Source organism: Meriones unguiculatus, chromosome 7 (genome assembly GCF_030254825.1).
Source record: "Meriones unguiculatus strain TT.TT164.6M chromosome 7, Bangor_MerUng_6.1, whole genome shotgun sequence".
NCBI lineage: Eukaryota > Metazoa > Chordata > Mammalia > Rodentia > Muridae > Meriones > Meriones unguiculatus.
The window spans coordinates 16,410,367-16,696,817 of record NC_083355.1 but is presented as its reverse complement, the minus strand read 5'-3'; the positions used below and the strand labels follow the sequence as shown (position 1 = coordinate 16,696,817).

Below are 286,451 nucleotides of genomic sequence, written 5' to 3'. Positions count from 1 at the left end.
TCCAGACTTGAGCTGTGCTCTGGGTATAACAGGCCATTACTGTGCCTTGCTTTGCAGCTGCGGGGAAGGTGTACAAACACAAGTTGATGGATGGTGTCAAGTCTCTCCAGGGTGAGTGAAAGGCTGGGTAGAGCTGGGCTTCCCATGTTTTGTTTTGTTTTGTTTTGTTTTGTTTCGTATTTTGAGTGATGGCAAATCCATCAGTTAACTTGCTTTGTTTGAGTTAAATTGTTTGCTATGAAAACAGGATTTTCCACCCTCATCACATGTCAAGACTGTTTTATGAGAGTTCTAAGTCTGAGCAGTTTCTGGCTGGAACTGAGCAGACCTACCTGAGTCTTTGTAAATGTCTGCAGAGCTGTACTTAAAAGCAGTGCCCAAACAAGGGCGCAAGGTCTGCTCCAGAGTCTGCTGACAGCTCTCTCCTCAGGGTTACTCCAGCCATTGCTCACCCTTTAAATAATGTGTGGGCATGACTAGCATTTTCAATCACGTTTCTTCTTCCCATGCTTTTCCTAAGGAGTTCAACTTCCAGTTGAAAACGTAAAGACTTTCATGGAAAATATGGGCTATGAACTTGAGAAAGCTGAGTGTGAAGACCTGATAGGTCAACTGCCCGTTAACGGTGAGCTGCTCCTAGTATTGGAGAGTATAAGAGAATTTCAGAGAGTAAATGTGAGTTTTTCCAAAGTACTTCTGAAACAAAAACCTAAAGGTAGAAAGTGTCCTCCCCAAGGCTGGAGAGACAGCGGACCTATCAAGGAACTCTTTCTTCCTCTGCCAGCACACTCAAGTTTGTTCACAGCAGCCATTCTGGGCAGTCACTGCCACTTGTAACTTCCACTTCAGAGGATCTCTTCTGACCTCCAGAGGTACCCGCATATATGTGCATGTGTGCGTGTGCACACACATACAAACACACACCTGCACCCGTGTGCACACACACAGCTGTACTCATATACACGTATACTCACACACTTTCACTCATGTGCACGCACACACACATAATTTAAAATAAAAACAAATCTCTTTTTTTTTTTTAAGCTTGGGGCTAGAGAGGTGACTCTGTGCTTAAGAGAATGTGCTGCTCGGGCAAAGAACCTGAGTTCAGTTCCCAGCACCCATCTGGCAGCTCACAACTGCCTGTAACTCCATTTGCAAGGGTCGTGATGCCCTGTCCTGGATTCTGCAGACACTGAATGTGCGTGCTGCACGTACACACATGCAGGCAAGACATTCATACACATAAAAGTGAGCTTTAAAGGTCTTAAATCTACTCAGGAACGCTCAGTTCATGCAGTGAGATTTATATTGAGTGTCGATATATGTGTGGAACGTAGCACCACCATGACACGTTATCTGACCACGAGTCCACAGACCAGTGAGGAAGTCTAGAGGCCCAGATGTCATCACGATGCCATCTCATTGTAGTGTAACACTAAAAACCGCCTTCACTGGGAATCTGAAAAGGCAAGACACTAAGATTTTTTTTTTTTTAAGATCAGAAAAGGATCAGAGAAAGCTGTCAGAAATGCAGAACCATATTACAAAAAGGCATTACATTATAAAGTCATTACCAAGGCATTAGAAAGGCATCACAGCTGAGAAACCCAGCGCATTCCAAAGTATGAGGGCAACAGAATCATGGAACATTAGGCAAACAGCGAGTATTTCTTCAAAGCTCGAATTTCTGTTCAGGTTACAAAGTGTCCAGGGAGGGCAAAGAGGTAGTTGACCACCAGACAGGCTCCTTAGCCACATGCTGGCCTAAGGTGCCTCACCGCCTTGACAGGACAAACGGTAACATGAGCAATGTGGAGTCAGCATCTTTTTCCTAACTAGAGTTCTGTCTTTCCCCATCTTCAATTGGATGAAAGCAGGACAGAATTCTAAATCAAATATTAAAACTTAGGTTGATTTCCATGTTTTACTTCAGTATGTAACTTTTATATCTTTCTACATATCTTCATTTTTATGCGTAAACTCCATCTTGCTTTGCAGATGACACGACGGTTGCTATGAATGAGGTACTGGACAAAGGGGATCTCTTTACAGGTGGGTTGCTAATCGTTACTGGGCATCTAGTAAGTGACCCCAAGTATAGATCTGGACAAATCAACCACCGAAGAGCTTCAAGGAGCTGAATCTTCTGCAGATGAGGGAAGCTATATATAAATAAATACAATAATGTTATAGGTGAATGCTAAAAGACTCATAAATAGAAGAGAATGTAATGGTCACATAGGCCTAGGAAAGAGTGACAGCAGAAGGCTTCACAGGGAGCAAGCACAAGAACTGATCCTTAGGAGTCAGTGTTTTCCAGACACAGGAGTGAGTGTTTCTGACAGCAGAAGAAGAATAAAGGGTAAGAGAAGAGGCAACTGAATCAATTCAGCATAAACCACAACACTACGGCATGCTCTTGGATGGTTGATTTGTATAAGGTTCATTTTTTGTCATGAACGGCGGATGAGAAAGTTGTTGTTCTATGGCTGGATCCGCAGAGCTGCTGACAGGCAAGCTTTAGAAATGCCAGCAGTCCACCTTCACAAGAAAGGTCTTGAAACAGCCCTTGTGCCTCTTTTCTCCAATCATTTGTGCAAATGAGCAGCCAAGCCCACCCCAAGCCCCACCCACCCCCACCCCCAGGTAGTCCTCCCTCAGGGACTGAAAAACTGAAAACAGGAGTTTGTTTATGCTGGCATTTGATTTGTCTGCTTAGACCATATCATCAAGCTAGGAAAAAACCAAAATGAAGGGAATTTCCACACAGCCGTGGAGAAGGTTGGAAAGGGCCAAGGATCTGTGGTCGTTTATCCCTCACACCTGGGAGGGAAGAGTGAGTGGGTTACCATGCAGGCACCTCAACTCTGCTTCCTACCCATGTTTGTGAGAGTTTGTGATCAGGGTTTCCCTCCGGCACTTTACATTCTAGTCTTGAAAGAAAAAAAAGTTTTAAATCCTTCTAAGCTGGTATTCCTGGACAAGAACCGAGTGAACTGACTTTACAGAGAAGACCCAGGATCCAGAGTGGGTAACTGCTGTCAAGAAGAGAGAAAGGGCACTCAGGAGGCAGGAGCAGGTGGATCTCTGAACTCGAAGTCAGCCAGGCCTCAGTTACACAAAGAAACCCTGTCTCAAAAAGACCAAAGGGGGTAGGGGAAATCTATAAGATTCAGCAGTAGCCAAATTAAGGCTTTTAAAAGCCCTGGGGAAAAAAGCATCCTATAATGATTAAGGAGCCTGGGGAGAGGGGAATCAGGAGGGGATGTGGGGGACTGCTGGGGCTCTGTATAGGTAAGAGCACTTCCTGACTTTACATCCCAGAATCAACATAAAAGCCAGCAGGACCACACTGGCCCTTTGTAGCCTCAGTGTTGTGAGATGGGTCTGGCATAGCTTCAGGTTCAGGGGAAAGACCTTGTCTCAGGGAAGGAGGGCAGAGCAATAAAGCAGAAAACCAACATCCTCCTGTCCTGTTCCCTGTTTTCTCCCTCTTCCGATGTCCATCCCATTTGCCTTTCTGAGTGAGGACTGATCATCTTACCCAGGGTCCTCCTCCTTTCTAAGCTTCTTTAGGTGTACAGATTTTAGTATGTTTAACCTATATTATTATATCTCTAATATCCACTTATAAGTGAGTATATATCATATGTGTCTTTCTGCTTCTGGGACTCCTCACTCAGAATGATCTTTTCTAGTTCCCACCACTTGCCTGCAAATATCATGGTTTCCTTGTTTTTAGTTGCTGAGTAGTATTCCATTGTGTAAATGTCCCACAATTTCTGTATCCATTCCTCCACTGAGGGACATCTGGATTTTTTTCCAGGTTCTGGCTATTACAAATAAAGCTGCTATGAACATGGTTGAGCAAATGTCCTTGTTGTATATTTGAGCATATTTTAGATATATGCCTAGGAGTATAGCTGGCTCTTGAGGAAGATTTCTCATTAGGAAGATTCCTAATTGTCTGAGAAAGCACCAGATTGATTTCCAAAGTAGTTGTACAAGTTTACATTCCCACCATCAATGGAGGAAGGTTCTGCTTTCTCCACATCCTTTCCAGCATGTATTGTCACTTGAGTTTTGATCTTAGCCATTCTGATGAGTGTAAGGTGAAATCTCAAGGTTGTTTTGATTTGCATTTCCCTGATGACTAAGAACATTGAGCATTTAAGTGTTTCTCTGCCATTCGATGTTCCTCTATTGAGAATTCTCTGTTTAGCTCTGTACCCCATTTTTAATTGGATTACTTGATTTGTTGCTGTTTAACTTCTTTAGTTCTTTATATATTCTGAATATTAGACCTCTGTCAGATATAGGGTTAGTGAAGAGCCTTTCCCAGTCTGTAGGCTGTTGTTTTGTTCTGATGACAATGTCCTTTGCTTTACAGAAGCTTTTCAGTTTCATGAGATCCTATTTATTGATTGTTGATTGTAGAGCCTGTGCTGTTGGTGTTCTGTTCAAGCCCTCTGAATGACTCTACCTACCCAGCAGGGTATGGAAGCAGATGCTGAGACTCATAGCCAAACTTTGGGCAGAGTGCACAGAATCTTATAAAAGAAGGGGGGAAATAGGAGCTCCACAAGGAGAGCAACAGAACCAAATATCTGGGCACAGGGGTCTTTTCTGAGACTGATACTCCAACCAAGGACCATAAATGGAGATAACCTAGAACCTCTGCACAGATGTTGCCCATGGCAGCTCAGTATCCAAATGGGTTCCCTAGTAAAGTGATCAGGGACTTTCTCTGACATGAACTCAGTGGCTGGCTCTTTGACCACCTCCCCTTGAAGAGAGAGCAACCTTACCAGGCCACAGAGGAAGACTGCAGCCAATCCTGATGAGACCTAATAGGCTAGGGTCAGATGAAAGGAGAGGAGGACCTCCCCTATCAGTGGACTTGGAGATGGGTATGGAAGAAGATGAGGGAGGGAGAGTGGGATTGGAGGGAATGAGAGAGGGGCTACAGCTGAGATATAAAGTGAATAAACTGTAATTAATATAAAAATAATAAAATATGAAATGAGCCTTAAAAATATAGAAAACCAACATTCTCCCTTTAGCCTCTGTATATACTTTCATAGGTGTGCGCACCTGCACACAATCTCATACACTTCACACACATATGCCACACACACACAAACCTGAAAAATCAGATTCTAATTTTTTCATAAAGTTATATTATAATCAGCAGTGTTTCCCTAGTTGGCATGTGCCCTCACTCTTCCTATTTGTGGGTAAATGTTTGCATCTAATGATCAAACCTAACTTTGATCATTACTGTTTTGGTCAAAGCCTCTACAATTTTGTATTAGTAGTTTCTTACATCCTTGCCAATTTGAGTTCAGTTAATGTTTTCTTAACAAAGCATAAGCTTTTCTTTTCTGTAATATTGAATCATCGTTCTTCAAATTTTCAACCAGTAGTACTTTTTTTAAAGGTTCGAAGATTGATGTTACTGACCTGCCAGATTACCTGGAAGATAAAGGGATAAAACTTCCCGAGGACAAGATGCCGAAACTGCTGAGTAAACTGCCGACTGATGGTGAGCATTAAAAGACACCTCGGCCAGTCCTGAAGATACCTGATAAAACAGGGTCAGATGAAAGGGGAGGAGGTCCTCCCCAATCAGTAGACTTGGAAAGGGGAAGGGAGGAGATGAGGGAGGGAGGGTGGGATTGGGAGGGAATAAGGGAGCAGGATACAGCTGGGATAGAGAGTTAATAAAATGTAACTAAAAATAAAAAAAATTAAATTAAATTTTAAAAAAAGACACCTCAGTGGCCTGGGAAAATTGTTAGCATATGAATGTGTATGACCAATAAAGATGTTACCCGCCACCTATCACCAATATTTTACCAAACTGAGATTTCTATTCCTGGGAGCTTTTGTTTTTGGTTTTGTTGTTTTGTTTTGTGATAGGGTTTCTCTGTGTAGTCCTCGCTGTCCAGGACTTAATTTGTAGACCAGGCTGGCCTTGAACTCATAGAGATCCACCTCCCTTGGCCTCCTGAGTGCTGCGGTTAAAGGCATGCACCACCATGCCCAGCCCTGAGTTTTATTTTTAAAGTGAAAATATTAAGTGCTAGAATAATGTAGTTTTTAAGCTTCTGCTTCTTAGTAGACTTCTGAATAACGAACTGCATTGTTTCATGAAACTTGAAATTTTCTATCTTGCAGCCAGTGGAAAACTGTACAAGAAAAGGTTACTAAAAGAATTGGAGCACATTGAAGGTGAGAAGCATGATAGTTTTTTTTTTTTTTCTTGGCAGGTACACTGGAGTCTTTGAGCCATGCTGTTGTTTCAAAGCTCTCCCTACTTTACAATTTTCAGATTATTAGTTATGCCATCCCTACTGTTGAATTCTTTAGACAGACCGTGGTCATCAAAGTGATTTTCCTGTAATAGAACTAAAAACAGTGGTTCCTACATAGTCATACATTAGAACCATAAGGAAAAATATCTCTTAGAGTACTAGGCATTTTTCCAGCAATATTGACCTTGAATTTCCAGAGATAGCATTTAGAAAAAAAAAATGTTATTAAAAAGTTTCTCATGGTATTATAAGATCTAAGAAATGGATAAAGAAAAAATGGTGCCTATATACAACAGAATACTGGTTGGCCATTAAAAATCTCATCATTCACAATAACATGAATGGATGTAGAGCCCATTGAATTAAGTGAAATAAGCCAGGAACACCCACAATAAAAAAAACAAACAAATGATCTCACTTCTATGTGTAATCTAAAAATGTTGATCCCATAGGAGTTTATAGTAGACAAGGGGGAAAAGAGGGAACAAGAAGCCCTGCTGGCTGCTGGACAGCAGGGTGACCACACAATGGCACCATTTCAGAAAGATAGAAAAAAATGAAAATGTTTAGGGAAATAGGCGTGTTTGGTCTGACTTGAACAGTATACATGTATACAGGGGTTGGAAAAGCACATCCTCTCATCCATATGGATAATTTTTGTTTTTGTGTATCAGTAAAAATTTTACTTTGGGCCATCAGAATGGTTCATCCAGTAAAGGTGCTTGCTGAGAAGACTGAGGATGTAAGTTTGATTCCTGGAATCCAATTGGACCCAGTGAGACTCAGTGGATGGAGAGAACTGACTCCTGGGAGTATCCTCTGACCTCCACATACACACTGTAACACAGGGGCATTCTACACACACACACACTTATTAATTTAAAATAAATAAATGTAACTTTAAACAAGTTTCCTAGAAGACTGTGACATAATAAATCCATGGACTTTATTTTTCTCTATTTATTCCAAGTTTCAAATCCAATTATATAGGTACATTGACAGATACCGGCTTGGGTCTTTAATAGAAATGCCGAACTCCTCACTTCCTTCTTTTAAAATTTCTTCTAAAAGCTAGGGTCAATACTCAAGAAGCGTATTAGCTTAGGATGTATATACACATCCCTGAATTTAGCCATCAATACATGCAACACACTCTCACAAAGATAACAGAATCTCAAGAACAACAGTTAAGAATTCATAGGAAGAAAAGAAAGAAAGAAAGAAAGAAAGAAAGAAAGAAAGAGAGAGAGAAAGAGAGAGAGAAAAAGAGAAAGAAAGGAAGGAAAGGAAGGAAGGAAAAAGTAATTCACAAGACATTGTTACTGGAATAGTTTAATTGTCCTTCGCCCTCCTTCCCTGAACAACACTGACATTAGGCATGACCTCAAATGACCTACTGACTCCTCATCATCGTATCTCTCAAATTCTTCTTTCCTAAGGGTTGAAGGTGCCCTCACATAAAATGGAATCATTCCTTAAAGATGCAGAAATCAGTTTCAACGATAATGACCTCCGGACACTGAGGAGCCGTCTACCAGTTGATCGTGAGTTTACCTCCTAGTAAAACTTGAAACATGAGCCTAGTGGTGGATCTGGGAAGAGGACAGGATGTTCATGGAAAGAAGGGAGATAAAATGTAACATCTTCACACACAGCTACCAAACTGGGCCTAGTGATCACTACTTGGGCAGAGTCAACCAACACCAAGGACACCAACACGAATGACAAGCAAGTGTCTAGTACAGACTTGACACCACACAAAATGCCAATCTCAAACAGGAATACTCAGAATATTCATGTTTTGGTCTGTAATGCTAATCCAATAGTAAATAGCATTGAGGAATGCCTCATGGTCCTGACAGATGCAAGGAATTATCTATCCTAAGTGCTTTATAGATAATTAGCTTATTGAGTGTTGGGAATAATTTTGTTGGTTCTATCTAAATTCTAAAGGTTCTATCTTTACCTCTGTTTCACATACAAAGAGACTAAGATGTCACTTATAAAAAATCAGTGAGGGGGCCAAGAAAACTCAAGTTGTCTGAGTCCCAGAGCTGCTTTCTTTTTGGTTTTTTGAGACAAGATTTATCCAGGCTCACCTTGAACTTGTGATCCTCCTGCCTTGGCCTCTTGAGTGCAAAGATTAGAGGAGCAAGTCACCACCTGGCTTCTCTGCTATGCTGCTGTGAGTGACTAGAATTTGAAAACTTAAGGTGTTATGGTATGTAGTAGCAGTAAGAACAAAATTAATCAGAGACCAGTGTGGTGGCATAGGCCCACAGCCCCAGATTTTGGGAGGTTGAGGCAAGAGGAGAACAAGTTTAAAGCCAGTCTGAGCTATAGATTGAGACTTTAATCTCAAAAAAAAAGAAAGAAAAAAGAAAGAAAGAAAGAAAGAAAGAAAGAGAGAGAGAAAGAAAGAAAAAAGAAAGAAAACAAAGAAAGAAAGGAGAAAGAAAACAAAGAAAGAAGAAAAAAGAAAAGAAGGGCCAGCAAGTTGTCTCAGCAGGTAAGGGCATTTGCTGCTCGAGCCTGACAGCTTAAATTCAAACTCCAGAGCCCACATAAGGTGGGAGGAGGTAAATGACTCCACAGAGTCATCTTCTCTTCTCCACACGAGTGCTGTGACACACACAGCTCACACTACACATGTCAGACACGTGATAATTAGAAGCAACTTAAAAGAAGAAAAGAGAGTTAATTAACTGTGGCATATATTTGGTGGTCTCATGCTAATAGACATGAGAAGATTTTAGGAAATTTGGAAGGATGCCAGTCCCCTAAGGGAGTACTAAAAAATGGTCACTACTCCCCTAAGGGAGTACTAAAAGCCCCATCAATACATATTTTTTCCTAAATCAATGGAAAATTTCATTCCTTCATTCATTCGATTGGCTTTAGTGTTTCTGGTGTATTAGGCAATTGGCCATCTGCCTTAATAAGGGATAAGCAGTTTTTCCAAAAACTACCTTTTGGCTTTTCAAGCCGCTTCTGATGGCTGTTTTAATCTACCAATGTAGTGAGTGCGCTGCAGACCCTGGCCACTGCACAGGGATTTCAAGTGTGATGGTATTCATATAATTTCTGGAATAATTTACACATCTGGAGTTGTCAAATAATTCCAGGCCCACTGGGCCTCAGGGGGACACACAGATAAGGGTAGAATTGGCACCTGTGCTTCACAGACTGACTTGTATCAAAAAAAGTTCCCACCTATTCATTTGAAAGTGAGAACAGTATTTAATCATATTAATGAGGTATTAAGAAGTATTATGAGTAAAGTATTAAGAAGCAAGAATAAATTTTACATCTAAGATGAATATATATTGGTTTTAAAGTAAATTCATTGGGTGCGATGTATCTGCATTTTGCTGTAACTGTCGCTTAGTGCACACTTGTATAGACTGGTCTCATGCGGGGCCCTATACTAATAATTAGATAACAGTAAGACTAGAGACTGACCACAGGCAATTCCCCTCAGGGTTACTAACAAGTGTTGGAGATTACAAACAACACAAATTGTGTGCACTTGACCGAGTCACAGTGGAAAAGACTGTCTATGGCAGTGTGAGGTCTTGGTTTGTCTCAGTAGCTGCACCTCCCATCCAGCGCTTTCAAACTTGGCGCTTTACCAAGTGTTTTAAATGTATCCAGTGGCTTTCCACTTTGATCTGAGAAATACGTGTAAAGAAAGTAGGTGTATGGTATATGAGCATTGCAAAACAAAGTTCTGGCATTGTAAGTGGGCAGTTACTGAACAGGTCACTGTGACAGCCATCACGGTGAAGGCCTAAGAGCAGCCAGGAGTAGACCAGTGTTCTCTCTAGCCAAGAAGACAGATTGCGGTTACACAGAAGGACAGTGCTTAATGCTTTGTTCCATTGCACTACCCAGATTCTTGTGCTGCGGATAGAAGCAGCCATGTTAATTAATTTGACGAGGATTAGACATGCAAAATGTACCCTTTATAAAATCTTCTCAAGTTGAGTGGACATAGGTTTCTGTTTTATAATTCACAATCTAATGATTTCATATCATTTTTCTATAAATCTATTTTATGCTTTTTTTTGTCTTAAAGGTAATGGGAAGGTTGTTTTCCATGTGTTGATGGATGAGGTTAGAAAGGTATTAGGTAAGTAAGCTATTACAATGAATATTATATTGTATGGTCTTTATGTTTTATATACAAATGTAATTTAACAGAACAAATACAAATTAAGGAAATTTCAGCATTAAACTATTCCATACATCAAACAGACTTAAAAGCCATCTACAGAGTGTTCTATGCCACAGGTACAGAAAACTCACTTTCTTCCCAGAAGTCCAGAGCATCTTCTCCAAAATAGAGACATTCACAGAGCAAATCCTAACAAATACATAAGCAGTGAAAATAATGTCTTATATCAGAGGAAAATGAAAGCACAGCTTACCGGAACCTTTGGAATACTTTCAAGGCAGTTCTCAAAGGAAATTTTATAGCTACAAGTGTTTGTTTATATTTTTAAAAATCAGAGAAATATCAATTTAACAACCTATTGATGTACCTCAAGGTCTTAGAAAAGCTAAAACAAGTACAGACTAAGAGCAGTAGGTGTCAATAAAGATTGGGGTAAAAAATGATGAAGTGAAAACTAAACACAATGGTGGAGTTTTTGCTTGGTTTTTTGTTTGTTTGTTTGTTTGTTTGTTTTGAGGCATGGTTTCTCTGTGTAGCCCTGGCTGTCATGGAACTCAGTCTGTAGACCAGGCTGGCCTCAAACTCACAGAGATCCACCTACCTCTGCCTTCTGAGCGCTGGGATTACAGGTGGCACCACCACTACCCAGCAAAAAAAAATTGATTCTTTGTAAAGGACAAACTGACCAAAAGAAAGGGAAGACCCAGACTAATAAAATTAGATTCCAGTAAAATCCAGAACATCATCAGGAAATGCTTTGAAAACTTACATTCCAAAAAAATTAGAAAATCTGTTTTAATGATACACTCTTAGACAAACATGGCATAACAAAATCTAATCAAAAAATATAAATAGCATTTACATATGCATAACAAGAAACAGGACTGGGAGGGCTAGAGAAATGCCTCAATCAATAAAGCACCTGTAAATCCTGGAGCTCATTGGCTAGTCAGTATAGCCAATTGGTGCATCCCAGATTCAGTAAAAGACTCTGCCTCAAAAGCAAAGGTCAAGAATGATAGAAATAGAGGAAGCCACCTGATGTCAACCTCTTGCCTACACACACACACAGACACAGACACACACACACACACACACACACACTACACTACATACATGAACTCAAAAAATTAAAAATAAAAATGAGATTGAAGAAGCAATAAAAATTCTCCCCACAAAATAAAGCTCTAAAGCAGATGGATTCTCTGCTGAATTTTAGCAAATGATTAAAGAAGAACTAAGACCAATACTCCTCAAACTGTTCTACGAAAGAGACAGCAAAGGAGCTCGTTTTATCGACTCATTTTGCAAAGCCAGTATTACTCTGGTTCCAAAACAGGATAAGGACACAACAACAACAAGAAAACTATAGACCAGTTTCCCTGATGAACATAGATGCAAAAACACAAAATACGTACAAATAAAATTCTTGACACTGAAGAGCTAATACATCCTCCCTGGTACACTTGCTCTTTCCCTTGACATTGTAAGGATGAGTCTCACATGTATACACTTGATTTATATAGTGTTATAATATATAATTCTATAGTCTCAGCTAAAATGGTTTTCTTTTTCCTAAAGGAAAAAAGATTCATACAGAAGATGTTAAAAATGTTGTACAAGACATAGGAATAGAAATGACAAGTAAGGAAAACAAAAAACTGCTTAAAACTCTACCCGTTTCTGGTAAGTGTTATGTGTTGTTTTCACTAATACCTAAAAATGTACTCATTCAACAAGCATTGGCTAACATCTGTACAAGTATGGCTCTGTAAAAGCAACTTTTATTTGACTGTTTCAGTTGTTGTCTTTGAGGATTACTGTCTCTGTCTGCTAACCTAGGCCTAGTCCTGGAAGCTTCTAGGCTCCATACAATCCAACCTAGGCCTAGAATGTTTTCAGCCTCTCAGACTTACTGCTTGATAAGCTTACTCTTTCTTGTTCTTTCTGAGCTCATAGTTGGCTGGTTCAATTCAGGTGTTCTGGCTCAAACTTCGCTTCCAGCGACTGATTCGTTCTGGCTTTTCTCTCGACCTCTGAATTGCTTTGCTTGGCTTGAGAATAACTCAGGCAATCTTTTCTAATCTTCCGGCTCCTTCTCATTCTCTGGCTCATTCTGTCTTCACCTGTGTCTAGCTTGTTCTCTCATTCAACCTCTCTCTGTAAAACTCTATTAGTAAAACTTCCTCCCCCCCCCCATATTGCCCATTAAGTAGTTTCCCTTTCCTCTCTCTTCTCATGAGAGTTTGGCGTATCCTATTCTGTTAAATCTTCCTCTGATTCATCACCTTTTCTGCCACTCAATTAGGCATCACTTTCAAACATGGGTGTTTCCTTCTACAAACTAACTTCACCTTCATTTTTTGGGATTAAAGGTGTGTGCCACCATGCCTGGGCCTAAACTTTTCTTTACTTGAAACTTGCTCTATACCAGGCAAGCCTTGAACTCAGATCTTCTTGCCTTTGTCTCCTGGATTAAAGGTGTGTTTGTATTCCAGCCAGATCACACAGATCTAGAAGGTCTTTGGCTGTAATCTCTTGCCAGAGCAGCCACGTTCTGATTTAAAATTCCTCTACATGGCTCAGGCCTAAACCTCACATGAAATAGGGAGTGTTTCCTGCTGTCAAAAGGAAAAAGTCAGGTTGATGTTAAAGTTTATACTTTTTTTAAGGTTTTCTATTAATTCTAATATTTGAAATATTCCATTTCAGTTTAAAAGAGTTGTTTTGTTTTGTTTTTGTAAAAAGACTGAATCTGAATCAGGGGCTGGAGAGATGGCTCAGAGGTTAAAAGGTTAAGAGGCTGTTCTTCCAAAGATTCTGAGTTCAGTTCCCAGCAACCACATCATGGCTCACAACCATCAGATCTGGTGCTCTCTTCTGGTGTGCAGGTGTACACTCAGGCAGAACACTATACATAATAAATAATCTTTAAAGAAAAAGATTGTATCATATACTAGGCATGATGGCACATGCCTGCAATCACTGAACTTTTGTTTTTGTTTGTTTCACGTTTATTTCTGTGTGTGTGTATGTGTGTGTGTGTGTGTGTGTGTGCACTAGCACATGCCATGCGCGTGTGCACGTGTGACCGTCTGAGGACAGCTGGTGGAGTAGGTTCTCTCTTCCACGTGTGTCGAGCCTCGGGGCTGGACTCAGGTCTTCAACGTGGGTGGCAGCAAGTTTGTTTATCTGCAGAGCCATGTCTCTGGCCCAACCCCAGCTTTTCAGAGGTAGAGCTAAGATAGTCACTACAAGTTCAAGGCAATCCTGGTCTATACAGTGAGTTGTGAGTTCCTGGCAAAAAAAAAAAATCTTACCTAGCCTTTCTCTATTTTTTTTTGTAAGCTTTTATTACTTATTTTAGTTGGTCTATGATATGATGCATTTCATCATGACATTTTCATACACGTGTATCATTCTACATCACTCATATTTGCCTTCTATGTACCCTCCCTCAGCCCCAGCTTCCCCTTCTTGTCACTGACCCCTTCTTTCTCCAGGTTTCCAGATAGCACTTCTAAAACTCTTGCGCTTACTTTGGATTTGGGTTTAAGAAAATGTCCCTAGGGCAGAAGTCCTATCTGAAGATATGATTTTGTTGTTCCTTTGGTAAAAATAAAAGGCTATGCATCTGGAAGAAAATGAAAGGACTGGAAGGCTAGAAAAACAAAGGAAAAATGATGAAGCCAAATTAAAGAAGAGAAAATTTTCAAAGCAAAAACAAAAACCTTTCCCTTCATTGCACTTGGGTACCACATTTAAAAGATTTTGTCTCAACCCCCATGGATGAGGTCCACTGTGCCAAAGTTTCTCATAGAGCTGGGGTCTGACCAGGGACCTTGGACAAACACACCATCTCTGACTATGCTCTTGATGGACTTTTGCTAATTATTTCTCTTTTCCTTGAGAATGAACTGTGATGTTTCTAAGTTTTTCTTTTCAGTACATAGGAATAAACTTTTATCACCTTTAAAAACAAAATTGTGCTTTATCCTCCAGGTAACAAAACAGTGTACAATAGTGAATTAGTCTCTGGTGTGAAGTCCTTCAAAGGTGAGCAAGAAAAGAGATAAGAACAGTAAAACTTGAAGCTTTCCTTAAAGTATAAAATAACAAAACTGTGAGTTGCTCTAATTTGGTATCTACTGGGTATTCAAGAATAGTCTGGGATATAAAATAATGGAGAAATGGAATTAGATATTGTTTCTTACTACACTTACCTCTTGTTTTTCCTGGTACATGTCTATTTTAATTGAACCCTTACTCGTGCTTTATTCATCTTATATTTAATACTAAAATATCACTTTCACATATTTAGATTCTTGCTAATTTGATTCAATTAAAATGAATGTTTTCATTCATTATTAAAAATAAAAATGTTATTTTCATTTTTTCCTATCATGAAAATAAAAGATTAATTATATGCGCTGACTAGATTTATGTCAACTTGACACAAGCTGGAGTCACCTGAGAGGTGGGAGCCTCAGTTTTAAAGATGCCGCTATAGGATCACTGTGGGCAAGCCTGTAGGGCATTTTGTTAGTGATTGACAGGGGAGGGCCCAGCCCACTGTGGCTGGAACCATCCCATGACTGGCAGTACTGAGTTCTATGAGAAAACAGGCTGAGCAAGCCCTGAGGAGCAAGCCAATGAGCAGCAAGCATGGCCTCTGCATCAGCTCCTGCCTCCAGGTTCCTGCTCTGTTTGAGTTCCTGTCCTGACTTCCTTCAACAATGGACTATGATACAGAAGTATAAACCAAATAAACCCTTTCTTCCCCATGTTGCTTTCAGTTTTGGTGTTTCATCACAGCAATAATAACACTAACTAAAGACACTATCATTATTCCTTCCAAGCTTTGAATTTCTTATCAGAGCTATGTGTGTTATCCTTCTATAATCTGAACATTCCTACTAATTCAAATTACCTCTTTATATATTAAATATAAACACACTGTCATATACATAGTATTTTCCCTGATTGGTTATTTGCATTTTATTTTCATGCACTGTACTGAAATAAAATGGAAAAAAATGTTGTTGAAAATCAACTCACATACTGTCCAATTCACCCACTTAAGGTATACAATTCAAGGGTTTTTAAGTACACTAATAGAGCTTGTACAACTATCACCACAATCAATTTTACAACACTTCATCACCCCAAAATGCAGCTCATTAGCAGTGACTATACCCACCCTAGTCTTTCGAGCCTGTGTAACTTTGGTCAACTTTAATATATGGGCATTTTAAATTTTTGTGTACTTAATTTTACCACCTACTTTTCTTTCTGGCTTTTCATATTTTCCTGTGGTTCACTTTTTAACACTTAATTTTTAACTCACCCAAAATTAAATGTGTCTATGTATATTATAGAGATTATATATGTATACAATTGGCACTTTATAAATGACTCATATTTCAGAGTGAATAAATAAAAACCATGCCAGTAGTTTCAATAATTCTTTCTCACCAACTAGAGTTTTCCTTTTATGTAAAAGTATGTTTGGGAGGTTATTTTTTATTATTGTGGTAAGTTTCAAGTCTTATGTTTTATGCAGAATAACCTGGTTATTCTCTTTGCCTAATTCACCAGAATTGTCAAGCCTACGTTTTCTCCCTCACATACTTCTCTCAGAAGTTTAATGATGGCAGTGCATTGCGGATTGCCATGTGACTTGCTGTGACTAGCTCTTTGTGCTTTCGCTTCTGGGTAGGGGTTGATGGTCCAAGTTCTTTCTTTTGTAACAACTTTACTGTTTCTTGTTTTTATTAAGGAGGGAAAGTTAGTGTCCCTAATGTGAAAAATGTTCTTCAAAACACTGGTTTCAAACTGGACACAAGAGAACTGAAGGACCTCCAGGCTCATCTGCCAGTGACTGGTAAGCAGTCATGTCACCTTTATGCCAGAGAGTGTCTGGCCCAGTCTGAGAGCAGCAAGGGAAGAAACGATGTGGAGAGGAAAACCGGGGCCAGAGAGAATTTAAGGGCTCTTCCTATGGAACCACACTGGTGACAAATACAGAAGAAATGTGCAGAATGTAGAAACATAAAAGGGAATGGGGAAAAGTGACACAGAATAAAGAGGAAAATGCTATTTAGCAATTGAAAATATGTGGGTCATGGTGACAACACTCAGGAGACAGAAGCAGGTGGATCACTGAGCATTTTAGGCCAACTTAGTCTACATAAAGAGATCCGGGCCGACTACTTAGTGAGACCCTATTTTTAAAAAATTGAAAATGCAGCCAAGTGGTAGTGACCCACGCCTTTAGTCTCAGCACTCAGGCAGGCAGAGGCAGGTGGATCTCTGATTTTGAGGCCAGCCTGGTCTATAGAGTGAGTTCCAGGACAGCCAAGTTACAAAAAAAAAAAAAAAAGCAACAACCAGCCCCACTAGGGACTCTCAGCTGTTTTGACTCTGAACTTTATTCTGATGTTTTATAAATTATTAGTTATCAACATTTATTGCATTAGAAATTAAAACACATTTTAATAGTGTTTATGTAGTAATTCTTTAAACTCTTGTTGTTGGTTTGTTTTTTTTTGTTTTGGTTTGGGTTTTTTCTTTTTTGTTTGTTTGTTTGTTTTTTGAGACTGTCTCATTACATAACCCAATGAGGGGATTGCCATGAAGCTCCAAGCTCTCCTGCCTCAGTCCTGAGTGTTGGTATTACAAGTATATGCCCCAAGGCTTGGCTCACTACATCTTTAATAATAACAGTAAATTTATTCATTGATAAAATACATTTTATGAAAATATTTTCCCAAAACAAAGCCAAAAGGTGAGAAGAATTGTCTTACATTCTTGTTAATAATTTTAGTGTTTAGCTAGACTCCCATGTACAGTTCTTCATGCAATTGGAATATTTCACTTTTATTTTATTCTGGCTTGAAGTAGTTCTTGGGTTTGAGCATAGGGACTCACACATGTTAGGCATGCACACAATTACTAAGTTGCAGCCCCAGCCTTTGTTGGACTAGTTTAGTTTTGGCAAAAATCTATAAAAATAACCTGACTTCATAATATATGGAATCAAAAACTCTACCAGTGAACCTTTTTGGTTTTTGCTTTTTTGGTTTTTGATTTTTTTTTTTTGAGAGTGTTTTTCTTTGTAGCCTTGGCTGGCCTTGAACTCACAGTCCACCTGCCTCTGCCTCCCAAATGCTGGGATTACAGATTTGAGCCACCACGGCCAACTAGCTTGCTGTAATTCTATATGCCATATTTCAAGAACTTTATATGAGTTTTTTTAAACTTGTCTTCATCTTTGAATCTAAATTTTGAATTTTCTTGCAGAACATAAAAAGGTCAAGTTGGATGAGTTGATGGATGCAGCAAAATCTTTCACAGGTGAGAATTCATGTAAGAGGTCATAACACTGAAACCCTGATCTGTATAGAGATTTGCCCCTCTTAAGTACCCTTCAACATTGACTAAATCCATTCAGCTCCTAATCTACTTGTGGATAATTTTGTTTAATTGACAGCAATTTTGAGTATTAGAAATGTAAGAGAAGTATAGGCCTCTCAGAAAGAAATATTAACTTCAATATTTGTGCCAGTACAGTATTCATTTCACTAGTGTCTGAGGAACCAAAATATAAGTTAGCATTGTGAACTTAAGTACCAAATTTTTTGCATCAGGAATATGGTCAGAATGAACAACTAGTTCCATAATTCAGGCCATTAAGGAGAAATAAGAGATTTTACATACAAATAGAATTATATAAATCTCAATGCTATACTAGAAAACAGAATACCTCAGTCTGAGTAATACATAAACAGTAAATGTTTCTTTTTTATCACTGTGGAGTCTGGAAAATCCAACACCACCAAGATGCTTGCATACTGAGCATCTGTGGAGTTTCAGGCCACTTCCTGCTTCAGGTGGTGTCTTGGACTCTATGTGCTCACATTGTGGACGATGGAAAGGGAAAACAAAGGGCCTCCTGCTTTTGTGAGGCTTCTTCACAGGTCCATAATCTCATGCAGGAAAAGCCCCATGACCTGACTTCCGCCTGAAGCTCCTGCCTCTTGTTAACCATTGTACTGAAAAGATGTTTCAGTTGGAATTCTGGGAAGACCTTAAACCGTAGCGCTCTCACAGTCAAGGGCTCTTACGTGGTGCTGCTCCAGGCTGTGCTGACCTGCACACAGGAGACAAGTATTGTTCTCTTACCGGACTTTAAAAAGTACTTTCAGATACTGAATTTCAAATAACTCCAGATAAGTGACATTCGCTCCCATCCCTGTCGTTGTTTCATCTTGCAATTAGAAATAGTGTTGCACTTCATCCATTTTTCTTAAATTGAAATCATTATCTCTGAACCTGAAAGAATTCCCATTTACTTAAAGGAGAAAAGGTTGATACCAAAGACTTAAGAAACGTTCTGGGAGACATGGGAGTCACACTCACTGAAAAAGAAGAGCTGAAGCTATTGAAGTCCCTGCCAATCACTAGTAAGTATGTAGCCCACCGCTGGTGCTGAGAAGTGAATGGGCTGTTGTGGGCTTCTGAGTAAGAACTGCGGTAAGAAAGAAGCCCTGTTCTTGTTTGTGTTTTCATTTGAAAGTGAGAAACTTCTCTCTTAGATTCTGCAGCCCCGCCCCCAATTCCCTTCCGTGTACTTTCACATCTGTGTGTCCCCTGGGAAACCTCCCATCTCCCCACAACCCATCAACTAAAGTTAAGGTCCTATGACCTGGGTCCCTCCAGCATCACATGTTTGTGGCATATCCACTCTGTCAGTGGCATAACCCAGAAGCTCTCAAAAGTTCTACCTCCCGATCACCCGCGTGGGAAAAAAAACAAAACAAAACAAAAAAACAAGACAGTCTATCCTGTAGGTCTGTCACCTGTGCATCCTTCCCTGCCCCCATTGCTCCTGCCCCACTTGTCCCCCAAGCAAGAACAAGTTTGCACATTGGCAAGGGTACTAGTGCCCCTGAGGAAGAACATCACCCCCTGAACAGCCTGATTCTGCCACATGCCATTCCCTGTGTCGGGCCATCTCGCCCACCTGCCACCTCAGTGTTCTCACAAGGAACCAACTGCTCTATAGTGTGTTTTCCTCCGCCTTTTCTTCCCCACACCTCCCTCTTTCCCTTTGGTGCTTCTGGTGATCAAGATGGCCTCTTCCGCATGCTAAGCAAGCCCTCTGCTGCTCACTCCACCCTGTGGCTCTCTTGGCACTTTGGCTCTGTGCAAGTAGCAAGGAGAGGCAGGTGGCCTGTACATCCAACACATGCCAGACTGGAGGGTCCACAAGCTCTGTCTCCTCCCTGGGGACAGACAGAACTCAGGAAGATATGTTATGCTGGTGGACAGTACCCATTATCTGTTCCAGTTTCGCTTCACCTTCATGTATGGAGTTATTTAGCAAGTAATTTAAAATATTTACTTTTATTACTGATCAGATTGACAACTTCTTGAGAGAGAGAGTCTCATTACTTAGCTCAGACTGGTCTTGAACTCACTATGTAGCCCAGACTAGCCTCAAATCACGATCCTTCTGTCTCGGCTTTCCAAATGCTAAGAGGCAGGCATGTACTCTCATCCTGGCTGGTGACTATTTTTAATCTTATCCCTTTATAGGGTCTACCATTTGAGCTAAACATATAGGTATGCCTCATGGTATATAGGTATGCCACATAGGCAGAGAGGGACAGAGACCAAATTGCAATAACAAAAGAAAAGAAACCAGGCGCAGTGGCACACACCTACAGTCCCAACATTCAGGGAGGCAGAGGCAGGACAATCTCTGTGAATTCGAGGCCAGGTTGGTCTACAAAGTGAGTCCAGGACAGCCTAGCTACACAGAGAAACCCTGTCTCGAAGGGGTGAAAAAAAGAAGGGGGGGGGAGAGAAGAAGAAAGCAGGAGAGAAAAATGTGTTTGTAACAGGTTGTATCGGCTACCATGTGTTCCAACATTGAGAGCAGTCCTTCTGCTGTTATTACAGGGTGAAAATAAGTCCCTAGGTTCGCCATATAAAATGCATTATTAATTATAGACTTTTGGCTAGAGATGTAACTTAGTGGTAACCTGCTTGCCTCACCTGAGAAAGAGAGCTGCGGTTTCTCATCCTTTTCCTTGTGTTTCATCATGTCTTACAGAAGATGGAACCATCTATAAGAAAAGGTTGCTGAACCAGGTGGCGCAGGTAAAAGGTAAGAGTTCTGAGAAGGACCTGCAGCCCCTGCATTTGCATTCACTCTGTTTAAACATCTCACTGGTTAGAACCTTGTGGTCCCGTGACTCTGCTCCTTTGCTGCTTCTCAACCTGTCCTCTCGGCATACTTAACATTGCCTTTTCAGTTTGACTGCAGCAGAGGGCAGTAGGGCTAGTACCACGTCACTGTAACAGACTCAGGGTTGTCTTCATTTATGGGGTTCTCTCTATCACAGTTCAACTTCGTCTGTGATCACACCAACTGAAAGTTGTACCTCAGCGAGAAAGGAGCATTTTCTCTTCCCCACCTATCACAGAGACCAGTCTGGGCTGTAAAATAGCCAACACCTCACTGGACCCCTGGGGCTGGATCCATAATCTGTAATATCTGTAGTCTTTTTTAAGGATCTGTTTTCTTTTTGAAATTATTCCTTTTGTATGTGGGTATGTGCATGTGTGTGCAGGTGCCTGAGCTGGAATTCCACGTGTGTGCTGTCTTCTGAAGAACAGGAAGTGTTGTTAACCACTGAGCCATGTCTCTAGCCCCGTGCTCCAGAGTCTCAGAGCCATCACTGTGCACAGTGGAAATCACTTGCATTTACTTCTATCTCCTTATCTCTTAAGGGAAAAAAGTTCCTGTCTCTAACCTACCACTGATTTTGAAGAATGCAGGATTCAAACTGGAGAACGAGGATTGTAACGACCTGATAAAACAGCTGTCGGTCGATGGTGAGTAGCTCGGATACCACTGTCCTAGAAAGAAAGGGCTTCTGTGTGAAGTGATATAAAGTCAGTCTTTAAAAAAGCCACATTTCACTGTGTCCACATAGTCTATGCAGCCAGTTAACATACATCACCTGTATTTCCTCCTGCTTGTTCATGTTCTCTTGTATTGTAACCTAAGGTCCTTCAAATTCATAGCAATCCTCCTGAATGTCGGGACTAGTGGCATAAGCTTGTATATCTACTTTTGATGAAATGGTGCATTAATAATTTGATAAGATCAATTTAGCTGGACAGAAAAATGCCAAAGGGGCAAAGGCCAGTGTAATCCACTAGGAAGAAAAGATGAGCTTCAACCCAGGGTCTTCATGAGAGGATTCTGAAATTCAGACCCAGATCCGGGGCTAAAGGGGAGGGATGCCAAATCACGCCGTTATCTCACGGTGTTAGATGGTGGGTGATGTCTTTTATATTTCTTTTTCTTTTCTTTCCCCTTGAACTAAAATAGTTAAAATAAAAATGAAAGACGGCTGAACCTCCAGCTCTTTATAAGCATTTTTTTGCAAATTTTCCAAATCTAACTGGTTCTCTGTGCCTGCATTGTCTTTTCTTTCAGAGAATGAAATGGTTGACTTAAGTGTGTTAATGAATTTAGCAAAAGCTTTTACTGGTAAGTAGTTTTGGTTAAAATGGCATATATTATTAACCAAGGCCTTAATATTTTATAGAAAGATGGTATCTTTAAACATTAGTTTAAAACTAGTTTTCTACTAGTGACATGCTAAATTAACACTCCTACAAAATTAAGAGTGGACTATGTGTTCCACAATCTTACTATTAGAGTTTTGCTTGTATAGGAAGTGTGTGTGTGTGTGTGTGTGTGTGTGTGTGTGTGTGTGTGTATCTAGGAGGAACTACTGAGAATTAGACCTGCTGTCTAAACAGCCAAACTCTTCAGTCTCAAGGAGAAGCCTCCATACAACTGTTGCTTCGTAACAACCCCTGGGGTTCAGACGATATGCTGCTGTGTGATCTATATCTGGAAAGGGAGTAACAAATGGCACGTTCACATGCCCTTTGAATTTTTGTAGCTTAACAATTTTCTTCAAAATTTTGCTCCTAAATGTTTATGCCACATAAGTCATTTAAATAACTTTTCTGTGCTTTAAAATCATCCATGCGTGTGGCTGGAAAGATAGCTCTGTCCAGGGAGGCCCTTGAAGGAAGACCTAAGCTTTAATCCCAGAACCCACAGGAGAAAACTGGGCACGGTGGCATAAATATGTGCCCCAGGTGCTAAGGATAGAGAGCCAGGCAAATCCCTGGAGCTGACTGACAGTCAGCATTGCCTACTCAGCAAGCCCCACTTGCCAGTGGAGAGGCCTTGTCTCAAAATAAAAATAAATAAATAAAAAGACAGTTCCTGAGGACCAAAGACTGACCCCGACCGCCACAGGCACATGTGCACAGAAGTGCTTGCATGGCCATGCACACATAAGGAACTGAAATCATTCATTCATTGCTAAAATCCCTGCCTGGTAAAAATCTGCATCTCCCTAAGGCGAGAAGGTTGGAACTGATAATCTGAAAGCTGTGCTGAGGAAAATGGGACTGGTACTCCCCGACAGTGCATACAAGGAACTGCAGAAGGCCCTGTCAGCTTACGGTGCGTACTAAAGACACACCTTCAGGCTTGGATTGAGGGGCAGAGAGGTGGATACTTCTAGAATTGTGTTTGTATCCAGGGAAACCCATAAAAACATAATTCTCATGGTAAGAAATCCTGTTACCTGTTCTTGTCACTCCCCTTGAAGGCTGGCAACATCTCTCACTAACCACTACTGTCAAAGTTAAATGTTCCTGCTGCCCTTGGGCATAGCCAGCTCTAAAGGATGAGCAACAAGAGGGGTGGAGCAATGGCATGGCTATTATGAGTGCGTGTTGCTCTTGCAGAGGTTTGGTTCTCAGCACCCGTACAAACCTATCTTTAATTCCTAGTCCAGTGCATTTCACATCCTCTCCTGGACTCTACACAGATTGCATGTATACATGTGTGCATGTCATACATGTATTGCATGCATGTAGAGCACAGACATATGTGAAGGTAAAACATTTTTTAAAAAAAAGAAGAGGAAAATAAAAGGGAAAAAAGAGAAATTAAGACTTTTTAATTCAACCACTGTATATACTTATAATTCACCTCTTCATATTTGGCTTCATTCTTACATTATGTAAACTAAACATCCAAACAAAGTAGAAAGTTGGCTGAGGGTTTTTCCTAAAATCACAGACGTTATGTGCTTACGCTGTTTGTGCAGCTTCCAGTAATTAACTTACATTGTGGATGGTATCTTACCTTGCAGCTAGTGGCAAGATATATAAGAACAGATTGCTAAACTATGTGAAGAATCTCAAAGGTGAGTAAGATGCACGTGGAAAAGCAAGTAAAAGATCTTCGGCTGGGCGTAGTAACACGTGCCCAAAGTCCTTGGGAATCTGGGACAGGAGGAATGTAAATTCCAGTCCTGTGTGTGGTATATAGCAGGGCCCTGTCTCAAGGAGGGTGGGAGGGAGTTTATGTTTAGTGTTAGCTCTTAAAATGTTCAGCTTTGCTCTCTCCTGTTTGTTGATGCATCCGTATGACTGATAACTCACCTCTTTTCTTTGCATGAACTTTGAGAGATATAGATTAGGTATCCTATTAATGTAGACACCACCCTTTTAATTTGGTGTGTGTGTTGTTGTTATTTGTTTGTTCTTTTTGTTTTTTGAGATAGGAGCTTATTCTGTAGCCCAGGCTGGCCTCAAATTCATTTTGTAGTCCAGGCTGGCCTCCAGTTTGCAGCAATCCTCTTATCTCAGCCAGGTAAGTAATGGACTACAAGTATGGGCCACCACACCCAGTGTGTTCTTTTTTTTAATTAGATTATATTTTAAAATACTACCAGGGGCTGAAACAGGAGAATTTCAAGTCTGAATTCATCCTGTACAACTAAGCCATACTCTGTCTCAAAAAAAAAAAAAAAAAAAAAAAAAAAAAAAAAAAAAAACTTTTTTAAGGAACATGCTGGGGCTGCAGCTCAGTGTTAGAGCACTCACCCAACACGTGCCAGTCCTGGACTCAACACCAGGAGCTGAAAGAAAAAGAAAAACTACCAGAAAACTCTCCAGCCTGAGAAGTAATCACTTCTCAAGAAAAATAACTATGTGAGAAGTAGAGACCAAGGAGGGCAGGGGCTGGAGAGATGGCACAGTGGCTAAGAGCGCTTGTTGCTCTTGCAGAGGACACAGGTCCAGTTCCCAACACCCACAGGGCGGCTCACAGCCATCCTCTTCTGGCCTCTGTGAGCACAAGGCATGCACATGGCATACACACATACATGCACACAAAATACTCACACACATAAAATAAAGTAAATCCAATTGGCCTGTCAGTGTGGATGAGGGAGACCTAATGGAGTCCTCACCTGAGATGAAAATCTTCAAGTAATGACTACTGAGAGGAGGAGACTTAGTCTTCCCAGGAAATGAGTCCCCTACCAAGCTATCCAATAGGGGTCAGCCCTCAAAACACACACATGTATCCACACGTACACCCAAGCACATTCACACATATACATGCAGTACTACAGAACTCTGTATGTTGCATTTGCATGTTTATTCATATATATATATATTCATATATTTATTTATATATATATATATATATAATTAAAGAATAAGTGGCATGAATTTAAGGGGTACATGGGAAGGTCTGTAAGGAGAGGGGATGAAGGAATTTATGTTACTGTATTTTAATCTTAAAATATTCTTAAGGTCTGTAAAATGTCAGGCAGAGCAGGGCCTATGTTTGATTCCTAGCACCCACACTCAAAAAAGACAAAGGTATCCTTGTCTTCCATAAACATAATTCTTCCAACAAAGACAAAAACCTGTTAAGAAGTGAGTGCTTATTTCCCTCAGTTTTTTCTGCCACTGATGGATACATCTAAGTCTCAGGATGTACATGCATTAACAGTTTCCTTGGGATCCAGTGTTTGACTTCCCAGTGGGGTTTTTGATGTGTGCCCATGATCGGCACCCTTTCATCCTTATGAATCAATGCCTACATTCTCATCCCATGCCCTTCTTTCCTAAGGCCCATCAGTCAAGATCAAAAATGTGGAATCTCTCTTGGAAAACATGGGAGTTGGAATCAAAGATGAAGAACTTGAAGAACTAATTGCCCAACTTCCACCTGACGGTGAGTATCTCAGGCATTACGCTGCTGTCAGCCTGCTGTGAGCACTGACTCTCTCTTTTGCACCTGTTCGTCTTGACCACTCCGTTGTCTGCATATAGATCAGTGGTTTAAACCTTACCTGGTAGTGGACCCTTTTCGACATCTCTTGTAACAGTACCCCCTGAGTAAGTCTTCCAATGCAGAGGATTACAAAGAAACAAGTGGTACTAAAATAATAGTTTATCAAAACATTCAAAATGCAAATGGTTAATACTCCTTGAAGTATTTAGGTTCTTCTAGCAGGTCAAATTTTAAAATAGAGATTAGCATAAGCAACATTTCAACATGTTTTCAACAACAGCACTGACATGAACTTTGGGTGGTTTATTTAGTGACAAAGCTACAGATTCTACTGCTAATGCCATGGTTTGCATCTAAAGTAATACTCAAAAATGTTGTTTCAGGTATAATGGTTAGTAAAAATAAGCGTATTTTTTTCTAGAGCAATGGAAAAATAGAAGATACAGTAATTATTCATTCATAGTATAAGCTTCCTTTGTTTCGAAGATAGCACTGTTAAACTCCATACAATTCTAAGAAAAACCAGAAAAAAATTACCCAATTCTTAGGTTCTTCATAATTTCAGAAGGTAATAGAGCATAACTTTTATGCATCTTGGAAACATGGAATCATCTTCCCTTAACTTACAGGTAACGAAACAGTGGATCTGCAAGAGCTGATGAATATCATCAGTTACATCAAGGGTGAGTTTCAGGCCATGATAGGAAACACTTAGAAACAGCATCCAAAACACTGAGCTATTAATACTGGGCAAATTCTGTCCCACTCATAAGAGTTGCTCTTTGTTTGTATGTATGTGATGGGTTGGTTGGTGGCTGGATGGTTCACTGGATGATTGGTTGGTTAGTTTTTAGATGGTTGGTTAGTTTTTAGATGGTTGGTTAGTTGGCTGATGGTTGGTTAGTTGGCTGATGGTTGGGTGGTTGTTGGTTGGTTGGATGGTTGGTTGGTTTTGGTTGTCAGATATGTTGGTTGGTTGGTTGGATGGTTGGTGGATGGTTTGGTATGGTTTGCTTTTTTGAGGCAGGATCTCATGAATACCAGGCTACTGAAATTCACTATATAGATAAAGATGACCTTGAAATCCCAATTCTCCCCTCTCCATTTCCCAAATGTTGGGATTATAGTCATGTGCCACCATGTATAAAGTTTAGATTCTTTTACATAGTATATTTCCATTTTTTATGGAAGCAATGAATGCAGGTAAACCATAACATGTATTTATACTGATACTATAAACTTTCCCTGGAAATTTCTACTACAGAATCAGATATCAAAACCCATAGAAGTACTCATACCCTTTACCCCAAACAATCCCCTTCTAGAAATGTATCTTACAGAACTAGCTATACTGAGCAAAATTTAAAAACCTGTTTCAAGATTTTTGTTCTCATCCTAAGTAGTAAGAAAACTGCAGTAGGTTAGAAATATCTAAGTGCCTGTATGAGAATCACTACGCAAAACATATAATAGTAAAATCACAAACTTGAGGTTGGCCTGAGCTACATAGCAAGACTTTCATCTAAAAAAAAAAATAATAATGTTAGCTAAATGACACAGCATGGATTATTAAAACACTAGCTATAAAGATTATACAGAGTATTCACTTGACTGCACTTATATAAAGCTAGAAGACTACACAGAAGATTTACAGGGCCCCTGAACAATGCTGACACACAAATACATGGGATTGTCCACATTTTTAAAGATATATAAAGAACTTCAAAAAGAAACACATAAGCCAGGTGTGGTGGCACATATTTTTAATCCCAGCACTGGGGAGGCAAAGGCAGGAGGGTCTCTGAATTCAAGGCTAAGCAAGCTGTTCTACAGAGAGAGTTCCAGGGCAGCTAGGGCCACACAGAGAAATCCCATCTCGAAAAAACAAAAAAACAAACACCAAAAACACAGTGTATCCAATTAATAAATAATCTAATGAGCTGAATAAACAGTTCTGAAAAGGGAAATGCAAATAGTCAATGCATGCTGAGAAGGTGCCCAACATCCTTAGCTAGGATAGGGCAAATCAGAGCTGACTTGAGACTCCATCTCACCCCAGTCAGAATGGCTGCCATCAAAAAAAAAAAAAAAAAAAAAAAAAAAAAAAAGGCTGGACTATATGAGGAGGGAGGAACACTTACTCACTGCTGCTGGGAATTTGCGCTTGTGCAGCCAGTGTGAAGTCAGGACGCACATTCCTTCAAAACTGAAACTAGAACTATCATATGACACAGCTATCTCTTGGGAAAATACTGGAAAACTCTATCAGTTACCACAGAATACTTGCATAACCATACATTATCCACAATAGCCAGGACGTGGAGCCAGCCTAGATGTCCATCAACAGATGAGCTGATTACACGGGACAATACAATGTTAATCAGCCGTAAAGAAAAGTAAAATAACCAGGCAGTGGTGGTGCACGCCTTTAATCCCAGCACTCGGGAGGCAGAGGCAGGCCGATCTCAAGTTCCAAACCAGCCTGATCTATGGAGTGAGTCCCAGGACAGGCAAGGCTACACAGAGAAACCCTGTCTCAGAAAAATAAAAATAAAAAAAAAAAGGAAATCATGGGCTGGAGAGATGGCTCAGAAGTTAAGAGCACTGTCTGCTCTTCCAAAGGTCCTGAGTTCAATTCCTAGCAAATACATGGTGGCTCACAACCAACTGTAATGAGACCTGATGCCTTCTTCTGGTGTGCAGGTGTACATACAGGCAGAACATAATAAATAAAATCTTAAAAAAAAAGAAAGAAAATCACAAAATTTTCAGAAAAAAATAGAAACTACAAATCATTATGCTAAATTAATTAAGCCAGGCACAGAAAGACAATACATTTTCTCTTATTTGTAAAATCTGGATTTAATACTGTTTGTGTGTGTGTGTGTTTATATATGTATATTTTTATCTCACAAAACAAGAAAGGGGATCATGAGAGGGGAAGATGAGATCTTACAGAAGGTGGGACAGAGAGGATATCAGAGTACATGTTATAGGAAAATAGATGCTTAATCCTCACTTAGAAGGGCAAACAGGATAGACATTGGAAGTGGGAGAAGACAGGGAACAGGACAGGAGCCTACCACAGAGGGCCTCTGAAAGACTCTACCCAGCAGGGTTTCGAAGCAGATGCTGAGACTCATAGTCAAACTTTGAGGAGAGTGCAGGGAATCTTATGAAAGAAGCGGGAGAGAGAAAGACCTGGAGGGGACAAGAGCTCCAAAAAGAGACCAACAGAGCCAAAAAATCTGGGCCCAGGAGGGACCTGCAGAGACTGATGAATCAACCAAGGACCATGACTGGAGAAGACCTAGACCTTCCTCCACCCTCCTGCTCAGATGTAGCCCATGGGCAGCTCAGTCTCCATGGGGTTTCCTTAGTATGGAGAACAGGGACTGTCTCTGGCATGAACTCAGTTGCCTGCTCTTTGATTACCTCCCCCTGGTGAGGGAACTTGTTACTAGGCCACAGAGAAAGAGGGTCCAGACAGTCTTGATGAGACCTGATAGGCTAAGGTGAGAGAGTAGGGGAGGTTCACCCCTACTATCGGTAGACTAAGGGAGGGCATAGAGGGGAAGTGAGAGGGAGGGTGGGACCGGGAGGAGATGAGGGCATCAGCTGGGATACAAAGCGAATAAGTTGTAAAAATAATCATATTTTTTTAAAAGGGAAAACAGAGGGTCTAATTGTGAGAGGGGGACCGGGCTGGAGATAGGGAGGAGTGGTCTGCATAAGCACAGGCAGCATTGTCATCCTTTGTGTTGATGCTATAGTAAATCTGCATCCTGTTGCTCATTTTTTCCTAAGGAGAAGCAATTGACATCCAGAACTTGGGCAAGTTTCTAGCCAATGAGGGGACCGAGCTCACGGAGAAAGAAATGAAAGAGCTGATGTCACACCTGACATTTAACGGTGAGGGTTTCTGCACGGGGAGGTGATGGCAGCCTAAAAGTGCACTTTCGCCACCAGCATGGAAAGAGCTGGGAGAAGATCCTTTTTTGTATCATGTAAAGCACTTGAGTGTGCATGTGAATTACCTTCTGTCTTAGGACTGTTATCGCTGAGATGAAGCACCGTGACCAAAAAGCAAGTTGGGGAGGAAAGGGTTTATTTGGCTAACACTTCCATATTGCTGTTTATCATCAAAGAAAGATAGGACAGGAATTCAAACAAGGCAGGAACCTGGAGGCAGGAGTTTATATAGAAGCAATGGACAGGTGCTGCTTACTGGCTTGCTCCCGTGACCTGCTTAGTCTGCTTTCTTACAGAACCTAGGACCAGTAGCCCAGGAGTGGCCCCACCCACAGTGGGCTGGGCCCTCCCATATTAACCACTAATTAAGAAAATGCCTGATCTTATGGAGGCATTTTCTCGGTTGAGGTTCCCTCCTTTCAGATGACTCAAGCTTGTGTCAAGTTGACAGAAGGCCAGCCAGCACACTTGCACATTTTGTTAAAAGCTCGGGCTTGGGATCAGGTCCAGGGTGAAGCCTTGCATTTCTAGCAGGCATCAATGTGGCACCAATGATCCTAGTCCAGGGGCCACATTTTGCCCACCAAATAATCTAAAAAGTGATGATGTTACGATTATGCCTGTACTTTCCTTTTTTTTTTTTTTTTTTTTTTTTGTACTTTCCTTTTTAAATTCCCAAGAACAACCAGTAAGCTGACATGAGGGCATGATTCTAATGCAGAAATAAAACTATATTCCTGTATATACACACACATATATTAGAGTTATTGAAGTTAGGAAACAAAAGTGAGCAGTAGACAGACTTGGAAGAAGCAGGAGTTTGAGCTGATTGATCACTATTCCTCGTTTATTGGAATTTATAATGCTGTGCAATGATGAATCAGTTACCCACTGGTCCTCGTGTTCTGTAACCACTTTTAAATGTTTTTCTACTGTTGTTTCTGTTGTTTATACACACACACAAAGTCAAGAACATAGCAGGCTAACATTCCTACCCATTATGCTTCAGTGACATTGCTGCGTAGTTGCTGTGTGGCTCTGTCCCTAAATAGATGAGCCCTCTGCTAGACTGAGGTACAAACCAGTGATGGGGCATGGGCCTAGTATCATCATGTGTAAGCACCATGAAATTAAACACATTAAAAACCTGCAGCATAGCCGGCATGTACTCCTTAGCCTTTTCCTCATGTTCCTGTGCTGTGATGCTGCAAACCACTGCAGTGTGATGCCCTAAAACTGCTTTGTTCCACTGTCCTTTAGTTACCCCACTCTGTCTGGAATGCTCCCCTCCACTCCACTGCCATCCCACAGTGCACTCATGAGAGCCTATCTGACAACCTCACGCTCCCCGTCCCATTCCTATTCCACCATCCACCCCTCAACCAAAACACCACTGTTTCCTCTCTGAATTCTGACAGAATTTTTTTAAATTTTTATGGTATTTTTTGTTTTAATATTAGTTACAGTTTATTAACTTTGTATCCCAGCTGTATCCCGCTCCCTCTTTCCCTCCCAATCCCAGCCTCCCTCCCTCATCTACTCCCTGCCCCTTTCCAAGTCCACTGACAGGAGAGGACCTCCTCCCCTTCCATCTGACCCTGGTTTATCAGGTCTCTTCAGGACTGGCTGCAAAGTCCTCCTCTGTGGTCTAGCAAGGCTGCTCCTCCCTCGATGGGGGGTTGGGGGGGTGAAGGGTGTCAAAGCAGATACTGACAGGCTTTTGTTAGAGACAAAAAAATAGGCCTTATGCTTGGACTTTTCCACACACATCTGTGGTCTCTTTTTAAAAAATTCCAATGTGAAATGCTAAAGACACAAAAAGGAATGCATCACTCTAACTTTTTAGTAAACGTTACTTTTTAGTCTTTGTATCTCCTCTTTAGCTGCTTTGTTTGTGGGCTCTTCCTGAGTTCTTCTAATTCTCTCCTAACAATGCCTTCCCTTGGCTCAGCTCAGCTTCTCCTGGCTTAACTGGCAACTGTCTTCTACTCTCTGCTAGCTCAGTTCACTGTCAACTGTATCTTACCCTCATTCTGCTCAACCTCTTTTCTTCTCTCTAGCCCTACCCAATCTCCTTTCTTCCTGCATCAACTGTCTTCTCTGACCTACTTTTCTGTCTGCTGGAACCTGCTCTCTCCTCCTCTTTTCTCTCAGCTCTCAGCCTCTGCTGGTTTTTTTTTTATATCCTCTCCAGTCCCCTGAAGCCCAAGAGCCAACTGACACTGAAAGGCACAGGGTTATTTAAAGGGCCAGGCACATAAAATAGTTCATACTACAAACCACGCCCTTGTCCTCCAAGAACTTACGGTCTAATAGAGGAAGAAGCACACACATTAATGTGATCTCATGTGCTAAGTATAAGCAGTGGAACATGTGGCCAAGAGTGAAGTCTTCTGGGGAGTCTGGCTAAACAGCTGCAGGGGCGTCGTTCCAGCGACAGATTGTGTCCTCCCTGTACAAAGCACAAAAAAGACTTCTAGGTCATTCATCAAAAAATGAATAAAGACGTGAAAGTAGACCAGCTATGGGGGGACTAGCAGGAGTGAGAGAGGAAGAAAAGGCAATAAGAGCTGAATATCATCAAATATGGTTACACATGTATGAAGATGATGTAATGAAACCCACTGTAAAGTATAACTAATATATGCTAATAAAAAAACTCCTTTAGAGACCTATCAGAACAAAGAGTAGGCCCTCCCCTCCCTGTTTAAACATTTGAGCATATGCCAAAATGTTTCTCTTCATATCTTTACTTTTATATATATTATATGTAATATGTTTGTATTATATAATATGTTATACATAACATGATGCATACATGCATATGTGCTTGACAGTGACATGGCTCAGGAGATGGCACTTGCTCCCAAGCTGTGACAACCTGTGTTTGAGCCCCAGAATCCACATGGCAGGAGAAGAGAACCAACTCCTATAAGTTGTCCTCTGACCTCCACATGCATGCTAGTGTGCTTACGTGCACATGTGCACACACACACAAATGAATTTAAAAAATTAAATATATATATATATTGTCATCTGCTGGGAAAAGATACTTCTAGAATGAGGCCAGATTCTGTTGGCAGTACTGTTTTCCTGCTTATAGCCTGTGACTACCAACCTTTCTTCATTCTATCATTCTTTGAACTATATAAAAGAGGGACCACACTGAATAAGCGAAGATACACTTCTCCCTGCAAAAGTCATCCTTTGTTCCATCATACGCAGCTAAGAGAAAAGCTAATCCAAATTCCAAAGCAAATGCATAGAAGTTTCAGCCTTGTACTTTTTTTTGTTTTTTTTTTTGTTTTGTTTTGTTTTGTTTTTTTAAAGATTTGTTTTATTTATTACATATACAGTGTTCTGCCTGCATACCGGCAGAGGACACCAGATCTTATTATAGATGGTTGTGAGCCACCATGTGGTTGCTGGGAATTGAACTCAGGACCCTGGGAAGAGCAGCCAGTGCTCTTAACCTCTGAGCCATCTCTCCAGCCCCTTTTTTAGTTTTTTATTTTATTTTTATTAATTAGTTTATTCACTTTGTACCCTAGCTGTAGCCTCCTCCTCCATCCCCTCCCAATCCTACCCTCCCTTCCTCTTCTTCTCCTTTGTCCCTTTCCAATGATAGGGGAGTCCTCCTTCCCTTCCATCTGACCCTAGTCTATCAGGTCTCATCAAGACTGGCTTCTTTGTCTTCCTCTGTGGACTGGCAAGGCTGCTCCCCCCTCAGGTAGAGGTGATCAAAGGGCCAGCCCATGAGTTCATGTCAGAGACAGTCCCTTTTCCTATTATTGGGGAACCCTCTTGGACACTGAGCTGCCCCTTGTACTTTTAATGGGGGCCAGGGGGAACGTGAGGAGAAAATCATGTACTATGTTGTTTTTAATTAACCTTACTAACTTTTTATGTGGCTGCCTCTGTATCTGAATTAAATTTTTTACAGAAAATGGGAAGGTTATCACACAATCAATAATGGAAGGCCTTAAGAAGCATAAACGTAAGTGGAAACTTACAGTTCAACTTAAAGTTGATAATTTGATGCTATATATTTATTTTCACATGTATTTTCTTGGTTGTAAAGGTAATACATGGGGGGCTGCAGAGACAGCTCAGCTGTTAAAGGCTCCAGCTGTTCTTCCAGAGGACCCAACTCTAGTTCCCAGCACCCAAATGGTGGCTCACAACCACCTGTAACTCCAGTCCCATGGAATCCAATATCCTCTTCCAGCCCCCAAAGGTCCTTCACACACATGATTCACATACATGCAGGAATAACACCTACACACATAAAAATGAAAACAATTTTAGCTTTTGAAATATACTGCAAACAATATTAAAGTAGTACATGGGCCTGGGAGTGTAGTCAGTGCTGAAAGTCTAAGCATACACATTGGCCTCGACTTGAGCACCAGCACTGAAAAATCAAGGTAATATATGTTCAGTATAGAAAGTGTATATGTTCAGACAAATTAAATCAAAAGGAAAAAAACAATTATTAGTTCTGGCCTCTGGTAATAACCCATAACTTTATCAGCATACTCTCCCTTATTCAGACACAGCTGTATGTATGCATCTGTGTTCTGTGCTCATGTAGAACGGGCAGGTTTGAATATTATATGAGAAACTGTCCTCTGCCCTCATCCCATAGCCACAGAACTCAAGCATACACTTCTTCAGTGAGGAACTCAGATTTTGTCCCTGTAACTGTGTCCCCAACAAGTGAAGATTTTAAAAAATAATCTATTTGTTTCTACAAGTCTGGTTGAAAGGATTTAAGAAAAACTTAGGGATTTTATGCACATACCCACAAGATAAAATTTAATAAAAAAAAAAAAAGATACACATTTAAATTCTGGGTATTTACACTTCATATTTCTAAGTTGAAAAAAAAAAGATATAGAAAGCATGTCTAGGGAGAGCAGGATGGCTAAGTGGGTAAAGGCACTCACCACCAAGCCTGGCAGCCTGACCCCAGAGAGGAAGCTCTACCTACACTGGCTCACTGCCTCTGCGGAGCAGCGTACCTAAGTATGGTGCCTGCACGGCCACAAAGAGCCACCGTCACTTTGAAGGTTTCTATAGCTTGCCACAGATCTTTCTTGGCATTAAAAAGAGCACATAATTGGCTTATCTGGCCATGGCAAACTCAGTTACATACAGGAAACTAAACCATTAGGTCCACTTTCTCCTGAGGGTTTGTCTTCCTGTGTTTAAGAAATAAAACTAAACCACATTTTGATGAGAAAAAATAGACTTCAGTTCTGACCCATCTTATACTTGGGAGTTTAATACATGCATGCATACAGCAAACACAGTGTCTTAGTCAATGTCCCATTGTTGTGAAGAGACTCTTAGGAAGGAAAACGTTCATTGGGGCTGGCTTACAGGGTCAGAGGGTTAGTCCATTATTATCATGGTGGGAAACATGGTGGCACACAGGCAGACATAGTGCTGGAGCGGTAGCTGTGAGTTCTACATCCCAACCAGCAGGCAACAGAGAGACGCTGGGCCTACCTTGAGCATTTGAAACCCCAGTGACCTGCTTCCTCCAACAAGACCACACATCCTAATACCTATCTAGTAGTGCCCTCCCTAGTGACAAAACATTCAAAATAGATGAGCTTATGCTGGCCATTCTTATTCAAAGCACCACAAGCAGCAATATGAATTAAGACAGAAATCCCATATAGCTTGGATGTTTTCTCCAGTTTCCCACTCCTAGTCAACTTCAGATATGTATATAATTTTGACTCTTAATCTTGTCATTTAGCAAAACTAATGGCGAGTCTGCAAAAGTTGATGAAACGTGCCACTAGTACTAAAGGTGGGTTACAGCACTTAATCCTGGAGTTGTTCAACTGTCAGTTTCTACTTTCTTCCACCAATCACTAAGATGACTGTACATTATACCTCCGTCTATTTCTCTAATTTATTTTGCCTTTATAGTCTGTATCACACTGTGTCACATTTTGCTTATCAGATATTTCATATTGTTTTCTAATGTCTCCATTGATATTTTTAATTATATTATTACATCTTTGGTATCAGCATGTAGCTTATAAAGTAGCTAATCCTGACTCTAGTCTTAAAGAAAGCAATTCAATTTTGTTGGGCTTTTGTTTCCATATAAATAAAGGAGAAGAGGTGAATTTAGGCAATGATCCAAAGTTCTAGTTTTAACTTTTAAGGTTGAAAGGACACTATTAAGGAGAAGAATTATTTCTATAATAAGAGGAAATATTTGTAAATCATCCACTAATACGGGTTTAGAATCCAAAATATATAGAGACCTTATAATTCAATAATGAAAAGTGTTAACGTAGAACTTGGAATACAGCTCAGTGGCAGAGCACTTGTCCAGCATTCGTGAGGCCCTAGGCTTAATTCCCAGCATCACACACAAAAGCACATGTAGACATTCTCTCTGATAGACAGGTTCACGTTCTAGAGCTGCACCCACCCACAGTCATCTACTGTCCAAATACAGTAAATGGAAAATCCCAGAAACAAATAACTCATAGATTTTAAATTGTATGCCATTCCTAGTAATGTGGTACAGTTAGCACTGCCCTCCCCCATCCTGCTAAGGACAAGGACCAATCTTTTATCCAGAATATGTACGTTTACACCTCACCACATCAGTTGCTAAGGAACCATCTCAGTTACCAGGTAACTGCTATTGCACTGTGCTGGTTTTCTTGTATAATCTTTGTTTTACTTAGTAATGACCCCAAAATACAAGAAGAGTGATGGTGATGATTCAGGTTTGCTTCCCTCAAAGATGAAAGGCTTCAGCTCAGAGCATGAACATTATCAGCTGCTGGTATTAACCTCTTACTGTGCTAACTTTTACAAATTAGATTCTTGCCATAGGCATGTATGCCTAGAAAGAGACGTTGTATAGGCAAGGTTCAGTATCCTCCATGGTTTTAGGCATCTACTGAGGGTCTTTAAACATATCCCCTGAGGATCTGACAAGACTACTGGAACCCAGCGTTTTTGAATGGCCAAAGTATGTGAATAGACATTGCTTCAGATATTATGTTAAAATGACAAACAAGCAAGTGAAAAGATGTTGAATATCATTGGTCACTGAGGAAACATAAAACAACAATGAAATACTACTTCACACTCGTTAGTGTGGATGCTTTAAAGAGAGAGAGAGAGAGTGAACATGAGCAGCAATGGTTTAATGGGTGAGGGCACCTGGCACCAAGCCCGACCACCTGAGCTGATCCCCAGGATGCATTCATTGCTGGGAGGAGAAAACTGGGTCCACAAAGTTGTCTTAGTGTTTGAGCAATGGCTCAGCAATTAAGAGCACTGGCTGCTCTTACACAGGCCCTGGGTTCACTTCCCAGCACCCACATGGGAGCAGCCCACCACTGTCTGCCACTCCAGTCCTGGAGCTCTGAAGCCCTCTTCTGGCTTCAGGGTATGCCAGGTGCACACACAGTGCACAAACATACATGCAGGCAAAACACCCAAACACATAAAATTAAATTAAAAACAAAGAAACCAAGTTTGTCTTCTGCCCTCCACACATCTGCTGTGGTGCATGTGAGCACACATATACACACAACAAATAAATGTAACAAAATTTTAATTAGAACTTTTTAAGAGATAACAAGTGTTGGAGGCGTAGAAAAATGAGGCCTTGGTTATGCTGGTGAGATGACTGGAAAAGCATGCAGCTGGGTCAGTGCCTTTGCTGAATTAACTGGAATATACATGCTCAGATATTACCAGAAGGAAAACATTAAAATCACATAGACGTATGTGCATGTAACAACATCTAACAAAAAAGAGAGCCCATGAATTTGAAAGACAGCAAGGAGGGGGAAATGATGTGATTGTATCATAATCTCAAAGTAAAAAAATACTATAAAAAAATCACAGTACTTAGTAGTTTGTAGAACATAGGCCAGACAACTTAATATTATAACTTGCTGTAAAATTAATGCTAGGGAACATTTTCTGACATTTAAAAAAGTTGTTCAGTGTGTAAAGGCATTTTGCCTTCCCGTGCATTTATGCACTGTGAGATGCAGTGCTTCCAGAGGCCAGAAAAGGACATCAGATCTCCTTTGGGACTGGCATTACAGATGATTGTGAGCCTACTTGTGCGTGCCAGGGATTGAACCAGGTCTTCAGGAAGAGCAGCCAGTGTTAACCACTGAGTCATCTCTCTAGCCCCATGACATTCTTTGATTTGTTTTGTTTGTTTGTTTGTTTGTTTGTTTGTTTGTTTCAAGAATTAACCAAACACTTGGGAGGCAGAGGCAGGCAAAGCTGTGTTTGAGACCAGCCTGTTCTACAGAGTGAGTTCCAGGATGGCCAGGGCTAAATTCAAGACCCTCTCTAAATATAAATAAGTAAAAGTTCATCTGTGAGGAGTTATAGGCGTGTTCACCGCAGTCAGAAGGGAAAGCAAGGCAAGCACCCTTCAGTGGGTGAGAGGGTGAACAAAATGTGACATTTGCATAGATGATTAACTAGCTTTTTGGAAGAAGGAAATTGTGAGCCACACCATGACACAGATGAACCTCAGGGATATTATACCAATCACAAAAAGATAACCACTATATTAATCTACATAGAGGGGTAGCTGAAGCAGTCGGATTCACAGAAGAATGTAGGGTGGTCGTGAGGAGTTCGGAGGAAGAAGGAAGGTGCTATGTAATGAACACAGAGTTCTGACTTTGTAAGATGAGAACATACAGTAGCTGGTATGTAACAAAATAAAAATGGTCGACAATGCTGAACTATATGATTAAAACCTGTCCATCTAGGGGTTGGGGTGTCACTCTGTGGTAGACAGCGCACTTGCCTGCCTTTGTGATACCCTGTTAATCCCCAGCACACCCAAAAATAGAATGGAAGAGCAGGGCACAGCAGTGCTCGCCTGTAATCCCAGCACTCAGGGAGGCAGAAGCAGAGACAGGCTGATCTCTGAGTTCAAGGCCAGCCTGGTTTACAAAGTGAGTCCAGGACAGCCAAAGCTACACAGAGAAACTCTGTTTTGAAAAAAAAAAAACAAAAAATAAATAAAAATAGAATGGAAAGTAGTTGCTTCTATATAATAATTTTTTTTATTTTTATAACAATAATAAATCACTGAGCAGTGGTGGTGCATGCCTTCAATCCCAGTACTTGGGAGGCAGAGGGAGGCAGATCTTTGAGTTTGAGGCCAGCCTGGTCTACAGAGTGAGTTCCCAGACCAGCCAGGGCAACACAGAGAAACCATGTCTTGACATTTTAATTAACTAATCAATTAGTTAATAATTGAGAGTTTTGACCTCTATCTAGGCACTTGGCCTATGCCTGTGGCCCTACACACAAGGAGGCTTGGGCAGGAGGAATGTCTGAGCTTAGGAATTTGAAGCCAGCCTAGGAAAGCATAACAAGGTGCCTTTAAAGAAATCCCAGTTTAGGGCTGGAGAGATGGCTCAGCAGTTGAGAGCTCCTAACGCTTTTCTAAAAGACTACTTGTTTGATTCCCAGAACCCACCTGGAGGCTCACAGCCATCTACAGCTCCAGTTCCAGGGAGTCTGAGGAGGACCTCCCCTATCAGTAGACTTGGGGAGGGGCATAGGGGGAAGAGAGAGAGTGGGTGGGACTGGGAAGAGACCAGGGAGGGGGCTGCAGCAGAATACAAAGTGAATAAATTGTAATAAAAATATATATGTAAATAAATTATTTTTAATAAAACTTAAAAAAATAAGTTTTACTTCTCACCAACTCCACCCAATAGGATCTGACATTATCCCCCATTTTAACCCTTAATATGTATTTATTGCGTTAACTCAGAAATTAAACTTGCCTCCTCTTTCCCTTTGTGTTGCTGATCAGAATGTGAGACGAGTTTGAGAAACTTGGTAAAGTTGTTACCACAACTGCAGCATTCAGACCCAGACTAGGGAACATCTAGAAACACTGTCACTGAAGAAAGCCAGCAGCAGTTTTAGAAGCCAAAGTCTGCGTTTATCTACAACAGATTACAGATCCCCTCCGCCCTCCACCCTGTGCTGCAGTGGTTTTGGTTGTTGTTTGCTTGGTTTTGGAAAGGACCTTGGTTTGATTTGGTTGGTTTTTGTTTTTGGAGATGAGGTCTTTGTAGCCCTTGATAGCCTGCAACTTCCTATGTAGACCAGGCTGCCTTTGAACTTACAGAGATCTGGCTGCCTCTGCCCCCCAAGTGCTGGAATTAAAGGCATGAGCCACCACTGGCTTCGAGGGTTTAAATGCTATGAGAAATGTCAGAACATGAATATTATGGTTCCTGCCTAATTGTCAATGTTTTTTGTTTTTTGTTTTTTTCTCTTCTGTTTTTGCTTTGGGACAGAATCTTAAATCATTCAGTCTCAGCCTTCCAATTACTAAGATGCCTGGCGATTTGATTGCTCTATCTAACCCACCTTTCCCCCTATTAAAGGATGCAGGTGTGCTGGAGAGCTGGCCCAGCAGGTAAGAGCACTCAGTGCTCTTCCAGAGAACCCAAATTGAGGGCCCTAACCCACCTCAGGTGGTTCTCAGTTGCCTGTAACTCCAGCTCCAGCAGGGGCGGGGGATCCCATACCTCTGGCCTCTGGGGGGCATCAGCATGCATACAGACACATGAGATTTGGGGGTCTTTTTTTCCCTCTATTTCTAGACTTAAATTAATGAAATGGTTTTTAATTAATCTTCAATCAAGGGACCTGGGTAAAATGTTTCACTTAAACAAGTTTCAACACACTAAAGGAAATATACCAATATATAATTTGAAGCCAAAAAAAGAAAATAAAAAAAGTCCCCATCTCTAAAGTCTCAACAGGTTCAAATTGTAGCTCTGTAATTCATCTCCCCATGTGCTGCTGGGTACCTAGGAACTACCACTGAACACATTTGCTCTAACCCTGGGAGGAGCCCACACCCTCTCCCTGAGCCCAAGCCTGAGCAGTGAGTGAGGTCACAGCTGTGTGATGGAACAAAAACCCTTTGTTGGATTCTTGCTCTGAAGTTCAGATGGTTGGTTACTAACGGCTGATTAGTAGCACAGCTTAAAAGTAGGTAAATATCAGAATTTTATATGATTCTATGCTGAGTTCTTTTTTAAAAAAAAAAACAACTATCAACTAGATAAGAGATTGAAGGTATTTTAAGTACTGGTTGTTTTGAGCCATGGGGACAATTTCAGAGCACCTTTCAACTGCCTAAATTATTGAGCGTCTCTGGGATTCCCAGCTTTACAGAAGGTTCTAGATTCTGAACACTGTGATGGAGGTGTTTGGAAACAGCTGCTTTCCAGGTTCTGAGGCAAAGACCTGGGGGGGATGACTTCTTGCCAAACATCCCAAAACTTCTTTTCCTCCTGGCTTAACAGTGCTTGCTGATTTATTATTTCTGAGCCGGCAGCTGAGTCTGCTTGCCAGTGAGCCTCCCCGTACACTCTGTAATGTGGAGGACTAACTGGGGTGCTAAACCCAGAGGGGCAGCCTGCCTCCCAGGCTCTGGGCTCCATCTGGGCTTCTCGCACCATGCAGAAGGGGAAGGGGAACGACCAGGGAAGCCACAGCAAAGAGTCTGCGCAAGAGGCTACCCACTCTGCTTTTATGAGAGAGTAGGGGCTCATAAGAACCGCCAGGGCAGGGGTGTGTGTTCCAGAAGGAGATCCTCAGAAAATTTACTTACTATATGGTAGGTGTCTAAGTAAGTAAATATTTTTGGAATGTCCTAACACATTTTTTGCCTAATGTGACATTAAATATTTCAAAATAAATTTTGCCTTTAATTTTTCCAATCTATTTCTATATGTTTTGTCTGTATCATGCTATTTTTAGTTAGTTAAGGCATACAATTTGATGGTTTGCTGTGTGTATACACTGTAAAATAATCACTGCGATCCACCCAACACACCAGTCACTGCCCAAGTTACTGCAGGTCAAGGCATCTAGGTAAACACACTGTAGAGTGATGCTGCCTTGCCCTACCATTATACATTAGATCTTTACAAGTTACTCGTCATGAATAACTGAGGGTTTGTGCTCCTCACCAACTTCTTATGACCCCTCTTCCTACCATGCTGTACTTTTTTGTAGGTTTGTCTATTCTGGATTCTACATGCAAGTGAAAAAAAAAAATCTTTGTGTGCCTGGCTTCTTTTACTTAGCATTTATTTAGGTTTTTTGTTTTGTTTTTGTTTTTTTTTTAAGACGTGTGTGCACAAGTGCGTTTGCATGCATGCAGGTGCCTATGGAGGCCAGCAGGGGGCATGGATCAATCCTTGGGGCTGGACTATACAGGTTGTGTGAGCAGCCGTGTGGGTGCTGGGAAACTGGGTCTCTGTAAGAGCAGTAAGAGCTCTGGACCACTGAGCCATCTCTTCAGCCCCAGCATTTATTTTTATATAAGATCAGATTGACACTATTTGAAAGGTATAACTGTGACAAGAAATTTTGCTTGGAGATCTTGGCACAGTAAAAGGACCTTTCCACACAGCCCTCCAATTTTGCTTATACTTCTAGCTTGAATTTGCATATGATGCCATTTTTTAAAATCCTTTACCTTGAGCTGGAAAACCTGGGTGGGGGGGATGCAAAGAAATGATTGTATAAACTGATATGGTGATGCATGCCTGCAATTCTGGACTAGGGAAGATGAGGCAGGAAGGACAGTTCTAAGCCAGCTGAACTACTAGAAAGTAAGACCCTGTCTCAAAAAAAAAAAGAAAGAAAGAAAGAAAGAAAGAAAGAAAGGAAAGAGAGAGAGAGAAAGAGAAAGAAAGAATGAAAGAAAGGAAAGAAAGAAAGAAGAAAGAAAAGGAATAAATGGATGGATGATGGATGGGTGGAGGGATGAATGAATCTGTGAACTGATTCTTATTGCATCTTCTGAACTCCAGACAAAGTTTCTGACCACATGGCAGTTTCAGAAATGAAACCAACAACGAAACTGAAGCCCCTAAAAGCACCTGTCTTTTACAAGAGGTAAGAAATAAAGTATGAATAGAATATACAAAGAAGTGTTCAGATAATGAATATATAAATGTACACTACAAAGACTACAATGAGACAAGTTAGAATATTCTGTTCTGGGGTAAATTTACTTAAAACATCTGAATTAAAGAGTTTGTCATATTTTGTTTATTTTTGTATGTGTGCCCACATGCAGGCACACTTGTGGAGGTCAGAGGAGCTTATAGGAGCCTGTTCTCCCCTTCTACTCTGTGGTTCTCCCGGAATCAAACTCAGATCCTCAGGCTTGGTAGCAAGCACCTTCCCACTGAGCCATTTCATTGTCTTTTGGAAAGATAATCAAAGGAAAAAAATGAACATTCCTTTTGACTAGAAAAAGAGAATTCCCCTTCCCATTCTCCCAAATGAAATCCAAGTATATTAGCTGTGCACACCCCACCACAGTGCACAAGAGCAATTCACCCGTTAGTAGCAATGCTTTTTCTCAACTGGCTGCCAACAAACTCTAAGCACTAAGGGCTGGAAGTGAGAGCCAAGATATATTCATCACACTCTGCTCTCTCCTGACTGCCCATTTCACTTGGAGAGTGATTCAACTTTACCACTGCCAAATATGTTTCTGGCATCTTTGTTTCATTTTGTTTGAAACAGGGTTTCTTCTGTGTAGCCCTGTCTGTCCTGGAACTCACTCTGTGGACCAGGCTAGCATGAACTCTGAGATCCACCTGTCTCTGCCTCCCAAATGCTGGGATTACAGAGGTGTGCCACTATGCCCAGCTATTTCTGACATTTTTAAAAGAAAGAAGTAGAAAAATAACTTCATGGCAGCCAAGCCCCTGTTGTCACTGTCCCCTTTTGAAACAGTGGGCTCTTTGTCAATGAAAATAGTCCAACAAAGACCAAGATGACAGGCCAAAGGGATCCCCACAGTAGGTGAGAGGCTGGACTGGGTTGGTTTCATATAGGAAGTCCCATGCTCCTTTGCAACATTATAAAATGGACATTCTCCTGGTTTAGTCCACAATGAAGTTTGAAATGAACATGGGTGTTTTCTTGTTATTGATGAGGGGTTTTTTTTGTTTGGTTGGTTGGTTGGTTGGTGGGTTGGTTTTTGGTTTTTTGAGACAGTGTCTCTCTGTGTAGCCTTGGCTATCCTGGACTCACTTTGTAGACCAGGCTGGCCTCGAACTCACAGAGATCTGCCTGCCTCTGCCTCTCCAAGTGGTGGGATTAAAGGCATGCACCAGCACAACCAGCTCCACAGGTGTTTTTTATTTGTGGTAATTAACAAAAATCTTTGTCCACCTGGCCTTCTGATTTCTTAGGGTTTTGAGTACATCATATTTCAGTGTCTGCTTACATCTTTCATATAGTGCAAAAATAAACTATTTTTTATTTGGAAATGTGCAACAAATACATAGTAACCTCAGTGAGCAAAAACCTGAGTCTGCAGAAGGACACTTTAGGTAATAAAGAGGCAACACAAAAAGAAGACATCGTGTTAGTAAACGCTGAGAAAACAAAACAGGCTAGATGCAATTTCATGCCAAAAAGTTGAAAGCCGCGCATCTATGACCTCATCACTTCCTTCTATCCCAAGCTACTCTGAAAATAAGTTGAATCGAATACTCTATAGAGGGTAGTAAAATAAACCACAGTGAGTATATTGTTTAACCACAATATTTAGTATTCCTTCAAGTGTCACTTTATTAGGTACTTCTTGTAAAATCACAAAAACTGGGGCTGGAGAGATGGCTCAGCAGTTAGAAGCACTTGCTGCGCTTCCAGAGGCCCCTGGGTTCAACTGCCAGCACCCACATGGCGGCTCACAACCATCTGTAACTCCAGTCCCAGATCTGATGTCCCTTCTGACCTCCTGGGTACCAGGCATGCACACTACACACACAGACATGCAGGCCAGACACTCATATACACAGAACTATAAAACCTCTTAAATGTTTTAATAAAAAATAAAACCACAAAAATTAGAGCTTCTATATTTTTTAAACTTTTGTTATTAGAATCTAAGGACATTTCAAACAAATTTATAAGAGTGAGGTGTAGTGGCACAGGCCTATAAGCCCGGCATTCGGAAAGATGGAGGCAGGAGAGCAGGAGTTTAAAGTCAGCCTTGGCTCCCTGGTGCGTTTGGCTTATCCTAGGCTACATGGGACCCTGCTTCTAAAACCTTTTTGATTATTTAAATAAATTTGCTATTAAGTAACAATTAAAAGAATTGAATTTCACTTGCCATATTATAAGCAAAGCTTATAGTTTTGTTTGTGGGGGGTGTTCATAAATCATTGCAAATTTACACAAAGCATCCTGGAAGTATTAATATTTTCCCTCCTATTCCAGACTTTGCTTTCATGAGGGCGTAATGTTACCCAGAGTTCTAACTTTCCAGAAATGTAGGGCAGGCTGCAGTTGTTCTCATCTTCCCATGCTGTCGGCAGATGTTAGCAAGTGGTAGGTCTGCTTATGTTCTGTGACTCCCTGCACACTGCAATGCCGTCGCCATTGTAGCCAGCAAACTCAAAGATTCCACACCTGGGTTAATTCTGCCCATGTCTCTTCTCAGAGATAAAGATTTACAAGGACGTCTTCCAGGCTATTTACAACACAGAGAATGGAAGCTGAGCCCTGCACAACTAGAAGGTAATGAAAACCATCCTAAACATTAAAACCTAACAGCATCCCTCCATGCATCTGTGGACTTCTGATCCACTTGGACTTTAGTTTTGTGCAGGGTGATAAATGTGGATCTATCTGCATTTTTCTACATGTAGACATCCAGTTAGACCAGCACCATTTATTGAAGATGCAGCCAGTCCTGATGAGACCTGATAGGCTAGGGTCAGATGGAAGGGGAGGAGGACCTCCCCTATCAGTGGACTGAGGGAGGGGCATGGTTGAAGAGGGAGGGAGGGTGGAATTGGGAGGGAACAAGAGAGGGGGCTACAGCTGGGATACAAAGTGAATAAATTGTAATAATAAAAAATAAATTAAAAATTATATAAAAATAAAAAAGAATATAATCAGTCAGCCAGGCCAGGCTGTGGTGGTGTATGCCTTTGGTCCCAGCATTCAGGAGGCAGAGTCAGCAGGATCTTTGTGAGTTCAAGGCCAGCTTGGTCTACAGAGTAAGTTCCAGAACAGCCAGGGCTACACAGAGAAACCCTGTCTGGAAAAAAACAAAAGAAATGAAATAGTCTTGGTCAAATATTCTTATCCAGATAGCTTGTGAGGGTGGTAAACAGCAAATCCAAGCTCACGTATTTAATCAGCTAATTAAACAGTATAAACACAAAGTGTGGCCTGGCCAGCGTGGTAACATGCATCTGTAACATCAGCATTAGGGAGCCAGAGGCGAGAGGAGCACCGTAAGTTTGAGGGCAGCCTAGTCTACATAATGTTTGACAAGCCAAGCCAGTTTGTCCTCAAAAGACAAAAATAAAATAAAGTGCCAGGATTTCTTAGAAACAAACAAAATGATCATGATGAAAACTGATACACTGTCTACAGGTCATTGGTCCAAGTAGCAAACATCTATTTAAGCCAATAGTGTTCCAGGCAGAAGAATGATAGACAGTGTTCCTGCTCTGGAAAGAGATCTACAAGGAAAATACATAGTTAAACCACAAAATTATTGAGTTGTTTATGTTAAATTATAAAATGACATGAGATACGAGAGAAGTATAAAGTGTTATAGGACCAGAACAGTGTGTCCTGATTTGGTCTTGTGGGGCGAGAAAGGGAGTCTAGAGAAAACTGAATGATGAGTCAGGGGAGAATGCAGGAGAGTGTTCCAGGGAGAAAGAACAGAATCTACAAAAAAAAAAAAAAAAAAAAAAAGAAAGAAAGAAAAGGAAAAGCATTATGTACTAGAAAACCTAAATGGAGCTAAAAAGATGGCCCAGGTGACGAGAGCATTTGCTGTACATAAGGGCCTGGATTCAGATCCCGCACCCCCAGTTCAGGGTTGAGGGAGCCAGGAGGTTTGCTGGAGCTTGCTGGATGCCAGGCTAGCTCCAGACTCCATGGCAGCCCCTGTCTCGAAGGATAAGGTGGGATGTGTTAGAGCAGGATGCCTGCCATCCATGATTAGAGGTGAGCGCGCCCACACACACACACACACACACACACACGTGTGCATTCACCACACATACAGATGCCCCACACTCACATACCAAAAAGAAGAGAGGGAAGAGGAAAAGGAGAGAGAGGAGAAGAGCTGACAGAGCACCTTTACCTGCTGATGACCTGAACTCTATCCCCAGATCCCACACAGTGGAAGAGAACTGACTCCTGCAATTGTCTTCTCACCTCCATGTTCATGCAGTGTCACATATGTACATACACACACACATACCTACATACATACACACACACACATACATACATACATACATACATATTCATATTCTGTCTCCTATCATACTCATAACCCAGTTATTTACAATTTGGGGGAACTAACCAGGCCTGTGAGGAACAGTCCCTGTAGGATCAATAAGGATGCAGATGTCAAAGTAACAAAAAAATGACACTAGAAAATGTGGTAATTATAGCATTCTCACAGCTTTCCTATGAGGAGTTAATTTATTCGTTCTGCATGATTTGTTGAAAACCTCAGCCTCCAACATCTCCTGTCTGTGCTCCCAAATAACCTTGCTTCCTATTTCCCTGCACAGAATTGGATGGAATTCCTAAAGTGTATCTCCCGGAGTCCACACCTCACCCTTTGTGTGCATTTGCATGTATGTGAGGTGTGCATGCTGGGGGGCATGCCCTCCTCTACCTTCTCCACCTTCTTCCTTTGAGGCAGGGTCTCTCACTGAACACAGACTCCCGTTTTTCAGTGGCTGTCTAACAAACACCAGCAGTCCCGCCGTCCCTGCTCCTGCCTAATAGGTGGCCACAGCCAGCCTTTATGTGGGTGCTCGGGTCCTTAGCTTGCACAGAAAGTGCTCTCCTTCACTGAGCCATCTCCCCATCCCCTATCTTCCACTACTTTTTTGAATAATTTGAAAATCATAATGTAATGTAATGTCTAATATAAAATAGACATCTATGAGTCTATACTGATAGAAATAACGAAGCTAGGAATACAGGTCAGTGGTAGAGCAGCTGCCTAGCATATATTAGGCCCTAGGTTCAATCTCCAATACTGGAAAAAGAATGAAAACTAAGAATAATTAAATATTTAACACAAAGTGGAGACAAATGTCCAAGTAATGGCAATAAAGTGAGAAAACAGATAATACAAAGTTTTGCTTTGCTTTGTTTTGTTTGCTTTGTTGATATGCAGGATCTGATGTAGCCTAGTCTGGCCACAAGCTCACTACATAGTCAAGGCTGGCCTTGAACACCTAATCTTCCTGCCTCTACCCTCAAAGGCTTAGATTATACACATGCACCACCTTGCCTGGCTCCACATTTAGTTTTTCTACCAATTACTTCTTGTTCCACTTGAGTCTATAATTTCTACTTTATTCTAATTCAAATCCCAAGAAAAGACTGCATCTGTCTTTTTAAAAAAATCTATTATTCATTCTCTCCATATTTTTTCAGAACACAATCTTCAATTGAATATTTGATCTCTCCCAGCCCTATTAGCATATACATTTCTCTCCTCCCCATTCCCCATTTTGAGACAGTCACACTCCGTAGCCCAGGCTGACCGAGACATTACTGGTTAGACCCAATGGGCCTCAGATCATCAGATAATCTCCCAAGTGCTAGGGTTGTAGACAGGAGCTACCATACCTGACTGTGTTTCTTCTTAAATAACTGTCATGACTAACATAATTCCATTTCCTCAGCCTTCCGTAATGCTTACAACTTCTTCACCAAGGATAAAAGTGGCTGCATTGATTCACACGGATTGATGTGCACCTTAGCTAAACTGGGGATGAATCTAAGCATGTATGATATCTATAATGAATTGAAATGTGCTGATCTTGACAGTGAGTATTTTGACTTATTTTCCCATAAAATATTTTATGAATATCTATTTTATCATTTATATCTTATAAGTACAAGAAATAACTCTCCCGTATTTGTCAAAAGTATGTCACTGAACATTAGGGCTGTCTCCTTTGATCTACGTTTCCCTTTCCATTGTTTCAATTAACTGGGTCACCTGTGGCCCAAAATTACTAGTATTTGTCTAAAATCTTTCAAAAAACACAGTAATACAATGTTCTATAATATTATATTGTTGAAACTGGATGTGGTGCCACACACCTTTAATCCCAGCACTCAGGTGGCAAAGGCTATATAGAGGACCCTGTCTCAAAACACACAAACACACAGTATATTTTTATAATCATTTTGTTATTGTCACTGCTAATCTCTCACTATGCCTAATTTATCAGATAAAGTATGTCACAGAAAAAAAATAAACATAGTAGATACAGGGATCAGTACTGTGGGGTTTGTAGAAGGTTTAGTGTTTGGTTTTGGTTGGTTTAGGGATTGAGATTTGTTTGTTTGCTGAAACAGGTTCTCATTCTGTGGCCCAGGCTGTCCTGAAATCCAATATGTAACTGACAGCCTGTTGTCCTGCCAAAGGCTAGGATTGTTTAGCATGAGCCACCACACTCAGATCTAGCCAAGGTTTTAATGCTTGGAGGTCTTGAAATAGAATTTCTGTATTTCCCATTGACAAGGGAACTACTGTCTTCATGTATATTTCTCTTTATAGCAAGGAGGGGAGGGTATAAGAGCTAAAAAAACAAAACAAAACAAAACATATATATAATAACTTTGTGAGAAAATTAATGTGTGGAAACCAAGAGTGGCTATCTCTACTTATTACCAAATTTAAGTATTTGCTATGATGCTCATTTTGGAGGCCACCTTGAAGGAACTGAGAGATACAACTACATAAGCAGCTTCACAAACAGCAGAACACCAAGAAAACCCAATCCCACTGCTTCATTTCAACAGTAACAATACGAATCTCCTTTCTGTCAAATTTTAAAAGCTAGAGAACTTTTGTTAGTATTTTAAAGCCTATATGTCATGGAATTTGTTTGTTTTCCTGTTGGGGGGGCTTTTTATTGTTAGTATTTGTTTTGTTGTTTTGTTTTGTCTTGTTTGAAGCAGGGTCTTAATACATTCCAGGCTTTCCTCTGGCCAGTCGAGGTCCGCCATGAACCGCTGACACTTTCCTCTGCCTCTCTAGTGCTATGGCATGTACCTGGAGCCCAGGCTAATGTATTATGTGGAATATGTTTTCAGCATATTATTTCTTCTTGCTCCTCATCACCCAACTGCCAGTGAATCGAAGTCACCAGATAACTAAAGCTATGGCTTGTTTCCACTAACGCTGCCAGTTTGCTTTTTTGTTTGTTTGTTTGTTTTGCTTTATTTTTCAAGACAGGGTTTCTCTGCATAGCCCTGGCTGTCCTGGAGCTTGCTTTGTATGCCAGGCTGGCCTCAAACTCAGAGATCCACCTGCCTCTGCCACCCAAGTGCTGAAATTAATGGTGTGCATCACCACTACCCAGCAACTGTCTTTTAATTTTAGAGGCAATAGGGTGCCAGAGAGGAAGATGTGAAAAGTTACAATCTCTGCCAAAGGATAATAGTGGCTAACAGCTTTTGCTGAATGCTTACACCTTGCCATTGCTTCTGTTGGCTGCAGGGGACTAGTGTGGTTGTAGTAAGATCAAGTCATGAAGACTGATATAATTAAGAAGATTATAAATTCAAGACCAGCATGGCTACATAGGGAGGCACTACCAAAATAATCTCTTTAAGGAGGACAGAAAGGAAACCAAGTTTACCTGAGCACCTTTTCAGCCGAAAATATGCTGATTTTAAGTATTAGGTGGCTCAGGGTACTTCAGCTTTTATACTTAGAATACATTAAATAGTTAAAATGCATTCTAGCTCAGCATCACCAGAGGCTGAGGCAGAAGAATTGCAAATTTGCAGCGAGTCTAAGCTATATATAACAAGCACTCTCTCTCGCGCTCTCCTTTTCTCTCTCTCTCTCTTGGTTTTATATATGAGTCATGTATTTAATATATTATATGAATGTTTAGAGAATTCTTGTTCTGAGCTCAGATTCCTGTTGCAGGGGATGGTAAGATCAACTTCTCAGATTTTATAAAGGTGCTGACAGATAAAAAACTCTTCATCAAGGCTGTGGGTGAGTAGAATCACTTAGAAGATGGCTGGGCAGCTCTTCCCACTGCACAGAAAACACTGTCTATTAGCCCTCCAGTCAGACAAATCCAGAAAGATGCAATTTTTCTTTGCACTACTCCCACAAAATAATATCAAACTGAGAGTATCAGAATACATCAGACAGCCAAATCCTGCAGGGATGCTGTCTTTTCTCCAGTGAGAACATAAGGAAGTAACAGATGCAGAAACTTTAGTTTTCCTTTTTTTTTTTTTTTTTAATTTTAAAATACATCTTTATGTACACGGGTACCATGCCCCGTATGTCTGTGTCAGATCACCTGGAACTGGAAGCACAGATGGTTATTGGTGTACATGGGCATGGGGATGGAACCCAGGTCCTCTGGAAGAATAGTCAGTGCCCTTAGCCACTGAGCCATCTGTTCAACCCCTTGTTTTCTTTTTATCGTGTTTCAATTCTTAACCAAGCACAGGCACTATTTCTAAAAGCATTCCTTTTATACCAAAAAATCAATAAATAACAACTATTTCTATCGCTTAGAGAATTTATCATTTCCACACACTGATGGGGCCTCTTCCCTCAGTGAGAGGCTGGGAGGTTAGAGAGCACATTCTCACCCGTGGTGATCCGTGCTGTATGCACCAAAACTCACCAATCTCTTATGCTGTGTCTGAACTTAGCAGGCTGCCTTGGAAAATCTAACCACTACTCATATTAATGTTCTCTAGGATTCCAGATACCAAACCCCATATGTGGTTTTGAAGGCATTGCCATTTAATTTAAGCCATAGACTGTCCCCAAGATAAAGAAAAATCAGTGCTAGCAAACATTGTAGCAGTAATGAGTGTTTCTCTGCAAACTAGAGATATTAAGTCCCTTTCATAGAAGAACAAGACAATTGTCTCCAACATATTTTGCATGTAGATGTTAAAAGTTCTGCTGTATTTACGTAGGAGTCATTGAACTATGATTGGTCTGTCTACTCCATAATCAAAATGACCTTTCTACCAAATAAAACAGTTTTAATGTTTTACCATATTGCTAGTCCCTGGTTTCATATATAAGATTATATATTGTAAATTATAAATTTTATAATTTTATAATCATGCTCTAAATTCTCAATAAATTTTTAACAGATGGCTTGCTCAGAAGACATTTTGAGATCTCTCTCTCTCTCTCCTGTTTCCTCTACAGTTCCAGAAAAGAAAACATGTTTAGATCTCGCTAATAACCCAGGGATCTTATTGTTTGAAATCCTGTCCAAGCTTGTGGAGACCTCAGTGCTGCACAGAAAGGATATAATAGAGTTGGTGAGGTAAGCGTCGTCATGGTGAGCGCAGCCTTCCCAGAAGCACTCACCGAGGCTCTGCCACCAACATCCTGTGCCACAGAGCTCCATCTGAAAGAGCAGGCCACATGCCACAACACGCTTGCTTGTTTTCAACTCATGACTGATCGCACACTATCCCAAGGCTCCACTGTGGGCATAAGACATACAAAAAAATAGCCATCCCTAGCCCAAGACAGAGCTGCCAGAGCACAGCAGCTAGCCCTTTTCTTCACTTCTCAGTCTTAGCTTCCTCACCTATGAAGTGTGAGTGCGGTAACAACACCTGCCTTAAAGGCACTGGGAAATGATGCAGAACACGTTGCTCAGCGCGTTAAATGACACATGAGTGTTACTTCTTACTGTGGAAATAAATAGAAAAAAGAGGATATGCATATTATCTAACATGGTCCTCACCTAGAGTCCACGCTAGCACAAACAAAACTTCTGGACAGAGATCACATTCTTGCCCAAGAATCAAGCGCTAATGTTAGCAAAGCGACCTGTGCTCTTGTCGTCCTGCACACCTAGGTGGTCAGGACACCTTAGCTGATGTTGCTGGGTTTATTGAAATTGGACTGTGGTTATTTATTTGGTTATCTTGGGAGGTTGTTGTGTACCTGCTGAAAATTTTCCAAATCCCAGGAAATAGAGACTCAAGATCAGAAAGCCGTTCAGGTCCTTACTAGATTCAGTGGGGGGAAGAAATCTTCTCTAAGGCATGCTGGGATCAAACCACCAAAATACAAGACATGGTGGTGATGCTTTTAGTCTGGCACTCAGGAGGCAAAGGCAGGTGGATCTCTGTGAGTTCAAGGCCAGCCTACTCTACATAGTAAGTTCCAGGAGAGCCAGGGCTACCCAGTGAGATCCTGTCTCAAAAATAGATGGATAGATAGATGAATGGATAGATCAGAAAAAAAGCACAAGACAAAAAATATTCTAAAGAAAAAAATCAAATTTATATATAAAGAAATCCCTATTACTTCTCTCCAGAAATCTCACAAACTAAGAGAGAATGTAATGACTTGTTTAAAATGTTAAAAGAGAATTCTCACCAACCAGGAATTCTATACCTAAAGATGCTGTCCTTCAGAAATGAAACAAAACGAAGGGCTTTGGCTTTCTGGGACAAGCACTGAAGGAATACATTGCCACCAAGCCTGACAACTGTGTTCAATCCCCAGGACCTACACGGTGGGAGGAATTAACTCCTGCGTTATCCTCTGACCCACATATATAAGCACACTGCGTGCATGTTCACACGTGACTGCGTGCATACACACACATGAAATGAATAAGTGCAACGATGTCAAAAATTATAAAAAGAGACCAAGATGGTCATTATGCAAATGATAAGGGAATCAGTTTAACAGCAGGCAATAACTGGGGCTGCGGCTCAGCATCTAGAGGACTTGGGTGGCTGGCATACACCAGGCCTGAGTTCCCCACACTGGAGAAACTGGTCATGAGCTTTCCAAAATAAAAATTGAAAGGAGGAAATAGGGCTGGTGGTATTTATAGCTGAGTGGTAGAATGCTTACCTAACGTGCACAAAGGCAAAGATTTGACCCCCAGACAAACAAAACATTCACGTGATACAAATGAACATAAATTTCTAGGCAGGCATAGTGGCTCATGCTATGATCACACCAGTCTGGAGTTGGATGCAGAAGAGACACCAGGAGTTCAAGGCCAGCCTCAGCTACAAAGTGAGACCCTGTCTCAAAAAAGAAGAAAAAAAAAAAACCTGACTTTTAAAATTTAGCACAAAGTACTACAGTAACAGACACAGTTTTCTTCAGTGGTATAGCCACCAGTGAGGAACCCATGGTCTTGTAAAAAATCCCTCACCCAGGACCTTGTAGGCAACACTAACGATACACATTGAGGTCTCAAGCCTGAAAGAGAAGGGAGGGAGGTAAGGATGAGGGTAGAGAGAGGAAAGAGAGAGGGAGAGGGAAAGGAGAGGGAGAGAAGGAAAAGGAAAAGAGGGAGGGAGAAGGGGGGAATGAAAATACAAAAGAAAGACAAGATAGAAGAAGAGGGACTAAAGTAGGAAGAGAAAGGGGTTCTGAGGGAGCCAGAAGGGAACAGGAGAAGATAATGGAGTGAATATAATAAAAATACATGTAATATATGAAATTGTCATAAAACCATTATTATTATTATGTATGATCAATAAATGCTAATAAAATTGTTAATATATTTAAAATAAACTTAATATCTATTAACTTGCATTTGACTTCCTTCTTTTAGTTCTAATAGTTCTTTATCTCCATCTCTGAATTACTTGTATTTTCTTTTTAAGCTATTTCCGAAAAAAGTTCCAGGAAAGCAGCTCAGAAATAATGTGGACTCCGTATGGGAAAAGGGGCTTTAAGTCAGACTTATGCACTCCTCCACGCTCAAGCACCGCTGCCTTCGCCAATTCTGCCAGGGTCTCAATAATGAAAGAAAGGGATTTGTACAAGTTTCTCGAAGAGCTCAAGCGTAAGAGCCATTTTCCCTCTCCACTGTTACAGACTGACATCCACACACCTAGAGCTGATCAGAAGTAAACACTGGTGGCCAAGAGCAGGTCTTGTGAGGAAAATGCTCTCTGTCACACAGACACCATGTGGAAGCAGAAGCCTGCTGACTGAGCCCTCAGACACTGGGGTTAAGTCTGTGGATGGCTGCGGACTGGGAGCATGAGACGGGGCAGAGAAGCCAGGGCCACGGGTTGGGGGGCGGGGGGAACAACACACTCGGCGCTGCATGCTTGTCATTATTTGTAATTTTTACATTACTGATAATGCCATTTTTGTTTCTCTTTTTAGGGTGCGATCACCCTTCAGATAGCCCGTACTCAAAAATACCTGTCTTTCCACTGTTCCCTGATGTGGACGGGGTGGTGATGGGCAAGCCATTTAAAGACATGCAGAAGTTAGAAACGCTAAGGAAAAGGGAGCCTCTGTCTTTCTTTGAGGACTATTTTTTCAATAAAAGAGACTGGAAAACACAGGTGAGATTTAATCTGTCATGATAGCTAATTTAAATATTTCCATTTGTAAGATCCCAGCTCAGTGAGCCTGAGAGAGTTCTCATTACAGACACTGGGCAGTGTTGTGGGGGATTGCTGTTGTTGTTTTGAGGTGTTTGTTTGGGTTTGGACTGGGAATTTTTGAGACAAGGTCTCATGTAGCCCAGACTGGCCTCAAATTTGCTCTGTAGCCAACAAGGACTTTGAACTTAGGTATAACTATTTCAATAAAACACTTTGATTTACTGAAAATGACAGACCTAGGTTTGGAATTGAGATGAGGAATACAAGAATAATAGCAACCCAAATATGATGGTTCATTCCTGTAATTCCAACATTTAGGAAGCTCAGGCAAAGAGTTCAAGGTTAGCCTGGGCTACATAGTGAGTTTCAGGCCTGTTTGAGCTACAGAGTAACATCATCCTATCTAAAAACAAAAACAGAACACTAAAAGGTCCCAGTTCTACTTCCATTCTCTCCCATCAACATGGGAGGACCAGGACCACGTTGATAGAGCGATGCTCTGATAGACGGAGGAACCATCCTGTCTCCCACCAGAGCCTTTCCTATGATCCCTGCATCACGCTCTGCTGCCTCTAGTCTACTTGCCTGTACATGCTTTACTAGCATGAATCATAAAGTCCCAGTGTGCCCAGGTATGCTCATGCTTCCAGATACTCTGAGAACGTTCTGGCCTTACCCCCGAGTTTGTGGTAAGCCTCCCAGTGGAGCAGCAAGACTGAAATTTACCTGGTACAGAGCCTGGTATCAGGCATGGCACTTTCACACCTGTGATGTCAGCATGAAGAAGATGAGGCAGGAAAACTAGCATAAGTTCAAGGGCAACCTAGGCTACCTAATAAGTTCCAGGCCAGCCAGGTTATACAATAAGACTCTGTCTCAAAACAAACAAACAAACAAACAAGGCAGAGCCTAGCTTATAGCAGACTTCATATTCTTGCTTGTTCCTGTGTGGTTTTGTATTGGGAATGGAACCCACATACTAAGTATGTGCTTCACCACTGAGCTCCATCCCCTTTGTGGAAAATCAAATAAAAAACAAAAAAACTTCCTAAATAGACTTCTTGCTTCTGCTTTGTTCCTTCTTGATATATTCACAGTATATGAATAGCAACCAAAACAGCTCTCTTAAAATCAACTTGAAACCCTTCAACTGAGCTTCTCAAATAACTCAGAGAAAAAAATAATACCACCACCCAGGAAACTGAGGCAAAGAGATCACAAGTTCAAAGACAACTTGCCAGGCAGTGGTACAGCAAGCCTTTTAATTCCAGCATTCTGGAGGCAGGGGCAGGCTGATTTCTGTGGGGTCTGGTTGATTTTAGCCAGGTCTACAGAGTGAGTCCAGGACAGCCAGGGATACACAAAGAAACCCTGTCTCAAAAAAAAAAAAAAAAAAAAAACACAGAGAGAACTAACATCATTCCTCTGGCTTCTGCATGAGAGCCGTGGCACAGAGACACAGACACACAGACAGGCGCACTAATCAGTATCAATCAGTGCAATTTCAAAACAAACGTTAAAGAAACCCCCAAGCAAACTATATAAAGAACACAGGGGAAACTTTTGGCCCTGGAAATCAGAAAAGACTCACAGAGGAGGAAAATTATGGGTTAAAGGATGGAGAGATCACTAAAGAGAGAAGAGTTAAGAGAATTCATACTAGGTAGGCTTGAGAGAGAAGCTCACCAGCTGGCAGTTTGGAGGCTGGATTTCCAGCAGCCTCTTGGAGTAATAATTAAGAGAAGGAATGAATGCCAAGTAGATTAGCAATGAGTCCAAAGAAACTGAGCAGGATATTAACCTGCTAGCATTGTTCACAGCCCAGCAACAGGAAAAACAAGCGCTGCTTCCTGTGGAAGTCTGGAAGGAACAGAGGTTGCCCTCTGGGAGGGCACCTTCCTCTTTAGTTTTTTACAGTAGTTTGGGAAGTCTGGGTCAGGATGAAGTTGCTTCCTCTCTGCCCTCCTTATCCTCTCTGCACATGAGCCATCTGGTCAGCGTTTGTTTTATAAGCAGGCTCCGTTATTATTATTTCAGTGGATTTACTAAATGCCTGGTTACATGTGTTCCATGCTAGGTACTCCAGTGCAACTGACAAATAGTTTAGCAACGACCCCATAAATCATATACAAATCCTATCACAAACAAATCCTGGTTTTGTTTTTGTGAAAGTGTCATGCTGTAGCCAGAGGCTGGCCTGGAACTCACATCACTTTTCTTGCTAGAAAATTCCTGAGAGCTGGCATTGCAGGCATGCATGCATCGTTATGCCCAACTTCAGACCCCCATTAGCATGTCTTTCTATAATTAATGTCTAAAGTTAGCATACACAGTAAGGGGTTTCGCTGTGACATTTTACATGTATGCATAATTATGTCTTCATTATGTAATTCAAACTGAAATGTATTACCAATTTTTTTTTTTATGTGTACAAAGGCTGCAAATGTGAAACCTATTAAGTCTGCCTCGAGCTATTCAGATGACATCTTAGCCATTGACCACCTCTTCAAGAAAAAGCAGCACTGGACAGTGTCTGATGCGGCTGCTATCAAACAGCATGTGAGTGCTCACTGCCAAACACCTTGCCCAGATTGCACTGTCAAGAGTATTTTCTCCTGGGAAGACTCGGTCTCCAAAAACACACAAAAACCTCCACTCTGATTAATAGTGAGACAAGATGAGGACTCATGCCCAGGACTCGTGGGAGATAGCATTACAAGAGAGGTTCAGGAAAGAGGAGAGGAAAAGTCACAGACCTACAAGGACTGAAGGTGTAGTGTGGAAGAGTTCAGGGAGTAGAAGCCTCGAGAGCATGATGCTTAGTGTCCGATACAGAAGGGAGGTGGTATGGAGGAAATATGTCCTAGTCCTTATATGTGGGGCAAAGAAGTTAGGCTACAAAAGTAGACAGTTAGTAAAAGTGGAAGTTAAAAGTATGTGTTCTGGAGCCCCTCTGTCCATCCTTTCATGAATGTATGTACAAGTGTGTGAGCATGCGTGTGCCGGAGGTCAGCCTCAGCTGTTAGGCTCCTTGGGTATCTTTCTTTCTTTGACAGTAATCATCACGCTCCTGAGGCTTCTTCTCCCAGCTTCCTACTCCACACTGCTCATCTTCTCATAGCACACACTCACACACTCCCTGGCAAACGTGTATCCATGGGTTCCGAGATTAGGAGACACAGTGGAGAGAAAAGAACAGTTCCTGCTCCCCGAGAGCTTGGGGTGAGGGCAAAGTCATGGAGAAGGGAGTGGACAGTAACAATGCTGGGGTGTGTGGGGTATCAGAACGCAGAGCAGGGGGCAGCTGAGTCCTATCTCATTGTTAGCACATGGTCATGCAAGTGAATGTGGCCAGAGACCACAGGTACCAGCACTGACCCCAGTGTGAAAAGATTGTTCATTTAGTCTCCTTACAACTCAGCCATAGAAGCTTAGCAGGGGTCTCTGTGTCGGATAAAGAGAGCCAGGGTGAGCACGTGGCGAGTTCACTCTTTGTTTAGCAGTAGCCACCTATTTTTAATAACTAATTTGCCCTCGCCTGGACTTCTTTTCTGTATGCTGGTCTTACCTCACTCACCACCTAATAAATGTTTCCCCTACATCCTAACCGTCATAACATATCAAGCTCAACACACGCCATGCTCACCTGTCACCTTTACATCAACCTGGTTCTCCCCTGAGGATGCTGATACCATCTACTCAGTCATTGGGGTTAACATTGGGGGGGGGGGGGGTTCTGTGTGTGTGTGCGTGTTTTCTTACTCCTTACCTCCACCAGTCACCAAATCTAATCCAACTCATTCTGGGATGCTCCCCAAGTCTGTTCCCCTACACTCTTATCACTCTATCCCCGCTCTCTCCTTCCATAAAAGTTGCCTGAACAACAGCCTCAGATCCAGTGTCCTTGACTCTGCAGCTTTTTCCCATCAGCCGTTTTCCACACAGCTGATGGTCTAACATCATAAATGCTTGAGCTGAAGCTATAGCCTTGAGCTGAAGCTATAGCCTTCTGGTGGCTAGGAAGGATGGTGTGGTATATGCCTCCAAGCAGCACCCAAAGACAGAGGCAGGAGGATTACAAGTTGGAGAGCAGCCTGGGCTGCGTAGGAAACACAAGGCCAGCCTGGGTTACTGAGACTGCCCTTCCAGTGTTCCACTCCACACAACTGAGGGATTTCTCTCATTTCCCTCAGAAAACAGCTCCCACAGCGTGCTTTTCATGAAGGGCTCTCCTCCATCACAGTGGACTCACTGACCTTCGGAATTACTCCTTGGTCACTTCCCTCTCACTTTAACCTGGACACTCTGGTAATGCCATCCACTCTGACCTTCCGGCTGAATCCAGAATGTTCAGTCTTTAAGCTCTGATTTTTCTGGCCTCTTCCTCCTGGGACTTTTTCCCACCACCCCTCCATCCTTCAGCCTTAAAAATCCTTAAGAATTTGCTCAGCTCATCATCTTCTCTCAGCTGGCTCTCCCTGTCTTACGCTGAATCAGGTACCTATACGTCCTAACTGAACCTCACACTTCTCCCTAACTTAGTCCATTACATTTCCAGTAGTTTTATAAAATCATTTTATCTCAGCACTCAGGAGACAGAAGCAGGAGGATCTCTGCAAATTCCAGGCCAGCCAGAGTTATAGAGTGAGACTTTGTCTAAAAATTATATTTCTTTCATTGTTCTCACATGGTACTGTTTGTTTTGTTTTGTTTTGTTTTTTCAAGACAAGGTCTCATTATGTAGCTCTTGCTGTCCTGGAACTCACTGTGTAGACCAGGCTGGCCTTCCAACTCAGAAATCCACCTGCCTCTGCCTTCTGAGTGCCAGGATTAAAGGTGTGTGCCACCATATCCAGCTTTCAAGTGATACACTTTGATTTCCATCAGCTTCCAGCTCATTAAGTCCCATGCTACCCCATGAGTAGCCCTACTGGTTTTCACTCTCAAGCCACCCATAATTATGGTTCATAAATCAATAGTTATGATAACTACAGTAAGCAACTATCTGCCCCTACCCTGCAGGTAAAGAGAGCCACAGACACCTATAACTTAGGAATTGCCCTTGAGCACCGGAAAGAAATGCTAAATCTCTGGAAGAAGATCCGAGGGGATTTAGTTGGAGTCGACACCAACAATGAGTCCTTTTACAACACCTTTTCCACCTACACGTGGTCCTGGAATGTCTGCCAGGAGCTGCTTTCCGCAAAGGATTTGCGGTTACATGATTCCTTCGCGAACAGAAACGCCTCCAGCGTCTCTGGATTCTCTTCCCCATCAGACTACAGTGAGTATGACCTGGATACAGGAAGAAAAAGGAAACGAAAAAGTTCCAGAGGGTTTCGGCCATGAAATGTCTACGTTTTCTAAACAACTCTTCGAAAACTGCTTTCCATAGTTATCAAAATTACAGTACTTGCTTTTATCTACTACATTCTTAGCAGATGGAAATTTTAACATCTTTTGAATTCTGACCAGTAAAAGCCTTTAAATCACAGGATGGTTTTTCTTCCGTGGTTTCTCTTTCCCAGATCTTTGCTAGTTAAAAGTAGCTACCCTATTATTAGAGCCAGTGGCTCTTTGCTACTCCCACTTGGCTTAAAACAGCCAAGACACCAGAAGAGAAGGGGAAAATTGGCCTGGTTCCTAAGAGCCCTCCAGGCAGTAAGCATCTGAGTTTGGGGTGACTGAAACTGAGATTGGGTTTGCTTGTTTTTAAGATTTATTTTGTATACAATGTTCTGCCTGCATATTCACCTGCACACCAGAAGAGGGCACCAGACCTCCTTATAGATGGTTGTGAGCCACGATGTGATGGCTGGGAATTGAACTCCGGACATTTGGAAGAACAGCCAGGGCTCTTAACTACTAAGCCATCTCTCCAGGCCAAGAGATTAGGTTTTTGATTGATTGTGAGATACCAGACTTGGAGGATAGCAATTGCAGGGAATACAAACAACACTGCCTCTGCCCCCAGCTCGAAGAACCTCTGAGAAGTTTAGAAACTCCTCAGGCACACCTTTAGATCACCCCTGCAAATCCCTGAGCTCATCCACTACACTAAAGACACACATAACTATGCTGGGAATTTGTGGCAGTATCATGTTTTGTTGTGTGTGTATGTGTGCTGTGCATGCAAGTGTGCACATGTGTGGGTGCACTCAGGTGTTCTCGCCCAGGCTGGTGTGTGCGGAGCATAGAGGTTGCTATCAGGGCATCTTCCTCAATCACTCCTGTCTTGCTTTTGGAGGCAGGGTCTCTCGGCAAACCTGGGGCTCAGCATTTCTGCTAGATTCTGGCCAGTGAGCCCCCAGAATCCGCCTGTCTCCATTGCCACCTCAGTGCTACATTTATGTCACTGCACTCAGCTGTCTACATGGGTGCTGGCGGCTGGAGCTCCAGTCCCCACGCTTACACAGCAAGCATGTCACCCGCCGAGCCACCTTTTCACATGGGGACAGAACTTTTTTTTTTTATTGTGATACACTCAATTGCATAGAACTTATTATCTTAAAAAATATTTAAGCATGTATCATTCTTATTCTTAGTTACATTTTTGGAGTTCTTTGGGCATTCTGAGGTTTTTGACAGTTTATCAAATGGAAGAACACAACTTTGGAATTCTGTAAACATTAAATCTGCATTAACCATTTGATCTATTATCAGGATGACAAAGGTATTTTATTTCCTCTGCAGAGTCTCTTTCTGTCCCTCTCTGTGTTTCTGTTTGTCTTTCTCTGTCTCTCTCTCTCTGTGTCTGTGTGTCTCTGTCTCTCTCTGTCTCTGTCTCTCTTTCTCTTGGGGAGGACCCAGGCTAGCCTCCGGCTTGATTAATAGGCAATGATGGCCTTAAACCCCCTGATCCTCTTGGCTCCAACTCCTGCATGACAAAAGTGTGGTGCTTACAGGTGTGCTCCACCATGTCCAGGTTATGAGGTGTCAGGTATCAAAACTAGCGCTTCACGCATGCTGGGAAAGCACCTGCCAACTGAGCTACATCTGCAATCTTGTTAATTCATATTGCTCCTCTTTCCTTTCCCCTTGCCTCTGCGGCCCTGCTGACCTAGAACTCACTTTCTAGATGAAGCCAGTTTAGAATTCGTGGCATTCATCACGCTTCTGTCTCCCAAGTGCTAAGATCACAGTTGCGCAGCACCATGCTCAGCTCTTCGCTCATTCTCGCCAAAAGCTGATGAACGGTATCAGCTACCTGCAAGAGAGTACTGAGAAACTGGTTGGGGTATGTTGTTGAGCCCATCCCAATCACTATACAAAATCACTCTTCTAGAAAATAACTTGATCCAGAAAAGAAACCAAGCATGGTAGCACATACACACCTATAATTTCAAGCCATTGGAAGCTGAGGCAGAAGGATTGAAAGGATTCAGTCAATCTGGGCTCCATGAGAGACCCCACCTCTAAAGATCAGAAGTAAAAGACAGTGTTGAACAGAGCACTGTGAGAACACTTTGTGTTGTTCCCTCAGAAAAGTTCTAATGATGAGCCAAGGCTGTCTTCAGACTCACAATCCTGCATCTGCTTCGCAAGTTCAGGATCCACCATGTCAGGCTACAATGTAAAATTTAAAATGCCAAGAAAAGGCAATGAAGACAGTGAGGGCCCCCAAAACTATTTACTTGAAATTATTTTGTTACCTTGAGTACTCCAAAGTCTAGCTGGTGCAGGGCATGCTGTCACACGCCTGTGATTCCAGCACTTGGGGAGCAGAGGCAGGCAGATCTCTGAGAGTTCAAGGACAGCCAAGGCTACACAGAGAAACCCTGTCTTGAAAACCACAAAAAATGTCTAGCTGGTGGCACAGCTCAGTAGGAGGCACAGAGCATGTGCAGGGTGTTAGAGGTAACGTGCCTGTATGCCTGACTGCTTAAGAGCTGCAACAGGAGGCACAGTTCAGCCCAGGAAGTTTTCCTTCCTTCCTTCCTTCCTTCCTTCCTTCCTTCCTTCCTTCCTTCCTTTTTCTTTTTTCCTTTTATTGAAAATAGATTCTTTTCTTATTCAATATATCCTGATTACAGTTTCCCCTCCCTCCACTCCTCCCAGTTCCTCCCCTTTTCCCCTTCCATCCAGATCCCCCTCTTTTCTGTCTCCCATTTTTTCTAATGGGATATTTTCTAAGCAATAACAACAAAATAAAAGATACAAAAACTATTTCTGAACAGGCAAAACGCAAAAAGGAAAAGAGCCCCCAAAAGAAGGCACAAAAATCAGAGACCTGCTCAGTCACACACTTAGGAGTCCCATAAGAACACTAAACTGAAAACTATAATATAGGCAGAGATGACCAGATACAGACCTGTACAAGCCTGGTGCTTACTGCTTCAGGCTCTGTGAGCTTCAGTTCATGTGAGCTTTGCTCCATTGATTTTAAGGGTCCATTCTCCTGGTGTTTTCCATCCTCTCTGGCTCCTACATTCTTTCCTCCTCCTCCTCCTCCTCCTCCTCCCTCCTCCCACTTCTTCCTCCCTCCAGGGCTTCCCTGAGCTCTGAGTGGATGGATTTGATGAAGACATCCCATTTAGAGCTGTGTGTTCCAAGGTATGTGTATGTGTATGTGTATGTAATGCATATGTAATGCCTGAGCCCAGTAATTCTAACACCATCCTAAGACCTCAGTCTCAAAAGAGAAATACAGGGACCAGCAGGATGGCCCAGTGGGTAAAGGTACTTGCTACCAAGCCTGAAGACCTGAGTTCAGTCCCCAAAATCCATATGGTAGGATAAAACCAACTCCTGCAAGTGGTTTTCTGACCTATTGCATGTCCAGTAAATAAATAAATAATACATAATTTTGAAATTAAAAATTAATATTAATTATTCTTTATAGCTGTAGTTTGGGGGAAAGACATAAGTAATCATATTTTCTAACTAAAAGGTAAGATGAGTAATTTTAAGAAAATATTTGTAAATAGCTCTGTGCATTACAAACATAATGTCTAGGAAAATAGAATTTGGTTGCCAAATTAGGAGCTGGGCATAGTGGTTCGTGCCTCTAATCCCAACACTTTGGAAACAGAGACAAGTTCAAGATCATGCTGCACTGTGACAAATTCAGGTGCCAACTTAAACTATATGAAGGCCTCTCTGAAAACAAAGCTCCCAAAATATTACAATCACTGCAGTATTTCTTTGAATCAGTGAGATGACAGGACAAAATACTTTTAAGTAGTTCTGATTAAAAAAAAAAAAAGTAAACTGCACAGCACTTCCTTCTCCTGTTAACACTGTTGCACAGGACAGATGGTACTGTCGATTGACACCTCTCTGCTGTGACACACACACGGACAGGCATCTGTCCATCCACGTCAATACACTGGGCTACAGCTATTCAACTTGCTGAACTGCACGCTGTGTGCCAGACCCTGCTCTAGTACCTACATCTGTAGCAGATAGAATTCCTGACTTCCATGAGCCTTAGTAACAGATCCAATTATTACCAGTGGCTCAGCAACGCCTGATCGTGACTTTTTCAGGGCAGATGAGAACACCCATTAGGCCATATTGACCCAAAGACATTCTAACACCCAAGTCTAGCCGGGTGCAGCAGTGATCTGGAGCTACTTACGGGAGCTTGTGTTAGGAATTACAGACAACACGGGTGACACTTAGCAGCTGCATCACGGAAACCTCACCCCAACATGGGTGACCACTTGAAAAAACTACAACCCTAGAGCTCCCTGCCCAGCGTCAGGCAGAGTCACCAGAGATGACTCCTTCCTCCCAGGAGTTGTCTGGGTTTTACAGAGCCCCCCGCCCCTGGGGGTGGGGGAGCTCTGTTTCCTAAGCTTCCTGTGTCTTAGCAGCTTCCCTCCTCCCTCCTGGAGGGAATGTGTCAATTCAAAGGAAATAGTCACAGCAATGTCACGAATATTCAAAGTTACAAAGATGTTTGTTGTGTAGAATGTTTGATAGGCTCTCACTCTGTTGCCCAGGCTAGCCTTTTGTTCCAGGCTCAAGCAATCTTCCTACTTGAGCCTCTTGAGCAGATGTATTCAAAGTGCACACCACCACAGCCAGACTGAGTTTTTAAAAGCAAGAAACTTAAGATGGCCTAAATGTCAATAAATCATGCTGCAATTATTCAAAACAAGGCCAGAAGTTCATTACAAAGATGTTTCAAGTAATTACATAATTTCCTCAAGTTATTATTAAGTTAAAATAAGCTAAAAATTGCTTAAGACATGGCTAGGGGCACAGATGTGGCAACACAGCTCTGACCCCAACACTCAGGAGACTGAGACAGGAAGATCTCAGTTCCAGGTCAGCCTGGCTTACATAGATAATCGCAAACCAGTGCCCCAACCCATTTATGTAAACAAACTAATGGAAAGAATAAGAAAATAAAAACTAAATGTTGATGGACCAAATAGCAGGGTATAACATTTTCTTGTCTATGTCTTCTAAATATTCTACATATTTATTTTTTTAATCAAGAAAAATGAAGCTAGGAGTGGTAACACATGCCCAGCTCTTGGGAGGCAGATGACAGGAATCTCAAGTCTCAGCCCATGCAGGGCTGTAGCAAGAACTTGTCTCAAAAAAACACAAATAAAAGGTAATGGTGGTTTGAAGAAACCATATATTTGAACACCTGGTCATCAAGGAGTAGCACTACTTGAGAGAGATTAGGAGGTGTGGCCTTGTTGGAGTAGGTGTGGCCTTGCTGGAGGAAGTGTGTCACTGGGGGTGGGCTTTAGGATTGCTCAAGCCTTTGAAAGTTCTTCCTGCTGCCTGCCTGCTTGCCACCATTCTCCCCATCATGAGGAGAGTGAACTAAACTTCTGCAACAGTAAGCAAGCCCCAGAGAATGCTTTCCTTTAGAGTTACCATGGTCGTGGTGTCTCTTCACAGCCATAGAACACTGATTACGACAAAGGGCCTGGCAAGACTAAGACAAATGGCTCAGCAGGTAAAGGTACTTGCTGCCAAACTTGTCAATCTGAGTTCAATCCCCAGAGCCTACGTGGAGGAAGTTAAGAACCAACTCCTAAAGGTTGCCCTCTGCACTCCACACAAGCACCGTGGCACACTGGTACCCACACCAATATATACACACATGCTCATGTACACAGAGTGAAAAATAAAGTGACAAAAGCAAACAAACAAACATGGCTGAAGCAGTAACTAAGTAGAAAAGCACTTGCTAGCATACCTCAAGCCAGTCATGATGACAGATGTCTTTAATCAGTGTTCAGGAGGCGGGCAGCAGAGGCAGGTGGATCTCTGTAAGCTCAAAGTCAGTCTAGCTTACAGAGTGAGCTCCAGAACAGCCAGAGCTACATAGTGACACCCTGTCTTAAAATACCAGAATGAGCCCCGCCTGGCTCCACACTGCATGGGTGGAGCAGCACACACACCCTGGCCATGCACTTGGGGCAGAAGAAACCTGGAGGAGAAACAATCAGAATGTGTGCACAATGAAGAGAGGCTGAACTGGAGGTGGTAAGGGTGTTTAGAAATGACCTGATGTGAGTAGCCTGTGCTGTCTTCTGAGGCCATGGTGAGGTCCTGGACCATCCTGCTGCCAAGGCCATGTGTGGGTCTGTGACCCTGGAGCAGCTGGAGTCTGTATTGAAGTCCATATTACTACCAAAAGCCATGGAGAAGTTCCTGATAATGGGCTGCTGCTGGGGGCCATGTTGATGTCTGAGGGCTGTGCAGAACTGACCCTGCCCCTCACTGGGCCATAGTGGGAGAACTGACCCCAAGGTTGTGACAACAGAAGAGCTGGCCCTGTCCCTCACCAGCTGCAGCACTCAGGAGAGCAACCCCCTTCCCACACCTCCCCTGAGCAGCACTGTAGAGCCCTGGTGGTATGGGGGTGGGAGATGTGGCTCCAGCCCTCACAACCTGCAGGCAGGAGAGTTGTCCCTGTCCCTTGAAGGCTGCAGCATTCATAAGAACTGGCTCCACCCCTTGCCCACCCCAAGAATGTGAGAACAGAAGAGCTGTCCCTTGCTTGGGGCAGTGCTAAAGAGCTAGCTCTGGTGGCCTGAGCATGAAAAAGCTGGCAGGCTAACCAACTTAGCTACTCCCCAGGCCCAAATTAAGGGCTTTAGGTTGGCCCACACCAACATCTACATCATTTTAAAAAAAAAGCTAGAGCACATGAAGGGGCTGGGCCTACATAACCAAAGCTGCAAGATCTCCATGATACAGGGCAACAACAGGCCGAGAAGAGTGCTAGTGAGAATCCAGCATTGATAGTGTAGCAGAAGCCAGTGGCCTCAAGTCAGACCAAAGACTCACAGCAATAAACATTTGCAAGTAAGAGTGCCTGAGCCAAAGAGTATACTGTGTAACACACTACAACTTCCAGAGAAATGGGGTTTTTGTTTGTTTGTTCTTGTTTGTCAGGGAGGTTACAAAGGCAGGAGGAGGATATAGAGGGACAAAGAGATGAGTGGGATGGGGGGGTGCATTATGTGAAATTTAAAAATAATTAAAAAGTTTAAAAATGTGAAAAGAAAAAACAGGTGGCTAAATCAATTTATACAAAATATCTTCAGCTGATAAAAGTCTGTTCATGTTCTGTAAAACTTACAAAGAAACAAAACAGCAGGATCCTTTCCTGGAGCTTGTTTCACAGCAAATGTCTAAATGGCCCAGAAGTGGCACTGCCTACAATGGGAGGCTGGGGTGCATTGTCATGAAATGATTAACTACCCTGTCCTGGGCCAACACCCAGCACAATCCCCTCAACATCCCTTAGACTTTATGAGCATTTAATGTATTCACTGAGTAGGAGAGCATTCTTTACTCTCCGTCAGAGGGCCTCTCAGCTCCTCTGAAACACAGTTTCTGACCACAGGCAGAAACCTTGCAACCATGTCTTTCAAAAAGTGTTAGATGCTTCAAATGCTGAAGAAAAGTTGTACAATGTACTTTTAGTTTTGTTTGTATTCTTTCCTTCTACTTTGCTACTTTGTCTGTGGCCTGGGTTGTTGTTCTAAGTATATCTTAATATCTTCTCTGGCAAACATAGATCTAGACCCCTACATATATGTAGGAGATGTGCATCTTGGTCAACATATGGGTCGCCTAAAAATGGGAGTAGGGGCTGTCTCTGCCTCTGTTGTCTGTCCCTAGCTGGGCTGCCTTTTCTGGCCTCAGCGGGAGAGGCTGTGCTTAGTTTTGCTGTGACCTGATGTGCCTTGGTGGGCTAGTACCTATGGGGGTGGGGGCCTCTCCTTTTCTGAGAAGATGGGGCAAGGAGGACGGGATGCATGAGTATGGGACTAGGAGGAGAGGAGGGAGGGGGCTGGGATCAGATTGTAAAGTGGTTAAGTAAATTAATTAATGTTGTATGAACCTTGGGTTTTGTTGTGAGCTCCCGATGGTCCTCCTGGGTGAAAATAAAGACACCAAGATCTTTTTATTCAAAGCTTAGGCCTTACCTGGGCAGACTCTCAACTAGTTCATCTAAGTTTTCCCAACCACCAACCCCCATCCAGCCACAGGGCTAGCTATGCCTTCCGGACTCGTAGTCACATCCATCTCCTCCTCTGGTTCCCAGTGAAAACAAACAAAAAACTTCCTCTTCTTCCCAGAGTTCCTTCCTCCCAGGAAGTCCCACCTTTCACTTCTCTCTCTGCCCAGCTACAGGCTTTTAGCAACTTTTCATTATTCAATCAAGGATAATTTTGGGAAGCAAGGTTTTATACACCACCATTTTGGATACTTGGGAATTTGCTTGTAGAAAGCAAGCAGATGGAGGGGGCAATTAACATTTGAATACATAACAAGTTTAAGATCAACCCCAACAAATTAAAAAAAAAAATCTCTGGCTAATCTCAGCTTCTCCTGGCTCAACTGTCACCAACTATCTTCTCTTCTTACTCCTAGCCCCATTCACTTTCAACTGTCTCCTATTTTACTCTGCTCGGTCTCTTTTTTTTCTCTCTAGCCTCAGTCTCTTTCTTCCTGCACCAAGTGTCTTCTCCAACCCTACTCTTGTTCCAACTGGACTCTCCTCCTGCCTACTCCCCGTACTCAGCCTCTGCTGGCTTTTTAATCCTCTTCTGTTCCCAGAAGTTCAAGAAGCAACTGACACTGAAGGACATAGGGTTCTTTAAAGGGCCAGGCACACTCAATCATACTACATCCACCACCCTGCCTGTCTGTTTTAGCTATTCATTATGCAGTTTTGAAGCTGCTGCTTAATTCTTTCCAGTGTCTTTTCCAGGGTTCTCTGGTATCTGACATGATCTTTTTGTTGATCTCTCAGCATATCCACAACTGAGATAAGAACCCAACAGCAACGCTTTTCTTTCCTGTAACTTGAGTAACACTTCCTGAACCATTTATATTCCTGGACTGTTTTTATCTTCTAGCATCTTGTGTTCTGTAGTTCTTTGCTGAAGTCTCTTAATCTGTGATCCCAGCTCTGTGAAACTTTTGCTTGCAGCTCCAACTTAGGCATACAGGGGGCAGTATTCAGCAGTCTGTCTTAGAGTCCTGCTCACAGCCCTGTTGTTGCTCTGCCCTGTGGATGGCTCTCTATTGCAGAACAAAGTCCTGCTCACAGGCCTGTCAGTGGTTAGCTGCTGAATGCTTCTTGTCCTGGCTTCTCTGGCTGGCAGGGGAAGGCAGTGGCTGGTCAGGTTCTTTGCTCTTTTTGGGTCAGTGGTCAAGGTTTTCAGAAGACCTGCCCAGTGCAACTCTGAGATTTATTAGTTTTAATGGTATCCATGGCTTTCTGTTTCCTGTGAAAATATAAACAAATCTGTGTCTCCAATGCAAAACAGTCACTGATTTCCATTCTGATGGTAACACATCCTTATACTATATAGGTTGATTTAATTCCTCAGTTCGTTTTTCTATAACAGTGTCTTTCAGCCTCTATTGTTGTTTTCTTGTTAATTCAGAAAATTTAAAGTTAACGGAGTACTATTTAGTCTATTTCTGGGGGTCTTTATTCTTCCTTTTTGTTTTCTAAGCATTTTTAAAGGTGAGTAGATTGTTTTTACAACTGCTTGTTAATATTCTCTACTTCCACAATTTCTGTTTTACAACAAATACAGGGGAATTCCATAGGCTGGTGAACTCTTCTAGATGTTGAGCCTCCAGCTGCTCTTGTACCAACTACTCAAGTGCCTGTAATTTTTCTTTCGTTAAGGGCCATTGCTCTACTTACACAGGCTAGTCAACCATCTTAAATGTAGGGGCATTGGTATAATTTCAGTAGTAGTCCCCCTCTGTCAATTTGGAAACTCAACCCCTGTTGTATCCTGGTTTTGGACAACCTGCACAGTCTGTGGTTGTTCTGGATGACATTTTTCAATAACTTCTCCATTTCGTCCCATTTTGGGGATTGCCATGTTTTCCAAGCCCTTCTATTCTCTTTACTGGAACAGCTTTGCCTTTAATATAGGGAAACAGTAACAGCCAAGCAATCCTATCACCTGTGTTAAATTGCATATTTTTTTATGTAAGCCATTATATTAATTTCTCCTTTGAAATCTTAATTTCTGAATTCACAATGAATCCTTGGGAAGTCAAGGAACTGTTCCTACTATCCCTGAGGGCAAACAGGAAAGATTTTATAACACTGAATTTTGGGGATAGTATAAGATGTTTATGGCTAAGTCTAGTGCAGCACTGCCTGAAGTAGTGTGCATTAGATCTGCAATACTTAGTTGAGGATTTTCTGCCTGCGTATTATTTCCTGGCTGACAAGAAACAGCTCATGCTTGTTGCTTTGAGGGCTCAAGCCAGCCACAAATACCCCCATATCATTTCCCAACAGCAAGACATTGCCTTGGATATCTCTATTGGACCTACACTCATTGGTCCAGTGCCAACCCTTGCCACATCATCTGCACACCCCTGGAAGCCTGGGCTACCTTTCTGGTTTATACTTAGAAAAAACATTGCCCTTAAATGCATTGTTCATGGTTTTATTTCCAATGTCCATATTTCCCACAATTAAAACACTGGGCATTTTTATATCGGAGGCCTTTACCAATAATTTGACCTATTATATTAGCATGGTATATGTTAGAACCAATATCGCTTGTATCTTTTATCCATTTGTCCATGGGTGCTGCCCATGCCTTTGGTGGTCTTACGACTTTGCACTCTACATTTACATTTTCGAATGCTAGGGTCTCTCTCAACTACCCGTTTTGTATCAGGGAGGGTCTGATAGTGTCTTATTTACTACTGAGACCAATCTTTGTGAAGGCTTCTCCAGAGCCTTGTTTAATTTTTGTAAATGATGTGAGCTTCTTTCCTGGCTCCTCAACTTTGTCCCACGCTCTTAAACCTGGTAAATGACGTTGTTCTATGACTGCATTTTCAAATTAAACCTGTTTTTTATCAGCATATCAACCTTGACCTATCAACTGGTCCCTCGCTGTGTTAATTCCCTTCACTCTCTTGTGATGTTGCAAATTCCTGGCTGCTTCTCTCCACAACCACCACTGCAATTGAGGACCAGCCTCTAACACAGCTTTTACCAATCCCCTCCAGTCTTGGGAAATAATTCTATTTTGGTAGCACAATAATTTAGAATTTGTTTCACATAAGGCAAGAGCATCCCATGAAACATCATTGCCTTTTTAAAATGTCTTAGGTCCATCATTTCTACAGGGTGCCATCCTATTTCATCATAACCTTGTGAACTATCCCCACTAGCAGGCATATGCTGTATTAACTACTAGAAATGCTGTTGGTGATTTTGTGACCCAGGACTGCCTGTCCTCAAAAGGCACTGTGAGTTTAACCCTGTCTCCTGAAAAAGGCTGTCTTATCTGCCCATCCTACTTTTTCATTTCTTTGACTTGACTGCCCTCTGACAGTTCCTTCCTTTCCCTCTTTCTACCTGAGAGAAACTCCCTCTCTCTGGTTAGTTACTAGGAATGAACCTACTTGTTTTCCCTTTTCTTGACTTTTTCTTCCATTTTTATTTATTATTATTCCCAAGCAACTGTATTTCCATCCTTTCAAGCAGCTCAGCAAGTCTTCTGCTTTTTTATTCCCAAGCTTCTCTAATTTCATCCTTCCCAGTAGCTCAGCCAGTCTTTTTTCTAATTCCACCTGCATTTTTTTTTCCAGTTGCTCAGTTTAATAAACAAAATTGGACAAAATGAGAAAAAGGAGAAAACACACTGCTGCTAAAAACCATGAGGGGCATGTCCCAGCAACAGCCTCATCAAAAGCCCTGTCTAGCTGTTCTTTCCTGTTCAAATGGAAAGGTATCCTGGGGCTCGGGAGCCCAGGAACCACACGGCTTTTAGGGAAGCAGGTATCCCAATGGAAGGGTATTTATCCTGAGACACAGAAGCTCAGGAACCACACAGCTCTGAGAGGAGGCATGGACAGCTCCTGTGTTGATTTCTCATGATGGCAGCAGTCTGAGGGGAGGTGTCGTTGTCTTGACCGATGCAGCCATGTTGACAGAGCCCCCATTTTGACAGCTCCTATGGCAGTGCCTTATGGACGGGCAGTAGAGGCTGGGGCAGGAAGGAGGGGCTGCTGCTTTGGCAGCTCTGGTGGTGCCCTGCTCAGGAACTACATTTGGCTTTTTGAAACCAAAAAGTATTCATCCCTTCTTTTTCTGTCTTTTGCTCTATCATACTTGAAATCATTTTCCTACAAACAGCCCTACATTGGACGCCAAATATAGCTTTTAGGTATTATTACTATTAGTAGTAGTATCATTCTTTTTTACTTTGCTACTTCGTTTGTGGGTTCTTCTCCTCTTAACAATATCTTCTCTGACTCAGCTCAGCTTCTCCTAGCTCAAGTGTCACCAACTGTTCTTCTGTTCTTACTCTGCTAACCCAATTCACTTTCAACTGTCTCCTGCTTTTTCATTCTGCTCAATCTCTTTTCTTCTCTCTAGCCTCACTCTTCCTGCACAAACCATCTTCTCTGACCCTGCTCTTCCAGCTGGACCCTCCTCCTGCCTACTCCCCAATCCTACTACTCCTCACCCTCACTGCCTCTGCTGGCTTTTTATGTCCTCTCCTGTTCCTGTTTTAGAAAACATTTGGCTGTTAGTGTCTACTATTAATTCATATAATTATTACAGTAGTTATTATTTAACCCGCTATCATATCAATAAAAGACAGAGACGCCTGTTAGAGAAAGCTACGTAAGGGAGCAACACAGAGAACAAGAGAGAAGAGGCAGTTTTCCTGGGAGAGTTTTACAGAGAGGGGTTGAATGAGGGCACAAGCTAAACACAGTGAAGACAGAATGAGCCAAAGAATGGAAAGGAGCTAAAAGATTAGAAACGATTGCTGGAGTTACTGTGAGGCCAAGCAGAGCATTTCAGAGGCCAAGAGAAAAGCCAGATTGTATAAGTCAGCTGGGAGAGGAGTTTGAGTAGAACAGCTGAGTTGAACCAGCCTTTCAGTAAGAACAAGAAAGGGTGAACTTTAATTAATCAGAAAATCTCAGAGGCTGAAAACATTCTACACCTAAGTTAGGTTATATGGAGGCTAGAAGCTTCCATGACTCGGCCTAGATTAGCAGACAGAGGCAGTAACCCTTAGAGACAGCAACTGTAAGAGGCGAATAAAAGTTCCTTTTACATGTAGGCATCTTTATTCAGTCAATCAGGAAACATTTTGAGGCAAAGTCCACAAATGTCATTTCTGGTCAGTGATCGTCTGCTTGTGAAAGACAGCAAGCAAACCTCAGGGAGCAAAATAATGAACAAATACAAAGCACCTGACAGGAAGCAAACCGCAGGGAGTAAAATAATTAACAATCAACTACAAAGCACCTTACCATGCTCTAAGATGTTCCCAGAAGTTCAAGAGGCAACTGACACTGAAGGGCTTAGGATCCTTTAAAGGGCCAGGCACACAAAATAAACCATACATGCCAACAAAAATAAATACATTCTGTAAACTGATTTAGAGGGCTAGAGCGATGGCTCAGAGGTTAGAGCTGTTCTTGCAAGAGGACCCGAGTTTGAGTCCCAGCACCCACATCAGGCAGCTCATAACTGCCTATAATTCCAGCTCCAGGGGATCTTCCTGGATCTTCCTGAATATTCTGATAGTCCTCTGACCTACACACACAAGTAAGTAATAATTTTTTAAGAAAACTGTTTTTAAAAAACCAAAAACTCATGTTTAGAATAGTTAAAAAAAAAAAAATTGGAGATTCATGTTGTAATTCTAGCACTGGCAAAGTCAGACAAGGCAGAAGGGTCCAGTGTTTGAAGCCAGACTAGGCTACATAGTGAGACACTTACCCTTTTTCAGAGGCCATGCATTTGAAAGATACTAAGGAGGGGTTTATGGGAGGGTTACAAATGAAAAGGAGATGGAGAAAGAGCGTAATTATATTAATATCAAAAATAAATACTTAGGCAGGTATGGTGGCACACACCTTTGGTTCCTGCACTCAGAAGGCAGAGGCAGGTAGATCTCTGAGTTTGAGACAAAGTGAGTTCTGGGATAGCCATAATAAAGAAAAAGGAAAAGAAAAAAGAATTAAATATATATATATATACACATGAGAGAGAAACAACCGTAAGTTTCAAGTGGCTCACTTACCAGAACTAATATTGGAACTTCAAGTAACAGGGCAATGAGCTTTCCGCACACACACAATATTATATAGTGGGACTGTTGAGTGTGAACACTAACAGTTTTTAATGAGGAGACCAAAAAGCTCCTGAAGAACATGAAGTAAAAAATAAATATAGCTGGGTGTGATGGACAGCTTTAATCCCAGTACTTGAGGGGCAGACACAGGCAGATCTCCAGTGTGAGGCCAGCCCGATCTGCATAGAGAACTACAGACAAGCCAGAATTACATAGCCCCTGTCTCAGAAAAACAATACACCCATACACATAAAAGCAGAAAAATTCATATAAGGCTAAAAATATACAATTATAAATTATATGCCAGGAACCTACCACTGGTTTGAAAATATTAATACATAGACGTATAAGTGTGTAACATATACACTTCAAGTTTCTGTTTGAATTTACAATATTTGTATTTTGCCAATTGAGCCTGGCCTTTCAAGAAGGCGTGGTCATGACCTTTAACACGGAAGCTTCTTGCTCTCAAAACCCACGCGTGGCCTCCCCGCCGACTGTGTTCCTCCAGGGTGCTGACTTACAGCACCGCGGTGAATCTGGTACCCACGTCTCTTCACAGTCTGCTAGTCAAGGCTTCTCCTGGAGGAAACCTGGGGGCCCTGCTGGGCTTCCAGCACCGAACCGGGCCCCAGGGGACGGCCTCCCACTTCCTCCTCGTGCTGCACGCCCATCAGAGTCCCCTCGCAGAGTAAGGACTCCCAGCGAGCCGTTGACTCGCTTCTTCACCAGCTGCTCAACGATCCAGCACCACGAACGCCGAGCGGCTGGCCCCGCCTCCGCCCCGCCTCCCGCTTTTCCCGCGCTGATGCCGCCACTTCCGGAAAAGAGCGCAGCCCACAGGAAGTCTTCCCGTTATAGAAAAGAGGGGGCTTCCGTCTCCGGTGTCATGGCGGCCTCCTGTCCTGAAGGCGTGCCGGAGGCCCAAGATGGGAAGAGAAGGCAGTTCGGGAACCGGTTCCTGAACGACCCCACGCGCGTCTTCCACCACAACGCCTGGTAACTACCCTGTCCCACGCTCGGCTCTCGCAACCCCGGGGCGCTTCGGCAAAGCCTTGCCCGCTGGCCCTCCCGAGGAGGCGTTCCCGGGCCCGCGACTTACCCTGCCCGAAGCCGGGACGTGAGGGCCCTGAGCTGCCCATTTGGTTTTCACAGGGACAACGTGACGTGGTCAGAGGAGCAGGCCGCGGCGGCGGAGAGGAAAGTGCAGGAGAACAGTTCTCAGCTGGTGTGCCCCGAAAAGCAAGGTGCGCTCGGTGCTTTCCACAGCCCGCAGTGCGGGACACGCCTCCTGGAGGCCCGCGGAAGATGTGCGGCCACTAGGATCATTTGTTACGGGCCTGATGAAGAACTCTGGCAAAGAACCGGGTGGGGAAGGGACGGGCTAGGAGGTTTGCCTTCTAACAAAATCTTGGTGGAACTTGATCGTTCAATTATCTTAGGATAGCTTCTACAGTTTACATTCTACTGGAGAGTTTTCATTACACCTAGGTTGATGTGCTCAGATCTTAAATACTGTTGGAGGAAAGGACTATTGGATAATACATCTTTTCCTGAGGTGATGGGTCTGGAGATTTGGGACTTCTATCAAAGAAAGATGGGTGTAGCAGAATGGAGATCAGTCTGGTCAAATAAAAAGAGGCCCTTTTCGAAGACAAGAATAATTTCATTATAAAATACTCTTAAGAATACTTAAAAACTGGTTGGCACTATTTCTAAGAGGCATTTGAAAGTAAAACTAGGACTATTAAGATAATAGGCAATGGCAGAGTTTCTGTGTACGAAGGTCACAGTACTGGCCAAGCATGTACCGCCTAGGATGTAGTGGTGTAATCTCTTGGGAGGCAGAGGCAGGAGGATGAGTAGGTGAAGATCATCCCTGCTCCATAGAACTCCGATCTAGCCTGGACTACCTGAGATCTTGTCTCCAAAACAAATACATGTATGTACATATGTATTTCAGTTGCAAAATAGGCACCCTGCATTGTTTGATAAGACTAAGTAAAGCAACATAGAGTTAAAAGGGATTGAAAAATCATGTAGCTCAATATTCTCTTTTTACAGTTAAACACCGGGTTAGCCAAAGGGCAGTGGTGTATACCTATAGACTCAGCTATGGGAGGCTGAGGCAGAAGGAACACTGAATTGGAGGCCATCCTGGGCAACATAGGGTGATCTTGTCTCCAAAAAAATTAAACTTAGACCAAAGGGCCAAGGAGTGCTTTGCCTAGAGGTAAGCAGTCAGTGGTGGACTCCCATTTCTTAGATTTTTTTTCTTTCATCTTTCAAGTCGAGATCAAGCAGAAAGACAACCCACATCAGTCTCCCCAATCACTGAAACTCTTCTTACTTCTGGAAGACAGTTTCCCATTGTCCAGCTGCCCTACAGTATTCATTACTAGTCTTATGTGGCCTCCACATTCTAAAGAAGCAAGAACTTACCTTCTGAAGAGCTGCATGGATGGAAATCATTGAATTTGTACACAGACCCTGAGACATTGAGCTTGCAAATAGAAAAATTTATAGGGGAAAGCAATTAGCATAGCACAGATATCAAAAAATAATATCTGTCCCTGACAAATAGAACCTTGAAACTAAGAGTAATTAGGTTTTTACCTAAGTATGAGCATATGCATGTGGTATGGTATGCTAAGGGTTTGCTTAGTGTCACAGTTCTCCTGTAGTCGAACGCCACCCAAAGATATGGGAGGAAAATGCCTGATGGTTCTAGCAGAAGCTGGGTTCCCTGGCAATGGAAAGTGGGTAATATTAGTGTATGATAGATAGATATCAAGACAGTTACCCGAGAAGGTGTTCAGTTCTAAGGCTGTGACTTTCAAGGATACTTTGAGAGTAAAACGACATTTGGTGAAACAGGACAATTGACATTAGATACAAATAAAATATTTGAGACTGACTCTTAAATTTTTATCTTAAATATTTGCAGTTGATTATGAGGTCAATGCCCACAAATACTGGAATGACTTCTACAAAATTCATGAAAATGGGTTTTTCAAGGATAGACACTGGCTTTTTACCGAATTCCCTGAACTGGCACCTAGCCACAATCACGTGACTGATTTACCCTTGGAGAACTGTAAACACAGAAGCAGTGATGATGGACCCATCTTAACAACAGAACAGCACACGTGTTCTTGTACCAGCCACGGGTGCGAGACTCAGGTGCCTTCTGTGGAAGAGACGGTGACGCAGAAGCTCACTCACCTAGAAATCCATGCTGATGAATTCCCTGGATCCTCAGCCACCTACCGAATACTTGAGGTAACTTTTTCTAGTAATCGAGCTAGCGAAGATACCACATTTTAAGTGCAGGTAGACCAGAAAGGCTGACCCAGTGTGTCTTCTCTCAGATAAACCTGACTAGATTTGAGCCTCATTTCAGCCCAGAATCATTGCCATTTTTATTTATTATTTTGTACTTTTTTTTTTTTTTAACTGGGAAAATGCTGGGCAGGTGCTATAAGGGAAATTCACAAATAGAGTTCCACCAACTTCACTGGAAGGTGATTCTTAAACTAATAAAACTTGGAATCAAGTCCATTGCCATGGGGGTGGGGGTGAGGGGCAGTGGTGGCAGTTGAACCCAAGACTTCAAAGAGATTAGACAAGCTCTTTACCACGTAGTTAATCCCTATTACCTCCTATGAGATTCTACAGAAGCCCATGTCCTGACTAGAGTATTGGGACCCTCTTGACCTTATAGTTATAAGGAACTTTGGAGTAATATGTGCAAAATGGCTAAGATATATATATACACACACATAAATATATCTGCCCTTAGAAGGTGTTATGTGTACTTTATAAAGAATTTTAGTGTATTCTCATTTGATCTTTATTTAGCTTATTTTGTTCCTCAAAGAGGTTTATGTCTGCTTTATTGTGCACGTAAGATTTTGTTAATTATCACCAGAAAAGTTTTCACCAAATCCTGTTGTCCTTAAAAATAGGCCTAAAACAAAACACTCAGGGTCAGACTCCCCACTAAGTTTGAACCAACACCAACTATTTGCTCGTGTTGAACTGAACTACCATCTTGCCTCCCAGATGGTTTCTGCTGGCCATAGAGGTCACAGAGACCCTGCACTCTATCTTTCTAACCATGGTATAGTGTAACTCTTTAGGAAAATAGTGTATCGATAGGGCCTTCTGCTAGAACTAAGAAAGTGCAAGTAGCACATGCCCTTTCTTCAGACTACCTCTCTTCCACTGCTGAAAGCCAGTGTTCTTGCCTCTTTAATTAGAGTCCACAAGGGGTCTGTGAATGCCATGGGTCCTGTTTAGTTTGGGTCACTATACCTTTCCTAGTACAATTCTTGCTTTTTTGGTTTTTTGAGACAGGGTTTCTCTGTGTAGCCTTAGCTGTCCTGAACTCATTTTGTAGACCATGGTAGCCTTGAACACACAGAGATGCACCTGCCTCTGCCTCTCTAGTGCTGGGATTACAGGCGTGCTCCACCACACCCAGCTACCCTAGTACATTACAGGCGTGATAGTGCCTATAGTCCTGGCACTCAGGAGTCTGAGGCTGGAAAACCATAAATCATACATCATCCTGGACTCTGTTAAGGAATTAAAAAAAAAAAAAAAAAGAGGAGAAGGGGGAGGAAAAAAATGAGAAAGGGGGTGGGAAAAGAGGGTTAGTCAATAACTTCTGGAACTAATGGCTTGTGTTTGTTGCAGGTTGGTTGTGGTGTAGGAAACACAGTCTTTCCAATTTTACAAACTAACAAGTAAGTATGTTGTCAGGTTTACGAGAGAGCAAAGAGAAAAGATGAGAGTTTGCTCCTAGAAACATGAGTTATTAGGGATTTAGATACTCATTTAGGAGTGGCTTTAGTTTAATGTTAAGGAAGTTAGAGATGACACCAGCTACAGTGCTAATACGCAATGCCTCCTCTGAGATGCCTAAAGTATCTTGATGTTCTATTTCTCTTGTGAGCTCTGCGAGGACATTGTTAGGTTAACTCTTACCCACACACCACCAAGGTCAAGGTGGGACAGCTAGCCTATGTGAAGGTGTCTCCAAGCCCCCTAAAAATCTGCTTCTGTGCGCTTGCACACGCAGCACTGTGACAGCACGAGTGTGAGGTAGTAGTAGCCAGATCTCCTGCACTTGAAATCATTCAGTTCCATTCCAGCATTGTCTCTTTGAGGTTAGCATCAAATCCCACAGATTAAAGGCTTAGTCTTATAAGACTTCTCCCACTTGAGAATCTAGCTGCAAACACAGGCCCCCACACTTCCAGTGTGCTGTAAGTCAAGAAAGTCCACAGTTCTCTCCTAGATTGGCTAGTTTTGCTGTTCATTATCAGGGCTGTTGTAAGGATGCAGAGAGAAATAGCCAGGTGAGGAGATACAGGGCGATGTCTAAAGTCTCTGTGCTCGGGTTCATTCCATCTTCCCTTCCCAGCCCCTTTCCATGAGGCTGGTGAGGAGACTAAAAGTGGGAACTCTGCATCTCCTTGTAGCCACACTTCTGCCATTCAGGAAACCCTTAGAATTTAGGAGCCTTGCCTGGAGACACTGTATTTTTGTTTCTCATCACATCTATTTTCCTTTTTTTTTTTTTTTAATACTTATTATTTATACATTATTCTGCCTGCATGTACATCTACATGGCAGAAAAGGGCACAAGATCCCATTATAGATGGCTGTGAGCCACTATGTGGTTGCTAGAAATTGAACCCAGGACCTTTGGTAGAACAGCCAGTGCTCTTAACCTCTGAGCCATCTCTCCAGCCCATCACATCTATTTTCAAGGCATCTTTGGAAATGACATTCTAATTTCCAATGCTACAGGTAACCCATTGCTCCTCAAAGGTTCCATCTAAATATTTTTCCAGGTTACCCCGCAGTGTTTAGTCACATTTAGTAACACATTAGCCTCATTCAAAACACTTATTTCTGGGGGCTGGAGAGATGGCTCAAAGGTTAAGAGGACTGCTTGCCCTTCCAGAGGTCCTGAGTTTAATCCCCAGCAACCACTTGGTAGCTCACAAGCATCTATAATGAGCTCTCATGCCCTCTTCTAGTGATAAGGTGTACATACAGGCAAAACATTGTATGCATAATAAAATAAATAAATCTTTAAACAAAAACAGCTCTTATTTCAGGCTGGGAGTGATTATACACACCTTTAATCCCATCAAAGGCAAGCAGATGTATGAGTCAACCTGGTCCACCTAGTAAGACCATACCTGCACGGTGGCCAGGGAAGAAGGGTCCTTACCGCCACCTGAGTTCAATTCCCAGAACATAGTGGAAGGAGAGAACTGACTCCCGTAAGTTATCAGCTGACCTCATACACACAGACACACAATGTAAATAAATGTATTTTTTACAGTTTTTTATTGGGCTGGGATGTTGCTCAGTTGATGAAATGCTTTCCCAGCATTCATGAAGCTCTGGGTTCACTTGGCATCTCTATAACTGAGCATGGGGCATACAACTGGAACCCAGTACTCAAGAGATAGAGTGGGAGGATCATAAGTTCAAGGTCATCCTTGGCTGTATAACAAGTTCAAGGCAAATCTGGGATAAGGAGATCAGAAACAAAAAGGTCAAAAAGCTTATTAGAGAATCTGGCAAGTCTTGTAGTATGTCACATTCTCAGTAATTCGCTTCAAACAGAGTGTCTTAACCTCTCAAGAATTATACGGGTCTTCATGATTGTACAGCAAGCACCCATAGCCACCGTGACTGCCTTTTATGTAAGATAACTAGAACCCATTTGCTGATGTAACGCTTGCTTAGAAATGACAGGGTTTCCTACTGATGGTTTGATAAACTTAATATTAACCATGTCTGCATGACCTAAGAAAAGATAAAGACCACAGAGTGCTGGACGTTGCCGCTAATAGGTCCAGTTTATCTGGATAAGTGGTATTTGTTGTTGACCTTGCTACTCTACAAAGAGAACGTGCATAATCCATTTTGTCTCCTGATTGTATTGTGTTTTGTTTTTTGTTTTTTGTTTTTTTTTTTCTGCCTATTTCAGTAACCCAAACCTCTTCGTGTACTGTTGTGATTTTTCTGCCACAGCTATTGAACTGGTCAAGGTGAGTACAGTGGCTCCTATGATCTCCACTGACTAAAGGAACAGAAGGTCTCCTAAAACTCAAGTTCACCGGCAGGGTGCAGTGACACAGGCTTTTAATCCCAGCATTCCGGGAGGCAGAGGCAGGCAGATCTCTGAGTAGAAGGCCAGCCTGGTCTACAAAGCAGGTCCAAAGCTACACAGAGAAACCCTGTCTCAAAAAACCAACCAAACAAAAAAATTCAAGTTCACTAACTCTATTATTGTGACCTGAAAGTTTGGAAAGTTAGTGAAGCTGGAATACAGAGCCAGGCAATAATTCTTCAGACTTTAAAATTAGGTATGTGAGTGAGTGTCAGCAGCATCAGAGGCTTGGATTTTGTGGGCTGTCTTTACAGGCAGTTGTAAGCTGCCTGATGTGACTGCTGGGATGCAAACTCAAGTCCTCTGCAGTAGCAATATGCTGTGCTCTTAACTATGGAGCCATTTCCAAACATTTTTGTTGTTAGGTTTTGTTTTTAGTGGGTGTTTGTTTTGGTTTGTTTTGGTTTTTGTTATTTTTTGAGACATGGCCTCATGCACCTAATAATGACCTTGAACTTGCTATGTTCTGATCTTTCTGCCTTCACTTCGAAAGTGCTAGAATATCAGGTATGCACCATGACTAATTCTGATTCTTACCATCTGGGTGTGCATGGAAAACTTAGGGTGACTGGAAGTAAATCCTTTTGTTGGGAGTAACAGTGGGGGCATCTAAGGCCAGGTAAGCTTTTCTCTGCACTGTATTCACATTTTCTGACATATTTGTCTGTCCACCCATCTGCAGACAAATCCAGAATATGATCCTTCTCGCTGTCTTGCCTTTGTTCATGACTTATGTGATGAAGATCAGAGTTACCCCATGCCCAAGGATAGTCTTGATGTCGTCGTTCTTATATTTGTTCTTTCAGCAATTGTTCCAGACAAGTAAGTTCTAGGTGCTTAACTAAGATAAAGCTTTAACTGAAGACCTTAACCTCTGATTATGCCCTAAATAGCCAGGGCTTCCTTGTGTCTAATAGACGTAGGAAGCCACGCATCTGTTGTGTTGGTGTCCACCTTCTGTGTCAGACCTGAACCCTCTGCCTGCTGGCTGTGGACTGGCTGCTGCTTTCACTGTGGGGACAGTCTGTGAAGACTGTGGGCAGACCCTACTTAGTGCACTTATCATGTGCTGCCTCAGTTAAGGAGGCCATCTCGTTATTGGCCTTCTAATGCTTGAAATGAGACAAGGAAGGTTCTTAACGCCCCAAAATTTACAAACTGAACTGTCTTCTCTGATGCTTACATTTGTAAGAGAGCTGAAATGCAGCATTCCATAAAGTCAGGTTGACATAAAAGGGAACTCAAAGGCTGGGTGTAGCGGTGCTCACCTTTATTCCCAGCACTCTGGAGGCAGAGGAAGGAGCATCTCTATGAATTTTAGGCCAGCCTCGTCTATCTAGAGAATTCTAGGACAGACAGGGCTGTTACAGAGAAACCCTGCCTTGAGCAGGGAACAGGTGGAACAATTCAGGTGCTCCACTGGGGAAGATACCCCTTTTAGGGTCTGGAGAGATGTTTCAGTGGTTAAGAGCACTGGCTGCTCTTAAAAAGCACTGAAGTTGGTTTTTAGCATTCACAGCCAACTATAACTCAGGTCCAAGGGATCCAACATCCCTTCCTGGCCTCCATGGGCACTGTATACACATTGTGTGTGTGTGTAAACACGTATGTACATAAAACAAGTTTTTTTAAAGATACTATTTTAAAACTTCATATAGGGTCAACAAGATGGCTCAGCGGGTAAAAAAAACTTCTGTAACATATTTTTTAAGTTCATGTGCAGATATCTGGTGATGGAGCTCAGTAGTAGAGCATGTGTTTAGCATGAGTGCCTGAGGGTATGGCTTGGTGGTAGCATGTGCTTCACATGCACAGAGTTTAGGGTTCAGTCCCTAAACCAGGAAGACAAAAGAAGGAAGCATGGTGCCTTGCCCTGTGGTCTCAGTGATACAGGGACCTGAGGCTGAGTCCGCCCTGAAGTTCAAGGGCACCTTGGGCAACAGAGCAAGAGGCTAGCTCCAAAAGCAGAGTACCTATGGGCACCAGGCCACTGTAACCCCATGAAGTCAACTCACATATAAAGATGGTGAGATTCAGGCACCATTCGCTGATACTGAGAAGCCTTTACCACAGCCTAACTGAGCTAGCCCACTTTTCCTCTAGATTAGCAAGGAAGTTCTCTGGCATCATAGGAGTATGTAAGGCTTTGAAAAGGTGCTATAAATACTTAATCCTGTGCCAAACTTTTAGAGAATGCTACATGAGCATCTACTTATGAAGAAAAAAAGGTTATTTTGGCTTGTGTTTCCAGGGCCCCCACATCCTTCCTGGTGACCTTAAGGTCCCACCATTTGAGTTCCTACCACCTTTTAGTAGTTCCAAGAAGAGGCCATGCTTTTGACATGGGGTCCTCTGAGAAAAAGCACAGTAGTAACAAATGAGAAGCTCTCCTGGTGGTGCTCATTTGCCTGTTGCTTATAGCACCATGTAAGCTGGGAGGCTTTTGTTTTTTGTTTTGAGACAGGGTTTCTCTGTGTAGCCATGGCTGTGCTGGACTCACTTTGTAGACTAGGCTGGCCTCGAACTCCTTTAGTGTTGCTGTGAGAGTTAGGAAGTCTGTTGTGTTGGGGTTTGTGCTGTTGGAGAGGGAAGTCCATCCCTAAGGAGACTTATGCGTGGCTCCCTGCTGCCCTGCAGGATGCAGAAAGCCATCAACAGGCTGAGCGGACTCCTGAAGCCTGGAGGGGTGATGCTTCTTCGAGACTATGGCCGATATGACATGGCTCAGCTTCGGTTTAAGAAAGGTATGTGAGGGTCTGGAGAGATGAATCATGGTTAAGATTACTTGCTGTCCTTGGAGAAAACCCAAATTTGGTTTCCAGCAGAGACATGGCAGGTCTCAACTCTATGTAACTCCAGTTCCAGAGGATCTGGTGGCCTCTTCTGGCCTTAGTTAGCAGTCACTGGGCATTCATGTCATACAGAGACATACATGTAAACAAAATACAAAATAAAATGTTTTAAAATATATAAAACATGGCCAGCCATGATGGCATATGATTAGTGTCAGCACTCAGGAGACATTGGCAGGAAGATCACTGTGACTTCAAGTCAAGCTTGATGGTTTCCATAGTAAGTTCCAGGTCAGCCAGGACTACACAGTACATGTTCTCTACAAAAATTAAAGTGCGTGTAGAGAAAATTTGGGGCTCAGGTACAATAGCTCATTTGGTAGAGTGTATCTTGGTTAGGGTTACTGTCGACATGGTGAAACACCGTGACCAAAAGCAACATGGGGAAGAGAAGGTTTTTTGGCTTATACTTGTACATTGTAGCCCATCACTGAAAGAAGGCAGGACAGGGAACTGGAGGCAGGGGCTAATGTGGAGTCCATGGAGGAGGGCTGCTTACTGGTGTGCTCCGCCTATTTCCTTACAGAGCCTAGGACTGCCAACTAGCCCAGGGATAGCACCACCCACAGTGGGCTGCCCTCCCACACGCACAGGCTTGCCCAGAGCCTGGTTTGTTGTTTTGTTTGGTTTTGTTTTGTTTTTGTTTGGTTTGGTTTTTACAAAACAAGGTTTCTCAATGTAGCCTTGGCTGTCATGAAACTCACTGGACTAGGCCAGCCTTTTGAGACTCACAGAGCCTGCCTCTGCCTCCTGAGCCCTGGAATTAAGGTGTGCACCACCACACCTGGTTTGCCTCAAGCCTGATGGTAATAGAGGCAGTTTCTTAAGACTCCCTCCTCTTTATATGTCTATAGCTTGTGTCAAACTGACATAAAACTCACCAGCCCAAGTGCCTATTTAGATACATAAACCCCTGGTTTTGATCCCTCAAATGGCATAAAACTAGGTGTGTTATACACCTGTAATCCCAGTGCTTAGGAGGTAGAGGAAGGAGGGTCAGTAGTTGAAGGTCATCATCAGATATATAGTAAGCCACTCAGGGCTACATGGGACCCTATCTCAAATAATTTATTTTCCAAAGGGATTTTGCCACTTTAATAAAAAGTGAGTTTGTCAGCTAGACTAGACATATACTTAATATTGGCAATAGAAAGATAAGGGTTTTGTTTGGTTGGTTGGTTGGTTGGTATTATGTCTTAAACAGAAGGGCTGGAGAGATGGCTTAGCAGAGGAAGAACGCTTTTTCTTGCAGAGGATCTGGGCTTGGTCCCCAGCAGTTAGAGTAGCTTAGATGCCCTCTTCTCACCTTCACAGGTACCTGAGATGCATGTGCTACCCATACATACAGTCAGGCACACACTTACGCACATAATAAACATTCTTTGTAAAACATGAAAAAGGACTGGAGAATTGGCTTCTCTTCCAGAGGACCCAGGTTTGATTCCAAGCATCCACATTGTGGCTAACACCTATCCATAACTCTAGATCTGATGCCCACTACTGTCCCCCAAGGGCACTGTATGTACACTGTACAGACACACATGCAGGCAAAACACCCATACACATAAAAAAAATAAAAAAACACTTTAAAAGAAAAACGTAAACAGAGAACAAAGGCAAGTTCAAGGACATAATCGGATTTAGCAGTACGTGTCTATAAGCCCAGCATTTGGACAGCTAAGAGACAGTCTTTTTGAGTTCTAGGCCTTAGCAGAGGGTTAGGTTTCCTTGAAAACTAAGAGGTCAGGTACATAGCTCAGTGGCAGAATGGTTGCCTGCTCTGCTGGAGCCCTTGTTTCCTGGGACTACAGGAATGTTTTAGCTTGGCTGAGGCCTGGGAGTTTGGCTCAATAGAGCACGTCCTAGCATGTGCAGTGCCCTGAGCACCAAAAGTCAAGGCAGGTAGGCAGGTAGCAGGCAGTAGGGTGAGAAGACATTTCCAGTGTTCTTCAGCAGATAAAGTCTTGATATCTGTGTTTGTCAAGGGTCTGTCATGAACTTGATAAGGAAAGATCCAGGACCCACCCAAAAAAACGAACAGTTCACAGAAGAGCATATTTAAATGACCAACAAACAAAAGTTCAAGGAAATAAAAGTAAAGTGATAATCCTTTCTACCCTTTTGCTGCCCAGTTCAAGAAAAGAGCAAGATGCCTTTCTTTGAGATAAAAATACAAATTTCTGTGGCTTTTTAAAAGCACCCTAATGTTTGTTCAGTTCATCAGTCTCTGAAGAAGCCCTGCCAGCATAAAGTAGAAAAAACAAAACTGGGTGTTAGGGATTTAGCTTAGTGGTAGAGCGCTGGCTAGGCAAGCCCTGGGTTTGGTCCTCTGCTCTGGGGAAAAAAAAGAATAAACAAAACTGGCAGTTGGATGCCTGTGGATGGGGGATCAAAGGCCCACCACTGGTTTTGGAGAGGTTTGTGCTCTGTCTTACTGGGTGAGAAAATTAATGTGAAGATGATCATTTTAAGCCTGATCATTTGAGTAAAAGTTCACTGGGAAGAAATAAGCGTCGTCATATGTAGACTGTTAGGAGCATGTAGGAGGATTGTGTACAGGTTGTGAGACTGGAGGGATGAGCAGAAGGAAGGGTTGTCCACATGAAAACAGCATGAATTCTCACAGATGTGTGTTTGTGGAGTAGAGGTGAGCATGGGCGTTAATCACTGTAGTTACATTGGTTCTTGTTTTTCCTTTAGCAGACTTTGTGGGCTGAGTGTGGTGGTGCAGCCTAGAACTCAGCTAGAACCACACATGTTATCTCATACTGAAGTTAGGTTTTCCCATGGTGCTGCTCCTCACTGAATGCTGTTCCTCTGTAGGAAACTGCAAGTTCCTTTCAAGTATTATGTGTCAGCAAAGTGCAGTTGTCATTTTTGAATGCCATTTGCTGGGGAGGGTACTTGGGTGAGATAGGGTTCCCTCAGCATCATAGATGGCCTGAAACTCAGTGTCAGTGAGCCTCCTATGTATCAGGATTATAAATAAGTATGAGACACCACTTGTTAAGTGATGAAACTCAAAGTATTTTAGGGATTGGGGAGAGGTCTCAGCTGTGACCTTACTGCTGAGACTTACTGCTCTTGCATAGGACCTGGGTTCAGTTCCCAGACACACATCAGACAGTTCACAGCTTCCTGAACTTCCATCACTCTATGGGTGCATAAGCTCATTCAGGCACAAGTTCGGACACAGAAGCTTAAAAATAATAAATCTTTTGGTTTTCAAGGTACGGTTTCTCTGTGGAGCTCTGGTTGTCTTGGAACTCGCTCTGTAGACCAGGCTGGCCTTGAACTCACAGAAATCCACCTGCCTCTGCCTCCCAGGTGCTGGAATTACAGGTGTGCACCACCACACCTAGCAGCCCTTTTCTTTCTTTCTTTCTTTCTTTTTTTTTTTTTTAAGTATTAGTGTATCTATTTTGTTTTGTTTCTTAAGTATATTAACATATCTGCTTCTCTTTTGTTTCTTTGTGTGTGTGTTTTTTTGTTTTTTGGTTTTTTTTTTTTGGTTTGGGGGTTTTTGGGGTTTTTTTGGTCATGTACCTGCAGGTCAGTGTTTGTCTGGAAATTTCTATGTGAGAGGTGATGGCACCAGAGTCTACTTCTTCACACAAGGTATGAAAAAGATGATCCTTATCAGTGCCAAAGGCAATGTCTGCCAGATCTGTTTGACAGTTGCCTGCTCTTTCTTAACCCACCCGGTCCTCCTGCCTTTCTAAAGAGTTTGCCTCCCATACGATGCCCTTTTGTTGTTGTTGTTGTTGTTGTTGTTGTTGTTGTAGTTGTTGTAGACAGGGTTTCTCCGTGTAGCTCTGGCTCTCCTGGCACTCATTCCGTAGACCAGGCTGGCCTTGAACTCATAGAGGTCTGCCTGTCTCTGCCTCCCAAATGCTATGATTAAAGGTGTGTGCCACCACTACCTGGCTGTACAATATGTTTTAAGCTTTGGTTTTTGGGTTTTTCTGTTGTTGTTTTGTTTTTAATGTGTTTGAATGTTTGCCTGTATATTTGTGTAACATGAGCATGACTGATGCCCTCAGGGGCCAAAGGAGTGTGTTGGTGGCCCTGGAGAAGCCAGAGGAGTGTGTTGGTGACCCTGGAGGTAGAGTTGCAGATGGTTCTGAGCCATCATGTGGGTGTTGAGAATCAAACCTGGGTCCACTGGAAGAACAGCTAGTGTTCTTTACTGCGGAGCCATCTTTCCATTCCCACATTTGTTTGTGGATCCTTTAATAGCTTTTTAAAAACTGAACTTATAGAAATATGGTGTTAATAACCAATCAGTAATAATTGGGGAGTAGTTTTTACACAACATTGAGAACAGAGATTCTTCATAGAAATGACAATGTTCACGACCAGTCTGTAACCAGATCTCAAGGCACAAAAATCAGCATCTGAATACACAGTGCACAGAAACATCCTCCCAACACAGCTATATAATGAAAGGAATATAATCCCAACACTGGAAAAGCAGAGACAAGAGGATCCCTGGGTCTTGCTAGCAAGGCATTCTAACCTACTTTGTTTCCAGGCCATTGAGGAGCCAAGAAAAAAAAAAAAAAACTCCCCATTGTAGGCCTGGAGGTGGGGAGGTTGGTGCCCAAACCTGGACCTGTCATTGCCAAACTGTCACTATATGAGTAAGTAGCCAAGGCTGCTAAAGGCCTCCTAAACATGGTGACAGCAAATGTCTCCAGATTCAGTTAACATGAAGAGTCATCAGCAAACTGCCCTTTCTCCAGAGGAGCGTCTGTAAACATCTGCTCTTCCTCACCAGGGGAGCTGGATGCGCTCTTCACGGCTGCAGGCCTGGAGAAGTCTCAGAACCTGGTGGATCGCCGCTTGCAGGTCAACCGAGGGAAACAGCTGACCATGTACCGCGTCTGGATTCAGTGCAAATACAGGAAGCCCCTCGTGCCCAGTGCCAGCCAAGATGTGCCTGCTCCCCACACAACATAAGCTCTTTGTGTTCAGGGCTTTCTAAGAAGATACCTGTGAGGGTGGCTTGTTGATGTTGGACAGCCTGGGAATCCAAGTAGCTCAGATACTGAGCCTAGGAACAATTACTTTCTAATATTAATAATTGTGGCTTTTGGCTGGGCATGGTGGTTCATGCCTTTAATTCCATTAAGGGAGGCAGAGGCAAGCAGACCTCTAAGTTTGAGGCCAGCCTGGTCTACAGAGTGTGTTCTACGATAGCCGGGACTACACAGAGAAACTCTGTCTCCACAAGCAAACAGAAAACAGTTGTGGTTTTTATTTGGGAAGGCTGTTGACTTACACTTTCTCAAGTTCATTTCTTTATTATTGTTTAGTGGGGGCGAGGCCATGATGAACGTGTGGAGTCCAGAGGACAACTTGCAGGAGTCACTTCTCTGCTACATGTCTGTCCTGGAATTCAAACTCAGGCTTGCCAGCAAACACTCTTGAGCTTTTCACTAGCCCTCAAATTTTAAAGACTAGAATTTTATATACAGAAAAACTCACTGTGTCTAAAATGACCTTGAACTTCAGATACTCCTGCCTTCACATCTCTGGGTGGTGGTGGCCCACACTTTTAATCCTGCCAGAAGCAGCGGATCTCTGAGTTCAAGACCAGCCTGGTCTACAGAGTGAGTTCTATGACAGCCAGAGAAACCCTGTCTCAAAGGGGGAAAAAAAAGAAAGAAAATCTATACAAGCACATTTGTTCTGGGAGTTAAGGATTTAAAACCAAGACTGACCAAGTGTGATTGCTCACAGGAGTAATCCCTGCAGGGCAAAGCTGAGGCCTGAAGGATTCCTGTAAGATCAAGTCTAGCCTGGACTGCAGTGTGAAACTCTCGGAAGGATTTCAAATATGGCTCAGCAGTAGAGCACAAGTGCTGGAGCCCAAGACATGGTATTCTATAACTCTAATCCTAGCACGGGGGAATCTGAGATAGGAGAATTGCCTTAAGTTCAAGGCCAGCTCAGGCTATATAGTGAAAGACTGCCTCAGCTCTCCCGCCTCCCATGTGATAGTATTGTATTAATACACAGGTGTCATGTGACTGTAGAATGCATTACAAGTTTTTGGAAACTCCAGTTTCTGTCGTAATTGATACATAAGGACTGCCGAGTCATAGGGGAAGAAGCAACATGAGAAGTATCTGTTGTAGGATGTTTTGCTTAGAATTTCAAAATGCTTAGTGTGGTAGTGCGCATGAGTAGTCCCAGCACGCAAAGGGCTGATGCGGGAAGATCTGTTCAGTGCCAGCCTGGCTGTGTGGGAAGACCCTGTCTCAAAAAGTATCTTAATTTTGGTAAGTAATTACTTCTAGGCTCTTGAAATCTAGGTTCCCTTTATGCACTTCACTTCCATACCGTGTCTAAGGAATTTTTAGAAATCCTTCACTTTTAGCAAAATTGTCTCCTTTTCATTGTGCCCTTAAATATTTGCTTCAATAGCAAATGGAGAAAACATGGTCATCTCACTTCACTTTGAATGTGGTCGCCATACACGTAGAGTTACACATTTTCATCTTCCTTTACAATCGTGCATGCAGCGATGGGATATGTTCTTAATTTCAGCAGATAAGGGATTTTCAGTTCTTCATTCCAGATTTTCAGTGTTCCCATAATTGACACATAATTAAATGATGTGCCTCTAAGACAGGCATCTTTCCAGTTACCTAAATGTTTGGAAAATGGGGGTTCTTTCTTTCCATAAGGAAAAAAAAAAAGGCTTAAGAGCAGGCTGAGTGTAGTGGTGCACACCTGTTGTTCCAGCATTTGGGAAGCGGAGGCAGGAGTGTTAGGCCATTCCAAACTTACAGAAAAGTTTAGTGTAAGAGCACTGCAGTGGCCAGGCATGGTGCCACAGGCTCATAATCCCAACAACCCCTTTCTAAAAGCCAAGGAGGGGGATTGCCTCCTGGGCTACTGAGGGAGTTCAAGGCTAGCTGAACAAACTAGCCCCTCTCAAACATCTGATGACATAAGTCAGCGCTAGAGTGCTGGGTATTTGCTAAGCCATACGTTCAGTCCCCAGTACCTCGTCAAATAAAGTTTCCTGTAATACATGAGGGCAGGTCACAAGGGGAGATCTTCCAGCCCTGTGTATTTTAATGTATAATTTGTTCAACTGGAAACACCTCCTTTACCACAAATACGTCTCTCACGGGTAGAACATGGTGACATTCCGACCATCCGCACACCATGCAAGCCTTTCTGATGTCCTCATCACACAAAAGCGCCGTGTGCAGCTGCATCATTACTATGTTTAGGTCACCCAGAGCCTGTAACACGTCGTGCTCCCTCCCTTAACCTTGACATCCTAAGAATGCATTTGTAAGTTGCCAGGCCAGCTTCATTCGTGTTCCTGTGGGCAGGAACAGAAGTGATGGGTACCTTTTAATACCTCCATTACGGGGGCTGGAAAGAAGGTGCAGCAGGTTCCTTGTAGGCAGCACCTGCTGCCAAGCATGACAGCCTGAGTTCACTTCCCCAGGCCCCACATGGTGGAGGGAGAGAACCAATGTGTGCCCGCAGGCATACACACAAAGTAATAAATTATTTTTTTAACCTTTACTTTGGGTTGTGTGCTTACTTGAAATGGTGTTTGGTAGGTCCTTGTACTGTTATCTCTAAGTAGGGCGTGAGGGCAACCCTGCCTGTGCCAGCTGTCACCCCATTGCTCACCAGCTAAGAGGTGTCCGCTTCCTCCTTTCCCATCAGAGAGAACAGCCTTCCTCAGATAGAGGAAGACTGGTCTTCGGCTCCCTGCTGGAATCTCCAAACTCTGGTCATCAAGTATTGGGGAGGGGAGTGCTTGTCACGTGTGCCCTCATCACACATTTTCCATGGGCTCTGTATCCAAAGGGTTTCAGCCGAGTCCTTCTCATAGTGCCAAATGAGCATGTGGCTTATACATTTGTACATGTATATACATACATGTGTACACACACATGATGAAGCCAGAGGCTGGCATCTTTATAACACCTTCCACTTTTATTTTTTGTAGACAGTTTAAACCTGCCATTTCAGCTAGATGGCTGGCTAGTGAGCCCTAGAGGGCCTCCTGTCAGCACTTCCCCTGCTGGCACTGGGATTGCAACAGGCTGCGCCACTGCTCTTCCCTGCTGGTCTGAGTACTTCGCTGGCTGAGCTGTCTTCCCCTACATATACTATAGCAGTCTCTAGCCTCCGGCCCCCACTCCCCTCCAGCGGAAGGAATGGCTCTCGTGTGTGGTTTTTTGTTTGATTGCTTCTGTTGGTTTTGTCTGTTTAAGGCAAAGTCTCATGTATCCCAGGGCGGCATCAAATTCAGTGTGTAGCTGAGGATGGCTTGAACAACTGATCCTCCTGCCTCTACCCCTTGAGTGATAGGACTCACACCCACTGCCTGCCGTTTGGGCTCGTGCATGTTACTGACGCACTACCTCCTGGGCTGTATCCTTGGTCCTTGGAGAAGAGCTGTTCTACTTTGGAAGCAGGGGGAAGAGAGGGTCGTTTTTAAATTTTCTTTTACTTTTAGCCATGTGTGTCCGTCCTTGTGTGGGCATATACACGAGTGCCTGTGGAAGCCAGAGGTGAGGTGTTCCCACCGGAAACGGGCTAAGGACCAACTCAGGTCTGCAAGAACAGTACTTGCTCTAGTCCTGGGCTAATTCAATTATGATCCATTTCTGTTTATTATTTGGGTTTTGGTTTTTACTTGGTTTCTGTTTGGGGTTCTTTACCGGGGGAGGGCCAGGTTGAGAGAAACTGTGTAGTCTAGGCTAGCCTCTAACTCAGTATCTCTGTCTCAGGCTCCAGAGCGCTGACATGATAGATGCACACCGCTATACCCAGCTTCAGCTAGGCTGTAGCCTTCAGTGGTGAGTCAGATGTGAGCATTGTATAGGCTGATCCAGGAGGGCTTCGGCAGGTTCAAGGCCAGCCCGAATATACAGCCAAAACCAGCCTGAGAAATTTAGTGAAGCCCTGTCTCTTAGTATAAAGAGGGCTAAAGATGTAGAGCTCAGGCCAGGCAGTGGTGGTGTACGCCTTCAATCCCAGCAGAGGCAGCCTGGTTTCTGTGAGTTGGCGGCCAAGCCTGGTCTACAGAGCGAGTTCCAGGACACACAGAACTACACAGAGAAACCCTGTCTTGAACCACCACTCCCCCCTCCCAGAAAAAAAGATACAGCTCAATGGTACAAAACTTGCCTAATGGTTGAGAACCCAGGCTCAGTCCCCATTATAAAAAGTTCAAAATGTTAAGTTTTCGGGAAGCCAATTTGAAGCTTGGTGTGGTAGTGTGAACCTGTAACTCCAGCATCAAGGTGCTGAGGAAGATAGTAAGCCTGTGGCCTTCTCCAAAGCTGTCCTCCAGCCACAGTCCTGTGCACAGGTGTGTGTGCTCACTCACTTTCTTCTGAAGATGGTTTCTCTGTAGCCCTGGCTGTCCTGGAACTCACTCTGTAGACCAGGCTGGCCTTGAACTCACAGAGATGTCCCTGCCTCTGCTTCCTGAGTGCTGGGATCAAAGGTGTGTGCCCTTTATTATTATTGTTATTATTATTATTATTATTATAACAGTGAGGTGGAGGGGCTGGAGAGATGGCTCAACAGTTAAGAACACTGACTGCTTTTCTAGTTGACCCAGGTTCAATTCCCAACACCCACATGGCAGCTCACAACTGTAACTCCAAGATCTGACACCCTCACGCAGATATACATGCAGACTGAACATCAATGCACATAAAAGAAAGTTAAAAAAAGCAGGTGAAACTGGGTGGTGGTAGCACACCTTCAGTTCCAGCGCTCAGAAAGCAGAGGCAGGTGGATCTCTGTGAGTTCAAGGCCAGCCTGGTCTAAAGCGAGTTCCAGAGAAACCCTTTTTTTTTTTTTTTTTTTTTTTTTGCGAAATCCTGTCTTGACAAATAAACAAACAAAAACAATCGAGGTGGGAAACAAAGTAGTCAGTCAAGACAGCTAGGGTCAGCCTCTACTGTCACACACACACACACACACACACACACGGAGAGGGAGCCTGACCCTCACTTTGGATTCACCCCTTGTGCACTACCAATCTTTTTGCCACCACCCACTGCTGGATGTTCTGTTTGCTCCCTTTGTTTTCTGTCACCTGACACTAAGCCATTGCTGGTCATTCCCTTTCTGTGCTTACTCCGTCCTGGTCCCCACACCTACCACCTCTCCACTCCACTCCCTGGCTAACCTCCCCTTTGCTTGGCTTCATCACCTGCATTTTTAAATGTGGAGAGAAGAGAGCTCCTCTCTTCCTTGATTGCTAATTGAAAACTCGAAAAGACCGGGCCCCTGGAATGGTGTCTGATTGAACTTCTAAAATGAATGAGTAGCTATGTGAGCCCCCAAAGACCATCCTTTGGCCTCTTAAGCATTTCAGGGCAGCAGAAAACTATTTCTATTCCCATTCTGGCACTTGACTTGGGCTTTGGGCTTAGAAGAGGAGCCCTTCCTACCCTCATCCCTTTTATTCCTTCCATCTGCAAAGCCCTCGACCTTTCATCTCCAGAGCCATGTAGAACTCTGGAAAGGACTTTGCACAGTGTTTTAGCCTCAGAATCACTAAAGGTGAGCAGAGGAGGATGGCATACTCAGGGTAGCCCACAGGGTGACCTCAGTGCCTGGCTCAGTTCCACCCTGAGTGCCATTGTTTGTGTTCATTTTTTCCAGTGCTTAAGATGGAACCTGGGGGGCGGGGGAGGACTCACACATGCTGTGCAAGGACAAGCAGCTCTGCCACGGAGCCAGACTGGGTTCTGTGAGAAGGATCTGGCTGGGAAGGTGGTTCCAGGTGTGAAGCTTCCCAGAAAGCAGAGTGGCTCAGCTTTTTCTAACAGAAAAATGCTTCTGAAACAGCTTATCTTCCTACGTCAAGGTCGAGGTGCCAGCCGTTAGGCTGAGGAGATAATGCAGGGTTCTTTGAAAACTGAAGGACGGTTTGATGTGAGGCAAATCCAGTGAGCTGCTGGAGTGAAGCCAGTTCCTGAAAGGTATGCTGGGTCAGGGTGTAACTCTGGTCTTCTCCAGAGCGTGGGTTCTACCGTGCGAAGGTCTCCCGATCTTTCATGGCTCATCATGAGCCTGGCCTCTCTCAGTCCTCGGTTGGGGTAGAGAGCCTCCTCTCCTCCTTCATGTAGCTTCGGGCCCTGGAAATTTAAAAGAGGAAAGCTTAGTTCACTGAGACGTTTGATGTCCATATAATTGTTTCCTGTCCTTGGAGACATTAGCAACAGTAGGGGAATCTCTGTGGCGGCGTAGAAGATGAGCCCAGGACAAACAGTTTCTTTCACCCTGTTCACAAAGGCCTGTTTTTGGTTTGTGGCTGCAGCTGCTGCTTCCAGAGCCCGGCTGCACCGGGTCATTGCAGGTTTGGTGCAGCTTCATTTGGTGTGCGGGTGGTGATTTGAAAGCCTTGGGGATGAGTTTCCCAGGTAAAACAGTGATACGGCACCCTGCTGCCTCTCTCTGTTGCAGTGAGCAATTGAGGTTCCCAATTTGAGGGTCACACATGCTGTCATCTGTGGGACACTACACAGTGAAACATGTAGACAATGAAACATGACTGATTTAGGGACAAGAAGCCACAGTCTGATTACATGTTCCACTGGGGGTTTTAAGACGCAGCAGCAGGTAAATTCACCCTGAGATGTGCCCAGACCCATCATTCCCCATTTTCCTTCAGTGAGTTAGGATTTCACAATTAAAATACAAAATTGCTGCCTACTTGTGCTGACATACCTTATTCCCAGTGATCAGGAGGCAGAGGCAGGCAGATCCCTGGGAAATTGAGGCCAGCCTGGTCTAAACCAAAAAAAAATTATATTTAATTATTACAATGCCCCTGTGAAATAGAAGTACCTCTGTTTTGCAGATTACAGCATCTTCCTGAAATTCGGGAGGGTGAGTAGTTTACCAAGTTCGGTCAGACAATGTTAACCGTAAAGTAACTTCAGCTTAAAGAAGGTGACTAGAAGCCTGGCACAGTGTAATACCAGCACTTGGGGAGGTCGAGGCAGGCGGTTCAAGGCCAGCCTGGTCTATAAAGTCAGTCCAGGACTACCAAGGCTACCCAGAGAAACCCTCTCCAAAAATCAAAAATTTCCAAAAAAAAAACCATAGTTTTTTTAAAGGTGATCTGAGGGACTGGAGAGATGGCTCAGCAGTTATGAGTGCTTGCTGCTCTTCCAGAGGACCCGAGTTCAGTTCCCAGCACACACATGAGGTGGTTCAGAACCACCTGTAATTTCAGCTCAGGGAATTCAGTGCCCTCTTCTGGTCTCTGTGGAGACCCACACACGTGTCACACAGAGAGACACACGTACGTACTAATAAATAGAAAAACTATCTTTTAAAGGTAGATTGATATAAATACTACTGTAATGGAAGTCTAGGTTTTTCTGTAAACTCAGTTACTTACGTAAATGTTTTTGTTTTAATCCCAAGTGTGGGGTTTTAGTTGGGCTATAGTTTGTCCGAAGCTGTTAATTGTCACGTGTGGGGCATTATCTTTGCCAGCTGCTAAGAGCCTTCCACGTGCCCCTCAGAGAGGGTCATGGTCTAGGGCTCGGAGGATATAAATATGAGAGCTTGGAGTAAAGGCATGGCGTGTCCTGTTGGCACATGGCCCCTAGCAGTTTGGAGAGACCAGAGACTGAAGGTGTGGCGTTTTGGAGCAGACAGACACAGATGGAGAGAAACACCAAAAACACAGCAGCAGCTGAGGAGCCCGCTGGCTGCATCTGCTGTTGATGGAAATTGGTATAGAGCCCTAAAAGAACCCCTCAGCCCTCAACAGCTGAGAGAGGTAAAGGGGTCTGGGACTTCTCTCCCCACTAACCTTCTCTCTCCTACCTAGGGTTGAGAGGTGAAGGCCTAAACACCCTAAATAAAAGCCAAGTTTTAAAAAACAAGTACTACACACTAGCTGACATATGAGCTTAAACATTCTGGGGGCCCACCAGGTGTTTCTGCTGTAGGAAAGCTGCCTCCTGCTCAGCTAGCACCCTGCTGTCTGGGGCTAAGGAAGGCGGAGACAGCACGGTTCCCTGCCAAACTTCAGACTTCTCCTATTAGGAGAAGAGGCAGCTGTTTGAAATGTATTAAAAATACCAAAAGTCCAAAAAGCCAGATACAGTGGCACACACCCAGGAGTTGTCATTTGACCTCTCCACACAGGCACACAGTCATGTGTATACACACACACACACACACAATAATTTAATGTCACACACAAAAAAATCCGCTGAATTGTGTTTGTCTTCCCTTTCCACCAATCTATTGCCTTGTGGCTGCCCAGTCACCCAGGATGTCATATGACCTCTCCACCCAGTGTGTCCTTTCTGTCCTGCTCCTCCTGCTTTGCCTCTTCTAGGCACAAACCATCTGGAGCCTGGACCTCCCCCTCCTTTCCCAACTGGCCCCTCTTTCCTGACCTCTGAGTAGTGACCAGCCTTTTCCAGGTCCTCGGGGCACTCTGACCACGGCTCTGTCTTCCCCGTGACAACCTGTACTCTGGCCTATGTCAGCATTCATGAATGCTCCTCACTAGGCAGTCCAGTGCCTCCTTTGCTCACAGCCTTACCTCAGGGCCTAGAGTGGCATCTGCAGCTTCCAGAGGACTCGGTAAATATTTATCATTTTTCAGGTGAGTGCTTCGAATGTCGCCTAGGAGCCGGGTCCCAAGAGAATGTCAGGAAGTCAGGATCTCTGAAACAGTCTAGTGTGAAGAGTGGAGGTGGCAATAGCAGCCCAGGCTGTGCCTAGGAGGGCCTCCCAGGTTATCCCAGAAGCCAGGCACACCTGAGCAAGGGATTGAGGCCATGAGCTACCAAAGGGAACAGGTCATATGGGTGAAAGGTACAGTGTGCAGTGCCAGGCGATGGCAAGGGCAAAGAGCAGGGCACTTTAGAACTCCCAGCATCACTAGGTAGTGTGTAATTCCCAGATGGGAATTGAGCCCTGTCTTGAACCTTCTGTTTATCCAAATAGCTCCTGGACACCCCCCCCCCCCACACACACACACCTCCTGACTCCTTGTTTCAGGGTCTTCTGGCACCTCAAATTCTGTCTGTTTAAAAACACACAAGAGTACAAACTTCACTGACATCTTGAAGCCACTGCCTGTTTTTTTAACACTGCCTGTTCTCGATGTTGGCTTGGTCAGGTGACAGAATTCCTCTGACTGTTCTCATCTGCAAGTCATGTATGAGCAATGGCCCAAGAGTCTGAGAGGCCACCATCTTCCAGGGCTGCCAGCCTCTGGATTAGTGGGAATCCATAGCCCCCACATGTACTGTGTGCTTCGTCTTAATGTCTGGGCTTGGCAGTTCAAGCGGCCGTCCACCCCTTGGGAACTGGGGCCTGCGGCGGGTAAGGAGGCCCAGTGGTTGAGAGTTCCAGGAGGATCCGCTCTGTACCTCAGCCTTTCACAGAATTTCAGTTTGCCCTCAGGCAGGGACAGCAACTGTTCCACATCACACAGAGCTGGGATGTTTAGACACGTAGGAAATTGTTTTGATTTTCATTTATTTTGAAAATTCAGACCTGGGGGTGTAGCTCAGCCAGTAGAGAGTGTGCTTCCTACATGTCTGACTCCGTTTTCCATCCCTTAGCACTGAAGAAAAGAAAATTAGAATAGTAATGAATATGTTGATGAACTCTAGAAGAAAAATGAATACTAATGCATGTTAATAGATCTAAATTATGGACTGCTTGTTCTTTTGTGCAGCGAACCCAGGGCACAACGCCAGGCAAGTTCTCCGCCACTGAACTCTATGAAGCAGGCTGGCCTCAAATTCACGGAGATCCACATATCTCCCGAGTGCTGGGATTAAAGGTGTGCACGACCACCTGTCGTTATGTGTTAACAAATGAAGAGGCCTATGGAAGCATAGTCACCCAGGGTCACAGCGCAGCCTGGCCCTCCATTGGCATCGCCTCTTCCATGATGGAGTTGGTGGAGAGATATATGGGTGAACCCCTCACACTCTGTCCCCTCCACCTAACTCAATAGTCTCTGGCATGGTGGTGTGTGTGGGGAGGTTAGAAAGAATTGTGGGTGAGAGGGGAGCTTTGAACGGGGCATCTAGAACACTGAAGAACTAAGTGATGACTTTTTATATCTACTCTTTTTTTTGTGTGTGGGGGGGGGTCGAGGCAGGGTTTCTCTGTTTAGCCCTGGCTGTCCTGGAACTCACTCTCTAGACCAGGCTGGCCTAGAACTCAGAGATCTGACTGCCTCTGCCTCCCAAGTGCTGGGATCAAAGGTGCGTGCCACCACCCCTGCGCATATTCACTCTTTTTTTTTTTTCCTCTTAAGGAAATGACTTCAACATGGTACTACGTGTTTTCTCGCCGCCCTGTGTGTAAAAATGTTCACGTATATGTTCGTGTGTGTGTGTGTCCATGTGTCTTCACACATGTGTGGAGGCCAGAAAACAACCTGTGGAAGTTGGCTTCTTCTGCCATGTGAGTCCCAGGGATTGGACTCATGCTGTCAAGCTTGGCAGCAAGCGCCTTTGCCCATTTTCCCCTGGTTCCTGCCCCTAGTTCTTGTTTTTTTGAGACAGGGTCTCTCACTGATCCTGGAGCTCACTGATTTGGCTGACTGGCCAGCAAGCTGAGGGCCCATCTTGTACCCTCCTCTTCAGTGTTAGGATGACAGGTACGCACCACATGCCCAGCATTTTGTGTGACTGCTAAGGATCCAAACCAAAGTCTCAGGCTTCCATGGCAAGCAGTGTTGTTATAAAAGAATGAAAATCCCAACCATTCTATTTTACCAATAAAGACTCAGGAGCCAGGTGCTGGGGTGAAAACCTGCTAGTTCAGGCAGAGGAAACAGCTCAGCTCACGTCTCAGAGGAAAAAGACTGAAAAGATCAATAGCTCAGCTGCTAGCCCAGGAGAAAAAGGCCAAAGGCTTGCTAGCTCAAAGCTCCAAAAGCCCAAAAAGACAGAGAAATAAAGCTCAAGAGCTGGAGAGCTAAAGCTCCTTCTTCTCCAGGCTGTCTTAAATACCCCTCAACTCAAAGTCCCTTCTACTCTTTAGTCCCTGTCAGCTGCTTTCTAACTCTGCCTCGTGACCTGGGATTAACTTTATTAGATCTGGTATACAGAGAGCTCTTGGATTAAAGATGTGTGCTAGGGCTGGGAGAACCACACCATAGTCATTTGTTTACAATAAATAGAAAGTTCTTGGATTAAAGGTGTATGATAGGGCTCAACCACACCAAACAGTTCACAGTTTTAGAGTTCACAATGGGATCGAATATCCTGCAACAAAGCACTTTGCTGAGCTATGGCCCCAGCCTGTTTGTTTGTTTAAGACAGGCATTCACTTGCTCAGGCTGGAACTCACTATGTAGCCTAGGCTGCCCTCAAGCTTGGCAGTCTCCCGTGTGCTAGCATTGCAAATGTGAACTGGCTTTCTTGATACTATAAACTGTGTCTTCTATCTTCCTGGAGCACAGAGGAGAGTGACTTGGGAGGAGGCTGTCACCAGCAGGCAATCCTCAAGCAGATTCACGATTCACAGAGGATGGAGACTTCCTGTGTGGCAGGAATTGCCATGGCAGCGGCAGCGTGGCACGTGTGTGCCATAGGACAATACAAAGGGCAGTTCTGGAAGCATTAGGTGACACTTACAAATGCATTCCAGGGGCTGGGGAGAGCACTTGCCTAGCAAAGAGGAAGCCCTGGATTGGACCTCCAGCACAGAATAAACCTGGCACGGCCGAGCATGCTTGTAATCCCAGCACTTGGGAGGTGGAAGTAGGAAGGTCAGAAAGTCAGTCATCCTTGACTACACCGTGAATCTGAGGGCAGCCTGGGCTACTTGAGAGAGACCTTGTCTCAAAAAGAAAAAGAAACAGAGAATGGACAAACTTCTTTAGAAAGAGGAATGGAAAGGGATGAGGTGGGGGAGGGGTGGGGGATGAAGAAGAGTGGGTGGGATGGGCAGAGACCAGCCAGCAGGACAGGATGGACTGAGGAATGGGAAAGGCCGACAGAATGGGACACATCTAACCAGTACAACAGGTAGGGTTGGTTCTGGTAATGCAGGAGGCAGAGGGTGAGAAAGACTGAGAATAACCTCAAGGTTTCTGGCTTTAGCCATGAGGGGAAAATGGCTTCACCCAGAGGATAGGGAGAGACTTGAGGGCTTGGGAAAATGTCCAGACTGCACGTGGAGACCTTTGAGGCCTGAGACCATGGGCCAGACAAGGGAGGGTTTCAGTAAAGGGAGTCACCAGCATGGTGGCCGAGTGGGAATCTGCTCGTCATAACCATGGAGCAAGCAGCAGGGTGAGCTGAGTCTGGGGCTGTCCAGAGAAAGACATGGAGACCAGATCGACTGTGGTTAGGACAGGGAGGAAGAAGTGAGGGGAAGACACCTGTCTTTTCTTATCCTCCTCCCCTCCCTCTCCTCTCCCTTTCTCTCTCTCTCCCTCTCTCTCTGGTGCTTATGTTTGACAAATGCTTTACTGCTGAGTGAATCTCCCAGCCCCTGGTTTCTGTGTTTTCCTTTTATAATAATGATATATTGCCATTTTAATTAAAGATCCATCTTATGTTGAAAAAATAAAATATTTTCCAATAGGTTAAGTGCTGCTACAAGGCCAAGCACAGGGAAGAGTGGGGCCCACAGTCGGCACGCTTTCCCCTCCCCAGCTTCCAGCCCCTAGAGGACCTAGGGTGTTTCTGGTGGTCTTGTTTCTGCCTGTGACCTGCTTTCTGGCTGGTCAAGCTCTTTCCTAGGACACAGAAAAATTGGGAGGAAGCCATATATGGGTATCAGGCTCCCGAACAGTGTGAGCTGGGAGGCTGGTGGCTGTCAAGAGGCTGAGAGAGGGCAGCAGGGTGCAGAGGTACAGGCTGAGGTAGGGGCTTGTGCTCAAATGGCCCCTCGGTGAAGAACCTCCATTCCAGCTTGCTAGCCAGAACCACTGAGCAGGTTGGAGAGAAAGGGCCAGGCTGGAGTACCAGGCTCGCTGAGCTGCTCAAGGGCTTCGGGAGAGTGCCCTGATTGCGCTGGAAGATTAGCTCTGCTGGCAGAAATGGTGAGAAGCAGTGTGGGGGACCCCGGGGTATCCAAGGTCCTAGAGGTGGACGTTGATGGTGGGGGTTAGGCTCTGGGGCCAGCAGGTGGTGAGGCTGCATTCCTGGGATGGGAGGAGAAGGCATTGAGGCTTCAGTTCTGACACTGTGGGCTAGGTGTACCTCCTAATGAAAATGCCTCAGAGCCAGGAGGCACTGCTGAAGGCTGCTGCAGGATATAAGTGTGGCTGTCTGTCCTCAGTGCCGTCGTCGGTGTTCAAAGCCACAGGATTGGCCACCTGCATCTGGAAGAGAGTGAGTGGAATTCCAGCCAAAGCCCAGGGGAGACTGTCCTGTCCACACCTTTCAGTTCACCACCTACCCCACCAACAATTGTTCGAACAATCTGGAGGTGGGTGGAGCTGGGAGTCAGATTGGGATTGGGGTTGGGGGGGCAGTGGTAAGCTTGTCACTGGAGCCTAACCCTTGGCTGAAATCTGGAGTTTTAAAAAAAAAAAAAAAAACAAAAAACACGAGGCTGGGTGGTGGTGCGTGCCTTTCATCCCAGCACCCAGGAGGCAGAGGCACATGGATCTCTGAGTTCCGGGACAGCCAGGGCTACGAGAAGGAACCCTGTCATTAGGCCATAGGTGTAGGAAGTAAGCCTCCTTTGCATGTATGAGGCCCTTGGGTTCCTGCAGAAAAGAAGGGAGGGAGCAGGAGAGAGAGGGAGGGAAATGGACTCTGTATGAAATAATAGAGGACAATATTGTTTGTTAGATAATTCCGTGGTTTTATTTCTTGTGTGTGATAATCTCCTGTGATAAGAGAATCCAGGTCCTCAGGAGACAGACGTTTCTTCTGCACCACAGACACTGTCTGGAACATTGAGAAGTGCTCTGTCTGTGCATGCTTTCGGGTACTTGCTTTTGTCAGTGGTTTCTGAGCTTCCTCTCACTAGCTCTGCTGTAGACAACACCTCTGATATGGCTCACAATGGTCATGGGACTTAGAAAGAGCTCAAATGACCTGAGAATGCCCCCCTCTTCACTTGGGCCCAAGTGAAGAGCCAGCTAGGTCCCTTTTGCCTCAGAAGGCCCACACAGCCCCCAGAGCACAATGACACTACCCTTCAGGAACACCTCATCTAGAACCCTGACATTTGCGCATGCCCAGCAGGGAGCCCTGGCATCGTTCCCTTAACCTTGAATCACCCCTCCTTCCACTAGACCATGCTGCTTCCCTCAACAGAACGACCCTTAAACCCTGTCCTCAGGGAGAAGGTTGAGAGTTGGGACTCCAGCTCCTCGACCTTGGCTGACTCCAGTCAGCTCACTGTTGGAGGGATGAGTGTGCTACGCAGTGAGGTGAGCGGCTCCTCCAGGAGCCACATGTAAGGATGAAAGAGCAGGATTCTCAGTGGCTCAGCGGCGCTAAACATGCACATGTGTGTATGCATTTACACATACATACACATACATTCCACATGCCAAACTTGACGGAGACAGGAAGAGGGTACAAGGTGGCAAAACTCAGGCCAGGGAAAAACCTAGACAGAGACTTTTTTTTTCCAGTTTTCTGCAGGGTTAATTTTTACCTTAAAAAAATGTTGAGGATAAAAAAAAAAACGAACATAAATTAGAGTTGAATGTACTAACATGTAACAGTAACCTCAGCACTTGGGAAGCTGAGGCACGGCAACCTGTGCTACATAGTAAGTTCTAGACTGCCTGGGCTTCAGAATGAGGGCCTGTCTTTAAAAAACAAACAAACAAACAAACAAACAGGTGTTATTGCATAGCCCGTTAGTCCTAAGTCAGGAGGCAGAGACAGACATATCTCTGTGAGTTAGAGGCCAGCCTGGTCTACACAGTGAGTTCCAGTCAGTTACATAGTGAGATCCTGTCAAAAAAAAAAAAAAAAAAAAAAAAGACACTTGAAAGGTAGGGTGCTTGGGGCTTCAGGACACCCCTAGAGAACAGAGCCAAAAGGTGGCCCTGGGGGCCCCTGAGGCTTTGGGGAGCCTTGAGAAGGTGTAGGGGAACACAAGATGGATAGGCCTCTCCTGGCCCCTCCTGGTGACCACCTTACACAAATACTTAGTACCAGAGCAGTTAACACTGACTAGAGCACCGTGTGCCGGCAAAGGTGGCACGGAGTGTGTGCAGGAATCAGGCCGAAGACAGCAGCCCCCAGGCAGCCGTGACATCTGACTGCAAGCCTGAAGCGGGCACCTCCAGGTGAGTCCCCGTGGTCCTTTTCTCAGGGAGAGCCCCCCGCTGGCTGCGAGACTCATGCTCTCTTTAGGACCACGACTACCCATCTCAGCACCGTCAGGGCCAGGTCTGGGCAGGGTGAGAGCGGAGGCTGTGTGAGTCCTCCTGTGGCAACACATGACTGGCAGCGTGCCCGGGGAAGGGCACGGAGGGTGAGGGGGCTGGGCTAGCCCTATAGTGGCTGAGTGCTCGCTGACTGCCGCAGACAGATGGTCTCGCTTAGGCCTGATGAAACCTCTGGAGGTTGGGATTATTAACCCCTAGAGGAAACCGAGGGCCAAGAGGCTAAATAGTGTGCTAAAGGTCACACAGCAGAAACAAGTTTGAAAGTCTTTGAAGGAAAGCAGCCCGTGCCCTTGAATGCCTGTCTGTACCCTGTTTTCTGACAGAGCAGGAGTGGTGGACTTTGGGGATTCTTGAGAGCGGTTAGCACCATACCGAACAAAGAAAACAGTGCCCGGGTGGCTCTGTCAGTGCTAGGGACTGACTGGCTGGCTGAAGTGGAAATTTAACTTCCTGGCTCTACTTCACATGGAAGATTCCGTCCCCCCCCCAAAAAAAGCCTTTGAATGCTCAATCTAATTAAAGCGAAAAGCACTGGAGAATCGTTGGGTCAGTCCTTTGTTAACAGTCAAGTCCACGCAGTGGGCTGGAGATCTGTCAAGGTCACAGACGGGTCCTTAGCTGCTCTCCTCTCACTCCTGTGGCGAAGTGAAGGACATGAAGTCTCCGGTGTGAAACATCCACAGGCAGGGCTCTGCTGTGGAGGGGCCTGGGAATACCAGAGTCCTGTGTTCCTGTCTTCCAGCCTGCTCCCTTGCTGGTCAGGCTGCTCGGTGCTCCAGGCTGTCAGGTCACAGCTTTCGCACCAAAACTGAGAAGAGTGCTGGTGCTGGCTTGCCCTGGGCAGTTCTCAGGGAGGCCATCAAGATGAGGATGGCGGTGTGTGCCTGGCAGTTAGGCTGCTGTGCTCGCAATGGTGACTTTGCCAGAGTGCTCCTGAGTGTGGACCCAGGATTTCCTTAAATGTGTAAAACTCCTTAGCTGTGTAGTTCGTAGTACTGCCTTCCTCCTGTGTGTGTGTGTGGGGGGGGGCAGTAAAGTGGTGGATTGGCGTCTGTTAATCTGGAAAGAGCGAGGCATGGAAAGTTAGGGAGGGATGGTCTGAAGCATGAGCCACTCTGGCTATGCCTCACTCAGGCAGATTCAAGGAGGTAGTGTTGTCGCCCCTGAGCTCAGGAGAGATTTGCCCATCACACGTCTGGCTCTTTTTTGTGGGGTCCTAGAGATAAAACACCACGATACCCAGGAGATTGACTGGGAACCTGAGGGAAGAAAATCAGACTAGTTTGGGCTACATAGTGAGAGGCCAACCTGGGCCACATGAGCCTCTGTCACAAACAAACCACCTTCATGAGGTTGGCAGCTGGCTCTGCGAGAGGGAGGTGAATCCAGAAAGTAGATCTCCTGCCCTTGAGATGGGAACAGACTCAAACATTATTCTTTTCCATCAGGATCAAACCTGGTTTTTCCTGATCTAAGAAAGGCATCCGAGGTCATTTCCAATGCTTCCTTTGTCCTTATAATTCAGAAATAATGTTTTCCAAAGCAGACAGCTCTCTGGATTTGAATCCCTAGTCAGGGATGGTGGCTCATGTGTTTAATCCCAAGACTGGGGAGACTGAAACAAAAGAATCAAGTTTGAGGTCAACTTGGGCAACATAATGAGACCTTGTTTCAAGTCCAAAAAGCAAGGATGCTGGAGAAATGGCTTAGCGGTTTAGAACACTGGCTGCTCTTCCAGAGGACCCAGGTTCAATTCTCAGCACCCACAAGGCAGCTTACAATTGTCTGTAACTCCAATTCCAAGGGATCTGACACCCTCACACAGACATACATGCAGGCAAAACATAAATCAATGCTCATACAATAAAAATAAATACGTTTTTTAGAAAGAAAAAAAACCAAAAATCTCACAGTCCATTTCAAAATAACAAAACAACCCTCCAGCCTACCCCCATTTTATTTCATTGGAAGCAGTCCAGGTTCAAGGTCTAGTTGGAGCAGGGACTGTCTCCTCTCCAGGTATGTTTCTGGACAGGCAGAGAGCAAAGTCTCTTCTCTGAACTGGCAGGTTGGGGCTCTGGTTACAGAGAGCTCTGGAGAGAACCAGCCACTGCAGCGTCTAGTGGGATCCAGTCCAGGCTCTGTCCTCATGATCTCCAGGAATGTGAGTAGTTTCATTTTCTAGAAGCGTGGCTATGACCCCCCTGGTCCCCCACACCCCCAACCACAAGTTCTGTCAGTAAGTAATGAATAACTGCTATCAGTCGCTGGGCTGCAGAGGTGACTGAGAAAGGATTGTGGATGCCCACAAAAGGTAAAGAAAACCCACCAATCCCTGAGCTCATCCAAGCTCAGGAATTAAAATCCCACCAGTCCCCACCCTGGAAAGCTTGGGGGGGGGGCACAGGACATCCCTAAGAAATCCTATATAAGCCCTGTCTTCTGCTCTGTCCCCTGCTGCTTCTCATCTGAGTGATCAGAGGCAGACACCTTCCTGAGATTTTTTTTTTCTCCCACTAAATCTCTTGTGTGAGGTTTGTTGTGTGATGTAAGAGCTGTAATGCTTTCTCTGGGGCAAACCTCCCGTGCTGAGCAGAGCTGGAACACTTCCGTAGGGGAAACCTTTCCCTTCCGGGCTGTCACGCTCACACCAGCCAGGCACTGGGATAATACAACACGATAAACGATGTGTCCATTGTGGGAGGAAAGAGCAGAGAAAGCAGCAAGCCTGGCAAGTGGCTAAGAGAGTAGGTTCTGGGTGGAGCTCAGTGAGGGCAATTTGGAGGTAAAAGAGCAGATAAAGCATTCATTCAGCTCTGGCTCAGTCCTCCACTCAGAGATCAGCCTGCCTCTGCCTTTGGCATACTGGGATTAAAGGTGTGCACCATGGCATGTTTTTTTTTTTGGTTTTTTGAGATGGCCTCTCACTGGCACTGAGTCTCTCTGCCCAGTGCTGGCTTCCAGGCACATGCTGTCACACCCAGCTTTTACAGACATTCTGTTGACCTGAATTCAGGTCTTTGTGCTCACAAGGTAAACTCTGGCTCATCTCCTCAGCCCCAAGCCTGCCCTTTTTCATGGCAATTGAACTCAAAGCTACACGCTGTAGCTCTAACCCTGAGCTACACCCCTGGCTCTTGACCAAAGTTTCTTTAATAATGAGGCCAGGGAAGGCGGTACTCATTCTGCATCTCAGTTCAGAACTGGGGGCAGCACAGGGACAGAGTACTCAGAGTCTCTGGCACTTCCATGCCTAATCTCCATTGTCAATTTGACCGGATTTAGGTCACCATGGAAACGCATCTCTGGGTGTGTCTATGAGAGTGTTTCCAGAAAGATTTAGCTAGAAGAGAGAAAATTCCCCCTGAACTCGGCAGGCACCGACCCATAGGCTGGGTCCTAGACCGACTAAAAGAGAGAAAGTGGGTGGAGCACCAGCGTGCCCCCATCTCAGTGTGGCCTCGTGTGACGGGTGCAGTGCCTTTCCCACCATGATGGACAGTGCACTGTGCAACTGTGAGCTTAGAGATACTCTTCCTCCTGAAGTTGCCTCTCGGCCATTTTAGTCAAGAAATGCCTGAAATGGAGACATTAAGGCATCTTTCTTAGTAGTGGTTCTTGGGCCAGAAAGAGCCATAGTCTTCTGGAGGAGGCTGCGGTGGCTGCTCAGAGGTCAGGAGAGGTCAATTTACGTGTGGGTCTCTGGAGTCTGCTTTACCATCCTCTCTCTTTTCTGTCCTAACCATTGTCTGAGGGAGGTGTTGCCTTAGAAAGGTATGCATGGCCAGGCCGTGGTGGTGCAAGCCTGTAATCCCAACACTCAGGGGGCCAGAGGCAGGTGGCTCTCTGTGAGTTCAGGGCCAGCCTGGTCTACAAATCAAGTTCAAGACAGCTAAGGCTACAAAGAGAATCCCCATCTGGGGTGGGGGGTATGCATATAATATTCTAAAACAAAAACAAATTCACAGTCTATGTGTTTACAGCTTGACCCTTAGATTAAGTTTGATACAGGAGGAAGTTGGGACCAAGAAGCAAACTGAGTTCACAAAACACAGAAGACGAATGAAAGTTAAGCCAGAGTCTAAAACTCCACAGCCCCATGAAGCACCTGCAAAGCCTGGAAATGGAAACTTGAATGACCTGGCAAGTGAGGTCAGTGACCTAGAAAAATGTAATGAAAGGGACCGTCTGGAAATTATCACCTAAGTTTCCAAGAAAAATGTAACCTGCCACATTGTAGTTTCAGAAGGTGATCTGAATAGAGGCCAAAAGTTCGAAGCCAGCCAGGGGTACAGAAGGAGACCCTGTTTCGTAGAAAATAAAGAAGCCAGGCATGGTGGCAGAGGCCTTTAATCTAAGGGGGAAAAGCAAACGGATTTCTAGGATCTCTAGCCTTTTCCACATGGAAAGACTCGGGCCAGGCAAGGCTGCACGGTGACCCTGTCACAAAGAGCAAAGCAACAACCACCCAGGCTGTGTAGCGCAGCCTGGATCTGCAGCTAGGTGTGGATCTCTGAGTTCGAGGCCAGCCTGGTCTATGTAGTGAATCCCAGGTCAGCCAGGGCTACACAGAGAAACCCTGTGTCAAAAAAACAAAACAAATGAACAAAGAACCTCCCGCCCCCAGGATACTCTGAAGCATCCTATCCTTCAGACATTCAAGAAGCCCTTCTGAAGACAGGGCCTGTGTATTTCTTTTGTGCCATCTAATAAATACCTGCGACAATTTTTCGATGTTTACTTACACATGTGTGAGAGGTGTGTGCCAGTGTATGGGTGTGATCGGGAGACTACCTCTGGTGTGGGTTCCGGCCCGCTGCCCTGTTTGAACCTTGGTGTCTTGTTTGCCACTGTGCAGCAGACTCCAGCTGGCTGGCAAGCTGCCGGGGGGGGGGGGGGGGACTCTCCTGTCACCGCCTCCCAACTCGCTGTCTGGTCGCGGTGTTTCACTGAAGCAATAGAAACCCTGAGACAAGCTGGTGCCAGTGTAGTGGGTACTCCTACGACAGACCTGACCATGTTTTGGGGAGGGCTGTGGAAGGATTTTGGAACTTTGGGCTAGAAAAGAAAAGCCATTGAGTGTTGAGAGCTCAGTGGGGTGTTTTACAGGAGCTGGAAGGTAGGATGTTGAGAGCGGTGCAGGAGATGGAGGCCTGGCGGGTGGAGTTTCCAAGGCCTTTAAGGGTTGTTTGCTACTAAAATTAACATTTTGTCTTTCTGGTCAGCTTGGGCTGAAGAGTCAGCCATGATCACCAAGAGACTGGCACCACTGAAGTGAAGCTTTTGTGTCACTGGGACAATTGATGCTGGTCAGCTGGAGCTAAGAAATTAGCAGATTAAGAAGAGACCAGCATCGCCGAGGCGAACTCTTCCGGGAAGTGTTTCTTCTTCAGGGTGAGCACACACAAGCTGTGTTCTAGAACTGGGGGAGGCGGTCGGACTGGGTAGTGGAAGAGTCTCCCAGGTGGTCCTGGTTGTGAAGGCATGAAGGGTCATGGAGAGCAGCTGAGGCTGGGCACTGTGAGAGGCCAGAAGAGGCCATTAGGGAGGGTGCAGCCTCCCTGGCGGCTGAAGACCCAGGACTGAGGGGGTCCTGCAGAGAAGCTGAGGCTTGGCATCATGAGGAGAGTCTATGAGAGGCTGTTGGGGAAGTGCAGCCCAGGTGCAGCAGGAGACCCTGGTGTTCTGGAGCTACCAGTCCCATGGGACGAGCAGGAAGAGCAGCATCGGGGGAGTGAGCCGGCCGGAACCTAGAAGACAAGCTGTGTGCTGCAAGGGGCAGATCCTGAGAAGGGACCCAAGCCGCTTGGAGGAGTCCAGAAGGTTGTGAGTGGGTCCCACACATTGGGCAGTGGTAGTTTGATTTTGTTTTCCTTCTTGAAGACAGTACTTAATTTTTGTTTTGTTTTGTTTATTGGTGCCCACAGTTGAGAAACTGTAAACTTTTTTTTTTCTCTGTGCAACCCTGGCTATCCTGCAGTTTCCTCTGTAAGCCAGGCTGGCCTTGAACTTGGAGACCTGCCTTTCTCTGTCTCCTGAGTGCGAGGATGAAAAGTGTGTACACCATTACTGGTGGTACTTTAAAATTAGTTAAAAACAAACAAAACAGAGAGAGATAGGGGTTTTACAGAGATTTTGGAGACTCAATAGTTTTGTTTGCTTGCTTGCTTTTTCTTGTTAGTTTGTTTTGTTTGTTTGAGACAGGGTTTCTCTCTGTAGCCTTGGCTGTCCTGGATAGCCTGTGCAATCCACCTACCTTTGCCTCCTGGAGTGCTGGGTGGGATCCACTGTGCCCAGCAGGCAGACCTCTGATTCCAGCTAGCCTGATCTGCAGAGTGAGTTCCAGGATAGCGGAGGCTACACAGAGAAACCCTGTCTTAAAAAACCAAAACCTGAAGACCCAAAAACCCCAATAACAACAAAACAATAACATCCAAAGCAAACAAACAAAAATAAAACATCAACTTTTGTGTTTGGTGGTATAGACCTTTAATCCCAGGATGTGAGAGCATAAAAGAGGGTTGTCAGGAGTTTGAAACCAGCCTCGGCTGCACAGACTGTTTTAGGCTAGTCGATACCATGAAGTAAGAGATACTGTCTCAGCAAACCAAATATCAAAAGAGAAAAACCAAACAGACAAAACCCTCCAGTGCAGGGCTGGGAAATGGCTCAGCGGAGTGGGCCAGAGTGCTTACAGTTCTTGCAGAGACCTAGAGTTGGCTCCCAGCACCTACATGTCAGCTCACAAACATCTTTAACTTCAGTTGTAGGGGATCTTGAATGCACATGGTGCATAGAAGCTCACAAACAAAAATGAGTTTTTTTAAAAAAATTAACAATGGTACTTGGGGGGCAGAAGCTGGCAGATCTCTATGAGTTCAAGGCCAGCTTGGTCTACACAGCGAGTTGCAGGACAGCCAGGGCTGCACAGAGAAACCCTGTCTTGAACCCCAACTGTTAGCAATCAGGCATCTCCACAGCTAGCCCCAGGGACCCAGCGACAGCAGGGTACATCATCACTAACTGCTGAGAGGAGGCACATTCCGGCTGTCTCCAGGAGACACATACCTTCCCCTGCGCATGCGCTGTATCCCCTTATAAACGGCCTACTTCCCTCCCCCTCTTTCCTTCTACCCTCCTTCAGAGGCAGCATCTATATGTCCCCTCCAAGTAAACCTCGCATGTGAGATCTGTCGCATGATCTAACTTTATGCCATCCGTGGTTTGGATGATAACACCGCCTCCCCCCCCCAAAAAAAAAAATAAATAAAAAACCAACTAAAAATTAACAAACTCAAGTACGCACATGGGTGGGGGATGGACTAGCAGAAGAGGAGCGGTAACTCACTAGGAAGCCTGGCCATTATTGTCTGGCAAGCGCAGAGACACCTGGCCTGCAATAAGCTGGACTCCTCTCCGGGTCCCAGGCTGGCTGACAGCTGTGGAAAAGGTGGGTGGGATGGGGTGCGGGTGGAATTCTCAGGGCTCAGAGCGGGTGGATGGCCGACAGGGCTGGGGGTAAACAGCTCCAAGCTCCTGAGCCGGCGCTGGTGGGAGTCACTCCACGGCCGTGGGGGATCTCACACGCGTGCACCGTGGCTTTCTCGAGGTGGGCCTGCCCTGAGGGGCGCCCGCGCTCTCCTTCCCTAACGTCCCGTAAGGGTCAGCTAAGGGCCTTTTGCTCTCATCTCTGCCCTCTAGCACGAGGCATTGGCTTTGGAGCTGGAAACTGAACATACTGCACGGGTCCCTGCTACCTCAATGCCTGGGAAACTCCTCTGCTTGCGTGTTCCGCCATCATGGAAGGCCTGGCTTTGCCTGAGGGTAACCAAGGGGGTCTGCTGGCATCTAGGCAACTTCTGCTCCTCACAGTACCCCCCGCTAGGGGGCTATCCCAGAAAAGTTATCCCTGGCTTCCCAAAACACTGCTGCTGGGCGAACATTCCGTACGAGTAGCGCGATTTCCAGTCTGCTTGGCGCGCATTACACCTGATGCATAATTAGGCGCTAAATGCTCCTTCTTCGTGGAAAGGTGGTACTTACAAGGCTGTACCTTGTCTCGTGCACAAAAGGTGGGAGGGTATGCCCCCTCCAGTGTGCCTAGTGCATGGCCGAGTGAGGAGTTCGTGGACTGCAGTCCAGGGACAGGGACAGACAGTGCAAAGGCTGAGGTAGGAGCAGGTGGGTGGGGCGGGACGGATGGAGTTGGGGGCAGTAGGAGAGAGGGTAGGTCCAAAGTTTTGACCTGAGTAATGACAGAATGGACCGAACACCTGTTAAACCGGGCCAGCAGGGTTTGGGAGACCTCTAGGAAGCCTCTACCACCAACCAGGCGGTATTCTAAACACTGTATCTCTACCGCACAGCAATGAAACCAAGGCACGAGGAGTGGGGTTAGGGTTGGCCTGGGCTACTGTATTCAAATGTTAACCGCTTGCCCCCCAAGATCCTTCCTGTCCTATGAGCAAATTCTCCTGTATCCAAAATGATGTTGTGTGCACCTTGCCTCCAAAATTATTCCTGATTGGCTAATAAAGCTGCCTACAGCCTGAGCTAGGCAGGGGAGAGAGGAAGGGGGAGAAAAGAGCCAGTTGCCATGGGTTAGCACAACCAGGAGCACGTGGCCAAAAGCGGCTTGCTCTGAGGACTGGCCTGAGGGAGCAGGAGCAGCCCTGGGAACATGTGCAAGTGTCTATGGGGATTTTGAATGGGAAGCAGACAAGATGGCTTAGAGGGTTAATCTCTGCCCTGCTCCAGAGCTTTAAGTCTTACAATGAATCTAACAAGCTTCTGTGTCTTTTATTTAAAAAATAGCGGGTTAAGGAATAACTGCCGCCGTAATAATTTCCCATACAGACAAAATAATTAAATCATTTACAGAGTGGTGTCATTAAGTCTCAGAATTTGCACACAGGACTGGGAATTGAATCCCACAGGGTGTTCCTGAGAAGCACTGGTCACTGAAGAGAGGGCAGAAAAAACTTGCTTAAACCTGGAAAGTCAGGAATGATTTGCATAAGATAAATTCAAGGGTCTTCTCCAGATTTTGAAATGCTGGCCCGAACAAAGAAGGCCCTTCTAGAGCCCCAGTTTAGGAAAAGCAAAGACTGCCCACAGTGCCGAGTGGTGTGGGATTGCCCATCTTCCAAATCCGTGTAGGCTGCCTCAGTGGGGGCTGGATTTGGGGAAAGCATTTTCAGGTTGCAGTCACAGGGTACAAGGCAGGCACTCACCTTTCCTAGTAACACCGGCTTCCTTCAGAAGCATTCACTAAACCCCACCAGTAACCCAGCCTTGGCACTCTGTTGACTTCGGGTAGCAGTCGGTGGCGGGAGCAGCAATGAAACAGGCTCTAAAGTGACTGGTCTCTAAAGAGACTTGGTCTCTTAGTCTACCAGACAATTGAAACAATGGACTCCAAAGAAATAGGAGAAGCAACAGGCATCAGTCAGAGATGGAGGGGGGAGGGATATGGGGAACACTTACCTTTCAGAGACTTCACATAGCCCCAAAGACTTGTCAGGCTGGGCAGTATCACACACTTTAATCCCAGCACTCTGCAGGGAGAGGCAGGGAGATCTCTGAGTTTGAGGCCAGCCTGGTCTACTAGAGAGTTCCAGGACAGCCAGGACTACACAGAGAAACCCTGTCTTGAAAAATAAAAAACAAAAAAGACTTGTCAGATCACCTTACAGGATGGCACTGAAGCTCAGACAAGGATGGGTCAATCGTGGGAAGGACCACACCTTGACGAGGAATGCTTAGGTGTGCATTTCCTTGTCCCTCTTATCTAGACTTTGATCTCACTTCAGGACCCTTACAATGGATTGAGGAGTTCTCCTCGTCCTTCTTCCTAATATGGCCACCTTAAATAAATCTCCCTTTTCTGCCTTTCACTTTGAGTTTGGATCTTTAAATTGGCTTATTGAGGATGAGTGGCTGGGCCTGATTTGGGGCTCAGGTTGTGACCTCCACCACCTGAGCAGGGAGCTGAAGGAAAGGGACTTACTGGCTCAGAGACTACATTTCAGTAGGGGCCAAAGGGACACAGTTGTCATCATGGAGCTTCAGCATGGAGTGGTTAATTTCTTTTTTATTTTTCTTGGACAGGGTCTCACAATCCACAATCTGTCCCTGGCTGTTCTGGAATCACTACATAGACCAGTCTGGCTTCAAATTCCCAGAGATCCTCCAGCCTCTGCCTCCTGAGTGCCGGGATTAAAGGCTTCTTTTGCAGTGAGCTGGTATGGAAAGGAATGTGTGGCTGTTAACAAAGGCATCAAACTTGAGCTTGGATAATTTTTATATACTTTTCATGTCATGAAACATTTCCATCCATTTAAAAATGTAATCCAGGAGTAGGGCTGTTGTCCCAGTTGCTTGGGAGGCTGCAGGATCACTTGAGCACAGGAGTTCTGCATCAGTCTGGGCAATATAATGCAACCCTATAAAAATGTCAAAATAAGTCTTAGCTTGAAGCCCGTACAAAGAGGAGGCAGAGCACAGGGAGCCTGGAGGGTGTGGCTTGATGACCCTTGATCCACATCCCAGCCATCTTCAAAGCTCCTTATCACGAGGCAAGCAGGTTTCTAACAAAACGTCTGGTCCTTCCACCAAAGGTGGAATGGTTTAGATAGATTTCATTTCTATCTTAATGTGCACACCCAGAACGTTCCCAGTGGTTCTGTTTGGTGTTAGGGGACAGCCCCACAACTGTGTAGTTTATAACAAGCAGCTGCTGTGTGGACAGTTACGGTCGGTCCACTGTAGAGTGCGAGTGTTGGCTGGTCACAGTGACAGTCACAAGTTACCCTTCTCTGTTCCCGCCAGTCTCCCCACTTTAACACCGCACGGACTTTAGATCTCTTCCCAGCTCTGAATAATGACAAGGAAACTAATGTATATTTATAACTAGCTCTTTTTATTTTAACTAGCTTTTTTTTGTTTGTTTGTTTGGTTTGGTTTGGTTTTGTATAACCAGCCTGGCTCTCCTGGAACTAGCTTTGTAGACCAGGCAGACCTTGAACTCACAGAGATTCGCCTGCCTCTGCCTCCCAAGTGCTGGAATTAAAGGCGTGCACCGCCATGCCCGGCTCCAACTAGCTCTTACATCCTGTGTTTAGCCTATGTTCTGCCACACAGTTCTTTTTTTTTTTTCTTATTAGTTACATTTTGTTAACTCTGTATCCCAGCTGTATCCCACTCCCTCATTTCCTCCCCAATCCCACCCTCCCTCCCTCATCTCCTCCCTGCCCCTTTCCAAGTCCACTGATAGGGGAGGACCTCCTCCCCTTTCATATGACTCTGTTTTGTGCCACACAGTTCTTTACCAAGCCTCAGTTTCATATGTCCTGCTTCCTCCCTGTCTAGTAGGTGAATCTTTCTCTGCCTGTTTCCCAGAGTACCTACTCTCCAGAAGTCCTGCCTATTTTCTCCTGCCTTTGCTGTAGGCTGTTCAGCTCTTTATTGAACCAAACAGAAGGTGATGGAGAACAATGTTTACAAAACACTAAAGCAGGTGATGCTTGACAACACCAAGGTCCAGGCTCTCCTCAGCTCTCTGCTGCCACAGAAATCAGCATTTGAATAATACAAAGACACCCTTTACACAGTTCACAAAAACATCACTCCAACACCCTCCCCCTTTAGTCCAATAAAAGGCTCTTTCTCTTACATTAATAAACTATTACAATAAGAACAATTATGGAAACTATCAGGTAAAATTAAATTCACAATCCAGTCCATTTGTATTTGGCAGTCTTGGAGAAAGTACTCCATTCTCTATCGTATCTTGGTGAATTTAAAGTTCTCCACCTCAATACTTTCTTTCCTATTTTTATCAATCTGAAAAGATCTTTTTAGACCTTAAAACATTTTCCAAAGTCCTAAACTACTTAAGCCTGTATGAGACTATAACTATCTAGTCTTCAACCCCATCAAAGACACCAGAAAGATAAATATTACCTAAGTAAACAGGAAGTGTAGAACAAGCAGCTTCCAAAACTATAGGAATGACAGGGACTGTTGGCTGCCTGGGCACCCAAGGTTCCTCTAGCCCAGAATATCTGACAGACTTTTCTATGAAGCAGGAATTATGAAGGACTTGCCTACCTTTTCCTGGCAAAGTTTGGCAATCAACTTCACCTGTGTCCTGCTTGTCCACAGCTTGGACAGCATACTGTTAGAAGTTGAGGCAAGGGCAAGTTTTTGCTCTGTAGCTAGCTTTGCCACATTTGATGCAAACTCCATACGGAGGTTCTTCAGTGCCCATCATCTTCTTTGAAGTAGCATGGGGTGCTGCCAGGAGCAGATGTGTTTCACGGTTAAAAAAGCCTTTTGTTATTAAAACATCTTTAAATGCCATAGTCTGTAGATCTCTGAAGTTTTTGAAGACTATACCTAAGTATATTTGAATAGGAAAACACTGTTTGTTTTTAGCTATTTAGTATCTAATTAACTTTAAAAACATCTATAGGAGGCTAAATAAAGCTTATTTATTTATTTATTGGTTTTTCGAGTCAGGGTTTCTCTGTGTAGCCTTGGCTATCCTGGACTAGTTTTGTAGCCTCAAACTCACAGAGATCAGCCTGTCTCTGCCTCCCTGAGTGCTGGGATTACAGGCATAGACCACCACACCCAGCATAATAAAGCTTATTTCTGTGATTAACCAAGACCATAAATTGGATTGACTATTAACTTGTATTTCTTATCCTAAACAGTTTGTAATAGTAGCTTTCAAAAGGACTAGAACTTCACATTGCATTTATATATGAGTTGCATTGGTACCATACCTTATTTTGAGTTGAAACTATGTACAATGTAATAGCAAAAATGACCTTAAATTAGTATCAATATACAAATTTCTCTATCTATATAAAATATTTGAGTCTTGTTGTTTTCTAGTTTAAAAGTAGATTTAATAATCTACCCTTTTATTCTATCATTCCTATATCGCCCCTTTTCTTTTCATCCCCTCTTCTTTCCTTCCCCCAACACTAGATAGGAGGGAAAGGATAGAGGAAAGAAAAAGAAATCCATTAATCCAATCTCCTTTTCTTTGTTTCCTCCCTGACCAAGACCATTAACACCTCCCTAACCAATCCCCCTTAAATGATGAGATATCCATCACCCATTAAACGACCATAACCCACTAATCCAGCTCTTGGGAAAGGTGTATCATTCTCTTAAAATTGCTTCCTGTTGTCTGGGGGTGACATCTTTTGGGGGGGGCCCTAAGAAAATTGGGATATTGGCCAAGTCCTAAGAGAGCTAGCTTTGTCTAGTCTGTGTGTAATTGGAAAGCACAGGGCTTAACTGAAGTCCTGGCTGGAAGAGTCTGTGAGGCTGGACCATCAGCTAACCTTTTTGAAGTTGTTGTGGATGGAGATTTTTGAGGAAACAGACACCGAGGCAGTCCATGAAGCTGGGTCATCCAGACTACTTGTCGTTGGTGTCTGGTTCTTTTTAAAGGTACTGTACATTTCTGTATCAACACACCATTTTTATTTTATTTTTTATTTTTGGTATAGTGCTATTCAAAACCCACAGTCCTTGGTGTCTTCCAGGAACAGTTTGGAGTTGCTCTCATCTCCATCACATGATCAATTGTCTTCTTGTTTTGGTTTCTCTGGGTAGCCTAGGCTGTCCTGGACTCACTTTGTAGACCAGGCTGGACTAGAACTCACAGAGATCCGCCTGCCTCTGCCTCCCAGAGTGCTGGGATTACAGGCATGCAACACGGCCCCCTCAGCACATGATCAATTAAGGCTTCACTCACACCCATCTAGAATAGATGTAGCTGGCCCTGACTGAGGATCTCTTTCATCTCTGTGGACATACAGCTCAGATCCCTGCTCTCCTGTGTGTGGTGTTATATACAAAGAATCATTACTTAGCTTGGAATTTAGCTCAGTAGTAGTGTGCTTGTCTAGCAAATGCAAGACTCAGGGCCAGATCTCCAGATGTTCATCTCATCACCGCTGTTTCCACATCTGGAAACTGTGACCATGATTCCATGAGCAGTATTAATAAAGCTGACACAATATTGGGAACTGTCAAGTAACTATGGCTGATGAAGAGTAGGGACGCTGTCAATCAACTGCTTGAAGGAAAGTACACTATAGATTAAAATCCCAGATCTCAGCCTCCCTGAGATTAAAAAAAAAGTTAATGGGAAGAACTGTGGTGGGTTTTTGTTTTTGTTGTTGTTACAATTTGTCATTTTTTTTCTTCAACACAGGATTTTTCTGTGTAGCCTTGGCTGTCCTGGATTCACTTTGTAGACCAGGCTGACCTCGAACTCACAGATATCTGCCTGCCTCTGCCTCCCTGAGTGCTGGGATTAAAGATGTGGGCTACCATGCCTGGCTGGTCAGTTTCTATTTTTTAATTTTTACTTACAGGGTTCTTGAGAACAAATGAGCCTCTGTACGTAGCCCTGATGGCATGAAACAGTGTCCATCAGGCTGGCCTTAAACAGCATCTTCCTGCTTGTGTCCTGAGTTCTGGGATCATAGATGTGAGCTATCACATCCAGCTAGATAGGGTTCTTGTCATTGTCTCTCTTCAGGGCCAGTTTTGCTGCTTAGTTTTAGATGGCCAGCCTACGCTTTAGGATCCTGTCTCAGAAAAACTGAGGGGTAGGGCAGCAGAAGCAAATACGGATGATTCAGTAACTTAGAGGCGGAGACTTATTAAAGCAGAATTTATGCCTCTCTTGCATTTCAGCTACTGGGAACATGGTAATAATTTAAAGAATGGGGAGAAGAGGTTAAGAGAGGACATTAGGGAAGGGATGTTGCTCTTCAAAGAACAGGAAGATTGTACAGCATCAGTGGGGAAGAACTTGTGACTTGATAAGTAAAACAATTGTGTCAACATTTGTTTAAGGTGTAGGGGACCGAGTTCTGTGGCAGAATGCTTGCCCAGCAAGGCACTGTGTTTGGTTCCTAGCATGGGGGTGAGGAGAAGTAGAGTAGAGGAGGAAGAGAGTAGGCAGTAGAGAAGGGAAAAAGAGGTGGTTGGCAGTGCTCAGTCTGAGGGAGGCTGACATCTAGGGTTTTAATCTATGGTGTACTTTTTTACAAGCAGTTTGCCATTTTATTAGAAATGGGAAGAAGAGAGGAAATAAGATTGGCAGCATGCCTACTCTACGTCAGCCATAGTTACTTGATAGTTCCCAGATATGTGTCGGGTTAACACTGCTCATGAAATCATGGTCAGTTTTCAGATGAGGTGATGAGACTAGAACAGTGTTCTGTCAGACACAATACTGCCTCTTCTAGAAACGCTGGCCTACTGATATGCTGTTTTCGTGTCACCCCTCGGCTGGAGGTGTAGGCTCAGTGTTCAATACCCAGTAACAAAGTCTGAGCCTCCTAAATTCAATTCAAAGAGTTCATGTACTTACTTTTTCAAGACAGGGTTTCTCTCTGTGTAGCTCTGGCTGTCCAACTCACAGAGATGTGCCTGCCTCTGCCTCCTGAGTGCTGGGATTAAAGGTGTGCACCACCACCACCGGCTTTATCTTTTAGTGTTTGGATATGCAGTGTTCTTCCAAAGGGCTCCTGTAATTAATCCCACTGTGGTGGCACTGCTGAGGGTTGACTGGATTATATGGGTACTAACTTCATCAATGATCAGTCCACTTACTAGTTCATGAACAAATAGGATCTTAGCGCCTTAGGTGGAAGAAATAGGTCCGAGGGTAACTTTTGAAGCATAGCTTGTCTCAGGCCACTTCCTGTCACTCTCTGCTCCATCCTGACCTTCTGACAGGAAACAGTGGAATCAAGGACCGTGGGCTGAAATCTCTGAAACTGAGGCCAGAATAAACCCTGGCTTCTGTGAGTTGTTTTCTCGGGTACTTGGTACGGTGACTGAGTCTCAACAGCCACCCTCCAAAACATTATGTTTATATTACAATGACATACAACCCTTTTTCTGCTTTGAATGCTTCCACTAACTGGTTCAGTCCTTTGGCAGCCTGTTTTTCCAACTCAAGCTGCACTGCCAAATCAACATCATGACAACTGTATAGGTCCCTGGCAGAAATGTGAAGTTATACTGGGGACCATTAATTTAGGGATTATGTACTAAATAATAAACTATCTCACTTAATCCCCCAACGATCCTGTGAAGTAGCAACAGTTTTATGGACAAAGAAGCCGAGGCTTGGCGCTTAAGGCTACACACCCTTTAAGAGGCTGGGCCAGGATCAGAGTCAAGGCTCTAGGAGGGTTTGTGCTGAGGCTCCCAACTGCAGGTCTCTAAGGAGCCGGTGGCGGTGGCGGTGGCGCCAGTGGCCCACTCTCACTCTGTGCACGTTTTAGTTCCGGAGACTGGCTCTCCCTGTCTCAGGGCGGCCCTGAACAAGCTGCCTCCTGCCTCGGCTTCTCAGGTGCTGGGAGTGCGATGGTGCTACTACCAGGTTCAGTGACACCATCTCACCCTGTCCTCAGCAGTGTGCATATGTGTGCCACCATGGGAGTAGAGGCTGGAGGACAACCTGCCGGTTCTCTCCCTCCATCGCGTGGGTCTCAGGAATCAAACTCAGGTTGTGGGGCTTTTACCCACTACGGCATCTCTTATCCGTTGGCCTGACCTTTACCAGCTGAGCCATAGACCATCTCTCTAGCCCTGCTATCACCATCTTTTTCATGAAGATGTTCACCATTCTGGAACATTCACGAACATGTTTGCCAGAGATAGGTGTGATGACTCTCACCTGTCATTCCAGCACATGGGAGGCAGGGGATGGAGGACTGCTGAAAGTTTTTGCAGCTTAGGGTAGAGTGAGACTTTGTCTCAAAAACAACAAAAGAACAGAAAAAAAATTACTCAGGGATCTGAGGTCTAGGAGGACATGTGACAAAGCAAAAGGCTGTTCAAGTATTCTGGTGTCTTTCTCCAGATACTTTTCCTATGAGTTAATTCTTTAACAACCAAGCAATTTGCTTTCAGTAGTCCAAAAGCAAACCTTAGGAAAATGCAAATACAAATCCCTAGGGCCGGTCATATACACAATGAATACTATAGGCTCCATATAGTACAATAGAGGATTCTGCTTAAGTGTAACTAGATTTCCCCAGCTGCTTGGTCAAAGTAACCTTTACTCTCCCTTTCATTCATTATTAACCTACAGAGAAATCTCACAACACACCCTGGAGGAAACGACAACTAACCTCTAGTATGTCCGGATGTGTTATTCTCTGCGACTTTGAGATGAATTTGGAAGAGTTTTCCTTCATTCCTCTACAACTAAGGACCAATGACCCACATGAACACCTGGCTCCATCCATGTTTAAGTTTTCCACAGCTGATGGGAACAGGATTCTTATATATGACGTAGCATCACTTGCCATTCTTGGACAGGCACTCTCACATGACCAAGCATACTTTACATAAATTGATCCATGAACCCTGGGTTAAATCATATTAAAACAAAACAAAACAAACAGACCCACCTGACAAAATGTTTCAAAAAAAAAAATCTCTTTTTCTGGGAAGAATATTTTCTTGACTTTTTTTTTGTTTTTGTTTTTGGAGATAGGGTTCCCTTATATAGTCCTGATTGTCTTGGTAGTACATAGACCAGGCTAGCTTCAAACATGGAGATCTGTCTGCCTTTGCCTCTTGAGTGCTGGGATCACAGGCATACGTCACCATGCCTGACTAGTATTAAAATTTTGAATTATATGCTTACTATAAGGAAGCACCCAATTGCTCTAAGCAAACTCAATGAATTCTTTTAAGTAGTTCCTATTTGAATAGCTGTTAAGCCTAGAGTGGACAGACTTAGGGATGGCATGAGGTTCTTTGACATGTATAGAAAATTAAAACTGCTGAGCACTGGTGGCATAAGCTTTTACTTGGTAAGTAAAAGCAGGTGGATTTTTTGTGAAATTGAGGCCAGCCTGGTCTATGCAAAGTGAGTTCCAGGACAGACAAAGCTACACCAGGGCTACATAAAGAAACAAATAATTTTTGTTCAAATGATTCCTTTAAAAATGCCCCTCAAGGAGACAGGTTTCAGGCACATGCCTATAACCCCAGCTCCTAATGTGGCAGGAAGACTGGTAAGTTAGGCCAATCTTGGCTACATAGTGAAACTCTCAAAAAAAAAAAAAAGAGGTATGACTGTGTGCTGGGAATGCAGCTCAGTTGGTAGACTGCTCTTGGGAGGTAGAGGCAGGAGGATCAGAAGTTCAAGGACATCCTCTGCCACACTGTGAGATCTAGGTTAGCCTAAGCTACATTAGACCTTTTACCAAAACAAAAGCTTTCAAAAGAAAAAAAAAAGGGGGCCTTTCCATCTAGAAAGGGCGTTGAGAACTCTCTAGCTTCAGCACAAGTTTGGTGAAACTTGAAATTAGGTAACTGGCCCAGAAAACCTGTTTGTGGACCAGCTGGAATAGAACTCAGTTTTGTCTGTTGCTTTTTCCTTATGTTCTCCTCTCCTCATTTTTGACATTCCAGTGTCATTTTGAGGAGTTTTTAGGCTGTGCATAGTGGTTGCGTGCCTATAATCCCAGCACTCAGGAAGAGGTAGAAGGACCACCATGAGGCCAGTTCATGCTGCATAATGAGTTGCAGGCCATACTCTTTTCAGATTTATTTTTCTGTGTGTCTGTGTGTCCACATCCGTGCAGTGCTGGCGGAAGCCTTCTGGTTTGTGATCTCTTGGAGCTGGTGTGACAAGCAGTTGTGACCTGCCCCACATAGGTGCTGGGAATTAAACTCGGGTCAAGCGCGGTGCCAGCTCTTAACCGTGAGCCATCTTTCCTGCCCCTTTCCCTTTGTTTTTCAGATACGGAGGCTGGCAATCCTGTCTCATCGCAGACTCCCAAGCGGTGTCTGGGTGTTATTTTCTTGATCCTGCTATAATGAAAGAATCGCCCTGTCTGTTTTCCCACTGTGCTGACTTGGGGAGAAGCCACAGTGCATCATCCTTTGGTTCTCCATTATTTTCATGCTTGAGACCACATTTTTGGGGCTCCACCTTGCCCCCTTTCCCTACTCTCTGTTCCTCCTTCCTTCAAAATGCTATTTTTCCAAGCAGTCTGGAATCTGGAAGATGACTTCCGACTTGAGTCTTTCTAAAGTGCTTGAATTCTGAAGGATGGGAAACAAGACATCTTTTGTCCATTTGGCAAGTCTCTGTGCAGTCAATATGTGGGAAAATTAAGAATAAGGAAGAAGTACAGGCAGAATTTTATTCCAGAGTACTTGCCGACGCCCGGAAAAGTTCAAGTGGGCTGTTTAAAAGCGTGAACGTTTCCGTGTTTCCCGCGTGATTCGCTTGCAGTCCCTCGGTGGTGTCCAGAGAGCTGGTCAAGGGCGCATCAGAAGAAAATAAAAAGCCGCGTCGTGGCTCTGAAGTCAGAGTCGTGGCCCGTGAGGCTGGGTGAAGAGAGTGATTTTTCCCCCTGCGGCGCTGGGGTCAGAGGGGGAGCCCTTTCCCACGCAGGAAGCCTCCTGTCGCACGGGCGGCACTGAGGTGGGGCAGGCCCGGCCTTCCATCCCGGCCTTCCCCTCGGAGGCCGCGAGCGTCGCCGGAGGGGGAGGGGGCGCCCGGTGAGGCGGCCTCGGCTCCGATCCCCGGGCGGCCCCGGCGGCGGCGGCGGCGGCGGCGGCGGAGGCTCCGGCCCGGCCTCTCGCCCTCCCGTCCGCCCGCCCTCGGCAGCCCCGTCAGGCGCGGCCTGGCCCAGCCGGCGCGGGGTCCCCCGGTTAACCCCTGCCCGCCGGCTCGGCCGCTGATTGGAGGAGGCGGAGCCCCGGGGGCGGGGGAGGGGACCCGCCCGCTCCGACACCTTCCTCGTCCCCTCCCCCACCGCCGGCGCTCCCCCCCCTCCCCAGGAACACTCGCCCCCCCCCGCCTCCCAGCCGTGCAAATCTCGCGAGGAAACACGCGCTTTCACTAGTGTGTTTACACCGATCACTACTAATCCGGACCGAACCGATCCGGATTAAGGGGCCGGAGGCGGGTCCCGGGTACTTAGCGGTTCCGACCCCCCCCTCCCCAGCCCCCCCGCCCCCCGCCCTCCGCCCTCCGCGCCGCACCCGAGTGCCCCCCACAGCCGAGCCGGCTCCCCCCCACCCCCCACTTCTCGGCCCGACCCGGACCCTTCTGCGCCTTCCCTTGGCCTTTGTCCGGCAAGCAGGAGGCCGGGCCCCGCGGCCGTCCCCGGGCCCGGGCCCCCCGCGTCAGGCGCCTGGCTCCGTACGCGAGCTCGGGGATCCGCGGCCTCCGTGGCCCCCCTCCCCCGCCCGCCCTCTCGTGGAGCCCGGCGCCGGCGGCGGCTGCCCGGGCGGGGGGTTGCGGCGCTCAGGAGAGGCCCCGGCTCCGCCCCGGGCCTGCCCAGGAGAGGGGGGGAGAGCGGAGCGGTCGGCAGCCGGGTCGGGTCGGGGCCCCTCCCGAGAGGAGCGTGGAGCGGCAGCGGCGGCAGGTGAGAAGCCGAGGCCGGGGACGCGGGAGGGCCGCCGGGGCCTGGGGGGGGGAGGGAGGATTAACCGTCCCGGGGACCCCCCGCCCTCCCCCCCAGCACCTCGGCCGGAGGAGGCTGCGAGCCGGGCCGGCGTCGGGGGCCGCTGAGGCGGGAGGTGCTGCTCCCTCAAGGGCTGCGGGGCGCCGAGGGGCCGGGCTGAGGATGGGCCAGGCCCAGGCCTGGGAGTGTGGCGGGTCGGCCTGCTGAGAGACGGGACTCCGGGGAGCCCGAGGCCTCGGCAGCCTACCGGGCGTCCTCCCCGCCAGCCCCGGGAGCTGTCCGTCGCTCCGGCCGTGACAGGTGGGCCCGGAGTTAGGGAAAGTTTGGAGCCGGCGAGGGGCGCCGGGAGCAGGCCCCATCGGTCCTGCCTTCCCGGGTTGGGGGCCGCTGGGAGGATCCCGGTCCAAAGCCTAGCTGGAAGGAGATGGGGGTGGGTATTTTTCTTGAGGTGAGTTGACATTCCGTGGGGTCGGCTGCTGGGGCCTCGCTTTCCGGGCCAGGCCTGGGGATGGAGGTTTGGGAAGTGTTGCCAGAGCCCTTGGGATTGGGGGAAGAGCCTGCAACCTCTGCCATTCCGACCTCGATTAGGGCAGGGCGAGTGGCGAGCAAGGCCACTTACCTACTTAGGGAAAACTCGCTTTTCCTTTCCCATCGTTCTCATTTTAAAGATGCCTTTCTACCCTTGGAACAGTTTTCTAATTCCTTCTGTAACCCGTACCGGTGTGTGTGAGTGAAACTTTAATTTGTCACCCTTTCATTCCCCTTTGCCCCAGGCTGTCAGTCCAGGAAGGGAAATGAAAGTTAGGACTTGTGTAGGGGATGTTACTGGAAATTGTGGAGTTGCTAGATTGCAGAGAAGGTTTGATTCACGTTTTCAGTGCACTTTAGTAAAAATTACGCCAAACCCTTCAGTGACTACTTGAAGGTATGTTCGAAGGATTTCTATGTAATGATGCATGCTCCTTTCCCACTTTTAATATGGAAAAGCTTGTCAAGGGGTGCTGCAAGAATTCTCTTCCAACGGGTGGACAGACATACTTGGTCAGAGTGTCTGTATTAATTGGTCAGGGAAGGAGTTTAAAAATGGTGTCCTCCTGCCCTGCCCCTCCCTACTTGGGAGGAGTGCTAAAAGCAGATTTCCAGAGTGCAGAGGACTGCTGCTCCAAGGAATGGTCAGAAAGGGATTTTGTGAAGGAATTGTTACAGTTATATTAATTTCGTGACTGCATGTAGGTTGATCGTTTATCTTGCTTTCCAAACTATTAAAGGTAATGTGAAAGAATTCCATTTTTGTTAGCCACTGTGAGCTATTCAGAGAAAGGAGCTATACAGCAGGGTTACTTGAAGTTATTTGCAGCTTCTGATTCATTCTATATTCACTTGAAATTATTAATGATTCTTACTTTTATTTTAAGAACTAGTTATGTGTGTGGGAAAGAAATATTTGAAAGTACTTAGATTGGAAAGTTGATAGAAGGAGATTTCTGTTTGCAAGTTTGCCCTTTGTTTTTCCCCTTCTGTTTAGCTATGGCAGAGGTTGTATGAAGAATTTTATATTTCTTTTCATTTACTTAGTTTTTATTGATGAGACAGGGTCTCATCGTGTAGCCCTGGCTGGCCTTGAATTAGCTATGTGCAGACCAGTCTGCCCTCAAGTTTATGGATAACTCCCTATACCTCCTGAAAGTTGGGATTACAGGGATGGGTTTCCATATCTGTCCTCCTCCCCTTATGAATATTAAATCAGAGTTCAGGAAAAATAAAAAAGCCTCCATAGAAGAGAATTGGGCTGGTATATAATCTTAGATAACTATTGATAACATCAAATAACTGAGTATATCATAACACTAGAATATATATTTCCTTGAGGTTTACAAAATTACTATGTGTTTTGTTATACACAAAACTTTTTCTCCATTTAGTTTTTCATGGCTTCTTGGCCCTCTTTCTTTTTCTGTAGAAATGATGGAAGAATTGCATAGCCTGGACCCACGCAGGCAGGAATTATTGGAGGCCAGGTTCACTGGAGTTGGTGTTAGTAAGGTGAGTAACTCAGCGAGAATGCACATTTCCAGGTGTACTGTGAACACATTTAGGAGTTGACTAGAAGGCTTTGGGTGGTGGAGAACATACTGATAGGCTGCAGGGGAGGTTTGTCATGTGATCCAGTGAGCTTTGAAACCCTGCCGGTCCTTCCTGCAGCACGGGTAAGCGTTTTGTTGGGAGAGGCTGCTTCTTTCGCCTTCCGATGGGGCAGAGCTTTCCTGAGGGGCTTGCTGCAAGGATTCTGAAAGGATTCTGAGAGGTGGTGGATCTAGCTTCTGTTTCGTGTTTGGGATTTGGTCTCAGCCACCAGGAAGAGAAGGTGTTGTGTAGCTTCCATGCACTGGCTGTGTTGGGGTAGTGGCTTGAAGGAGTGCTGATGTATCTGCGGGAGTCTTGCCGTTTCTCCAGAGCCGCAGCCGGCAGATTGCTCCTGGTTGCATCCCTAGAGGGTTTCACGCTTAGTTTCTGCTAGTGTTTTCCTTCTTTTAGCTTTTGCTTTATGTGATGAGTGTTTGCCTGCATTTATATGTGTATGTATCTGATGTGCATGTTTGGTTCCTTGCAGAGGCCACAAGAGGGCCTCACACGGTGACCCTGGGTTTAGATGGTTGTGAACTGCCATGTGGGCCCTGGGGACTGAACCTGATGCGCTGGAGCAACATAGTGCTCTTACCTGCTGCACTATGTATCTGGCTCCTCATTGGTTTCATTTTGTGGAAATGGAAGCTGAGATGAAGCTCCATCATTGGCTTTCTGTTTATTCCTCTGTTCTCACAGGACAGTGTCAGTGCATTGTATAGTCTGCTGATAATATTTTAGTTAAAAGCTTCGCCCGATCCCCAGTTGTCATTCTACTTGAGCTTGAGATAAGTCATGTGTTTATTTTGATCTATAATCTATAGATTTCTGTCTTTTTCAAGAAATGCTGGGTTTTACAGTAATGCGTCACTCTCATGCGCTGGCCAGTTTCTTCAAGGAGAAGGAGTACATTAGGTTTATGCGTAGCTAACCTAACTTCTTTGATGGATCACACAATTTTAGTGAGCTGGGACATCTTGGTAGTTTATTGGAAAGTACATAGTACCTATAGTATACTGGTTACTGGGGCAGTGCTGTGGATAGTACGTCAGTATTGCAGTACCTTTATACCTGCAGAGAAAGAAAGAAAGAAGAAAGACTGCAATGAGGACTATGTTAGACCTCTGACAAGGGAAAACAGGACTTATCATTACCCATTAGTTCTTGGTTTTTGAGATAAGGTCTCATGTAGCCTAGGCTGGCCTGGAACTTACTATGTAGCCCAGGCTAGCCTTGAACTTCTTGCTTCTATCTCTCAACTCCTGGGATTACAGGGGTGAGCCACCACTTCCAGCTTTCGCAGTTCTTTTAATTTTTGTTCTGTTTTTGAGATGTGTAGCCTGTGCTTCGTGATTGTCCTGCCCCGGTCTGGTAAGTGCTGGGAATACAGCTGTGCATCACACATTGTGTTCCTGAGCCTTGATTTCTTCGGCCACTCTAGTTACTGACTTCTGGTGGCACTTGGAGTGGCTCTGCCCCTAATGTCTAGATCCTGAGGACAGACATGCAGGCATGGATGGAGCCTCACAAGTACACAGTGTTATTTGATACTAAGTTGATAGCTGCTGCAGTGATGATACATTCTTTGGCCTGGCCTAGAACTCTTCTCAATTTCCTGGGTGCAGGGACTGTAGGTGTGAGCGACCATACTAGGTCTTAACTCTTGATTGATTGATTTTTGTGGTATAAAGGATCAAACCCAGGACCTTTTACATGTTTGGCAAACACCTCACTACTGAACTGTATCTCTGGTTCTTTAGGGTTTTTTTTGGTTGTTGTTTTTACATTTGGAGGTGGTCTCACTTTGTAGGCCTGCTACCAGGTACTGGATTAAAGGCATGTGTTACTACATCCAGCCAACCCTTTAAATTTTTTTTCTTAATTTTTTATTGAGATGCAGTCTTACCAAGTTGTCCAAGATAGCTTTGAACTTTCTCTGTAGCCCAGAAAGACCTTGAACCAATGATCTTCCTGCCTTAGCTTCTTAAGTGCATGGAAATACACTGTTGTATTACCCTGCATATACTCACACTTTTAATTAATTAATTAGTTATTTAATTTTTGATATAGTGTCTTATTGTACAACCTAGATAGACCTGGAACTCAGTTCAGGCTAGTCTCCAGTTTATGATCCTCTTGTCTCTCTGTTGCTCTGGGATTGGATTATAGGTGTGTCCAGCTAAGATTCATAATTAAATCTCTTCACATGGTTTCCTACTAAGAAAGTTTGTATTCAAACTGTGTGTAGTTGATTTTACTAATCTTGTTTGTTTGTTTTCAAGACAGGGTTTCACTGTGCATCCTTGACTGTACTAGAACTCACTGTAGACCAGGTTGGCCTTGAACTCAGAGAGATTCCCCTGCCTCTTCCTGGAATAAAGTACTCATGGGATTAAGACACCACGTACTGCCTGCCTGCTTTACTTTTGGTGGGAATGGCTTCTTTACTTTGTATGTAGCTGCATAATGGCCATTTCAAAGTGTACTTTTGGTGCAGTAGAGCCAAGTGGTAGAAATGAATGATCCCCCCACCTCCCAGACAAGGTTTCTTCATAACTGCCCTGGCTGTCCTGGAAGACCACTCTGGCCTCAAACTCACAGAGATCCACCTCCTGGCTAAGATACTCTTTTTAAAAAAGATGTATTTATTATATATACAGTGTTCTGTCTGCATGTACACCTGCACACCAGAAGAGGACACCAGATCTCATTATAGATGGTTGTGAGCCACCATGTAGTTGCTGGGAATTGAACTCAGGACCTCTGGAAGAATGGTCAAGTGCTCTTAACCTCTGAGCAATCTCACAAACTCTGATACTCTTTTTTTCTCTCTCTTTTTTTTTTTTTTTTGAGATAGTCTCATGTACTGGAAGATGACTTCAAACTTACTCTGTAGTTGAGAATGACTTTAACTCCTGATCCTCTTGCCTCTGCTGCCTGCAAGTGCTGGGATTAACAAGAGGCCCTGTATTCAGCAAAGACAAAGATACCTTCCTCTCTCCCCTCTTCCTGTTTAGGGTTTGTTTGTCTCTTACGTCATTGGTTGAAATGAGGGTCATCATTCTGGGTAAAAGAATGCTTTTGGCGAGACTTCTTTTTCTTGCTTTACATTTGTTGCGGGCCATGCTTTCCCAGAGAGGGTGTCACCGTTGTTCACGCTTTCAGTTTGTTAAGATCAGGAAAGGGTTCCGCCCTTTTTGCTCCAGAGTGAGAAGGACTTGCCTGTGATGGTGCCATCTAGTGGGATCTGTGCCGCCTCTTGAGTTTCTCCTAAGTGCTCAGCACCCTTTTAGTTCCATGCCTGTAGGAGGAAGACAGACTGTGCCGTTGTGGACTGTTTCCAAATGCACACGAATGCTGGAAGTAGTCGCAGTCTTTGAACTTTCTGGTTATTGTAGGTGTTCTGTCATAGTGCGTCTACTTTTTTACACCTAAAATTCAATATAATTCACAAAACTTCGGTTAAAACAAAATGGCCAAACCAACGTATTTATTACTTATATTCAAGTGCTTATTTGTATTTTGTCTTTTAATTTTGTAATTTTTTTGTGTTCTTGCACAATACATTAATACATGAATTTTCTCTGTAAGGTTTATTTAATAATAATTATTAAACCAGAATTAATTAGATTTTTGGATGCTTTATATAGTTTTGGTTGATGTTTTCTGACATTTTGAGTTGGTAAGAGGGAAGGAAGCATTATGCACACCAGGATATCTATCTAGTTTTCGGAGACAGGGTTTCTCCACATAGCACTGGCTGTCCTGGAATTCACTCTGTGGGCCAGGCTGACCTTGAACTCCAAGATCCGCCTGCCTCTGCCTCCTGAGTGCTGAAGGCGTGTGCCACCACTGCCTGGCAAGCTATTTTAAAAATGTGTCTTTTTTCCTGAGATTTATGTGATTTTTATGTGTGTATTATGCCTGCATGTATATTTTGTGCACTGCATGTGTGTAGTACTCACAGGGCCAGAAGAGGGTGTTGGATCCCTTGACCTGGGTTATAGGCTGTTGTGAACTGCCATGTGGGTGCTGGAAATTGAACTTGGGTTCTCTGGAAGAGGGCTGCAGCCCATCTCACCAGCTCAAGATCCTTTCTCTTTTTTTTTTTTGGTGGTGGTGGTGGTGGTGGTGTGTGTGTGTTTAGGTGTAGTTTAAGACAGCATTTCAGACAGCCCTGGCTGTCCTAGAACTCACTTTGTAGACCAGGGTGGCCTTGAACTGACAGAGATACCTGCCTCTGCCTTTTGAGTGCTGAGACTAAAAGTATGAGCCTAGTTCAAGATCTTTTTTAAGCAGGAGATAATTCACTTTTCAGAAAACTGACTATCTTGTTTTCAGTTAAGACCTGTTACAGTTTATTCCTTATTCTGTTCCTGTTTAGCAATTTAAATGTGTATTGTCCTTGAGCCTGGACATGGAGGGCTAGGTGGAATTTCAACCATGCTTGCACTATTGATTATACCTAGCTAGATGTACTTTTTTTTTCGTATTAATTTTATTTATTTCTATGTTGGGTTGGCGCATGTGCTGCTTCACACTTGTGGAGGTCAGAGGGCAACTTGTGGGCGTGGTTCTCTTCTACCATGTGCAGCTCAGGGATATAACTGGGATCATTAGGTTTGGAGCCAAGTATCTTCACCTGCTGAGCTGGTTCCCTGACCCTAGTTTTATGATATATAATATTAAATATATTCCAGGCATAACAGAAGTTAGTTTCCATCTTTTATAACAGAGGTGTTGTTTAACAAATCTGTACTTAACACAGGCACTCCTTTATCTTTTTTTATTATTATCTTCTTACTAGCTGCTCTGGTAACACTGTTACTTCACCAGTTGAGTTACAGACTTGCTAAGGATTGTTTTATTACAGTGTGCTTTGTAGTTACATAATATCAACTTTCATAAACAAGGATGGTTGCAAAATGAAAAAAAAAATTATTTCTTTGAAAACCAGGTTAACTGCCCTAGAAAGACTAAATTAAGGTGTTAGTAAGAAGGTATGTACATGCATACATAAAAGTTTACGAAGTGGTGGGTTTCCTTATAGCACTTTGTACATGTATGTCGTAATACTTTGTTCTTATTCACTCTCCTCACCCACTGGACTTTTTTTTTTTTTTTTCGTATGGAAGCATCTTTATTAGGTCTTTGGCAAGTATCTTAAGTTTTCATTTTACTTTTCAAAGAAATTGAAACTAGAAATTGTAGATATATTATGGGTGTTTTTTGTAAGATTACACTTCATGTATTATAACTCAAAAAAGTGACAAAGTGTATGTTTAAGGAGCTTGAAATGTAGCTGAGTTGGTAGAGTACTTGCCTATTGCTTACCATTCATGAGGCCCTGGGTTCAACTTTCAGCACCCCAATAAGCCAGACATGGTAATACAGGCTTGTAATCCTAGCACTCTGGAGTTGGAGGCAAGAGCATCAGAAATTTAAGGTCATGCTTGCTACATAGCAAGTTCGAAGCAAACCTGGGCCTTGTCTCAAAGAAAGAGGAATGTCTGTATAAAGGTAAGATAGTTCAGTGTTAGAATACTTGTCTAGCATGGGTCTAAGCCCTGGGTTTAATTGTGTTAGTTTTCCATTGTTGTGACAGAACACCTTGAAAAATAAACTTGAGAGGAAACAGTTATTTCTGTTGAGGTTTCTGTCCATGGTTGCTTGGTTCTGTTGTTTCTTGGCTTTAGCGAGACAGAACGTCGTGGTGGAGAGGGCTTGGATCTCAGCTGCTCACTATTGATGGTAGGAAGCAGAAGGGTTCAGGGGCAAGAGTCCCAAAGTGGACCTCCTGAAACCACTCTTCTCACCTAAGTCCCTATTTTTCTGTCACCTTCCAAGAGCCTGTCAAGTTAAGAAACGATCAGTGGTTAAGAACCCCATCCAGGGGCCTGCAAAATGACCCAGTGGGTAAAGATGCTTGCCATCACTCATGATGGCCTGAGTTTGTTCCTTGAGACCCAGATGGTGGAAGAAGTCCCCACAGGTTGTTCTCTGACCTCCACATGCCCCCCTAAGTGCTGTGTGCCTACAGCATACACACAGACACACACACACAAGTAAATAAATGCAGTACATTAAAACAAACAAACCTATCCATTGATGATGTCAGAGATCTTTTGATCTGGTCGTTTTTCTGAAGCCCCACCTCTGAACATGGCTGAATTGGGTACCAAGCCTTCATCACACGGTTTGGGGAAATCTTTTTGATGTAAACTGTAATAAATTCTCAGCATAAAATTTTTTTTCTTAGAATTACCAGAACTTTTGCTACTTTTTATAAAATAAAAAAAAGAGTTATTTAATATGTATCAGTGTTTGCCTGCATATATGTCTAAACTGTGAGCATGCTTTGTGCCCTCAGGTCAAAAGAAGGCATCAGGTCCTGGAACTGGATATGAGCACCACATGGATGCTAAGAACTGAACCCAGGTCCTCTGTAAGAGCAACAAGTGCTCTTAACTGATGAGACCCAACTTAGCATTAGTTATAGCATAAAGTTTAAAGCAGGATTTCTTATCGCTGAAAGTCAAAGGTGGGAGTGTTGATGATTTCCTCTCAAGCAAGACTGGAGGTCATAAGGACACCCCTTCCTTAATAAGTTGACTGAGAAATGGCCCCTGACAGAGGGCTCTGCAGATAATCTCAGGTGTCACTATTCCTCCAGAGAAGGAAACAGTGAGAAGGTACCAACCACACACAGTTCTAGTTAGAAGAGCAGTGTAGACATTCTGAAAACGTCAGTATTACAGTACTCTTACTTTATTGGCCCCAGTTGCCCCTTCTATCCTTTCTGCTCTTATTCCTGATTCTCACAGGCATTGCGGTATGCATCCTTATCAAAGGCTGATGTTACCTTTGCCTTCTTTAGCACAGCCTAGGGCCTTGAAGAGACCATAAGACCTTTTCTCAAAACCCAGGCTGTATATTGCTCATTGTGAGTAGAAAACCAGCATCTATTTCTTCTTTAGTTAAAAAAAAAAGTGTGTGTGTGTGTGTGTGTATGAGAGAGAGAGAGAGAGAGAGAGAGAGAGAGAGAGAGAGATAGACATGGAGAGAGAGCACAGGTGTTCATAAGTATTGCTAATGTTACAGGTTGCATATCTGACGTGGGTGTTGGGAACTGAACTTGATCCTCTACAAAAGCAATACATGCTCTTAACCTCCAAGCTGCTTTTCTAGCCTCAAAGTCTTTTTTTTAACCCAGTTTCTGAGAGAGACACAGGATAATTGAGTTCAAGACTGCCATGTTCACTTGTGTTTATGTGGGCTAGGGGGATTTGTCTCTGGTTCATACACTAACGTGCTTTAACCTGGGAGTCATCTCTAGCCCATTGGTTCTCAGTCTTCCAAATGCTGTGGCTCTTTAATACAGTTCATCATCTTGTGATGACCACCAACCATAAAATTATTTTTGCTGCTACTGTAATTTTGCTACTGTTATGAAGCATAATATAAATATCTGTGTTTACCATTGGTCTTAATTGACCCTTGTGAAAGAATCATTCCACCCCAATGGGTCACAACCTACAAGCTGAAGAACACTGTTCTATATTTTCTTAAGTTCTTTTTTGCAGTGCTGGGAACAAAACATCTCCTGCCCTAAAAAAATAAAAAATGTGAAACATGCTATGAGGGCCAGCAGGGTGGTTCAGCAGGAGACGGTGTTCGTCCTTCCCCTGATGACTTGATTCAGTTCGTTTGTCTTGCAAAGTTCACACCATGGGGTTTGAGAGTTCTTCAGGCTTCTGGAGAGGCTTCAGTAACTGTAGCTTTCCAAAATTTTACAAACCAAGAAAATTCATTCTTTTTTGCCATGTAGCTTTTGCTGCCTTGGAACTCTCAAGGTAGACCAGACTTTGGCTTCAAACTAAGAGATTCACCTGCATATGTCACCCGACTGCTGGAAATGAAGGCATGGGCTACTAGACCAGGCTCAAAATTCATCCTTTTTATTTTTTTATTTTTATTTTTCCAAGACAGGGTTTCTCTGTGTAGCCTTGACTGTCCTGGACCAGCTTTGTAGATCAGGCTGGCCTTGAACTCACAGAGATCTGCCTGCCTCTGTCTCCCCAAGTGCTGGAATTACAACCACTGCACCTGGCCTCAACATTCATTCTTAGCTGAAACCAGACAGTGGCAAACTTTATGTTGCTTATATACACACAATGTTTTCCGAAACACAGGTGGACCAGTGTAATGCCCTTTCTATCTTACCTAAGCACGGTACCTAGTAGTTCTTGTAGTTTAGGTGTGAGCAAAACTACCACCTCTTTTTTCACCCTTCTTTTTTACAGCTTCATAGAAGACTCATCCTGGCAACCAGTGCATTACAAGTATTAGCAAATTCAGCATATGAGTTTTCCTCGTCTTCTTTCTCCCCCTGCTCCCTCCTCCTCTTCCCACTGCTCCCCCCCCTTCTGTATTAACTTAAGGACTTTCACCTTTTTACCTAAAGGAGACACTTTACAAATTTACAGCTTCTCTTTCTCACACGCCAGAGCCTGACCCTGGCTAGATTATTGTATTCTCCAGTCTTACTGTTCTGTTTTAGCAGGCAGCATCTGGACTAAGGTGAATGTATACATGTTTTGAACCAGGCCTCCTTATCCCAGACCTTAGTGAAAGCTGTGTGACCTGAGGTGGGTTAATAACTCTTATACTGCTTTCATTCCCCTTATCTAAGTAAGAATAGTAGCGGCTACTTCACAAGGTTATGTATTAGTTTTGTAGGGCTATCATAACAATATAGACTGTGGCTTAAATAATAGAAACTTTCTTTCTTGAGATTCTGCAAGCTTGAAGTTAAGAGAAAGACACTAGTAGATTTGATTGCTTCGGAAGTCTCTCTCCTTGGGTTCTAGGAGGCTGCCTTCTTTCTGTGCCTTATGTGGTCTCTTCGTGCACTTGTCTGCCCTCCCCCTTCCCTCCTCTCTTTCTCTGTCTCAGTGTCGTGATATCCTCTTACAAAAACACTAGTCTAGTTGCATTAGGCCCATTCTAATGATCCCATTTAAATGTAAATCAAACATGATTTAGATAGCTCAGTGAGGATAGGCAAAATAATTATAGATTAATAGGAAGTTGTAAAATATAGACAGCAAGGGCTGAAGGACTGGCTTAGCTATTAGAGCACTTAGCTATTAGGTTGCTCCACTAGAGTACCTCAGGTTTAATTCCCAGGGCCAACATGGTCTCTGCAGCGCTTTGTCCAAGGGATCCAAAGCTTTCTCCTGGCCTTTGAAGACAATGCTTGCACATGGTGCACAAAAAAACTTGCAGGCAAAATATTCATACACATAGAATAAATAAATAAATAAATTTACACAGGAAGCTTCCATCCATGCATCCTTTCCTACCAATTAGGAAATTTGGATATGAGAATCAGGAAATTGAAATTGGTGCACACAGATTCTTCATGTTATTCTTTGCAGTGTTTAGGCTGAAACAGGGCCTCCCGAGTAGTCAGCGCTCACTGCTGCTGAGCCTCACCTCCAGCCCAGTCAGCAGAATCTAGAGTAGCTCATTCAGGCTTCGTCTGTGTGGGTACACATGTACTTGGTAGCTTTTGACCATCCAAATCCATGTGCAGAGCTGTGGCCATCATGGGCTTGCTTCCTGATACTTCTTTGTAGTCATACCTGTGGCCTCTTCTTCAGAACCCTGATCCGGGATCACTACTAAGCTGTTTTATAGCTTTGTTAATTGTTTTGAATTCATCTTTAAAATATCATGTGAGGTTTAAGTTAAGGCTGACTTTTGCTTGTGGGTTTCTGAGTATTCAGGGTCATTTATTGAAAGACCTATTTTCAACTTCCATAATTATATAATCTGAATTGCTCTGGCACCTTTGTCAGAAGTCAGATGGACATCTTGATGTGGGTTTGTTTTAATCAACTATTTATTAAATAAAGAGCTATAAGTAGAAAATCTTAATTGTGCAAGTGCTATATGAATGTTGATTGTTATTTTATGGTAAATGAACAGTGGCTTTTTGGTGTAAGGCTCAAACTCAGGGCCTCATATTCTAGGCAGGCACTCTATCATTGCCCTATCCAATAACTTAAAAAAGATTTTATTTTTATTTGTGTGTATGTGTGTCCATGTGAATGTATGACACAAGTGCCCACAGAAGCCAGATTCTGGGAGTCACAGAGTCACAGGTGGTTGTGAGCTGTCTGACCTGGGTGCTGGGAACTGAACTCAAGACCTCTGGAAGAGCAGGAGGTAAACTTGAACTGTTTCTCCAGCCCCTGGTCTTTTTAAATTAAAAGTTTAAAAAAATGTTTACGTGTATATACCCATTAGTGCATGTGGATATGTGTGCCACAGCACATATGTAGAGGTCAGAGGACAATTTTTGGAATTGGTTCTGTCCTTCCATCTTGACACTGGGTCAACTCTACTCACTAGACTTGCACTGCAAGTGCTCTACTTACTGAGCCAGCTCACTGTCTTACTTGATAATTGTAGAAACAGTGTTGTGGTAGTGTAAAACAGACATAGTATAACAATCTGTGGTTTTGATTTCTTTTCTTTCTTTGAAGCAGGGTCTTGCTATTTAGTGCTGTCTCATCAGAAACTTGTTATATAGGCCAAGTTAGCCTTGAATGGATGGGAGTCCTAATGCCTCAGCTACCTAACTGCACCATACCCAGCTTATTTCAGTAGTATTGAGTACAGTAACGTTGTTAATGAGATAGAGTCTCACTATATAGATGGTGCTGGTTTCAAACTCACAGATGACTCTTTTTGCCTCCCAAGTGCTGGGGCTAAAGGCATGTATTACCAGACCTGTCTGTCTGTCTCTGTTTCTTACTCTCCTTCCCATATACATACATACACACATGTATATGTATATAATGGTTTATTTATTTAAGTATATGAATGCTTTGTTTGTTTGTATACCTATACACCAGAAGAGGGCATCAGCCTATTATAGTTGGTTGTGAGCCACCATGTAGTTTTTGGGAATTGAATTCAGGAACTCGAGAAGAGCAGCTGGTACTTTTTTGTTTTATTTTGTTTTGTTTTGTTGAAACAGGGTTTCTCTGTGTAGCCTTGGCTTTCCTGGACTTGATTTTGTAGACCAGGCTAGCCTTGAACTCACAGAGATCCATCTGCCTCTGCCTCCCCAAGTGCTTGCCAGTACCATTAACTGCTTTCCTTTTTAATTGTAAACTAAGGGCTAAGATTATAGCTCAGTTGATAAAGTGTTTGCCCAGCATGCACAAAAGTTCTGGGTTCAATGTCAGCACCTAGGAGGTAGATTAGACATTCACAGTCGTACTTACCTAAATAGTAAGTTCTAGACCAGCCTGGGTTACAAGAGACAGTGTCTCCAGAGCAAAAAAAAAAAAAAAATTGGTCTGCCACCCTCATCTTTTCCTTTTTGAAAATGTTACTAAGTTCAAACAACAGAATAAGTTTTCCAGTTAAAATATACAAAAAGAGTAAAAATTGATGACCACAGGTTAATTAGTCCCACTTCTGAGAGACAGTGCAGTCTTTTTGTTTGTTTGTGTTCTGAGACAGGGCCTCACTACGTAGCACTCGCTGGCTGGGAGCACACTGTGTAGATCATGGTGACCTCAGATTCACAAAGATCTGCCTGCCTCTGCTTCCTGGGACTAAAGTCAAGCAGTGTAGTCTTTAAGCATCCTTAACACTAGGGTTACAGTTACTGCGCCATCCAGAATTTATAGAACTTAATTCCTATACTGAACAGGAAGGAATATAATTTTCTTTTTTGTTTTTGAAAGATTTGTTTTACTTTATATATACGTGGTATTTTTGCCTGCATGCATGCATGTACCCCACATATAGATAGCTCTGAACCACCACGTGGATGCTGGGAATCCAAGTTGGGTCCTCTGCCAGAGCAATAAGTACTCTTACTGTTGTTGTTTTTTCTCAAGACAGGGTTTCTCTGTGTAGCTAGGCTGTCCTGGACTTGCTTTGTAGACCAGGCTGGCCTCGAACTCACAGAGATCTGCCTGCCTCTGCCTCCCTGAGTGCTGGGATTAAAGGCATGTGTCATCATACCTGGTTGTAACAAGTACTCTTAACCATGTCTTCAGTGGCAAGAATATACTTTTTTTTGTTGTTATCTTTTTTTGTTTGTTATCTTTTTTTTTGTTTGTTTAAGAATATACTTTTTATAAAAGGGTATACTTCTACCTAAACAATTTTCCAGCCTTTCCAAGTATTCACTTTCAGGTAGCATTTGAATATTCATGCCTATATTCATATCTGTTCATTAATAGATAGCATTAAACATTCCTGTCTACTCTTTGTCTCTTTTTCATCACAAAGTTTACTGGAAACCTCTTTGTATACAATCCGTATACAGTTTATTCCCAGGAGTGTTTTTGCAAGTGTATGTATGGGAATTGGTGTCACTGTGTGGGTGGGTGGGTGGGGGAGCCAGTTTTGTGGAGTCAGTTTCATTTTACCTTATATGTGGGCTTGAGGGATCAAATTCAGATCGACAGGCCTGCACAGCAAGTTCCGTAATTCATCAGGCTGTCTCACTGGTCCTTAATAATGTTTTTTGGTTTTTACTCTTTATTTTACTTTATGTATATGAGTATTTGCCAGTATCATATGTCTGTGCACTCTGTGCAGGGTCTGGAGAGGCCAGAAGAGGGCGTCAGATTTCCTGAACTGAAGTTGCAGGAGTTGTGAACCAAGTGTAGGTGCTGCAAACTAGAACTGGGTCCTCTGTAAGAGCAACAAGGGCTCCTAGTTGCTGAGCCATCTCTCCAGTCCTAATAATGTTATTTGGAGCTGTTTAATTTTGCTTTTGTGGCGGTGAGACAGTACAGGGCATCAGCCTTAGGCTTTGCAGCCTGAGCAAGTGTCACATATTGACATTCAGCATGCCTTTAGATGTCTTTACTCTAGCTCAGTTTTTATTGTTGTTATGGTTGTTGTTCTCATGACATTGACACTTTTAAAACTTAGCATGTATGTTTTGCCTGTAAGCCTTTAGTTAGTTTTTAGTAGACAGTAAGCTGCTTTAGAATGGGAAGGTGTATCAGTTATCCTTGCTAATTAAATTTAATCCAGTGACTTTATAATAATATGCGATGTTGCACTTGAGAAGAGGATGAGAAAGGATTAACTGATTCTTAATCTTTTTAAACTTTTGGGTATGTACACATGCCTAATGGACAGTAAGTCTTCAATTGCTATTTTAAACTGTACAGTATCTACCACCATATATTCAGTTATTTTCATTGTAATTGCAAAAAAAAAATCCCTCAGTCTTTTCATCTGTATTCACCACTCTTGCTGTCACCCTTGTCCCATCTTAGTCACCGTTTTATATTGCTGTGAAGACACCATGACCACAGCTCTGTAAGAAAGCATTGAATTGGAGGCCTGCTTACAGCTTCAGATGGTTGGTCCATTATCATCATGGTAGGAAGAATGGTGACAAGCATGGTACTGTAGAACAGTAGCTGAGGGCTGCATCCTCATCAGAAAGCAGAGAGAGAGAGCGAGAGCGAGAGAGAGCGCGAGAGAGAGCCGAGCGCGAGAGAGAGCCATTGAGCCAGCAGCCTCAATGACTCCCCCTCCAATAAAGCCACACCTCCTAATCCTTCAAATAGTGCCACTCCCCAGTGGCTAAGCATTCAAATATATGAGCCTATGGGAGCCATTCTTTCTCAGGGTGCCATGCTCCCTTTCTTTCTTTTCTTTCTTCATTCCTCTCCTTTCTTACCCATATGCTCCTGCTTACTGACACAGTCTAGCTGTGTAGCCAAGATTAGTTATAACTCACTTATGTAATCCAAGCTCTTCTTGTATGTTTCCATTCTGTTTTTGCTTCTTGGGTGTTGGTTTATGAGGTATTACCATACCTGGCTTTATTATTTGCTTTAATATTTGGTGATAAAGTAGATACGGTTTTATTGCAGTCCTTGGGAAATTAATTTTTGCAAAAGTTACATTAAAGGTAATTCATGCTGGTGATGGTTCAGTGGTAAAGTACTTGCCTAACATACGAGCTTTTACATGTGGTATGAAGGGCCCAGTGCAGCTGGTTTGCTTTTGCCTAGCCAGCTTCCTGGTACTGTTCGCCGGGAGGACTTTTCTTTGTTGACTGGTTCTAGCACCTTTCTTAAGAATCAGTTGGTCACAGTTAGGGTTGTTTCACTGGAGTCACCCTCAGTACTACCCACTCATCTGTCAGTAGTGCTGCTGTGTTGCTGCTGTTGCTTTGAAGCAAGTCTTTAGGTCAGGGCATGTGATCCCTCTTTCTTTGTTCTTTTACACATTGTTTTGTCTAGTCCCTCACAATCCCATCTGAAATATGTGTATTTGTTGTTTATTTACATTGAGTTCTGGAAATTGAACCTCGGGCTTCCACCTGCAGTACTGAGCAGCACTCTAACCTCTCCTATCAGAGGATGGCCTTTAGGAGTCTTTTTCTCTTTCTGTTGTGTGTTCTGGGGGTTGAACTCAGGTTGTCGGGCTTGTGGGGCAATGATTGTCAGTCACTGAGCCAGCTTGCTGCCTCTAGCTTGTTAATATAAGGAAGCAAGTAGAACATGAGGTGGGAGTCACTGAATTGCTTAAATGAGGTAGAGGTTGCTGTCATAGCAGTACTAGTTAAGTCTTCTGACCCACAAGCCGGGGTGGTGGTTAGTTTTGTTTGGTTTGAGAAGTCTCGCTCTCCTCTAGCCTGGCTGACCTGGAACTTGCTACCTAGATGGACCACTTGCCTCTGCCTCTCAAGTACTGGGATTAAAGATGTGCACTACCACACCCAGCACTGAGGTTTTACATTTCTTCGACTATTTGCTTATAGTCTACTTGCTGACACAGTCTAGCTGTGTAGCCAAGACTAGTTATAACTCACTTATGTAATCCAAGCTCTTCCTGTATGTTTCCATTCTGTTTTTGCTTCTTGGGTGTTTCCAGAGTGTAGGACTTATACCTCCTTTATTAAATTTATCCATATTTGTTTTAATGCTTATGTGTATATCATCTTTTTCCTTTTTTTTTTCTTCTGAGACAGGATCTCTTTGTGTAGCCCTGGCTGCCCTAGAGCTCACTGTAGACCAGGCTGGCCTCAACTTAAAGAGATCTGCCTGCCTCTTTCTTCCAAGTACTGAGATTAAATGTATGTGACTCTACTGCCCAGCTTATAATTGTTTTCTTTTTCTTTTTTTTTTAAAGTTTTTTTTTTAATAATTATTTTTATGTACTATGAGTGCTCTGTCTGCATGTGCCCCTGCAGGCCAGAAGAGGGCATCAGATCACATTATAGATGGCTGTGAGCCACCATGTGGTTGCTGGCAATTGAACTCAGGACCTCTGGAAGAGCAGACAGTGCTCTTAACCACTAAGCCATCTCTTCAGCTCCCTCCCCCCTTTAAAAAATATTCATTCATTCATCCATCCATTTATTATCTATCTGTCTATCTGTTTTTGTTCATGAGTGCTCTGTCTTCATGAATACCAGAATAGGGCGTCAAGCTCCCATTACAGATGGTTGTAAGCTACTATGTGGTTGCTGGGAATTGAACTCAGGACCTCTCGAAGACCAGTTGGGGTTCTTAACCACTGAACCATCACTCTAGCCCCTATAATTGTTTTCTTAATGTCATGTTTGTATTATTTACTGCAAATATATAGAAATAAAAATTTTTATATGCTACCACTTTACTTCATTTGCTCCAAACATAATTTGATGAATCTGTTCTGGTTTTCTATAAATATGATCATGTCATCCGTGAATTAAAATAGTTACTTTTAAAAAGTACTTTAAACAAATCTATTATGTATACAATGTTTTGCCTGCATGTATGCCTGCACACCAGAAGAGGGCACCAGATCTCATTATAGATGGCTGTGAGCCACCATGTGGTTGCTGGGATTTGAACTTAGGACTTCTGGAAGAGCAGCTAGTACTCTTAACCTCTGAGCCATCTCTCCAGCCCCCAAAATACTTACTTTTAAAAATATGAATGCTTTTTATTTTTGTCAACTGCCCTGACTGAACCTTCTAGTTCAGTGTTGAAGCAGCATGTATTTACTATTGAGTTGGTTGTAGGGTGACCTCCTTTTTCCTGCCCCCCCTTCTCTCTCTCTCTCAAGATTTGTCTATTCTGCATGCATGTTGTTGTAAGCACCATATGAGTACCAGGTGCTGTCCCCAGAGATCAGAAGAGGGTGTCAGATCTCCTACTTGTGATTTTCAGATGGTTGTGAACCACAACAAGAAGAGCAAGTGCTCTCTCTTAACCTCTGAGCCATTTCTTCAGCCTCTCTTTCTCTCCACTTCTTCTGCTCCCCAACTCCGACTCCATGTCCCTTTTAACAAGGTCTTATACAGCCTAGGTTGGTCTTGCACTAGCTGAAGGTGCTCATTAATTTTTGATCCTTGTACCTTAATCTCCCTAGTTACAGGCATGCACTACCATTCTCAGTTTTTGTGGTGCTGGGAATTGAACCCAAGAGCTTCCTACATATGATACAAGTACTTTATTAACTGAACCATATCCCCAGCTGAGTTGTGGGTTTCTTACGTATGTCCTTTGTCAGATGTCCTTTCTGTTGATTTTTTGAGACAGGGTTTTATCTAGCCCTTGCTGCCCTGAAACTCACTATGTGGCTCAAGATTTCCTTGAACTTGTGAATGTCCTTCCTCTAAGAGTGCTAGGATAACAGTTGGGCACCATTAGTAGGCTAGTGATGAAGTAGTTTCTCATGTTCTGTTGTGTAATTTTTTTTCAGACAGGTTCTTCCTGTGTAGCCCACACTGGCCTAACTCTGTTTTTGCTGAGGTTGTAGGTACGCACCATGGTGCAAGGCTTTAACTAATATATTGTAACAATGGTGGGTACTGATTTCCTCTACTTTCTAAGTTTCTTACTGTTTCTTTCCTTGAGGGCAGGGCTATTTTCTATGTTTTCTCTTCTAGCCGTTTATAGTTTGAAGTGTTAAACCTCTGATGCTGTTTCTTAGAAAGGCATGTCTTTCTCATTGAGATATCTATAGAATGGACAAGACTCTTCTCTTCTAGACCCTACCTGTCTCCATTTGAACTCCTTCTGCCTAAGCCTTCTGAGTACTGAGATGAAACTGTAACCTGATTGCTACTTCCTGGGTTCCTTTTTCTTCCACCCTTCTCTACCCTTTCGGCCCCCTGACACTAGATAGGAGAGAAAAAAAGCATGAAGAGGAAAGGGGGCTATATTATCCTACTGATTAGGGGCTTTGAACTCCTTGAGGCAAGTTTGATCTTCTTCACCAGGAGGATATCTAATTATTATTTCTTCTTCTTCTTCCTCCTCCTCCTCCTCTTCTTGTTCAACAAGTATGTGTGTATGTGGGGGGTGTTTTGCATACATACATGTCTGCATACCATGTGTATGCCTAGTGCTTGTGGTGTGGAAGCCAGAAGAGGGCATTGGATCCCCTCGAACTGGAGTTATGGATGGCTGCAAACTACCATGTAGAAGCTGGGAATTGAACCCAGTTCCTCTGCAAGAGCAACAGGTGCTCTAAAGCACTGAGCTGCCTCTCTAGCCCTCCTTACTTCTTGTTGTATCTTCTCTGCACATGACTGCCTGATGAGCTGCCACCAGCATCAGCCACGACCAACCTGCCATGCACTACCAATCCACCTCTGGGGGCTCTAGCATTTATCTGCCCTCTGAAAAGTGCCCAGAATTCCAAGACTCTCACAGTCACAGAAACTGTCTGCAGCTGGCAAAACCACACCTCTGCTAAAGCACAAGGCAAATCATAGTCAGCTGCTTGAAGCAGTCCTGTATCCCCACACCTGTGATTAAAACAAAAACACATTCCCATATTTAAATAAATGAAAATTACAGAATTTTCACCACATGTAACCTTGTTTTTTATATTGTGTTCATTTCTCTGTAGGATGTGTTTCAGAAAACACTTTGAGTTGGTTGAGGTAGTGTACTCCTTTAATCCAGCATTTGGGAAGTAGAAGCAGGTGGATCTCTATGAGTTCAAAGCTGCCTGGTCTGCATAGTAAGTTTGAGGACAGCCAAAGCTATATATAGAGATCCTGTCTCAAAACAAACAAACAAACAAAAAACAAAAACAAAACCAAAAAGCACTTTTCTATAATGTGGTCCCTGGATCCCTGTTACAAAGAACTGTTAACATACTCTGCTGCAACTCTGAGAGGTTGGCTTTCTGTCTTGCCATGTTTATTGTTCTTAAAGAATGGCTTCAGAACACATGAGCGTCCTGGAGAAGGGAAAACCTGCCCATGTGTAAAGCAAATGAAAGTAGCTAGGGAGTTTGAACATGCAGGACATAGTGCTGTAGCTGAGTCCCTTTCAGTTCGGTTTGGAAGGGTTTTAACAAAGCTGCCTCTTGGCTCCTCTAATAGGACTGAGACATTAGAATCTATAGGCCTCTTGCATAGTTTTGCTGTTGTCTTAAATGAAAACTTCTGATTTTTCAAAAAACATTTTCCTTCCAGGGGCCACTCAACAGTGAGTCTTCCAACCAGAGTTTGTGCAGCGTGGGGTCCTTGAGTGATAAAGAAGTAGAGGTAAGAAGCCGCACCCGAACAACCCTGTTCCCATTTTTGTCCCTTTAGTCCGGGGTCAAGGGTAGCACCAGGTGTGTGCTGTTGTCTTGGTGCCGTGTTTTGTTTTGTTTTTCGAGACGGGGTTTCTGTGCAGCCTTGTGATGTCCTGGAGCTCACTCTGTGGACCAGGTGGCCCGGAACACACAGAGATCTGCCTGCCTCTGCCTTCCAAGTGCTGGGATTAAAGGCCTGGCTCTTGGTGCTGTTTTGATGTGGCCCTGTCATGTTTTTATTATTATAATCATATATAGGCCTTGTCTTTCTCCTTTTTACTTCAAGTTTTTTGGGGGGTCCCTGGGAGGAACTTGGTCTTTTAATAAAGGTGAGAGATTTGTTGATGTAGCAAAATGAGCTAAGTTCCTCTTGAATTTTTAATACTTGTCAGGACTCTATGGAATAGGTCACTGGCTGAATTAGCAGTAGCATTTGAAATACTTTTTGCCATTTGGTCTTCAGTTTAACTACTTAGCTGGAAGCTAGTATTAAGTAGGTAATCTGCCCACATGGATATAGGTGCATGTCTTAAGTCCAGTTGCCTCTTTTGCACTGTGAAGCTTTCTATAAATCAGTCAGTTGAACAGACATTCAGGCCTTTCCTTTTACAGGTTTGGGGTAAGCACTTTTGAAGTTGTTGGAGAGCCTGCTGTATGGGTTGACATTTGTCCCTCAGAAATACTTTTATGAGATAGGTCTTACTGCATACTCAGGCAGGCCTTGAATTTGAGCTATTGCCAGTTTCTTGCTTGTGGCATTACAGGCAGGGGCTAGTGTCCTGCCAAAATATCTTATTTAAATTTTGTGACAATTCTGAATTACTAATGAGCACATTATGTAGGTTTGATAAAGCCCTGTACTTTGCCTGTTTTTCTGTCCCAAGAGCAAGATACTGATTCAAGACTTGTTTGTGCCACTCATAAATCTCACGTTCCTTTGATATTTTATATATGCCACTCATAAATCTGATGTTCCTTTGATATTTTATATATACTCTGTTATCCTAATGTAAAAAGTTTGCCAGCATTCTAATTGTGACGTGTGTGGTATTTAACAGACTCCTGAGAAAAAGCAGAATGACCAGCGAAATCGGAAAAGAAAAGCTGAACCATACGAAACTAGCCAAGGTAGTGATCATTTCACACTAAAACTCTGGGCTCTTATGCACTTTTGCACTTGGAATTGTCTTAAGTCTCAGCAATAATGAGTTTGTGTAGAGGGATCCTGGACAACCTAGGTTTCTGTATCTTAGGGGGAGTATCGGGATAGTAAAGGCTCGCCATTTGATCCACACCTGGTAAAACAGTGTCAGTTCTTTGAGGACGCTTGTTTTCCCCATGTACTTGGAATGATTTTTCTCACTACAGGTTTTTCTTTAGACCAAACAGGAATTATATGGAAAGAGGATACATTGGGGCTTAACTATGAGATTTATTAGTAACAGTAGCCAGACTGCAGTACTGCTCTTCCATTGGAGCCCACTGTATGTAATGGTGATAGTTACACCATTAAATATAGTCAGGGAAAGAAAAAAAAAGATTTAGCTTTTCCCTGTACTGTCTGAGGACTGGGATTCTTAATCTTCATGCATTGTTCTTTCCTTTTAAAAATCTGTAGGTAAGTCATTCTGTCTGATGTAAGGGAAGTCCTCCAAAAGTGATAAAATTATCAACCCTTTAGTTCTGATGCATTTGTTTTGAGTCTTGGTGTCTTAAGTTGGGATGTGGATTATAGGTGAATTTTGTTTCCTGATTTTGCCATGTACCTTTTTAAAACGAGCTGTGGAAAATTCTTCCCATCAGTGCTCATTCAGTCACTTGTTACCTGGAAGAGAGGGAGTGTGCAGGTTTTGCATGCTTATTAAAAGTAAAGCTGACAGCGTTGTGCTCAGTTAGAGCTTGTACTACTTACTGCTTTTCAGTGATGATGACTTACGTGTGCATTGGAAAAATTATACTTACTTTGGTTTCATTTTCAGGGAAAGGCACTCCTAGGGGACATAAAATTAGTGATTACTTTGAGGTAAGTTAAATTTGGGGGTAAAAAACCATCCTCCAGTGACTTTAAACAACCTAATAACCCTTTGTTCATTTAAGGCATTTTAGAAAGCAATGTTTTGCCTTTATTGTGATCTTGCCCTTTCCCTTTCCATCATCATCAAACTAATGCTGCCCATCTTGTAAAAAGAAGGAACTGCTGCTGATTTGCTAGGCTTAAATTTTGTATCATGTGTCTTGTTTGTGCTAAGAATTCACATATGAAGTGCGCTTTCTCTGGGCCAGACTAGGTTTGGTGTCTCTCAGTGACTAAGGTGTGATGACTCGACTTTCCTTTGGTCCTTTTCCCTTAGCTTGGTGGAACGTAGTGAGCGCAGTGACTCATTGTTGAGTGGTACAGAGATGACTAACACCTGCACTACTATATTTTCTGCTTCGTGTATTTTGAGACCGTGGGGAAAGGCATTCTTCTCTTGTGTCTGTCCAAAACCATGCGTACGCTCAGCTTTTTACCCATGTTTTTTGTATATCTTGCTACTTTTTTTTTTTTTTGGGAGCTCTTTCTCAAAACTCATTAAAAAGATAGATTTGGCTTACATGGCATTTTCTCTCTAGAATGAGATGTATTAACTGAAGGCCATGTATAATTAAGACCTGTTTGTATATTAATCTCTTACTCTCCTTCTCTGAAGCATGGTACTGTTTTGAATTATTCATATCCATTTTTCCCTGTTGGCCAGTTTGCTGGGGGAAGCGGGCCAGGAACCAGCCCTGGCAGAAGTGTTCCGCCAGTTGCACGATCCTCACCGCAACATTCCTTATCCAATCCCTTACCGGTAAGCATTCACCTGGAGAAATTTGACACCTATTACATAGGAGACCAGCAGCCCAGGAACACTGAAGCCAGTTCTCTTCCGTTAATTAATTACCCGTGGGGAATGAGGCATGAGAGAGTAAACTTTATACTATTGCCTGTAAATCACTTACTCAGATCCACATCTTCTATTAGTAAGTCAGCTCTGTATAAGAACGAATCTATTCTTTGATTGTATTTGAACTAATCAATTCTTAAATTGCCTTTAAGCCTATCCAGTTCCAAGCCAGACACTGGGTTTTAAATCTGCCAGATTTGGATTTCTTTTCTTCTTTTAAAAAATTTAGTTAGCTTCTGCTATTCAGATTTTCTAGGCTTACTCACTGATGTGGTAGAAAATCTGATGCTATATTTGAGATTGTTTTTACCCTTTAAGTGAAATTTTAAGGTTTTAAAAACATTATATGTTAGTTTGTAGTTTTCAACCAAGGACAGGTATGCCCCTCTGGGCCATTTGTCAACATCTGAAATCTTTTTGGTTGTCATAACTAGGGCATGTGAGGACAGAGGCTAAGGATGCTGGTAAACATTCTGAAAAAGTTAGGTTAGCACAGCCCATGAGGCAAAGGATTATCTGATCTAAAATTTAGTAGTGTTGATGTTGATACTTCCAGAACTAGCCAATGTAGAGCTTTGTATTAATTTGCTTTAGCTAATTTGTTGACACTAATCTGTCTGTAATGTTACTAATCTGTCTTTATGTGAGATCTGAGGAGCTGGGGTTAAAGTTAAAAAAAAAAATAAGAGGTTGGGCTGTAGCTTAGTAGTACTGTGCTTGTCTAGAACTTGCAAGGCCCTGGGTTCAATCCACAGTGTGGCCTTTAGCCTTGGCTCATCTGCTTTCACAGCTGAAGTAATTGTGAAACAGTAGAGGCTCATTCTGCCCTCTGTGCAGAACCAAGTGGCCTTCTGTAAGACAGTTCCTACATGGCCTGGCAGCTCCTCACTGCCCTCTTTTCCTGCCTACTTGTTTGCTGTACAGCCGCAGTCATGCAGGCTTTCTTGAGCACGCCATTCTTCGCAGAGCCTTTGTGTAGCTCTGCTCTTTTCCAGAACCATTCTTTGTCAGATAACCAGCAACGTCTTCAACAGGATATTGCTCAAAAGTGACCTTAACATAGTGGTCTCCCCTGACCAGCTTCTCTAAAATAGCATTTCCTCACACCTGGTCACTCTCCAGTCTTGCTTTAATTGTGTGGTCTATGTGTGCACACACATGGACATGTATGTGCACACATGCATGTACTCATGAATGCAGGAGTGCACTTGCCACAGACCACTCTTTGGGGTGCCTGTCCTTGCCTACGCCTTATTTGAGATAGAATCTCACCACTGTTAATGTAGCAGGTCATCTCACCTGAAAGCTTGTGGATATTCTGTCCCTGCTTTGCATCTCCCTATAGGAGTACTGGGATGGCAGACGCTCATTACCCTTGTGCAGCTTTTTCTGTGGGGACTGGGGATTTGAACTCAGGTTCCTATATTTTCATGGCAAGTGCTTCTACCCATCTAGCCCTCGGTTCACCCTAATCATACTTTAAGCCTTAGTGTTTGTAATTCTGTTTCTTTTGTCTCTCTCAGTCTCTCTACCTCCTTTCTTTTCCTCCATGCACAGATTTTGATATATACTTAAATTTTAAATTAACACCTATTTTTAGAAGAATACACATGCAATATTCCATAGTTATCACAAATTGTACCAGCCTAAGAAATCAAACATTACTAGCCCCAAGCTATCACCATTGTGTTTCTCGCCACGGTAGCCCTTTCTCTGCCACTAGGTGTAGCTGCTATCCAAAGAGGAATCTTACAATATGTATTGTTATGTTTGGCTCCCTTTGTTCAGTCTTACTTTTGTCACGTTTATTCGTATTGTCCTGTTTATTGTAGATAATTTATTTATACTAGTATGTAGCATAGTTTTAGTATATTTTCTTTGTGTGTGGGAGAGTGCACCAGCTTGCTCATGTATATGTGCGTACATGTGAAGGCCAGAAGACAGTCTTGGATGGATGTCATTCCTTATGTGTCGCCCATCTTTTTTTTAGACATGATCACTCACCAGACTGGAAATTGCCAAGTAGGCTGGCTTGCAGTGATCTGTCTGTCTCTGTCTTCAGTTTTGGAATTACATGTGCTGTGCCTCCATGCCTGGTTTGTTTTTTCTGTGTGTGATCACAGGTTGTCCGTGTAGGGGGAGGACAGCCTGTGGAGGTTGGTTCTCTCCCTCTACCATATGGGCTCATCAGAAAAGCGCAGGCTACCAGACTTGTCCATGCCTGGCTCTCCCTGACCCTTTAATTTTTTTCTTTTGTTTGTTTGTTTTTCATTAGGAGGCTGCTGAGACAATGTCTCATTATATAGACCAGGCTGGCCTCACACATGCTTCTGCCTCCCAAGTGCTGGGATTAAAGTAATGTGCTACCATTCCTGGCTAGGTTTTAATTGCGAGCTGGGGATCTAACTCAGGTCTTCATGCTTGCAGGGCAAGCGCTTTACCAGCTGAGCTGTCTCGTCAGCCTTGATATTAGGATATTTTTGTTTAATATTTTGTATGTTATTTTTAACTATTAACTCATTACCCATCTCCTTTGCTAAAGTATTAGCCTTGTGAGAGAAGGCACCTTGCTGTATTTATTGTTTATTGCTATTTCCATCCGTAACAGCATTTTATTAAATAAAACTAAAGTTATGTTTAACCATTTCTTCGTTTGGCATGCAGGAGGTAATATCTTGTTCAGTTCTTTCAGCCGATGGCCCCCAAAAGTGCTTGGAACCCAGTGGCTTCTCAAAATTGTTGAAAGGAAGATAAATAAAGTGGTTTTTTTTTTTTGTTGTTGTTGTTTGTTTTGTTTTTTATGTTTCCCTCCTTTTTTTTAAGTGAATGATTATTTTGTTTTGATTATTACTATTAATTATTATTTTGTACTAAGCCCTGAACTTTGGGGCCTTGTGCTTGTTTAGCAAATGTTTCAATGCTGAGCTACTCCCCAAGCCCCATAAATGATTTTTTAAAATTTTTGTTGAATATTTATTTTAAATTAAAAAATGTGTATAAAATGTGAACAGTTTCATGAAGGAGTTGACAAAAGTCATGACACTCGGCAAGCAAGGAATGTTTAAAAATTTTTTTAACAACAAAGAATATAAGATAGAAAAAAATGATATTTTAAAGCTTAAAATATTCATTTTTGGCCAGGTATGGTGGTGCACATCTGTCATCCCAGCACTCAGGAAGGCAGAGGCAGGCAGATCTCTGTGAGTTTGAGGCCAGCCTGGTTTACAAAGTGAGAGCAGCCAAGGCTACACAAAGAAACTCTTTTTGGCCTTTCAATAAAGCCTTACAAAAAATTATTATAAAGGTAGCTGTAACCATCACATACAAAAAGTAAACTGTCTTTCAGAAGCCTGCACACTTAGATATTTTTCTTGAAGTCTCTGAGTATATTGCTTTTCTATCCTTGGGGTAATATTATTTTTGTGGTAAATATTTGCTTTCCCTTAAACATCTAACTACAGTTTAGTTGTGCCGTTAAGTCAGCTTTTACAACTATTTAGGCCTCCTGTGTTGTGGGGTGGGGAGTACAGCTCAGTTTAGAGCCTGTAGAGTGCCAGGGGGTAGCACACACCCTTAATCCCAGCACTCAGGAGACAGAGGCAGGTGGATTTTAGAGTTGAGGTACAACCTGGTCTACAAAGTGAGTTCAAGGACAGCCAAGGCTACACAGAGAAACCAAAAAAGAAAGATAATAAGAAAGAACATTGCTTGGTATGCACCAGGCTCTAAATTTGATCCTCTGTTTGTTTTATCAGTTACTAAGACAAGTGTGGCGATTTTTTAAAAAGATTTATTTATTTATTATTTATACATATTCTGCCTGCACCAGATCTCATTTCAGATGGTTACGAGCTACTACGTGGTTGCTGGGAATTGAACTCAGGACCTTTAGAAGAACAGCCAGTGCTCTTAACCTCTGAGCCATCTCCCCAGCCCCAGCAATTTCTTATTATGATTTTAAAAGTTGTGTTTCTTTGTGTATTCATGTTAAACTTTGTCTGTGTATTAGGTACCTTTATTTCCTTGAAGCAATTTTAAAAAATGATTTTATTGGAGCTGGGTGTCGTGTTGCACGCCTTTAATCCCAGCACTCAGGGAGGCAGAGGCAGGTGGATCTCTGTGAGTTCAAGGCCTGCCTGGTCTACAAAGTGAATTCAGGACAGCTAAGGCTACACAGAGAAATCTTGTCTCAAAAAACCTGGAATGCAAAAAATCAACAACTATTTGGGTAGTTGATCTGTATTTGTTTACCACTTGTATGCAGTACCTGCAGAGTCCAGAAGAGGGCGTCTGATCCCTAGACCTGGAGTTATGGGTAGTTGGGAATTGCTCTGTAGTGTTGTAGGCAAACTTGTGTCCTCTGGAAGAGCAGCCAGTGCTCTTCACTGCTGAGCCAATTCAAAGCTCTTTTCTTCAAATGTGATTTGTCTGATTTTAGTATATCCAAACCATTATGTGGTCTCAATATTTCTGTTTATATACAGTCAGCTTTTTGTTTCTAGGCCAATATAATGTAGTTGGATTGTTTTTTTACTTAATATATTATATAAATCTTTCTTTAAAAAAAATACTGTGTTTATTCCATTTATTCTGTTGATATTGATTGAGACAGTGTCTCATGTAGCTGGCCTTGAACTTTTATGTAATGTAAGTATGAACTTAAATATCTGATCCTCCTGCCTTGATTTGCCAGGTTCTAGGATCACAGGTATTGGCCGCCACGTTTGGCTCCATGCCTGCTTTTTACTCATCTTTACTTTTCTTTTCTTTTTTTTTTTTTTTTAAAGATTGATTTATTTATTATTTATACATTATTCTGCCTGCATGTACACCTACATGCCAGAAGAGGGCACAGGATGGTTATGAGCCACCATGTGGTTGCTGGGAATTGAACTCAGGATCTTTATGGTAGAACAGCCAGTGCCATGAACCTCTGAGCCATCTCTCCAGCCCTCATCTTTACTTTTCATTGTCCTGGGGATTGAACTCAGTCTCGTGCAGCTAGGCAGGTGGTCTGCACTGAGCTGTATTCCCAGCCCTCTGAAGCGGCTTTTTTTAGAATTCTGAAATTTTAATACGTATCTTTTTGAATTTTTCTTCTTGGTTGTGACTCTGGGTTTTGGAATTTGGGGGTTGGTATGCTGCTCCAGTTCTGAGTAACTAACTGTTCTTGTCTCCTCAGATACCATCCCTGCACCTTGCCTTTTCTGCTCTCAGCAGAGCACACAGCCAGCCATTATCCTCTTGACTTCATTTCTCTATGTTCTTGCCCCCCATTCCAGACTGTTTCATTGTCTTTCATTGGCTTTTAGCTGCATTGAATTCTATATTTTTGTTATTGCTTCTGTTTGTCTCTTCGGTTTGAGGTCTTGGGCTCAATCTCCAGGTCTTGCCACATGCAGAACAAGTGCTTTATCGTGAACTGTTTCTATCCTGAGCTTTTGCTGTTGCTGTCAGGGTTTGTTTATTCATTCTTTATTTTTATTTTTAAGGATTTAAGTACTTTGTTTTGTATGTGTGACTGTTTTGTCTGTGTGTATGTATGTATGTGAGCTCTGTGTGTGTACCTTGTGCCCATGTCAGGAGAGGATGTCAGATCCCTTGGCACTGAGGTCCAGGTGGTGGTGAGCTCCCATGTAGACGCTGGGAACTGAGTCTGGGTCCTCGACAGGAGCATGATAGCTCTTACCTGCTGAGCCAGCTCTCTAGCTCTCTTTATTTGTAAAAATCTTTATTGGGATCCTAGGCACTGAACAGCAGGTCTTGCTTAGCAAGTATTTTACCACTGAGCTCTTAATTTTTAAATCTTGAACACATGATTTCATAGGCTGTATCTGATAATTCTGGCACCTGAGGTTTGTATCAATTTGTTTCTACTCTTACTTTTCTTAGTTGTTTTGTGTGTGTGTGTGTGTGTGTGTGTGTGTGGTTTTGTTTAATTTTGCTTTGTTTTCTAATGATGTATAACTTAGTGTTCTTGAAAAATTATTTTTCACTGTGAAGATACATTCTTTCTTTTGCTGCAGGCAGTTGGTGGGGGTGGGGGAGCATAGTTGGGTATTTTTGAGACAGTGTTTTTCTGTGTGGCTTTGGCTGTCCTGGAACTCTCTTTGTGGATCAGGCTGGCCTCAAACTCACAGAGATCTGCCTGCCTCTGCCTTCTGGGTGCTGGGATAAAAGGTGTGTGCCACCACTACCCAGTGATATAGTTGAGGGAGAATTTTTATTTCTTTCTTAGAAAAGCAAATAAATTCCTAGAGTTCCTAGAGAATTTACCTTTCTAATGCAGCTTTATCAAATTTAAGTTCTATCTATGTTTGGTTGGCTTATTTTGTTTCGTTGTTCTGTTTTTTGTTTTTGTTTTCCACATGTCAAAAGACCGATTTGGATTGTTTTAACTTGTCCTAAGCCCCTGACCCCCTACAAGGCAACTTCCTTTTGGCCATGTGAGGGTAGAAGAAAGTTTTCTCTTGGTTTACCTTTTTCCTAAGAGTATGGAGCTGTATTGGAGGCCCACCTTCAAGTGGAAAGTGTTGCCTGTTGAGCTTTCTGCTTGGGTAGGCTTTTGGTTCAGTCACTACTTGACACCATGGTGTCCTGGAATCAGAATTGAGTATCTGCAGGTACCCTCAGGGCCATATATGACTTTGATGTTCTTTTATTTGTTATTGCTTTTAGGTTTTGTCCTAGCAGATCCTGGATGTTTCATCAAATCTTGATGTTTGTTCTTTAAAGATATTTATCCTGCCCTTTTAAAAGTTGTTTTTGTTGTTGTTTGTTTGTTTTTGATAAAAGGTCTTACATACTGCCCTGGCTAGCCTGGAACTTGTTAGGGATTAAAGGCATATACTCAACCATGTATGTTTTTCTGTGGTGCTAGGGATCAAAGTTTGTAGCTTTGTCCTGGCCTATGTCACGTCTTTAAATTTGCTTTCTGAGGAAAGATTTATTCAAACATCCTACCTGCCTTTGTCTAGAAAATCTTTAAAGGCTTTAGACCTTAGTAGGCATTTACTGAACGTAGTGTAGGCAGAGCGGTTGACTTAGTGGGCGTGTTGTGATGAGTGAACAGCTAGAGCACAGGCTCAAGCTGTTACATTTGGTAGTGTGAGAGGAGAACTAGTTACTCATACTACTTTGGAAAATAAATTCATTCGTCAGCATTTGATACATTTATTTTACTTTTACTTTCTGTAATGAATAGTTAAGTAGCTAGATATTGTGGTGTACAGCTGTAATCCCAGCAGTTGTGAAGTTGAAGCAAGAAGGTCATGTGTTTGAGGTTAGCCTGTGCTAAATAGCCAGACCCTGTCATAAAAGTTAAAGGGCTTGAGAGATGATGAATCAGTTACAAGCACTTGTTTTCAACACCCACACAGTGGCTCATAACCATCCTGCAACTTTGTAACACCAGGGGATCCAACAGGCATTTATGTACTGCACATATATGCATGTAGGCAAAACAGCCATACAAATAAAATCTGTTTTTTTAATTAATTATTTACTTTACATCCCTATCGCAGCTTCCCTTCCCACTTCTCTTCCTAGTCCTTCCCTCTCACCTTCTCCACACCTCAGAAAAGGGAAAGCCTCCCATGGATATCAACCGGCCATGGTATATGAAGTTGCAGTAAAGCTAGGTGCATCTTCTCTTGAGGCTAGACAAGGCCTCAGTTAGGAGCAAGGGATCCAAAGGCAGGCAATTAGTCAGACAGCCCTTGCTACCACTTTAGGAATATCTTCATGCTTCCACATGAAGACACAGCTGCACAACTGTTAGGTATGTGCAGAAGGCCTAGATCCATTCCATGCATGCTCTCTGGTTGACAGTTCAGTTTTCATGAGCCCCTGTGGGTCCAAGTTATTTGATTCTGTAGCCTTTTTTGTGGTGTCTTTGACTCTTTTGGCTCCTTCAATCCTCCCCTTCCCCCACTGTCTTCCACAGGATTTTCTAAGCCCCACTTAATGTTTGGGTTCCTGCATCTGTTTCCATAAGTTGCTGGGTGAATCTTCATTACAGTTATACTAGGCTCCTGTCTGGTGTCCCTGGTGCCACAAAATCTATTTTTTTAAAGGTTAAAGTAAGAGGGCTGGGGAGATGGCTCAGCAACCACATGGTGGCTCATAGCCATGTATAATGAGGTCTGGTGTCCTCTTCTGGCCTGCAGGCATACAGACAGACTGAACACTGTATAAAGATTAAATCTTTCTTTAAAAAGTACACAAAAAGTAAGATAAAATAAGGTATGGGTTAAAATACACATTCTTATGGCTTAGAAATTTTTCCTGATAAAACATATGTACAGATTATATAGCCCTTTATAAAACAGCCATTTCTAGAACTGGGCCCTTATAGTTCAGCTTAGATAAGAGAGAGGCCTGAGATAAGAAGATTGTAAGTTCAAGGCCAGCCTTGGCTGTAGAGCAAGTTGATGGCTAGGGTACACCAATTAGATCTGGGGAAAGTTAGGTGTGGTACTCCACGCCTTTAATACCAGTACTTAGGAAGCAGAGACAGGCAGATCTCTGAGTTAGAGACCAGCCTTGTCTACATGGTAAATTCCATGACAGCCAGAGCTACATAGTGAGAACTTGTCTGAGATCAATCCTCCAAAAAATAAATAAATAAATAAATAAATAAATAAATAAATAAATAAATAAGGGGGGGGATATAACTAAGTATATATACAGGGCAATCCTCAGCCTCTTAATCCCAAAGGCAGTGGCAAGTATTTTTAGACCCTTCAGGTTATATACATGTATGTTTGTACTAGCTTTTCTTATTTCAATTATATTATTCAGTGCCCTATAAATATTTATAAGTAGTATTAGAATTAATGCTTTTGAATATACTTTTTTTTTTTTTTTTTGGTTACTGACAGAAGATCTCTTTGTGTAGCCTTGGCTGTCCAGGAACTTACTCTGTAGACTTGCTGACCTCCTTGATCTCACAGAGATCCTCCTGCCTCTGCTTTCTAAGTGCTGGGATAAAAGGTATATACCTTTTATCCATCCTCCAGATGCCCACCCTCCAGATGGCTCAGCCATTAAAGGCTAGGCTCATAACCACAAATACACTTCAGTGTAATTCCTAAGTTAAAGAGTATATTTAAAAAGATCATTCCAAGCCAGGCATTCCTTCCTGTAATCTTAGCATTTGGGAGGCAAAGATATAGTTAGATCTCTGAGTTTGAGGCCCAGCTTGGTTTTCAACTTGCCCTTGGAGTTCCAGGACAGCCAGGGCTACATAGAGAACCCGCTCCCCCTCTAGAAAATTGTTAACAGTTTGAGTTTCTTTTTCTTTTTCTTTTTTCAAAGGCAGAGTTTTTCTGTATAACCACCCTGGATGTCCTGGAACTAGCTTTGCAGACCAGGCTGACTTTGAACTCACAAAGATCCAGCTGCCTCTGCCTCCCAGAGTACTGGAACTACAGGTGTGCACCATTGCACTCAGCAACAGTTTGAATTTCTCAATTTTTGCATATCCAGCTAATAGTGAATTTTGTCTTTTCAGTCTTCCCAGTGAGAAAAATACCTTGATTTAACTTTGATTTCTTCACTAGGGATATTAAACATCTTTTCATATGTTGGATGGTCTTTTTAGTTTCCCTTAGGAGTTTTGGTGTCTTTTGATGATCTATTGGAATATTTGCTTTTTCTTAATATTAGATAGGACATTTCAGGATTCCTAACTCAGTGTCATGCATGTTGTAAATATGTTTGCAAATCTGTAATATAAATTTATGTTGACTGGCCTGGAGAAATGGCTCAGAGGTTAAGAACATTGCATGCTCTTCCAGAGGTTCTGAGTTCAAGTCTCAGCAACTGCATGGTGACTCATAGCCAGCTATAATGAGATCTGGTGCCCTTTCTGACGTGCAGGTGTACATGCAGGCATAATAAGTAAATGAATCTTTCAAAAAAATTATGTTGACTTTTAAAATTCAACTAAGTGTCTTTCCTTTATTATTTTATGCATTTTAAGTTATTCCTTGTGTTTATTTTTTTAAAACTCTACTTTATTTGGGGTGTTTAACCCTCAACCTTCCTTCCAATCTCTCAACCCTACATAGGAGAGAGAAGGTTAGTGGGGAGAGAAGACCCCTTTGCTTCCCCCTGCTGTTTAGGGTCAGGGGGTTCTTTTATGGTTCTACCAATCTCTGGCAACAGCAAATGCAGCCAGCAGTCTTCTCCAAGCTGCTGTACCCACTACTCCAAACTGCCACACCATCTTTGCTCTCTCCAAACGTACTGCATGCCACCACTTCTCTTTCTTGGCCTTCAAGTTTATGTTCTCAGAGCTGAGATAATTAACAGCTGTGGACAAACTATAGCCCAGCTAAAATCCCACACTTGGGATTAAAACAAAAGCATGTTTACGTAGCGTAACTGAGTTTACAAAGAAACCAAAACTTGCATTACAGTTCCTTGATACCCTAGTGAGTCAAACACACACACACACACACACACACACACGTCCTGCGTCCCCAGATGTAAGAGACAGCAGCGTTTGTTCATGTTTTCTTGTTATAATTTTATATGTGACAGAGATGAAAGGTGATTGTATAACTCCAGAAATGGTGTGCCAATTTTATAAATACCTTCACTTTACTATGATATCACATTATGTATTCACATTATGTGGATTTGTTTCTGAGTTTTTTGCTTTTGCCACCACAACTTTTAAAAATATATAAATGAGTAAATAAACATTTTGGGATGTTATCACCCATGTTACTCAGGCTAACTGAATTCAGTGACCCTCCTGCCTCATCGCAGGAGTTGGGATTATAGGAATGTCATTTTGAAAATATTTTTGTAATATGTTTTGTTATGTACTGAGGGTTCCCTGATAGTCTTTATTAAACAGTAGGTGACTAACTTTCATGTAAGCCCATAATACAACCTTCTAAAAAAAAAAAAGCCAGTGAGAATTTACCCCTCCCCTCCAAGGCCTAGAGCAAAATAAGCAAAAACTCTAACGGTTTTAGAGAAATTTGAAATTGGTGCATTTTGAATTCAGGAACAGAATATCACTGTGTAGAATTGGTTTATTTGATTTTTGAGACAGGATCTCTCCACATACGCTGGCTCTTCTCCAGGTAACCATGTAGACCAGGCTGGCCACTAACTCAGGGAGATCTGCCTGCCTCAGCCGCCCAGTGCTGGGATCAAAGGCCTGTGCTTCCACAACTTACTTAGATTGTCTTTTTTGTTCATCTGTGAAACTGTTTAGTTTTCTTATATTTTCATAGCATTTTACATGGTTTTTGGTGGTGTTTTGTCACTTTGAATGTGGTTTTTTTTTCCTGTTACTTGCTGATGATACTTGATGTATAGCAATGCTGTTGACTTTTTGTTATGTAGCTTTTATTTGTCTATCTTACTGAAGTTTTTTTGGCTAGTTTGTTTGGTTTCCTTTGTGAATATTTATGTCATTAAAAATGACACTTTTAAATATTTTTCAGTGTTTATATCACATTGGCTAAATTTTCTGTATTACGTGCATTACTCTGCCTGTTTCAGGTTTAATGAAGGGTCTCTACAATAGTACTGTTAGTAATATTTTTAGTGACTTTTGAGAAAATAGTAATTTAGGTATTAAAATGGAATATTTCTATTTTTTTCTTTTAAAAAGTTGGCTGATAGTATACAAATTGATTTTATGATCCAAAGAGAAGAATCATGATTTTTTCTACCATTAATGTAATGAATTATTTTATGAGATTTGCTAATAATTAACCTTCCTTCCATTTCTGGAGTAAACTACACACTCTTGTGGCATGTTTCTCCTTCCCTGTCCTCTGCTTGCTCTACTTGCATTTAGTTTAGATTTTCTTCATGTGAGATATAGTGAGAGTAGAATTCAGAGTACAGTAAACTCTTGTCATAAAGCATGCAGCAGTTATTTTAATTGTAGGAAAGAAGTAACATTCCTGTGTAAGGTTGAGAGTATTATGGAGATGACTCACTAAACAGTACAAAGTAATGGTACATTTAGATTTCTTTGAAGTTATTAGAATGTTTTTATGTAATCTGAGTAAGGTGTTTACTCAAATGTGAAGTTAGTGATGGTGTTGTTTCATTCTGTGTTTTCACAGATGATTGGTGTTTTAGATCATACATCTTGTAGTACCTATTCTAACATGGTGCATGTTTATAAGCATTCAGATTATGTTTCTCACATCACATGTGGTTTTCTTTTTTCTTTTTTTTTTTTTTCTTTTTTTTTTTTTTTTTTAATTTTATTTTTCAGCGTCGAGTAGAACAGCCCCTGTATGGTTTAGATGGCAGTGTGGCAAAGGAGGCTTTAGAAGAGCAGTCCGCTCTGCCAACCCTCATGTCAGTGATGCTAGCAAAACCTCGTCTTGACACGGAGCAGTTAGCACCGCGGGGAGCTGGCCTCTGCTTTACCTTCGTCTCTGTGAGTATAAGGCAGCATGCTTAAAGATGTTTACTCTTCTGGATTTCTTATTTTAATAGAGTGGATGATATTTTCTCTTCTTTTATTGTTTAAAAATATTTTCAATTAAAATGTTTAGATTTACTTTTAAAATTGCATGTATATGTGTGTGCGCCTATGTGTAGGTATGCACACATGTGAGTGAGTATCTACAGAGTCTAGAAGAGAGTGTTGGCTCCCCTGGAGCTAGAGTTGCAGTTGGTTATGAGCCATGCAGCATGGGCGCTGAGAATAAACTTGATCCTGTAAGAACAGTACAATCGCTTGTCTGCTGTGCCGCCTTTCCAGCTCTTCTTACTCAGAGGCATGGATGGTGTTTCACGTAGTCCCTGTGCTGAAGTTCTAAAGACAGGCTGCTCTGCCAAAGTCTTGAGTATACAAGGGAAGGAGCACGTGTCCTTAGGTTACAGAAAATGAAGAAAGTACAGATTCCATTGTAGACAGTTTCATCATCTGAAAATGACCAAATTACACCTAATGTTTACCCAAAGTAATATTTGATTGTATATTTTATTCTGTAGGCAGGCATTATAAAGCAGGCGTTCCCCTGTATATGTAGACTATCAACTCTCTTGCCTTTTCAGTCTTGAGTATTGTATGTTACTTTTTAAAAGGAATGTTCTGTTTGCTCACTTGAACTTTTTTCAAATAAGGATTTAAAAAAATTATGCATATGTGTGTGCCTGTATGTGTGTATGTATACTAGTGTGTTGGTGCCCATGGAGCCCAGAAGGGGGTGTCAGATCCCTGGAGCTAGAGTTACAGTTAATTGTCAGCCTCCCTGGTGTATGTGCTGGGAAGTGAACTCAAGTCTTCCTTCTGAAGAGCATCAAATGCTCTAAACTGCTTAGCCATCTTTCCAGCTCCTCTTTCTTTCTCTTTAAAGAGTATGTATTCAGATTGAGGGTGCCTGTTAGGTGGCAGAGTGCTTGCCTCACACCCATGATGCCCAGCTTCAGTTCCAGTACCACACAGAACTGCACACGGTGGTGCTTGCTGGCAGTCACAGTGCCAGAGAGGTGAGAGTAGAAGAATCAGAAGTTGAAGGTTATCCTTGACTATATACTAAGTTTGAGGCCAGCCTGGGCTACATGAGAATACTGTCTCTAGAACAGAGAGAGAACAAAGAAAGAGGAAGTCAAATGGTATAAAATCTTGACTCCATGTAATTTACCATAATGTAATTTAAAAGAAAATTTGTTATTTTTCTTAGTTTTGTGTTATGTCAACTGTCTGTTTTTGCCGAGGGAGGCGTGATGTACAAGTTGGCTCTGTTGTTCCATTTTAAAGGTTTTTATTTTTGTTTTGTTTTCTCCCCACCCCTCCCCACCCCCTCATTGTAGCCTAGGCTAGTCTGAAACTCACTGTGTAGCCTTGGCTGACATCAAACTTGAGGCAATCCTGCTTTAGCTTTTTGAGTGCTGGAGTTAGAGGGATGTACCACCTGTGGATATCCAGCCAGTCCACTCGATGTATTGAAAAAGAAGTCACCACCAACTCCATTTTTGCCTCTTGTTTGTTTTCTGTAGTTAGAATACCTGGCTGTCTGTTCCATGAGTTGTTAACCCACATGCAGTTCTGTCTGAAAAAGCACTGAAGTGTTAGGTGTCTTTTCAGTTTTATCTGTTTGCCTGTATGTTAGTGTATGTATCATGTGCCTGCCTGGTGCTCACAGGGCCAGACGTGAATGTTATAGATAGTTGTGAGTTACTTGATTGGAGGTGCTAAGTCGAAACCTGTGTCCTGAAAGAGCAGCCAGTGACGACTGATATATCTCTGCAGCCCCATGTTGGGTGTCTTACGGAAAGGACATAATAACAAAGAATTAGCTGGGTTAGGGAGTCATGTACTATTTGAAATACTTCTTGAAAGCTTGTTTGGAAGTTTGAGGAAGGTGCCTCTCTTCAACTAAGTGTTGCTTTGGGAGTAATTCATGTGGAGTGGGCATGGAAGAAAGGGACACTGTCATGGCTGGCCAGAGCAGTCATATCAACCCTGGCCATGAGCTGAATGACAGATGCCTCAGTCAGGTTGCCCTGATGTTATGGAATACTTTCTTAGCACTATTGTAGCTTTGTCTCAAGAACAGGAAAATATTTTTTTTTAAGTATTTCTTTCACTGCTTGGATTGTAGTGTGAGTTTATATTGCCATGCCTGGCTTTTTGTATGAGTGCTGGGGATCTGAACTTAAAACTTAAACTCTGTGCTTCTGTGGCAAGTACTTTACCTGCTAAACCATCTGTTGAGCCTGCTTTCCTTCCTTGATTGCCGTATGAGTTGCCTCCAGTTCCAGAGGATGCTTTGTTTATTCTGTACATACTTAGTGTGTAACCACTGTGTGATCGGCACATAGTTAAATGCACACAATTTTGATCAGCATTCTTGCTGTTCCCTAATGTAAACGAAAGGATATTGGTCTCTGAGTGTGGCATGGGTACATTAGAAGGGCAGCCTACTTGGTCCTGCCAGTAGTACTTTTAGGCTGTCAGGCCTAGATAGACGATTCTCATGCTGCAGAGTAACCAAGAGGTCATGTAAGAAGAAGAAAATATTTCAAATGTATAAAGCCTTAAAGCCAGGTGCTTTGATATAGTTCTCCTTATCTTTGCTTCTTAGTAACAAAAGTGAAAGAGTCAGGCAAGTATTGTAAACCAGTAAAGATAGGCAGAGAAGGACAAAGGTGGCTTTATGGGAAAGAAAAAGCTAAATGCCTAATAACCGCCAACTTGGGCCATAAAGAACTACAGAATTAGAAGATAACTTTTTTGTTTTTTTTTTTTTTGTCTTTGGAGGCAGAGTCTCTCTCTGTAGCCCTGGAACTCACTATGTAGACCAGGCTGCCTTGAACTCAGAGGTTCTTCTGTGTCTGTTTCCCAACTACTGGAATTAGAGGTATGCACCACCATGCTTGGCTACGAAGATAACTTTTAACAAGGATTAAGAAATTTATATTTGGGCTGGAGAGATGATTTAATAGGTTAAGAGTACATGTTACTCTTGCAGAGGACCTGGGTTTGATTCCAAGCACCCCCATGGCAGCTCATAGCCCTCTGCAACTCTAGTTCTAAGGGATCCAATGCCCTCTTGTGGCCACAGAGGGCACCAGGCCCATGTGGTGCACAGATAGACATGCACACAATACACTCATACACATACAGTAAAAATTAATAAATTTTTAAAAAACAAATTGTTATTTATCTGCTTAGATTTTAGTTTAAAGACATCCACAGCTTTGTATTGACTAGAAATTAATTGGTGCAATTATTTAGAGAAATTGACACTATATTTGTGTTAAGTTTATATATCTTTTGAGTTTAGAAATTCCGTTCCTACAAGACTACAAAGATGTATTGTGTTATTTCTTAGATTTATGTAGTGTGTGTATGAGTGTTGTGCCTGTACGCATGTCTGTGCACCACATCTGTGCCTGGTGCCCTTGGAGGTCAGAAGAGGGCGTCAGATTTTCTGAAAATGGAGTTAGAGAGATCTGTGAGCCACCTGATGGGTGCTGGGAACCAAACCCAGGTCCTTTGCAAAAGTACCAAGTGCTCTTTAACTACTGAGCCAGCTCCTGTTTCTTTTTTTAAGATTTATTATTATTATTATTATTATTATTATTATTATTATTATTATTATTATTTATGCAATGTTCTGCCTGCATGTACACCCGCTCGCCAGAAGAGGACACCAGCTCTCACCATAGAGGGTTTTGAGCCATTATGCGGTTGCTGGGAATTGAACTCAGGACCTCTGGAAGAACAGTCAGTGCTCCTAATCCTATTTGTAATTACAAAAATCTGGAGGTTCCTAAGTGTACGATTTCCATATTGCTAAATCTGGTGGTCAAAGGTCAGAAGTCATCCAGCACAGATTGTTAGCCAGCACACGTGTAGCATAGGTCCCATCACGGGCTTTCCTCACTTCTCTCTGTACACAGTAGAATGTGGTAGAGCTCAGGCTAACGATTCTTTTATCTGCCTCCATTTTCTACTTAATCTTACCTAGTTTGCCATTAAAGCCTGGCACCTGTATACAAAAGACCTTCAAGTTTCTGTCTGTAGGCAGCTCTGTCTCTGCCCTGAATTCCAGACCTGTGTAGTCAGTTGCCTCCAGTCATCTCCTTTCCTTTCCAATAGGCGCATTAGATTTCAGTGTGTTTCAGCACTCTAATGCCCACTCAGCACTTGTTTCTCCTTCAGCTTTACACATCTCAGGATGGCCTGCTCTTTGCTCTATTTCTGGCTAAAAACATTCATTCTTATCTCTTTGTATTTCACCCCATATCCAAAACAGTCTTACTGATTTTACCTTCATAATATGTTCTGAATTCTGTTACTACTTAATTCTGTTTACTGTTGTAGCCGAAATTCTTATCCCCTATTGAGATTTCAGCCCAACTGGATTCCTTTCCTCTATATTTGTTCCTTTTAATTTTTCTCAGTAACACCCAGTGGTAGTAAACCCCAAATCCATATGTGCCTTCTCTGTTTTAAAAGTCCTAAAATGGCCCTGCCCAGCTTGTTCCCTCCCCCATGTCTTATTCCTCTCTGCTTTTCTTACTGGGACACATCCACACTGACCACTTTGTTTTTTAAGTACTACCAGCTTTGTTCTTATGGAAAGCCTTTGCACTTTTAGGGGTGGAGGTTGTGAAACAGTCTTGGGTATCCTAGGTTAGCTTTAAACTTACTGTGTAGCCAAGGCTAACCTTAAATTCCTGCCTCCTCTCCCTGAGTTCCAGAATTAGAGGTCTGTATCACCTCCTCTAAGATGTCAGTGGGCCTGCTGTTGCCTCAGTCTGGTGTCTGTTTCAGTGGAGTCTACATTATGAATCCCAGCCTGACCACACTATGAAGTAATTCCTCTGTCTACTTTTCCCCTATCTAGCTCTTAGGCCCCCGTGAGGTTTACTCAAAGCACTAGCTTAGCTGCAGTATAATGTGTTGTGCCTAACTATGGATTGTAAGCTGCCAGGTTAAAACTGTTTCATATATACCTCCAGTGTTCTGTGGAGTTTACTGTAATAGGAACGTATTATAATTAATACGTTGCATGAAAAAGGCTATTCTTCATAAAGTGATTGGTTAAATGAATTATAATACATTTATATGTTGGAATGCTATATCACAATAAGAGAAGTTATATATGTGCTAACAATAAAAATTGTCTATGTTCATAAAAACAGATGACAAAAATTCAAAGTTCATCTTCTGTTTTTTTTGTGTTGATTGAAGTTGAATCATGCCTCATTTTTTGGGGGGACATGTGGGGGTTGAGACAGGGTTTTATCATGTAATTGAGATTCGCCTGTCTCTCCTTCCTAGGACTGAGGTCCGTGTCCCCACACCTGGCTATGTCTCATCTTGTTAGGCAAGCACTCTCTTACTGAACTATATGTCAAACCCAAAGATGGATCTTAAATTATTATTTAGAATTTTATGTTTAAAATAGGAAATGTTAAATCATAAGTATATAATCGTTTAAATTGTAAAAATACTACATTTACACAACTCATAAGGCCTTCTTGCAGTGGGGAAAATGCAAGTTCTTTTAAGCTTTCTAAATGGGTAGACACTGCTGACAGATTGTATTTTAGGTTTTCTGAATTGTGTTGAGATTTTCACTTTTGCTTCAAATCAAATGTCTCTTATGTAATCAATCTTTATTTATTATTTACTGTTTTTTCCCTGCAATAGGATTCTCTGTGTAGCCTAGGCTGTCTCTGTAGACAAGGCTGGCCTCAAACTCAAAGATCTGCCATGCCTCTGCCACACAAGTGCTGGGGTAAAAGGCATGAGCCACCACTCCCAGCTAAAGATGTTTTTATACTTCATGTGTACGAATGTTTTGTCTGATTGTATGAATGTGCACCACATGCATGTAATGCCTGCAGAAGACAGAAGAGGGCATTGGATCCCCTGGAACTGGAATTAACCATGGTTGTGAGCTGCCATGTGGGTGCTAGGAATTGAACCCAGATCCTCTGGAAGAGAAGCCAGTGTTCTTAACCACAGAGCCATCTCTCCTGCTCAGTAATCAATCTTTAAAAAGTTCCATTTTCCCCATCATGAAGGGTACATTCAACATAATTATACTGTTCACCCAGCCTTACATTATGTGTATCAATTTGTTATTTCAGCTATTATTGAGACCTTTTTCTTGCATAAATTGTTCTAGGACTTAAAAACAAGGAACTTAAAATGTTGTGATTATTTCATTGTTGGGCATTGCAGAAGCCAAAGATTTTTATTGAATTCACCAAGAGAAGCAGCTCTAGTCGATGAATTAGTTTTCATTGAGTTAAGTAATTCTTGTTGTCAACGTCTACTGGATCTCTCTCTTTTTAATTCTCTGTCTGCATATATGGTCATGCAGACCATATGAGAACATGAAAAGACTAGGGTTGATTTTAGGAAGTCTTCTTGACTATGTTACCTACCTACCCATCCACCCACTCTCCTATTTTAAGGCAGTCTCAAAACACAGGCTAGTGAGTTTCCAGTATCCACTTGTTTCTTCCCCAGCAGTGGGCTTACAGACATGTTCTACTTAACTTCATCTTCATGCTTGCAAGGAAGCACTCTGCCCACTGAGCCATTTTTCCAGCCTTTTAAAATTCTTAGTGCCAAGCTGTTGTTTCTTTGAAAGTTCTTTTAAAACTGTGTAGGAGTGTCTCTTTATGAAAAAATTGTTCATCTGTATGTGGGTATAATGCACATGAGTGTGTATGTGTGTAGGTCTGTGTGTGTAGATTGGGTATACTGCTGCACCCAGGTTTTGTTGTTGTTTGGTTTGGTTTGGTGTTTGAGACAGGGTTTCTCTGTGTAACCTTGGCTGTCCTGGACTCACTTTGTAGACCAGGCTGGCCTTGAACTCTGAGCAGTCTGCCTGCCTCTGTCTCCCTGAGTGCTGGGATTAAAGGCATGTGCCATCTCTCCCAGCTTGCACCCAAGTGGGTCATTAACTCAGTCTTTATTCCTGAATGCTAGGCATTTCACTGAAGAATCCATTCTCCCATTGCCCTTCTCCTTCTTCTCTTTTGTTACCATTTTATCCATCCGTCCGTCCATCCATCCATCTATCTGTTTATTTTGGTTTTTCAAGACAGCTTTTTTTCTGTGTATCCCTGGCTGTCCTGGATTCACTTTGTAGACCAGGCTGGCCTTGAACACACAGAAATCTCCCTGCCTCTGCCTTCCTGAGTGCTGGGATTAAAGGTGTGTGCCACCACACCTACCTCATTGTGGATAATTTTTAAAGAAATATTTTCTATAAAAATTTAGCACTGGGGCTGAAGAGGTGGGCCAGGGATTGAGAGCACTGACTCTTTCAAGTTCAAATCCGAGCACCCACATGGCAGCTCACAACTGACTATAACTATAAGATATGATACCCTCCTACAGACATACCTGCAGACAAAATACCAATACACATAAAGTAAATTATTTTTAAAAACTTTACCATCAAACTACTGTAGCGTTTCAACATGTGCAGAATTCCCATCTTTACCACCATTATAGGAAATTCATTCTGAGAAATTGGAAAAATACCCAAAAAGTACAAAATAGTAAGACAATATATCCATATACCATAACTGAGAATTAGCCTGTAGACATAAGGTAATTCAAACACCAATTTCTGTATGCCCCGTGTCTGGTTGCAAGCCTTGTTCTGAGAATCTCCTGTCTCAATGTTGTATAAACTCTGCTCCTCAGTTGTGCCTTGATATGCCAATCAAGCAGTTTACAGTCAGTGTCAGAGCAGGGGAGAGAATAAGGCTGGAGTTCCTGCCAGCCTGGGGAGGAAGGGTTAGAAGACCATCCGCCGAGGTCCTGTAGACATCAGGAGAGAAGAGCTGGAACAGGGAAATCTACAAAGTACAAATATCTCTGTGGTGTATGCCGGGAGGAAGCTGAATTCGTTTGGAGGGTTAAGAATAGATTAATAACTATTTAGTTTTTGTGCTGTGAAGTTTATTATTAAACAAATATAAATGAGTCTCAATTATTTGTGTGATAGCAGGGTTAAGAAAAAACTAAGAAACAAACACAGTTTTTATAAAATTAACTTTTAACGGTTTGGCCCTCTGGGTTGATTTGTGTAAATTCTGCCCAACACTGGGTACCAAAATGTTAAAAGTTATTTTTACAAAACTGTGTTTGTTTCTCAGTTTCTCTCTTTACCTGTCACACAAATAATTTGAGACTTTTATATTTGTTTAATAATAAGCTTCACAACACAATAACTGAGCAGTTATTACTCTATTCTTAACCTTCTAAGCTAATCTGGTTTCCTCCAAGCATACATCCAAAGATACTTGCACTTTGTAGATTTCCTGCTCCAGCTCCTTCTGATGTCTCTTAAACCTCTGCCCATGGCTGAATTCCCTATTTCCTCTTCTAACTCTTCCTTCCCAGGCAGGAACTCCTGGCCTATTCTCTCCCCTGCTCAGAGACTGGCTATAAGCTGCTTTATTGGCATTTCAGGACACAATTGAAGAGCAGATTTTATACATTATTGATACAGGAGATTCTCAGAACAAGATTTGCAACCAGACATGGGGCATACAGAAATTGGCATTAGAATTGCATGGTAACCTCATGTCTACCTTAGCCAGTACCATCAAGTATTTTCAGTCTTTAAGAAAAATTAATGCTTATATTAAAAGCTGAAGCCCCCCCCCACCTCCCACACTTATTCCCTTCCCTTTTATATAGGCCAGCTCCCAGGAGGTTGAGTTGAATAATTCTGATGCATCTTCTAAACATTTACATACATATATGTGTGTATCCATCACCATGCAAGGTCCTGAGTTTGATGAAAGAAAAGTTAAGCTCACAGAAGTCATTATACTATAGTCATTATTAACCTGAGAGTCCTTCCTTTATCTGTCTGGTGTCTTTTTGTTTTTAGATGTGGACCTCAAGTGTTTGCAAAACAAATATGTAGTATTCCACCTTTAGAATTTCTTAGTATGTTCTTGACAGACATTTCCATATTTTCCAATATTTGGCTACCCTAAATCAATCCCGGGTAAATTTTCTGGTATCTGAATGCTTGTATTCACAAGCTGATTTAATGTTTGAAGGACTGTTTCCCTGTTCTGAAAGTCAAAACTATAGTGTTGTCTAGCATCTTTATCTTCCACTTCCAGTCTTCTTACGTTTTACTTTGACTTTCTGATGAGTTCATAGTGAATATTTTTCTTCCTGTAAGAATAGTTTACTTTCAGTCTTGACATTCTCTCCTCCCCTGTGACATTGCTGTCATATTCTAAATTCTAGTAAACACATAGGTCTCTTTTTAATCGCTTCAGTTCTCCTGATACAGTATCAGATCCACCATGTTTTTCCTTGGTCTGTGCTTTCTATGAGTTCCACCAGTCCCTCAAGTCTTGCCACTCTGTGCCCCTGGCTTTCTCTGGCTTAATTTCTTTCACTGCCATCTTTTGTTTTGCTTCAATGCAGTTTGAATAGCTTGGTCTCTTGCTAACCTTCATTCTAATATAATAATACACTTGGTTGGGGGTGTGGTTCTATGGCAGAGTGTGCCTAGCGTACATGAGGCTTGAGCCAATCTCTAGATTTCGCTATATAATCCATTTGGAGTAATTTACCTTAGTATACTTCCCTTCCTGCCTTAGTATCATGTGGACCCAGAGGCTGTACTCAACCTCTGGACAAAGACCAAAATTCCCCCCGCCCCCCCCCCCCCCCAAAAAAAAGGTATCATGTAACATGCATGCGTGCCACACATACTCTTAACTCTGTTTCTAGCCCACATGGTGTCTTTTGAAGTACAGAAGTTTTTGATTTAGAAAAAAGTCCAAAATACCCATTTTCCCTTCTGTTCCTTATGCTTTTGGTTTTATCTAAGAAGGCAAGGTCATAAAATTTTAGTTCTATATTTTCTTCTAGTACGTCACACTTTTAGCTGTTGCATTTAAGTCTGCTGTGTATTTTGTTTTAAATTTTGAGCGATTCAGGGAATAGAATTTACCTTTATTCTTTTGTGGGTAGATATTTAATTGCCCCAGCACTTTTGTGACTGAATTGTCACCCCTGTCAAAAATCAGTTGACTGTAATGTCAGAAGTTTGCCTTTGAACTCTTAATTCTACCTTACTGGTCTACCTACCTCTTTCTGTAGCAGCACCCTACCCCTAAGACAAGCCCAGATAAGTCTTGAACCCCTGACCTTCCTGTTTTTGCCTCTGGAGTTGATGACATTATAGTTATAATCTCTTCTCTGTTCCCCTTTCCCCTGAGAACAGGTCTCACGTATTCCAGGTTGGTCCGGGCTGTCTGTGTAGCTAAGAATGACCTTGAACTTCTTGGTCCTCTTGCTTTTACCCACGAAGTATTAGAATTGCAGCATGTACCACTGTGCTTGGCTTGTTTGACTTGTCTTTCTTAAGTTTATTGTTGCTGGTGTTTTGTTTTGTTTTTTTGGGAGATAGGGTTCTAGTGTAGTCCTGGCAGTCTCTGGAACTCACTCTAGACCAGGCTGGCCTTGAACTGCCTTGCCTCCTGAGTGCTGGTATTAAAAGCATCCACCACCACCACCACCATTTAGATTGTTTGTTTTAAATTTTGTTTTTTCTTTTTTTTTTTCTTTCTTTCTTTCTTTCTTTCTTTCTTTCTTTCTTTCTTTCTTTCTTTCTTTTCTTTTCTTTTCTTTTCTTTTTTGTTTATTTTTTTGTTTTTTTGAGACAGGGTTTCTCTGTGTAGGCTTGGCTTGTCCTGAACTCTCTTTGTAGACCAGACTGGCCTTGAACTAAGTGATCTGCCTGCTTCTGCCTCCCTGAGTGCTGAGATTACACCTGGCTAGATTGTTTTGTTTTTAAGAAATGGTCCCATGTAGTCCCTTTTGGCCCTCTTGAATGAAAATGACCCTGAACTCATGAACTTTAGCCTCCCATAAACTGGGGTTACAGGCATGAGCTACTGTACTCAGTCATCAGTTTGTTCCAACAATTTTTATGAAGTGCCTGCTTTTTCTCTCATTGTTGGATATTGCTCCTAGGGCCTTGTAACTTACTAAGTGAATGCTCAACAATTGAGTATATTCCCATCCCTCATTTTTCTCTTTTTATTCTGAGATAGGGTGAGACTGAATTGTTCAGATTGGCCGTGAACTTGTGATTCTCCTGCCTCAGCCTCTCAAGTAGCTAGGATTATAGGCCTGACCACTAGATAGATTTTCCTTTTAATTTATAAGCTCCCCTTAGGCAGAATAAGGTGTGGATTGTCTTTATTTCCTTCGGTCATGTGCTATTAGTCCTTAGTCTTGTGCTGAGATATTACAAGTACTAAAAAAAAAAATTACTATGACATGAATCCATAAAAGGAGTGTTTGTAGACCAGGTACAATGTGGGTTGGAGTGATGACTCAGTGGTTACGAGCACTGTTATTCTTGCAGAAGACCAGAGTTTAGTTTCAGATACCCACATCAGACAACTCACAAACACCTGTAACTCCAGGTCCCTGGAATCTTATAGACACATCATCATCATCATCATCATCATCATCATCATCATCAAAAATGAGGCATAATGATACTGCCTGTCTTGTAAGGCCATAGCAGTACCTAAATGAAATTGTGCATATAAATTCTTTAGCTTGTTAATAATATTCTACTCTTTTTCGTAGACAGTGGTTACTGTGGATGCATACAGCTCCCAGTTCTAATCACTCCATTGAAGCAGCTTGGTCACCTTTCCTAAGTGCTGGCTTCGACTTCATTTTTCCGTATCTCTAAAAATAATGACCCTTACTTTATAGGAGTTTTTGTGCATGTATATGCGTGTTTGTGTGTGTACACAGGTTTATGTGTTGGTGCATATGGAGACCGGAAAGTGACACTGGATGTTGTTCCGCAATTACTTTTCCACTTTTTTTTTTTTTTTTTTTTTTGATAGAAGGCGTAAGAGGTTGGGGAAGAAGAGGAGGGGGAAAATGTCAGTTTTATCGATTATTATATATTCTTTTATGGTTGTTCCTACTACTGTGTTAGATATAACTATTACTATTGAGCAGTCACTTTAAGCTAAATGAGTCATTGAACCTGAAGGTCACCAGTTAGCTAGACTGATTGACAAACTCTGTAGATGTAGATGTCTTTTTTCCCTGCCCTCTGGTGCTAGCATTACAGGTACATACCACCATCCATGCGCAGCTTTTACACGTGATGAACTTTAGTTCTTATGCTTGCATGGCAGGCACCAACTGAGTCATCTGCGCAGCCAGCCTCTTGGTTTTGTTTGTGTGTCTGTTTGTTTTTGAGACAAGATCTCCTGGCTAACCTGGAACTTGCTTTGTATACCAGGCTGACCTTGATCTCAGACTCTGCCTCCTGAGTGCCGGGACAGAGGTATGCAGCAGTGCAGCACCATGTCCACGCTTTTTTAATGTGTTACATTGCCATCAAAGCATGTCGCTCACAGGGATTGTTGAATAGACGGTAGTTGTAGAATGTCGAAAATAGTAGGAGGAGCAATAATAAAAGAACAGAGAGAAGTTGCGGGAAGAAATTGCCATTTTCTTCCTCCTCTTCTCCAGCCTCTTTCTCTTACTTCACTTCTGTGGTGCTTGACATTGAACCCAAGGCCTTGTGTATGCTAACCGTATATATTCTCCCACTAAGTAAAGACCCTCAAATTTACATACTTGGAAACACTACATTCTCTGAGCTTGCAGAACTCTATTTTCATTATCTCATAAATCTAAGACTGTCTAATATTTACTGGTTATGTTTGTGGTGAGTCATGATGTTAGGCGTTCTTTGATTCGAGGAGCTACTGTGAATGAATTCCTGAATTGTTAAAGTATATAACACTTAAGTCGTACAACTTTTGGTTTGGTTTTTGGTTTTTCTAGATAGGATTTCTCTGTGTAGTCCTGGCTGTCCCGGAACTCACTCAAACTCAGAGATCTGCCTATTTCCACCTCCCGAGTACTAGGGTTAAAAGCATGTACCACCACCCAGCTAAATCATAAAAATTTAAAAATTACTTCAGGCTGTAGTTGTGAGTCAGTGGTAAAGTACTTAACCTAGCAACAACAAAAGACACCCCTCCACACACACACAAAATTTAATTTAAAATACCATCTAGGGAGATGGCTCAGCTAGAAAACCATGTTCGAACATGAGGGCCTAAGTTCAGATCCTTAATACCCATGTATACAGGCTAGTATGGCACACCTATAATCACAGAACCAGGGGGCAGAGCCAAGAGGATCCCCAGAGCATGCAGGACAGGCTAGTCTTACAGATCAGAGAACCTGAGAGACCCTGTTCAAAAACTAAGGCAGAGAATGATAGAGGAAGATACTCAACATTGACCCTCCCTCCCCCCGCCACGGAATTATGTTACATATATATATATATACGTATATATATATATATGCCACACACAAAAAACACAAAATATGTTTATATGTCAAATCAGCAAGAAGTATCACAGAACAACCCAGAATTTTATATATTTCTGTGCTTATGGATATTTTTAAATTAAGAGACTTTTTTGAATATTTTCAATCCTTTTTTAAAGTTTTATTTATTTATTTTTGTTCTCTCATCTCTCACTTGCTCATTCGCTTACTCCTGGTCAGTATGTGTGTGCACACCACACACCTGTGTGAGTTTGTGCAGATAACCAGGGGAGAGGAGGGTGTCAGATTCCGAGAATTGGAGTTAGAGGTGGTAATGAGCCCCCTGGTGTGGCTGCTGAGAACTGAACCCAGGTCTTGGGTAAGCGGCAAGTGCTCTTAACAGCAGAGTCATTTCTAACTTCACTCCCAGTCCCTTCTGCTTGGACTATGTGTCCCCTGTATTGTATATGCCGCTCAGCCTTTCTGACAAAGGGCACATTGAAACATAAATGAAAAAAAAAAGCAAATTATAGAAACAACTATCTACTCTCTGTAATTTACATATGAAATTATTCATAAGCATTTGATATTTAAAGCCTGCCTTCAGAAGCATGAAGGTACTATATCCAGCTTTTGCCTTTCATATTTAACGTGTTTTATTTTCTTCTTGGTCATGATTCCTGACTTGCATTACAAGGGTTTGTTCTATAAAGAGGTAATTGTTTCTATTCATACACATTTTGGAGAAAGATTCAAAACTTTCCTGTGATTGGTGATGTACTTTTATTATAGGCTCAGCAAAACAGTCCTTCTTCTACGGGTTCTGGCAATACAGAACATTCTTGCAGCTCCCAAAAACAGATCTCCATCCAGCACAGACAGACCCAGGTAGGTTGGGGACGCTACAGAGCTATACTCAGGAGTAGACCACATAAAAAGTCTGTAATTCTTCCCTTGGTCTTCTCTTTATCTTTGACTATACTCCATTATTTGGTCTATTCAGAATTTGTGTTGTGAGTATTTCAGGTCCTTTGGAAGGTATTTTAATAGGCTTTTCTTCACCTTTCTGGTATGTTATAGCAGGCATCCTTTTCTGCAGCATCATATGGAGACAAGGGCACACATTTTGAAGGCTTCTGAGCCTAGATTCAAATTCTGACTCTACATTAAACATAATGCAAAATTTGGGTGATTTCCATTGCCTTAAGCAGTGGTGACAGCAGGTCAATAAATGTTAACTTTAAGAAATAGTTTAATTTCCTGTACTTGCATACTTAATCAGCAAGACCTAGATACATTTCAAAATATTATACCAGCAAAATTTCTTCCTTAAACGTCCTCAGAAATTTTCTTAACTTAGAGACTCTTTTCCCCTGACAGATAGCAGTCTCATTACACACGGTCCAAGAACACTCAAATAAGAACTCTCAAATATAATCAGATGTTAAAGATTGGTCTTCAGACATCACAGCCAACGATGCCACATTTGCTTATGATTTCTCCTATATAGATCACATCCACACTTCAGTGGCCACCAAAGCATTCTGCACAGTTTCCTTAACTGTAAGCTGTTTGGAGCTACCAGTTTTAGCACTTTGAATTCTATATTTCACACTCCACATAGCTGTAGGGATTTCAGCAGGGGTAGGGGAACAAGCCCAACGTTGGGACACTGCCAGAATGTGGCCAGTCGAGGCTTTGAGTAAGTCACAGCAGCGTTCACCAGCCCTTCATGTAGCCTTCTCCATGAAGTTAGGAACTAACCTGGCCGTGGTCTAAGGTGGAAGGTCCATCTCCCTGCTCTGCCGGCTGAATGTCACCCCCGGACGGACCCGCAGCAGGACCCTCTTAGAGACTCTTAGAGACATTAACAGAATGTTTCACATTCCTGCAACTCTCAGGAATGGGAAGACTAAGGCAGGTTAGGAGGGTCTTGATTTCGAGGCCAGCTCAGGCTGTTTCCAGAAAAGAAAGGAAATGAAACAGAAAGGAAGTTATATTTGAGAAGGAGATAGATCTTTGCTCCAACTGTTGTGCTAAGTTAGTTTATTGGGTATTCTTGTCTGTGTTCCCCTCAACCCAGGATGCTTGTTAATCAAGAACTGTATAACAGATTTTGATTGTATTGGAACTACCAATGTTTGGACATTTAACAGACCTAGATAGTTGAGCACTCAGAACTTTTCTGCCTTTCTGCTTTCTCTCAGTTTCCACTAGAGGGCATGCATGCTCCTTGAGACTTGCACCCTGTCTCCTGAAGTCACTTTCTAGCAAAGCTGGTTTCAATTCTGTGGTGTTATCTATTTTTTTTTTAATTCAATGTACGGTCTTGTGAGAATTTGTGTAGTTAATTCCAGAACTAATGTTTTTGTAGTACAGGTTTAGTGGACATTGCTAAGGTTTGAAGGATGAGATGAGGTAAACATGTCATTTCCTGAGTTATCTATCCAGCTAGTCATGTTAGCATGTGCTTCTTTGAAAAAAGCAAGAGAAATTGATAGTGTGTAATGTTTTGTGACTAATTCTAAATTTGTTTGCTTTTGTCTTTGTAGTCTGACCTCACAATAGAAAAAATATCTGCACTAGAAAACAGTAAGAACTCTGACTTAGAGAAGAAGGAAGGAAGAATAGATGATTTATTAAGAGTAAGTATAAGAGTATGTAAGAGACATTACAACAGGTACCACTTCTGCGTACTTGGATCGTGTGTGTATTGTGAATAATTACTGTAGCCGAATAACACAGTGAATATTGAACATCTGAGGGGGCATTGGAATCATAATCCTGAGTACCGTCTTCACGTTGGAGAATTTACAGTGTAGTATTTTGGTACTTTATGTTAGAGAAGCAGATAATGTGGAGTTGATCTATTGGTTTAAGCTTCATGTTTTTAACTATTTGAAAATAATCATGTTTATATTCTTGCTTCTTTTTTTTTTTTTTTTTTTCTTTCCTTTTGAGACATGGTCTTTGTACATAGCGTGGCTGGCCTAGAACTCAGTCTCAGATTAAGCTGACCTCAAGTTCTCAGAGATCTGCCTGCCTCTGCTTCTGCCTCCTATGAGTGTTGGACTTATAAGTGCATGACAGCACACCAGGCTTTCATTGTTAATTTGTTAAATGATTTACTGATTATTCATACATGTATGTGTGTGAGCTTGTGTAAGTATATGTGTACCACATACATGCAGGAGACCATGGAGGTCAGAAGAAGTCATTAGATCTCTTAGAGCCAGAGGCAGTTAGTGAGCCACCATGTGGTTGCTGGGAATTGAATCTGGGTCATCTGTAAGAGCAGTCACTGCTTCCAACTGCTGAGCCATCTCTTCAGCCTTATTTCTTGCATTTTACAAAGCTGCTTATACACAGATTATTCAGCTCATTTTACCTGTTTGAGTTTCACACACAGAAACACACGACCGAGTCTCACTATGTAGTCTAGACCATCCTTCAGTCTGTAATCCTCCTGCCACAGCTTCCCAAGAATTGGAATAATAAGCCAGTGTCATCATGCATGGCACCCTAGTACATATATGTATATTTACTTTTCTCTTTATTCCTCGTTCCCTTCTCTCCACTTGTCCTTGATTCAATATCTAATCATTTATTTTTACTTGTTTTTAATATTTTTTTTTCAACTTTATGTGTGGGTATTTTGCCTGCATGTCTGTATTAGAACCACACATGTGCCTGGTGCCATTAGAGACCAGAAGAGGGCATTGGACCCAGAAACAGGAGTTACAGATGATTGTGAGCTGCCATGTGGGTGCTGGGAATTGAACCTGACTCCTCTGCAAGAGCAGTCAGTGCTCTTAACTGCTGAGCCATCTCTCTAACCCTCTTTAACAGGGTCTCATGTATTGCAGGTGGCTATTTGTTAATTTGAAAAAATATTTTGTATGTATGCACACTCCTGCCTTGGTCTGTGTATAGAGGTCAGAGCACAGCACACAGGAGATACTTCTTTCTTTCCGTGTGAGTGCCAGGGATTGAATGAACTCAGTCAGGTCTTCATGCTTGGCATCAGGAGCCTTAACTCACTGAACAATCCTGCAACAATTTGTTACTTTTAGAAATTTGGTGAGGACAGCTGAGGTCTCTTGGCAGTCTGTGTCTCAATTTTCTTTTGTCTTCCTTCATTCTGTTGGCTGAAAGTCACATATTCTGCAGCCTCTTACTTTGTGTAGTGCATTGCTTCTTCAGAGCTATGAGTTGGTGCGTGTGTTGTGGGGCCCCTAGAGTAACGAGACACTGAATCGTGGTGTCGTGGGCTTCCTACCCTCCTGCTTTGTTTAAATACTCCCAACAGCGTGTTAGCAGACACCATCTTCTTTAGAGGATCAGAATATTTATAGGCTTTGCCACATCATTTGGGCCCTACAATGAGGCAAGACAGAATCTGTCAGTCCCAGAAAATATCTCTGTCCTTTCTATTTATTTCGTTAATAACAACCAAGTTGAGAGCACTCACGTTGGCACCCACAGTACATCCCAAACAGATTTACATTTTCTTTTCTCTGTAGTTCTCCATTTTCTATAACTGGAATGTCCCTTATTTTACTAGAAGGCATATTGGCCACTGGGTTGTTGTTCCCATTGTGGGTTTGAACCTTGTAACCCTTCCATTCTTTCCCCAGAGCTACTTGGCCACACGCTTATGGAAAGTATGGAGTGTTTGTCCGTGTACTTGGTGCTCGTCTGGCAGACGAGTGCTGGGAAGGAGACACCAGCTTTATCCTGATAAAGCCTAGAATGTACTTTGAATATACAGTTTGTTATCAGTGACCCCACATTTTTTTTTAATTAAATGATTGGTCCTCCTTAGTGCTGGGATTAAAGATGTGTGTCACCATACCCTGCATTTTCAAACTGATGTTCCCATTCCTCATTCAGAATTATATTCCTTGGACTTCTTTTCTATCTTTCCTTTTTTTTTTTTTTTTTTTTTTTTGTTGTTGTTGTTGTCGTCGTTGAATGTTTGAGTGAGAAGAACCATTTATTCTCAGGAACAGTGTTGCTTTTTGGTTTGCTTGAAGTATTTGCATGCATGCGTGTTGTATGCACATGTGTTGGAGGACCAGGCCCATCTGTGCACATTGAGGCCACTAAAGGGCATAGGGCATTCTGCTCTTTTCACTGCTTTTTCTTTGAGACCATACCCCTCTCACTGGAGCCAGCCCCAGGGATTTTCTTTGCCTCTCACAGTGCTGGGATCACAGGTGTGTGCAGTTGTGTCTGGCTTTTTATGTGGATGTTGAGGATTTGAACTTAGGTCCTCATGCTTACACAGCAAGCACTCTTACTCACTGAAGCATCTTCCCAGGCCCCTAGAATTGGTTTTATTTTTGTCCATGTAGATGCTAGTTGAATTGCTAACAAAGAATTATAATGAGATTGTCTGTCTAAAAAAAAATCCTTAGGCTCCAGTATCAGGGTTTAGTCCAGAGTAGCTTTGTCGACTCAATAAGGATTGTGGTTTTATTTCACTTCTTTATAGCCTGACTGTCAAGATGATAGGTTTAGCTCAGTGGTAGATCACTTGTCTGCATGATCCCCACCACTGTCATGGAGGACAGTGTTGGAGAGAGATCCAGATTGAGCTGGTGGAAAATGTGAAAAACTTAAACCTTAGCTTGCTTTCACTTCTTGGGCCTTTATCCTTCAGCATCATCTCCTGCCTACTCCATTTTCCTTTTTCCTACTAGATTCCCTGCTTGTCTTCTAGAGGTTGAACTCAGGGCCTCTTCTAGCTCCCTTTCTGCTGTTACAAAGCATTCTGACCAAAAACAACTAAAAGGATGAAAGAATGTATTTGACTTTACTCCCAGGTCAGTCTAGCATTGAGGGAAGTCAGGGCAGAGAGCAAAGGCAAAAACTTGAAGGAGAACCGTAAAGGAAATACTAATTGTAGGATGGCTCATTGGCACATGTGTAATTAGCTCTCTTATACAGTTCAGGACCATCTGCATAGGAAGGGTGGGTCCACAATGGTCTGGGTTTCATACATCAGAACAGTTACCCATAGACATGCCTATAGGCCAAGCTGATACAGGCAATTTATTTTTAAAAAGTTCTTATTTCCTTTCAGGCAGGCATAAGTTTATCATGAGTTCTCCCACTTCAGTGAGATGTTGGGTATTATTATAGTGAGTACTATTAGCCTTTCCCACCCTAGTGTGGACTCCTGGAAACTGTTAATATTAGAAACCACAACTTTAAATTGCCAGAGGCTGATTGTATTCATTTCTGCACAGACTTGTAAAGAACACTTACCTTACAGAAGTATATTAGATTTTATAGAGACATTCTTGGTCTTTTGCTTGTAGTTCTTCAATATGAATTAGATAGTCACACTTCACCCAAGTGCAGTTAGACTTTTCCTTTGATAACATGGTCTATAACGATTGTGCAGTAACAACTGACAGGAGTAAATATGCCTGGATAGAGAGTACATACGTTTGGAATGGGAAGCTGTTTTACACAGGCTGCTTTAAAACTGATCTGGCATGGCACACTCTTAACCTCTGCACTTCGGAAGCAGAGATAGGCAGATCTCTGTGAGTTCAAGGCCATCCTAGTCTGTAATAGTTTTATTACATCCTACACGGGGCACTCCTTTCTTTTAAGAAGAAAAGCAACAAAAGACGCTGGAGTGATGGCTCAGTCAGTGGTTAAGGACAATTGCTGTTCTTTCAGAAGACCCAGGTTTGCTTCTTAGCAACTATGTGATGGCTCACAAGCATCTGTAACTCCAGTCTAGGAAATCCAGTGCCCTCTTTCTGGTCTCAGCAGGATGCATGTGGTACACAGACTTACATGCAGGCAAAACACCCATACATGTTTTTTGGGTGGTTTGGTTTGGTTTGGGGTTGTGTTTTGTGTTTTGTTTTGTTTTAGGCTTATATCATTTAGATGATAAACAATAGGTTCTCCACCCCCACTCCAAGGAAGTAGTGTTATTTGGTAAGAGTAGAGATTTTTTTTTTTAATCAGCTGAGTGATAAATGCAGGAATTTCAAAGCCAGATATGGCTTTGGGTTAGTGGTTCTTCCCTGCTCTGTTATTTTAGGAACCTTGAGTTTTTCAAAGTATTGAGCCCATCCTGTAAGCTTCTGACCACAGCTAATTAACTGTGTATTTACATCCCCACATGCTTGAAGCAGGATCTCCTTATTTGTGCCTGGCTTCTCTGGGAAGAATCGCCTGTGAGAACTCACGCTCCTTCTCTCTTTAGAAATACACTGAGGGTATAGGCCCTCGGTAAGCACATGCGCAGCACACTTCCTCGGGTCTCGGATTGGCTCCATAGCACGCCAACAAACAACGCTTACTAGAGACGTTGAGAATGGTTAAAGGGGTGAAGTACTTCCTTTACAGAGACATCTTTACTGCAATAGGAATGATTTTTCTCTCTTCCCAGAAAGTACTTTCTACTAATCTATCTTCTTTAAAACTAATTTAAAAATATTTTCCCATTGAAGGCCAACTGTGATTTGAGACGGCAGATAGATGAACAGCAAAAGATGCTAGAGAAATACAAGGAACGATTAAATAGATGTGTCACCATGAGCAAGAAGCTCCTTATAGAAAAGGTTAGTGATAATGTAGCCTGAAGTCTCTATCCTAAGGTATTTTAATGTGTGTCATTGTGTAACATTTTCTTAACTGAGGTGAAAATACTGAAATGTAGAATTTCCGAGATTCTTATGGCTTGACAGCTAGAGTTTTTTCCTTGCATGTCCACCAGATCAAGACTCCCCAGGTAATAATATGGACATGCTGTCTGGCTGTTGATGGCTTTGAGAGTGCGGTGTTGACAGTTTGCCCTTTTGAGTTAACCCCCCCACACCCCCACATTTTTTTCTTTTCCCCTCCCTTCTCTTCTGTCCTTTCCATTTTTGAGATGGTATATGACTTATCAGCAGTATTTTCCTCGATATACTATAATTTTCAGTTTGTAAAAATTGCTATTTCATGTGTTATTCTTTGTTTTGGTCCTTTTGCTCCAGTCAAAGCAAGAGAAGATGGCGTGCAGAGATAAGAGCATGCAGGACCGCTTGCGGTTAGGCCACTTCACTACTGTCCGGCACGGAGCCTCTTTTACCGAGCAGTGGACAGATGGTTATGCTTTCCAAAACCTCATCAAGTAAGTGAACTGTCAGGGTTAAATGGAGAAATTTTAAATGTATTTGGATTGGTAAAGCTTTCTGTAATTATAGTTAAAAATATATATATTCTGTAATTATAGTTAAAAAAAAAATGTAGGATTGCTAGGCAGTGGTGGCGCATGCCCTTGGTACCAGCACTAAAGAGACAGAGGCAGGTAGGCAGATCTCTGAGTTCAAGGCCAGTCTGGGCTACAAATCAAATTCAGGACAGCCTAGTCTACATGGTGAAAACTCTTGTCTAAAAAAACAAAAGAGACAAACTTTGTGTGTGTGCATATGTGCGCAGGTGTGTGTGTGTGTCTCTTTTGGTGTTGTATATCTATAATGTTACCTTTATTTTGATTTGTTAGATCAGTTTTATCTAAGACTGGCAGATAGGTGGAGGCATATTTTTTTTATTAATTATTTATTTCCTGAGCTACAGATTGAAACTAGGGCCTCATATATGGTAGGCAAGCACTCTATCTTTGAGCTAAATCAGCTATATTTTTACTCAAGACACTCTCCAACTTTTGACCTTCAGATCACAGTTGGGACTTAGATTGTTTTTCCCATTTTTCTTTGTTGAAATAGATTGTTTAATATGAATTGGAGACTACGTTACTACTTTTGAGTAATAATGAATCAAAAATAATAGATTGACTCCTAAAAGTACAAATATTCATGCTATGTATAATAAATAATTATAATTGTCCTCTTAATTATACATTAGTAGTCATTGTTTTATAGATGAACCATCAACTTCAAGCTTAGTTAACTGTGTTTTTGCTTCATAAATATACCAAATATTTATGTATGTATGTGTGTGTATGCATGTATACATACATACATACATATGAAGAGGCAGTCACATCATAGACTATCCTGAAAGTAAAGCAGACTTGTGCATCGTACCAGGTCCCAGAAGTTCAGAGTAGCATCGTCTCTATGAGGCAGGCACGCCTGTGTAGCACTAAGGCTATCAAACCAAGGCATTCTCTCATATGACGCCTTGACCAAGTAGTGCAGTTTGTCTGTTCCACATTCATGAGCATGCGGTCAGAGCATATTGCTTCCCAAATCTCCAGTAGTGTAGTCTAAGCTATATAATGTGCTCAGACTGAATCTCAGGTAAGATAGTTGCCAATTAAGATTTATAGTGAGAGCCAGGCACACATCTGTATAATCCCAGCACTCGGAGGCAGAGGAAGGCGGATCTCTGTGAGTTTGAGGCCAGCCTGGTCTATAAAGTGAGTCCAAGGCTACACAGAGAAACCCTGTCTCGAAAACAAAAAACCAAACCCAAATAAAGATTTATAGTGAGATTGTCTTCCTAAAAAATCCTTAGTCAAACTTGAGTGCACTAGCCCACTGTACTGTATATAGTTTCAGCATTATGGTAATTGACAGAGTTAGGAATGTGTGGTCTGAGAGGGTGGCCGTTTCATACCAGCTTCTCCTAATTAAATGAAGATTTTATTTTTTCAGTGGGAAATCTGAAAAGTGGGAATCCGAAAATTATTCCTTTCAAGTCTATATGGGTATAACAGATATTTATCCACGTTCCCTCACCTTTAAGTCATATTAGTTCCTTAAAGTACATTTTCACTGATTATTTGCCTCTTACACCCTGAAGGCTGAGGACAAATCCCTGTTCCATGCAGGGTGCCTATTTTTCATGAAACCTGTCAGACGTGCAGGTGCAAAGTTGTGTTCATCCACAGCAATGACAGTTAAACTCTTTGCCTTCTTCTGTACCATATCTTTCGTATTTCTAGGCAACAGGAAAGGATAAATTCACAGAGAGAAGAGATAGAAAGACAACGGAAAATGTTAGCAAAACGGAAACCCCCTGCCATGGGCCAGGCCCCTCCAGCAACCAATGAGCAGAAACAACGGAAAAGCAAGACCAATGGAGCTGAAAATGAAACGTATGTTCTTGATGATATGATGAAATACCCATTATCTGCCTAATACAGGTTTCTTGTTGTATTTCCTGTGGAAATACCTATAAATTAAAGAGGTCCCTAGAGTTCAAAAGATTAATTTTCCAGACATGTTAATAGATTTGTTCAACTCATTAAAAGCTGTATGAAATACATTAGTTGATTTTCTTAGGCATGTTCTTTATTCAAAAAGTTTGAAATGAGACAAAAGTACTGTTACTTCTGGATAGCATATATTTTGCTTGCCTGTTCATAGTAAACATATCACTAATAATTTTTACTTATGTAGTTCTACATTAGGATAAATTAATATCATTTTATGGGTATTGGTATTATGGAGAATTTCTGGCTAATGTTTTAGAATGCTCTTTACTGTAGTTAACACAGACTTGGGGGTAGGCCAAGAGGGACTGGGGATGACTCCATGGTTAAGAGTACTGGCTGCTTTGGTAAAGGACCAGGGTTCTCTTCCTAGATCCCACATGGCAGCCAACAACTGTCTGTAGCTCTAGTTCCAGGGGCTCTGATCTGATGCCCTCTTCTTACTTCTGAGGGCACCAGATGTGTGCATGGTGCAGAGACACACATGCAGTTAAATACCCATACTTTACATTAAAAAAAAAATTTCAAAAGTAAGCCAACAAAAAAGTAGTTGTTTTAGGAAAAGAATACTTCAAGCCAGGCAGTGGTACATGCCTTTAATCCCAGAAGTTGGGAGGCAGAGGCAGGTAGATTTCTATGAGTTTAAAGCCAGTCTGGTTTATGAAGTGAGTTCCAGGACAGCTAGGGTTACACGGAGAAACCCTACCTCCAATCCTGCTTGCTTCCCCTTCCCCCCAAAAAAAGAAGAGTATTTTATAAGACAGTTCTTGATCTTATGAGAATTCCTTCACATCCTGTCCTTTTATCCCCATGTCCCTGCGTTCTGGAAACTTCAGGGAGACACTAGTACAGTGGTTCTCAGCCTATGGGCCATGACACCTTTGGGGTTGAAGGACCCTTTCACAAGGGTTGCCTAAGACCATCAAAACACAGATATTTATGTTACATTTGGTCACAGTAGCAAAATGACAGTTTTGAAGTAGCATCAAAAATAATTTTATGTTTAGGGGTCACTACAACATGAGGGACTGTATTAAAGGGTTGCAGCATTAGAAAGGTTGAGAAGCATTAATCTAGTTCTTTGAGGTGTGGTCAACTTTTTCTGTCAATCAGCAGTTATTACATAGCCATCCTACACAAGAGAAAAGATGTTACAGCCGCATTACAAGTTTAGGAGCTTCATCTTCTTTATTTCCTTTGAGAAAGATGCTCAACTCCAGTCCTCACCCCATGCAGATCCAGGGTGTTAGGAAATCTTACCTTGACATGTGCTTGGCAAGTCTGTGTTAGATGCTTATTTTATATCATGCCCTGTTCTGCACTGCAGATCTTAAAGGAAACAACCCTTGTTTTAGGAGTTCATAGTTTATACAGTGGAGATGAACACTCGAATAAGCCAAAATTCACATTAAGTATAATGGTAAAAGTGTCTGCAGAAGTTTGAGAAATACTTTTCTTCATCTAACAGTACTTAAAACTGGAATATTTTCTGTCAGAAACTCCAAGCATCATATTTGAAAGATTCTGTAGACAACCCAAGTCATTGTTTTCTTTCATAAGTGCTATAGCTATATGCAGAGAGGTCTATCCTCCAGTACTACTTGAAAATTACTTAATACTGCTGCTTGAAACCGTTGATAAAAGAAGTTATGGAGTTTTTGTGCACTCATACTATGAATACACACCGTAGAACAGTAATTAGAATTTAGTCCAGACTAACAGTGTGTTCATGAGTGGTTACCATCTGGAGTCTTGTGTAAAGTCCGAGCTGGAAGGCTTTCAGTTCACTTTTTAATTACAGTGTCTGTGACTTGGCTCTTTCCTGCGACCAGAAGCCAGAAACAGGCCTCTAGAGTGAGTCACATTATCTATCCCTTCCTGGTATGGAACCTGTTAAAGGCGTAGAGAGTTCTTCCCTCCCTTAGCTATTTTTCCCCTCCCCTTTTCACTGGAATGAAATGGAGTAACATAAGCAGGTATTTCTGAAGCTGTGGACTAATTGCAACAACTCTAGTGGATGTGTTGTTACTTTTTACTCCTGTATTTTCTTTTAGTTTAACCTCGGAGGCTGTTTTGTAGCCCTTTATGCTAGAATGGATAGTTGTATCTGCATTTTCCTAGGAATGTAGGATACATGTAAATAGTGAAACTTAAACCTGGGAAGGAGATGAAGGTAGAAATGGAGTACATTGACATCTTTTTTATTCTTAGGATAGAAGGATGTGTGCTTGGAGTTAAGACTGAGTGCTTGTCCAGCAAGTCAGCCTTTCTTCAGTGCCCTTTTCACAATCTGTTAAATAGTTACAACATTTTCTTGGATAGGTATTATGGCTCGTGTAACGTCACTAAACATTTAGTAAATAATGTAAAAATATAGCTTACATGCTTTTCTTTCATTTCAAATTTTGGGTTTTGAGGCTTTACATCTCATCTGAAATTACTAGTTTCCTTTTGATCAGAGGACTTCAAAAATACCCTGGCGTTTACTTCATGTAATTTACTGAAAAAATGCTGCCATTGTTTTTCAGGTTAACCTTAGCAGAATACCATGAACAAGAGGAAATCTTCAAACTTAGATTAGGTCATCTTAAAAAAGTAAGTATAAGGGGAAAATCTTGTTCAAGAAATATAATTTCCACTTTACGTTTGAAACAAATGATTTGGCCATTTGGACAAATAATTGTAGCTTTGTATGCTGCAGGAATTCTGTTTTGCTACTGTCACTGTCGTGTCTTACAGTCTCATCGTAGTACTTTGATTTTCAAGTCAGTGCAAGCCATTAAGTGAGAGTATGTTTTACCCCAGTGACCTCAGTAGAAAATGTGTCTGTTTTATAGAGCTGTCCAAGTGACTATCCTAGTTAAAAATACAGGACTAATATGTCTGAAATTGCTGATAAGACTCCGTGATACTAGCAGGGTACATCAAGACAGGGTGGGTGGCTGTCCTGGAACTCACTCTGTGTACCAGGTTGGCCTTGAACTCATGGAGATCAGCCTGCCTATGCCTCCTAGGTGCTGGGATTATTCTGGCATGCAGATAGAACACTCATATACATAAAATAAACAAATCTTTAAAAAATACTGTGTACCATGCCTAACCTTTATTAGCATTTCTTATTTTTTTGCCTAAAATAACCAAAGAGAATATATTGTATCATTCACATTCTAACACCTAAAAGAATTTGTTGGTGATACTCACTGAGATTTTTTTTTCTTTTTTTTTTTTTTTTTCTTTCTTTCCTTTTTTTTTTTTAATCTGAGAGTCAGGAACATGGTGTGTGTTGTTGAGATAGTTTTGTTACGTAGCCCTGGCTGGCCTTGACTCAGGATCCTTCTCACTCAGCTTCCTAAATACCGGGATTAAAGGAATATGACAGTGTACCGTGTTTATCATTTTCATTTGTGTGGTATGGGGTGGGTTGGTTGGTTGTTTTGGTTTTTGGAGACGGAGTTTCTCTGTGGCCTTAGCTATCCTGGACTCACTCTGTAGACTAGGCTGGCATCAAACTCACAGAGAGCCAACTGCCTTTACCTCCCAGAGTGCTGAGAGTACAGGTGGGAGCCACCACGCCCACCTATGAGGTGGTGGAGTTTTATAGAGGACCTGAGTTTAGTTCCTACCATATGTGGCCACTCATGACTGCCTGTAAGCTCCGCTCCAAGGATCTGACAGGCTCCTGACATCCTCGTTTGTCCTGTACTATCACCTGTGCACATAGGGCATGCACGTGGACAGAGACAGACACACATACACGTTAGTAAAAATCAAAAAATTATAAAATTTCAGCACTCCAGACATGACTGGTGAACGCTATTCATGATGATGATAGCCAACATTAGTTCTCAGCATTCATAGATCTCAGATGTTAAATTAGTGAAATTTAAGGTACCAAGTATAATCTATACCAAAAGAAGAGAACCAAACGACAGACCAGAATTTCGTAAGGTTTTTGCAAGCCTTATGTGTATCCATAAAATATTCCTGGAATGTTATCAAAGGTTATGTCTGAGGAATGGATAATGGAATAGCAGATTGACTAATCTTTTCAATGCAAAATATGTAGTCTGCTAGTTTTTTACAAGTGAAATAGATGTCATTATTTTTACATGAAAAGGTAAAATTCACTGGATGCTGAACTGTTCTTTTTCCCTTTTCAGGAGGAAGCAGAAATCCAGGCAGAGCTGGAAAGGCTAGAAAGGGTTAGAAATCTACATATCAGGGAATTAAAAAGGATACATAATGAAGATAATTCACAGTAAGCAACTTGGGGTATAATGGGCTATAGATTGCTGAATATTTTATGACATGTATGGTTTAGAACAATGTTTTTACTTATAAATTTGCCAAATGAGTCTAAAGTATATTTAGTTCCTTTTTAGGATATATAATTTTATGAACTTTATTAAAATCATGAAAAATTTGATCTTCTTTGAACTTTATAAAATTCATGAAAATTTTTGATCTTCTTTGTATTAGAAAGGAAGTTTATATATGTGTCCGTACAGCATTTTACACGCATAGAGTTTACTAAAGCAGTACTGCTTGGCAGCTGTACAGCTGGGTAGATGGCCTATGCTGTATATAGGGACATATGTATGGGGCCTTGGGAAATGGAAACAATTGGCCACAGTGTAATGCTGTAGAAAGGATATTAGGTGAGGTCACATCCATTTTCTGAGTAGGTAAGACTAATAAAACTCTTAAATTACCAAATTAATTATAGATTTATACTCGCCTTTGTTTATATTCCATTTATATGACTAAAATTATGGGAAAGTAGCTTACAAGTGGGAAATGGTTTTTATTACTGATTAGTTCTTTCCCCATGTATTTGTGAGGCTGTAACTTTTTTTTTTCATGTAGCTGCAGCGTATCTTTGTTTGACCAGTGTGAGCCATGGACTATTACTCTGCCAAGTGCAAGGTGCCAGCACTGAGTATTTGCTGAGAGCTTTGTGTATTAGGAAGGATATGTCCTTTGAGCTCACACTTAATCCTCAGGACAACCCCATAATTTTGTAACACATCAATCAGGAAACAAGTTGAGAGAAATAAAGTTAATTTGAACAGGAGCTCAAATGAAGAGTCAAATTTAGATTTACTTAATTTAAATCTTCATGTAATAATATTTCTTCTCTCCCATAGGCACACTTAAATTGAAAATAAAGGAATTTCAGGATTAATAGGGAAACTCTTTAAGTTTTTTTTTGTTTGTTTGTTTGTTTGTTTTAAGTACGGGGTTGAAATGTAAGGCATCATGCATATGAAACATGCTTGCAAGCTATATCACTAGCTGTCTTTATGCTTTAGGTTTTGAAAATAGGAGCTTACTATCTAGCCCTGGCTGGCTTGAGCTTTTTCATTCTTTTGGTCTGCCTCCAGAGTCTGGGATTATGTTGCATGCAGTACAGGAAGAATCTCTTTTGGGAATACTTTGAATCCTAGACTTAGATTTAACCTAATGAGAGAAAAACGAATTGGATTTGTTAGCACAGACCAATATGTATTCCAAGCATTTCGGAGGCTAAAGCCAGAGTATAATAAAAACCCTGTCTCAAAGACAATAAAGGAGGCTATGATGGTGCACGCCGGTTAACCCAGGCCAGAGTAAGCCCTGTCTCAAAAAAAACTCATTAGACGTGTGGTGCACACTGCCTTAATCCAGCATTCAGGAGCTGGAGGCAAGTGGATCTCTGTGAGTTTGAAGCCAGCTTGGCCTACATAGTAAGTTCCAGGCCAGCCAGAACTACATAGTAATACCCTGGAGAGAGGGAGGGAGGGAGGGAGGGAGGAAAAGGAAGAGGGAGAGAGATATTCATGTAGAACACATGAAGTGCTTTATTTTGAAGGTAATATAGTTTTAAAATAATGAAAAAAAGGAGGGAGATCAAAAATGGCCACAAGTTTAGATGTGGCTGCTAAGACTAGAATCAGTATCTGGCTTTACTAGCTATTACTGCTAATTATTATTATGCTGTTTCTTTGAGCTGTCTAACTTGGTGCCCATAGTTTACTACTATATTGGTGTCAGTTGTCAAACTCTCAGCAGTGGCTGCAACGAAGCATTTATTCTTGGAGCTATTATAGACATGTTGGAAGATGGAAGACTATAGTCTTTGACCTCAGGATGTTACGTATTCCATTTTCACAGATTTAAGGATCATCCAACGCTAAATGACAGATATTTGTTGTTACATCTTTTGGGTAGAGGAGGTTTCAGTGAAGTTTACAAGGTAAGTAGAAACAACTGGGTACAAAGAGAGGCTTATGCCAATTTGTAGAAATGTTCAATATTGAGAACTATGAGTTGATATCTGTAGGTTTAAATGCAAAAGCTTTATGAACTAAGATAATGAAGAAAATTGCTCCCAATAAATTTAATGTGACCACAAAGATATATTTCCTGTGGGTTTTTTTTTTTTTTGGTGGGCTTAAGGCAAGATCTCTCTTTAAAGCCCAGGCTGGCTCATAACTCCTGTAGTTCTTCACATTCACAGCACTGCTCCTCAGTCTCCTGAGACTTGTAAGTCTAGGTGTGAGCTACTATGCCTGCCCTTTACTGTTTTTCAACTAGAAAACTTAGGTAAAATGGTAAGAGGAAGCAGTATTATAAATTATGTTGACTTTTATTCTGGTTCTGTTCTTCCCAGTTCATTCATAGTCACAGAATCACAGAATGAGTAGTATGTATTAACTTTAGTATTAGAATTTTTAGACAAACTATGTTAAATTATGTCTTTAGAATTTTTTTGGAAATTTTGTGTGTGTAGATGTGTGTAGATGTTTGTGGTGTTCAAAAGGCTACTTGAGTAGCTTCTCTTCTACCATACGAATCTCCAAGATTGAATTCAGGTTGTCTGGATTGGTGGTAAACACCTTTACCTCCTGAGCCATCTTGTTGACTCCAAATTGTTTTTTATATGGAAGCCAGCTTTCTCTTCTGGAGAAGTCTTACCCAAAGTGCTGAGTAGCACTGCATTTTTAAAAGGCTGTCTTCAGTAGTGCTTTCTCTGGACCACTGGACCACTTGATGTCCACAGGAAGGGGAGTCGGCCAGGTTTAAATGTATCAACAACTCCACATTGTATTCACTAACGTTTTTTTGGTTTGTTTTTACACAACTGGTTATACAATGCAAAGTTGATTTATTATGTAATCTTAACTGTGTAGTTGCGGAATCCTGTTTTCTAAGGTATAGAGATGTGGCCTCTGCTGTTACAATTTTTATTTATTCAAAAATAAATAATTAAGTCTGCTGAGTAAAACATACGCCTTTGTTTCAAGTAGAAGTAATAAAAACTGTATGTTTTTCCTTCTTTGTGCAGTTCTGGGGTTTAAGCCTATGGCCTTCCTTGGATGTCACTGGGCTATCCTCAGACTGTTTTCCCTTTAAAATGTGAACTTTTTTTTCTTTACTTAGAAAATATTTTTTAATTTTATGTGTCTGAGTGCTTTACAAGCATGTACATAATGTGTGTGCAGTACCTGCAGAGGCCGGAAGAGGATGTCAGGCCCCTTAGGACTCGAGTTACAGATGGTTGTGAGCTACCCTGTGGGTGGTGGCTATCAAACCTGGGTTCTCTGCAAGAGCTTCTTGAATATTAATTTTTATTATATGTTTATTGGTTTTTCGAGCCCAGATTAGCCTTGAACTTGCAGTCTCCTTACCTTGGCCTCCTGAGTGTTGAGATTACAGGTGTGTACACTAGAACCAGCTTAAATGTTAGGTTTTTATTGTGATGCTATATTTGTACACAATTTACCTTTTTAACTTTTTTGGGTTTTTTTGGTCTTGTTTTTAAGATGTAGCCTGTAGCCCAGGCTGGCTATAAATTCATAGTGCAATTAAAGCTGGCCCCAGCTCTTGGCAGTTTCCTGCCTCTGCCTTCCAATCTACTGCCACATGTGACTACTTCAGTCATAAACCACTGTGTATACTGATTGTACCTTTAGAGCAGTGCTGATTTAATTCTAGTATATTATTCATACTTATTCGTACTTTTAAAGTCTGTGCCGGCAAGTCTGACTGACAGAATCATGGTTACTTTTTGTTTGCTAGTAACATAGTTGAGCTATGATGACATAGTTTTATCCTAGCTTCTTAAAAAGAGTTGTGATCAAGCATTCGTTGTTAGCTTGTTGAAAGTTTTGTGTATCTGATCTGACTTATTCAAATCACCTGTGTAGTAATCATTTTGGAAGGAAAATTTTCTCATTTATTTATTTATTTATTTATTTATTTATTTATTTATTTTTTAATTTTAAGCAAACCTTAAAAAGCAGTCATTGGGGGCTGGAGAGAAGGCTTGGAACTTAAGAGAGCATCTTCTGTTGGCTGCTCTTCTAGAGGTCCTAAGTTCAATTCCCAGCAACCACATGGTGGCTCATAACCATCTATTATGAGATCTGGTGCCCTCTTCTGGCATGCGAGCAGAATCAGAATACTATATACATAATAAACAAACAAACAAATATTTAAAAAAAAAAAAAACACTCGTTGCCTTGACCTATGCCTGTTACTAGGCCTGAGGCTTTTCTATCCTTGTCAAGGGGCCACGCTAACCTCTCTTTTTAAACATTCTTCTCTTACAGACAAATTCTATTCACATTTTTCCACCCCTTTTGTTGCCTTTGGTAAGGGTTAGTACTCTCACAGGCTGGGTGCAATATAATCCAGTTTTTAATACCTTGAGACAGTCTTCTAGAGTAAAGCCATGATGGTATATGCTTTAGGATGTAAGAAAAGTTGTTTCTATCCTGTGAAGCAGGTTTTCTTCTATAAACTATACCCATTTTGCTTTAACATGACTAAGTCCCTTGTTTCATAAATAGGCCCCCGGACATTGCTTTTCTGGAGAAAAAGTGGTGGAACAATGATCACCTGTTCTATGAGGGCATGCTGTGCACCCGTGTCTGTGCTCGTTTGTGGGAACTGGCAGAGCAGCGCTGCTTGCCCAATGCTTGGGCCCGCTGGCATTGGCTCTTCAGGAAAGCCCATCCCTGTATGCTACTGCCGGGTTTCAGTACACTGATGTGGCACCAGATATGAGTCTGAGCTCTTTTGATTTTGTTTTGCTTCTATTTCTGTTTTTATTTTTGTAAACACAACACACTGAATTATGGAATACTTTGTGAATGGTTGCACCAGTGACTGTATCCAGCGGGGTTGTTTTCTGTAGGAAGTAGTCAGTGTGTGTCCCAGGACTTCAAAAGGAGGGAGACAGAGTTGATGTAGTGAGTTCCCCAGGCCAGCTGAGGGATGAGAGAGAAGCTCAGGGAGAAAGGTCCTAGATGTGGAGGGATGATGTCCAGAGCGAGCATTGTTGGGAAGAAGCACAAGAGCTTGAGCTGGCTTTCTGCCTGTGGTATTTGCTTGAGTTTGTTTTCTAAATCCCATGGTGCCAGTGTGTCTAGAAACTTCTAAATTATCTAATCACAAGTTTCAAGAAGATGCTTGCAACATTGGAGCAAGTATATGATGTGTTGTTATTTGCTGCTGCTTTCATTTAATAATGTATTTTGGACTTTGTGTTGATCAGTTAAATAGAAGCTTCAAGTGTGTTCCCTGTAATTCTTATATGTAGAATATAATTTATTTTTTTTATAGGCATTTGATCTAACAGAGCAAAGATACGTAGCTGTGAAAATTCACCAGTTAAACAAAAACTGGAGAGATGAAAAAAAAGAGAATTACCACAAGTAAGTGATGCTAAAGTGTCTGATTTTTCCACACACATTAAAGACAACTATGGTTTGTGCATTGTGAAAGAGCTTGGGATGAGTTATTGTTGGTTTTCTTTAATCTTCCTAACTGTCTCAGCAAAGCGAGTATATTCCATGTCTTACGGAAAACTTAATTACAGAACCTGAGACCATTAAAAGCCTAATTTAAAATACAGCTATCCCTCGGTAGGAAGCTCGTGCTTCTAAATCCCTTTTTCTTGTCTCTAAACAAGACAGCTACAGTGAACAAGTACTATCCCAGAAACTATTATTTGTCCTTTGAAACTCAGTGAGAATGCTCTTAGTAGTCTGGGCAGGAGACAGTGGGACTGGAAGGATGGAGTCCTAGTGTGACTCAGTGGGGCATGCTTGACTTGAGTCTCTCAGTACTGTGTTCTTTCTTCCCCTGGCCTGTCATATTTGCCTGTCTCAGAATTCTGTGATTGTAGAACACTACTTCCTGTGGTAGCCTCTCTTGAGAATGCCAGTAAAGTGGCAGCCCTTCTCTGTCCTTTGGATTGGGGGCTAAGGGGGTGTGGTTTCCTTAGAATGAATTGTTACTACATATGCAGCTGTGGATTGTCTTTGTTCCACTAATGTCAGGTTTTGCTGTTTTCCCTTCTGAGCTTCCAAACACTGGAGTTCATGGATGTGGCATTTGCTTTGGGAGCTCCAGACTTAATTTGCTATTAGGTTCCCCCCTGAGCAGTTTTGTCTGCTTGTGGTAGATATAAATATTGAATGAGGCAAGTCCTGTTCCTAAAAGGAGGAGACAAACCCCTTTTGACAGTAACATGCTTCTGGTAAGAGAGATGTCCTTGGCCTTGTTTTTTTTCTTTTTGTTGTTGCTTGTTTGTTTTGTTTTGTCTCCTTTTTATTTCTCTTAAGATTTTGGAGGAGAAAAAGTAGTAGGGAATTGAAGAAGCATTTTAGTTAACTTCTAAGTCTTAAGAGGAAAATCAAATATTTCCTCAACTAACAGTTCTTCATACCTGGAATGGGTAAGTGTTGTTTTAGACCTATTATACATCAGGGACCTGCAAAGTCTTTCTGATCCATACTGATTGGTCACAGAACTCAGCACTGCATGAGAGAAACAGGTTTAGGCAAAGGTAGGACAAGGGATGATAAATGCCTTGTGCAGAGCTCTCTGTGTACCCAAGCTCCTGTGGCAAGCAGCTGCAGTCCAGATGCTCCTGAGGAGTCACATAGATTATTAAAAGTGCATTCCAGTCACTTGACATTGGGGATAAATGGCATGCAGCAGTGAATGCCAGGGACACTTCAGAGAAGGAGACCACATGTTCTGATCAGCTAGAAATGAAAATTGTTCTTGTATTGAGACTTGTAAGAATGGTAAAGGGGTTGAACCAGGACATGCATCTCTTTACAGATACTCTATAGATATCCTTGGAGTGTGTTCTGTGGCTTAACTGCATTTGCTACTATAAGATAGTTGTTTCTAGGGATGAAGTATGGTCAGCCTTGAAAACGTAATTTTTGTGCTGGGACTTGTACATTTTTTTCCAAGTCATAGACTCAGATCTAGCTTTAGCCTTACCTTAAGAGAACTGGAATATTGGATACCAGAGTGACTGCAGATGGTCAGTCAGGTCGTCTGGCCTTTTGAAGTGGTTAAAGCTGGGTACTGGTCCCTCCTTGACATATTTGGCAAGCAGTTTGAGCCTCAGTAGTTATTATGGATTGAAGTGTTCTGTTTGAATTTTAGTTTTACTTCTTTGAGACAGAGTCTCATGGCATAGACTAAGCTGGCCTTCAATTGAAAGCAATTCTCTTGCCTCTGTCTCCTCTAAGTGGTAGGACTGCAGACATGTGCTACCATGCCCAGCCAAGTGGTTGTCTTTCTCTCCTCTGTACTGGAATCAGATCAAGTGAGGGGCTGTAGAGATAGCTCAGTAGTTAAGAGCACTGTCTCTTCCAGAGATTCTGAGTTCAGTCCAAGCACCACATTGGGTGGCTTTTAGTCATCTATAACTCAAGTTCCAAGGCATTTGACACTTTCTTCTATCCTTCATGGATTTGAGAGCACGCGCGCGCGCGCACCCACACTCACCCACACACACACCCACACACACGGCACCATCCTGCCCCTCCCATAGACTTACATTCATAAATATAAATAAAAATAAATCCAAGAGAAAGGGATACACTGACACATACTCCCTCCCTTGTCTACACTGCTCTTCTAACTAGAACTATGTGTGGTTGGTACCTTCTCACTGTTTCCTTCTCCGGAGGAATAGTGACACCTGAGATTATCTGTAGAGCCCTCTGTCGGGGGCCATTTCTCAGTCAACATATTGAGGAAGGGGTGTCCTTATGACCTCCAGTCTTGCTTGAGAGGAAATCGTCAACACTCCCACCCTTGACTTTCAGTGATAAGAAATCCTGCTTTAAACTTTATGCTATAACTAATGCTAAGTTGGGTCTCATCAGTTAAGAGCACTTGTTGCTCTTGCAGAGGACCTGGGTTCAGTTCTCAACACCCACATGGTGCTTATTAACCATTGGTAACTCCAGTTCAATACGTAAATCTACCTTTTAAAAAATGGTGAATTGGTTAAGTGCCATTAACATCTCTGAACTTGACTTAGGTTGAGTCCATAATAGAGTTTAAAGAGTACTTTGATGATTTAGCCTTAGACTAACAGTGTAAGGGATTATGTTTCCGTGTTAGTAACAGTGCCCTGCCTAGTAAGCTCTTTTAAATATTTTTTTTTTCCGGGGGCTGGAGAGATGGCTCAGTGGTTAAGAGAACCAGCTGCTCTTCCAGAGGGCTCAGGTTCAATCCCCAGTACCCACATGGAAGCTCACAACTGTCTGTAACAGTTCCAGGGGATCCCACACCAATACAAATAAAATAAAAAATAAATAAAAATTTAAATAAATCATTTTTTTTCCATTTGGGAAATATTTCCCACTTTTCTTTAGCTAAGAAAAATCTTAAATCAAATATTCTTGTTTTGTTCAATTTTGAATTATATTCCTGTTTTCCTTTTTTGAAGTGAGAGAGGAGCATTGAGACAGGATGTTATGTAGTCCAGGCTGGTGTTTCACTAGATATGTAACTGATGATGACCTTCTATCTCCTGCCTACACCTCCCATGTAGGATTATAAGTGTGCACCATCACACCCAATTCTTTTCCTTCTTTTATAAGCAAAATGTAAACTTGGTATATTACTCTTGCAGTATGAAAATGACAGACTACTGGATTTCTTTCATTTGTGTAAGGAGTGGGTTGAGATGGAGCTGGGATGTGTGGTGTGTGTGTGTGTGTGTGTATGCACAGGTATATGTACATATTCATGTGGAAGCTAGCAGTCTTCTCAGTCACTACATGAGGGTTTTTGGTTTTGTTAATTTTTTTAAATGATTATGCAGGTTTACATGCATGCACATATTTAGCGGCACACATATGAAATATCAGAAAGCAGTCTTTGGGAGTCATTTCCCTCCAACCATATACACTCCAGTGACAGCAGCCTGTGAGCATGGCAGGGGCTGTTTTGGTGCTGTTTTAGGTGCTGCTGTAGTTGGTTAGGACTTCAGTGTATTTTGTTTGATACAGGATCTCATTCTGGAGCCCAGCTGACCTTGAACTCATGCCATTCCTCCTATCTCAGCCTTCTAAGTACTGTTATTATGGGATGTGCTACCACACTTGGCTTAGATAATAAAGACTTTGAATGACACTTTTCTTAACTTTCTCTGCCACTCATTTCCTTTGATTTCTATACATTTATGAAGAAATTATGAAATGCGCAAAGTGAAAGAGTTACTTAAAAGGGCATGTAATTTATAGTCTTAAAGTATGCTTAACCAGAAATGACTTGAACAGCGATCTCTTTAAGGCTCTAGATTTGTAAGTTTTTTTCTTTTTTTAATCAGCATTTTATTTTGCCAAAGATGTGGACCTATCATTTCTGTATAGGAAGACGTAGTGATGATGAAATGAAGCATTAGAAGCAACAGTGGAACCAAAGTAGCATCTTGACATTAACCCCAAAGTTTCCATTAGTGAGAACCTTTTATAATTATTTGGAGGTTTCTGTTCCTCCCTTTTTTTCCCAGTTTATTTTATTTGTTTGGTTGTTTTTTTTTTTTGTTTGTTTGGTTGTTTTTTTGTTTTTTTTTTTTTTTTGAGACAGCCCTGGCTGTCCTTTGTAGACCAGGCTGGTCCCTAACTCACCATGATCCACCTGACTCTGTCTTCCTGAACACTGGGATTAAAGGTGCGCACTACCATTCCTGGCTTTATATGTATTTTTTTTTGGTATATTGAAACATACCAGGTTCAGAAACCATCACTTTTGTTGTTGTTTGTCTGAGACAGGGTTTCTCTGTGTAACAGAGCCCTGGCTATTCTGGAATCCTTTTGTAGGCCAGGCCGGCCTCAAACTTAACAGAGATCACCTGCCTCTGCCTCCCGGAGTGCTGGGATTAAAGGTGTGCACCACCGCACCCAGCTGGAAACCATCACTTTTTTTTCCCATTTATTTTATAGGACATTTCTGACTTCTGCCTTAAACAAAACATTTCAAGGTGCTAAATTACTTTAAGTAGTTTCTAGTTACTGTCTGTAACTAGGAACCACTTTTAAAACCATTTAAAACGTAAATGTATGTGTGTGTCAGTCTGTGCATGCTTGTGCACTTCATATGGTGTGTGCAGGTGTTTTTGTATGTATAGATGTATGTGCATGTGTGTGAGCCTACATGTGAAGACTAGAGGACAACGTCATATGTTCCAGGAGCCATCACCATAGTTTTTTTGAGATAAGGTCTCTTATCTGATCTCAAACTCACTAGTTAGGCTAGGCTAACCAGAGAGCCCGAGGAATCCACCTGTCTCTGCTTCCCCAGCACTGGGATCATAACCATGTGCCACCACACCCACCTGTTCCGAGCTCAGGCCCGTGTTACTCGAGCGGCAAGTAATGTGTTGACTAAGCCATCTCCCCAGGCCCCTGTTCTTGCAAAAATTGTTATGTGGCTGATACATATCTTGCATATTATATATAAAACAGTTTGCTCATAGGTTTATTATTTTAAACTAGAAAGGTACAAGTCAAAGAACAACTCGTGGGAGTCGGTTCTCTCCGTCCACTGTGTGGGTCTCAGGATAGGAATTCAGGTTATCAGGTTTGGCAGCAAGAACCTTACCTGCAGAGCATCTTGTGGCCTCAAAAACATTTTTGGTTTTTGTTTTGTTTCATTTTTAAGTGAAGCCGTTTGTGGTGGTGCATGCTTATAATTGCAACACTTAGTAGACAGAGGCAGGAGGATTGCCACAGGTTGCGGTCATACTGGTCTATATAATGAGTTTCAGGCCACTGAGGGCCATAGTGAAACCTTGTCTCAGAAAACCAAAATTAGTATTATGGTCATTATGAGTATGTACAGAGGATTTGTTCAAGGGCTTCCACAGATAACAGAAATTTCAGATAGCATATGCAAAATGATATCATATGCTTCAACATAAATACTGTATAAAATACTGGAAAGTCTTTATATGTCTAGTACAAGTACATTAGTAAAACTTAAAACCAAAAATAAAATGATTACCACTTGATTTATCATTTAACCCACTAACTCAAGTAGTTTACAAACTTAATTTGACCCCAGAATACAGGTAAGAAGTACCTTGGTGGTTGTGGTGGTAGTGGTGTGTGTGTGTGTGTGTTTGTGTGTGTGTGTGTGTGTGTGTGTGTGTGTGTGTGAGACTTCGTGAGCATGTTGAGGTCTTAAGCTGATGTCAATAATCATCCTCCATTACTCTTTCACTTTATTTTATGAGAGAGGGTCTCAGTCACACCCAGAGCTTGTGATCTGGCTATTGTTGTAGCCAGCTTGCTCTGGGGGTTCTAGATCTATGTTCATCTTCTGAAGCTGGTATGCAGGTGGCCTGCCACGCCCACCCAGCATTTACAAAGGTGCTGGGGTCCATATTCTGATCCTGGTGCTTACATAGCAAGCAAGCACTTCGCCAGTAAGCCGTCTCCTCATTCCCCCAAGACTGTAATCGTTAGTATGGGGAATTAATGTAAAAGGGGTATGGTTGCTACAGATGGGTCTTGAAAGAAATTGGCATCCATTCATTTAAGAAGTATTTGAGCACCTACTATTTTGTCAGTGGCTAGATGTAAACATTAGAGAAAATAGAATGAAGAAAGTAATGAGATGACCAGATGGATCGAAACAGAACAAATGAATGAATGTGTGAAAATGGGAAATGGTAGAGGAGTTAGTTGAGCTCTAAAAAGCAGGCCAAGTGTGCTCTTATGTTTTCATTCTGTTGTGCAGGCATGCATGTAGGGAGTACCGGATTCACAAAGAACTGGACCATCCCAGAATAGTGAAGCTGTATGATTACTTTTCACTGGACACTGACTCGTAAGTTCTACGCCATTTTTACTTTACCTTATTTTCTTGGCTTATTGAATACTCATGGAATGGAGCTTAAATCTGAGCCCAGGAAGTACTCTCTAAATGAACTAAATTTATTAACAGGCAAATAATCATACACAGTGCAAATTTGGGTCAACCAGCCATCCCTTAACTAAAGGACAAGGGCACTTGTATACTAGTAAATATTTTACAAATGGCTTGATGGAGAGGAATAAGGTGATTGTGAATATCTATGGCATAAATAGTTCTATTATGTCAAATTTTGAGGGACTAACTTAAAAAATAGACAAAAATAAATTACAAAAATATTGTAATTTATATATTGTATGATTCACCTATGTAAAGTACACAATTGAGTGGGTTTTCATGTATGTCATAGATAAACACAGCCATTGTTCAAGATCATTTTAGGACACATAGTCTCAGAAGAAACCTGTCCCTTCTCCGTTTTATTCTCCCCCTGTTCAGGCAGACATCACTGTCTGACACCTTTAGACACCCTGTTGCTTTACAGGCGGAGTCCTGGGGTATGTGGTTCTTGTAACTGGCTTCTTTCAGTTAGCACAGTGCTTATCCAGGTTCATGCTTGTTGTCCTATGTGTCTGTAATTCATCCCCTCTCACAGCCACATTCCATTCTGTTGAAGGGATTCAGCACACTTTGCTTAGTCTTACAACTAGTTACCTAACCAGCTCACAGAACTCCTGAAAATGTAGCCGTCAGTCCTTAGGGATTGGTTCAGTGGTGCTGACATGCCACCAGCAGCCCTAGTGAGTGTAAACTGTTGAAGAGAACCTCTGCCCCACTATAGAAACTGATGATCCCAGTGAACCTTAAGTATAGCAGTGTCTCGTTACCCTCAAACAGGAGGATTAATGTGTCACAAATAAAGATAGCCCAGTGCTGCAGGTTGGAATGCAGGTTCACAGGTAGTAGGATTTTAGAATTGGGATGGATCTTCGGGTTCAGCCTTCTTGTTGTGTAGACCGAGTCTTGAATATCAGAAAAATGAAATTACTTGTATGCGATCTTTGGCACTCTTGACAACCCTGTATGTAGCAATAGGTATAGGTCAGTAAGCTGCAGAGCCTTTGGGTTTCCTCAAGGTTTAGGCATATTTCAGCACGTGGAGACTCTTTGTTGCAGTTAGGCCTGAGTTAGGAGAACGTGAGCTACCTTAGGTCTGGCCTGCAGATGCCCCCTCAGCCGCCTAAGGTGACGTCCAGGGGTTTTGGTCTATCCGCCTAGCAGCTCTCTTTGACAACCAGCCTCTATGGAGACATAGATCCCAGAAAAATTTTGTGTTCCCTATGGAAGTACAGCTTGTCTCTTCTCCTATGTGCTCGAAACTTTTTCCTTTTCATTAAGGAGCCCTTGCATCAAGTTTACTTATGTGTGTTGTGAGTAGGGCTTGGAAAAGTGATGCGTGTAGACACCAAGAGTAAGTAAGAGCCCTGGTCAAGTCTCCACGTGCTGATGTTACTATTTGCTTTCAGTAGATTGCTGGAGTATAGATTGACTCCTCTCTGAAATATAAGTACTAAAACTATTTTGAAAATAAATGATAATGACTTGAATTATCTTCTCTTTTGAATTCTATACACATTTCAATGTGATAAGTTAATTCATACTATTCTTGTTTTCCTGTTGTATGTATAATGGTTTTTAGCAAAACCAAGATAGACTGTTGTTTAGAATATCTTTTGAGAGTCGTTTGGATATATAAAGTTAAACTATTTCTAGCTTGCTTTTGGGCCAAAAAGTAAGTCCACTGAGTACAGTAAGAGTCTGTCTCAGATTTCAGCATCTCCCAGAGAGTAAACATTTCAGATATGCACTAAGAGCACTGACATGCTGTGCAGGCTTCATAGAAAATGCATGTTACTGTTCAGTCCTAAGATTCTACAAGTGTGTGTTTGTGGCTGTGTTACTTGAAGTTCAGTTACTTGAAGGGTCCCTTCCTTCCACTGCATTAGGATGTCAGATATAGTAAGCTGTGTCAATGGGGGTTCAGCTGGGTTCAGCCAATGGGTAAGCACACAGTTCTAGTTTCCCTAGTGACCTGAGTTCTTGTATCACCATCTTCTTCCTCTGACCTTCTGACTTTAGGGTGCTAAGAGCTTCCTGCTGTAACTGGTCACTAGCGTTCCTTACTGGAAAGTTTGTCTTTTTAGATCTTCAGCCTGTGAATTAAAATCTCTCAAGTGCTTTTTAGTTCCTGCTTAAATCCTGACTGATAAATCTCACCTAGAAAGATTAGAATAATATTCATATCTCAGGAATATTCAAATAGAACAGGGAAGCGTGCATCAATTTGAACACTTTGGAAGATAGATGCATTGCCTGTAGTGCCAACAGTGGCATATAATTTTAAAAGGGGGTATGTGTGGTGTATTGACATAAATGAAAGCAAAAGAATCCATTCCATAGAACAACACATTTCTATAGTTTTTCCCCAGACATAGTGTATAGCCAGTTCTTGAGAGCTGGGCGGAACCTAAATTCTTTCTCAGTGTGCGCCCTTGGTCCCTAGACGCTCAAGGGCAGTTGTGTGATTAGTCACTGTGCAGTGATGAGCATGTGGTGTGGTGTGCAGAGAAGACCCTGCTGTATGTAAGAGGATGGTTAGCTCACACATTATAGAAAAGAAATGTGCTGTAGTCAACTGGCACAATTGACGCCAGTATGGAAATTACAGAATCTCATCTCCAAGAGAACAAGCTCTTCACCTCCTATAAGCCCTCTGGCAGCTAGCTGATGCTGAATAGAAGAATGTTTTAGGATCAAAGAAGAAAGAAGTAGGCTGTAATGCCTTTGCTGAGTCTTTGCTGAGAATGGTTTAGATAGTTTTAATCTGCTTTTTACTCCACTGTTAAATTCTGGCTTCTGCGTCTTCAGGTTTTGTACAGTATTAGAATACTGTGAAGGAAATGATCTGGACTTCTACCTAAAACAGCACAAATTAATGTCGGAGAAAGAGGCCCGATCCATTATTATGCAGATTGTGAATGCTTTAAAGTACTTAAATGAAATAAAACCTCCCATCATACACTATGACCTCAAACCAGGTATGGCTGGCTAACTTTCAGGCGATATTATTAATGGCTTTTCAGTCTTTCAAGTGACTTGTAAGTTTATCAAGTCAAAGAATTTGAAAGGAGCCAAGAAGACCTAACAGTGTGTCATTGTAATGCCTGGGTAGGTGTGGGAAGAAAGGAGTCCTGGGCTGCCTGGTGCTGGGTGTAGTAGGTAGGTGGGTGGGTTGGATTAAATTCTCTGGAGAAACAATGCCTGTGTGTACTGAACCCAGGAAATTCATGATGTCATTTAGAAACAGCTGTTTGGCAAGTTCCGTTTTGTTTTTCCCATTACTTGACACTGCAGCCGTTCCTTTGTCTGAGGTCTCCCTGATAAGTACACATATATCTCATTTCCTTAAGTCCCACGCAATTTTTCATCTTTTTAAATTATCTTTTAACTTGGTAGGCATCAGGAAAAGGCAGAGAGGTTTTTATCCCTTAGCTTTTGTTTTCATTAGTGGCTTTTTGTCTGTGTTGATGTGTGCCTCATGTAGATGACTCTGAAGCTGGATGTGATGCTGAGAACCTAGTCCCGTCACTTCCTTTTAGGCAGAGCTATTGACTTGGCCTTGCTCTTCTGGTAGCTATGTATAAAAGTTCACCACTCACTGTCCTTTATAGTCTATTCTTATATTGTGGACATGACTAAAAACTCATTTATAGTGAAGTGATTTTGTTTTAAAGATGGCTGCCGTGTGATGATTTTTCTGTCACTGAAGTCACCACACTTTCCTGCTATTGGAGCTATAGGTGGCGCTGTGGCACCATATTTGGTTCCCAAGCTATATCCACCACCCCCCACCCCCCACCTTCCTGAAGTTGCTATTCTAGGCTTGCTAACATAGAAGCCACACCAAAAGTTCGTGTGAAATTTTCCCACCAATTTTTTTTTTTTTTAAACAACGGTACAAGTGGTATTTTACTTTGGCAAGTCATTTTTGTTTCTAGTTCCCAGAGTGGGTTTTGGCATATTAAAAAGGCAATGTTAAGAAGTTTCCAGCGGACACTGAGGATTCTCCAAAGTTAGAATTAGACCATTGGACCATTTTATTCCAATTACTTAGCGTTCACTTGTTCCCTTCTTGTGTGCCTTAATAAAGAAGTCTTTGTTTATTCATAGAGGTTTTTATCTTTTTAGGTAATATCCTTTTAGTAAATGGTACAGCATGTGGAGAGATAAAAATTACAGATTTTGGTCTTTCCAAGATTATGGATGATGATAGCTACAACTCAGTCGATGGCATGGAGCTAACGTCACAAGGTGCTGGTACTTATTGGTAGGTATCTAGGAAGTCTTCCAAATTGGCTGGTGGGGTGTGGCTCTGCTGTACTAAACCTCGCTGATGATCAATTAATCCTGTATACTCTGCTAAGGCAGAAGTACAGGCTTTTGGCAGCTTGTTTTCTGTATTAATTTCTCTTATATTTTGTTTCTGTTCTTGAAAACCCTTGAGAGAATGCTTGTGTAGTGTGGTCCTTGGGGATGTGTCTATTTGCTGGCTGTACGAGTTGTTTAATGGCCCTGAGTTCATCATAGTTCAAGTAGAGGCCTTTCCTTTTGTTAATGGGATGAGGGATTTGTTTCTAGGATGATGAACTGTCAAGTCAAGAATTAAGGAGTTGTGAAAATCAGGATGGGGCAAAAACAAACAATAAAAAAAAAATCCATAGTAGCCCATAAGATCTCCACATGAGAAAGTGATCACAGTTTAGTAGAACCGTATCTGTGTTTTTGCTGTGCCCTAAAGGGTTTGAGGCTGCTTCTTCCTACTGCGCACTGTCACTCTGTTCCTAGTCACCTTACTCCATCTAGCCCTGCTCCACAGTTCTGTGAGCACGCACTCCTGCCTACTATTGGCTTCTCACTATTACTTTTAACAGTGAGGACCAGAAAGCATGCCTGTGCCTGTGCATGCACCTTTGTGATGGTGATTTTTACAATCTGACCCCTTCTGAGTTGGTTACACAAAGCCACATTCTGCCATAAGTGATTCTTAATCTAGAGAAGCCTCCGTAGCACAGGAGAGGGAGGTAACATGCTGCTGTATCCAGCCTCAGAAGGCCCGAGGCTTAGAGTTCTGTCTAATCAGGAGGGGCTCCACGTGGGAGGAGATGAAAGCGGCATGCTGTCCTGAGCATGTGGAATGAACCCTGTTCTCCTAGCTGATGCTACTGATTGTTAGGTGCACAGTGAGCTGCTGTTCTATTTCTCTTAATGTTGCAGAAACGGTACCTATAGTCAAGAGTCAGCCCTTAAATTAAACCTTTGGAATTCTAGGTTTAAAATAGAAGTTATATTTATAGCGTTTACTCACTGTGGTGGTTATTGTGGGTTATGTCTATCACTAAGTGACACAAAAAGTATATAGAGTTGGTACTTTTGGGAAAGAGGTTTGTACCTCTTCTGTATGAGTTCATTGAACTGACACTTGAGCTGTGTGCTTGTTAGCTTGTTGTTTTTAGAAAGTGTAGTCAGCCTGTCACCCACCCTCATTAAAAGTAGCCATTAAAAAATAATAAAATGTGCTACGTATATGAGCCAGGTGCAGTGGCACCTGCTTGTAATCCCACCACTCAGGGAGGAGAGGCAGGCGGATTTCTGTGAGTTCAAGGCCAGCCTGGTCTACAGAGTGAGTCTAGGACAGCAAAGGCTACACAGAGAAACCCTGTCTCCAGATAAGTAAGTATATGTATGTATGTGCAGGTATGGTGGTACAAACTTTAATCCCAGCAGTGGGAGGCAGAGCAGATAGATATCTGTGAGTATAAGGGCAGCCTGGTTCAGTCTGGTTTAAATAGTGAGTTCCAGGTTATCCAGACTACCCAGTGAGACCCAGAGACCCTGTCTCTAAAAAGCAAGAAGGAAAAAAAAACCCGATAATGATATCTCGTTGCTACCTGGTGTTGTTTTTGTTGTTGTTTTTGTTTGTTTGTTTGTTTTTGCCAATTTATATTTTTAAAAGTCATCAGTTAAAATTGAGGAAAAAGAAAAGTTGTAGAATGCTTTGCCCCAAAGTAGCTTATTAGATGATGTAGAAAGTTCTGTATCTGAGCACAGATTAGCCATGTGATAGCTATTGAAACTGGGTGCTGGTTACTTGGTTGTTTGAGTGTTCTTTCTGCTTTAATTATATATGAGTATTTTCCATAACGAAAAGTAAGATAGAGGGTTTCTGAGCTGGCTGGTGGTGGTACACACATTTAATCCCAGCACTCAGGAGTCAGAGGTAGATGGATCTCTGTTAGTTTGAGGACAGCTAGTGCTATGTAGGAAGACCTTGCCTCAAAATGAATGAATGAATGGTAGAAGGGTTTTTTTTTTTTTTAATATCATTGTTGTAATCACCACCCTCAATATGCTATCCTAGTATGATGGTGACCCAGAGAGATAAAAACAGGCTGGGGGTGGGCAGGTTTAGAACATTTTAAATAACTGTTTGTGGGTTTTAGCTATTCCAGAATTCTACATTGATTAAGATAAGTGAGCTGGGGGACTAGAGAGATGGCTTAGTAGATCAGACTTCTTTAAGTGCAAGCATTAGCCCTCTCAGTTAGGATTTTATCACCTACCAAACAAACAAACAAACAAAGCATGCCCACGCATGTCTGCAACCCCCATCGCTGTGGGTATCAGAGACAGAAGGATTACTAGAATCTGGCTCCAGGTTCAGTGAGAGATCCTGTTTCAGAGGAATAAGGAAGAGCCTGGCATGGTGACACCGGCCTTTAATTTCAGCCCTCAAAGCAGAAGCACTGAGTTCTGTGCCGGCCTCGTCTATGTGGCCAGTTTCAGGTTAGACACAGCCAGCTACACAGCAAGACTGTCTCAAAGAAAGAAAAAAAAGAGTAAGTGATGAGCAGGACACCTGACAGCCCCTTCTCGTCTGCACAGGTGTGCACACAGGCTTGCGTGTACACCACCCACTCGTGCATGTGCAAGATAAAGGAGTGGGCATGGTGCTGCATGCCTTCAGTTACAGCCCTCAGAAGGCCGAGGCAGGGGAATTGAAGTAGATGTTTGTTACTTGGTGAGTCCAAAAGCAGCGTAGGCTACAAAGTGAGGCCCTCCTCTTAAAAAGAGAGAAAAGAAGGAAACAAGGTAAGTGAGCTCGGATTATGCTTTGAGCATACAGAAGACATGTATTGTAATGAAAATGCAGCTGTGATTTTTTAGCATAGGTTAGTGTCATAGGCCTGTATTCCAAAGCTCTTGGTAGGAAATTAGAATATTTACTATTTTCAGTATTATTTGTGTGGATAAAACTAGTTTATTTCTTCATTTATAGATGGAGAAACTATATCTTAGAAGTTGATTTACCAGACATGTACTGTCAAGTTGAAGTGTGTTTTACATTCTAAAAATCTCAACAAATTACCACTCTGCCTTTTGGATGAGCTCACCACCTCTGTTCTTCCCTGCCACCTCTTCAGAAATAATTATGAATGCATTCCAGCGGCCATTTTTAGAGTCAAAGTTATATTTGTTATTTACCCAAAGCCATACATAAATTGATGTGTATTAAAGAACCAGCAACTATGAGATGAAGGGTCCAAAAGTTTGAGTGTCACTTGGAAGAGCTGTTCTTATAATTTTTTTTCTTTTACTTACATTTTTTCCCCTCTTTTTTCTTTCATAGTAAGTGCTGTATATTTCAGTTTTGGGGATCGTTTGTTTTGTTTTGTGTTTTGCCTTGTGGGCACTGGAAATCCAATCCGCAAACCCATTGCCATAAATATTCATTGTATAATAATGATCTAGTTATAAGCTGTAGTAATCATCCAAATGTCTGTTACAAAAAAAAAATGAAAAAAATATGGGACTAAGCAAGTTTGACAGATATGATGGATGAGCGAAGGATTTAGGTTTAGATTTTTATCAGGAACACAGCAGGGTCCCAAATAAAAGGTTTTCCGTAGGCTGGACACTGTTAGTCTGAGTCTGCAGAAATTCATTCTTCCAGCAGAGCTGTGGCGAGGATTCCAGGCATATTTATTTGGTTTCCTAAATGCTCAGAGGCACCTTCTATACCATACAATTTGTTGTAGCCCACTGTCTCCTAGATTCTTTAGAGACCACTGGTGGGGAGAGAAGGAATTTAGATAAAGGATCTTTGTGTGGTTTTTGCTATACTATTTCTTAGTCTACCCAGAGGGTAGAAAAATAAAACATTTTCTGATAACTCAGATTTCAGTATCACTCTGGATTTTATACTGGAAGTATTGTGGTAGAGGCTGCCTTACATAGGCAGAATCTACTCTTGGAGATCTCTAGGTCCTGAGTTCATTTGGACTTTAAAACATTTATTAATTTTAGGGGCTGGAAGTGTAGCTTAGTGGAACCTCTGATTCAGTCTTCAGCACTCGAAAAATTGATTTTAGAGAAGTCTCTAAACTATGTCTGTCAAACTTGCTTACTCCTGTATTTTTTTCATGTTTTTCATAACAGACATTTGGATGATTACTATGGCTTATAACTAGATTATTATTTTACAATGAATGCTTATGGCAGTGGGTTTGTGGGTTGGATTTCCAGTGTCCACAAGGCAAAACACAAAACAGCATGAAAAGAAACCTCTATTTCTAACTATATTGTTTGAAGCTATCATAAAGAGATTTCTTTTATTTTATGTCACTGCATGTTTGAAAAAAAATATTGTGGGCTCCATGGTAGAACAAACACTTCCACCCATGAGACCCTGGGTGTGATCCCAAGTTGTTACCATCACTACAAAATACTGTAACAAAACTTGTGACTGATACTTGGAGTAGGCATAGCTCTGGGAAAGGAGGCTGCAGAGTGAGCCAAGTGAAAATAGAACATTTACGTCTCCGTATGTTGAGAAATAAAATACTTGAATGCCATGTGAGGATGTTGCCACCTCTGTAAATTCGATTGTCTGTTGTTTACTTGTGTATATCCCTTTTAAGAAAATATTTGTTTGTTTTATGAGTGCTCTCTCTGCATGTACACCTGCATGGGAGCAGAGGGCAGCAGATCACATTTAGATGGTTGTGAGCCGCCATGTGGGCGCTGGGAATTGAACTCAGGTCCTCTGGAAAGAGCAGCTGGTGCACGTAACTGCTGACCATCCCTCCAGCCCTACAGTATTTATATTTAAGCTGATGGTTGAAACTGGAGTGTTTGGTGTGTGTGTGTGTGTGTGTGTGTGTGTGTGTGTGTGTGTGTGTGTGTTTCGTATAAAATGTTTGTTTGTTTATTGAGAGGCAAGGTCTCTCTCCTTAGGCCTGGCAGTTCTGATAGTCACCACTCACAGAGATCTACCTGCCTCTGCCTCCCACATGCTCAGTGTTCTATTTTTAATAAGGCCCTTATTTGCCTTTTTATGACTTAGATTTGTATATTCATTTTTCTGAGTGTTTTTATTTCTGTTTTTTCCTAGGTATTTACCACCAGAGTGTTTTGTGGTTGGGAAAGAGCCACCAAAGATCTCAAATAAAGTCGATGTCTGGTCAGTGGGTGTGATCTTCTACCAGTGTCTTTATGGGAGGAAGGTGAGGAAGAAGGCAGTGCAGCAGCCTGGGGCCACGCCCACCACCTCAGTCTTAATTCTTCTTTGCAGTTAATCATTGGAACCCTGAAAGTCGTGGTTTAAAGGGAATGCAGACTTGTCAGTAACTGTTTGGTGTATAAGTACAAACTCCAAGCCGGAGAGCACCTCCTGAGTTCTCCCCAGCCACCAGGGACATGCTTGTTGCTATTCTGAAACATCAGACATGTTTTGATTTTGATGTGAACTCATGTAAAATAAGGTGGTTTGGTTTGATTTTTTTTTCTGTTTGTTGTTTGTTGTTTTGTTTTGTTTTTCTTTTAAGGTCTTGCTTTGTAGCTATGGTTTGTCTGCCACTATACAGCCCAGGCTGACCTAGACTCAAGGCAATCCCCCTGCTTCAGCCTCTTGAATGCTGGGAATATATAACATCTGTTTTGAAATCATTTAGTAACATGAACAGCCTGCCCCAAAAATTTTCCCAAGCTTTTTAATAAGATCTGAAACTTACTGAAGTATCCCTAGATTTTATTTTAACCACCTCATTAGATAAAGCTATTGTCAATAAAAACATACCGTGCGCTTGTGTGTGCTTGTGACGGCTAGAAGTTGACTTCAGGTTCATCTTTAATTGTTCTCCATCTTATTTTTTGAGACAAGGTCTCATCGACCTCGACTGAGCTAGACTAGCTGGCCAGCAAGTCCCTCCAGTCTGCTGCCTCAGTCTCCCTGTGCTGGGGTTACAGGCACATGCTGCTGCGTCTGGCTTTTGTATGTGTGTGCTGGGGATCCAACTCAGGTTCTTAGGTTTGTGTAGTCAGCAAGAACTTTATCCACTGAACCATTTTTCCCCATACTGTGTTGTTTGTTTATTTTGTTTTCTTGAGCCCAGTTCTCACTATGTAGCTCTGGCTGGTTTAGATCTATGTTTAGATCAGACTGACCTCAAATTCACAGATTGTCCTACCTCTGCCTCATGAGTGCTGGAGCATACCTGGCAAAGGTTTACTTTATTATTTATTTATGTTTGTGTGAGTACATGAGTGTGTGTGTGCCCATGGAACCTGGAAGAGGGTGTCTGGTATTGTTCTTGTTTGCTTTCTCTTGCTGTGATAAACGTGACCAAATAATCATCATCATCAACTTGGGAGCTGTTATTTGGCTTCTATATCTGGACCACAGTCTGTTATTGAGAGAAATCAGGGCAGGAACCATGGAGGAATGCTGCTTACTGGCTTGCTCTTTGTGGCTTCCTCAGCGTGCTTGCTTATGTCAGCCAGAACCACCTGTCCTGGGTGACACTACCAACAGTGGATTGGCCCTTCCACATGACTCTTGAATCAGGAGAATCCTGTATTGACTTGCCTACACGGGCAGTCTGATGGAGGTGTTCAGTGAAGGTTCCTAGATGACTGTAGCTTGTGCTAAGTGGACAGAACTAACCTGCATGGATATCCTGGTGCTAGTGTTATAGGCGCTTGTAAGTTGATTGACGTGGGTGTTGAGAACTACACTGGGGTTCTCTAAAAGAGAGGTGAGAGCTCTTCACTGCTGAGAGCTCCAGCTCCCACCTCTGTGTGTGTACACTGAGTAGGTGGCATCAGAAAGTATCCCTTGGCCAGGTGTTATAGGCAGGTCATACCTATAATCCCAGTATTTTGAGGGCCAGAGGCAGGTGGATCTTAGAGTTCAGGCCAGTCTGGTGTACAAAGCAAGTTCTAAGATAGCCAGGACTACACAGAGAAAATCTGCTTCAACCCCACTCCCCCAACCACCACCACAAAAAAATAATAATCGTAGAAAACTAAGGGGATGTAATTGAATGGTACAGTACTCAGCTAACATATACAAAGTCCTAAGTTCCATTTCCACACACACCCACACAGTATTTCTTGTCTGTTTCTGATGGAAGTGTTATAGCAGTAGAACAGACAATAATGTTGTTTTTTTTCTTTGTGAGCATATTTTTTATACACTCACATATGAATATATGCACATATTAGGATCCAGTTGTATGTTCATATCCCTTCTTCTGCCTTGAGTATATATGTTTTAATATTCAGTTAGGCTGAACTTAGGCATAAATTAGATGGGACTTTAGCAGGTCCTATGGACTCTTAATGTATTTCTTAAATTCCTAGTGCAAACTCTAAATGTGAACAATACTTTCCTCTGATGTCTTGGTCTTGATCCAGCCTCTCCAAGACAAACTACAGAGAAATAGTAGAGCTTAGTTCTTCTATGTACTGCTAATATTGTGGCTTTGTTACTAATAGTGCTGATAGACGTTATATGGAATTATTTTAGGTCTCTGTAGGAACACTGTAGGAATTTCAGTAACCTTTAGCCTGTTTTAAAATTTGTTTTTAGGAAAGTTGATGCATAGTTAAAGCCTCTCAGTGGTCCCAGCACGTTGTTGTTGTGGTTGGTCAGTTTGTTTGTGTATTAGGTTTTGTTTCTTGAGGTAGGATCTTGTTACGCAGTCCAGACTGGCCTGGAGCACACTGTGTTGCTCTTGCTGGCGTTGAAATCTCAGTGGTTCCCCTGCATCAGCTTCCTAAGTGCTGAGATTACAGTTGGGAGTCACCACTCCCATTCCTCATACTCAGTGTGAGAAAAAAAAAATTATTTCTCCTTTTAACTTTTTTTTATAGACTTATTTATTTTATGCATATGAGTATTTTTCCTGCATGTGCGTGCCTGATACCTCCTGGGTTCAGAAGAGTGTGCTAGGTCCCCTGAAGCAGGAGTTATGGATGGTTATGAGCCACCATGTGGGTTCTGGGAACCAAGCCCTAGTCTGCCTCTGCGAGGACTGCCCGGGCTCTGTTTCTGAGCCATCTCTCTAGCCCCCAAAACCCCCGACTAATTTATTTTTTCCATCCTTTTTTGTGTACATCTGGGTTGGCTATTGGCACATAGATACCAAAGGTCATTAAAGGTGTGACTCAGAGCTCAAGACTGTTGGTTTGTATTCTGAATCTTTACTTTGTTGTGAGCAAAACTAGATAGAGGAGAAACTGCCTAGTTCTCTGTTCAACCTTGAACTGGCCTTTAAGCTCTAGGCCCTCCTGATTAGTGTCAAAGATGAGAGTTAAAGGAAAGCATCCCCAGAGTATGGAGACCCTTCTCTGGTCCTGAACTGTGTAACCAGAGGCCAACCTTAGTTTATTCTGTTTTTATATGACAGCCTTTTGGCCATAACCAGTCCCAGCAAGATATTCTACAAGAGAATACTATCCTTAAAGCTACTGAAGTACAGTTCCCGCCAAAGCCAGTAGTAACACCTGAAGCAAAGGTAAGTTTAAGTTTGATTCATTGGCAGCAGAAATGGCTGCTTCCTGTGTCATTTCTTTGGGTGGTGGTAATTGAATTTTTTAATATGAAATTCAGCCATTATTAAGTATCAGGATAAGGACAAATTTCTTTTCTTAAGAACAGTGGGTTAGAGTATGGTTTAGTCTGCCCAGCTCATCCCCAGGTTTATTAATAGGAATATTCACAAGCAGATTGTAATTCACAAAGGCTCTGTGACACATGACAGGGAGGGCAGGTAGACTCCAGAAGAGTTGTACCTGGCAGTGGGTGGAATAGGAAAGAGATCCAGTGTCCTGCCTATCAGGGAGGTGGTCTGTCTGTGACCTAAGACCTACAAGGGAGAAGTGGTATAGGGGTGCTAAGGTGGAAAATAATAGCCTTCTCCATTTTTGATGGCATAGTTGGGGTAGGTCCCAAATGATGAAATGTTACTGGATCAGTATCTTGAATGATGTGTAAGTTGGAGCCGAATGTAGATTTGCAGAGCAGGAAAGAATGTCATAGAAGAGATGTAGGGCCTTTGTGAAATGTGAGAAGCAGGCAGATAGTGGCATCATGGCAACTGTGTGTTTTAGTTTCTGTTTTAAGAGCCCACACTGGCAGCTATGTAGAGACACATTACAACATGTTGACTTACTCATGTTACAACTTAGGAGAACCTGTTAAAACTCCAGTTTGATGTATTTCACTAGGAAAGGCCTTTCTTCTCAGTACCACAGCGCCTGGCTCGGAAAGGCTCATTTTCAAAGCCAGGACCTCCTTGTTCATTTCTATGAATATGTCTCTTAGCTTCCAACTAATTCAGTCAAGCAAGGACCTGTGTCTTCAATTTTGAAAAGCCAGAATTACCCTTATATTTTTACATTTTGTTAATTAAACATTGGGAAAAAATATAAAAAAGTCAAATTGCGTGTTGCATGTTTTAGGTTTTTCTGTAAATCTGTTCTATTTGTTTATGAAGTCTGAACTCCAGGCCATTTGCTTGCTAGGCAGACACTCTATCTCTAGTTCCATCCACAACCAGATTTTACTTTTTTAAGCAGTCTTAGGTTTGTAACAAAATCGAGCATGAAGAACCAGTTCCCATATATGATCTTTCCCTGTCCCACCACTCCCCTCTCAACACCTCCTCATCAGGATGGGTTGTTTATGGTCATCTGTGAGCCTGCCACACATCATCATCAGCTTACTATGAAATACAGACCTTGATGGATATGGTTGTCTAGACTTAAAGCCTGGCCTCTTGGGGCTTAGGCTAACTCGGTTGGTAGAGTGCTCGCCTAGCACGCACAAAGCCCCATGTTCCATCCCTTTACTGCAGAAACCAAATGTGGCTGGGTGCGTGCGGAATGCCTGCACTCCAGAGGTGGAGGAGGAATATCAGAATTTCAAGGGCATCCTTGGCTACATACTGAATTTGAGACCAGCCTGGGATACATGAGAACCTGTTTGAAGAAAAACAGTTGATTAATTTAAATAAATTGCGTTATGAAATTTGAATAAATTGAACTCTGTTCAAAACCAGGAAGATGGAAAAGACTTGAAAGTCTTTATGATAAGAATTGCATAAATAAGATTACACTGCCTTCTGTCTTGGTGGAAAGGGAGCTTCCATGTTGGTAGTGCGGTTAAGGTCAAGTCATGTCTGTAAACCTTGTGCTGGTGCTGGCGTTTGTCGTCTCTGGCCTGTCTGGTACATTTTGGGAAAGGCTGTAAAACCTTTTCCTGAGGAGCTGTTCTAGCAGTGGTTTTGGTTCCTCAGGTTCTCATTGGTGTACCAGATTATCTCCTTCAGTCTTTTGTATGAAACTTCCTTCACAGGCATTTATCCGGCGATGCTTGGCCTATCGAAAGGAGGACCGCATTGACGTGCAGCAGTTGGCCTGTGACCCTTACTTGTTGCCTCACATCCGAAAGTCAGTCTCTACAAGTAGCCCTGCAGGCGCTGCCATTGCATCAACCTCTGGGGCACCCAATAACAGTTCTTCAAACTGAGACCAACTCCCAAGGCCACAAACTGTTCAGCACACAGAGTGGACACATGGCATTCAGCAGTGGGTTTGGAACATAGTGAATCCAAATGGATCTCATGAAACCTGTACCAGGTGCTTTTATTTTCTTGCTTTTTTCCCATCCATAGAGCATGACAGCATCGATTCTCATTGAGGAGAAGCCTTGGGCAGCTCTGGCCAGGCCGCGTAAGAAAAGGCCCCGCCCAAGGTTCCGGCGTCAACGGTCACTGTGGGTGGCTGCTCTGAGTGAGGAAAAAATTAAAAAGAAAAAACTGTTCCATGTACTGTGAACTTGAACATGCAGACTCAGGGGGTTCCCTGACGCAGAGCTTCAGATGAAGAATGTGGACTTGAAACTACAGACTGGGCTAGTCCAGGGTCTATATTTAAACTTGCTCTTTTCTTTTAATAAAGTTAGGTAACATCTCCTGAAAAGCTCGTAGCACAAGGCTCAGCTGGGGATGGCGTTTGACTTCGGAGGAAAAAGTTGCTACTGCCATTAAAGGCACTAGAGTTAGTGTGCTAGCCCTGAATAATCTCAGTTTCTAAAACATGCAGCTTCCCTCGCCCCTTTTTTATTTTTGAAAGAATACATTTGGTCATAAAGTGAAACCCGTATTAGCAAGTACGAGGCAATGTTCATTCCGGTCAGATGCAGCTCTCTCCTCCATCCAGTCTCCCGCTTGCAGTTGCCTCCCTCACCTCAAAGGGAGGAGTGGAGTGGGGGTTCTGAGGTGCGTGGGTTTTGCCATCGGACAAAGAATGAGGTTAAAAGACTGCAGCTTGGAGTCTCTCTAGGTTTTCAGATATTTCTTCACAATTTGAACACTTGACGGTTGTCCCTTTTAATTTATTTGAAGTGCTATTTTTTTAAATAAAGGTTCATCTGTCCATGCAGCCCTCCTGGATTCTCTGAGCGTAGTGACTGTTGAAACTGCTTCTGGAGGTGGATAGAAGCAGGGCGGGCGGGCGGCTCGGGCCCGCAGTCTCCGTGCTCACAGAGCAGGCTGCATTCCTCGTTAACCCTGATCAGCACACGGGCTTTCCCTGTTAGATCGTTGGGGAGAAAACGCCCTCTCCCAGGCATTTGAACTATGGTGAGTGTGCTGGCGCGCGTGTGTCTGTGAACGTGTTCTCTCTTCTAACTCCGGTAGATTCGTCTAGTGGTGTTAAAAAAGAAAACCTCTCAAGGAACATCGGTATTTTAGCTATGAACCTTCTTTTGGGAGGTTTTTTTGTAGTTGTTTTTTTTTTTTTTTTTTTTCTCCAATTTTCTGAAAAGTGTGATCTGCTGGAGATGGAGCTGAAATGGGAGCCATGTGGCCCACTGTATCCTTGGAAGAGCAGAGGACTCTGCAGGGGAGGGTTGGAGGCCAGGGTCTGGACATGTGGTAGCCAGCTTGGAATGTTACTGACATGTGGCAGGAGGGCCAGCCAGAACTATTCAAAGATGTGGAGTTCAGCGCAGGGGCGGTGAGTCGGAAGGGCAGAGAGCTCTGAAGCAGTTCAGGACTGGTGTGTTGTACATGTAAAAAGTGCCACTGAGGACACATTCTCTAGGATTGTGTGTTTTGTAGTCCTGCCCCACTTTGCACAGTATCAAGTGATCTTAAAGGAAGGCAAAGCATTCCAAGCCGAAAGCCTTGTCACATGGTGTTCTGAAGAAAGCAAGCTCTTGAGGCTTTGGTGTCCCCAGGTTTTAAAACAACTCTTTTCAGCTGGGCAGTGGTGGCACACGCCTTTAATCTCAGCAGAGGCAGATGGATCTCTGTGAGTTTGAGGCCTGGTCTATCAAGTGAGCTCCAGTACAGCCAGGGCTACTCAGAGAAACCCTGTCTAAACAACAACAACAACAACTATTTTCTTTCTTGAAATACGTAGTTTGTGTGTACCCCTCCCCCACCCAAATGCCAGGGCTGGAGCTCACATCTGCGGAGGAAAAAGTTTTAATATTCAGTTAGGCTGAACTTAGGCATAAATTAGATGGGACTTTAGCAGGTCCTATGGACTCTTAATGTATTTCTTAAATTCCTAGTGCAAACTCTGAATGTGAACAATACTTTCCTCTGATGTCTTGGTCTTGATCCAGCCTCTCCAAGACAAACTACAGAGAAATAGTAGAGCTTAGTTCTTCTATGTACTGCTAATATTGTGGCTTTGTTACTAATAGTGCTGATAGACGTTATATGGAATTATTTTAGGTCTCTGTAGGAACACTGTAGGAATTTCAGTAACCTTTAGCCTGTTTTAAAATTTGTTTTTAGGAAAGTTGATGCATAGTTAAAGCCTCTCAGTGGTCCCAGCACGTTGTTGTTGTGGTTGGTCAGTTTGTTTGTGTATTAGGTTTTGTTTCTTGAGGTAGGATCATAACTGTCCGAGGACACATGTTCATGGTTGGACTCTGCCAAAAAATATTATTTATAATTAAACTTATCCAGACTGTTGTGGCCTTTTGCAACATTGGGTGTAGGACAGAACATACAGTTCAAGTAAATTATAACATTAATTTTAGGGTGATGAGGTGGCTTAACACGTAAAGGGACTTGCTGCCAAGCCTGGTGACCTAAGTTTAATCCCTGGGACTCCAGAAAACTGACTTCTACAAATTGTCCTCTGACCTCTACGTACCTGCCTTGGTACCTCCCGTTACCCACACATGAATGAATGAATGAATGAATGAATGAATGAATGAATGAATGAATATTTTGAAGGAGTTAATTCCCAGCCTCTTGGATTCATTCAGATTTTCCAGCCTCACACAAGACCCCCTCTCCTCATCAGGGGGCTAGCCATGGAAATCTTGGTAGCTGGTAGGGTCCCCACAGATCCTTCAGGCATAAGGAAAGGGTGTTGACTCATATAGTACTTTTTGTGCCTCTGATGTGCTGAAAACTAGACCTGGGTGGTGGAGATAGGGCAGTGAATAGCATGGTGTACGAAGGTGTAGTCGGTTATGGAATCGCAATCCCAGGAGAGCCTGGGCAGGAAGAGACAATATGGGCACCTTAGGGGAAGGAGCTGTGCTCCGAAGCTGCGAGCACCCCACTGCTATGGCTGCCCCGGGCACACTGGCTGTCTTTCCTTCACTCTAGTCTGGGAGGGGCAGGTTTGCCGGTAAGAGCATCGTGTTCTCGGTTTAGATAATAGTTCTACAGTTACCTTCTTGGAAGCCCTGTGCTTGCTTCTAGCTCCAGGCACTACAAAAGAACTGTGTAAAGAGGGCTAAGTTGACCACCCTTCATGACTTTCTTTCTGAAACTCCCTCCTTCCCTCCCTTACTGCGTCCTGCTAATCTAAGTGTCTCCTCTTTCTCTCCCTCTTCCTCCTCCTTTTCTTTCAGCTCTTTGGGCAGAATCACTTGGGCTTTAAAAGTTAGGTCTTGCGCCGTGGAAGTAAGTTAGATACAAGGTGGGAAAGCGTCTGACACAGGAGTGAGGTGAATACTTAGGAAAGACAGCAAGACGGTAAGAGGATGGAGTTTGGGATCCCTGAGTTGACTGGTTTGAAGTTGAGGAGGTCATTTGCCATTCAGCGTCAGTGAATGGGTCTCATCCTGCCCGGAAGGCAGCTTCCAGCTGAGTCTGGGAACATCAGCAACACTGGGAGTTTGTTAGGCTTGCAGTCTCAGGCCCCATCCCACCAGCTATACAAAACTGGAGGTGGAGGCTTCAAGTTTCTGATACAGGCGCATATTTGAGAACATAGCCGTGGACTGCTTGGCTCCCAGGGTAGGATGAGCCTGGAAGGGTGCCATTTCTACCCACCTGCCAGCCTTATAGTGATGGCAGGGTCATTGGAGGATTGCTGTGAGACCTCTTGGCGGTGCTAGTATAACCAGCCTGCCAGGCAGGTGTGAGGAGATACTTAAAAAGACACCTGTCCCACTTTGATTATGGGACTATTTAACAATGTACCCCAAGAAATTAGAGCTTTCCAAAGTCACCTAAAGACGGGGTCAGCCAGTGATGGGTCGTTGACAGCAGGACCACCCCTGGACTGGGACTGCTTAGTTATGCATATATCTTGCTTTCTACTTAAGCTTAAAGCTCATGTTAGGACATCTGAAGATGTCCCTCTTCACTATGTGGCTACGGTGCCTTTCACCATTTTCAGCTCTTTGAATTGGCTTATTGAAGATGGGTGGCAGAATCTGGCTTGTTGGGGCAGCCAGATGGAACCCAAGGCCTTCTACATACTAGGTGCTTCCCTTCGCTCTCTGGCTTCTTACAAACTAACCCAACTGCAAGGGAGAAGAGTTCTGTTCTATTTTTGATCTTTGGGAGCCAAAGTCTATCTTAAACTCTGGCCTTCTAGACTATTGTTAGACACTGTCATTACAGGGAGCAGCAAGAAGGCCCTAGACAACTACAGGCCTCAGAACAGTGCACTCAAGAGCCATTCTTTCCTTTGGCAGAGCACTGGGTGCCTTACATGAAATAATCCATCTGGCGTTCCCCACACTTGAGGGGTCCAAGGCTACAGGAGAGAACGGGCAGTCTGGATCAGCAGCTCTTAGGAGGGTTGAAGAGGGTTAAAGGGGGAGAGGCCTGGGGATTGAGGAGCCTGCCAGAGGCTGGGAAAACAGGCAGGTCTGGGGCCAGGGAATACAAGAGTGCTTTTGTGCAGGTGGAGCCCAGCAAGGGCCCTAGACAGACTGGAGTCTGTGGGGGGTGGGGGGGGTGGGGGGGGTATGTGTAAGGCTCTAGGTGTGAGACCCCATGGAGAGAAGGGTCAGAGAGCAGCAGGCTGCCTGGCTGACTCGGCCCCACCCATCTGGCCCTGGGTCAGGCCCCTGGGTGTGGTAGTTAAGTGTCCAGTTAGAAGGCTATTAACCTCAGGTCTGCCGGCCTCAAGTTTTCTTCCCCTGGAGACTGCGGAGGGGAAGAGGAGGGGGTGGGCACCGTATAGAAGGGACTTTAGCGCTGTTGCAGATTTAAGAAAGTAAATGGCCAGAGCCCTTTGGTGGCAAGCAGTGGATGCAGTGACTGGGAAAGGGCTGTAGGTTGAAACTTTGGTGAGCTGGATTCACAGGTGCCGTGTTTGCACGGAGGTGGCTGTGAGCAAAGATGACACCGGCTTCCAAACAGAGGTTTGTTTGTCCTAATCCAGGTCAGTCCTAATCTGCACTGAGGTGGAGCCAGTCTGGGCAGGCTTGAGGAACACATGTTAAGTCAAAGATGACGGGACTAGGTATCAGGAAGCCGTCGGTGATGTTCTGGTGAACCACATCTCCATTTTCTTCCTGACTAGCATTCTCTTCCCCCTCCAGCCCAGCACTGCAGAGGAGTTTGTTCTTCCAAGGAAGGGTTTCTCTGTGTAGCACTGGCTGTCCCAGAACTCACTTGCTAGACCAGGCAGGCCTCAAACTTAGAGATCCTCCTGCCTCCACCCTCCAAGTGCTGGGATTAATTATATTTTTATTTTTTAACATGGGTTCTTACAATATAGTGCAGCCTGTTCTGAAACTCACTGTGTAGCCTAGGTTGTCCTGGAACTCACAGTCCTTCCTTCAAAGTACCAGGGTTACAAATTAGCTTTACCACCCCTAGCTTGGTCTTGTTATCTTGCTTGTAGATTAGGAGGTGATAAGGCCTGGAGAGCTGCCTTGGCTGGTAAGATGCTTGTGAGGCAAACACCTGAGTTCAGATCCCCAGCACCCATGTAGCCTGGACACATGGCAGAAATGGGCGGATCTCTTGAGTTCAAGGCCAGCCTGGTCTCTAATGAGTTCCAGACAAGCCAGGGCTACATAGTAAGACTGCCTCAAAAATAAACACTTTGGAGAGCAATTGAAGAAGTTACCTGGTGTTGGTCTGGGTTCCACACAAAGCAAATGCATACATGCATGCCTGTTCACCCTTACACGGGAACACATTCACACATGGATTTGGAAGGCATCGCTCTTGCTGTCCCGCGTCTAGAAACTGTCTGTAATAGATCAATGGGAATGGTTTTTGTGAGGTTGCTATAAGCTTGACTGTAGCATTGCAGGGGGCAAAGGGGAGTGTGTGAACAACAGGTATGGCTAGTCTCTTGTCTCTTGTCACAGAAGCTGCAGGAGACAGTCACAGAATACCCCCACACACCCTGGCTTTAGTGCGACCCTTGCCCTAACATAGTGCCAGGCCTCAGCTTCTTAGACCAGTGTCAATGCCTTATGGGAAGATCTTGCTACTGGAAGATAAAGCTTTGTCCCTCCAAATTAGTACCAGAGGCTATGGCTCTTCTACAGGCTCTTTGTTGTTGATTTGTTTTTGTTTGTTTGTTTTCCCAACACAGGGTTTCTCTGTGTTGCCCTGGCTGTCCTGGAACTCACTTTGTAGACCAGGCTAGCCTTGAACTCAGAGATCGACCTGCCTCTGCCTCCCCAATGCTGGGATCACAGGCGTGCGCCACCACCCAGCCTGTCTACAGACTCATTAGTTCCCTACCTGTGGGTCTCAAGCCACACAGGTCACATATCAGATATTTACATGGTGGATTCATAACAGTAGGAAAATTATAGATAGGAAGTACCTATGAAAATAATTTTTTGGTTGAGGTCACCACAACATGAGGAACTGTATTAAAGGGTCACAGTAGTGGGAAGGCTGAGAGCCACCGCTTTAGAGCTTTCTACAACCTCAACAGGAGTCTTGCCTGGGTCCCATGCTCATATTAGCTGGTTAGTTTTAACTGTCAAATAGACAAAACCCAGATCCTGGAAGTCTTATTTAATATTTTGTTTTATTTTTTAATAATTTATTTACCTTATATCCTGATTGTAGCCCCTTCCCTCATCTTCCGGTCCTACCCTTTCTCCCTCCCTCTTCTCCACCATCCTCCTCCCCCAGTCCACTGAAAGGGGGAACCCTCCTCCCCTGCCTACCCTATCCTATCAAGTCTCATCAGAGATTTACTGGATCCTCTTTCCCTTTGGGGTGGCAAGGTCATCTGGCCACGGGGAAGTGACCAAACCCAGCGGGCAACCGAGTTCATGTCAGAGACAGTCTTTTTTTTTTTTTTTTTTTTAATGTATGTGAGTGTTGTGTCTGCACATATATACCTTGTGTTCTTGGTGCCCACAGAGGCCGGAAAGAGGCATCATATTCCCTGGAATATGACTTGCAGACAGTTGTTATCTGTCACAGCTATTATCTGTCATTTGGGTGCTGTGTGCTGGGACTAGAATCCGGGTCCTCTGGTCAGTGTTCTTAGCTTATGAGCCATTTCTCCAGTCCCTCCTGGGAAATCTTTGTGTGTGTGTATGATTTTTCAAGACAGGGTTTCTCTGTGTAGCCTTGGCTGTCCTGGACTCCCTTTGTAGACCAGGCTGGCCTTGAACTCACAGAGATCTACCTGCCTCTGCCCTCCCTGAGTGCTGGGGTGACAGGTGTGTGCCACCGAGCCTGGCTTCTCCTGGGGAGTCGGGGGACTATCTTGACTTCTAGTTAAGGGAAGATGCAGATCCCCTGTGTGAGCCAGACAAAACCTGCCCAGGTAGAACAGCGAGGGTGGAGCTTTGTGTGAGATTGGGGTCACCACCCCTCTACAGCATACAGTCAGGGTCACAAATGTCACATCAATGAGAGAGACCTGTGTCCATCGAACGCTGGGCTCAAGTATGTAGGGAATTCCATACGTGGGAGATGAGGGCCCTGGCTCTGGTGGCACTTGAGCTTTATCGTCTTTACTTCATCCACCAAGTTGTTCATTTGTACCATAGTTTCACCGCTGCCTACTGGAGAAATCTAGGTGGTCTGGCCTGCCAAGTGCCTGTGAAGGAGGGACCTTGGTGAGACCGAGAACCTAAGAGAGCATATTAGATGCAGTTTGTAGTCGGGGATTGAGTGGAGAGAGCCTGGGTGGCTAGGACAAGTCCTGAATTGTTCAGCTTCCTGCAAGCTGCCAGCGGTTGTGCTGTACACCTTCAGTCCCGGCGCTGGGGGAGGCAGAGGCAGGCAGAGCTCTGAGTTTGAGGCCAGCCTACAGAGAGAGATCCAGGCCAGCCAGAGCTGCAGTTAGGTCCTGTCTCAAAAACAAAAGCAAAGGGGCTGGAGAGATGGCTCTTCAGTTAAGAGCATCAGCTGCTCCTCATAGAGCCCAGGCTTAATTCCCAGCCTCTCCAGAGAGACAACTGTAACTTCAGTTCCAGGGTTTTGACGCCCTCTTCTGGCATCCACAGAGACCAGGCACACACATCTACAGGCATCTGTGTAAGCAAAGCACTCATACACAAAAATAAAAATTATCATTTCTTCTTTGGTTTTGTTAGTCCTCGGTCTCACCACTAAGGTCCCTCCTTCAAAGGCACTTGGAATTCGCTTTGTAGACCAGGCTGACCTTTAACTCACAGAGGTCTGCCTGCCTCTGTCTCCTGAGTATAGGAATTAAAGGTGTGCACACGGCGGCTGGCTAAAAATGAAAATCTTGAACACGGAATTTAAAAAAATAAAAAGGTTCATGGATTGCAACCCATAGCCCGATATACCTACCGTCTGAACCCAGTCCACATTCTACAGATAGTACTTAACTCGGCTGCACTGGACTCGGGAAACACCTGGGAAACATAACAGAACTGCCCAGGTGCCCGGTCTGTGGCGTGCTGCTACTCCGGAGGCTGGGGAAGAGCTGGCCAAGCTCTTCAGGCCAGAGTGGAGACTGTGTGCCAGCTGGACACACACTTGGCTCCTCTTGGTCTAGGGCTCTACTCCACCAAAGGCCAAGGGCGGATTAGGACGGTTTAGTATTTTCAACTTTCCTTTTACCTTCTTCCGGGCCACTGCCGGGGGGACTGGGCTCAGCCTTGACTGAGACAGGATCTCATTCTAACCCAGGCTGACTTGGACCTCACTATGTAGAGCAGGCTAGCCTCAAACTCACAGAGGGTCTCTTGCCTCAGTCGTCCAAGTAACAAGATTAGGAGCATGAACCAGAAGAAAGGAGAGCAGAAGTTCCAGAGGCGAAGTACAAACCTTTTGGCAGCCAGTCCTCAAAGCAGAGGCACTGCACTCCAGGTTGGGGAGGCCTTAGCAGCCAGGGTGACACCCCAGCGGGGTGACAAAGTTCTGAGACTCCATCCTACCCAGCTGCTTGGTTCTTCAGCTCATCCCTTTGCCCCTCCTTTACTTGCTGTGGTGCCTCAGGCGGACCTCTACCCCTCTCTGAACTCCGTTGCCAGCTTGTGTCTGACCTGTTGAATCCTAAGCAGAGCTCAGAGTAATGAGCATCTGAGAGGCAGGCATTTTAGATCCTGTGGCAGCCTGGGCCCCTCATCCCAAGTCTGCTCTGAGCTTGCTCCAGGGCCCTGCTGACAGCTGGCAACATTCCTGTGGCTTCTCTAAGTAGGAGTTTGTGTCCCAAACTCCCCGGAGTCAAAGTCTGGACTCCTAGTCTTGGGGAGGAAGTCTGCACCTCTTGCATCCCGGAAGGGACTGCAACCATCTCTTAGCCTCTGGGAGCTAAAAGGCGAGTGAGGAGTCAAAGGAGCACTAATACAGACTTCAAGCTGAACCTGAGGGAGACAGACATGGAGTCCTTCCAGGGAAAGAGGAAGGACCTAGGGACAGTGGACAGAATTCTCAGGTAGCCATGATGGGATAGAGTCAGCCAATTGTTGACAAATTCCACAGTGCTCCCCAGTAATGGGACAGCGGAGAGATGGTTCCTCTAGGTGATATGTTTCCTAAAACTGCACAGCCTGGAACCACATGCAGACATTTTGGAGCCGTCTTTGGCACAGCTTCTTTGCTCTTTTCCTTCAGCCCAGGCCCTTTGGGACCCTCTCCTCTGTGCTGTGGTAGAGGTGGCCTGCTTGAGTAGAGCTCTTGGGAGGAGGCTGCTGTGTCAGAGCCAGGAGGAAATAGAGAGGCTGGGGTCCAGGCTAGATTCTGGTTTGGGGAGGGTGTGGCATGGGACAGTCCTGTGTGCCTCTTTGGACTCATCTTTTCTTGCTGCTTCAAGCAATAGCGGCCAGCTGAGTCTTATAGCCTCCTCCTGACCATTCGGTTACGTTCTCACTGTCCCTTGTCTCCTTTCTGGAACATTGCTGTGGGTCTTGCCAAATAGGTAGTCCTGCTCTCTGGGGCATCACTGACAGGGGTAGAGGTCCGCCTGAGGCACCACAGCAAGTAAAGGAGGGGCAAAGGGATGAGCTGAAGAACCAAGCAGCTGGGTGGGATGGAGTCTCAGAACTTTGTCACCCCGCTGGGGTGTCACCCTGGCTGTTAAGGCCTCCCCAACCTGGAGTGCAGGTTGATGAAAGAGAATTCAAACAATGAGTACAATTAAGTACTTAATTCAAACAATTAAGTACAATGAGTCAAGGCTCCAATGTGTGTATCTCAGAGTCCTGAGACAGGGGACAGTGACTGTTAAGGACATGTGGCCAAGTGAATGGGGGAGCCGAAAACTCAACTCAGCCATGTCTGGGCTTCTGCACCGACCTAAGGTGGTCTATTTATGGGTGTGCATTTTTTAGCCAGCTACACAGAGCATCGAGACACCTCTTTTGGGTCTTGTTTATACTTTGGGATGCCATTTTTGTATACGGTTAAACCTGAAAAGGTTCAGGTGACAAGGGAAGGTTATAATTTCCTCTTGTGGAACCCACTGTCTCAGTCATGATTAATCGGGCCTGAACAGGCCTCATGGGTACTGAAAGAGAACAAGGCAGACAGGGTGAAGGGTCATGAGTAAGGGCCACCCAGCCTGGCACATAACAATAGCAAACAACACAAAAAGGTGCCCTGTGTGGGGCTGGGGAGATGGCTCAGAGGTTAAGAGCACTGGCTGCTCTTCTAGAGGTCCTGAGTTCAATTCCCAGCAACCACATGGTGGCTCACAACCATCTGCAATGGAATCTGATTTCCTCTTCTGGTGTGCATGAAAAATGCGTTCATAAGCATAAAATAAGTAAATAAATATATATATTTTAAAAAGGTGCCCTGTGGAAGGTAACTGACTGTCCTCTGTCCTCCACATGCATGCTGTAGTAAACACACACACACACACAGAAAACAAAAGGACCCTATGGCCAGATGGTCAAACAGCAAAGAGCAATAGGGAGGCAATTTTCTTTCCTGAATGGCTCCATAGATTCAGGGCTAGGCCATCACTGCAATGTGAATGTTTAAGTTTTAATACTGGTAGGAATCATGGCCCCATTTACAAGTCACTATGAGCTCAGAGAGAGCAGAAGTAACTGCCAGAGGTCACCAAGCTGGTAAGTGGAGGAACATGGATTCTTTTTTTTTTTTTTTTTTTTTTTTGGTTTTTGGTTTTTGGAGATAAGGTTTCTCTGTGTAGCCTTGGCTGTCAGAGACTTGATTTTTAGACCAGGCTGGCCTTGAACTCACATGGATCCACCTGCCTCTGCCTCCCTGAATGCTGGGATTACAGGCATGCATCAGTGAGCCCAACTAACCCTGGATTCTTATTCCTGTCCTAGACTCCAGAGTTTGGGCTCCTTCCACAAGACTGCTGTAATGACACCCCCCCATCCCACCCTATACCCACTGCGGCTGAATTAGTCCCCATTTGAAGGGCGCTGTCAGAGCCTAGAGAAGAGCCCGTTCTCGGTCCCCTTTTCACTATAAGCGAGTACTATTTTAGCATCAAGTTCCCAGTCAGAGAGCCCACGAAGTGCCAGGCATAGCCAGGTGCCTGTCACTAACAGGCTATCAGTCAGGAACTGCCCACATCTTGAAGGCGAGCAGGCCACGGGTGCAGGCCCTGGTCATTTCTCATAAGAAGACAAAAGTCTGGGTGCTGAGTGCAAGTCTCAGCCCTCATGACACCCAGCACTCCTGACACCCCTCGGCCATATTCTGTTGACAACTGAGCCACAGGGTCCTCTTGCTTTCTGTGTATGTGCATGTACTATAGCATGTGGAGGACAGAGGACAGTCAGCCTCCATGCTGAAGACAGGGCACCTTTCTATGTTGTTTGCCACTGCGTGCCAGGCTGGGTGTTCCTCAAGCTTCTGAGCGGTCAACCATCTCTACCTCCTATCTTGCTGTAGGAGCATGGGGCTTACAGATGTCTGAGACAGCCTGTCAGCATTAGAGGAGCTCTAGGCCCTAGGTTGGTTTTTGTTTTGTTTTGTTTTGTTTTGTTTTGGAAACAGGGTTTCTTTGTAGGCTTGGCTGTTCTGGACCAGGCTGGCCTCGAACTCACACAGATCCACCTATCTGCCTCCTTGAGTGCTGGGATCACAGGAGCGCGCCACCTCGCCAGGCTTGGTTTTGTTTTGAGACTAGGTTTCACCCGATAGTCCAGGTGGCCTGAAACGCACTATATCATCTGGGATGGCCTTGAACTCTAGGCAGTCCTCCTGCCTCAGGTGCTTAAGTTAAGGCCATGTAGTACCGCCACACTTGGCCTCACAGAGTCTGTAAGCCATGGAGGACTGGGCCAGACATTTTCTGCAGAATTGTTCAACTTTGGCCCTGCCCTCTGCCCAAGATCTAAGCCAGATGGTAGTCATAGACATGGGCCCCAGGCAGATACAGCCAGTCGGCAGCTCAGAGTGGGCAGCCCTGACCAGAACAGGCCTGAGGGTCTTGACCAAGACTCCGCCAGCACATCGTTTCTTCTGGCTTCTCCCTGCCCTGAGCAGGCTCTTCTTAGCCTGGGATTTGGGCGAAAAGTTTCTTTTTCTCATCCGAGGAAACTCGCCAGGCTGCAGGTGTGTTAGCTAGTGTCTGTCATACCAGCAGTGGGCACAGGGTGATGTCTGCTGAGGAGACCGCAGAGGCCTGATGGGGTCTCTTGTGTGAGCACACAGTGGGTCTTGTGCTGGCAACCGGCTGGAGCCATGTCACACTGGTGATGTCAGGGTGTTGGCTTTTGCTCTGCCAGCTGGAAGGTAGCAGAGTTTACTGTAGCTGGTGGAGGAGGGATCCATTCGATTCCAGAAGTATCCAGCGTTTGGGCTGCTGAGGTAGGGAAACACAGTTTAGCCATAGCTGGCAGATTCTCAGAGGCAGCCCCAGCAAGGCCAGGTATGTGCAGGACCCCAGGATCCCAAGACATGTCAAACCAAGAAGAGGGGCCCCGAGGGCCAGTGGAGTTGTGAGCAGTTCCCAGAAGCCAATCTGCAACCTGCTCCAGCTAGCCAGGGAGCAAAGGGCTTTGAACCTTTCCAGGGGCCTGTAGGTGCCCCTTTTGGGGACCTGTGACCAGTGTACGTATTAAGCCAAGAATCTCAGCTGGTAGAGCTCGGAAGGGCCAGGGGGAGCCTCTCTTGGAGCAGAGCCTTATTGCAGAGATAGGGAAAGATTACTGGCAACAGGAGTCATGAAAAGTCGCAGTTATTTAAAAAAAAAAAAAAAAAAAAAAAGCCCCGCAGTGGCTAGTCCAGGAAACAATAAAACTTTATTACAGCTTTACAGTGTTTTGATCACTTGTGATGGGAGAAGGTGAATCTCCTTTGTGCTGCTGGAGTCCAGAAGTCTCAGCCCTGCTCTCAGCTAGAGTTCCCAAACAACCCTTTCAGTGCTGTTTGGGAAATCAGAGGTAGGTGTAGGCTGCCCTCCAAAATCCGGACTCTCAGTCCAGTGCTCTGCGCTGCCGTTTGACCTGTTGCGTAATACTAAGTGTGGGGTTGTCTTCGTGAAATTTCCGTTTTGTTCTCTGCTACCGGCCAGCAGCCCAGCTGGTGGGAATGATGTAGGTCTTCTTGGGACGCCCAGGGGACGGCTTTTGTCCCCGGTCTCTGGATGCAGAGGCCCCTATCAGCTCAAGTGTTACACTCTTTGTGCCAGGGGCACTGACACTGGAGTCACACACATGCTTGAAACAACATGACCAAGAGTTGTTTGCGCGGCTCACAAGCCACAGGAGCCCTGCCTCCCCCTCCCCCAGTCTCCGCGGGGGTGGTGGAGTTCTCGGCTCCTCCTCTTCCCCACCAGACCAGGGGAGGGGGTCCTCCTAGGAAAGGAACAACTGGGTGACGAGGCAGGATGGAGCGCGTGCTGGCGGGGGTCTGGCCACCTGCATCAGTCCCGCGGCCCGGCCCTCGGGTGGCCAGGCCTCGCAGCCCGGGTCTTGCCACGCGGTGAAGTCCTGCGGAAAGTTTTGCAGTTGCTTCGCCGCCCGCGCCAACAGGAGAAGCTGTGACGCAGCGTCTGGGGCTCCAGGCCCGGGCTGAAAAGAGAGGGAAGACCAGGCGGGAAGGAATTAAGAAGCAGTGGGGGAAGATAAAGAGCGCACGCTGGGGTCCTTGTGGCCCGCGCCGATCCTCCCCTCCTGCCATCCGTCCCCTCCCCTCCCTCCCCACGCGGGCTCCCTGCGGCCAGGTCCCCACCCCCGCACCCCTGTGCCTCCTCCTTCCCTTCCCCTCTGCCCCTCAAACCCTCCTCCTGGGTTCTGCGCTCCTCCCTCCGCGGGGCCTGCCTCCTCCCTCCTCCTCTTCGGGAGGCATCACTTCGTCCGGACCCGGAGGAGGACGCGAGCCCCTCGCCGGCGGTCACCCGAGCCCAGCGCCAGGGCTGCCACCGCGCGCAGCGCCGCCGTGCGCCCTCGGTCCCCGCGTCCTCCGTGCGCCGCAGGGATGGGGCCCATCCGACCTGCCCTTGCTCCCTGGCCTCGTCACCTGCTGCGCTGCGTCTTGCTTCTCGGGGGACTGCATCTCGGCCACCCGGCGGACGCCGCCGCCGCCCTCCCGGGTAAGGCGTTGCCAACTTGGCCAACTTCGGGGGCCGGCCCGCGGGGGAGTGGGGCCTCTCTACTTTTCCCTCTTTTTTTTTTTTTTTTTTTTCTTTCTCCTGACTCCCATCTTTTCTGGAGAAGTGTGTTTGCGTGCGTGTGTATGTACGTGTGACTGGGTTTTTAAAATTCGTCTCCGCTTTTCTGGAAGCAAGGGAGGAGATGGGAGGAGGAGCGCGCCTGGAGGTGGGGGAGGACCTGAGTGGAACCAGATGTGGCAGGCAGAGGGGGAGGGGAGCCGGGGCACAGCGGCCTGGGAGGGAGAGCGAGGGCTGGCGAGGACTCGTTTGCTTCCCGGCCTCCCGGACCCCCGGCGCCCGCCCCACGCTGGTTCGGGGACCGTGGGATGCACCCGGGGAGCCAGAGGCGCATTGTTTAACGCTCGGTGGGGAGGGGTCAGTCGCAGCGTCTCGCAGCGGGGTCTTTATATTTTCTTCCTCGGTCCTCAAGGACAGCCTGTGGCGCACGACTTCTGCACCGTTCGCACAGAACCCTGTGAGACACTTTTGTGCCCCGAAGACCGAGTGCGTGTGCGTCTTCGTGCGTGTTTCTCACTTTGTGTGGGCAGTTCTGGCCACACTGGCACTTCTCCAGAGTGGACCATCTAAAGCTGTGAGAAAGTTTCTAAAGATGCGAAACAACAACCCACAGAAAACGAACTACACAAGTTCCTCAAACTATACCCTTTTTTTTCCGTCTTGTTTGGTTTTTCCAAGAACTTACTAATTGTGAGGTCAAACAGGTCCCTCGCCAAGAAGCCGAAAACTGATGAACATTGATGGGGTAGATCTTGCGGGGAGAGGGATTGTCGCTCAGACGCTCAGAAGTTAAAAAAAATGTGCTTGGTGCTGCCTCCATATCACCTCTTACGTTTAATTGGGGGCTGGGTGGGTGGAAAGGGATGGGACCGCAGCTGCAGCCTTGTGCTAGGACTAGAGGGGCCTTCACGGTGGCCTGGTGTGCTGAGGGGACAGGCAGGGCCGGGGAGACCCACAGTAAGATAAGAAGAGCCTTCTCCTGCCTCCCCTCCTACCTGGACCTGAAGCTTGCACAGACAAGAAGCAGGACAGTGAGTTTTTTAGCTGGTAGCACGCGGCCTGCCCCTTGCCTCCGGGTGTTCGCGCCAGAGCCCGGCTGTAAAGGCTATGGAAGTGCAGGATGGGAGGGAGGAGGGGAAGGATGGCCAAGTCCAAGAGCCCTAGCTTGGGTTTAAGTCCAGGCCCTGGGAAAGAGCTGAGCCAGAGTGCTGACTTGGTCTTTTCCCCCCAGGGAGCTTTTGACAGGGGGTGGAGGTGCCTGCTGAGGGGCCCAGTCAGGGCGGAAAAGGAGGCCTGCAGTGTCCCTGGGCTTCCCGCTCGCCGCTGCTGTCCCTTGCTCCTCTTCCTCAGACTGTGCCCTGGCTGTTGTGTAGCCTGACTCACCCATCCCCGGTGACTCATTTAATTCTGGTGATAATCAGAAGCGGCAGGTATGGTTGGACTCTGAGGAAGCCTGGCCTGGGCTAAGGCAGCTGTGGGTGAGGGGCCTGCACTAAAGCAGGGGGGTTAAACACACACACACACACACACACACACACACACATACACACACACCAAACACAACCCTGCCCCTTCTGCCTTGGGTGCTCCTGCCCCCAACCCTGCCATCTTCCATGGGTCCCTTGTCTGGTAGGCTGGTGTAAGGCCTGTGGGCTCTCATCCCCATCCCCGTGTGATGAAAGAGGCAGGCACTGGGAAAATTACACCAACATGGGGGTCTGTGGCCCTGGGAGGTGCTTGGGGGAGGTAGGGTTTGCCGGGCAGGCTGTTTGCCAGGGTGAAAGGTACCCTGGGGAGGGGTGTCAGCTGATCACCAGCAGGAAGCCCAGTGGCTCAGGAGATACGGCAGCTCTGCTTGGGGGTCAGAGGTGAAAGGGCTGTGGGAAGACTTAATACAGGATGGCGGAGTTAGCCTGTACTTCCGGGGCGAGCCCTGAAAACAGCGCTCCGCTGCCGGTACATGCTGCATGTGCACAGGGCTGACGGGGGGGGGGGGGGCTTCAGGAGAGTTAAGGTGCATCCTAGGGAAACTGAGGTCTTTCAGGAGATTGACACAGGGTGAACCGTTAAGTGTGGGGAGAGGACTGTCGGCTCAGCCCGGGAGCCCTTGCCGAGTGTTTAACATCCAATTTCTCATTTAAATGTGACGATAGCTGGAAGCAGCAGGTATGGTTGGGCCCGTTTTGCAGAGTATGAAACAGACTAGTCTGGGGCTAGAAGTGCCGAATGATTACAAACAGAGGAGGGAGTGCGGTCCGAGGAGGAGAGGCTCAGGGCAGAAAGCAGGGAGGGCAGAGGGGAAGAGCAGGCCAGGAAGATGTCCAGTGTCGCTGAATATTATGTAGAAGCTTCCTGGGTTCCTGGAGGAAAGGGTGAAGGAAGCTGGGCCATGTGCCTGGAAAGCCCTGATGAAGACACCGCTTTGCAGTCTGGCTGTGGGGCCCTGAAGCACTGGAGGAGGCTTCTTAGGACAAAAAAAAAAAAAAATGAGCTGTGGACTGGACGAGGGGATCTGAAGTCCAGGCGGAGAAGTTAGGAGATCTTGGGAAGGTGGGGAAGGACTTTAGTCTGGCACTCCCTCTGAGAGGCTCCGGGTACTTGTCACTGCCACCCAGAATCACTGCCAGACCATGTCTAACCAGGTCCTGGCCAGTTGTAAAGCTCTGGGCCCTATCCTGCCCCATAAGGCTCGGCCCACCTGACTTTAGGGGGCCTGTGGTCTGGGCACAGTTTCTGTTCTATCCTGAGTTCACCTGGGCAAGGTGACGGCGGCAGGAAGCTTGGGTTTGGTCCCAGTGTGCTCATACCAGAGAAATCCGACGTTTGAAGACGGGTTGACTGTGGGATAGGACGGACGGGCTTCTTAGGGTCTTCGTTTGTATTGTCACTAGTTTGAGCATGGGTGTGGGACAAAGGGACAACAGCAGGAAAAGTGATCGCTGGCTCCTCACACCTCCTAACCCTGGGGAGACCCTGGGTGTCAAATGTCAGAGCTGTTCTTGATTTGTCGAGACCACACCACTAGAGAGTGGTAAATGGTAGGTGAGGCCAGAGGAATGGGTGAAGGCCTAAACCCAGCAGTACCAGGCCGAAACAAAAGGCTGCAGGAGGCAGGAAGGTTGCCCTGGAGCCTAGGAGGCCCTGGAGCTAGCTTGTCACTGTGACTCAGTTGCCTCATCTGAACAATTTAAGGGAAGAGGGGCTTATTTATGCTCTCAGCTTGGAGCCTTCAGCCCAGGCCGGCTGGTCCCATTGCCCTGTAGGCTGTGGCAAGGCAGCAGAGCAAGCCTGCTCCAGCCAGGAAGAGGGGGAGACACCGAAGACAAGGTACGCCCTTCACAGGCACGTTTAAGCGCCCGCCATCGCAGTCAGGTTAAAGTTAAGCCCAGATGACCTAACCAAAAGACTACCTCCAAACATCGCACTGCAGGCCAAGCATTCCTGCCCAAACATAACACCTACGCGCCTGTCCTCTCTAGGGGGACAGTGAAGAAGAGAGGGGACGGGACAGCTCTCTGTCGACAGCATTGGTAAAACACTGCCGAAAAGCCTCCAGGTGCTCCAGCCAGACACCCAGCTCCTCATTTGTTCTTTCCTTCCTTCCTTCCTTCATTCCTCATCTTACTGACCCTGCACAGTAATGAGATCAAGATGACTAAGGCCTATATATTAAGGCTGCACACCTTTAATCCCGGCACTAGGGAGGCAGAGGCAGGCGGATCTCTGGGTTTGAGGCCAGCCTGGTCTATAGAGTTCTAGGACAGCTAAGCTTATACTGATATAATTCCTCTGAGTCTATCCCTTCCCTCCCCATCCCTCCACCTCCACAGGGTCCTCCTGGACGTGGAGCCGGGTTCAGTATCTGTGATAGGAAAAAATGTCTTCCTTTTCAGCTCATCGTGAGATGGGGAGGGCCCCTTTCCCATAACTGAGTCGTATTAATCTGGGTTGGGTGGGCCACTGGAGTGGTGTCACGGCTCTTGGAACCCACCCTGCGCTTGGTAGATTCTAGTTACTCCGCAGTAGGCTGGAGGAGGGTTTTGTGGTGGTATCTGGGGCCCAGGAAATGCTGGGGACAGCCAGCTCCGAGCCCCAAGTAAGTAGACTGGACCGCTTTCTCCAGACGGCGCCCCATGGGCTCCAGCTGGAGCTGTCTCTTGGTTGGTTTCTTTCTACACTCAGCCTCAGCGGGCACCTTCTCCTCTCTTCCGAGGCTGTTGGCTTGGCACCTTCAAGGTACAGGTCCTGCACTGGCTTGACCGATGCTTCTGAAGGCTTCTGCCCACCTCAGTTCCTTTGGCTGTGTTTTATTCCCTCCAGGGGACAGCTGTGAAACCTCCTCTGCTTTCCAGCACCCTGGCTCCATTCACCTTCCCAGCATGCTTTGCTGTACCCTCCCGGAGTCCCCGCCCACCTTCAGGCCCTTTGCTCACCAAGCAGGTCCGTCCATCCCTTGGCCTTCCTGGCTTCTCCTGAACTTTCCTTCAAGACTCAAGGATCTTGAGAATATCTAGGAGGGAAGGCAGCCCCCAGAGCCACCCACAGTGATAAACCTTAGAATGGCGCGGCGAGGGGTCGGGGTGGGGATGTGACGGAAAACTGCTAACCTCATGGCGGCTGGAGAAGCAGAGAGAGGAAAGGGCCAGGGACAAGAAGCAGCTTCAAAGCCTCCGCCCCGCAACTTCCTTCAGTGAGACTCCACTTCCAATATGTTACCAATATGGTGGCTTCAGCAAGAAACAATCCGTTGATTAGGTTTGAGACCTCAGTGTCTGTGCAACTGCCCAGAGCCCCTAAGACTGTAACACATGAACCTTTGGGGACATTTCAGGTCAGGTTCAAGCCACGAACAGGCGAAGTCTAAGCCAGGCTTCTCTGACCGCCCCACTCCCACCAGGGGTGTTTGCAAGGGTAATTGGTGTGGTGCGCGGGGCGGGGGTTGGGGGGGTTAGTTGTGGTCTAGCCTGTTCCCTTTCCCTCTCCGTCCTATGGAAGTATTAATGGGGCAGAATCCTTGAGACTGGAATTAGCTGACCAGCTGCGTGACCTCGGCTCTGGTGCGTTCTTTTGTCAGGTGAGACGAACACCCCACCTTGTTGCATGAGAGTCACACACAGGTCAGAGGACGGACGCCTGAGACACATGTCTGTTGCCCGCTTTTACTACTAATAAAGAAAGCCCGTGATGGCCAAGGGACTTAGATAGGATAAAGCAGACTCCACAGCGTCCGCCCTGGGCTGGAGGGACGGCTCAGCACGGCCGCCGCTTCCAGGTGTGGTTGCCAGCACCCACTCAGGTGTTTCACGACCGTCTGTAACTCCAGTTTCCAGGGGACCCAGTGTCTTCTGGCTGCCCTGGGCACCAGGCTCACATGTGGTGCCCATGCACACAGGCAGGCAGGCAAACGCTCATCCACATAAAATCAAAATATATTTATTTATTTATGGTTTTTCGAGGCACGGACTTCTCTGTGTAGCCTTGGCTGTCCTGGACTCACTTTGTAGACCAGGCTGGCCTCTGCCTCCCAGAGTGCTAGGATTACAGGTGTATGCCACCGTGCCTACCTTTAAATAAATTTGTTTTAAGGGGTAAAATGAGAGTGATTGTTTGTTTGGTTTTTTTTTTTTTTTTTTTTTTTTTTTTTTTGAGACAGGGTTTGTCTGTGTAGCCCTGGTCATCCTGGAACTTGATCTGTAGACCAGGCTGGTCTCGAACTCACAGAGATCCGAATGCCTCTGCTTCTCAAGCGCTGGAATCAAAGGCGTGCTCCACCACCGCCCAGCTTACTTTTTGAGGCAGGGGGGTTTACTGAAAAGAACAAAACAGAACAAAACCATGGGACGTTCTAATGACAGCCACTTAAAAAAAAAATGGACCCAGAACTTAAAAAAAAAAAAAAAGTTTAGTGTGTGCTGTGTGCATGTGTGTATGTGTGAGAGAGAAAATGCATGACTGTGAAAACAGAGGCTGACGGGAGTGCCTTCTCTCCGTCCCTTCTTTCTGTGGAGACTTCTGTCTTCCATGTAGTCCAGGCTGGCCCCCAACTCACAGAGATCTGCAAGTGTCAGGGTTAAAGCCATGCACTACGCTAGCTAGGCTCTGTCTTGCTTTTTGGGGCAGGGTCTCTTACCAACTTTGCGGCGCACCATTGGCTAGGCTCGCTGGCCAGTGTCCCCACCCTGCGCTTTCTCCCCGCACTGGGTGGCCGGTGTACCTCCACTCCACCGCCAGCTTTTCCCTTGAGTGCTGGGCAGCCAAACTCGGGTCCTCACGCTTGGGCACGGCAAGCCCTTTACTCACTGAGGTATTTCCGAAGCCCCTGGCCCCATCGCTTTTTGGTGCCAAGCGACCTATGAGCATCTCAAAGCCAGGTGACTTCCTGAAAGTGAATTTAAATACCGGGGTGGGGAGCCCCACCTTGGTGGCCCTGCCCTCCCTCAGGCCCTTCTTTACCCTTCTTTACCCTTCTTTGCATGAGTTCACGTCCTTAGCCTCACCGAGGGTACCTGGGGAGCTTTGTGCTGCCCAGGAGTGGGCAGTGTCCCAGGCATCCTGGGTGTCCCCTGTAAAAGCCACCGTGCATGCTTCCCTCTGTCTGCTGGACCAGCTTCCTAAAGGGCTGTCTCTGTGTCCGGCTCACACCTGAGCACGCAGGCCTCAGGCTGGAGGCTGCCTTCAACGGCAGCCTCACCCTCACCAGCCCGCCCTCCCACCTCCCTCTGTCAGCCGGGTGTTCTGTGGGGAGAGAGGGTCTTGGGAGTCTCACCCAGGGCCTCACGGGCACTAAAGCTGCACGTCTGCCTCGAAGCCGCATCCCAGCTCTTTCCATCCTTGCCCGGGTTCAATGGCTGGGACACAGTCATTTAGGCATTTAGGAAATATTTATTGAGTTGGAAACAATTAAAGCAAGCAGACAAGTGTTCCAAAGACAATAAGGAACGTTTCAGATGATGTCATGATCATGAAAAACACATGGCATCGGGTTAAAATAAGTGGTAGAAAGTCCAATGGAGGAGGCCAATCTCCGGAATCCGGAGTTTTCAGCTGTTGTAAACAGATCATGTGAGACACACCAGAAACAACACTTTGATAGAAAATGAAATCTTTACTTTTAAATGTTATTGGGACAGCTGGGTGTTACAGTTAGCAAACGCTGAGGGTGGGTAACTCAGTGGTGGGAGACATGGCTATCGCATCAGAGGCTCTGGGTTCAACGTCCAGCTCTGCACCTCCCAGCTAATCAAACAGTGATTAGCTGTTCCTGAATTATTCAAGTGATGTGCTTGCCCTGTAGAAGGTGCAAAGATGACTAGAAATTAAATTTGCTTTCGGAGCTGGAGAGACGACTCAGTGGTTAAGGCATGTGCCGACTGCTGTTGTAGAGGACCTAGGAGGAAAGCTGTTGAGGAAGACACACGGTATGAATCTCTGGCCTTACACATGTACATATGTTCCTGCTCACATATGTGTGCACACACAAACACTCACAGGCCCAAAACAAAGGGTCAGGTGTCTGCCAGTCTTATTTTATTCAAGGTTATAAAGTGCATTTCATTAAAAGAAAAGAAAGCAGCCGGGCAGTGGTGACGCATGCCTTTGGTTCCGGTACTCAGGTGGCAGAGGCAGATGGATTTCTGTGAGTTCTAGCGCAGCCTGGTCTACAGAGTGAGTTCCAGGACAGCCAGTGCTACACAGAGAAACCCTGCCTTGAAGAAGGAAAAAGAAAAGGAAGTAGCAGGCTACTCTGAGATTTCCGGCAGGAACGGACGCCTGCCTGACAGCTAAGAGATGAAATTCATAGGAAAATGCAGATAAATGAGTTAGTTAGAGAGTAAACATACCAAAAAAAAATTGTTCTGTGTGAAAAAAGGAGCTCCAGTTTCATGCATCAGCTTGCAGGGGAGGATCCAAAGGACATAAGGGTGTGTGGGAAAATGGTCTCATGGGATTCAGTGACAAGTCATTTCTTAACTTTATATATCATTTCCTATCTAAATGCTTAGCTGCTTGTCAGCTATAAACAAAGACATTGTCCTAGTTAGGGTTATTATTGCTGTGGTGAAATACCAGGACCAGAGAAACCTGGGGAGGAAAGGGTTTATTTGGCTTACACTTCCACATACAGTCCACAGACAATCCACATACTTCCATCACCAACGGAAGCCAGGATGGGCAGGAACCTGGAGGCAGGAGCTGATGTAGAGGCCGTGAAGGGGTGCTGCTTACTGGCTTGCTCCCCATGGCTTGCCCAGCCTGCTTTCCTGTAGAATCCAGTACAGCCAGCATGTCCAGGATGTCACATCCCATAATAGGCTGGACCCTCCCCCATTCATCACTAAGCAAATGCCCTAAATCAGTGGGTTCTCAATCTCCCTGACGCTGAGGTCCTGTAATCTAGTTCCTCATGCTGTGGTGACCCCAACCCACAAAACTGTTTTGTTGCTACTTTGTAACTGTAGTTTGCCTCTGTTCAGAATCACGGTGTAGGTAGTTAATGTACAGGATATCTGATACGTGACCCCTAAAGGGGTCACAACCCACAAGCTGAGAGCCGCTGCCTTAAAGGCTTGCCTACATCAGGCATTGTCCCAATTGAGACTCCTTCCTCTTAGATGACTTTCACTTATGTCAAGCTGACATGAAACTAAGGAGCACAGACTACAATAGCATCATCTCATCTGAGAAATGGATGCGCTGTATGGTGGATTTTTTTTTCTACTATGTAGTTCATGTTTGGATTTTCCAGTTGTCCCATCAATGCGTGTGTTGGTTTTTGTGTTTGTTTTCATTTTTTGATACGGGGTGGGAGGGGTTGTCTCTCTTTGTAGCCTTGGCTGACCCGGAACTCACAGAGATTCGCCTGCCTCTGCTTCCAGTACTCGGAGAGTCAGACTTCCAGAGTCACCTCCTGCTGCCTAGGGAGTCTGGGGCCGGGCTGGGGTACACGAGACCCCGCCTCAAAGCAAAAACTCAAGCAGGATGCCGTCTGTACGTCACAGGATGGTCTCAGCAAAGACTGACAGGAGAATCCAGGGACGCGTCCGCTTTGGGATGTCCTCAGAAACTCACTGCAAGTTGAAACACGTCAGAAGCTGGCAAAGCCCTGAAGGTCTCTGACCGATATCACAGGTCAGCCCCCCGGGCCTGCAAAGCACCGCTTGTCTCTCCTGGTGGGCATGTGGAGAGCTGCTGTCTCACACGGGACAGAAACTTACCACAGACTACCCACCAGGGAAAGCGTGAAAAGTCAGCCTTCAGAGCGCAGCTTTTACTGCACACACAGCTGAAAAATCTTAAGTTGGGGGAATCACAAGTAATCAGCATGGCGTTTTTGATTAAGAAACTGTATTTATTTAGTCAGGTGTGGCGCGCACACCTTTAGCCCCGGCCCTTGGGTGGCAGAGACAGAGGTAGGCCAATCTACTGGTCGACAGGCCGGCTTCAATGGCAGGCCAGCCGCGGCTACATAGTGAGGTGCTATGTAAATAATAATAATAATAAAAAGATTTTATGAGTTAAAGTAACAGTGATGCGTGTATAGTATATCCTCCAGGAAGGCGCTTGGCTGCAATTTTAAAATTACATTTATGTATATGTGTATTCAATGTATGTGTAGACATGACAGACAGCCCACATGCATGTGGGGGTCAGAGGATGGCTTGCTGGACCCTGTCCCCTCCTTCCATCATGTGGTTTCTGAGGATCAAACCCAGGTTGTCAGCCTTGCATTATCCTATTGAGCCACCGAATTTAGATATGAAAATGCTTTGTTTCCCCCCCCCAGAAGGCAGTACTTTCAGAGAAGAATTAAATAGAAACAAGATTCTGAGTGGTGTGTGTACTCAGAGATTGTGTCTGCACATATGTATAGTCATATTTGGGGTGCATAGAGAAGAAAAAGTAAAAAAAAAAAAAAAAAAACACCCAAATTTAACAGTTTCCCGCACACTAAACTGCGTTATATGTTATTTAGGAGACGTGATTACTGTGAAAGGCTTTTTCCATAAGCACACCTGCGTTTTAGGTCAAAGGATGGCAGCTGTCCTCTGCCAACTGTGCAGGCGTGTGATCGCAGTAACTCTTCTTTTCTGCCCCCAGTTTCTTCATGTAACGGGTCTAGCGCACGACTCCGAAGAGTCAGCCAGAATGATCTGCTCCCTCCTGTCCTGTGCCCCTCGTCATTTTCTAAACGTTTTCTTTTACTGTTTTATGTGGAGGAGTGCTTTGCCTTCCTGTACGAATTGCTCCATGTACAGGCTTGATGTCCGCAGAGGTCGGAAGAGAGCATTGGATTTCCTGGAGTCTGTTTTCTCGTGGCTAATTTGAGCTTCTGGTGTATTTTTTCCATGCGCCGTCCATTCAAATGTTTTTGTTTGTTTGTTTGTTTGCTTGCTTGTGTGTTTCTGTTTGAGGCAGGTCTTGCTATGTGGCCCTGGCTGGCCTGGAACTCTTTATGTAGACCAATCTGGCCTTGAGTTCACAGAGATCCACCTGTGAGGGCCTCTCCAGTGCTGGAATTAAAGGCATGTGTTAGCTTAAGTTTTTTTTTTTTTTTTTTTTTAATCTGGACAGCATCTCTTTTCTTCACCTTTCCCCTACACCATTGCCCACCACCCACTTTTGGGGGGCAGGTTCTGACGACATAGCTCAGATTGGCCCCAGGCTCACAATCCTCCTGCCTCTGCCTTTTAAGTGCTGGGATTACAGGTCTGCCCCATTACACACGCTTTGGCCTTACTGATACGCTTTGTAAAAAGCACTTTGATCTCAACTCTGGTTCCCTCACTAGGCCTTCAGCAGCACAGCTGAGCACCGGCAGAGCTGCAGGCAGCCACCTTTGAAAAACTTGGGAAACGACACACGCACACAAAGCACCGTACAGATCACACACAGGTTTCGGGAGTCGTGAGGGCAGGGCTCTTAGCTTGCTGAATAAGCGCGAGGTCTGGCTCCCCAGCACCCAAGTAAATTGTGGGCAGGTGTCAGGCCCACCTGAAATCCCAGGCCTTGGAAGGCAGAGACAGCTGGACCCCAGAGCAAGCTGGCTAGTTAGATTAGCTGGGTCAGTGATCTCTGCTGTCACTCCCTCAACGAATAAGGAGGAGAACGATCCCGGAAGGCCTCAGCCTCTGCTCTACACGTTAGTGCGCGCACGTACACACGCATGTGCGTGGATGCACATCACAGGGATGAAGGATACTTAAAATTTTACTTTTATGGATTATTATTGGGGATGGAGTGTGGCACGTGGAGGTGGGAGGACAGCCTGGTGGAGTTGGTTCTTCTAACCTCTACCTGGGTCTCAGAGCTCACAGGGCATCGGGCTCGTGTGGCGGCCGCCTTTACACGTGGTGCCACCCACCCGCCCAAGACTGTGCTCTTTAAAACTTGATTTTTATTTTATGTGTATTGCACGTATGTCTGCATGGGGTTGTGGGATCCCCTGGAGTCAGTTGTGAGCTGCCCTGTGGGTGCTGGGAATTGAACTCGGGTCCTCTTCAAAGAACAGCCAGTGCTCTTAACCGCAGAGCCACCTCTCCAGCCCCAAGACTGCGCTCTCACGATATCAGAAATTATACCTATTCACGGCCTACAACTCAAACGACAGCAGAGCATTCCCAGCTTGAAAAGTCTGGTGTGTTGCAGATGCCACAGAATGAGATGCCCTGGGCTGGGTCCAAGGCTAAACACAGCTCTTGTGGGTTTTGTCAATGCCCAGCCTGGAGGCCGAATTTTTTGAGTGCAGCGTGTTGCTTTGTGTTTATTTGGGGTTCTGAGATGCGGTGGCATCCTGGAGCCGAGGCTGGCCTCAGACCTCGGCAGTCCCGCTGTCTTCGACTCATAAGCCCTAGGGTTACGGGGCTGGAGCGTGTGTTTTGAGTGAGAGCGTGACACCTCATGTGAGGTCGCTTGGGCAGCTTTCCACTTGTGGTGCCCTGTCAGCACTCAGAAACTCTCAAGGCACGAGAGAGATGGGTCAGGGGGTGAGAGCGCTTGCTGCTGATGCTTTCTTGTGATGTCTTCGGACACTAGGGACACGAGTGCTGTGCTGTCGGTCAAACATAACAGAAAACCGCTCAGACACATGAAATAAACACATATGGGTTTTTGTTTGTTTGTTTGTTTGTTTTTGTTTTTGTTTTTTTAAAGAAAGCAACTTTCAAATTCTGGAGCATTTCAGGAGTTACAGGCAGCTGTGAGCTGCCTGCTGAGGCGCTGGGAATTGAACTCAAGTCCTCTGCGAGAGCAGTGTGGCTCTCAACCTCTAAACTGTGTCCCTGCACTCCCCCACTTGAAAAACATTTACACGATCCTTTTCTGATTCTCAACCTCTGCGTTGCTCTACTGTTCGTCAAGGAAAAGGAGCCGTCCGCTCTAATCCCAGGGCCGGTCCCCGAACGCTTTCTAACTCGGCACATAAGGGAGAGAGGAAGGATGGTTCATCTACAGAAAATTGTTCTACACTGACTTCAGTCGGGACAACTTTGCCACACGTCTAATTTTTTTTTTAATGTGTGTGTGTTTTTACATTTATTTGTTCACATGCATTCAAATCCGGGTCATCAGCCTTTCATAGCAAGCACCTAGACCCACTGAGCCATCCCTTTGGCTCATCAACACCATTGTTTGAAAATCAACATGCCAAGAGATAGTGCACAGCTTTGGTCCCTCACTTGGGAGGCAGAGGCAGGTGGATCTCTATGAGTTCGAGGGCAGCCTCGTCTACATGGTGAGTTCCAGGAAGGCTAGGGCTACACCGAGAAACCCTGACTTAGAGGGGGAGAAAAAAAGTCAGTGTCAGGGAGGGCAGTGATTGCTGGCAGGGCAGTATTTTCTTACGTGGTCCTAAAATCACACACCGGGAGCAGGTGTGATGGGCACACCGTTAACCCTAGCTCTCGTGAGGCAGAGGCAGGGGAAGCCCGGCCTGGTTCTACCTGGTGAATTCCAGGACAGCCAAGGTTACATGTAGTGAGACTCTGTCTAGAGAGGTGTGGGTAGGGGGCGGGGCTGGGAGTAAGGGCGGGATGGAGGGAGAAGGTGGATGTGAGTGAATTTGAGGGACTACTCAGTCTCCTGCAGGTGAGGTCTGATGTGTGTGTTGTAGATCCAGATGGTGGGGGGGGGGGGGTTACTGTGTGTGACCTTCTGTGGCCGAGAAAGCTCACGCAGTGGGCCCTGCCACAAACACAGTGGTATTCCCTTGGAGATCTTAAGACTTTGGCCTTGTGTCTCCCCTGCCTCGGGTTTATTTACTTCAGAAACACTGTAACACTATATATATATTTTTAAAAGGGATCTATAAATCCCAAGCCGCAGACAGGGCAAGTTCACGTTGTTATTCCTCTCTGCTAATCGTCTCTGTGTTGGTCTGCCTTTATTTTAAACTCCTTTTATTACATTGGTTGTGAACATGTATGTGTCAGTGGATGCATGCCATGAGACCCATGTGTCTGGAGGACTTTGTGGCAGTCAGTTCTCCCGACTGTGTGCTTCTCTTGGATTGAATTCAGTCCTGGCAGCAAGTGCTTTTATCTGCGGGGCCATCTCACTGACCCCCAAGGTCTGCCTTGTTTTGGTTTTTTAAAGGATTATTTATTTATCTATTTATCTATTTATTAATGTTTGGTTTTTCAAGACAGGGTTTCTCTGTGTAGTCCTGGCTGTCCTGGATTCACTTTGTGCTAGGATTAAAGGTGTGTGCCCCCATCACGTGGAGATTTCCTATTATTTAAGTGTGTGTGTGTGTGTGTGTGTGTGTGTGTGTGTGTGTGTGTTAAGGGTACCCACTGAGGCGAGAAGAGGGTGTAGAATCCCCAGCAGCCGGGGTTATAGGCAGTTGTGAGTCTCCCAGTATCAGTGCTGGGAACTGAACTCAGGTCCTCTGGAAGAGCAGTGAGTGCTCTTGACTGTTGAGCTGTCTCTGCAGTCCCTAAGCGCTGTGTGTAAGGAGTTTGTAAGGCAGAGGATTCAGGACCTGTACACACAGTGGGTGCGTTTAGCACTTAGGAGATAAACCGAGGATGCTCATCTCTGAACTGTTTGCTGGGGAGACAGAAGCCCCAAAGGTCTGCCAGTGACCCTTAGATCTCCCCAGTCATCTGCAAAGAGAGACTGTACGATGCCTCGTGCTTATAAGCCCGTACCTAGGCACCAGCCTGGTCTACACAGTGAGTTCCAGGCTAGCCTGGGCTACAGATGAGAGATCCTGTCTCAAACAACAACAAAAATCTAGAGAGGGGCTGGATCACTACCATCTGTAACTCCAAGATCTGACACCCTCACACAGACACAGGCATTCGTGCGGGCACAACACCAATGCATATAAAATGAAAATAAATAAATTATTTAAAAAGGGAAAGGAAAGGAAAACCTGGAGGGGCAGAGGTTGCATTTAGGTTTAGCTCACAGCTGAGAAGAACAGAGCGCACCTTTACAATCATTAGGTTGTAAAGGGCCAGAAAAACCTGGCCTGTGGGGCTAGAACTGCCTTGTACTGCCTGCGAATCTCTTTGAGGGTCCTCTGGTCACCCCTGCCCTGCCCAGGAGTGCAGGCATCCTCCTACCTCCTTCCACAGCCCCCTTCCAGCTGTGCTGACCATGACTTCATCCCCCACCCCACAGCCGCTTTGGCGCTCTCACTGCAGAGCTGGGCTGTGGCTGAGAGGGAAAGCATTCCACTGTCCCTGACCCTTCCAGAAGCCTCCTCTCCTTGACACTCCCTCTTCCTTGCATCTCTTTCCAGAGAGACCTGAGGGCGAAGCCCAGAAGTTCAAAGAAACAGAATGGTGCTTTCTCGGGGTGGGGGGGTGGGGGGGCGGAGCGCCTGGGAATGCAGGGAGAGGGCTCTCTCTGAACCGTGGGTTTATTTTTCTTTTAATTCTTCTGAAGAGTAAACGCTTTAATCCGTGGCCTATTTCCCCTTATCCTTTTTTTTTTTTTTCTTATCCCAATCGCATCTGCGAAGCCCGTTTCCCAGGATCCATGTCATAGGAACATAAGCAGATCCTTTGCCTGGATATCAAGGCACAGTCGTGGCTGCCACTCTTACCCTCCAGGACAGGAGTCAGTGCCCTATCCAAATCAAGGCTCACAGCTCCAGTCAGCTGGCACAGGGTCCAAGGACCTAAGCAGGGATTTGAACTTGGGCAGTCCAGATTTCAGAGTGGCCCTTCTGTGCCCTCTCCTGTGGGGAACTGTCTCCTAGCCTTGCCCTCACCAAAAATGGCAATTGGTTAAGCATGGAATTAGTTCTTTCTGTTTGTTTTGTGGTTGGTTTGAGTTTCTTCAAGACGGGGTTTCTCTGTGTAGCCCTGGTTATCCTGGAACTCACTCTGTAGACCAGGCTTTCTTCAAATGCATAGAGATCTCCCTGCCCCTGCCCCTGCCCCGCCCCCATCCCCACCCCTGCCCCGCTCCCACCCCTGCCCCCGCCCCCACCCCCACCCCTGCCCCTGCCAGGGGATTAAAAGCATGCACCTCCAGGAAGCATGAGAATAGTTTTAAGGAGGTTTTTGTTTTTGTTTTTGTTTAGACAGGGTATGCTAGATAGCCCAGGCTGCCCCAGAAACATACACCCATCCTCTGTCCCAGCCTTTCTAGTGCTGGGGTAATAGGTGTCCGATGCCACACCCATCTGTTAAGAAGATTCTTAATAGTCACAGGCGAGAAAAGATTCTTAACTCCCTGGACTTAGAACCAGGCTGTGCTTTTAAAACCAAGGAAATCCTCCTTGATGTTGGGTCAGGAGCTTGACACTGCAGAGTGAAAAGCTCATCGCGGGGAGGGTCGCGTCTTCTTAGTCATGTTGTTCAGGCTTGGAGATACAGCTCAGGAAAGGAATGGAGTATGTCACAGAGAAGGGGCGCAGAGCGCCGAAGCCCTGCGCTCCACCCCTGTCTCCCCCCACCCTCCCCTCCCTCCCTAAGACAGGGAAACAGGGAGCTTTGAAACAAGCACAGATTCTGTTGGTTGTTTTGGGAGGGGAGATGCAGTCTTCCCATGTGCACTGTAGTCCAGATGTCTCAGAGACTTTGTATCCACTTACAGGTGGTTGTGAGTCTCCCAACATGGGTGCTGGGAACCAGACTTGGGTCCTTTGCAAGACTACTGAGCCATCTCTCCATTTCTCCAAGGTTTTTGTTGTTGTTATTATTATTAAACATTTAAAGACTTATTTTTATGTGTTTGTCTTTTAAGTAACACCTGAAATCAAGGGTAGAATTTCTCAGCAGATCCTCATTGGCTGGATGGTTGAGGGTCTCCATCTCCCAGAATCCTGGGGTCTCAGGCGTGGACCAGTACAAGTGGGCTGTGTGGGATATCAATAGAGCATTAAAGAGTGCTCATCACTCAGAGAAACAATGATGCATAATCTGCCTCAGAGAGAGAGACAAAAGGAGAGAGAGAGGAAGGAAGGGGAGGGAGGGAGAGGGAAGGAGGAAAGTATTGGGAAAGAGAAGGGAAGGATAGAGGGGAGGACAGAGGGAGAGAAGAGGAAAGATGGCCTTAGGAGGAGAGAGGGGGGCTGGAGAGGAGAGAGAAGGATGGAGGGGAGAGTGACCCCAACACCCCCCAGATACGATACACGCAGTTTTTCTCAGCTCCTGTGTCTGCTTCCTGGCAGGCATACTGGCTCACTGTTGCCGACCCTCAGAGAGAAAAGCTGGAAATTCACCATCTTCATGTGAAATCTCTCAAGTGTTAAATGTTGGTTCACTTTTCTCTCCGCATGAGGTGAAGGCCAAGGCAGCTTGCCTGTGAGCTATATCAGTTTAAAATACCTCAGGACCTATCTGAAGGAGCTATCTGAAGGAGCTATCTGGAGGAGCTATCTGGAGGCTCAGCTGAAGTCAGTCTTCCACCCTAAGCAAACTGGACATAGTGGTGCATGCCTGTAATCCCAGCACTCAGAAAGCTAGGGGGCAGGAGGATTGCTGGGACTTCAAGGTTAGCCGGGGCTACATAGCAAGACCCTGTCTCAAGACAAACAAAAATAGTCATTACGTGTATCAGTTTCATCATTTATCAAGTAGAGGTAATAGCTTTACCCCGCTCTCAGGGTTGCTATGTTGCAACTAAAGACCTGGAGCTCCGCAAGTGTATGGTAAGCGTTCACGCATCCTGCTGTGTCTCGGTCCACAGATGCAGGGTGACCTCGTTTTTGCTGGGACTGGCCTGGGTTCTTGTCTCTTGTACTGGTATAATTAGCACTCAATTTCATTCTCATTGTGGAACACATGTTTTATGGGGACAGCGCAGATGGCTCAGTGGGTATGAATGCTTGTTGCACAATCTTGAGGACCCAAGTTCAAATCCCCAGCACCCAGCACATTAAAAAAACAAAACAAAACAAAACAAAACAAAACAATCCAGGTGTGACTGTACCAGAACCTGTAACCCTATCCCTCCCGGGAGCTAGCAGTGGGTTGCTGGTCGACAGCCTGGCCCCAGGTTCAGGGAGAGAGCCTGTCTCAAGGGAATGAGGGGAAGAATGATAGAGTGAGGCCCTGCCTTCCACCCCACATGGACCCACACATGCATGCACAACAGACACACGTCCGTCTCACACTGTTAGAGCCTTTGAGTTCAAGTGGTCATATTTGAAATACTCTTACCCAGAAATGAAATGGAATGTTAGTATCCTCAAGTCGTCATTTCTCAGGAACACATCATCATGTTTCAGGATAATTATATATTTCTTTTGTCTCTGTACGTGTATCTAAATTTCTCTCTCTTTTTTTTTTTTTTAAAGAAAAAGTTATTTGTGTGTATGTATATTTTTGTGGATACCCAGAGTCCAGAAAAGTGTGGCAGATCCCCTATAGATAAGAGTTACAGGGAGTTGAGGGGCACCTGACTTTGATGCTGGGACCCAAACTCAGGTCCTCTGCAAAAGCAGCAACTGCCCTGTTTCTTGGATTTTTGAGACAGGGTTTCTCTGTATAGTCCTGGCTGTCCTGGAACTCGCTTTGTAGACCAGGCTGGCCTCGAACTCACAGAGACCCTCTGCCTCTGCCTCCCGAGTGCTGGGATTAAAGGCGTGTGCCACCAGGCAATTGCTCTTAACCTCTGAGCCATCTCTCCAGACCCCTTAAAATGTTTACATAGAATTCCATGGAAAAGTGAAAAACCACAGGATGACCCAAGAGAGAGCTTTATTTCTGTTGGTGTTACGGCAAACAGGAGGGCTTCTCATATTTCTAATTTTTTTTTGTCATAGAACAAGCCCTGGTTTTTATCATTTTAAAAAAAAAAAGCTTCATATTACTTTTGTTTTCTCAGTCCTATGCTTGTGCCTTCGACACTTCTACAACGATTTTCTGCTCCTCAGTGGGCATCACCGATCCCATCACCAGGGCTTTTGAGTCAGTTTTGTTTTGGAGTCTGTGCTATGGGAAGGCCTACCCCGACATGTCAAACAAGGGTCTCTGAGCTGAGTGCCTCTAAGCACCGTCCTTGTAAGGGGAAAAAATAATATTTCGAGTATTTTAGCTTTCAGTCCTTGGCCCCGCCCGGCCAGTCAAAATGAAATGTAAAGAAATAGTGCTTTCCTCAAATTTGTGTGGGCGTCTCCAAGCACATTCAGTCTGCCATCACCCCCCACCCCCCGTCAGTTATGGGGGCTGAACAGATAGACTCTTCTAAGTGATGTTATGAAATGATACGCTCACGGTTCCCTCCCACTCTTGGGAGCCTTGGGGAACGTGCCTTAGTAAAGTACTGGCTGGTGGTGGTGGCAGAGCCTAGCAGGGCTGTCGAGGGCACAGGCTTTGGTGTGGATGTCTTCCACCCACGCGTGACCGGGTCTGGATTCTGGGTTTGGCCGGGGCGACGGGGTTGGACTGTGCCGTTCCAGAAAACCGTTTCCTGCCGCCGCCGTATCCGAGGTTGTGCAAGTGCCCTCATCGGGAAGGAAGTGGCTGTCGGGCTGCTTATTTTGGCTGCGGGCTCGCAGACGGCCTCTGGGGAGAGGATCTGGCAACCGTGCTGAAGGTTGGTGCGGGACGCCCACCCCACAGAGGGACCTGCGCCAGGCCCCTGGCGACGCAAACCCTCGAAGATGAGGGGGACTGCTGGGATGCTTTGGGTCCCAGTGGCCTGGAAGGAGTCGCCCCAGAGGAGAGCAGAAAGGGCCTTTGGGGTCCTTCTGCCGCTTCGGTGGGCTCTGCCAGTTTCTTGGTCTTGGAAGATGAAGCCTGAGAAGGGACAGGCTGAAGAGCATTCTGAGAAGACAAAAGCCATCACATCACGGTGGGCAAAATGAGCCCCAGCCTTCCATTTTGTTTGTGTGTGTTTTTTCTTTTTTTTTTGGAAATAAAAGTGTATGTGTGTGTGTGTGTGTGTGTGTGTGTGTGCGCACACGCAGGTGCCCTTGGAGACCAGAAGAGGGTGTCAGATCCCCTGGATCTGGAGTTACAGGCTGTTCCAAGCCGCCTTACATGGCCACTGGCAAGTGAATTCTGGCCCTCTAAAAGAGCAGTGAGGGCCCTCAACCGCTGATCCATCCCTCCAGCCTCTGTGTGTGTTTTAGAACACAGGCTCGCTATGTAGCCCAGGCTAGCCTTTCAGTAGCAGTCATCCTGCCTTAAGCCTCCTGAGCACTGGGATTGCAGCACGTGCCACCATGCCTGGCTAAGAGCCAACACTCCCAACAAGAGAGAGAGAGAGCCAAGGTGGTGAAGATTTCTGTTCCCAGAGAACCCCAGGGTCCAAGCCCCACCGAGACCCTTCCCTGGGCCAGGACTTGCAGATCCAAAGGATGCTGGAAAGCAGGTAGATCCAGGCTTCCCACTGTCTCCTGCAAGCTCTCTTGCAGTCAGTAGGGAGGTGAGAACCCCACCCCTACAGGCATTCTGGTCAGACATACGCTAGCACACTTGTCAACCCACTTAACGCTAAACCAGAAGGAAGAGCATGTCCGGAAAACAGTGACGGAGGAGTCCCCCAGCGACTGGAGCAAGGGGCTGTACTCCAGCAAGTGTGTGTGTGTGCCTGTGCTGCCGGGGAAGGTTTAGGCATGATGCCCCTGAGGCCGTGGGCGGCAAGCAGTTTGGATGGGCAGGAACTAGCCGCTGAGCAGGAGCAAGGGGCCCGCCTCAGGGCTGTGGTGCGGTGGGGTGGGACAGGACTGTGTGCCTCGATGGAAAGGGATGGCTCTATCCCCTAGCCTGGGGTTAAGGTGTCTCCAGGTACCTGGGCAGAGTCTAGCAGAGGGGATGTTGGATGAACTGCTGGGTCCCCGGGTTGGCCCCTAGGCAGGGCGGAGCTGGCAGCTTCTGCTGACTCAGGGACATTTCCAGGCCTGGCCTTTAAGGCCAATTGAAAACAGCTGCTTCTCTTGGCTGGCAGCCCTGTGGCCAGCCTCAGGCCCTCCCTGGGATGACCCCCTCACCTCTGCCTCTGTGTGACCTGGGGAGGGGAATAATAAGAGACAGACTGAAGGGCTGAAGGCCACCCTGCAATGTCCTCTTTAGGTCTTCTCTCCCTCCTACCCCGTGAAGTCGCCAATTCTGTAAGAGCTAAGCCATATGGTCGCTGGGCCCCCAGTTTCAGATTCCAGTGTCTGGCCTCCGCTCCTGCAGTACCCCAACTTGGAACACCCTCCTGTCCTCGCCTCTGCTCACGCCTTCAGGGTTTCACTGCGCATGCCTTTCCTTCACCAGAGATTTCCCGAGAGGCTGTTACATGCTAGGTACGGTGCTAGAATTAGCTTCTCGGCTGCTTCAGCCGTGATGTCTTCAGCTTGTCATGGAGAGCAGCAGATTATCCGAGGGCTCAGACCTCTACTGGGTCTGCTCTGGAGGAATCTGGAAAGCTGCAGGGGCGGAGAGGAGGGTTTCTGTGGAGAAATAAAAGCTGCATTCAGCCCTTCCACCTCCCTTTCCACCCCCCCACTCCCCCCACGCTGGGGGACTTCAGCAGAGCATTCTGCATATGTGGGAAGGGAAGGTGACTTTGACAAGACAGACATCTCTTTGGTCAGGGCACACTGCTTTACAACTCATTTTGCGGGGCCTGGAGAGATGGCTCAGGGCTTCAGAGCACTGTCTGCTCTTCCAGAGGACCTGGGTTCAATTCCCAGCACCCTCATGGCGGCTCACAACTGTTTGTAAATGCAGTTCCAAGGGACCTGACACCCTCACACCAATGCACGTAAAACCAAATAAATTAAGAAAAAACAAACAACAAAACACTTTCCTCTGTGCATGGGAATAAATTTCCACGGCAATGTCCCAGATGTGCTGGAAGGGTGGACTGGAGTGTTTTTTCCTGGTGAGTGGTCTCTCTGGTGTCTGTGGCGGTACCGGAGAAATTGCTATTATACTCCGGTTACCTGGAAAGCCCTTTTCCGCCCAGCACCATCCTTCCAACCATGCAGTATAAATTTGGGTTGGCCTGTAGCTTTCTCATAGATTGCTTCAGGGTGTCCATCTCTCCAGCTTCCCTGTCAACAGCTCGAGGGCAGAGGCCGTGTCATCTCACTTGTGTTTAATTTCCCTTCCAACAGGCTTGTGTCATCAGCACGGGGCGAGAGGGCTGGCAGGCGGGTGGGAACAACCAGAAGGGTGGTCAGGAGAACACACTGGGAATCCAGCCTCCCCTGAAAGGATCCACATGCCACGGCGGCCTCGGACACAGGTCTGGCAAAGCAGAGCTTCCCAGAGAGTAAGGAAAATAAATGGTGACGTGGGCGCTGGTGCCAAGGATTCTTTTGATTACCAGAACAGAAGCACAAACACAGACAGGCTCAACACGGAGCGGGGCTGTGACTCAGTGTCAGAGTGCTTGCTCAGGGTGCAAAGCCCTGGCAAAAAAAGAGAAGGAGCAGACGTGATTCCGAGTGACTCACAGGATGGAGGGCTAGGACAGCCACGGGGGCTCAGGGATGGAGACTGTGTGCCCAGTGTCACGGGGACGGCACTCTGTCTCCTTCCAGTGTTCAGCTCTGTTCCTTTCTGTGTTACCCCTTCAGGATAGGAAACGTGGCTGCTGGCAGCACCCCTCTGGAAACCTTTGCAGAAAGAAAACTGTCTTTATTCTAGGGGCATTCTCTGATTGGCCTCGTTTGAGTTTTGTGTTAGCTACGTCATGGTGGCCAGGGGGATTGGATACTGAGTGCCTGTGTGTGTGTGTGTGTGTGTGTGTGTTGCCTGCAACTGAGCACAGGACTATGTACTTGCTGAGCAACTTACAAACATAGTTACATCCCTGGTTCTGAAATTCCTAACAAACCTCACATCTAACCAATGCCTAGTACACAGGTCACTGACGACTTTTATGTACTTACTCATTCATAAATACGTAGTGAGCTGCAACTTGACAGGTAGCCCTGCTCCAGAAGTGAGACAAGGGGTCCCTTTGTCCCGGGCAGGACCTCTGAGATCCTAGTAAGCGCAGGGGACTGGAATCTCTGAGATGGGGCACTTTCGCTCCGTGCACTGGCACACACCACCCGGGTGTGTGAGTGTGCTTGGGTGTGAATGAGGCTGGGGGGTCCCTTTGGGGGACATTAGGCCTCCACGCTTGAGTCCCCTCCTGCCTGCTCCATATGAGCTTGGTGAGAACACAGAGAGCTAGGAGCAGTTCTCAGCAAGCCCACATCCCCTTCTCTCCCCAACCAGCACTTTCTGCTCTACCGAGGCTGTGTCCCTGCCCTCTCTCCAAGAGCCCTGGCCTCCTGGCTTGGCTGAGTCTCCAGTAGTCTCCTCAGGAATTCTCTCCACCTCTCCTTTGTTCTCTAGCTTTCCCCAGGTCTTTGTTCCTCATCGGGACCAGTTTTCAGTCACTAACACAGCAGCTCAGGACCTGCGTTCTTCCCGTCTGCCCCTAGATCCTTCCAGTGGCTTCAGACCCTGAGAAGGCAACAGATCTCTCTCGTACACCCAGCCAGACACCTGGAACTTAAGGGCTTGTTTGTTCAAAGTCGGCATCTTTCTCTAACTGGATTACAAATCCCAAGAAGGCGAAGACAGTGGTGGGTGCTAGGAATTTTCATGGGAAAGCTCTGTGAGCCTAAGCAAGCACTCCAAGAGATTAGGTGGATTTGATCCCAGGTCTCAGGTGGTCACAGGAGGCCTTCAGCTCTGACAGGGGGAACCTAGATGCTGAAAGGGACTGCTATCCCAGCCCTTCTCTGGGTTTCAGTTTTCTCATCTGTCAAGCGAAACGGGCTTGGGGTGGTCTCTGCCAACTGGTATGGACCTCATTCGGTCTTCCCACTTGACATTTATTATCACCGTTTCAGGGCTGAGCTGTGGATTATCTGGCTGAGAACAAGATTCTCTCCCACTGGAAGTCCGCACCAGCCAGAGGTTTTGAACCCTTTTATCCAGGCCTATCTTTGAAAAACATCTATAAAAACAAGAAATATTTTCTGCCTTTTTCCGGGCCCAGGCCCTTTCCTTAACCCCTGCTAAGCTCACTTTCATTTACTGCTGTCTTCCCTGGAGTGGAGTTTTACAGAAGAAAATAGCCAAACCCGGGGATTGTGATGATGGTTTGGTGGGACAGAGACCTTGCTCTGCAAACGTGAGGGCCTCAGTTCAATCTCCTGTGTTTATGAAACAAAACCAAACAAAGCAAACCGCCAGCTCAGGCTGCGTGTGCACCTGTAACCCCATCACTGTGGGGCAGGGACAGGAGGAGCCTGCAGCTCCTTGGTTGCCAGTCCAGCTGGCCCAGTGAGAGCCTCTGTCTCAAGGGAATAGAGCAGAGATCAACGAAGCAGCATGTTGGCCTCTAAACAGGGCATATGGGTTCATGGACCCACATACATGACGAGCATACATCATCGCGCGCGCACACACGCGCGCACACACACACACACACACACACACACACACACACACACACGAGCTCACACAAGGATACTCAACCTTAAAGGAAGATTGAGTAGGTCCGGGTCAAATCCTGGGTCCAGTTATATTTCTCTGCTCCAGAAATAGAGGGTCATTTGAACAGTTAGTAAGGTTATAAACAACAGAAGTTTGTTTGGTCCCAGACTGGGAGGCAAAGAAGTCACAGGTCAAGAAGCCAACAGTTTCAGTGTCTGGTGAGGCTAGGTCCTCCCACACAGCCGTCGTCTCATGGTTACATCATGGGTTGGAAGGGTGGGGATACTCACGTAGCTCGGGTTGGCTTTGAACTCCAGGATGCAGCCAAGGATGACCCTGAGCTGACACTCCCTTACTCCCACCCTCTGCTTGGTGGTGGTGCCATGGCAGGCACGCACCTGCCCCGCCTGATCCGTGCAGTGCTGAGGAGTGAGTCCTGCGTGCTAGGCAAGCCCTCTGCCAGCAGAGCTACACCCCAGCCCCCAGGGAGTCCTTCTGAGGGCATGAATCCTACTTAATTAATGTATGACTCCAGTCACCTCAGCACTCCCTCGAGTCCCACACCCTAACCCCATCATCCCCGGGGTGAAGATTTCAAAATAGACGCGTAGGGGAAGGCTACGAGTACTCAGAGGAGAAAGAAAGGGGCGGGTTAAGCCTGGAGAACTCAGTAATAGGAAGTTTAACTGTGGCGGCCACTCAGGTGGCATTTCAGGAAGCTCATGTGCATTTTGCCAGAGAGGACCCCCTCCACACACACACACACTGTCAGGAGAGAGGGCAGGGCCCATCAAACCTCCCATCGAGGTAACTTGACAGGTGCATCCCTGCACATTAGACAGGGAACAGAAAGGCAGGCCGATTGGCTGTTGTTCTGACCTAGGTATGAGATTCAGGCAAGCGTGCACTTGTTACCTGGCTAAGCACTGCTGTGTGTCAGCCGTAGTAATGGAGAAGACACAGCAAGCCCTCGGGACCTGAGAAGCAAGAGGGGAGAGAAGAAAATGCATAGAGCTTGTGGGACAGTAAGGTCTGCTTCTAGAAATGGTAGGCCAGCTTATTTAAGTCTAACTCTACGACCAAGAATGTGTAGAGACTAAGGATAAAATACGATATGTGACAGTCTGGAGGCACTAGAGAAGAACTGAGACCGGACAGATGTAGAGAGGGGGAAATATCTGAAAACAAAAAGCAAGGTGGGTGATCTAGATGGCTTAGCTGGTAGGGATGCCTGCCGCCAAGCCTGGAGATCCGAGTTCAATCCCCAGATCCAAACGATGGAGGTAGAGAACTGACTCCCTGCATCCTGTGCATGCATGGACACACACACACACACACACACACACACACACACACACACACACAAACAGAGGTTGCAAATGTTAAAATGTAATAAAAGAAAGACTTTTTTGTTTGTGTTTAGAGACAGGGTTTCTCTGTGTAGTCCTGGATGTCCTGGACTCACTTTGTAGACCAGGCTGGCCTCAAACTTGAAGAGATCTGCCTGCCTCTGCCTCCCTATGTGCTGGGATTACAGGCATGCAGAAAGTATATTCTTTTTTTAAAATTTTACATGAGAGTTCTATCTGCAGGTCACCTGCGTGCCAGAAGAGGGCATCAGACCCAAGTACAGATGGTTGTGAGCCACCATGTGGTTGTTGGGAATTGAACTCAGGACCTCTAGAAGAGGAGACAGAGCTCTTAACCGCTGAGCCATCTGTCCAGCTTCAAGAAAGTATATTCTTAAAAAGAAAAGAAAACTAGGCGAGTGGTGTGTTGAGTAACTTTTCCCCGAGCACACTGCCGAGCTTGAGGGACTGACAGGGGCTGCAGAGACAGAGAAATGAGTTTGGGGTAACTAAAAAGGCTACAGGTCATCAAGGAAGATTCTAGGAAGGAAGCACAGGATTTCTTTTGGACCTCTTCAACCCTGCCCCCCCCCCTTGTGGTTCCTGAGTTGAGCATATGTGGGGAGAGGCCCAGATCCCCACGTCGAGACAGAAACCTCGGCTGGAGGCAGGCAGAAGTTGAAGTTCCATGGTCCAAGGCTAAGGCAGGGTACATCCTAAGAGTTAAGCCTGAAACCTAGCTTCCACAGGATCCAAGTGATTCACGGTGGACGTGACTGCCTGTCAAACAGAACTCGACATCCTTGATAGAAAGATATGAAAACATCCCCTTCCCTGTGGTACACCGTCCACCAGACCCAACGTGCAATAGAACCCCCGTGGTGGCTGACGTGTAATGAAACTGAGTAGACATGGGGACTGGAGCAGTGGCTCAGCTGCTAAAGAGCATTTGCTACTCCCCCAGAGGACCCAGGTTTGGTTCCCAGCACCCACATGGCAGCTCACAACCGTAATGCCAGCTTTTTGGGATCCAGCGCCCCCTTCTGGCATCCTTAGGCACTGCATGCATGTGGTGTACATACATACACTCAGGTACACAGTAAATAAACAAATCTAGGAAAATTGGTAGATGTTATCCACAATGTCTAGTAAACAGTAAAAAGTGCCAGATAATGTAGGGATCAGATTCGAAGGTAACTCAGATTGAGGGGAGGGGGGAAGTCAAAAGTAAATATTACAAGGAAAATTATAATCAAACCACAAAATAGAGGACATCTGTGGTTTATTAGATTAGAGAGGGTCTCTAAGAATATAATTTTTGTTTTGTTTTTTGAGACAGGGTTTCTCTGTGTAGCTCTGGCTGTTTTGGAACTTGTTTTGTAGACCAGGATGGCCTCAAACTCAAGAGATCCGCCTGCCTTTGCCTCCCGAATACTGGGGTCAGAGGTGTGCACCACCACCATCTAGCAATATAATTTTTTCTTGTCTTCTGAAATGTGAATTGTTGGGTGGAGGAAACATCACAAAGGCCTTGCAACTGGGAATGGCTAAATGGGGTGAGGAAGTCAGTGCAGCTTGCGGAAGAGAACTGGCGAGATCCGAGCTCACACAGGCCATATGGCTTCTGTGTACAGAAAGTCATCACTCAGATGTTTACATGCTTCTGAAGAGGAGGGTTGTCGTAGTTAAGGTTTCTATTGCTGAGGTGAAGCACCATGACCAAGGCAACCTGGGGAGGAAAGGGTTTATTTGGCTTCTGCTTCCATATCACTGTTCATCCCTGAAGGAAGTCAGGGCAGGGCCTTGGAGGCAGGAGCTGATGCAGAGGCTGTGGATGGATGCTGCTTATTGACTTTCACCCCGTGGCTTGCTCAGCAGGCTTTCCACAAAGCAGGCTTTCCACAAAGGGCAGGGCCCTCCCCCATCAAGCACTTACTGAGAAAATACCCTACAGGCTTGCCTATAGCCCGATCTTCTGGAGGCATTTTCTCAGGTGAACCTCTCTTCTCCCAGATGACTTGCCTTATGTCAGGTTGCCCTAAAACTAGACAGCACAGTAGGACTTAGTGGCATCCATTCTTGTGGCCCCTAGAAAGGAGATTGGACTTTATTTGAAAAATGATGAATTGTTTTTTTGAAGGAATTTAAGCAAGCCATTGCTTCTTTTTCTATTATTACTATGAGGTTATCTCTCTCTCTCTCTCTCTCTCTCTCTCTCTCTCTCTCTCTCTCTGTGTGTGTGTGTGTGTGTGTGTGTGTGTGTACTTGTGCACATGGGTACAGGTGTATGTGAGTAAGGAGGTCAGAGGTCAAGTACCATCCCACGTCTTCCTCAGTTCCTCTCCACCTTAGTGTTTTTGAGCCTAGCTCTCTTACTCAACCTGGAGCTCACCAGTTGGCTAGCCTGGCTGGCCACTGAGCCTCAGGATCCCCCTGCCTCTGTGCTCCCCACTCCTCAGCTCTAGGGTCACAGGTGTGGGCCACCATGCCCAGCGTTTCCTCAGGTGCTGGGGGTGTAAAGTCAGATCCTTGTGCCTGCCGGCAAATGCTATTCGCTGAGCCCTCTGCCTGGCCTCTCACTTTTCTGTATGTGCGGTGCTGGGAATTTAACCCTCATGTGAGTTGGGCACTCCGCTGCTGAGGTGCACCCCAGGCCTTCATTTCAAATATCTAAAAGCCAATGATATGTCACGTGGTTAGCTTTGTGTGCAGACATTTCAGTTTTATGGTGCATTATTAATATTTTTTCTCATAATATATTTATTAATATTGATGAAAGCTCTCTTTGTACTAGGGAATCAACTCCTTGCCTCTAAGAAGTTACATGTAGTTTTATAATTTGATTTCTCTCTTTGTTTTCAGAGAGAAGGTCTTCTGTAGCCCAGACTGGCCTTGCGCTCACTGTGTGTAGCCAAGACCAACCTTACATTCCTGCTCCTCTTCCCTCCACTTCCCAAGTGCTGGGATCACAGTCCCATGTCACCACACCAGCCATCCTTTGAGTTTGACTTTGCTTTTGACATTTATCTTGCCATGAAAAAAAAATGATATTTCATGGAACCCGTCCCTTTTCCTTATGGCCTTCAATGCTCTGATATTATTTTAAGTGGTTTAAAAAAATTATTTTTTTCTCGAATACATTTACACCTTTGGAAGAGCATTCTGGCTGCTCATTGCAAATGGACTCTAGAGGGTTGAAAAGACCAACACAGGAGCTGCAAGAATGGGGGGTTTGAACTGAAGAGACTGAGTCCAAATTGCAACTCCATCTTTGACCATCTTTGGGACTACAGTTATCAAATCCCTTCTCTCTCCTTCGCCTCTAACTCATAGACACTGACTGTCTCCCGGACCCAGACCTGCTCTGCCTGTGTATCAATTATCCTCTCTAACCTCTGCAGCACTCTGCAGTGAAGAACTCCGTCAGAAAGAGGTTAGGCTCGCACCCAAGCTGCGTACACACTCATTAACAAGTTATCCTGAAGCGCTAGTGTCATGCCGTCCTAGTCTCTGTTTCTATTGCTGCTATAAAGTGCCCTGATAAAAGCAATTTACCGGAAAGTTCTTCACCCACAGTTCCGGACTACTGTCAATCATTGCAGGGAACTCAGGGCGGCGGGAACTTCAGGCAGCTAGTTACAGGATTAATGCTTGCTTGCCCTGAGCTCGGCCTCTCCGCTCTCCTATGGAATGGTACCACCCAATGTGGGCGGCCTTCCCGTTTAAATTACTGTAATCAAGATAATCCCCCCATGGACGCTCACAGAGGTCGACCTGATCAGATGGGCCCTCACTGATACTCTCCTCGGTTGGTTCTAGATGGTGTCAGAGTGACATTTCAAACTAACCATCACACTGGTGGCTACAAAAGTTCTCTGCAGGCTGGAATGTGCAGTAAGTGTGTATTGTGTGCAAAGATGGCAGCCTGAGCACAAGAGGAGGGTAGTGAAATGTGAGTGTCTGAGAGATCCTGGTTTGTTTACTGTCTGGGGACACTGTAAGTCACTTTGTGTTTCATTCATTCATTCATCTATTTATTTATATGTATATGAGTGCTCTAGCTGCATGTACACCTGCAGGCCAGAAGAGGGCATCAGATCACATTATTGATAATTGTGAGCCACCATGTGGTTGCTGGGAATCGAACTCAGAACCTCTGAAAGAGCAGACAGTGTTCTTAACCTCAGAGCCATCTCTCCAGCGCTCCCCACCAGCTTTGTGTTTTTAAGCCTTAGTCTATCCTCTCTTTTATTTTTTTTCCTTCTCTCTCGTCTCCCTTCAGATGCCATTTACATATTATAACACTTATCCATTCACAATGTAGTTCATTAGGTTTTAGAATATTCTCATGATAATTTTACTCTAAAGCATTTTCATCATTCCTCCTACCCATGAAACACCTTAAAAAAAAATTTTTTTTAAAGCAACCATTTCCTATTCCTATATACCAGACCCGTAGGCTGCCACTAATTTACTTTCTGTTTTTACCCATTCCAGCTTTGTATTTTGATCTGAAACTGTTCTTGGGGTGGATTGGATTCCCCTGTGTCTTCCTCACAGGGGTGTGCTCTCCAAGGAAGTAGGTTAGAAGATGCAAGATGGAGGAAACTAGAGGACTTAATTGCACTGACTTAAAAAACAAAACAAAACAAAACAAAAACCCAGACAATCAACCCACAGCATTCAAGAGTTATTGGGGTGTGTGAGTCTTTCAGTATGGAGGAGGAGTGGATCAGAAGGAAGGAAAATCTGGAAGGAAAAGGATGGGCTCAGTGAAGTTGAGTCTAATGTCAACACCTCTACCCAGCCCTGTAAGGGATTCTGGCAGATACAATCCTCCCTTGTCCCGTTGGGGACATGCCAAGAACCCCAGTGCAGGCCTGAGGCCATAGTTAGTGCCAGACCCGAAACACAATGTGTTTTCCCTATAAATGTGTGCCTGTGATAAGGTTTAATAAAGTTTAATTGGGCATAGTGAGAAATTAATGATAAGGAAATGGGACAATTATAAAAATACCATAATGATGGTTATTTAAAATGCAGGGGTTCTTTAATTCTAGAGTTCTTCGTTTTAGATCTTTGGACAGCAGTTGTCAAAAGGTAAATGAAGAAAATGAAACCACAGATAAAGGGCCTGTGTGTACAGAGCATTGGATATGCTGGTAGAGAGTTAGGTTTGACTTTAGAGTTGGGCAGAGGCCTGGATCTGGCTTTCAGGCGGCACGGGGCTGAACAGGAATGGGTTATGCCACCTCTGGGCACAGGGACATAGCAGTGAAGACCAAGTGATTTAACACAAGACAAGTGCTGGGCAATGGTCAGTGTTTGTAGGCCAGTCACCAAGGCCACGGTGTGATGACTCCTTCCTGCCTTTCCTTCCAGAGCCCGATGTCTTCCTCATCTTCAGCCAGGGCATGCAGGGCTGCCTGGAGGCCCAGGGCGTGCAGGTCCGAATCGCTCCAGCCTGCAATGCCAGCCTCCCCGCCCAGCGCTGGAAGTGGGTCTCTCGGAATCGACTCTTCAACCTTGGTGCCATGCAGTGCCTGGGCACAGGCTGGCCGGTCGCCAACGCCACGGTTTCCCTGGGCATGTATGAATGTGACCGAGAGGCTTTGAGTCTTCGCTGGCATTGCCGCACGCTGGGGGACCAGTTGTCCCTGCTTCTGGGGGCCCGAGCTGGCAACGCATCGAAGCCTGGCGCCCTTGAGCGGGGTGACCAGTCCCGCAGCGGCCAGTGGACCGTCTACGGCACTGAGGAAGACCTGTGTGCCCGGCCGTACTATGGTGAGGGGCTGCTTGTCAGCAAGAGGCACCACAGGAACAGGCCTCGACTGCTGTGGATGCCTGACAGTCACTGTCTAATAGGAAGACATTTTAAATAATCAGGACAATTGACTGCAAAGGGTTTAATTTACCTTTTTTTTTTTTTAATCAAAACTAGAGGCTGGGGAGATAGATGGCTCAGTCAGTCAAGTGCTTGTCACAGAAGCCCGAGGACCCAGGCTAAACCCCAGAGTCTGCATAAAAAAGGACATATATATGTAGGGTAACATGCTTATCATCTCAGCACTGGGAAGCAGAGACAGGAACATCCCTGTGCTTCAGGGCTAGCCAGCCTGGCTGACTCTGTAAGTCCTTGGCTAATGAGAGAACCCAAGGTGCGCCGGGCGGTGCCGGCACACTTTTAATCCCAGTGCTCGGAGGCAGAGGCAGGCAGGTGTCTTGAGTTTGGGGCCAGTCTGGTCTACAGAGTGAGTTCCAGGGGTGACACAGAGAAACCCTGTCTCAGAAAACAAACAGAAAGAAAGAAAGAGAAAGAAGGAATGAAGGAACGAAGGAAAGAAGGAAGGAAAGACCCTACCTAGATAACTCAAAGGGGGGGGGGGAAGATCAGAAACAGACATTGCCAAGAAAATTATAATCCCATGAAACAGGGATAGCTGGTTTCTTGGGAGATTAGAGAGGGTCTTTCTGAAGATGTGACCTTTTTCACCTGACATATAAGTTGTCAGGCGGAGGAGACGGTGCAAAGGTCTTGAGGCTGGAAATAACCGAACAGGGACGTGGAGGTTGGCGCTGTCATCTAGCTTCCAAATGCACACGCGTGCACATGAATACGTATCCGCATACATGTAGGCACCCACGCATGCGTGTGCACACACATAAAATTAAAACTTTGGTGCCAGCAAGGTGGCTCAGTGGGTAGAGGTGCCTGCTGCCTGAGGCCTCCAAGCTGGACGTAGAGAAATAACTCCTCATAGTTGTCCTTTATCACTCTCTCTCTCACACACACACACTCACAAATAAACGGATAAATACATGCGACAGAAATGTAAAGATTAAAAAGCAGAAATGAAGAGAATTTCAAAATTAGCTTGCACCATCCCACAAAGTGACGGAGGACATGAAAGGCACGGATCCTCCCTAGGCCCAGGGAAAGTGGCATGATGACAGGAGTGGCTGTGGGGAGTAATCTGATTTTTCTGGAAAAAGGCTAACACGATAAAGAGGATTGCGCTGAGCCTCGAGTGTGCCGAGCCCAGCTAGAGGCCTTAGGGAATGCTGCTGAGTAAGATTTGGAAGCGCCTCAGGCAGGCGCTGTGGCTCGGCGGTGGAGGCAGGAGGGCCAAGGCTAGCCTTGACTACACAGTGCATTGGAGGCCAGCCTGGGCTGAGTCTCAAAGACAAGAGACAGGAGGAGGGGGGCTACAAGCATTTTGAACTGAGAGGAGACAGGAAAAGGGGTCCAGTGAGCCACTCCTAAGCTGCGCTAGTTATGATGACAGCAGATGCGTGGCATCTGGGCTGGTGAGATGGCCCAGTGAGCCCGACAGTTTGAGTTCAGTCTCCGGGACCCCATCGTGGAAGGAGAGAACCATCTCCCGAAGTTGTCCTCTGACCTTTATATGTTAGATATCTCCTCCCCTAAATAAACTGCAGTCAATTTTTAAAAATCCCAATAGCGTATTCAAATAACGAATTAAGAGGATTTAAGGTTAATGCTGCTTATAAAAATGAATAGCCTGAGGTTGAAGGTCTCCCCCCTTCCCAGATCTCTCAGGAGAGGTCCCTCGTCAACACCACCAGGTTTTACAGATGATTAGTGGGGATCTTCGTCACTCAAGGGCTGGTGACCAGATCTGTCTTTGGAATTCTTTCCTGGAAGGATAACCGTGTTCTGTTTAGGGACAGCCCCGAACCTTGGTTAGGTGGTGAGCTGGCTCAGCCCCCCCATGCGGCTGGAAAGACATGGAATTGGGAAGGCCTTTTCTCACCTAGTGGGGGTGTGCAGGAGGCCTGTCCCATGCTCCTCTGCGGCTGTCTCTGCTGCAAGAGTTGGTTCTCTATTTAAAGCTGTTTCTGGTGCCGTTGCCTCCCCGCCCCCCCCAGACTCCTCAGGCCCCTGCCCGCTCCCATACTCCCAGTCTCCTGGGTTAATATAGGGGGTCTTTCCCTGGGTGTGAGGGAAGCAGGCCTGCGGAGGTCCAGGCATGGCCCCAAGGCATGGCTCTCTTCTCCTGTAGAGGTCTACACCATCCAGGGAAACTCCCACGGAAAGCCCTGTACCATCCCCTTCAAGTACGACAACCAGTGGTTCCATGGCTGCACCAGCACGGGCCGGGAAGATGGACATCTGTGGTGCGCCACCACCCAGGACTATGGCAAAGATGAGCGCTGGGGATTCTGCCCCATCAAGAGTGAGGAGCAGACGGGGTGGGAGGGCCCCTGGAGGGAGGCTGGGGGTGAGGAGCAGGGAGCTGGGGTAGGCTGAGAGGGAGAAGTTGCCCCTCCTCCTCCTCCTCCTCCTCCGCCTGCGTGGGAGTTGGGGAGGGACCCATGGCCCATCTGCGGTGGTGGCAGGTAATGACTGTGAGACGTTCTGGGACAAAGACCAGCTGACTGACAGCTGTTACCAGTTCAACTTCCAATCCACACTGTCCTGGAGGGAGGCCTGGGCCAGCTGCGAGCAGCAGGGCGCAGACCTGCTGAGCATCACTGAGATCCACGAGCAGACCTACATCAACGGTGAGGGCAAGGGCGGGCCCCCGCGGCAGAGGTCTGACCTATGCTGGGGGATGGGGACGGCAGCAAGTCTGAAATGAGCCCCTCCTCCCGCCACCAGGCAGGAAGTCCCCCCCACCTCACGCCTCCCCCCAACCCCGTCCTTCCCCCACCTTGCACCTCATCTCCTGCCCCCGTCCTCCGCCTGGCTTGGGAGGGGTGGTAGGGGATCCCCTTTCTCAGTGAGCGCTCTTTCTGCCAGGACTCCTCACCGGCTACAGCTCCACACTGTGGATTGGCTTGAATGACTTGGACACCAGCGGAGGCTGGCAGTGGTCAGACAACTCGCCCCTCAAGTACCTCAACTGGGAGAGTGGTGAGGCATGGGGACCCCCTGGGCATTTGGCTTCCTCCAACCCTACTCTAGAGGTAGAGGTCTGGGTTTCCGCCTCCCCCCAGAATAGGCCTGTGGAGTAGTTAGTGTGAGCTGGGAACTGTTTGCCTCCTTCTCAGATGAGCCCAGTGTAGGGCTTGGTGCGTGGACCCAGATTCACTCCCTATTCACAGCTTTTAGACGACACAGCTGCCTCCATGTGCCCAGGGCCAGGGAGATAAGGGCTTAAGTACACATTGCTGATTAGGGGGTTCGGGGTGACATGAGCCCAGGCTAGAAAGCAGGGTGACCCCGGGGTGGAATGTGGCCTTCTAGGGCCAGGGCAGACATCCCAGGGAGTGGAGGGCGAGGGGAGGCCCTGAAGAGAGCTTGGGAGCCACGCAGTCTGAGCTTCCCTCTCCTGGGGTGCTGGCACCCTGCCTGCCCCCACAGATCAGCCGGACAACCCAGGGGAGGAGAACTGCGGCGTGATTCGCACCGAGTCCTCAGGCGGCTGGCAGAACCATGACTGCAGCATCGCCTTGCCTTATGTTTGTAAGAAGAAGCCCAATGCCACAGCGGAGCCAGTTCAGCCAGGTGAGCTGGGGTCGCGAAGGGCTAGGGCCGGCGGGGTCACAGCCCGATTCAGCCTTTTCTTGTTCTCTACAGACACAGAGTGACTCTGATCCTCTCTATTATTATTATTGATTAATTATTATTATTCATTATTAATAATTAATTATTCTGGAAAACTGGAATGTGCCATTCATTCGCGGGGTGAACATTCTGTTGAAAACTGTGTTATAGGCTCCTTGGTCTCCAGTCTAGCCTGCTTGTTAAGTTACAGGCCAGCGAGAGACTTACAAAAAAAAAATGGTGCATGACCCCTAAAGAAAACCCAAGGTTGTCTTCTGGCCTCCACGCGCAAGTATGTGCACCGAGGCAGAGAGGGCTGTGGGAGGGGAGCCGTTCCGGCCCCTGGGAGCTGTGGGTGCCTGCAGCACCGAGGGCTGGAGCCTTGCAGTTGAGAGGGAACCAGACACTGGCCCAGCAGCACCTGGAGGCCTGCTAGCAGAGCAGACTGGGAGGACCCACCCGGATTAACTGAATCAGAACCTGCACTTAACAAAGACAGCCCTCTCCCCCGGGTGATTCTTAAGCAGGGCGTTTGATGTGCGGCAGGTTGCAGCCGGTCTCTGAAGTCTGAGTGGGGCTGGGTAGCCCATGGGAAGCTTCTGGAGGCTTTTGAGCCTGGGAGTGTCTTGCTCGAAGGTGTGATTGAAGGAGATAAATCTGAGGGCCTCCTGGGAGAGATGGAGAGTGGGGTGATGGACGGGATCTGCTTTGGGGACCGCCCTTTCCCGGCATGTGGCCCTGGCTCATGCTGCTCTCTGAGGTGTAGAATCCTTGCTTGCAGACGGAACACGGATGCATTCCCTCCTGCAAAGTTCTTTGTAGAGCTGGAGCCCTGGGCTGGCCTGGCTGGAGGAGTCTCTCTATGGCCGGCTTTTGCCAGTGTAAGCTGGAGGGGCCTACGGTTTATGCTTAATACAGATTTTTGACAGAGAAAAGATGTATGCCCACGGAAACCTCTGAGGAACCTTTCCCCTCTGTCTCATGTGGGGGGCCCTCCTCTAGCCACGAGGACCGGAACACAAGTCTGTGGCTTGGATTTGCCTCCTCTGCCCTCATTCGCCGCCCCCTCCCCTCAGCTGTTTGCAGGAGGCCTGTTCAAAGTGACGGGACAAGTCCTGTGTTCTCGTTATGAAGGACGTGTCATTTCCAAAGCAGGGGCCCCATTTCCAGAGGATCCTTTCTCCCCTCAGGCCCCTGGGACTTGAGTAGCTATTGGCTAACTAAAGATGATTGACATCTCTAGCCAGAGGTGTGGTTGGAGCACCTCGCAGTCCACCCGGATGGAGCTGGTTTCAGAATTCTCTTCTGAGGCAATGCTCAGTACGGGCCTCCTTCCTAGACAGAACCCTGCCCGAGCCTGACTTTGTGGGTGGTTTGATGGAATTTTGTTTTCTTTTGCCAAGACCCAAGTGAGGACTTGTTTGCTTCAGCCGCCCTCAAACCCCAGTCCCTAGCAGATAAACCCAAAAAGACACATCTGTGGATGCAGGGGAGGGCCTTCGGAAGCGAGAGGAGGTATCGAGGGGAAAGCAGCTAGAGGGATGTGACCAGTTTGCCAGACTTTACGGCCCTGTGATATTCCTGGCAGCTCACCCCACCTCTGGTCAGACATTATTCACTCTAGACTTCTCTCCTCATTTCTTTTATGCAAGACTGCCAAGGCCAACAAAGGAGGTGCTCGGTGAATGCTGCTTATTTACTTTGAGACAGGGTTTCTCTGTGTAGCCTTGACTGTCCTAGACTCAATTTGTAGACCAGGCTGGCCTCAGACTCACAGAGATCCGCCTGCCTCTACCTGCCCGAGTGCTGGGATCACAGGCGTTGGTCACAGCACCCGGCTTGAGGTTCCATTTATTAAGCAGAGTGGCCTTGAGCTCAGTTTGATTCTCTTAACAGGAAGTCCTCTTTACAGTAGGTATTGCTTAGGAGTCTGCTGTGTCCCGTTAACTGCCCATCTCTCTCTTGGAGCCTCAGCCAGAGAGGGCCTGTCCTGTTGTGGCTGGGCTCCGTTGTCACCGGGTTTTAAGTGTCTTAGAGGCTATTGTAATGGGGAGGGCGGATGTAACACCCATCGGGTCCTGTCTGAGCACGTCCACCCGCCTCTCCATAGACAGGTGGACCAACGTCAAGGTGGAGTGTGACCCCAGCTGGCAGCCCTTCCAGGGCCACTGCTACCGCCTGCAGGCGGAGAAGCGCAGCTGGCAGGAGTCCAAGAGGGCGTGTCTACGGGGTGGGGGTGACCTGCTCAGCATCCATAGCATGGCAGAGCTGGAGTTCATCACCAAACAGATCAAACAAGGTGAGGGACTGCTTGGCCTCTGTACGGGGGGAGGGGTATGGAGGGGGGAGGGTCTGTGTGTCTAATCCCTTCCTACCCGTTGCTGGCCTGAGGCTGACCTCAGTGTCCTCTCTCCCCTGCTGTAACCCCAGAGGTGGAGGAGCTATGGATAGGCCTCAATGATTTGAAACTGCAGATGAATTTCGAGTGGTCTGACGGGAGTCTCGTGAGCTTCACCCACTGGCATCCGTTTGAGCCCAACAACTTCCGTGACAGCCTGGAGGACTGTGTCACCCTCTGGGGGCCGGTGAGACCCTCCTCCTCCCTCCTCCCAGTACCTTAGCACGCCCCACATTCCTGCTGCCCTCCCCCACTATTCCCCACCCCCACCCCTGCACACCGAGACTGGCTAGCAGGGCTAGAGTCCCACCTTCCCCCCACAGATAAGTCCCCCGCAGGGCTGGGAGACCGAATTCTCCAGAAGCCTTAGGCAGCAGGCTCATTCTTGGTCTCTGGCCAGCTGTACCTCCCTGCCAGCAGGTGGCACCAGAGCCCACCTGATGGCCAGGCTTGGCAAGCAAGGCCCCTCCTCAGCTCAGGGTTTTGTCTTCTCAAGAAATCATGGGCTGATGATTGCTACGTCCTGACCCAGATCCAGTGTGGGTGGGAGAGGGAACCGAGGCAGGGTTTTTGACAGGGAAGAGCCTGGGCTCTGGTCTGCTATGAGATGCAGTGCTGGAGGATGGGGGCGGCTAAGCAGCATGTCCTTTTGCATTAGGGGATTCTACTTAAGATTTTAAATGATTTGGTGAGCATCTTTTACATGCCAGCATGTTGTACCTGCATGTATGTTTGCATATCACTCTCATGCCTGGGGCCTCTGGAGGTCAGAAGGCAATACTGGGTCCACCCAGAACTGGAGTTAAGGATGGTTGTGAGCCGTCTTGTGGGTGCTGGGAATTGAATCTGGGCCCTCTGGAAGAGCAGTGCTCTTAACAGCTGAGCCATCTCCCCAGCCCCTCAACTTGTTCTTTCATCCACCCTTGATGCCTATTGAACTCCTGCTCTCTCCGTTGAACAGTCTGCGGTACAGAAAATGAGGCTGGTTGCTAGGAATCACACAGCAAGTTAGAGACAGGTTCAGGCCTAGAAAATGGGCTGGCAGAATGGCTGGAAGATTTGTGGGGAGGGAGGGATTTGGGGTGAGTCTTCTTCGTCCTGTGTTCCAGGAAGGACGTTGGAACGACAGTCCCTGTAACCAGTCCCTGCCATCCATCTGCAAGAAGGCGGGCCGGCTGAGCCAGGGCGCTGCGGACGAGGACCATGGCTGCCGGAAGGTGAGGGTGTTTTTGGAACTGCCCAAGGTGGAGTCAGCCCCCAGGGGTTCCCAGGGTGGGTGGGGAGAGATGGAGAGACCCCTGCAGTCTTGCCCGGCCCCCTCCTATTCTCTGGTTTCCACACACCCTTTGTGGCCGTCAGAGCTCCTGGCCGAAAGCCTTGGTATTTTCCTTTGGATTAAACACCTTCGAAAGCCCAGCCCCAGCTGAGCCCTCCTCTCCCAGAGGCATGGTCACCCTTCCTGCAGGAGCTGGTGGCAGGGCTGTCTCAGTAAGAAGGCTGGCAGGACCCAGCTGGGGAGTCTGGGGTCCGTGAGCTCAGGGCGGAGCTCCGTCCTGGTGTGAGTACAGTGGAGTACCTCGGAGACCAGCCTGCACTCTACACACGTGGCTGCTGTGTCCAGAGGGAGCCCTGGGCTAGCCTGGCACATCCTCCCAGACTCCACACTGCGTCCTCAGGACCACCCAGCCACCTCTGCAAGCCCGCCCTCTCTCCGTAGCTCTTCAGCTCTGGTGTCCAAGCCAGCCGCTAGTTTTCACTGACACTGATTATTTATTTTACTATTCTTATGTATCACGATTACGTTTGTGTCTATCGTATGAGCGTGTGGCGCACACATGTCATAGTATGCTTGTAGAGGCCAGAGGCCAGCCTTTGGGGTCAGTCCTCTCTTTTCACTGTGGGAATCCGTGGATTGAACCCAAATCATTGTGGAAAAGGCCTTCACCCTTTGAGCCATCTTGCCAGCACCTGGTTATTTTTTTTTTTGTTTTGTTTTTTCAGAGTGTAAATGCTATGTGTGTGCGCACACATGTGGGTATGTGTTCACGTTGGGGCCAGAGGCTGGCCTCCTTATTTTGAGATAGGAGCTCTCACTGGACTGGGTCTCCCCAGTAGATTAGGTTGCCCAACCAGCAGCTCCCTGGGGACCCGTGTGCCTCTCCCCCTCAGTGCTGAGATGAAAAAGCATGTGCCACCACACCTTTTCTTCCCCCCATGAGTTCTGGGGATCTGAACCCAGGTCCGCATGCTTGCATAGGATGCTAACTGAGCCATCCTCCCAACCCGATTGGTTTTTTTTTTCCAGTACTGAGGACTGAACCCAAGGCCCCACACATGCTAGAAATGTGTTATCACCGCTGAGCTATAAGCCAGGCTCCTGTATTTCTTGATGTAAATGCTACTTGTTTCTCAGAGCCAGGCCTTAGGCAGGTCCATCCGCTCCCCGCAGCAGCACTTCCGCCCGGTCCAGCAGTTGGCGGTGGCGGTAGAGCGGGGGCTAGCCGGATGCGGAACTTAGCACAGGTGTTACTCTCCGGAGCTAATTAGTCCCCTCTGCCCTGCACACACCCAGCGATGCCCTGATGTCGGTCCTGCTCAGGCATGGGCAGGTGTGGGGTCCTCCCACAGACACCCCTCTCCTGCCCTCTCTCTTGAGTCAGGGTTGGACGTGGCACAGCCCATCCTGCTACTGGCTGGGAGAGGACCAGGTGACCTACAGTGACGCCCGGCGCCTGTGTACTGACCATGGCTCTCAGCTGGTCACTATCACCAACAGGTATAGAAGGTGGACAGAAGTCCTGGCCGGTCCTCTTTTCAAAACAGGGTTTCTCTGTGTAGCCTTGGCTGTCCTAGAGCTCCCTTTGCAGACCAGGCTGGCCTCCAGCTCACAGAGATCCGCCTGCCTTTGCCTCCCTGAGTGCTGGTATCACAGGCATGTGCTACCACACCCCGCTCTGGCCAGTCCTCTTCCATGACCTGGTCTAATAGGATCATATCCTGGCATCCTTCCCAGTGATACCCAGAATCCTTTGAGCCTCAGTATGTTCCCTGGTCCCCCCTTCCCAAGGCACATGACTGGCGTGTGTAGTACCTGAGCGTCTGGGATGGGGTGTCTAGCCTGTGGTGCAGAGCTTTTGGAAGGCTGCTGGGAAGCGTCACGCCTTGACTGGCTTGTTTCTAAAGGTTTGAGCAGGCCTTCGTCAGCAGCCTCATCTACAACTGGGAGGGCGAGTACTTCTGGACCGCCCTGCAAGACCTCAACAGCACCGGCTCCTTCCGTTGGCTCAGCGGGGACGAAGTCATGTACACGCATTGGAACCGGGACCAGCCTGGTGAGCCTCTAACCCCGTTTGACTGGCCTTGAAGCACGGATCTGGGGCGGACTGTGTCAGGGCTTAGGGCTTCCCTGAAAGCTGTTCCTTTGTGCATTGTGACCTGTTAGCCCGGGAGCCCACAGCCCCACTCAGACCCTTGGCACTGCTGTTTACCAGCTGGGCCTCCACTGAGCCTCAGTTTCTTCACGTTGAAATGGGGATGATGGTACATTTCTGACAGAGTTGATGCGAGGCTTAGACGTGTGTTTAGCTTGTGAAAAGGGGTCACGTGTAATGTGTCGACGTTGCACACACTACAGATAACTTGCTCTTAGTAGCTGTACAAATGTCACCCTCCACGTGTGCCCCACTGTACGCAGCGTCAGTATTGTGGCCTCAGTCAGCTGTGGCTCTGCTGCGGTTAGAGCCTAACTCCTGGTCTGAGGATGAGGTACAGAGGTTACTGCAATATGAGACAGATTTAGAAAGGCCTAGTCTGCACACGTCGTAGCCACGGAACTAGGACTCTGCCTCGTGCCTTCCCCCAACCCCCGCCCGATTTTATGCTGACCCCCCAGACCTCATCCCTGTAGAGTCAAGCTCATTCTCCTCCTCAGGGTACAGACGTGGGGGCTGCGTGGCCCTGGCCACGGGCAGTGCCATGGGACTGTGGGAGGTGAAGAACTGCACATCGTTCCGGGCTCGCTACATCTGCCGACAGAGCCTGGGCACGCCGGTGACGCCAGAGTTGCCTGGGCCAGACCCCACCCCCAGCCTCACCGGCTCCTGCCCCCAGGGCTGGGCCTCAGACCCCAAACTCCGACATTGCTATAAGGTGGGACATTGCTATAAGGTGGCATGGTGGGGGGTGGGGACAGAGGAAGGACAAGAACACTGAGGCAGTTTACCTACCTGGGGGCCATCATGACCCTGAGGTACCAGCCTAGACTTCAGACTACACTAATTGCTGATGAAGAATTTGCTGGTGGGTTCTGAGGCCTGATGGGTGCTTGGTGAAGGAGCCAGACCCCAGCGTGTTCTACATAATCCCCTGGGAAGCCCGATGAAAGGAGACTCTTCCAGTCCAGCAAGGGCCTGGCTTCTATCCGTGGTCCCTGTGCTGGCGGCCATGTGGAGGTTTGGATTTGAAAGGTCTGAGTAGGGCCTGGTGGCTTGCCAAGCTTGGGGACCACCAATTTGGTTTTGTTGTTTGAGATTTTTGTGTTTGCTCTTGAGACAGGGTCCTCAGGTCTGTAGCACAGGCTACCCTCTAGCTCTTGGCAATCCTGCTTTAGCTTCCTGAGTGCTGATACAGCCATAAGACACTATGGCTGGCTTCTCCTGTGTAGCCCAGGCTGGCCTCAAACTCACTATGTAGTCGAGGATAACCTTTGGTCTCTACTTCTTGGGTACTAGGTTTGGACACATGCACCACAAGGCCTGGCTTCCGAGGCCTTTTATTACATACAGGAACTAAAGTGTGTATGTGGGGGGGGGGGGAGGAACCTGTCCTCAGTCTAATCCCTCTGCTGGGATTAGAGCCTTCCTCCTGGTCTAAGGTACAGGGGCTCTTGCCAGGAGCTGACAGCATCGCCTGGCTTCCTGAGACAGACAGAATTGTCTTTAGCTATTGCTCCCTGCCGAGGCCACAGCACCTAACTGGACCGCTGTCGTGAGGAGGTGGCAGGTGGGCTTTGGCCACAGCTTAGACAGCTGTCTCTGCTCCGGCAGGTGTTCAGCTCCGAGCGGCTGCAGGAAAAGAAGAGTTGGATCCAGGCCCTGGGGGTCTGCCGGGAGTTGGGGGCCCAGCTGCTAAGTCTGGCCAGCTATGAGGAGGAACATTTTGTGGCCAACATGCTCAACAAGATCTTTGGGTACTGGATGGGTGGGTGAGGGGCCCGCACCTGGGTGGGGAAGGGAAGGGCTGCCGGATTCTTGGTTGTGGCACGCTTGGGGTGAGAAGGTGGGTATTGGACGGTGCCCTCAGAGGGCCCAGCTGAGGCTTGGGATGACCTGTATCTGTCAATACTGCCAGAGCCATCCTGTTTCCTTCAAGTGCCCACAGTCCCCTGGGATCTCGGTGACCCCCTTACAAGGGACCCTGTTGCTAACCAGTGTCCTATAGCCAGCAATGTCCTTTCAGACACAGCTGCCATCTCAGCCTCCCCCCCCCCCCATTTCATAAGAAATACCCCTCCCCCCCACTAGATCGCTGACTTGCCCAGAATCCATCTTTACCACGTAGGCTCTGAGGACTATAGTCTCTGGCACATGGCATCGTAATCAACTTATCATTGGTGGAAAAAAAAAAAATCCGAGTGGACCCAGGCGCCCTGAGATCTTAATTTCGGAGCTGCTTCCTCCCAGCAGTTGGGCTTTTATCGCTCGGCTAGTAATTATAGCAGCCCGTGCTCGCTCACCGCTTTTTTCTCGGCTCATCACGTGGGTGCGGCTCACAGCCCACCCCCTCCCCCGCACCCCGTGCCCGTACTCGCTCAGTGACCTCATGTTCAGGTCGTACTCATGAGTTAGACTGTTGGTCCGGTGCCGCAGTGGGTCCGTGACGAAGCACGATTTGAACCCCGGTGTCTTTGAGAGCCCCAGCGTCTCTAGTTTCTCCCGCCCGCATAGGAGGGAAAAATACGCAGACGCCCGCTGGGCCCTGTGTCCCGGAAGGTAGTCCGGGGCCACCTGCTCTGGCTCGCCTTGTCTCTAGGGAGGGAACTTTCAGAACACAAACAAGCAAACACCAAGCCCCCCCCCCCCCCGCAGTGCTTTGGCGCAGCGGTTTGCGGCGTGGACAGAGGCTGCAGGCTGCTTAGCGACAGCCGCTGGACTCCGGTTCCGGCCACTCACCTCCTCTCTCTTCTGTCCCCACACAAGTGAATCCGAGCCGGAGAGCCACGAGCAGCACTGGTTTTGGATCGGCCTGAACCGCAGGGACCCGAGAGAGGGTCAGAGCTGGCGCTGGAGCGATGGTCTAGGGGTGAGGAGCCGTGGAGGAGGCAGGACGGGGAGGTGGGTAGGGCTTGGTCGTGGGTGGGCCCCGCTGGGGCGTGGTAGGGCCTGGCGTGGGCAGGGATTTCTGGCTAGTAGGTTAAGAGCAATCAGGTTATGGAAAAGGATGTTCACCCGGCCTGGCAGTCCTCAGTTCAGGCCCGGCTTCTTGGTTGCCTGTTGGACGTCCCTCTTTCCGTCTTTATCTCGCTTGCCAGTTTTCCTACCACAATTTTGACCGGAGCCGGCATGACGACGATGACGTCCGAGGCTGTGCGGTGCTGGACCTGGCCTCCCTGCAGTGGGTGGCCGTGGAGTGCCAGACGCAGCTGGACTGGATCTGCAAGATCCCTAGAGGTTGGATGGATGTGGGAGTAAGTGGGCTGGGGCAGGCCAGGCGCTGGATGCGGGCTTCGAAGCGAGGAATCGGGGGATCCCACCGCCCTCCGCCCTGACATCGTCGCCCCTGTTGTTCTGTAGGTGTGGATGTGCGGGAGCCGGATGCTGGTCCCCAAGGTGAGGCCCCTAGTCTCCCTGATCCCTGCCTTGGCCCAGAGCGAGGCTGAGCAGGTCAAAGGCTCGACCCCAAAGGGGGACTAAGTTAGCCCTGGACACCCTTGCCCTGCTTTCTGTGGTGTGGAAAGAGGGTCAAGCGGAGGGCCTGTCCGGGGTTTATCTTGTTGCATGCTCTGGCGCTGACCAAGCCAGGAGCTTTCAAGGGCCTGTCTAGCGGCCTGGCATCTGCTCCCACAGGCCGGCCGGAGTGGCTCCGCTTCCAGGAGGCAGAGTTCAAGTTCTTTGAGCACCACTCCTCGTGGACGCAGGCCCAGCGCATCTGCACGTGGTTCCAGGCAGAGCTGGCCTCCATCCACAGCCAGGCAGAGCTGGACTTCCTGGGGCAGAACCTGCAGAAGGTGGGCGTGAGAGGCAGCAGGTGGTTCCCAGCTGGGAAGGGGCAGAGGCCGCCGGCGGGGAAGCCGCTAACCCTCCCCTGCCCGCCTCCTTCACCAGTTCTCCTCAGGCCCCGGGCAGCACTGGTGGATCGGCCTGCACACCTCGGAGAATGATGGCCGCTTCAGGTGGGAGAGCTAGCGGGCGGCAGGTGGGAGAGGGGCACGGGTGTGAGTGGCTAGCTGTGTCACCAAGCTAGAGGTGTCGGGGCTGAGCGAACACAGGCGGATAGACCTGCACTTGAATTCGGCTCCGCTCCTCACTGGCTGCATGGCCTTGGACAAGTAAGGGGCGTGTCTCTGGCCTCTGTTGTCTTACCTGAAGTGGCAATAATGAGACCTTCGTTGCTGGCCTAGCATTCTTCAGATCCTGGGGTTGATTCCTGGACTACAAAACAAATACTTCAAAACATCAAAAAGTTATATATATATATATAATTTAGGGACTTATTTATTTTGAGGCTCGTCTCACTATATAGCCATGGTTACCTAGGTAGAAGAGGCTGGCCTTGTACTCACAGAGATCCTTTTGCCTTTGCTTCCCAATGGCTAGGACGAAAGGTATGTGCCACGATACCCAGCTTTATTTTATTTTTAAACGTTAATAATTAGCTACATTATTCCTTTAATACTATGGTATTTCTTTAATTATTTTAAAAATATTTATCTATCTATTTATTTATTTATTTAATATATATGAGTGCTCTAGCTGCATGTATACCTGCACGCCAGAAGAGGACATCAAATCCCACCATAGATGGTTGTGAACCACCATGTGGTTGCTAGGAATTGAACTCAGGACCTCTGGAAGAACAGACAGTGCTCTTAACTGCTGAGCCATCTCTCTAGCGCCTCCTTTATTTATAATTTATGCACATGTGTGTGCTAGGACCTACTGAGTCCAAAAGGGGACACCAGATCCCCTGATGTGGGTGTTGTAGGTGGTTGTGAGCCAGCCACGTGTGTATGTGTGTATGTGTATGTGTGTGTGTGTGTGTGTGCGCTGGGAACTGAACTGTTGTCCTCTGGAAGAGCAGCACACACTCTTAAACAGTTGAGCCATCTCTCCAGCCCCTCAAAGATGATACTTTTTAAGACTAGTTTCTAACTGGGTGTAAAATTTTAACTTAAGAAACGGCAAAAGCCATGACCAGCTTGAGAACAACGTAGGTACCTGTCTGCCAAGCGTCAAAATGCTAAGCTATCGCATCTGCTGTCATCCGCCTGGTTGTCGCTTCCTGCTCTGGAGACGCTGGGGGCATGTGGCGTGACAGGTCACTACCCATTCTCAAAGTCAGACCCACTGAAAGAGAACATTCATGTCCTGAAGATACGAGGCCTGGCAAAAAGCCACTGCGCCTCACAGTGTGGTGTTTGACAAATAACTTCAAGTCCTTATACTACAGCGCCCAGCGTGCACCGGGTGCCACATACTGGTGGCACTCTCCTGTTATACCTGGGGTCACATTATCAAAGACTGGCCAACCCATGAACAGGGGACTCTACACAGCGCATGCATTACACGGATTAAGGGCGTTTGAGGCAGGAATCGGTGAAAATCTGGGCTCTTCTTTGCTATAGGGTTTTCAGGCCCCTGAGAGAGGCGAGTGCGTGCTGGGCAGGGCCCCACAGGAGGCTGTGGACCTGGGGTCTCCGTCTGCACTGGGCTGTGAGCTCCTTCAGCCCCGTTCGTGCCCCTGGCCTGTGGCCTCCGGTGCTGCGCACGGAGGAGGCTGAGCCTGTGTTCTGTGACTCTGTAGGTGGTCAGACGGTTCTGTCATCAACTTCATCTCCTGGGCACCCGGAAAACCTCGGCCCATTGGCAAGGACAAGAAGTGTGTGTACATGACAGCCAGCCAAGGTGAGGGTGAGGAGGACCAGAGAGGGCGTTGTCGGCATGAAGAAGGGGCTAAGGTTAGGGGTATCTAGGTGGGTGGGGACGGGGCAGAGCCGAGAAGAGCTATATGGGAAGAGCAGTGGGTGGGTGCGGCTGTGGCTGCAAGGACACAGAGGGCTGGAGCTCAGCCCGTGTCCCCAGGGCATAGGACCAGGAGTGCTGCCTGCCCCGCCCTGCCCTGTGGTAACAGTTCTCCTCCCCCCCCTTCACAGAGGACTGGGGGGACCAGAGATGCCATACAGCCCTGCCCTACATCTGTAAGCGCAGCAATAGCTCTGGGGAGACTCAGCCCCAAGACTTGCCACCTTCAGCCCTAGGAGGCTGCCCCCCTGGCTGGAACCAGTTCCTCAACAAGGTAGGAAGTCAGGAGGGACACCAAGAGAGCCAGGGGCGAGGTTGGGGAGACGGGACGGCCGAGACTCAGGAGCCTTAGCTGTCTGGCCACAACAAAGCCATGGCCTCTTATGGTTGGGGACATGTGGAAATCCACGGGGACACCCACCAACCTCCCTGTGCCAATGAGAGCGAGGCTCCTTGAAAGCGGCTCAGTGTACAGAACACCTGAGCGAGGTCGCCTGAATACCTCCGAGTTTTCCAGATCACTAGTTGTCAAACGTCTTGATAGCGAACTCTTATTAATAAAACAAAATATCGAGCATTTGTACCCAATCTGTATGTGTGTATACGTTATTTGTGTATACATGCAAGAGGTTGCAACAAGATTACTAGCTGCTTCTGTCCTAACGAGACTATCATCAGATGGAGTCAGGTGTGCGCCAGAACATAGCTGAAAGCAGATAAAGACTAAAAATACTATCTTTAAAATTCCTTATCAATGGAATAAAAGTATGCTTGGGCCCCGCAACTGGTCAATTATAATAACACTTACGCAATTCCACTAAGCACTTAGCATTGTAGGAATTTCATTCTCTTGTTTTTGCAATATGAGAATCCATTTTTTTCTTTCATTTAAATTTATTTTTTCACTGGTACGTAAAAGCATAAACGTGATGGGTATTCGGTGGGTGCCATGTAACGCTCAGGGACAGCCAGGCGCTGTATGATGCTTGAATTAGAGGAGATTAGCATCTGCCTCCTTGAAGGCATACGCTTGCTCTAAGGGGAAGCTGCCCCCAGCCCTTCCTCCTGGCTGTTTGAAATGCTCAATGCGTTCTCTCCTGCAGTGGCCTCACCACAGGTCACTATGCTATCACCTGTCACCTCACCGTGGGCCCACTTTCTGCACAACAGTACCAAACCAACTTGATCTTACACAGCTGTCCCTGAGTGCTCCGTAGCCAGCCTCTCCTCCTCCCACCTTTTTTCCCACTGTCCCTAGTAGCTGCCGTACTATTCTCAACTCTTTTTTTTTTTTTCTTTTTCTTTTTGGTTTTTCGAGACAGGGTTTCTCTGTTACTCCTGGCTGTCCTGGAACTTGTTCTATAGACCAAGCTGACCTCAACCTCAGAGGTTCACCTGCCTCTGCCTCCCGACCACTAGGATGAAAGGCATGCGCCAACACCGCCTGGCTATTCTCAGGGCTTATGAGAGTAACTGTGCCCGCTTCCTTTGAGACAGGGCCACTCATAACCTAGATCAGCCTTGAACTCACCACATAGAGGGTGACTGAACCTTTGAAGGCCCAAATGCTGGGATTACAGGTTTATGCAGTGCTGGGAATAGAACCTAGAGTCTTGTGCCTGCCGGGCAAATGCTTTACCAACTGAGCTATCTGTCCAACCCGAGAGTAACTTAGGTTTTGCATATCTGTGTGTGGTTGGCACATGTGTGCACGGGGCAGAGCTTGATCTTGGGTGTTTTCTTACTGGTCCTGTAAGATACAGGAGAGGCAGGTGCTCTCATTTAAGCCAAAGCTTGTTGATTTGGCTAGTGTAGCTAACCAGCTCGACTAGACATCATCTGTCTCTACCAGGTGCTGGGATTACAAGTGGGCCACCACATTTACTCGGGTGCTGGGGACCCAAAATTTGGTCCTTACGCTTACCCAGAAAAAGCACTTCATCCATATCCAATATGGACGGGACTGTGCTGTGCTTGTCTTTCTGTACTCATTTTAAAAAATTTATTTTCTTTCCTTTTTACTGTATTTTTTGCCCGTGTGTGTGTGTGTGTGTGTGTGTGTGTGTACCAAATGTGTGCAATGTCCATGGAGGCCAGAAGAGGGCGCAAGGTCCCCTAGAACTGCAGTTTCAGACAATTGTTGAGCTGCCATGTGGATATTGGGATTCAGATCTGGAAGGGTAGCGATGCTCTTAACTGCTGAGCCATCCCTGCCACCCTTGTTCTTGTGTTTTTTCCTTAGCAACATTTAGAAAATTGTCTTTCCTAGTGTTTTGAAGTTGGGCGTGATGGTATACACTTGTCAGTCAGAGGGTGGTGGGAGACTAGGCCAGCCAGGGCGAATCTTCTCAAAAATCCAAACAACACCAAAAATTCAGAAAACAAAAAGTAAGGAGTTAGGGATTTGGCTCATTGGTAGAGTGCCTGCCTAGCCTATGTGGAGGCCCTAACTTACATATACACACACACAAACACACACACACACACACACACCCCAAAGAACAAAACAAAAATAGTGTTGGGAGATAGCTCAGTTGCTAGTGTTGTCTGTACAGGTATGATGACCTGAGTATGATTCTCAGGACTCACAATAGCAAGGTGAACAGCACCTGAGGACATCAACCCTCTGGCCCACACACGTGTGCACGCACACACACACACATGCACTCACGCCCTCACGTGTTCACATTGCACAACCAACCTGATTACAGTGGTGCACACTTGCAGCCCCAATACAAGGGAGGTCGAGGCAAGAAGATCATGAGTTCCCGGCCAGCCTGGGCTACGTAGCAAGACCCTTTCCCAAACAAACAATAACAGCACCTTCCCCTGCCCCCCGAATCTGTGCCAGGATGGGAGGCGGGGCTTTGCCCAGGGAGATCCATACGTCCTGTGTCCGGTAGGGCTTGGTCTGAAAGCCCCTGGACATCAGCGGCTGAGGGGGTACCCAGAGGGCCTCTGGGATTGTGGACTGTGGTGTGTGTGTGTAGAGCTGGTTATCAATCACATCCCCTGGCCCGCAGTGTTTCCGAATCCAGGGCCAGGATCCCCAGGACAGGGTGAAATGGTCAGAGGCCCAGTTCTCCTGCGAGCAGCAAGAAGCCCAGCTGGCCACCATTGCAAACCCCTTAGAGCAAGGTAGGCTCAGCCCAGGTAGACGCGCTGGCACCCCCCAATCCAGTCTCCCCACAACTGGCTTAGAGCAGAGCAAATGGGGGCCGCCCCGTCACTCTTGCCTTTCTTCTGGGGGACTGTAGCCTTCATCACGGCCAGCCTCCCCAACGTGACCTTTGACCTGTGGATTGGCCTGCACGCCTCTCAGAGGGACTTCCAGTGGATTGAGCAGGAACCTCTGCTGTACGCCAATTGGGCGCCAGGAGAGCCCTCCGGCCCCAGCCCCGCTCCCAGCGGCACCAAGCCGGTGAGGACACCGTTCATTGTGCTCTCTCCCCCGCCGACCCAGCTGTCCTTTCAGGGGGCAGTGGTAAACAAAGGAGGCGGCCCCTGGGGTTCCCCTAAGTAGCCTCTCCCCCCCAGACCAGCTGTGCGGTGCTGCTGCACAGCCCTTCGGCCCACCTCACTGGCCGCTGGGATGACCGGAGCTGCATGGAGGAGACCCATGGCTTCATCTGCCAGAAGGGCACAGGTACGAGCCACTGCAGTGCAGATGCTCGGCACTGCCTAGCTGCTCTGGGCCGGGCCAGGAGGAACCAAACAGCGTTCCTCTCCCCTGGAGTCCCAGAGTTCTCCCCCGGAGCCCTGTGCCTGCTTGGGGAGCAGGCGGTCTCAGGAGGAAGGTCTGTGGGTAGCCAGATACTGCGATTGCGTGGTGTGCTGGCATGCCACAGAACCCCTGAGGCTCAACGTCAAGGCATGGTCCCTGGTTTCCTTTGCTCCGGGTACCTCAGACAGGAGTAAGTCAAGACCCTAGCTCTTCTCTGTGTGTCAGCAAGGGAAGCGCAGTGATTAGAGCAGACAGTGCAGCCAGGCCCAGTGGAGACCCGCCCTTGGCCTCATGTCTGCCTTTTCCTGGCCTAGTCTCGTACCTGGGAATGGGGTAAGGGCGCAGAGCACGGCCTGAGTCCTGCCCCCCTTTCCCTGCAGACCCCTCGCTGAGCCCCTCCCCGGCAGCTACGCCTCCTGCCCCCGGCGCTGAACTCTCCTACCTCAACGGCACCTTCCGGCTGCTGCAGAAGCCCCTTCGCTGGAAGGATGCCCTCCTGCTGTGTGAGAGCCGAAATGCCAGCCTGGCACACGTCCTTGACCCCTACACCCAGGCCTTCCTCACGCAGGCTGCACGAGGCCTGCGGGCACCACTGTGGATCGGGCTGGCCAGTGAGGAGGTGGGCTCCTAGGTCAAGATTTTGCCACCCCCGCCCCCACCCTACCTTCTGCCTCGCCCGGTCACCCATGGCCTCCTCCTACCCAGGGCTCACGGAGGTATTCCTGGCTCTCGGAGGAGCCTCTGAATTACGTGAGCTGGCAGGACGGGGAGCCTCAGCAGTCGGGAGGCTGCGCCTACCTGGACGTGGACGGAAGCTGGCGCACTGCCAGCTGCGACACCAAGCTGCAGGGGGCGGTGTGTGGGGTGAGCGGGGGTGAGTACCACCCGACGGGGGCCCGAGGCTGGGGCTTGTGCGGGCGGGCCTGGGAGGATGCTTGGGCGGCATCCTCAGTCCTGCACTCCGACAGGGCCCCCTCCTCCCCGAAAGATAAGCTACCGCGGCAGCTGCCCTCGGGGACTGGCGGACTCGTCGTGGATTCCCTTCAGGGAGCACTGCTACTCCTTCCACATGGAGCTGCTGCTGGGCCACAAGGAGGCGCTTCAGCGCTGCCGGAGAGGTGCGAGAGGGCAGGCCCGCCCAGCATCCAGACTTTGAGGCTCTGAGGAGGGGCTTCGCCTTTGCCTGCAGGCCCTCCCCTCCTCACCTTCCAGTACTCAGACCACACTGTGACCCGTGCAGAACAGCCAACGGCACGCACATGCCCGAGAAACACTCCGTGTTGCTCGCTGCCGCCAGGGAAGAGGGCCGGGACTGCCAGGGATGGTTATGGGGCGGGGGCGGGGCTCTGGCACCGCGAGTGCTCGTTCCTCCTGACGAGCGTTTTTCCTTTGTGTCCAGCGGGTGGGACGGTTCTGTCCATTCTTGATGAGATGGAGAATGTGTTTGTCTGGGAGCACCTGCAGACCGCTGACACCCAGAGTCGAGGTGCCTGGTTGGGCATGAACTTTAACCCCAAAGGTGGGTGTCCTGTGTAGGGTAAGGGGAGGGACCAGGGCTCAGGCTGCAGGAGAGATGCCTGCCACGCACGATTTCTGGGCTTGGGAAAGGAGAGGCGTGGAGGAGGTTAGTGGGAGCACAGCAGCTCCCTCTCGCCTATCAAACAACAACAACAAACCCGACCTGGTCCCCTTCCCACATCTTCAGTGTCTTCCTTCCACAGGAGGCATGCTGGTCTGGCAAGATAACACAGCCGTGAACTATTCTAACTGGGGACCCCCTGGCCTGGGCCCCAGCATGCTAAGCCACAACAGCTGCTACTGGATCCAGAGCAGCAGCGGACTGTGGCGACCTGGTGCTTGTACCAACATCACCATGGGGGTTGTGTGCAAGCTCCCTAGAGGTAAGCCATAGTCTCAGAAGGCGCGCGCTCCGCCCGCCGTGCCCACAGCTAAGGCCACAGCTGCGTCTAAGGTTACCTGCTGTCCGGAGGCAGCTGTGTTGGGTGGCAGGGCATCAGGTATGTCAGTCTATAGCAAAGACTGGTCCTGGGACTTACTCCCCGAAGCAGACAGCAAGCCCAGAGGCCAGCAAGCGCCATCATTCTCTAGTGGTTAGGGACAAGGGATGGTTCGAGTCCCCTACACTCACTTATCAGCTCTGAGGCTTGGCGAGATGGACCAAATGGTAGAGTGACGCAAGCCATGAGGATCTGAGTTCAGATTCTCGGCACCCTGATAAAAAAAAAAAAAAACAAAAAAAAACAGCACCCTGTGTCCATGTCTGTAACCCCAGAATGGAAGGGGCCGTGTGTGTATGTGTGTGTGTGTGTGTCTGAAATGATAGGTCCCCAGAGCTCATTTGTCAGCCAGCCTAGCTGAAGTCATAAGCTGTAGGTTCAGTGAGAGACCCTGTCTCAAAAAAATAAATAAGGTGGAGAGCCATCAAGGAAGACACATGGTACAATAACAGTGACCTCAGGCCTCCACATGCGTGCGCATATTTCCCAGTGCACATGTGCAGTACTCACCTTCAAGAACGCATCCACCGAACCCCACCCCCACGCCGTACCTGTTCCATCTGAGGCAAGGCTTTGAACTCTGTGGCCTCAGCTTCCTCGTATATAAAGCTGGATCATAGTAGCCGGGTCATGGCGTCACGGGAGGCTCGGGTGATTTGTTTAAATGGTGACGATGATTTCCACGAGGACTGATTGTGACTCTCTGGCCCTTCCCCCTCCTGCAGTGGAAGAGAACAGCTTCTTGCCGTCAGGTGAGTGGAGGGGCGCCAGCCCTGAGCTTGGCTCTTTCCCTGGCTCCTCTGTCCCTGGAGGGCATGGCGGAGAACAAATGTCCCCTCCCCGTCGTTGTCTCAGCAGCGCTTCCCGAGAACCCGGTGGCCCTGGTGGTGGTGCTGATGGCGGTGCTGCTTCTCCTGGCCTTGCTCACGGCAGCCCTCATCCTCTACCGGCGCCGACAGAGTGTGGAGCGCGGGTCCTTCGAGGGGGCCCGTTACAGCCGCAGCAGCAGCTCCGGCCCGGCAGAGGCCACTGAGAAGAACATCCTGGTGTCTGACATGGAGATGAACGAACAGCAAGAATAGAGGCGAGGGCGTGGTCAGGGCAGAGCCGGAGCTGGGGAGACAGGGGCCCCAGGCCGGCAGGTCCCCGTCACGCCCCAGTCTAGTTGGTCTGTGGATGGCAGCCCTCAGGCGTTGCTACTGGGAACCAGGGGCTGAGCGTGCGATGGCGTGGGAGTGCCCAGCCTCCCACAAAGGCTAGGCTGAGCCCTGGCGATGGAGCATTTCCCCTTTCTCCTGGGCCTGGGATCTTGTCACCTGGGCCTGGGCCTCCACGGTAACTGAAGGCAATGTGAGAAGGGAATCGAGCTATTTCTGCCTTTTTCTCCCCGCATCCCTGAGCCTAAGCCTGCTGACCCAACCTAGAACCCTTTCCTATTTGCAGGTCTGGAAAGCCTGCCCCGTTCCCTCTTCCTGTTTTTGGCTCCATCAGCTCTGTCTCTCCATCCTGCCCTCATGCCTTTTCTCACTCAGTGCCTCCTTCTGAGCCAAGGCCCTGGGACTTCTCTTTCTCAGTGTGTGTGTGGGGGGGTCAGCTGAAGGGGCCAAGCATCTGTCACCCCCGGCACCTGCTGGAATGGACCAACGTTACGGTGGGAGGGGGCCTAGGTGGCTCAGGTCTAAAAACCAGGGTCCCCGTGTGGTGTCTGCTGGAGTAGCGATGGAATGGAACTGTGCGGAGAGACACCTTATCCACTCATGGGGGTGTTGTCTCCTGCTGGTCGGGGGAGGGCTCTGTCCCTGAAAGAGTCCCCTGTGGGGACCAATCTAAGTTCCCTAATGTCTCCAGCTTTGGGCTCTGGTTTGGAGAGAGGGAAGAGGGTCACGGGGGCCCTGGAGAAGCTGTAGCCTTGGATAGCACCAGGGGCTATCTATCATCTCGTGTGGCCTAAGAGGAAGAGTGGCTCCTGGAGCCACTCAGCATCTTCTCAAGAACGGACCCAGCCAGGATGGAGAGTGCCAGTCCCCGTGTCCCAGGGCGGGGGCAACGTGAACAAAAACTCAAAGACACAGACCCTCTGTTGTAGTTCTTGATTTTTCTAAATGTGCTATTATTGTTTTCTAAAAAAGAAGGAAAAAAAATAAAGAAAAAGAAAAGCAAACAAATAAAAACCTTCCAGAGGCTTGAGAAATCGGCGTTTCTGCCTCCTCCTTGGTGGAGTCTGATCCCTACGCCCCGGCGGGGATAAACGGCAGCCTCCATCCCATTGCTTTGGTAGCCTGCCGTTTTGTCTGTGAGCCCTTGGGGACACTTCCTCTCAGGAGTGAGGCCATTCCTGCCCGCAAGCATGCTAGCCTGGGCAACTGAGCTCACTGTCCCACCGGGAGAACACTGGGAGTTGGGCTGTCTCACCTGTTAAGGATGAGGTGAGAGCATTCTCACCAAGTGCCTTTGAGAGCATGCAGTAAGGACTCCATACGTGCTGCTACTGTTATTTCTAAGGTTTTTGTTACATTTGTCTGTGTGGGTGAGCGTGTGCATGCATGTGTATGCATGCATGTGTATGTGTGGAGGTCAGAGGACAATTTACAGGAATCCGCTCTCCCCTTCCACTCTGTGGATCCCAGAGATCAGACACAGGCTGTCAGGTTTGACATCAGGCAACCGTACCTACGGAGCCACCCTGACAGTCCGCTGCTGCTGTTATTTCCTGGGATGGGCTTGGAGGAGGAGGAGGAGGGTCCTGGGGTTGTCCAGCTAGCCCTGAGTGGCAGCGTCAGCATCATCCCCCAGGCGTAGCTGTCATACCTGCCTTCTGCCTGCCAGGAACTTCTCTTCTTCGTCTGCACTTGTATTCAGCCCGTGTTCGAGTTGGAGACACTTAAAGGAATAAAGGGAAGACCACGCTGGAGAAGAGGGTTGGGATGTGTGAGGAGTGAGGGAGAAATGAGCAGACCAGCTGGACTGACTGGGAGAGAGAGAAATGCCCAGGCCAGAGCGGGAGTGGAGTCCTCTCATGTCTCAGAGGACCAACAGCTTGGCCAAAGGAGTGTGGCTGGGTGGGTGAAGACCAGGAAGCAGTGGGCCTGTGGACAATGTGAAGAATGTTGTCAGTGGGAATGGCTAATCTGACCTTTAACAAGATCACTGACTGGGCTAAGGGACACGGACAATGGATAGGAAACAGGGCAGTGAAAGCAGGAAGGCCATGCAGAGGAAGCTCTCATAATAATTCAGAC

At 45.0% G+C, this 286,451-nt stretch overlaps 4 protein-coding genes, 2 long non-coding RNA genes, 1 other non-coding gene and 1 pseudogene across 15 annotated transcripts; 7 read left to right on the top strand and 1 right to left on the bottom strand.

Moving 5' to 3' along the window:
- The first annotated feature begins 21,307 nt into the window (after nucleotides 1-21,307).
- Nucleotides 21,308-23,062, top strand: LOC132655113 (uncharacterized). Its single transcript, XR_009592750.1, has 3 exons — nucleotides 21,308-21,402; nucleotides 22,013-22,066; nucleotides 22,958-23,062. It is a non-coding gene; the product is annotated as an uncharacterized LOC132655113 (long non-coding RNA).
- Nucleotides 23,063-27,298: 4,236 nt separating this feature from the next.
- On the top strand, nucleotides 27,299-27,403 carry LOC132655525 (U6 spliceosomal RNA). The gene has a single exon (XR_009593325.1). It is a non-coding gene; the product is annotated as a U6 spliceosomal RNA (small nuclear RNA).
- Nucleotides 27,404-35,440: 8,037 nt separating this feature from the next.
- Nucleotides 35,441-60,653, top strand: Efcab3 (EF-hand calcium binding domain 3). Its single transcript, XM_021645574.2, has 10 exons — nucleotides 35,441-35,495; nucleotides 42,556-42,640; nucleotides 45,210-45,286; nucleotides 48,451-48,594; nucleotides 50,718-50,789; nucleotides 51,981-52,101; nucleotides 54,425-54,606; nucleotides 54,936-55,120; nucleotides 57,599-57,721; nucleotides 60,185-60,653. Exons 1-10 carry the CDS (start codon nucleotides 35,450-35,452, stop codon nucleotides 60,509-60,511), a joined length of 1,362 nt encoding a protein of 453 aa, XP_021501249.2. The 5' UTR covers nucleotides 35,441-35,449; the 3' UTR covers nucleotides 60,512-60,653.
- A 14,898-nt stretch (nucleotides 60,654-75,551) lies between these two features.
- Nucleotides 75,552-92,352, top strand: Mettl2a (methyltransferase 2A, tRNA N3-cytidine). Of its 2 annotated transcripts, XM_021645576.2 has the most exons (9): nucleotides 75,575-75,744; nucleotides 75,901-75,992; nucleotides 77,693-78,027; nucleotides 79,447-79,496; nucleotides 81,764-81,824; nucleotides 82,629-82,768; nucleotides 84,584-84,690; nucleotides 88,351-88,416; nucleotides 89,579-92,352. In XM_021645576.2, exons 1-9 carry the CDS (start codon nucleotides 75,635-75,637, stop codon nucleotides 89,758-89,760), a joined length of 1,143 nt encoding a protein of 380 aa, XP_021501251.1. In that variant the 5' UTR covers nucleotides 75,575-75,634; the 3' UTR covers nucleotides 89,761-92,352. The 2 variants fall into 2 exon arrangements, with proteins under 2 accessions (XP_060242542.1, XP_021501251.1); XM_060386559.1 differs by lacking the exon at nucleotides 89,579-92,352 and having other exon boundaries at nucleotides 75,552-75,744; nucleotides 88,351-89,570.
- Nucleotides 92,353-106,545: 14,193 nt separating this feature from the next.
- On the top strand, nucleotides 106,546-112,622 carry LOC132655112 (uncharacterized). The gene is made up of 3 exons (XR_009592749.1): nucleotides 106,546-107,339; nucleotides 109,159-109,327; nucleotides 110,401-112,622. It is a non-coding gene; the product is annotated as an uncharacterized LOC132655112 (long non-coding RNA).
- Nucleotides 112,623-125,489: 12,867 nt separating this feature from the next.
- Nucleotides 125,490-217,306, top strand: Tlk2 (tousled like kinase 2). Of its 7 annotated transcripts, none has more exons than XM_021645581.2 (22): nucleotides 125,490-125,622; nucleotides 127,622-127,704; nucleotides 146,270-146,341; nucleotides 147,432-147,501; nucleotides 148,353-148,396; nucleotides 149,112-149,207; nucleotides 161,560-161,727; nucleotides 175,933-176,028; nucleotides 177,693-177,785; nucleotides 182,622-182,732; nucleotides 183,150-183,286; nucleotides 185,066-185,218; nucleotides 187,864-187,930; nucleotides 189,496-189,593; nucleotides 191,489-191,570; nucleotides 194,945-195,036; nucleotides 201,386-201,475; nucleotides 204,389-204,558; nucleotides 205,709-205,847; nucleotides 210,972-211,083; nucleotides 214,270-214,377; nucleotides 216,219-217,306. In XM_021645581.2, exons 2-22 carry the CDS (start codon nucleotides 127,624-127,626, stop codon nucleotides 216,390-216,392), a joined length of 2,253 nt encoding a protein of 750 aa, XP_021501256.1. In that variant the 5' UTR covers nucleotides 125,490-125,622; nucleotides 127,622-127,623; the 3' UTR covers nucleotides 216,393-217,306. The 7 variants fall into 7 exon arrangements, with proteins under 7 accessions (XP_021501256.1, XP_021501258.1, XP_060242538.1 ...); XM_021645582.2 differs by lacking the exon at nucleotides 125,490-125,622 and adding an exon at nucleotides 125,836-125,961; XM_060386554.1 differs by lacking the exon at nucleotides 125,490-125,622 and adding an exon at nucleotides 125,979-126,091.
- Nucleotides 176,599-177,532, bottom strand: LOC110553581 (ATP synthase subunit g, mitochondrial-like; annotated as a pseudogene).
- Nucleotides 217,307-230,730: 13,424 nt separating the features above from the next.
- On the top strand, nucleotides 230,731-285,403 carry Mrc2 (mannose receptor C type 2). Of its 2 annotated transcripts, none has more exons than XM_021645579.2 (30): nucleotides 230,731-231,058; nucleotides 261,705-262,106; nucleotides 264,347-264,520; nucleotides 264,684-264,848; nucleotides 265,087-265,200; nucleotides 265,651-265,794; nucleotides 267,944-268,132; nucleotides 268,264-268,418; nucleotides 269,341-269,448; nucleotides 270,892-271,007; nucleotides 271,415-271,563; nucleotides 272,163-272,380; nucleotides 273,277-273,419; nucleotides 274,429-274,531; nucleotides 274,761-274,899; nucleotides 275,023-275,058; nucleotides 275,296-275,456; nucleotides 275,554-275,621; nucleotides 277,253-277,353; nucleotides 277,602-277,744; nucleotides 280,494-280,608; nucleotides 280,728-280,891; nucleotides 281,008-281,116; nucleotides 281,575-281,813; nucleotides 281,900-282,068; nucleotides 282,163-282,312; nucleotides 282,594-282,713; nucleotides 282,916-283,095; nucleotides 283,938-283,964; nucleotides 284,068-285,403. In XM_021645579.2, exons 1-30 carry the CDS (start codon nucleotides 230,944-230,946, stop codon nucleotides 284,292-284,294), a joined length of 4,443 nt encoding a protein of 1,480 aa, XP_021501254.1. In that variant the 5' UTR covers nucleotides 230,731-230,943; the 3' UTR covers nucleotides 284,295-285,403. The 2 variants fall into 2 exon arrangements, with proteins under 2 accessions (XP_021501254.1, XP_021501255.1); XM_021645580.2 differs by having other exon boundaries at nucleotides 230,733-231,058; nucleotides 284,071-285,403.
- The last annotated feature ends 1,048 nt before the right edge of the window (nucleotides 285,404-286,451 follow it).

Coding starts and splice junctions, on each gene's coding strand:
- Efcab3 (XM_021645574.2), top strand. CDS start 35,450: ATGGCGAGTCTGCAAAAGTTGATGAAACGTGCCACTAGTACTAAAG. Junction 45,287..48,450: donor GAGCCCTGCACAACTAGAAG/GTAATGAAAACC, acceptor CCATTTCCTCAG/CCTTCCGTAATGCTTACAAC. Junction 54,607..54,935: donor GTTTCTCGAAGAGCTCAAGC/GTAAGAGCCATT, acceptor TTCTCTTTTTAG/GGTGCGATCACCCTTCAGAT.
- Mettl2a (XM_060386559.1), top strand. CDS start 75,554: ATGCCGCCACTTCCGGAAAAGAGCGCAGCCCACAGGAAGTCTTCCCGT. Junction 82,769..84,583: donor TCAGCAATTGTTCCAGACAA/GTAAGTTCTAGG, acceptor GCTGCCCTGCAG/GATGCAGAAAGCCATCAACA. Junction 84,691..88,350: donor TCAGCTTCGGTTTAAGAAAG/GTATGTGAGGGT, acceptor ATGTACCTGCAG/GTCAGTGTTTGTCTGGAAAT.
- Tlk2 (XM_021645581.2), top strand. CDS start 127,624: ATGATGGAAGAATTGCATAGCCTGGACCCACGCAGGCAGGAATTATTG. Junction 182,733..183,149: donor AGAAGCTCCTTATAGAAAAG/GTTAGTGATAAT, acceptor CTTTTGCTCCAG/TCAAAGCAAGAGAAGATGGC. Junction 205,848..210,971: donor CAAGGTGCTGGTACTTATTG/GTAGGTATCTAG, acceptor GTTTTTTCCTAG/GTATTTACCACCAGAGTGTT.
- Mrc2 (XM_021645579.2), top strand. CDS start 230,944: ATGGGGCCCATCCGACCTGCCCTTGCTCCCTGGCCTCGTCACCTGCTG. Junction 272,381..273,276: donor AACTCCGACATTGCTATAAG/GTGGGACATTGC, acceptor CTGCTCCGGCAG/GTGTTCAGCTCCGAGCGGCT. Junction 274,532..274,760: donor GCTGGAGCGATGGTCTAGGG/GTGAGGAGCCGT, acceptor CTCGCTTGCCAG/TTTTCCTACCACAATTTTGA.